The sequence below is a fragment of the Podarcis muralis genome, chromosome 10, assembly GCF_964188315.1.
Source record: "Podarcis muralis chromosome 10, rPodMur119.hap1.1, whole genome shotgun sequence".
NCBI lineage: Eukaryota > Metazoa > Chordata > Lepidosauria > Squamata > Lacertidae > Podarcis > Podarcis muralis.
In genome coordinates this window covers 54,032,396-54,320,753 of record NC_135664.1, presented here as the reverse complement: position 1 = coordinate 54,320,753, position 288,358 = coordinate 54,032,396, and the positions used below count along the sequence as shown (strand labels likewise).

Below are 288,358 nucleotides of genomic sequence, written 5' to 3'. Positions count from 1 at the left end.
TAGCACTTTCAATTGGGAAACTTACCAGGAACCAGTACGGCTGGCAAAGTATTGGCAAAATATAATCAAAACACCCAGATCTAGTTAATAGACCTGCAGTTTCATCAAGACAGTTTTAAAAGGGAGCCCTACTTGCAATGCATGATGTGAGGTCACCACAGCATGGATAACTGTGGCTAAGCTATCTTCATTCAGAGATGATCACAGCTGGTGTATCAGCTGCAGCTGATAAAAGGCAATTGGAGCCACAGAAGCTACTTAAGATTTTAATGATAATGTTGGGCAATGTGTGGCCTTCCAGATGTTGCTGGATTCCAGGCTCCCATCAGTGCCAGCCAACTTGGCCAATAGTCAGAGGTAATGGGAGTTATAGTCCAGCAACTTCTGAAGCAGCACAGGTTGCCGATTCCTGCTTTAGATGGAGCACAATCTTTTCTAGAACAAGTTGAATACCATTTACCTGGGTGAGGAAACACTCACCCTCACTCTATATTTGCATTTTGAGTCTGTTTTTTCAGCCTTTCTCCAATTCAGGATGTACACTGCCTCACCGGTGCCTGATGGAAGTGAGAGAAGACTTGGGTGTCATCTGCATACAGGATTTTACCCATATGCACGTTTATTTGATATGTGGGAAGAGACTGATTAATTATATGAGTTTTATTCAATTAAAAATTATTTAAGCAGGATTCAGTGCAATGCATTTGTAATAATAAATTAATAATCAGCTGCAGATTTTAAAAGTCAATTTTATTAAACTGCTGCTACTGCAGCAGCAGCAACAGCAACAACAATAATAGGGAAGCGAAAAGGTGTAGACGCAGGACACTACACCTATACAGTATAAGACAATACACAAAATTAAGGTTTTGTTTTTAAGAAAATGGACAATCAATTGTAGCAGATTTATTTCATGTGAATTTTGAGGATGAAAATCACTCATTGCAAGATTCAGTTCTAATTCAGTTCTATAAGCTCTTACCAAAAAGGTATCAAGTGGGAAAATCAGCAACCTAAACATGTCTGAGATGTTATCTTGGCTTTATTTTTATTAGTCCATATGAGAAGAACACAATGGCTCCAGCTTTGTAATATCAAAGATACATGAGGGAACATCTGCCATTATGACAGAATCATAAATCACAACACTGAAATCCTGACACATTTTCTCTGCAGTGAGAACCTTCTCTAGATGAAACAACTGACAAATTGCCTAGATAGGAATATATTTTGCAAAAATATTATCTTTAGACATGACAGAGTCTCCAAATTTTCTACATCTGCTTCAAATGGTTATTTTTAAATAATGTTATTGGTGAGTAGTATTTTTCATGTGAGATCTATTCTAAAAGCCATGATATGAACAGTTAGCCTAAGGTATCAGTTTTGATTCTCAAGCACTTAGTCAGTGCACACAGCATTAATTTCAACAGGGCAAACATTAGCAGAAGCTGTGTCTTCAGTCTACAAACACACTTGTCACATTTGATTTAGTATCATTTTTCTTAGTAGGCTGCAATAATCACATGTTCCTCAGACTCACATGCTCCTGCATGCTGAAATTATAGGCTTACGCTGCAATCTAAATCCTGGCTGAGCAGCAGCAGGGCTTAATGGAGTGGCGGAGCTACCATCACATTTGCAGCCTTGGTGCTCATGCCACTTGGGAAATGAGGCATAATTCATTGGGCCTAGATCCATCAAGTGAGAGCATAGAATAATAGAGTCATAGAGTTGGAATAGACCACAAGGGCCATCGAGTCCAACCCCCTGCCAAGCAGGAAACACCATCAGAGCACTCCTGACTTTAACCCTCTGCTTAAAGACCTCCAAAGAAGGAGACTCCACCACACTCCACCACACGCATGAGGTAAGCTCTGCTCCTTTTCCTGCCCACCACCCTCAAGATACCCAATTTTAAGGCTTTACACAGTTGGCTATCAGTAGGCATCCCACTAGCAGAACTTCTGCCCAACTGTACATTCTCTTACATGCGTTTTCTACTCTTAAGATTTTTTTTAATTATTTTTTATTAATTTCCAATAAAAAAGAATTTTTAGTCATACATTTTCAATACAATCACAAATACATATTTTTGACTTCCATCAGTTCATCCGTGAATCTTCCGTGTTCTCGTCTTTATACTGCAAGTTCAAAATTTGTCATTGTCTTTTATCTTAATATCCACCTACTCCCCCTCTTCCCTTTTTTACAATGTTTCTATACATATTTCTACACAAAGCTTCCTGTAAACCCATAAACGTTATTTGTTCATCACATATGCTTTTCATATAATCCACAAATTTACTCCAGTCCTCAGTGAACTTGTGATCTTGTTGGTTTCGGACTTTCCCTGTTAATTTATCTAGTTCTGCGTAGTCTGTTAATTTCATTCTCCACTCTTCTATAGATGGTAGTTCCTCCTGTTTCCATTTTTGGGCCAGTAGTATCCTTGCTGCCGTCACTGCATATAAAAATAATTTCTGATCTTTTCTATTTATTTCATTTCCAACCATTCCTAACAAAAAAAGCTTCTGGTTTTTTAACAAATGTATATTTCAACATCTTTTTCAATTCATTATATATCTGTTCCCAGAATACTTTAACCTTATTATACTCCCACCACATATGGTAAAATATTCCTTCTTTTTCTTTACATTTCCAGCATTTATTACTTACTTTATACATTTTTGCTAGTTTTACTGGCGTGATATAAACCATCTATAAACCATCTTCATCACATTTTATTTCAGTGCAGTACAGGCTGTAAATTTTATCCTTTCATTCCATAATTTATTCCACTCATCAAATTGTATATTATACCCAAAATCCCTGGCCCATTGAATCATTACTGATTTTACCTCTTCATCTTTAGTATGCCATTCTAGCAACAATTTATACATTTTTGACAGGTTTTTAATTTCATTACTCACTATTTCTTTTTGAAACTTTGACTCTTTTTCCAAAAAGCCTCTCTCTTTTAACTCTTTTTTAAACATTTCATTAATCTGATAGTAATGCAACCAATCATTAACATATTCCTTGACTTCCTCATATGGTTTTAAGTTCCATACTCTTAAAATTTTTTGGGTCTTTAAGCTTAAATACTGTAATTGTTGAAAAATCAATTCACATTCTACTCTTTTAAAATATATTTTACCCTTCAGCCAGCTGCTTGTAACATTCTGGGTGCTGGAAAAAAATAGTTGAGGCACATTTGGAGGAACTTAAATTGAACTGTGATTTGAACACAAACTGTTCATTTTGTAAAGGGACAAACATGAACTAGAATGTGAAAACACAAACTTTTGGGGCGTGTTGCACTTGAACTATAAGTAGTTCCTTTTTAAGATAAGCTTTCCAAGCTCTGATATTATCACACTGAATGCTTGCCAGTGAGGTGGAGCAGGTGTGAGAATAATCTCAGCATGGTGGTATCACATAATGCATTTTGTTTTGGTAGATGTTCCAGGGGGCAGGAGAGGGAGATGTGAAACTACTGCTTTCAGCAGAAGCCATTCATTCTCTGTAGCCTTTGTCAAGCAGGTACTCTCCAGCTACTTTGGCCTACAACTCTCATCTGTCCCAACTGTGATGGGAGATGTAGTCTAAAACAGCTGGAGGGCATCAGGTTGGAGAAGGCTGATGTACTGCATTGTTTAGTTCTGCCCTGACAAGCCTTTCATAGTTTCACAGTGTTCTTTCCCCTCTTCTCTGGTTCAAAATGGCTTCCTTCAAGAGAAACTACAGAACATCACAATAGCTACAAACACCACTTGCTCAAACTTTTTAGCTTTTAATTCACAAGCTATTGCAAGAGATTTTATAAGCAACTGGTGGGGGGGGGGTGTCAGTTTTGAAACAAGCTGCAGAGAAATTGTTTCCTGTAACCAACTGTGATTATGAAGGTGTGTGAGATCTTCATCCTGCAGCTAATTTGACCATATTTCTTGAAACCTTGTGCATATCTTCTGCAAATCTGTCTAGCTCATGTAAATAGGTGCAGTCACTGTTTGTCTAAATGCAAATATGCTTGTTTTTCCTATGCAGCAAAGAGATTACATTGAATGACTCCAGGTTTGATTTCATGGTGCTAAGCCAGGGGTCAGCAAACTTCTTCAGCAGGGGGCCGGTTCACTGTCCCTCAGACCTTGTGGTGGGCCGGACTATATTTTGAAGAAGAAAAAAAATGAACAAATTCCTATGTCCCACAAATAACCCAGAGATGCATTTTAAATAAAAGGACACATTCTACTCATGTAAAAACACGCTGATTCCCGGACCATGTGCAGGCCGGATTTAGAAGGTATCTTAGCCGGATCCAGCCCCTGGGCCTTAGTTTGCCTACCCATGTGCTAGGCCCATTTTTCAGTTCCTCAAACGGAAAGACTTTAAACTTTGAGGAACTGAAAGGAATGAGGAATTCAAGGCCACATCTTTCAATTTTGCTGTCTGCTTACTTCTTCATTATAAAGGGCAGGCCAAGCACCATGAAATCAAGATATTCCATCCTGCATGCTCCAGATTTCTTTTGTAATGGAAAAGCTACATCCACTATGCATAGGGGAGAAGAGGGACTTATGGAAGAAGGTCTTCACTTTTTACACAATCCCAAGGCATGATATGAAGGCATATGATAAAGTGACTTCACTGAAGACAAGGAATATCCATGTATAGTGGATTGAGTTCTGTGAGGGAAGAAAGGTGGGATAGGAAAATATTAACTAAACAATATGCTCATTTACATGAAATGCTATGGTATAGAGAAGGAAAAACATATGGGGGGGGGCGACGACGGCACTTTTCCCTCTCATGCCTCGGTCCCGCTCCCACTTAGATAAATTGCCCCCACCTCACTGAACAACCCTTTACCCGAAGGGGAGTTTTGTGAAGGGAATTCTAGTAAGTTGGAGTCTCAGACAGGTTTTCTTTAAATAAACAAAGATTTATTTAAGGCATGATAGTATTTAACACAAATGGATTAAACTTAGGTTACTTCAGTGATACAGTGATACTTCAGTGATACAGTGCAATTTCACTTTAATGCTTTCCTCAGTTGTTTTTGCCTTATCCGTTTGGTTCCTTTATACTGATATATCCTTTATACTGATACTTTCTTTCAGTTATCCACCCCCTTCAACAATCCAGCTGCTGAGGTGCAGTAGACCCAAGGATTCTCCACAGCCCCTCCCTTCCCTGGGTTCGGGAGTTTCTTTTCTTTAGAAAAATCTCTCCCCTCCAGACTAGATTTGAGTCCCAAGTAGGCTGTTCCTTTCCAGCTCCTACTTCTCCTGGCTCAACCTCTGCCTCCCAGTAAAATTCAGGTCTGTTCCTCCTACAGGACACCACACTCTGTCCTTCACAATACACTCAGAGTGGAAGTTATTTTGTCTTCCAGAACCAACTCTTTCTTGCTTTCACTCCTTCTGAAGGAATGGGTTTCTGTGCAGTCAGTTTGAAACTGACCCAAAATCCCAATTTTTCCTCCTCCAAGGGAACATTTCTAAAATGCTCTAACTTGAGCTCTTGAGCCAAAACCCAGCTGTATAAACAAGTGCTCAAAGCTCTCTCCCTTATCAGTCCATGACGGCAATGAGTGACCTTGCCAGTTCCAGTAGAGCAGGGATGACGCGTCTGGGTCTTATCTTACATTCTGACCACAAAAGACGCACAGACCTTGTTAAGTCTGACAAGAGACCCGGGAACGGTGCCAGGAGTTGGTGACCTCCTGCCCCAAGATAAGAGTATAGGGACAGGAACAACCTTTTATGGTCAAGAGTGCCGGAACAGGAATAACTGTTTATGGTCATGGATGTCAACTTACGTGTATAAGCTGATGTGCTTGAATTCCTGGGGAAGGGGGGAGAGGGTGCCTGGAGGATATATATACTGCATGAAATTTCTCATTTCTTTGGACTTGCTGTGAGCTGACCATGTAAGTGCCTTCTGCTATCCGGAGAGCAGAAAAAAACTCTTTCTCTGAACCAACCCTCGGTGTCATTTGACTTCCTCCCGTCCGGGAGCAACGCACACCCTACCAATTGGTAAAGTCCAATAAGGCTACACTTCTACCTCAACCTGTCTCCTAACCTGTCTCCCTACCTATCTCCTGACCTCTCCAACCTCTATTCCAACCCACTTCAACCAACCCTCTCCTTCCTCTCTCAAATCCCCTCCTTTTAAACTCTCCCTCCTGGAACCACAGCCAATCAGAGGTTGCCATTCATTAACCATTTGCTGGCAGGGAAAGAAAGAAAAAACAAACACATTTTGATCCAACTGGTCCAGCAAAACTAACTTTTTTGTCACAGGGGGTGTTTACTGCAGGAGTGATTATGCTGGGTGCTGGAACGTTATTTGCCAATATTATAAGCCTGGGGTGTTGTAGGAAAGGTCTGGCAATGATCCCTTTGTTTGACAGGGCTAGACTGACCCAAGGTCACCCAGTGGGTTTCAAGTTAGTGTGATGCATAGTGGGCCACAATTGCTTGTGTTAAATTAACCCTGTCATTTCTGGTAGGAAATTCAATAAGAAATGCAACCAAGGATTCCAGCAAGACAATACCCTTTATTAACTTTATTGCAGTAAAGGACAGTCCTATAAGTACTGTACTGATCACAGGTTTCACACAGCCTTTTATACTCTTTTACATACAGCTTATATCATGCTAAGTACATAACTAGTTCCATGTTGTCCATTCCACATCAGCCATGGCAACATCTCCATATCGGAACATCCTACAAGTCATACTAGTACAATAAACTAACCTTTGATCAGTAACAACAAACAAAAGCAGATCACACAATGGTTAATCGTTAACCTAATCAAACATAGATCTTGGATCTATGCAGCTTTATGCTATAACCATGTTCAAGCTAACTAATACTTTCCAAATATGAATATATGTATTCCTATATGCATTGAATTACCTTACTAACATTCTTAATGTCTTTTATTGCTATATTAAGTGTTATTTACCTTTCACTACCATGCCAGGGCTGGTGCAAAATCCAGTCACCAACCTGGCTCCACGCTTGGGTAAGCACTTCCAGTGCATGCGCATGAAAAATAAGCAGCAGAGTGCCCACACATGTGCAGTAGGAGAAGAAATTCAGTGCTGTGTCCAAACAGAAACACATGCAGGCAGCAAAGCTCATCAGTAATAAGCTGTTGAACCTCGTGAGAACACTCCCTGGAAAAGGCCCTGATGTTGGGAAAGTTTGAGGGCACAAGAAGAAGGGGACGACAGAGGACAAGATGGTTGGACAGTGTTCTCGAAGCTACCAGCATGAGTTTGATCAAACTGCAGGAGGCGGCAGAAGACAGGAGAGCCTGGCATGCTCTGGTCCATGGGGTCACGAAGTGTCGGACACGACTAAACAACTACAAGAAGTTCTAAACAGGCATACAAACTTGGCCCTCCAGATGTTTTGGGACTACAACTCCCAGGATCCCTAGCTAACAGGACCAGTGGTCAGGGATAATGGGAATTCCTTTTTGTTGTATTTGCAAAATAAAAAACTATTAAAAATGAAATTGACATGAACTTAGTCAATTTCAAGTAGCTGAGCAAAGGCTGTATGCTCCCCCAATTATTTCCTCCATATAAGCTTTTTTCAACAAGCATTTGAAGCAGAGATTCTTACTCCAGTGTATCTGTATTGCATTTGAAATGGTTATTACTGATGTCTTTATTGATAATAGCTTTAAGGTGTTTCATGTGAGGTGATTCATAAACGAACAAAATAAATGAGACAATTTCTCACCCTGCCCTGTCACACCTAGTTAATGGACCACTATGATTTTCCCCATTTAGTATTCTATTAAAAGTCTTTGTCAAAATGCAGAGGCACATTGGTAAATGACTATCTCCTCCTTGCTTAATTCAGGTTTCCTATGATCAGCAAGATGACCAGTTTCCATTTATTTCAACTTTTATCTTTTACTACTCCAAAGGGAACAAAATTTTCAGGTATTTCAGCATCAAAGAGATTTGTTCCTTTTTTTGGGTGACCTGACCTAAAGGGAAATTAGGCATTTCATGTGAGCTGTGGTTATACATGCTTTTATTTATAAATAGCTTGTTCAAGATAAAAACAGGATTCTGAGCAGTGGATTTTACTTGCTACCCCTTCACTTCAAGATTCTTTCCACCAAATTGTTTGTTGTGAAACTAGCTTTTTGCAATTTGTTAATGGCAGTGTTACTGCCCTCAGAGACATGAACTTATGGACTGGGAAAGTTGTGGTCTGTTAAGCTTCAGTTACATATTCAGACTGGTACCAGTAATGTAGTAGGTTTTTAAAAATAGGATTATATACAGCTCCATGGCAGTGCTTTAAACACAGGTCTGCTACAGTGTTTTTGCTAGACCAGCACACCCCTGCAATGCCAGGAGTTTGTCCCAGCAACTGTCCATCTTTCCACTGCAAAGTTATATTGGGTAGTGGATACAGTCTCTTTCAGAGCAGGCCTGCATAGCAACAGAAGTTTCACTTGTTTCTCAGATAAATGTGGTATTCTCCTTAACCCGGTTAGAACATATGTTAGTCTGTCCATCTGGTCACAACGGCTACATTCCTGTATGTGTTTTTATTACTTCTGAATAAGGAAGCCTCTTGCTTTCTTTGCTGCTTCTTGGCCTTTGGGCAGACAGTTCAAGCGATCAACTCACACAGCAAGTAATACTCCTCCATACCCATGTAAACAGAAAGCAAAACATTATAGGAGTGGTCACCAACCACTCAATCGTGGTACAGCCAAACAAACACTCATCCCTACTATTCCAACTAACTTCCTACGAGTTGTGCACTTTTCCCAGTAGCATGTCTCAGCGGAAGATGAGAAGCCCGGCTTGTTCCATCAGCTCTGCTGGAAAAGCTGCTCTTTCTTGAGGAAGCAAGCTGTCCTCTGGAGAAAAACAAGGGTGGTCGGTCTTTGGCATCTCCTCCCATCTCTCTCCTGGTTCAGGAGCCACTTTGCTCACCATCTTATTTCTGGGAGAGCACAGCAGATATTCCTTCTAATTCAAGGAAGCTCAGTTCAGGACATGTTCCGGTTTTCCCTTGGACCATTTCTGGGTTTAGTCTTCTCAAGGGTGGGGTGTGAGGAGAGAAGATCCTGGTTTTTCTTAAGCGTCACCTCTGGTGGAGTTGGCATTGAAGTCCTGGCCAGTTTGCAGACCTGGGGAGGAGGTTGGTCACCAGGGCTCTCCCTTTCATCAGTTGCCCTGCAGAACTCCTTGGAGGGAGCTCAGTATCCCTCAGGGATGTACCTCCAGAAAGGAAAGAATTAATACCTTCACTCTCCCCGCCCATTTGCTTCGATGGTGCTTACCTGCTCTTTCTGAGGGGCTTGCAAAGCACTAGGGCGGAGTGGGTCGTGGAAACAGTCTCACTTCACTAGTACTTTACTCAGCCCCATCGCTGGTTCCTAGGAGCAAACCAAATTGACCCACAACCACCTACCACAAGCCGTCCCCGTCCTCCTCTAGGCGTCTTTCGTCCTCTTTAAGCCGCCAGCCTGCTATTTCTCTCCCATGGCCCGAAATGAACCCCCCGCCCCGAATTCAACCAAGCCCAGAACAGCCTGCCAATCCCACCGTTTATACAAACGTAATAGCAGTTGGAATCCAAACGGTCGCCAGGCACCTGAGGAGGAAAATGACGCTCTGAGGCGGCTACGGCGAGAACCCCGAGGAGAAAGGGGCGGAGCTTAGACGGGATCGATAGAGGGGGCGTGGCGTGAAGCGGCGGTCCTGTCACTGGAGGGGGCGTGAAGGGGGCGCGGCATCGGTAGCCGTTGCCCGCGCGCGGCTGTGCGCGCTGGCGACCTCCTCTCCGGGTTCGGTCAAGGAGCAACCGACGTCGCTGCTCCCAGCGGCCGTTGAGGGGCGGGCGCTCGGCTCGTAAGAAGGCGGAGGGGGGGGGGGTGTGAGAACAGAAGCGGCCGTTGGGAGAGAGGCGTTTCGCGCCTGAAGTGGCCGCCGCCGCCGCCGCCGCCGCCGAACAATGGACGAGCCTATGGCGGGAGCAGGGCCCACCCCGGCCGGTCCTGTCGCCATGGGTGGGGAAAACGAGGCTGAAAGCCGGCAAGGCCCCGCCGACCGGGCCGACGGAGAGTCGCGGCTCAACCTGTTGGACACTTGCGGGGTGTGTGGCCAGAACATCCAGAGCCGGCGGCCCAAGCTGCTGCCGTGCCTCCACTCGTTCTGCGTGCGCTGCCTACCCCCGCCGCATCGTTACCTCATGCTGCCGCCTCCCGCCGCGCCTTCGCCGGGAGCCGGCGGCCCCAAAGACCCGCCGCTGCCTCCGCCGCCGCCTTTGCTTCAGCCTTCCCCGGCCCCCTCGTCGCCTGTCGCCACGCCGCCCTCGCCGCTGCACTGCAACCCGGGTAAGGAAGCCCGCGCGGCGGCCGTGTCACGACTGGGGGTGAGGAGGAGGAGGAGGAGAGCTCGTAGTTACCTCAGAGCAAGGCGGGCGGGAGAGGGCGGTTGTCGCGATTCCTCTCAGCACTTGATACCGGAAGAAAAGACAAACCGAGGCAGGGTTCAGTTGGCGAAAAGTGGCGCTGAGGTTGGAATAGCGCTCTTTGTCATGGAAATCCTTTCCCCCCAACTCCTGAGGCAGGAGAAGTGGGGAGGGGGGGAGCATTCTTCTCCACGTACGTTTCAAAGAGGAGTCCCGGGGTTTACAAAATGGGCTCCTGGGCCGAGTCTTACCTCAAGTTGAGCCCTGGTTCCGGAGCGGCATGAGCTGTGGTAGCCAAGTCGTCGGGTGCGTAAATATGCAGAGGCTGAGAGGCAGCCGTCGAGAGACTTGAAGGCAAGCAGGCATGCGAAGGATCCAGTATCCCGGGAGCTGGCATGCGAAAAGCAAACAATAGTGGCGGGGGGGAATGTGGTCATTTTGAGGTTGTGGAGGCAAGTGCTATGAAGACCCAGGCTCTCTGCCTCTCCACAGAGCTCTGGGATTTATGCTGCTGTGCAGGAAACTTGTGGGATTTTAAACGTGGGGCGCCGAGATCCGATGCAAAACGCCACCTTTGGGAAGGGAAACCATAATGGACTGCAACTTCCCATTGTTTATACACTGCATCCTGTGCTAGCATAGATGCGAGCCAAGAAATCCCCGTTCAGGGGCTGGGCTCCTTATTATCCTTGCTGAAGCAGATATTTGTGCTTAACAGCATAGTCCAAAAGGCAACTGTCTACTCTATTTCGTTCCTCTACTGAAGATGTTGGGGCTGATGATAAGCACTTTAAAAGTAAAGCGTTAGAGCTGTAGCATCAGTCCTCATTTTGCTCAACAAAGATGACAGGGTAGTAACAATTTGTTATTTATTTGTACAGTACTTCAGTAAGGTACAGCAGGCTAAGGCTTTTCTTGGTAGTTTTTTTGTTTTTGGGAGGGAGAGTTTCTTGTCCCTCTCTGGAGTTCTCAGTTTCTTCAGAAGGTGCATTTTTTGCTGGGGGGAAAAAGCTATTTGTGTGCATATTTTGTCTGGATGACAGATATAGCTAACATTTGTCACTAACCCTTGGCTCATAGTAAGTATGTTGTGTGCTTGAGGGAGATGGCTTGTATTAATAGTGATGAGTGTGTTTGAGGATAGTCATCTATGCATGTTATATATTTATCTCTTTTTTAAAAAAATTCCATGAGCCTCCTATATTGTCAGGATTTCTCATACATTACATAATTTCAAGCATAATATGCCTTTTTCTTACTTTAAAAACTATATACAATTATTCCAGTGACATGCTTTTCACTCTTTTATGTCTGTTGTAAAGGTAATTCAGCTTTTGACCTGTCCGATAATTTTTCATCCATAGCAAAAGCCATAGCTAAGCCGCTAATAGCCGTGCTTCGCAAGACGAAAAAACCGCAAGACGAAGAGACTCACGGAATGGATTAATTTCGTCTTGCGAGGCACCACTCTATTGTAATAGCCAGACCTGCCTGGTTATGGCCTTTTGGTATGAGTAAGTAGGGGAGCAAAACAAGTGGTTCTGTGCTAGATGACAAATAAGTGGGCCTTCCTCCCTCAACTGTCTGTTTTAGAAAGACAAAAGACCAGAGTAGAGTTTGAGTGCTATTAGCTAGAAACTGGGTACAAAAGCTGCAGACTAGAAAGGCAGAGAGAGAGCCATAGCTTATTTCTGCTGGAATTCAAGGAGGACCTGTGAGTGAGGTATGGAGATTGTAAAGCACAGGTTGGTGGGCCATCTGCCACTGATGTTTTAATTGAACAGTGTTTTGAAAAGGGACTTTTGGAGATCCAACAATCAGCTGATCATAAGCCCTCTTTCACTGACAAGTTTTACATACCCCACACCTGATTGTCATGTGACAAAGGTCTTTGAGAGCAGAAGCAGTAAAGTGTAGAAAGTGTTGGAAAATGCTGAAAAGTGCTGACTCACTCTGACTCATCCTCTGATGACTCATTCCTTGTACAAATATTGTATCAATTACAGCACGGGTAGGCAAACTAAGGCCCGGGGCCCGGATCCGGCCCAATCACCTTCTAAATCCGGCCATGGACGGTCTGGGAATCAGCATGTTTTTACATTAGTAAGAATGTGTCCTTTTATTTAAAATGCATCTCTGGGTTATTTGTGGGGCATAGGAATTCATTTCCCCCTAAAAATATATTCTGGACCTGCACAAGGTTTGAGGGACAGTGGACTGGCCCCCTGCTGAAAAAGTTTGCTGACCCCTGAATTACAGGAAGACACTCAGAGCCAGGAAAGATAAATACAATGGGCTCAGTGTGCTCTCTAGCCTAGTCTAATCTTCTTCTGTTTTACTTTGCTCTTCTCCATTATGTGTTTGTAAAGAAGTATGATTGCCTCCGTAAAGTTTTATTCATTTACTGTGAAGACTCTGCGTTTTTTACTTTGCTGCGTGACGCTGATATACAGTTGTACCTCGGGTTACATATGCTTCAGGTTACATACACTTCAGGTTACAGACTCCGCTAACCCTGAAATAGTACCTCAGGTTAAGAACAGTTTCAGGTTAAGAACGGACCTCCGGAACAAATTAAGTACGTAACCAGAGGTACCACTGTAATGCCAGGTGTGGGGCAGGTAGGTGTGTGTTGACTGAAATGGCAGTCCCAAGAGGAGGCCAGGTGAGACTAATTCAGTTTGTGGGCTGGGACCCACCACCCCTATTCTAAAATGTGTTGTGGCTTTTACATACTTTGGTCACATGTTATTTTAATGAACATAATTCATTCTGCAATAGCTCTTTTAGCATTCCATTTTTGTGACTTTCAATCTTCTGCAGCTCCTTTTTTCATTTTTTACTATTGTTACTATCCTGACATCACTATACATGGCTCAAGAGTTTACAGAAGTCAGTGAACAAAAATTGTACAGGTTCTTCTCCTCCAAGAAGCATACAATCTGAAATGTACAAGAACAGGGTATGCAAGAAGAGACTCAGATAGAAAAAGAATGCGAGCAAATTGCAGTTACACATCTGTATTGTACAGCTGAGAAAATTGTTTGTAAAGTGAGACTAGAGGTTACTATTTATTTAAAATATTTTAGGGCATCTTTCAGCGCAAATTCGGCTCGGGGTTGCTTATAACAAATATCAATAATAAAACCACAGTTTCAGAAATGCCAGGGATATGCTGAAAAGGAAAAGGTATGAGAAAAATCTGGATTAGGGGAGGGGAAAGTGTGAGAAGGCAGTGATTAGGAGAACATCATATAGACAACAGATAATTAATGGAAGTACAAGATGCTTACTATCCACATTAAACAACTATGAATGGGTCCCTAGTGTTTGCCTCATTGATCTTAATGACACGTGCACGTAGCAGTGTTTCATACTTTCCAGCCCAAGATATAAGAAGATTGCATGGGGTGCCTGTACTGTATTCCTGTATTGTAATGTATACCTGTATTGTACTCTTTATATATGTAACCCTATGTCAGCATTTAGATTTTTTACTTTAAACTACATATTTTGTGCAGGGATTTCCTCATGGACTATTTTGTTATAACAGGAAATTTGCCTCTTAGCTTCAGTGTATTCCTGTGTACTTTCAAGGACTTCACAAATCCATAGCCCCCAACACTGTTATTGGGGTGTATGAGGTGTTAGGGGAGGAGTAGTGCCTCTGGTGGGAGACACGTTGTACTCATCCTGGGGTAGTTTGTCCACCTTTGGTCTCTACGCTGCTCTCAGCTCTCACCTGTGCCTCCTAGAAGCGCTTAGCATGTAACAGTGGCCACACCACAGAAAATGGCTTTGTCTGGTTTGCTAAACCAGGTGAGGGTAGCCATTGGGTCTCAAACCCTCAGCGAGTTAGGAACTTCCCCTGCATGTGAAGACAGGCCCTGACAGATTGAGTGGGCAGAACCAATAGAGTGGTACCTTGGTTCTCAAACTTAATCCGTTCCAAAACCAAGGCGCACTTTCCCATAGAAAGTAATGCAAAACGGATTAATCCCTTCCAGACTTTTTAAAACAACCCCTAAAACAGCAATTCAACATGAATTTTACTATCTAATAAGACCATTGGTCCATAAAATGAAAGCAATAATCAATGTAAAAAAGGTAAAGGGACCCCTGACTGTTAGGTCCAGTCGCAGACAATAGTGGGGTTGCGGCGCTCATCTCGCTTTATTGGCCGAGGGAGCCGGCGTACAGCTTCCGGGTCATGTGACCAGCATGACTAAGCCACTTCTAGCGAACCAGAGCAGTGCACGGAAACGCCGTTTACCTTCCTGCCGGAGCGGTACCTATTTATCTACTTGCACTTTGACATTCTTTCGAACTGCTAGGTTGGCAGGAGCTGGGACCGAGCAACGGGAGCTCACCCCGTTGCGGGGATTCGAACCGCTGACCTTCTGATCTGCAAGCCCTAGGCTCTGTGGTTTAGACCACAGTGCCACCCGCGTCCCTAATAAAACAGTATTGTAGATGATAAAAATTAATTTTTTTCCCCTTACCTGCACTGATGATAGTCATTGTTTGGATGGAGGGCTTTTATCCATTCCCGCCGTGTCACAGTCAATCAATCAATCATAAAATGAAAAACAAGCCGCAGACACAAAAATGAAAAGGCAGCAAAAACAAAAGCACCAAATATCACGTCAGAACACTGCAATCAGAAATGGAAGGTTTTAATTACAATGGGAGGGACAACTTAAATTTGCTGCTTAAGGGTAAAAACGGGAGGGGGAAAGCCTTAATTATGATGGGGGGGGGGACTCAACTGCGCAACAGTGAAAACTGAAGCTCAGGAGCACGTTCGGCTTCTGAGGCAAAGTTCGGAAATCGGAACACCTACTTCCAGGTTTGCAGCGTTCGGGTTCCGAGTTCGGGAACTAAGCTGTTCAAAAACTGAAGTACCACTGTAGTGTGACCAACGGTCAAGAAGGTGGTTGCTGCTGGGGCCCATCAACCTGGGAAAGTAGCCCTAGGAGAAGAAAAGCTGATTCTATACTTCCACTGCCTTGTGGATATACTCATTCGCAAGAAAGACTTTGGGAGTAAGCCCTGAGGAAAATTCCGTACTCTGTCTTGTAGGACATCTTCAGGAGAAGAAAATGCTAAGGAGTAAACCCTACGCAAATCTTGAGTGCAGTCCCTAATATGATTAGATGTGTCTTGTACGACTCCTGTAGCCAAGTGCAGTGGTACCTCAGGTTACAAACACCTTGGGTTACAAACACTTCGAGTTACAGACTCCGCTAACCCAGAAGTAGTACCTCGGGTTAAGAAGTTTGCCCCAGGATGAAAACAGAAATCGTGTGCTGGTGGCGTGGCGGCAGCGGGAAGCCCCATTGGCTAAAGTGGTACTTCAGGTTAAGAGCGGTTTCAGGTTAAGAACGGACCTCTGGAATGAATTGAGTTTGTAACCAGAGGTACCAGAGTAATGCCAAATGTGGAAAGCAGCAGTTACAAGTTAACAGTCTTTGAAGCCACAGCAGGTGCTGTGATTCTCCACCGGTTTGACTCCATCCCGAGAGGCACACTTCATTGTCTGTTGAGACAGATTGATGTCAGCAAAAACAAACACTGCTATTCAGCATGTGGTGCTATCATGCTGACTCAACTGATACCTGTGTGACAGCATTTTAAGAACAGTTAGAAAATTTCATCCACAACTTCAATGCTCTGCTGAACTAAAATGCAATGAAGGAATGGAAGAGATTGATCTGCATGGTTATAATTCTGTTCCTTAACCAAAACAGTCTTGCAGGTCAAATAGGGATGCTTGGTGGACTAGCTTTGGGGCTGCTGGCTAGAGGTTCTTGGCATAACAACACCAATGCAATCAGTACATTCCAAGTTAGTTTACTCATTTATCTGTTAGAAATTGAATGGTTTATATGCACATAGCTCATAATTATGCCAGTAAGCTGACCTGAGCCGTGCAAGAAATCATTGCTTGGTGAAGAGCAGGAAACCAGGTTCTTCCTGTAGCATATGCATCTTGGTATGTGCTATCTAACATCTGTTGCAATGCACACACAGCCAAAACCTATTACTTATGTTGTTCTTTGATTAAATTGTTAAGGAATGATTTTAATTCCATCTGCCTTTCTTCACTCATAACATAGTTATGGTAGATAAAGGTTAGAGCTGTAGAAAGTCTGTTTGGTTTGTTGATTTGCCCTCCACTGTTCTAGAGCAGTAACTACCAAACATCCCCCCTCCCCCCCAGATCACTTGAAAATTGCTCATGGTTTTTCCAGGTCACTTACTGATGTTTCTGACTGTTGCAGTAATTGTAATGTCCTGTGTTACATGCAATATGATATGTAACCCCCCACTTTTATTTCTTGTATTGTTAGAGCTACCACTTGAGCTACCAAACTCTTGCAACAAACGGGGAAGATATATTATTTTAGCCTATTTTAGGCCTTATCCAAACTTACCTGGTGCCCCATGCTTTCTGGGCACAGGTCCTCACTTTCCCTGTCCATGCATTTGTTTTGTTTTGTTGTTGTTGTTGTTGTTGTTGTGTGTGTGTTTTTGGCCCTGGTGCTTTCCCTAGGAAAATCTGGTCTTTTATCACTGAATCAGAGCAAACATCAGTTTCATAGTTTGCCATTTACTCCAATTGTGGTAAAGAGTGGGTTTGTGTGGGGAAAGCACCAGGGGTAAAAGAAAGTTCTTGAACACAAACCTGGAAAGCCCAGACCTGTGCCTAGAAATGTGGAGCAGAGTTAAGTATGGATGACTTATGAGCCAGAGAAGAAGTGGTAAGATGCTGGGTTTACCATTTTCTATCAGAAAGAACACCCGGTTACTCCAACTGCAAGTAGCCATGGGACTACAGAGCCACAGAGAAGCAAAGTATGACCTTTGCCATCTGCCAGAAGACTATGTTCTGCTGTGTTGAGCAAGCTCAATTAGCTAGGGATGTTGGGAGTTGTAGCCCAACTAGTGATGTTAAATTCTCGAGAATAATTTTCTGGAGAATATTATCGAGAATATTCTTAATTAATGAGAATATTAGAGAATTTTCATTTAAAATAGGAGAATATTCATTTTAATGCATTGAAAAACTCTTTCTTATTGGTTAGCAGGTCAGCACTGTTGACATATAGGGAAACTTATTGTTTAGTAAAGTACCACAGTGAAAATATATAAGCACAAGCCTACTTGTCACTTGCAAGTATCAAGTTAAAAAGTAAAACATGTTTTATAGTTAAAGTTAAAAGCATTCTAAGGTGATAGCACTAGTAATTGTCATGTAAAGGTTTGGTATAAGGAAACTCAGTAGTTAAATCATACTTTATTATTCCATTAGAACATATGCATGTTATGTTGTTGTTGTTGTTTAGTCGTTTAGTCGTGTCCGACTCTTCGTGACCCCATGGACCAGAGCATGCCAAGCACTCCTGTCTTCCACTGCCTCCCGCAGTTTGGTCAGACTCATGTTTGTGGCTTCGAGAACACTGTTCAACCATCTCATCCTCTGTCGTCCCCTTCTCCTTGAGCCCTCAATCTTTCCCAACATCAGGGTCTTTTCCAGGGAGTCTTCTCTTCTCATGAGGTGGCCAAAGTATTGGAGCCTCAGCTTCACGATCTGTCCTTCCAGTGAGCACTCAGGGCTGATTTCCTTAAGAATGGATGCGTTTGATCTTCTTGCAGTCCATGGGACTCTCAAGAGTCTCCTCCAGCACCATAATTCAAAAGCATCAATTCTTCGGCGATCAGCCTTCTTTATGGTCCAGCTTTCACTTCCATACATCACTACTGGGAAAACCATGGCTTTAACTATACGGACCTTTGTTGGCAAGGTGATATCTCTGCTTTTTAAGATGCCGTCTAGGTTTGCCATCACCTTTCTCCCAAGGAGCAAGCGTCTTTTAATTTCGTGACTGCTGTCACCATCTGCAGTGATCATGGAGCCCAAGAAAGTAAAATCTGTCACTGCCTCCATTTCTTCCCCTTCTATTTGCCAGGAGGTGATGGGCCCAGTGGCCATGATCTTAGTTTTTTTGACGTTGAGCTTCAGACCATATTTTGCGCTCTCCTCTTTCACCCTCATTACTTGTACTTGTCCTCCGCTCTTCCTCAGTAGCATGTTGGACGCCTTCCAACCTGAGGAGCTCATCTTCCAGCGTCATAACTTTTATATGCCTGTTGTCTTTGTCCATGGAGTTTTCTTGGCAGGGATACTGGAGTGGCTTGCCGGTTCCTGCTCCAGGTGGATCACGTTTGGTCAAAACTCTCCACTATGACCTGTCCATCTTGGGTGGCCCTGCACGGCATAGCTCATAGCTTCTCTGAGTTCTTCAAGCCCCTTCGCCCCGGCAAGGCAGTGATCCATGAAGGGGATGCATGTTATAGGACAAGTCAAAAAATACAATTGGCATGTTAAGGTTTGATACAAGTAAATTCAGTACTAGGCTATCTTGTGCTTCTAATAGCTCTAACACTTAATAACTGTTTTGGTGACTAAAACACAGCTTGAAAAATAAAACTATTCATACATATAAAAAAGAAGCCATTAACATTAAATATATTATATGATAATATATTTCAGTATGTCAGTCTCTGGTAAATGGCACCTTGTACCATTGAATGGCACTGCAAAAACCAGTTAAAGGTATATTCAGAAGGACGCCCATGTGTGTCAGGGATAGGAAACATTTTTGGCTCCACAGGCCAGAACCTTATCAATCATATGTCGTTAAGATGTCATACGATTGATAGGTAGGTGGCTACAGCCACCTACCTGTCAAAGTCCCTTTTACTCCTGTGTTAAAGGGAGGAGTGAAGTCTTACAAAAGCCTTTGTGAGCTTCCCCCACCCCCTTTAAAGTTAGAGCAAGATTGGAGACTTAAAAGTAAAAGGGGGAAACCTACAAAGGGTCCCACTTGAAAGGGACTTTAAAGGTGGGAGCTGATGAGTGAAGATTTAAATTCTGCTGTCTTGGCTGCACAGTTGTGTTCCCTACTGGGAGCACATGCAGCCAATGCAGAATTAAATCCTGTCTTCCCACCTATTAGCTGAGATCACTATTCAGCTGATAGGTAAATGGCACTTTTTGCAGAAAATGGCTTCACTGGTCAAATTGGCCCACAGGGCAGAGATTCTTCTGCGTATGCAGAAATACATCCATGATGTCTATAAATAAAATGAAAATCAATAGCATGTCATATAATGAGTGGTATTTGGTTGAGTTACCTTTTAAACAAATCATCAGACAAGAAATAGTAAGTTTGAAAACAATGGGTGAATTGACAAGCAATATTGCCTGGCAGAAATGCAAATGTTTGTTACAGATGTTGTTACATTTGTCTCATTCTGATATTAACATTCAGTAGATAATATAATCAAGAGATGCAATGGAGCCAGGTTATGACTGATGCAAAGAAACAGTATAAGTTCAAGGACACAACCATTTTTAAAGTAGAACAAAAATTATTGTCCTTCGAAAGCAATTCTGAGTTAAGAAACATTGTAAATGGTTTAGCCAAAAATATTGATAAGCAAAAGAAGTTAAACTCAAATTATTACCTTTTAGTATTATTTTTAAGAAAAAACCTCAATCTGCACAAATGTCAGCTAAAGAAGTGCTACGTGGTAAATAACAGGCAAATCCTGGTGTAGGTGCCTAACCTGGAAGTAGCCCCAAACATCAAAACACGTCATGGAAAGGGTCTGGGCAGGGCAGAGGGGACTTAAGCATGCTCCACCGATGCGTGTGAGGCTCCAGAGTGGAAACCCTGCACAAATTGAGGATTGCCTTTACATAGGGCTGGATTCAGAGATTTATTACATAACTGACTGCATACTTCCCGGAAGGAAGATTCACATTCAGTCGAGTGCCAGGAAACACTGACCTCTACATAATTCAGAATTCTGTGGAATTCTGAGTGTTCTGTCTAGTGATGCTGGTTTTCAGAAAAATACTCATATAAATTAGGATAATTTGCACCAGAAAATTTTCAGTTTATATTGGATAATTCTTTGATGTCCTAGGGATATAATTTTACACGTTCATTTTACTTTTATGTAGTACACAAACCTGAAAAAGTTGCCAGTTATCTTTTTGACCTAATACTTCTCAAATATTTGACCTGAAATATCATGGGAAAAGATTATTGCACTTAATATGGTTTAAATATTACTTGGTTAAATTTTGTTGGCTAGCGCTGATAAGAGTTGGAAGCCAGGAATATTAGGAGCGCACCATATTGGCTACCCTTACCTACTACAATATATATTACTAAATGTAAATTTCATCATTCCCTTAAATGCTGGGAGCTGCCTGTAAAATCTGACCATGAGAAGAATTTTCCACCTGCTACTAGCTCTCAAATTAGCGGAGGAGATAAGGAGATGCCTGTGGGTCTTTCACAAAGCAAACAAGGAGATCTTACAAACTTTTTAAAACTCCAGAAAATGAAGAACACATGTTAACCGAGATTTAAATAGGCTGAAGATAACATGGCGCCTCCCCCGCCAGAGGGAGTTTGAGAAAGGAATTTGCTCAACAACATGAGGCATTAAAAGAACTAATTAAAGTGACATGGAACCACACACAGCAAGAGAGGCACTATCTGAATGCAGGTGCCCATCAGGAAGATTAGTCATAACACAGAGAACAGTCTTGGCTCATTGCTGCAGGTGTAGAGGCTGAGGCTTGTAAAAGGGAGGTGGACAAGGCCATCTTCACCAACAGTCTGGGCTGGCCCCATGCTGGACACCTGCAGCCTTGCGGGTCTCTTCAGGCACAAGGAGCAGCAGCATGAGGACCTGGCCACTTTCTAATGAAGGGCCAAGTTCAGCCTCCCTAGCCAACCCAACATCGCCTTGAACCAGGCGCTGTCTGAGGATCCCCTGTACAAAGAACTGCAAGACAAGCTGGCCATGTATCCACAGGTGCAGGAAAAAGTGTGCCAGTTTTAATGGAGTTGTTTAGAAATTGTGAAATTGCTGTGTGTGAACTTTTTATTAATTTAGTTTTGCACCAAGGCAATCAAAATTCCATGCACTGTGTATATTATATAAATTTCATGATTTGTATTTTGCATAATTCTGTTTTTCCAGAGAAAGTGTGTCAAGGAGTGATGCAGTATACTGAATCTCTGCCCCAGTTATTTAATATCTTATTCCATTATCCCTCTGTCTCATGAGTTTTCATCAAACATTGCTCACACATTTTCAAACATTAAGGCTAGAAGCTGGCTGAAAAGTAAAATGGCTGAGATGCTTTGGAAGTTGAAATTTTCTGAAATAGCACCTTCTGCACTTTTTTTCTGTGGAATTGCGCACACAGAGCCATGGGTTTTGGAACTGTCTTCTGGAACTCTTGTACATGGAGGTAGTTGTTTGCCAAACCTTATAGTCAAATTTTACTTGTGTTAAAAAAGGGTATACAGGGAACGGCCATTTTGTGCATGTTCAAAGTACACGTGTGCCGGTAAGCCAACCTTGGATTGTAATCTTGCAGTAATCCAACCTTGATGTTTACCGGTGCATGGGCAACTGTGGTCAAGCTATACTAATCCAGGAACTGCTAGAGCTGTCTTATCAAGCCAGAGGTAGTAAAAAGCACTCCTTGTCACCTACGACACCTGTTTCTTCAGCGGCAGAACTGGATCTAGGAACATGCCTAGACTATATACCTCCTCCTTCAAGAAGAGTGCAATCACATGCAAATAAATTTAGCTGACCAACTTCCAAGACTTGAGAATCACTCATCCAAAGAGCCTCTATCTTGCCAGGATTCAGACTGAGTTGATTAGCCCTCATTCAACCCACCACTCCACTACATCCCTGTACTGGTCCAGGGCATTCTCAGTCATTCCTGATTCAGATGTTACAGAGGAATATTGGTATCATCAGCATACTGACAGCTGCTCCCAACTGCTTCATATAGATGTTAAATAATAGAGGTCACAATATAATGCTGTGCAGCACTGTATAGCTCAAGAGCCAAGGAGTTGGGAAACACTTATTGCCATCTTCTGGATCATCCCTGGAGACAAATATAATATAAATATTAAAATATTGATATAATATGATATAAATATGGGGTCTTAACATGTATGAATTGTTAATTGCTTGGTTTCATCATAAGTTCACAACAAACATTTCTTTCACTGTACAGTATTGTGGAAACTTTTCAGCTATTCTGTTTTTCTGTGGCTTTTAAAATATTATGTTTCCTAGTTCACAGAAGTGAAAGAAATAAGTATATAAGACATGGAGATATTAGTTAAGTTTAAACAGTCCACTTTCAGTTTCCCTCAGCCTTAAGTTTAGTTTGCTGAATTTCAAGGTTGGCCCTTAATTGAAGACTGGTGTGGTTATTTGTTGCTTCTCTTTTATGAGTCAATACCTGCAACATAATAAAGCTGGTCAAGGAGCATGAAGAATTAAAACATAAAAGTTGTTTGAAAAATGTGCCTTCCTACATCATATAAATGGCCTGCACAAAAAGAAAAATTGTACTCAATTTGTAGATTAATAAATGTAATGAAGAATCCACCTGAAAAGGGGTTATAAAAAGGGGGAAATACCAGACCGTAAGTTCCTTTTTTATTTCTAAACTTATTAATTCGTGTCATTTTTTTCTTTCTCCCTAGTTGGTGTTGTTCGTTGCCCAATTTGTGGCCAGGAATGTGCAGAAAGACACATCATCGATAACATATTTGTGAAGGATACTACCGAGGTTCCTAGCAGTACGGTGGAGAAGTCAAATCAGGTGAGTGTGTCTGGTGCTTTTCAAATTCCCTAAGCTGTCAACTCGTCAGTCTTCTCTGTATGCCTTATACTTAAAATGAAAATGTTATTGCAGTCATATTTTAAATACTAGTTGTCATCTAGGAAATGAAAGTATAGGAGGAGTAAAATATTTGTGTTGTTTGACATTTTATGTGTAAGATTTGCATCTTACAGAGAGAATCTAGTTATCAAAGGGTAATGGTGACTATTGCAATGTGGGAAGGCACAAGGTTTGGAATGGGGGAGAACTTTCTTCATCCCAATATCTACATTCACTCATGAATAACCTTCTAGTGGTAGGCAGGATCAGAGGCAAATCTGAGCAGAGCAATGGATGTGATTCTTACCTTTGTAGAGTAGGCTACATTCCAGCCAAAAGTCAGTGGTTTTTAGCATTGCAATGTTAAAGAAGCCTACAAAATAAGTATATGTGTAGGTGAGAAATCTGATTTCTGTTCCTCAACTGATTTCCATTCCTACTAGTAATGATACCACTGAAAGCAAATATGCTGATTTGTTTCAATAGGCATACTTTTTATTTCTACTTAAACCAGGCTTGTACAAGCTGTGAAGACAATGCAGAAGCCAATGGTTTTTGTGTGGAGTGTGTTGAATGGTTATGTAAGACCTGCATACGAGCTCATCAAAGGGTGAAATTCACGAAGGATCATACAGTCAGACAGAAAGAGGAAGTATCTCCAGGTAAAAGTTCCTTTACTTAATGTTCAGTTCTATCTAATGCATTTTTTACACATTCTCTTCTATGTATAGTTTTGCTAATTTTCATTATTTCAGTATACTTCAGGGTTAAAATCCGTACCAGTCTTCAGATATTCTACACAAATGTTTTCAGGGAAATATCTCCTGATCAAGACTATTTTGGGGGCGAGGGATGTCCATTGTTTTAAACTACAATTTAATGTGACGTGTGAATGAGGCTATTCAGTGTCAGGATTCACAGAATACTGTGTGAGATAGTAAGTCTGGAGGCTTGAGTTTGCTAGCTGATGCAACCAGCCTGCAATACTTTCTACAGAAGTGCTGGGTCAGAAAGACTCAGCAGTAATGTGCTGTCAGTTGATTGGAGGCCATCGGTTTGAAACGGAAACCTGTCCAGCAGTAAGTGTTGGTGTAAAAGAGTGTTGTCAGAGAGAGAGAGATAGAAAGGTCTTCCTATTTGCCCTAAGGTGCAGCCAGGTAGTCTGTTTGACTATATGAACTGCTTGTGTATTATAGCCTGTAGATACTTGTATATATAAGGTAAAGTAAAGGGTCCAAAGTAAATTAGGTCCAATCGTGACCAACTCTGGGGTTGCGGCGCTCATCTCGCTTTATTGGCTGAGGGAGCCGGCGTTTGTCTGCAGACAGCTTCCGGGTCATGTGGCCAGCATGACTAAGCTGCTTCTGGCGAACCAGAGCAGTGCACGGAAACGCCGTTTACCTTCCCTCCAGAGTGGTACCTATTTATCTACTTGCACTTTGATGTGCTTTCAAACTGCTAGGTTGGCAGGAGCAGGGACCGAGCAACGGGAGCTCACCCCGTCGCGGGGATTCGAACCGCCGACCTGATCGGCAAGTCCTAGGCTCTGTGGTTTAACCCACAGCGCCACCTGCGTCCCTTCCAGTAATATATGTGGGGTTAATTGTAGTAATAAATTGCCCCTTCTAATCCTAGCAACAACAACAAAAGTTGATTCCCCCGTTTAATTTTGCAGAAGCTGTTGGTGTAACTAGTCAGCGACCTGTGTTCTGTCCTTATCACAAGAAGGAGCAGCTAAAGCTTTATTGTGAAACTTGTGACAAGCTGACATGTCGGGATTGCCAGTTGCTGGAACACAAAGAACACAGGTATTACAATTGCATGTAACCAAATTGAAGGTGAAACTGGAAGTTAGAGGCAGATTTCAATTTATTCCAAAAATATAAATATCCTATAACCTCTGTGGTGGTTCAGGTTGTAGCCTGAACCGTGAGAGAGAAGAGAGGCAAGCAAACCAGCCAAACCACTCCTCTTTGTTAACTTAAGGTGGTAACTTTATTTTTCTCTGACCACCTCCACTAAACAGGCCATTAACCTTCTGGACTTTAAGTGGCCCAACTTTCTTTCTATACTGGGTAGAGTAGTGTGGCACTTGGGCATGGAATGAATAAGAAGACCTTGCACCAATTTTCCCCCAAGCAGATGGGGGGCACACCTAATTTTTCAGTTTGGATAGCTACACATAAGAGCAGTTTAAATTAAATGCACCCAGCTATACCTGTTCTAGACTGTTTCCCGAATGGTTCAGCTTTCTGGCTTCCTTCATTGCGCTCTCTAACACATTCCAGTGTTCCTGTTCTCTTAAAGCAGTCTAGGTCCTTTTCTTTCTTGCAGCTCTTCAACTCTCAGTCCTTCGAGTTTCTGACTCCATAACTAGCTATTTTCTAGCTTGACTAATATACAATATTTCAACCCCACTTCCAACCTTTTAGCTAATCAGGAGAAGAATGTATTAGTCAGTTTCTATTTCCCCTTAATTGCCAGATTCCTAGCATGAAGCTTTGACCTTCCCATGCAAAATATCATCTTGACTCTCAGATGAACAACCTGAGCAAAATATGGCCTTGCTCTTTTAACTTTCCTGTAAACGTTTGACCTTCCTATGCATAAGAGTCTTTACACCAAAACTCAACCATTCAACAACCTAGGTTTTACAACCAAAAGCCCAATACAAAATGGCTAAAACACATCCATCTGTTGAATTTTTAAGGGGCACACTACCTGATAAAGAATAGCATTAAACCACTGCACTTTCTCAGAATAATCTGATCTTTTTCAGGTTCAACAAAAATTAAAAATATTTGACATAACTTCCTATGAGACTATTGTAGTTATATCAGTACAATTTTGGTTTTCCTCTTTTGCAGAAAAAGGGGAGGTAAATTTTGGCATGACTAGTCTAAATGTCAAAAGTACTTAGAGGTTTTACAATATAATCTTGGACAATGTTTATGGCCATAGGCCATACAATTTTGGCAATCAAATGCTTTATTGATCATTATTTTATTGGCGTCCCATGACCTATGAAAATAAAATGATTTCATATGAAAAATTGTTGTCACATAATTTGTCTTACCTTTTAGCAACTTTTTTAATAAAGCAAGATGGGGAATATTTTGCTATGTGCATGGTTTGTTATTTTTCTTTTACTGCAGGTACCAGTTTATAGAAGAAGCCTTTCAGAATCAAAAGGTTATAATTGACACATTAGTTATGAAGCTGATGGAGAAAAGCAAATATATAAAATATACAGGGGAGCAGATTCAAAATAGGTAATTGTTTTATAATAATACAATATCATGTTTATACGACATATATTCTAGGCTAAATTTAATCTATATCTATTTCTATATCTCTATATCTTAATCTATATCTATTTCTCATGTTGTGGGTTTCAGGTGATATTTTCCCTTGAGAAGTATTTCTGTAATTGGTTTCCATGACCATTGGAATTGTACTATACAATATAACAGTTTAACATGCACAAAACATTTATCAGAATCACTGTAAAGAGGTTTGATTAACTATACAGTGGTGCCTCGCAAGACGAAAAGAATCCGTTCCGCGATTCTCTTCATCTTGCGGTTTTTTCGTCTTGCAAAGCAAGCCCATTAGCGGATTAGCGCTATTAGCGGCTTAGCGGGCTTAGCGGATCAGCTGATTAGCGGCTTAGCGGATCAGCTGTTAAGCGGCTTAGCGGATCAGCTGATAAGCGGCTTAGCGATCAGCTGTTAAGCGGCTTAGCGGATCAGCTGATAAGCGGCTTAGCGGCTTGGGGAAAGCGGGGGGAGGAAAAAAAACCTGCAGGAACTCGCAAGACATTTTCGTCTTGCGAAGCAAGCCCATAGGAAATTCGTTTCGCGAAGCACCTCCAAAACGGAAAACCCTTTCGTCTAGCGGGTTTTCTGTCTTGCGAGGCATTCGTCTTGCGGGGCACCACTGTATCTAATGTGACTGCATTTGCATTACTATTACCATGGATTATTGTTGTTGTTTTGTTCCTAAAAATATACTGCTTTACAAAAGAATAATAGAATTATAGAGTTGGAAGGGACCACAAGGGTCATCTAGTCTAACCACCTGCAATGCAGGAATCTGAACTAAGTCATACATTACTACTCTCTTCTTAAAAACTTCCAAGGAAGGAGAGTCCACCACTTCTCATGGGAGTCTTTCCCACTGTCAAACAGGTTTTACTGTCAGAAGGTTCTTCCTGATATTCAGTTAGAATCTCTTTTATTATAACTTTAATTCATTGGTTTGGGTCCTACCCTCCAGAGCAGGGGAAAACAAGCTTGCGCTACCCTCTATTTGATGGACAGCCCTGTAGGTATTCGAAGATGGCTATCATATCTCCTCTCAATCTCCTCTTTACCCAGCTAAACATACCCAATTCCCTCAACCATTCCTCATAAATCTTGGTTTCCAGACTCTTTATCATCTTGGTTGCCCTCTCTGCACACATTCCAACTTGCCAATATCCTTCATAAATTGTGGTGCCCAGAAGTGGACACAGTATTCCAGGTGTGGTCCAACCACGGCAGGACACTGAACTTCTGTTGATGCAGCCTAGAATATAACATTGCTTTTTTGTGCTGCCACACCACTGCTGACTCATGTTAAGCTTGTCACCCGCTAAGACCCCTATATCCTTTTCACATGTACTACTGGCAATCCAGGAGTCCTCCTTCTTATATTTGTGCATCTGGTATTGCTGCCTAAGTGTAGAACTTAACATCTGTCCCTATTGAAAATAATTTTGTTAGTTTGGGCCCAGTTCTCCAATCTGTTAAGGTCACCTTGAAATCCCTATTCTGTCTTCAGCGGCATTGGCTACCCCTCCCAGTTTGGTGTCATCTGCAAATTTGATGAGCATTGCCTCAGTACCTTCATCCAAGGCACTTATAAAGAATACAAATGAGAACTCTCTGCCCTAAGGCAAGCTGTCAAAAAATGGGAGTATGACAGAGTGGGAGATGGAACAGGAAATGCAAATAATGGTGTAGTCAAAATTATATTGATAAAAACACACATTACAATATTATATTGCTTATAATTAATCATTAAAAAACAAACATTAGTCATTAAAAAAATAAAATTATATGGGAAGGGAAGGAGATTGATTTTGAGGTGTTCACTTACAAAGAGGAATAGTGGCATGTATGTTTTGAGAGAAAATCCCTGACAGAGAAGAATAAAAAGGACAGGGAGAAGAACAGTGCCTTTATTCTTTACTTTTCTGGTAGATAGTGATGTGGGTTATCCAGAAAATTTTGAATGGAAAAACTGCAGAAAATGTTCCTTTGCAAATTAGCGTAATTTAAATAAGAACATTTTCTGATGGCCTAAAGAGGACTTCTTTTACTTGTTTTTAGTAAACAAGGCTAAAAACTTTGACACTATCAAGCTTGCCTAACATTGCACTTGCAGTTCACAGCTGTTCATTTCTACTAATAAAAATATGAAACAGAACATTTTCTGCGGAAAAATAAAGCACTGGAAAATTTCATTGAAAATTGTCCACTACACATCACTGCTTGGTAACACAATATGTGAAAGAAGCATTTTTTTTGGTATTTCTCTTTTATCCATAAGGCTGAGGGTCTTAATGTTCACTTTTCTTCCAATTTACCATTAAAGTTCAAGCATTCAAGATTCATAGAATCATAGAATTGTTATAGTAAGAAGGGACAATTCAAAGGTTTTCCCAAAGGCTCATGAAATTGATTGGACATAATCCAGCAAATGCTAGTCGCAACAAAAATCCAGTTGAAATAAGTGGATCTTGAGTTCGTGGCTGTTTCATTCCATTTATTTCCTAGGGCTTAGTTAAGACCAAGTTTACTAGTATCCAAAGATTTCAGAATAAGTTATTTTGCACATTTCCCATGTTGAACATATTAAAGAGCATTTCTGTTTTCCACCTTTTTAGGATTCATGAAGTGAATCGGAATCAAAAGCTGGTGGAACAGGACATTAAAGTTGCTATTTTCACATTGATGGTAGAAATAAACAAAAAGGGAAAAGCTCTACTCCATCAGCTTGAGGTAAATTATTCTTTACTGAGGGGCAACATTAAGACCCCACTCTGACATTACTGCACATTTTTTTAATCACTTTGCAGTAATATGTACTGCTAAATAGATCTGAATGTATTTATCATGCTTTATTAAATGCATTTGTTATACTTTATTAAATTCTTTTCAGAAGAACAATTTGAAAAATTTCAAAATTTTCTTCTTCTGCATAGGAGGGATTCCATATTGATAGACAATCCTGTAATTTTTAAAAACTCTATTGTATGTCTTTGAATACTTTGAATACTACCCATGCAAACACAATCACACTAGGGATGTGATTACTTTGGATAATTTATATTTACATTGAAAACAAATTGTGCAGTGTGGAGTACTCCTGCTTATTTGTTTTTTACAAAAATATGTTTCGAGTGTGTTTAAGCCTTTAGCCTTCCCACATTATAAAATACATCAGAAATCACCAAACAAATATTTATAAAAAAGTAGGAAAAACGGCAACTTTAAAGCATAACAGAGACATTTCAGTAAGTTAGCATAACACATCTTCAAACAGCTCAGCATTTTCAAAACCAACAGCAGTTACAACAGAACAAATGAATTCAGTTTTAAAGACTTGTACAGAAAAATCCATACACAATTATGGAGAGAAATGCATAAAGCTTTGGGCGAAGTGGTCACCACCAAAAAGCCCTCTCATTCTTACCAACCTAATTGACCTTAGCAACGAGCCTGTGAGCAGTGCCTCTGAAGTACTCTTTATATATATACAGCACGTCATGTGAGTAAGGTTGGTCATGATCTTTACCTAGTTACTCCATTTCCATCTCTGCCCCCTGTCACCTGTATTCTGTGGCCATTGAGCATGTTAGATGCTTCTGACTGTTTAGGGATTTTCTCCCCTTGTGTCCTTTGTGTAAGTGTGGGTTCATTTTGACTGCATGAGGTTCAAATAACATATTTGCTATTTGTATATTTGATGTTTGGCATTGGAATGCTGGACCATTGTAACTACACTTTGGGCTAACATCTTCCCTCGGCTGCTCACATCGCTGCAGGTAAAATGCAGTGAGAGAAGCAGGATATCTTCTCTTGTGTTTGAACAAGATGTAATACCAAACAAAATGCATAACTACCGGTACTTTCTTTCCCCATGGAGGGATACTCATTTTCAAGGCCCACTACTGATCATTTCCCAGGTATAAATCAAAGGATCAAAACAGCATTTGAAGAGGCTCATTGTATTCCATTATCAGCAGAGATTATCTTGAGCTGTGTTAAACTTTAGATTTATCTATTTTGCAGCAACATGCTTCAATTTATATACATGTATTAGCAATAGGCTTATGCAAGCATAAAGAAACATGTGTAAAATGGCCATAAGAGCTTCTTTAGGGTTGTTTTCAGTATTAGACCTCTGTATTATACACTTGAAGCTACTAACATGAGTTTGACCAAACTGCAGTGGAAGACGGGAGTGCCTGGTGTGCTCTGGTCCATGGGTTCACGAAGAGTCAGACACGACTAACCAACAACAACAAATTATACACTCTAGTTCAGGAAGCCTGACATAAGTAAGGCAGGTAAATGTCTGGTTACTAAAACAGGTACAAAGATACCAAATGAAAGTAACGTATTTTTCCGTGCATAATATGCCCCAATGTATAAGACACCCCTACTTTTGGGACCCCAAATTTAGAAAATGGGAATATGCACTATCTCTGTATAAGATTCCCCCAGATTTTTAACCATACAGTGGTACCTCGGGTTAAGAACTTAATTCGTTCTGGAGGTCCGTTCTAAACCTGAAACTGTTCTTAACCCGAGGTACCACTTTAGCTAATGGGGCCTCCCGCTGCTGCTGCTGCTGCTGCCGCACCACCGTCATGCGATTTCTGTTCTCATCCTGAAGCAAAGTTCTTAACCCCAAGGTACTATTTCTGGGTTAGCGGAGTCTGTAACCTGAAGCGTCTGTAACCCGAGGTACCACTGTATTTTAAAGTAAAACAATCTAGTCTTATACCTGGAAAAGTATGGTACATTCTGTGGTTAAAAACAGGTGCAAAGAATGATTGAGAGAACAGTGTGGTTAAAAAGGTGTCTGTTTCCATGAGCTTGTGTTCAAGTAGTCACTGAAAACAGGATATAGAATTTAGAACCTTGAGCACTATTTAGAAAAACACACACACTTTATTGTCATTTTAAGGATGGAAATGTTATTTAACTTAAATAGGCTTCTCATACAAATTTATAGTCATACAGTAAGAGGGTATAAAAAGCAGAACTTGGTCTCTTTGTTTACCACCATTTCTTGGACAATCAAGGTAGACACTGTTTGGGCAGATCTGGGCAGGTGTGGTCTTTCATCGATAAAGAACCTTGCTTTTCTGCTTTGTTTCTAAGTTCCTGAGTTTTACATTTTTGCAGTGGAAGGATGTGATTGTTTACTTGTCTATTTTCTGCTGTTAAATAAAAGCACTCTGTTGGGCATTATCTGCCTGTGTGTTAATCAAGTGTGATCTAGTATTGCCTAGATTCCGGGAGCCTACATATTGGGACAGATAGCTAGGAACTTGCGGTCTGTGCCTCTCTCTCAGCTCCTGGATTTTTCACAACCTTCTTACCACTTACAACTTCTCTTTCAGAGTGCACTCATCATTCAAATGATCACTTCTAGCACATCACTCTTCTAGCATACCACTTTGAGTCAAAGGGTAGCCAACAAAGGGTAGAAATCAAAGGGTTTGAATAGTAATAAGATGTAAAAGACAAGGCTTACTTGTGTTTGATCACTTGAAGAGATGGAGATAATAAACACACACAACTAGAGTAATGTGTTAGTGGCAGTTAACACTTTTTATGAACACAGCTGTTCCTGTATCTTCTCTGAAAAATTCAACTGTTTGAATTGGCAAAAGAACTGATGAGTGTCTGGGTTTGTCCCTTGCAGTGTCTAGCTAAAGAACACCGAATGAAGCTTGTACAGCAACAACAGGAAGTGGCAGGTCTTTCTAAGCAACTGGAACATGTCATGGACTTTTCTAAATGGGCTGTCGCCAGTGGTAGCAGCACAGCGTTGCTGTACAGCAAACGCCTAGTAAGTGTTGGAAGTTGGGGTGCAACTTGCTTGCAGAGAAGAGTTTGCATGGGACTAAAATAGAGTAAGAGAGCTTCAGTTTCCTTCACTGTCTCTGTCCCTTTGATCTCAATGCTGACCTATCCTTTGATCTTGCCTGATATTTTCAGGTTGCCTTCTCTCCAATTTACGCCTCTCCAAGACACAAAGGTGCAAACACGGCCACCTTTGTTTTCTCCAACTTAGTTTAATTGAGAATTAGAAAATCTATCCTATCCATGTTATGTATTTCTTATAATAAATGATTTGTTATTTTTCCTCAACAAGTGTCTCCACATGTGTGATTGCAGCAGGCAAACTTAGTATCTAACCAGATTCACAAGCTAGCCCCCGCACTCTGTGCATAAATTTCAAGAGTAAGGATAGAGAGCTACTGGACTTTTGTCTAGGAAAGCCATAGTCATGGCAAGTTGATTACAAAGACAATGTGCTCTTAGCAGGATATGGGAAAGCAAGGAACATAAGTACAGAGTCTGCTGAACAGTTATCTATAAATGTGCTACTGTTGTTCCTAGTTCTACTATGAAAGCATGATAAAAGCTAGAAAGAGTGCTTAAAAATAAACTGGGCAAGCAGGGATTAAAAATGTAATGCATCAGTTTAATAGTCATCTTTTTAGATGCATGTATTAATGAGCTGGGATTGACCAGGTGAGCATACACCTGATGGCTAACATGGGTTTACCACTGCAAGGGATGAAGCAGTCCATTCAGCAGCAGTGTGGGGAGAGAGGAAGTCACAGTAGCATCTTTGTGGTGGCAGTGCTAAAGCTGTGTGTACACCTGTGTAGCTGCCCGCAACCCAAAGCTCCCTTGATCTTGCTGCCTTCTTGCCCTTGTCTTGGCAAGTGTAGCACCTTTACATGAGAAAAACCCTTTTGTCTCAATTAAATCCACAAGTGAAAGCATTGAACCTTTGATGCAGGTCAGCAGTTTCACATTGCCCCTTTGAAGTCCCCCTTTGAAGTTGCTTTGTTTCAGCAAAGCCACATAAAGGGCAGTTGTTCAGTACAGAAAGAAACAAGAAACTGATTATTATATATATTTTTTAAAACCCCACAATAACCAGGTTTTTTAAAAAGTGTAGCACCATTATCCATGGGAGGACACAGCTGCCACTTCACCTCCATCATGCACCACTGCTGAATCTAAGTTAAATAAATTCAGTCAAAGTATCTCCTCTCTCAGTTCTTACATCAACTCATAGCCAAAGCTTCCTGTATTAGACATTTTTGTCTTTCATTTTTATTATTAGCTGTTTATTATTACAATACTATATTATGTATTTATTTCTGTTTATTATTAGCTAGTGTAAGTTGTATCTTATCTGTCATGCTGGTGCACAGTTTTGAAAGAGTTCCTGTTGCATTGCCATGAGTGATGCTGTGTATTTACTATTTAAATAATAGTATTTTTTAAAAAAAACACCAATACAATTTGTGTCATGGGAATTCATGAAATGTAATATTTTTGTTAATAAAACTTTGCTAGGAGAATGTGAGAAACATGCTATATATTTTTTATCAATTTTAGGGGGGTATCATGGGGAAAAACAGCCTTTATGTGGAACACTTTCCCCAGATAACAGCAGAAAAAGTTGAACTTTATCATACATCATTCCTGATTTATTCTAGATTACATATCGATTAAGATACCTCCTTAGAGCAAGGTGTGATGCCTTACCAGTGTCTAACACCACCACCGTGTTTCACTGTGATCCTAGCTTCTGGGCCCAAAATATCTTCAATTTAGGTATGGTACATTTCCATATACATCTTTGTTAGTCTCTTTGTTAGAAACTGTTGATGTTACTAAACATGTTTACTCTCTGAAATAACTGTTGGCATTGATTTCTTTTAAGCGGTGTCTTAGGAATGGTTAGAGAACGCATTCCCCCTCCAAACTTGATACCCTTCTTAGAATATATCTATTTCTGTTATTTTATACTTCTTCCCTCCACTTTGGGATTTTTAACAAGAAAGCCTCCACTCATGATGAATTTCTACATAGAGATATCATTTATTGACAGGACATTTTGTGTTCTTTGTGTATGCTCCGAATACACACATCTGTCTTGTTGCCTGTGCAGGCGGTAGGAATCCCCAATTAGGTTTGTACTGCATGCATAAGCACATTGAAAAAATGTGCTGTCACGCGACACATGTATGTATCAAGTACATTACATTTCAAAGATGGGAGTAGGGACGCTCAAGGAATCAGATGGGGTGTGTATTTCCAAAGCAAACTCACCTGATCTGCATATCCCAGATTGGAATATGGTTCTTTTTAGAATCCACACACACAAAAGATTCTATGGCATAGTCCAAGGGCAGACTCTCGGTGTTTGTTTTTAATAGGTAGTAGCCGCCTGGAGTGGCTCGAAAGTATGTTTCCTGTTGTGCACATTGAAAATTGGGGCACAAATGCTCTTAAGAACAATGGGGGCATTATGTTCTGTCCCACCCAAGGACTTTGTACAGAAAAAGAATGTGCTTGCATGGCTCTAAAGCGATTTTTGCTCTGTTCAGGGTGGAAGTCCTAGACAAGACTTCAGTGTAGTAAACCTTCAGTTTGTTGGTTAAGCAACACTAGTTCCTCCTTTTACAGATGTCACGTTAAGGTGGAGCAGGGTTAATCTCTCTGCATCTGTATACAAAAATTTAGGATCCAGGAATGTGCCTCAGACATGCAGATTTAGTTAACACATTTCTTCTGCTTAATAAGACCAGTTCAGCATTACAGAAAATAAAGTGAGGTTAGTCAATAACATGTAAAAACATAGTATAATGAGGTAACTCAGAAACAAAGCATTACAGAAATCAGACCAATCAAATAGTTGAGGTACCTTTCTTCATTACCTGGGTGCAAGCTGTGAGTCTCAGAAAGAGAGGACTGAAGAGAATCTCAAAGGAGGGAATGTTTATATTAAATTCCCCCGTGAAGAACAAAAATTGGATACTTTTGTAAAACTGACACAGTTTGGGGTGGGGGAACTATTCTAAGTTATATCAAAATTTCAATTCCATAAGGTATTTAGGCTATATATGTGAAAGGAATAGGATAAATTCCAGATTCAAATTCTATATCTTTAACTCAAACAAGATTCTTTTAGACATGGAAAAATATGTGGTGAGCATCTCAGCATACTAAAAGTTATCAATTAGAGATTCTACTGCAACTTGCTATATCTGTGAAAACAATATTCCTGGCTAATTTGGTTCAATTAGTAATTTGTTGTTTTGCAGCACATGCAATAGAGGTTTGTCAGTTCAAGGTTTTATGGATTTACAGTAGGGAACTGCTTAAAGTTTCATTATTTTATGGCAGGGCAAAAGTTACATTGTTTTAAGATAAGGAAAAGGAAACCATAGGATTGATATGTGAGCACAGCTTGTCTCACCAGCTATGTTGCTCTGTAAAACGTTCAGGACATCACAAAGATACAAAGAATGCCTTCATTCCCAGTGTAACAAGCTGAATTGTACTTCATTAGGTTGAAGGACATCTTGAGTATCAGCTATGAGGTCCAATCCATTGAGCAATGTCATCCAAGGCAGGATGTGCAGAAGTGGAATTACTTGCCACAGATCAGTAGGCCAATTATATTTTTTCTATACAAAGTCCCTAGGATGGACAGCAAATCATCATGTCCTGCCACTTTCAGGGGCATTAATGCCAACTTTTTCAACTTGCACAGCATGTTTCTAGCACTTCCAGGCAACTTTACGTGTAAAGAGAGAGAAAATGTTTAAAGTTGGCCCTATGGTAACCTTGTAAATATTTTTAATGTCTTTTTAAATGTAATTCATTCTGATTTTTTGAAAGAAAAAGATCTACACATTAAATGCTAAAGTGGGAAGGAGCAGACTTTGTTGTGATCAAATAAGAAAAGGACACAAACTGAATTTAGGCTGATCCATTAATCCCTACATGGAAGTGACATCCTTTAGGAAATTTGCCATGATGAAGTGGCCATCAGTGTCTTGGAATGAATTATAGAATTGTTGAGTTGGAAGGGACCCTGAGGGTTATGTAGTCCAACCCCCTGCATTGCTAGGTTAAGAGGCTAACCGATAAGTACATACTTATCAGCTCGTAAATATCTGACCATTATCTGACTACATTTGTGTTGGTCTAGGCAGCTAAATAAAAGTGTATGTGAACAACTTAGCTCCAGAGTTAACAAAGGGGTTTTTAGTTTAGATATTTGGCAATGACACATGCCAGAAAGGTTAATGTGGCAGAGGGCATTGCCTAATGGTAGACAGTAAATCCTTAACTTGTAAATATAATTATTTTTATCCAGGTTCTCTGGTAATTGAAGATAATGAGACCCCACCACACATGCCTAAAAGCCCTGTGATGGAACCAAACATACAGCCACAAAGTGGCTTACCTTCAAATCAACTATCCAAGTTCCCAACACAGATCAGTTTAGCTCAACTGCGACTTCAGCACATGCAGCAGCAGGTCCTCGCTCAGAGGCAGCAGGCTCAACGGAGGGCAGGTCCTGTGGGGCTCCCAAATCCTAGAATTGCAGGGCCCATGTACCAGACTCCACCACCACCACCACCACCTCCTCAGGTAAATTAGGGCAAGTCCAGAGTAGAAGACCCTTAGCCATTTGTATTTTGTTCAAAAGGAAAACTGAAGTCAGCAGTTATATGAACTTTATGCATTTCACAGAATTATAGTAACACCATATTGTATGACCACCAGTATATGTTTTATCTGTCCAAGAGTTCAGTCCTCTCTGTAGATTTCCTAGATGCTTACAGACATCTTAAGGAGATCTCTTGTCATATTGCTGTGTAGCTTTCCCTGTTGTTCAAGCAGATTGTGAAACTGTTAGTTATCAGGCTACATAGCTTTATGTTGAGGGTGAATCCCACAGTACTCTAAACTGTTACTGCTCATTTTTTGTGAAAATATGAGAATGGATTTCTCTTAACTTACAGAAAACTAAGAACATTGTTTTATCTTCCCAGCAGCCAACTTAGACAACTAAGAACTTGGTTTTATCTTTCTAGCAGCCACCTCCACGTTTGGTTAACTTTCAGAATCACAGCCTCAAACCCAATGGCTCTGTTCCTCCAGCTCAGCCAATGAGGTTTCCGCAAAATCAGAATATACCACAGTCAGCTGTACGGCCCAATCCACTGCAGATGGCATTTTTGGCACAGCAAGCTATTAAACAGGTAAAATGTTTTTATTGTTGAACACCCTGCCTCCAAAAGACTTAACTGGAGTACAGTAACTTAAAAAGGAGCAACGAAGAGGTTATGACAGAACCCTAGAAAGGATATATTGACCACATGGAGTCCTGCTCTAACAGATTTTCTAAGTATTTTGCAGATAAAATTGCTCATATCCACTCTGATCTTGACACCACTGTTGAAGAAGTTCCTATGAAGGCATCTGAAGCACCTTTTAGTCTAGTTACTTGGAATGATTTTCAGTTGTTGCAGCCTCATAAAATCATAGAATTGTAGAGTTGGAAGAGACCATGATGTAGACAAGGTTTTTGACCATTGCCCTTCTTGGGTAATTATGTTATCCAAAGGGGATTGACAGGATCAGTCCAGAAGGTGATAAATGCATCTTTGAAAGAGGGAATTATGTGAACTGCCTTCAAGCAGGAGACAGTGTTGTGACCGCTCTTTAAGAAATCTCGTATTGTGATGTAGAGTGTGTGTGTGTTCCTTGCTTTGCGCAATCAGGACCTATTAGGGATACTGCTGGATTACTGCCTGCCTCACTCCCCGCTCCACAGTCTCTCTGCCTGAGCTAGGAGGTTGAAGAAACACACCCACACGCTAGGCTGTTGGTGTTGGGGGACATTCTGAGCCCACTCATTCTGAGGTTGCTTGGAACTTTGTGGCCTCCATGACAACTGTGGGGCTGTCCCAACATGTCATCAGACCAACACTTGTGGCTGACCACAATCTGACTCTGGTCTTCTCAACCGGGCAGGAAGAGGGTGATCTTAAGGTGGATAATATCAATGCCAGTTCCTTGTACAGTGGTGCCCCGCAAGACTAATGCCTCGCAAGACGAAAAACTGAGTCGTTCCGCAAGACGAATTTCCCTATGGGCTTGCTTCGCAAGACGAAATGTCTTGCAAGTTCTTGCGAGTTTGTTTCCTTTTTCTTAAAGCCGCTAAGCCGTTAATAGCCACTAAGCCATTAATAGCCGTGCTTCGCAAGACGAAAAAAACCGTAAGACGAAGAGACTCGTGGAACGGATTAATTTCGTCTTGCGAGGCACCACTGTAATAGTCAAATCATTTCCTGCTGAGATTTAGACTTTTAGCAGCTTCTCCCCTCCACAAAGATGGGGGACCTATTAGAATAGCTTGCCTTCTGAGGCTGGTGGAACCAATTGGCTTCCATAAGACTGGGAGATTTTGCTGTTGATATGACTGGCACTCCTCTTGAAGCCATGGCTGATCTGTGCAATATGCAGGTTTTAGAAGTAAGTAAATAAGAGCTACTTTGCTGTCCATAACAATCTCTCTGAGCGAAAAACACTTCCAACTGTGTCTATTGTATCTGTTTTAACTACAGAGCAGAGCAGGGGGAGATTAGGGCTCCTCAAAAAAAAAAGAGGTGTTATTGGAAAGGAGACACACCTTTAATAATGCTATTTAACTTTTCATGTAAAAGTAAAAACTGTAGAGAATACACATTGCAATGACATGTTGTCTCCCAACTTGCAATTGAATGGCAGCACCCACTGTCATGGGACTATTGACCACTACTGTAACTGTGTGCTAATCACAGTTCTACAGCTTTAGTCTGTCAACAAGATATATGTATCTGTTCTCCTTTTCAAAGGTTAACATAGCTGGGGAGAAGTTGGTGCCTGAGGGTAAACCACAGTTAACTAAAACCTGAGTGTTCACTGTAACTTGGCAACCAACAATTTCATTCAACTGAAAGCAGCTTGGAACATTTTTTTTCTATTAACACCTAATTTTGCAAAATCACCTCACACCACCAAGGTAATACAAATATTATAGCAAAGCGATATAAAGGCAGATTAACCCAGTGCACTGCAGTTTTATTATTGGTGTATATGATAAACTATTATTTCCTTAATACAGTTGTTGTTCTTTGTAGTGGCAAATCAACAGTGGGCATGCTTCAGCTGCTCCCTCAAATGCCAGCAGTACAACATCCACTCCCTCCAGTCCTACCATTAATAGTCCTGCTGGATATGATGGGAAAACACCTGTTCCACCTATGATCGATCTGTCCTCAACAATGGGCGGCTCCTATACACTGCCTTCTCTTCCTGATGTAAGATGGATATTGCACTATGTTTTGTATCTCGACTTCTTGAAAGCTTTATTACTTTTGTGTAAAGTGTGTTGAATTGGCAGATGGGGAATGTGACACAGAAAACAGTCTAGTCCACAAATCAATAGTATGTCATTTTTCTAGTATGTCATATTCCACCAATTTATATAGAAGTAACTGGGGCTTATGTTAGTATGATTTTGCCTGTTTGCCCTTATTTTCTTTTGGTGCTAAGAGCAGAGCTAAGAGCCTATATTTTATGTGGTTATAGTCTAGACCTTGTCATATGTACAAACACTCAAAAATGAATTCTTTGGGAAATTCTGACATCAAGCCACTTTGTAGTTACTTCTTCATCTGATATATTAAAGAAAAGCCCTGACATGATTGTCTTTCCTAACTCCATAAAATTGGTTCTGGCCTAGAGTTATTCCCTTAGCAGAACATGCACCCCTCTGCCAAGTTATCTGTGGGCTGTCCATACATGTTCCCTCCCAATAGAGCTATGGGGCTAGCCAGCTTGCCTGGATGATTTGTAGGCTGAGCACTTGTAAAGGTCTGGCAGTGGTTGTGAAATCAAACAGCTATATTCAGTGTTGAGCACTGTATGTAGCCTAGTTAAGAAGCCTATTTATAATATATATATATTCAGGTCCTGATGGAGATGGATTGAGGATTAAATCTGTAAATTAAAATTTAAACCTTCTGTCCCATGTGTGTGGGAGAAATATGAGAGGAAACAGGCCATGAAGCTCTTTTTAAGCAGTTAAAAAACACTTGGAGGAGGAATTAATTAGTACTGAAGGATGCGTCTTACTTCCAATCCTAATGAACTACCCAGAAAAGACATTTTGAGATGCAAAGAGGACAGAGCTCTTAACAGGTTAATGTCCTGGTGGGGAACTTGTGGTCCCTGGTTGAATTTCTTGCAGCAGATTTCCCCAATCTCTCAACAGCAAAATAGGATTTCTTTCCCCAGCTTAAAGCAAAGGGTGGATACAAGCATCCTTTGAGCCTAATTCCTCCCAACCCACTGCTCCCAATGGCCATCCAACAGAGGCAGGATTTGCACCTACACAGCCCTTTGTGTCTTCTCATATTTTGAAGATTTTTCCCCCTTAAAAAAATTAAACCAATACTGTCAGAGCTACCTCAGGTCCCAGCTCACAAAGGACCAACGCCAGTCCGTTGTTACATCAAATAGTATTTATTGTAGTTCAGTTTCTCATTTACAGCCACGGCGCGCAGCTCTACGTCTTAAACCCTAGACCGCCGAAGCTCTGTCTGAATCTCCTCCCCCCAGACACCAGTTTAAGACTCTAGCCCTGCTCCACCTCTTCCTTTGCTCTTTCCTCCTCTGGGTCCTCTTGCCCGCTGAGGACTCGCCCTTCCTGGACTCCTCTGACGCTGAATCCCCTGAGTCTTCCCCCTCTCTCTGGCGGGCTTTAGGACCTGGTTCCCACTCCGGGTTGTCTCCTGTCCCGCGCGCCTGTACATTCGAACTTGGCGCGCGCGCCCAGCCTGCCACCTTCCTTCTGACCGTTATACTGCTCCTGTCACTGCTCCCCTCCTCGGGGATGCTAGCTGGGCCTGACTCCTCCTCCCTGCTTGCCGAAGGAGACGCTGACTCTGACCTATGGTGTCCCCCCCCCCCACTGCGCTCCGGTTGGGAACCTGGCCCTGATTTCCAGCTACCGCTTTGGGAATCTCCGTTGGCCCCTTGCTCCTGGTGTGTCCCCCCTGGGACCCCCCTTGCCCTGGCCATCGGCACTCCCTTTTGGGAATCTTCTGATTCACTGGAGAGGCTCATGGAATCTCTCGGGTCACTGTCATTCTGCCCTCCACTCCCTTCAGATTCCTCCCCCTCGCTCTCCATTTCCTCTCTCCCCTGTGCCTCTGCTACTGAGCCCCTGACAAATACTTTTCTGCATTCCTAGTTTTCCCCAGGTATGCAAACACCCTTGCTGGTCACCAGAGGGCTACCCCCTTTACTCTTGGAGGGAATTTTAGTTGGATTATATGTATGCTGCATCTGTTTGTTTTACCTGTTGCAGTCTTGAAATGAGTGAGTAATGAAAAGTGGTGGCATTGAGCCTCTCTGGCTTAAATATCTCTTAATTGTTTTAAGATTGACTGTGCAGGAAGCATTTCACTGGAAAGCATTGGGAGGAGAGAGGGAATTGTTGAGCAGAGCCAACCCAAACCTCCTTCACGCAAAACTGTCCAGTCCCCAAATTCATCAGTGCCATCTCCAGGCCTTTCAGGTATGGCTATTATTTATTAATAAACTCCTAATATTCTGATAAAATGGATTGTTGTTGGTGGGTTATTCTCTTGTCCCAAAATTGATTAATCACCGGCTCTGGATAGATTTGTATTTCTCCTAAAGGAGCAGGTATGTAGGCTTGCAGTGCCCCTGATCCAGTGTTATCACTGAAGGCCCAGGTAGCTTCAGTCGCTATGGCTGGCTCACCAGTTAGTCTTTCATAGATTAAGAGAGTCATTCACACTGATAACTACTGGTGTTTAGAGTTAACACTCTTAGAAGCTGAGCAGAACACTGGATCCCTGTTGAAAGAGCACATTTCAGCCTGGATGTAATCACACTGACTCCTTGAATTGAGGAAAATATAAAAGCTACATTTCTTGCAAGGGACGCAGGTGGCGCTGTGGGTTAAAGCCTCAGCGCCTAGGACTTGCCGATTGAAAGGTCGCCGGTTCGAATCCCCGCGGTGGGGTGCGCTCCTGTTGCTCGGTCCCAGCGCCTGCCAACCTAGCAGTTCGAAAGCACCCCCGGGTGCAAGTAGATAAATAGGGACCACTTACTAGCGGGAAGGTAAACGGCGTTTCCGTGTGCTGCGCTGGCTCGCCAGATGCAGCTTGTCACGCTGGCCACATGACCCGGAAGTGTCTCCGGACAGCGCTGGCCCCCGGCCTATAGAGTGAGATGGGCGCACAACCCTAGAGTCTGTCAAGACTGGCCCGTACGGGCAGGGGTACCTTTACCTTTACCTTTTACATTTCTTGCAAGCAGTACGTGCTTGATAGGAAAGATCCTAGTTCTAATTAACTAAGGTGGAGATGCAATGAATCATGCTTGTTCTTTCATCCCTCAAGCCATGAATGTGGCCTTGAGGTAAAATATTTCTCATCCCTATTCAGGGATGTCCCCATGCATCTTCTTATCTGTAGCACAGGGGCTCTGGGCACTTATTTTTGCTGTTCATAATTTATTTCTCTTGATTTCTTCTGCAGTATTGGGGCAGTGGAGTGGAAATTAAAATAATGCTTAACTACATCTTAAGATCATGTGATCAACTTAACGGAAGTTTTTAATTCTATATAAAATAAGTTTTTTGACAATTTTTTTTAAAAATTCAGGTGCGGTTGTCCATCCTCCAATTCGTTCACCCAGTGCCTCTAGTGTTGGAAGTCGAGGCAGGTAAGCAAAAATAATAGGTTCTGAAAAAACTGTCAGTGTGAATTATCCAATTAAGATGTTTTTATCTGGCAATACAGAAATCTAAGAAACTGAAGATGGGTGCTGGTTATCATTTGTTTCTTGCATCTTGCAGATGAATGTTAGTTCCATCCCTTTTTTTGTAGTTGAACTTGATGGAGAAGAATATTTTTGGTTTTTTTAATGTAACTATCCACTTAAAGCACTTGATTTTTTGTGTTGTCATGGTTGAAACACAAACTTTGAATGATCAAATGTGGAAAAAATACCACAGACTGGTTCATACAATGATGTTGTACCCTCTTCAAATTATCTAGAACATGTCACAATAGTCTTGTTTTAGTCTTGCTTGATCTTTTGTCCTCTTCCCCACTACTTCTTCCTTTTACAGCTCTGGCTCTTCTAGCAGACCATCAGGTGCAGATTCAACCCAGCGAGTCCCTGTGGTCATGTTGGAGCCTATCAGAATAAAACAAGAGTCTGGTGTGCCAAGTGAACACTATGATTTCCCTGTTGTAATAGTGAAGCAAGAAACAGATGAAGAATCCCGGAAGCAAAATGTAATCAAAGTTATAAAAATAGTCTCTAAATTTGGGAGGGTAATTATTAAGTTCGCTGAGTTGTTACTGTTCTACTCAGGATTTACATTACGCTAGAATACAAAGGAAAACTTCTACGTTCTTCATGCTGATCTGGGAAATCATAGAGCACTCATGCTGTCTACTCTTTCGCACTCAAGAACTAAATGTTCAGGGGTTTTTTAAAATGCTGGAAGCTCTTTCTAAAGCCATAAATTTATCCAGTTATAGTAGTTGATGCAATTAGCTAGACCCTTACTGCAGAAGAGGCATGACTGTGTGCATTTTTATACACATGTATATAACAATTTTACATTCTTTTCAGGCTGCATACTTTTTTCTTTTTCCCTACAGACTAGATTTCCAGGAAATTTACTTACCTCAATGTTGTTGAATAACAATCGCAATCGCTCATCTGAAGCAACCGTCTTGAGAACAGAAGCACCAGACAGTACAGGTGACCAGCCATCCAATGGCAAGGCAGCATGGATAGGAACACCTCATGTTGGAGAAAGCAGGAAAGATGATGACCCCAATGAGGACTGGTGTGCAGTGTGTCAGAATGGAGGAGAGCTTTTGTGTTGTGATAAATGTCCTAAAGTGTTCCACCTTACTTGTCATGTTCCCACACTCAGGAATTTTCCAAGGTAAAATCAACTAGACTATAAAACATTAGCTCAGACCTTCATTCTTTTTTATATATACAGTCATTTTCTAATTTTAAAGCTAAAGAGGAGCCATCAGTAGTTCAGATTGTGGATGTGTGAAACAGTTGTGGTGCCGCAGTTTTGGATTGTGATTCCTTAAAAAGTGCTCCATTGTATTCTTGTTCGTATTTATTTAGTCTGAGGAGTGCTGTTGGTGTTCTAATACTGCATTTGTTCTTTGTTATTGTTTGTCATATTTGAAATATTTTTTGTAGTATGTTATACAACTTCAGCTATTTTAATAGAAACATTATTTTGAAAATGTAAACATGAGATATATCTATCTATCATCTATCTATCTATCTATCTATCTATCTATCTAATCTATCTATTAAATTTGTATACCACCTTTCATCCAAAGATCTCAGAGCTACTTCTGGGCCCAAATAGCCTCTCCTGCAATTGCATATGCAAACACACAGAATTTGCAGTTGAAATGTGCATCTTCTTCTGATATAGTACCATTGCAAGATGATTTTACCTAGTTAAGAAGCAGGAAGGAGCACTCCTTCCTGTTTTCTAAGCTATTAAGATCCTTCAGAGGAGAAAGATGTGTTTTTCTATGGCAAATAGAGGCAAAATTATGTTCTTCAGGAGCGCTGTTGTAGGAGAAAAGTTCTCTGAATATATGCATGTACATGTGTCTGCTTCTCTGTGCATACATATATGTGTTACCACCTGTGGCATGCTAACTGAGATAAAAATAAGTTAGTCACCCAGTTACAGAGTATAATGTATCCAAATAAGAAAGGCTGAGGGAGACATTTTGCACACTGAGAAAATGCTTTGGGAGAGAAATTTCTGTTTTCTCTAGTGGTTGTGATCTGTCCAGTGCTGCTAATTGTAGGGGTCTCTTCCGTTTTGCTGTTAATCAAGAACAGCACAATATTAAGAGCAGTGATTAACCTTCCCCATTTACTTCCCTGTTTTTAAAGCACAATATGCCTGTGATTTGTAATGCATAATAGACTTTCTATTGCTTCCTTTGACAATGGCAGCAGTTTTGGTACTTACTGGCAGCTAACATTTCATCCACGCTTTTTCTAAGGAACTGATGAGAAGACAGTTTTAGCAAGGGCCACTTTGTTGAAGCCAGTGGGGAATGGCAAGCCCCATTCCTTCAATCTTCAGAGAGGCCTCCCAGCAAGTTCCTGTCCCCACCAATGTAGCACTTTGCTTTTGGTGATAAGGGAGAACAATAGATTCAAGAGAACGTTGCATGCTTATAATTCTGAGAAGAAGGAAGCAAGTCTAACTGAGAGGAGAGAAATAGGAGGCACCGTGAAGACAATAATTTTAATAGAGCAAGCCTCACCCATCCTTCTAAGTCCCTTAAGTGTTCATATGTACCCTTAGATTTTTTTTCTGATAATGAGATGACAAATGGTGCTTGGGTGAAGAAATTCAAAAATTGCAGAAGGCAAGGCCTATCTTTTATCAGTTGACTTCATCTCAGCCTCAGTATTTTCTAAAACTCATTATAGATAGCAGATAAGAGTTTGCTTAGAAACATTCAGAACATGGATTGATGCCTGTTTGTCTTTGCTTTGTTTAGCGGAGAATGGATTTGTACATTCTGCCGCGATTTGTTCAAGCCAGAAATGGAATATGATTGTGATGGCCCAAGTCATGTGACTGAAGAAAAAAGAAAACTGGAAGGCAATATGGGATTGCCACCTATGGATCAGAGGGTGAGAGTATAGTCATTGAAATGCATTGTGCATTGTGAATACACCTTGAAAAATGCCATGGTAGTAATAAAATTATTATACCCCTGTAATTTCTTAGTAAGTAGTGAGAACTTGAGAATATGTCCTAAATACATCTTACACCTGGGTTCTGCTCTGGTCATGGCCTTTTCAATACCAGAAGTTTGTAGTATCTTACTGAACACATATTAACACTTCACTCTTGCAAACAGGAAGGTGTGGACAAATGAGACCCATGATGCTTATTCTTGAGTTTAAACCGCACTTGAAATCAGAGCAGTTTGATCCTTGCAGGTTTTTACTCTTTGAGTTTCCTTTACTTCGAAAGTGGTTTGAAGATCAAGTAAATGTGTGTCAGGTGTGGAGTATTTGAGTTGCCATGCCCACATTTTCTTTGTAATTTTAGGAAATATGCTAATTAATTAGCAGAACTATTCTTTGAGGTATATGTAGTAGCATGAACAAATAGCCTCACTAAGCATGAACAGATGAGCCTGCATGTATTCAGAGGAAAAATCACAGCCCTCCTGTCCTGTTCCTGCTATACTATGCAGTGCTAAGATATGGTTTGACTTAATGTACCAACCCGAAGCTCATATCTTACCTCCCCTAGGGGCAAATCATGAGCTGTAGCCAAGTTTGTTCTTGGCTTTCCACTTGTGGTTTCTCTGTGGAAGACAAACCATGATCCTGTTTTTCAGACACAATGCTAAGTCAAACCATGGATTCACTCTGGATAACACAGCAGCAACAGGACCAGGGAAAGAGTGAAGCCACCACAGTTTTTCCTCTTGAGTTCCTGCAAACTGTGTCTGCAGTCCATTTTGTCAATACATCTTGAAAATTATGTACTGGTGGCAAAAAAGGCCACTGAAGGAAAAGTTGACTAGGAAGGTGGGAGTGGATCTCACAATGTCTGAATGTAACCTCAGAAAAATGCAGTTTCTACTGTGTTGCTATTCTAGCTCTTCAAGGTGGTACTCTGTGTAACTGAAATCATTTATCTTTTCTATTGTGCAGAAGTGTGAAAGATTACTACTGTACCTTTACTGCCACGAAATGAGCCTTGCTTTTCAAGATCCAGTTCCTCCCACGGTATGATGGTCATTTTATTTGCCACTAACATTCTGTGAGGATTGTGCTGGCATTCATTACTGGTCAGATATTATATTCATGCTTCAATACTGCATGTCATTGAAGTAAATGCTACCAAGAGCCATCCATTATGTGTTTTACTATGCAGTGTGTTTAGAGATACATAACTTTGCATAAGCAGTGTAATAAAAGGGAAAAGAGAGCACCCCTTTCCAAAAATGTAGGGTGGAACCTTTTCTAGACTTTATTTTTCTGCAGAAAAAAATTCCATTTCCAAAGTTAATTAGTAACAATGAATGAATGCCATCTGTAAATACTGTGGGTTGTATCTAATGATAATCATGAGCGTAATTGCATTTACACATCATAACTTTCACCCTCCTCCCGAAAAAAGTTTCCCAAAACTATGCTCCAGAAGGTCTCCCAATCCTCCGCATCTGATTTTGAGGGCATGCCAGGAGCTTGAGGGCAATAGGAGTGGGAGACAAAATTCTGTTGCATGCACAGATGTGTGTGTGGAGCTCCAACATTTGTAACAGCCCAGTAGTAGGCGGGCTTGGCTGTTTCAAAATGTTTAGGTTAGTTTACACAATAAAAACGAAACACTCCATAGTCACCTGCCACTTACTTTGAAGTTCCTATGCAATATGAACTAGAGCAGGTTGTCCTGTGTAAATAGGAGCCATTATCCATTTGCTGTCATTGGCTCAGTTGCAACAGCAAATTGATCAGAAGATAAACCACCTTGTTCTGAGGCAGGTATTAGGAGTGTGCTAGAGCAATACATAGCATTGTACATCCTGTGCTGGGCCTAAAATAGAGATAATAAAAGATTGAGACCCAGCTCTCTGACATTTCTCCTGGTATAGGGGATGTGTTTGTGTTTTGCTGTGATTTTACAGAGATAGCCTGCAATGTGCTGCTAAATGCAGTTTCTGTGGAAACTTATTTCCAGTTAGCTTATCTAGATTTTCATTATGACACTATCTTAAATAGCAAATTGAATCTAAGAATTTGTGTATGTTAGATGAATAATATGCCTTTTAGAGTCATTGCAATAACTGCTGTTTACAGTATATATATTCCTTCCAATTATTTTCAGTAAGATAGAAAGATTGCTCTCTCCATTCACAGCAGGAGTCATTTGCTTAAGATCTGCACAGTAGATGTTCACTTTCCCAGATAATGCCACAAGAAGTATGCTAATGCATTACTGAGAAGATTCATCTATTTCTTTCTAGGTGCCTGACTACTACAAAATAATTAAGAAGCCAATGGACTTGTCAACCATCAAAAATAGATTGCAACTGCATCATCCACTGTACACAAAACCAGAAGATGTTGTAGCTGATTTCAGACTGATCTTTCAAAACTGTGCTGAATTTAATGAGGTCAGAAAAGACTGGTGTGTGTGTGTGTGTGTGTGTGTGTGTGTGTGTGTGTGTTTCTAGGAAGGTACCATTGTTACCAGAGTCTAACTGTGGATGCTATAATAGTTTGCAGAGTCACATAGCTGGTAATTTATATGCAGAATATAATTATAGGTCCCTTTCTTTAGCAGTGTCTTGCCTGACTTGGAGTTGAGATATGATATTAGGTGACAGTTGAATCATATAAATTTCCTTACACATTGAACAGTACAGAATATTTGCATGGGGGAGAGAAATGAGGACTACTCAGCAGAAGTAATATTGTACTCTGAGATAAGGTTGTTAGATCTCTCTTCTACTGCTGTAAGTCACTGTGTGTGAACAAACTCTCTCTTAGCCAAGAAGTGATAGAAAGTACCAAAGCGCTAACTAAGGTCCTAACATATTGTTGCATACTAGTTTTATACTACAAATGCTACTGTCAACTGTATCACAGTCACATCGTATTTTGATTTGTTAAAGTGTTGATTGAGTCCTTGAATTTTAGTTTGAGTAAGATGAATTTTATTCAACTAAAATTATTAGTAATGTTTGTGTGTTCAAGTTGATTTACTTTGGTGTTTGACTTACCCATTTTTTAATATGGGACTGCATATATAAAACCTATTATATGTTGAATTTCCCCAACAGCCTGATTCAGAAGTGGCTGGTGCTGGCATGAAACTGGAAGCTTATTTTGAGGAACTGCTGAAGAACCTTTTTCCAGAAAGAAAATTCCCTGCCCAGCCTTATTGCCGTGCTGATAGAGATAGTCCCAACTCAACAGATGACTCTGATGACGACTTTGTACAGCCACGGAAAAAACGTCTCAAATGGGAAGAACGTCAGTTTGTAAAATGAACTGGATATAGGCACTGCTAAAGATTTTTTTTTTCATAAATATTTATCAACATTAATTTTGGGAGGGCATTTTATGAGCACGTTGACATCTACAGATATGGACATTCACTGGGAGTTCTACCTTGGTACAAATTTGCCAAGAAGTGAGGCATGTAGGAGACATTAGAAAAAATCTATTAAATTCACCCTTGCTTTTTAGAATTCATTCTGCCACCACTCTAAAGTGACAATGGTTCAAATCTTTTATTTAGAAAGGATTTGTAAAAATTAAACTAAAGTTAGAAACAAATTTAATGTGTAGATTTCAGGAAAATGTGATCTTACCAGAAATTAATTTACCAACGACATGTGGCTGGCCATGATTTCAGTTCTTTGTACTGTACATAACTATTAGCCACTGAGAAGAGAAAAGCACATGCTCAGATATTGGCCTAGGATACAATGGAATTGTCGTTGCCCGCAGAGAGCTACTTGTGCTCTGAAATGTAAGGAGTGGGGAGATGAATTAAAGTACTTTGAAAATGGACTTTTGAGTGTCTGGCTGTGCTCATATGGAGAGAAATTTTATACAATTGGTTGTAATTTCCTGCTGGTCAGCATTGCATGTATTTCTAAACATTAATCTAGCAATGGAAGTATTAAGGTTGACTTTCATCTTTATAGTTTATCCTATTTTACACCTACCGAGAGAGCTAGAAGGAAACCTCCCTCTGCTGCTTTTATTAGAATGTGTGGTCTGCTGCCATAAGCTGGTTTGGAATTTTTCATTAGAAACATACTGATTTACTCATTAAAATATAAACAAAAAAAATTCCTTCCAGTAGCACCTTAAAGACCAACTAAGTTAGTTCTTGGTATGAGCTTTCGTGTGCATGCACACTTCTTCAGATACACAATGTGCATGCACACGAAAGCTCATACCAAGAACTAACTTAGTTGGTCTTTAAGGTGCTACTGGAAGGAATTTTTTTTGTTTTGACTATGGCAGACCAACACGGCTACCTATCTGTCATTAAAATATACTGTGTGATGCTTTCCTGAATGATTACAAAGAGGAAGATCATGTCTTTAAATTTATCCTAACTTCAAATTTTGAGTGTGCCATCAAAATCAACATTGAAATGGGAACTTTTCATGTGAACTAATAACAAGTGTAAACTGCACTTGCAAAATATGAAATTACTTTTAAATGCCATGAGGAAATTCCATGGAATAATTTTTATTCTAGACAAAACTTGCCCCTATTCCTGATAACAGGGATGACAGCATCTGGTTTAGCTTCCACCACAATTCCCTTCATTCATCCTTTTAACTTAAAGGTAAAGGTAAAGGTACCCCTGCCCGTACGGGCCAGTCGTGTCCGACTCTGGGGTTGTGCGCCCATCTCACTCAAGAGGCCGGGGGCCAGCACTGTCCGGAGACACTTCCGGGTCACGTGGCCAGCGTGACATCGCTGCTCTGGCGAGCCAGAGCCGCACACGGAAATGCCGTTTACCTTCCCACTAGTAAGCGGTCCCTAATTATCTACTTGCACCCGGGAGTGCATTCGAACTGCTAGGTTGGCAGGCGCTGGGACCGAACAACGGGAGCGCACCCCGCCGCGGGGATTCGAACCACCGACCTTTCGATCGGCAAGCCCTAGGCGCTGAGGCTTTTACCCACAGCGCCACCCGCGTCCCACTCCTTTTAACTTAATTTGGCCTAAATAAGTGAATGACCACTATTCACTTCCAGAGGTCAGGGGAGGTAACTCACCCATTTGACACTACTGGAGGTGCCAAGCTCTCATGAGAGGGAGCCTGCAGAGGAATTCAATGTGTGGCAGTGTGGTAAGATTCTTCCCTCCACTTCAGTTCCCCAGCTGCTAAAGAAGGATAAGCTTACAGATAAGTTAAATGGATTATTTGCATTTGTCTTCACATCGGAAGATACAGGGCAGATCCCAGTGCCTGAACTAATCTTTGCAGGAGGCGAGTCTGAGCAACAGAAGGTTGCTGGTGATACTAAATTGTTCAATGTTGTTAAAACAAAATATATTATGAAGAGCTCTTAAAAGGATCTCTCCAAGCTGAGTGAACAGGCGGTAAAATGGCAAATGCAGTTCAATGTAAACAAGTCCAAAGTGATGCATGTTGGGGCAAAAAATTCTTATTTTCACATATATGTTCATGGGGTCTGAATTGGTGGTGATTAGCCAGAAACAAGACCTTGGGGGTGCAGTAGACAGTTCAATGAAGTTTTTGTCCCACTTTGAGGCAGCTGTGAAAAAGTCAAATGCCATGAGAGGATCATTAGGAAAGGAATTGAAAATTGTTGATATAATGCCATTCTACAAATCTCTTACGTGGCTACATTTGGAATGCTGTGTACAATTCTGGTTGCCTCACCTCAAAAAGGATGTACTGCAAAGTTGGAAAAGGTTCAGAAAAGGGCAATCAAAATGATCAAAGGAATGGAAAAATTCCCTGATATAGTATGTTGGACATTTTAGTTTAAAGAAAAGGCAAGTAAGAAGTGACACAATAGAAATTTATAAAATCATGCATGGCATGGAGAAACAGGAGAAGTTTTTCTCCCTCTCTTGAAACACTGAATTCATGAATGTCCAGTGAAGCTGAACATTTGAAGATTGAAGACAGATAAAAGGAAGGATTCCTTCATGCTGTGCATAAACTCTGGGACTCACTTCCTACAGGAGCTACCAACATCTGCATACATAGAGCGCCAACACCTGCCCGAGGAACAGAAAAGATATTTTAATGTGTTTACGTATCTGCCATCAGTGGGCTTATACAGCATGTTCTGCCATGTCCATATAGTGATTTGAATGAATGGGGGACAAGACATTTGCACACATTACAGAGCCTTCTCAAGCCTGGATATAGCATGATGGGCACATTTTTTTGAAAAAAAAACAACTTATCACACGGGGTACAGTTCCATTTATTTGTGCAGAAGTTTATTAAAATGTTGTAAAGACAAGAAACACCTTTTTTTGGAAATGCGGGTGGAGAAAATCTCAGTAGCTCTTCTGAGAAATAGGCTCAAATGCATGAAATGTAACAGAGCCCTCTTGGGTTTTTCCTCTTTCTAGTGGTCACCTTCATTTCCTTTGCTAAAAAGATAAAAACAGGTGTTAAGAATAACAGGTCTCCATGACTTACCTATGCAAGAATTAAGTGGTGTCAGCTTTGCAATCAGGATTAAATGCTTCTAATTTTTTAGTCCAGTGCCCTCTCAGCCACCATGTAGCAGCAGATACATCTATCTTAACTTGCTTCCTTGGACAAATGTCCCAGTGCAGCTACCACTGACCTATAGGAGCTTGGCACCCAGGTTCCCCCCAGCCTTTCTTTGTTTGTTTGAGGGATTTTCTCCATACCACTGCAATCTACAGAAACGCTTTCCCATTGGGTGGTATTGGCTGCCTTAGATGGTTGCCTGTAGCAAGTGTTCCATGTGATACAGCCCCTCCAAACTATATGTTGGTTCCACAGTTGTTAAATCACATTGCCGTTTCATCAAGTCTTTCTCGATGAATGATTATATATGTGTAAGCCACCCTTTGGGCCTTTTTCTGCCAAAGAGCAAGGGGGAAATGCCATAAAATAATTATACTGTTGCCAAGGCATCTCTCTCGTTTACAACCTAAGTAGCACTTTTTGTATATAAAAGAAGCAACATATATTTCTGTGTATCTGTTGTGACGTGGGATGTTTTAATTTTGTAGAAGGAAACCTAAGACAATAGCTTTCCTGAAGCCACCCATTCAGTTAATGAATCAATGCAAATTACACAAGATCTTCGGTTGAACCCATTGGCTTCTAATGCCACACCTCTCTCCCAGGTGTAAAAACCTGATGTTTCAAAGTGGAAAAGCTGGAGACAGCTAGCCAGAAATTGATCCAACTACAGTGGTACCTTGGTATTCTAACAATCCATTATGGAAGTCCGTTCGAGTTCTGAAATGTTCAAAAACTGAAAACAGGAGCCTCAATACAGAAAACTCAAAACGGAAGCCGCGTTTCCTGTTCGACTTCTCCGAGGAGTGTTCAAAATCGAGGCATTTACTTTCGGGTTTTGGGCATTTGAGTTCCAAAATGTTTGACTACAAAGGTGTTCGAAAACCGAGGTACCATGGTACATGAATAATGGCCTCTCTTTTCTGCTAAGATTCTGTCTCTGTATTTATTAGCTTAGGTGCAAATCTGCTTTGAAATGCGGCTTGCCCAGGTCTGTAGAACCTGGTGGTTCTACAACCACCAAACAATCTCCACAAATGGTTTAATAGCTTATTAAATGTTCTTTTCTCTGCATTGCTGCTGCATACCAAGCCAATTGCAGATGAATTAAAGCTTCGAAGGTTGTGCAAGTAGAGGCCTAAATGAGATCTAAGTGGTACGTAAGGAATGAATTACCCTAGTTGAAAGCGTGGTTTTTATTTGCAGTGTTAAGTTATTATAAATTGGTGGGAGGTGTTTTCTGGGTCACTGGGTTAATTATATGTCATTCCTTCTTATAACAAATTAGTGTGGCCTGGTGCCTGTCAGCTTAGTGTAATAGCCACCCACAAACAAGGTAGGGCTTTTTTGTGTATTTGTTGGACACCTTATGATATATTTTTTTAAGGGCATGATTTTTTTTATTAAGAAAAAGCATGTAAAGAATATGAAAAGAAACTGCACACACAACCCTAACCCATCCAAGGTTGTCAGTGACTTCAACAGCCTACACAGTGTTGGGGGGAGGGCAGGAGAAGAAAAGGGAAACAGTAAGAATAAATTTGTCAGTTGAGTGCCTAACAACTTACACAGTGGTACCTCGGGTTAAGTACTTAATTCGTTCCGGAGGTCCGTTCTTAACCTGAAACTGTTCTTAACCTGAAGCACCACTTTAGCTAATGGGGCCTCCTGCTGCCGCCATGCCGCCGGAGCACAATTTCTGTTCTCATCCTGAAGCAAAGTTCTTAACCCGGGGTACTATTTCTGGGTTAGCAGAATCTGTAACCTGAAGCGTATGTAACCTGAGGTACCACTGTATGGTGTCCTGGACATAGAATGAGGCACAAGATGATATTCACTTGTAGGGCTAAAAAATCCCTCCCTGCACTGTACTGAGGTTTTAGAAGAGAGGAAAAGAGACCTTTTCCCATTGTCAACCTCCAGAAACCTTGATGTAGCAACAATACACTTGAATTTGAGGTTGGCAGGCATCTCCAAAGCCAAGATTCAGGAAAGGGTGAAAGGTGTCTTTCTCTGTCTCTTCCAGGCTGGCTTGAGCTCTCGACAGAAGCATTCTTGTCAGAAACTGGGGATATACTATATATCATTTTGCTGCAGGCCCCACTCAATGATTTTAATTTTCCCAATAACTCAGATAGTTTGCTGGTAATTATTATTAATTATAAACATACAGAATATTTCTAGACTGTCTTTCATTACTGCGTTTCATTAAACAATAACAGGGCAGTATACAGCAAGTATACAGTCTTTAAATATAAGAAGGCATGTTATGCTACAGAGACAATCAGTCACCAATACTCCTAAATATCATAAATAGCTTCACTGCCTTCATTCCTCCCAAAGGCCTGAATTATTATTCTTGAATGACACAAATTGGAGCTCATCAGGCTTGCAAGCTGTAATTTGGAAATCCAACTGGCCCCAGTCTGAATTGGGGCAGTTAATGGTGTGCACCTACGTCAATATATCCAAGCAGTTAGTCTCTTAACTAGCTCCCTTTGCAACTAGATTGGCCTTGCTAGACTGAGTCAGTTGTAATTATACAACCCAAGCCCCCTTTGACTTATGATACAAATAATCACTCCTATTTTGGGGTCTTCAAGTTCCTTCAGGTAGGCATATGGATGGCATAAAGGTTATCATTTGTGAGAATGGACTAGAGGACATTCAGTTAACAGGACGTGGGAGGAGTCATCCTGCTCAGCAAACGTCCTCCAGTCCACTCTTCAAACAGAAATTCACGGTAAGACCAATTTCCGTTGCTCCTGATGTGGAGAGGCCTCCTATGAAACTTGTTTGTTTTTCATAATGGGGTGAAGTTCAAAGGAAGCTGCCGCGGTGGCCTTCGGCAGTGCAGGAGCCTGCTTCTGACCTTACACTACAGAAGACGGGTTTACCAACCTGAAGCGCTCTCCCTCTGGTCTCAATGGGAAGAGTGAAAGCAGAGACAGCACACACGATACAAACAGAAGCGAAAAGGCAAAGTGCTCCCAAGAAAGAAGCATTCATGAGCACCTGCAAAGAAACAATGTATTAATGCAACGCTGCCATGCAACTTGGTCAAATGCTTTTTTTTTTTAGGGCATGATTTTTTTTATTAAGAAAAAGCATGTAAAGAATATGAAAAGAAACTGCACACACAACCCTAAGCCATCCAAGGTTGTCAGTGACTTCAACAGCCTACTCAGTGTTGGGGAGGGGATTTCCTTTCTAGCTTTCTCAAAGTTTAGCATGTTGGCCAACAATCCAGTGCAGAAGCCTTTAAGAAGAGCCATGAAGCATATCCAGTCCATCATCCACATCTCACACTGACCAGCCAGATTCCTGCAGGAAGCCCACAAACAGCACTGGGCTGCAACAGTACTCTTCCCATATGAAATTTTCAGCAACTGGTACCTGGAGGCATACATTTTCAGGCTTTAATCTAGGATTATTTTAACATATATAGTGATAGATGGTGTTGCAACATGTAGTTGTTGGGAATACAATAGTTGGGAATACAATAGTACTACTCTAGCTTAGGGCCCCTCTAGACATCATTTTTTAATTGCATATCCATGATGATTTGTGCTCATGATGCTATCAGGGGGGTCATACATGATTCCTCTTTAAATACTGTTTGTGTGGCAAAGGTTTCAGGGCGGCTATACTACTTCACTTGCAATCAGTGCACAGCTCGTTACTTGTAACTTTTTATACTATGAATGTTCTGGTTTGTTTTCTGCCCCACTTTTGTTGCACCATAGCCCTTCCAGGCAGGGTAGCATTGGAAAAGCACCACAGAACAACTAATAATGCAGGATAAACACACTACTATTGCATCAAGAATTTATTGGGGAATACACTTGCACTAAAACAGCAGTCTGGAGGTGCCCTTTGAAGATCCTCCAAAAGCAAGAATAGCTTGACAAAGGTCAATATTAGCTTTGGTATCATCCTCTTATTTAAAAATGTGGATGAGAATACACATGAATTCAGGTCAGAAACCAAAGAATTGAAACAATATATTTAAGTAACTTTATTGAAAGTCATCTTACCTGGGCTATAAAAGGTGCCACCATAGCACCAATACGACATACAGAACCACTAGTGCCAAGGCCAACAGCTCTCATGATAGTTGGATAAACCTGTAATACAGTAATATATAATTCAAGATCAGATCTACAGTATAGACTGAAGGAAAGGGAAACTGGAAAACTACAACTGAGCATCTATTGTGGGTCCCAGAGTTTAGGCGGCCCAGAGATGGTATCTGCAGAAGATTCTAGTGATAATCTTATAAAAGATACTGCTTTAAAAAATTTTATTTGGCAGAATCCAGTCAAAAGTAAGGCTTAAAAAAAAAGCCCCATTAATTTAAATGAGAAAATACAATATGCTTAATTTTTGTGCCCAAAGGCTAATAATGAAAGCAATGAAAGCTAAACATTGCTGTTTGGAAATATAAAAATGTTGAATTTTCTTGGTTATTGTTTTGTTACTTGGACATTTCAAATATTTTCTTGGACAGCAAAAAATGATAAAATGTCCAACTTCAGGTTTCCAGATGTTGAAGGCGGGTTTTTTTTGTCTTAACCCCCCCCCCAAAAAAAAAACTAATGTCAAAATCAGCCTCAGCAATTCACTTCTGGACTTCAGATATGCATGAGAACAGGTGACTCAAATTGGAAGATTATAAATTATTCCATACTTATCTAACATAGATTTTCTTATGTCAGCCTGTGAAGAACAGAGTAGCATTTACTACCGAGCAAGAGTTGGTCTGAGGTGGTTCTTCTGCTGCAAACCAACTTTATGAGCTGCTAAATCATTTGTTCATGTATGCAATATAAGCATACAATGCTCTGTTAAATCACAAAAAGGAGTGGTACTGTAGTTCATGTGTGGATAAGACTATCCTTCATTGGTAAGCATGGTGCTGTTTGTTCAAGCACCACCGCCTTTACTCATTAAGAAAGGAAGTATCATTTGGTCAGGTGTTGCTGATGCATATCAACACCATCCAAATCCCAGGAACTGAACAGAAATATTTTTAGCTGTGAACTGCCTGCTTGCTCCTTCCAGCTACCCAGCTAAGGCTTCAACCCCATACTCACTCAGCGTGGGAGTCTCCTTGGATTAAACGATACTTAAAGGTAAAGGTACCCCTGCCCGTACGGGCCAGTCTTGACAGACTCTAGGGTTGTGCGCCCATCTCACTTAAGAGGCCGGGGGCCAGCGCTGTCCGGAGACACTTCCGGGTCACGTGGCCAGCGTGACAAAGCTGCATCTGGCGAGCCAGCGCAGCACACAGAAACGCCGTTTACCTTCCCGCCAGTAAGCGGTCCCTATTTATCTACTTGCACCCGGGGGTGCTTTCGAACTGCTAGGTTGGCAGGCGCTGGGACCGAGCAACGGGAGCACACCCCGCCGCGGGGATTCGAACCGCCGACCTTTTGATCGGCAAGCCCTAGGCGCTGAGGCTTTTACCCACAGCGCCACCCGCGTCCCTAAAATGATACTTACTTCTAAGTAAATATGCACTGAGCTGAATTGTCAATCTACATTTCCCATTTATTATGGAAAGCTATGATGAAAGACCTCTGTTGTGTGTTCCTCCCCTTCCACAATTCACGGGTTCAAAAGCATCTCACCTCCGCTGTGTAAATGTAGATGGTGTTGAAATTTGCAGAGACCAAGGCACGCAACATGAAGAGAAAACCAATGAGGCCCGAGCTGGTTAGAAAAGGAAGAAAGAGGACGCACGGGGAAATTCACATCATTATCCAGCATTTGATTTGAGGTCCTAGATTGTATGTCGTACCAAGAATTCCATAAAGGGGGGTTTTATATGAATAACTTCAAAAGTGGCGACCTTTTTCAAAGACAGCACACAGGAGAGAATGGATGCTTGGAGCAATTGTGCGTGGGCACCCTTAGAATAAGCAGAGCCACTTAGACTCTCCCACGGCAAGTAATGGTAGTTGTGGTGCCCAGAAAGTCTGTTTGCGCCTGAATGAGAGCTGGGAGGGAACGGAGAGAGAATGGGAAGGATCCCTCTGAAACGCTTTAAAAAGATTGGAAGCCTTTTTGTGGTTCTAGTCTGCTCCAAGGGAACCCTGACATTTCATGTTGCTTTTTATGCGTTTTCAGATTCAGAGATTAATTCAGGGATGAAAAGCCTACAGCTCTCTCAATGTCGCTGGAGCTGAAATTACATCAGTCTCAGCATGGCTGATTATCAGGGATGGTGGGAGTTGTAGTCCAACAGCACCTGGAGAGGCCCCACAACTTCTCTGTTTTAATATGATCTAAGCTGCCTGTGGTGCATTTAAATGGAAGGTTGGGATATAAACAGTTTATATCAGGCTTCCTCAAACTCGGCCCTCCAGATGGTTTAAGACTACAATTCCCATCATCCCTGACCACTGGTCCTGCTAGCTAAGGATCATGGGAGTTGTAGGCCAAAAACATCTGGAGGGCCAAGTTTGAGGAAACCTGGTTTAAACAAATACGTAGCTTGCAGTCTTATCACAAGCCAATCACACACATCCCTGGCCATATACTACTAGAATGTGTGATCAAGGGTCTCAGCAAAATAACTGTGCTCAAAAACATGCCTTATATAATGAGTCAGAACATTTGTCTATTGCTGGGTATTGCCTACACAAGGTTCTACTACAGGGACTGGCAATGGCTGTCCATGTTTTGAGATAGGATCCTCTCCCAACTCCACCTACGGATACTGGGAATTGAACCCAGGAACCTACAGAAGGCTAAACGGATGTCCTGCTCTGAGCAATGGCCTTTTACCCTATCAACATAAATGTGGCATCTTCCCAGGAGTTTCCAGAAGATACATTCTGTCCTCACCTAGAGTTTATTGTTCTCTTTACAAAAAAGTTAAAACAAAAATAATACGCGAAATCCTCCTGTAAAAGCGGCCAGAGCTACATCTAACAATGCTATCCTGAAAAATCCTGGTTACATAAAAAAACAAAAAACAAACAAACCTTGGAAAGGGCTTCCTAAAAGAACAAAGGCTTGGCACCACCCTAATCTCCCGGCGGAGTGCATTCCAATGTGCTCACCGTGTGCCTAAACTCTAGAACAAAGACCTGGATGTTCCAAGCGCCAATGCAATCCGACTGGTTTGAATGAGCCAAGTCACAAGAGACACATACATTTGCAGAGAGCGCATAAAACAAAACAAAACAAAACAAAAGATATTCTAGCAGATGGGCATTTGCTGCTGCCCTGGACCCTCCACTAAATATGACCTATCCTGTATCCCAAATCATTCCCAGAACTCTATAAAAATAGGGGATTTGAGCTATAGTATCCTAGCATATAATGTATGGGGTGTTAGGGGAGGGGTAGTAGATACTAAAGCTTTGATATCCGATGCAGTTACTCAAACCTCTCCTTAGAAGAAGCAGAAAACCAGTATATAGCTATATCTCCAGCTGTAGCTCTGCATATATATATAGATAGATAGATATAGATACCTGACTCGTCTGCACCACTGAAACAACATAATTCATTTTTGTTTGTGACATATTTTCTCACTCTCTCACTCACTCTCTCTCTCTCCTCCCTCTCATAATAACAAGAAGGTTTATTGCAAGTTTATGTAAGTCAAGCAATTAACCAAGATTAAAGTCTTGGTATTAATCAGCTGGTACACTTTGTTCACCCTGGCATCCTCAAACATCCTCCACTGGCACAAACACCCTTCATTGCCAGGAGCTGCATGCTGGAGCAAAACTGGTTTGAAGTTCACGCTGCTTCGTCACATAATTTTAGAGTGGCCATATTGACTCAGCCCATAGTTTAGGCTCACTGCCTAGAGTAAAGAGAGAAACTATAAGCTTCCTAGACATTGCATGTAAAGGTACCCCTGACCGTTAGGTCCAGTCGTGGCTGACTCTGGGGTTGCAGCGCTCATCTCGCTCTATAGGCCAAGGGAGCCGGCGTACAGCTTCCGGGTCATGTGGCCAGCATGACTAAGCCGCTTCTTGCGAACCAGAGCAGCGCACAGAAATGCCATTTACCTTCCCCTCTGGAGTGGTACCTATTTATCTACTTGCACTTTGACGTGCTTTCGAACTGCTAGGTTGGCAGGAGCAGGGACTGAACAACGGGAGCTCACCCCGTCGCGGGGATTCGAACCGCCAACCTTCTGATCGGCAAGCTCTAGGCTCTGTGGTTTAGACCACAGCGCCACCCGCGTCCCCCCGCCTTTGCTGTAGGAAACTGTAATGTATATTTATTAGAAGGCAAAACTGGACGTTATCTGGCAAATGAAAGTTTCCAAACCATCTTTTGTTGAGCTAATGGAGGTGCAAGAGGCCTTTACTATAAAAGCTTGCCCACTTTTGAGCATTATTTGAACATGACCGGAGGTGTCCACACCTGCATCCATTTGTATATACGTGGCAACTTTGGTCTTTTCTGGTCATAGCACCAGGCCTTCTCCCTACCTTAGTTTCTTCCCCACAGGTAAGGAAGGAGAAATTCAGTGGAAGAGAAGGAGAAATGTGATGTCAATCAAGTAATGTGTACAAAAATGTGTTTATTGGGATAAAATGTGCTTTAAAGTAAAGTGCATATATTTGGTGAAAATAACAGACAAAAGTGCTTGCAAAGCTGAGTCTGTTGGGAGAAATGTGCACTCAAAACTGGTGAATTTTCATGAGCAGTTGTTTTTAATCACAATCTGATGTAGAGAACCAAATTGAAGAAAAAATGAGAAGCTGAGAGAAACAAAGATTGACAGATGGGCCCATTGCTAGTTATAGGGAAAGGCTGTGGGAAGGAGGAGTTCTTAACCTCTTCCAAATGTGCCCGTTTTTCTCAGCAAATGTCCCCCAAGGTCATTCTACGGCCCTGTCTAGGCTTACTTCTGGTTTCAGAAGTTAACTGGGGAGAAAATTAACTAAAAACAACTGAGGGGTTGCTGTGCAGGGGAGAATTGGCAGGACCGCAAGGGCTAAGCACTCTCTCCTGCCTGCTGAATCTCGTCTGCAAATCCTCTCCTACATTAGCATTGAGAACCCTGAATTTCCCCCATGAATTATAGTTCTGTCACATTTGTAGGTGCATTAACTCCAGGATTCCCCCAGTTTGGTGACCTCCTGCAACCCTCAAGATGCCAGTTACAGTCAGCTGGAGTCTGCTAAAGTTCTAGATCAGCCTTTGCCAAATTGGCGCCCTCTGGGTCTGATGAGCGCTGCAGTCAAATACATCTGCAGGACATCAGGTTGGCAATGGCTGTTCTGGATCAAGCTCTCTGCGGCATGCTATGTTGGTAAGGAAGCACATTGCTGAGTTTCTGCCGGCGCCGGAAGCATCCGCACTGCAGATAGCTCTTGCCATCTTTAACCCTGAACAACTAGGAAGAGTGTAGTTCCTGAAATAGCAATGGCCATTCTGGTAGGGAGGGATGAAAGTGAGTTGCATTTTCAGAATTAACCAACTAGCACACAGAGTGTAGACAGCACCAGTGCAGGAAAGGTGTGAGGTGCAGTGTAAACAGGACTGTTTAAATCTTACTTAGCACACACACACCCCACCTGAAAACACTTACGTTGAAGTGCATATATTGAGCAGGAGGAAGAACACGGCAGTGCATCCCATAGTGATTGTCAGGCTGAGACGCCTTCCCAGAAAATTGATGCCCAGAATGTTTAGAGGATTTACTGGAAAACAAGAAAGGGGAGAGGGGAGAACGTCAGGCTGCAGAATCAAATGACCCGACTGAGCTATTATGCTGTGTTTATACCTGCCCCACTCCAGCCTCGGGGAAGACACTTTCAACAGCTACAGTACTTGCTTTATTACTTCTCTGTGATTACTGGGAATGTTTTGGAGTTAATGGGGGGAAAGGAAAAGTGGCAAAAGGGCCACAGATTTATTTTCTTGAGAGCGCATTGAAAAGGGAAATGGAGACATGGTCCCAGTCACAGCGTCTCTGGCCTAATAATGTGTGAGGTGGGACAGTACAAACTTAAACCAACAATGCTCTGGATTAAAAATGGCCACAACTTTATCGTGCAGCCAGCCTTTTAAACGTTGCAATGATGATAGCTAGTGAAAATAAAAAGTAAATTAGCCCTCCCTGTACACTTCCTAAGATTCCTTTGTGTGGGTCTGTAGCTCTTGTTCTGTGACCTTTAGAACAGAGGTGGGGAAGATGTAGCCCTCCAGATTCTGTTGGACCACAACTCCCATCATTCCTGACTGCTGGCCATTCTGGCTTGGGCTGATGGGAGCTGGAGTCCAGTATTATCTGGAGGGCCACAGCTTCTCTGCCTCTGCTTTAGAGATTTTCCCACACCCTGTTTTTAAATAGATAGAGCAGGAGACGTTACATGCGATCTCTCCAATTGTGCTGATGATCATGATCTGGTAATCGGACGGGGCGAAGTGATGACAGAGGCACGGGCTGTGGATCTCTTCGGAATAATCCCCCAACTCATCCCCTTTGCTGGTTCCTCCTCCCCCTGTGGCACAAACCAGATTCTTCTCCAGCAACTCTGCACTGGCCAGGATGATACCATAATAAGCAAAGGATATCCCAAGCCTATGAAAAAGAGGGGGAAATGTTAGAAAGAAGAGCAATTGAGGGCATTGCGACAGCAATTCAGCCAGTTAATAACACGCAGAGCTTAACTACTGTGGGATCTGAAAATAATTGCAATTCATAAAACAGCTCTGTGCTACAATATGGAAACAAGGCCTGCTATTAAATTACACCTCTGGAGCACTTTTAAACAATTACAAATAAATCCTAGTTCCATTGTAGTAGATGCCGAAATGTTAAATTCTTCAACCTAGTGATTATCTCACGGATGTTCAATATCACCACCTGAATGGAGTATTTTAAAAGGATATGAAGCGGGGGGTTGGGGAACAAACATCACAACCAGAAAGAGACCTGTTAAAGTGATGTCTAAAATGTATAATATGTTATTGGAATGGGAGACAAAGGATAAACAAGTGAAATCTTCAATGATACACTGGGCAATAGATATTGGTAATAACAGAAACAGAAGAATGGGAATGTTTATGGAACGTGGATATAAAATTTACAGCATGTTATAGTTTAAGAGAAGACTATATGAAAATGTTTTATAGATGGTAGCTAACACCTAGTAGATTGGCAAAAATGTATAAATCCAAATCAAATATGTGCTGGAAATGTAAAGAGAAATAAGGTAACTTTTTCATATGTGGTGGTCTTGTAATAAGGTTAAAGCTTACTGGGAAATTATATATAATGAACTGAAAAAGATGTTTAAGATAACATTTATTTTAAAAAAGCCAGAAGCTTTTCTTTTGGGAATTATGGGATCAGAACTACCTAAGCAGTATAGAAATTTATTTATGTATGCAACCACTGCTGCAAGAATGTTATTTGCCCAATAATGGAAGGAAGAAAAGGTCCTGACGAGAGAAGAATAGATACAGAAGTTAATGGACTACGCAGAAATGGTGAAACTAACCGGGAAAGTAATCTGAACATCTGAAGAAGTGTGCATGCACACAAAAGCTTATACCCAGAGCAAACTTAGTTGGCCTCTAAGGTGCTACTGGACAATTTTTTAATTTTTTAAAAAAATTATATCGAGAGAATAAGAAATCAAGATAACATTTATTTATTTTTAGAAAGGAATAGAAATGGTTTATTGAGTATTCATTGGCAGGTTTAATGAAAAATCCTGCAGTTTCAAAAGGAGGGGAAAGCGACATCCAAACACCCAGAAACATGTTGCCCTTCCCTGCTCCTTGCTTGCACAAGGCTTTGAATGTGCTAGCGGCCTGAAGGCAGTGATAGGCTGGATGAGACAGACATACTCTGGGTGGCTGGTTCTCCTGCCCAGGAATCAGGAGGGCAATCTGTTGCACTTCCCTAGAGAAACCTATGGCCTAAAGGAACAGATATGTAGCCTGAGAATGCTCCTCAGTTAAAATCTGTCAGTAGAGGACCAAGTGGTTTGGGTGGCAGGAAGTGCTTACATCCATCTCCAGCCGGGTTTGCTAGCTATGGCCATTCCTGGACAGCCTGGCATCATGTTCTGGTGACGTCCCCCTTGAAGCACTGCCATATACTCTGTGCAGGCCTACCTGCAAATATAATCTGGAAGCTACAGCTGGTGCAAAATGCAGCTGCTGAGTGAGGCAGCAGGTTGGGACCATGCGCTACCAATCTTAAAAGCATTGCTCTGACTACTCATGAGCTACCAGGTGCAATTCAAGATGTACAAATGCTTTGGGGCCAAAGTACTTTGAAAATTCTCTCCCCCAATATCAACTAGCTCTGGCCATAAGATCCATTGGGGGGGAGGAGTTGCTGGTGGTTCTGCTGATGGGTGTGGTCCAGGGGGCAGGGCCCACAGCAGGGCCTTCTCTGTGGCAGCTCCCCATTTATTACAATTCTATGGTTCTATGAAATCCCTCCTGGGTAGAGGTGAAATGTTACATGCAATGTCTATGTATGTGAATCTATCTATGCATGGACATATAACTCTCTTACAGGTTTACACTTCTACATGAAGACTGTATAACACACCAGCTCTAAATGTCTTGATCATTGGACATTGAATAGTCTATTGGAGCAGAATTTTGAACATATGGCCAGATTGGCAAAGGTTCTGTTCACATGCTAGCATGTACTGGGGATTCTACCAAGACTAAGTCCCTCTTCTAGTTCCCTCCACCCTGAACCCATGAGCCACCTTTTAGACAGATGAGCAAAAAACCCCAACTTGAGCAATGAAGGGACTGGAAGTCCAATGACAGGTTGCAACACTGCAAGATAAAGCAAGCTCATTATGCCCCAAATGCATGGACAGGTTTGCTGTGTACGTACCACTATGTCTCACAGCTATAACAATGCATTTAGCAGAATTCAGAGTGTGTGGGCATGTGGGCATGTTTAAACAGCTAAATGACATGTCCAACAAAGTAAGATCATGGACTGAATTTCTGGCAAGCAGCGGTTGCACTGTAATTCTATACAATAGCACCATTCCAAAGGATCTAGACATATACAAGTGCTTCTCATACAGTCTTATAATCTGTTTTGTATTCATCTTTTATCCACATTTACTTTCCCAAATTATAAAAGAGAGAGAGCGAGAGAGCAATAGATTTTAAGCGGAATGTCATTAGCTGCAATTCTGGCCCCTCTGCCTGCAACACAGAGGCAGCTGGCAGAATATAGTCCTTTTCATGAAATGGGGAAAAAAGGGAATTGTGAGTTCAATTACCATAACCAATTTTCTCCCATTCTGACTGACTAGTTTCTGAATAATAGCTTTGATCCTTAGGATGCATCTGAGCCTACTCCCTTGACCGATTCCATCGATTTCAATTTGCTTATGCATTGTCATCTGAAAGAAGCAAATCAAACACATTTACCATATAATCCATAATTGCAAAGTTGTCCGTAAGTACTTGGGATCCATTAGGTCTTTGAACCTACCCCTTCTTTCCTGAAAAGAATGGAAAAGGAACAGCATGAAACACATTAGGAACGTGTGGCTGAAGCCCTGAAGCCTGCAATTCTGAAGCCCCAAGCTTGGAGGCAGTTTCAGGGGTACAGTCCATGTCATCTAGCAAAGTGGAAAGGTTCGTGGGGGGTGGATCTGTCAACAGCAATTAGCCATGACAACAAAATATACAGAGGTAGCATACTTTTGTATACCAGGTGCTGGAGACAAAGGGCAGGGTGTCAGGGAACGGCAGGGCTGTGAAGAGTTTGTGGCGGAGTCAGGGGACCCAGGCAAGGGGACCAGCGATTTATGGGATGTGCAAGGCAGGAGCCAGGGGAGGAGGGAGAGTCAGGGTAGTTCGAGGAAGGCACACAGGACATGATGGAGGAAGAAGGGATGGTTCAGGCGAGAGACAGGTCCCACCGTCTCCTAGAACTAGAAGGGGCTTGAAAAAGGAAGAGCAGCAATGACTTCCCCGCAGGAGAAGTCTCAGAGGAGAGCATGTAAGCCAGAAGAGGGGAGGGGCCCTACTGTTGCCGCAGCTGCTCTGTAGGGCTCAGACCTGTGGGCCACTGCCTAAAGGCTAGTAGTAGTAGAAGAGGAGTTTGGATTTGAGATCCCGCTTTATCACTACCCGAAGGAGTCTCAAAGCGGCTAACAATCTCCTTTCCCTTCCTCCCCCGCAACAAACACTCTGTGAGGTGAGTGGGGCTGAGAGACTTCAGAGAAGTGTGACTAGCCCAAGGTCACCCAGCAGCTGCATGTGGAGAAGTGAACCCAGTTCACCAGATTACGAGTCCACCGCTCTTCACCACTACACCACACTGGCTCTGTAGAAGTGTATGTGTTTGTGGAGCACCAGGGAAGCTACTGTGTTTCTCTTGTGCTTCTTCCTTATCTGGTACTGGCCCTGATTCAGGGGAAGGACATCATCTCTGTGTCCTGTCTGTGAGCACCCGGAATAAAGCTAAATAAAACTAAGAACCAATGAAATTGCCCTAAATCAGCGGTGGAAACCTTCCCCCCCCACCCCCGGATTTAAGTGAGAAGTCCATTGTGGGCTGCAGCCAATGGTAGGTGGCAAGCCAGGCTAGAGCCAAAAGTGTGCAAAGGCCACGAGTTTGCAGGATTCTCTCCCCCTCTTTCTGCCTTCCCATTTCCCTTTCCCATACTCTTGGATACACCATCTCTGTGGGCCATATGAATTAATGGTGTGGCCGGCATACAGCTTGTGGGTCAATTTCCCCAATCTATTTTCAAAAACAAAAACAAACCACATCTTTCAGTGGGTGGACAATGAGGACTAGCATGGTCCAGTCACACATTTAGCATAGCCTTCACTCCAGATGCTTTGAACTACAACTCACAGCAGCTCTGCCCACGCTGGCTGGGGCTGATGGGAGTTGTAGCCCAAAGAGTCTGGAGGGCATCAGGTTGCCAAAAGCTGGCTTAGAAGATATGTGAAGCTGCTGACATTCCACGTTTTCCCTTCCCTCACCCTCTTCCTTGTAAACATATAGATTGCTTCTGTGTGTCCGCATTTGGAACAGGAGCTGGCATGCATTGCTGGCTTTTCCAACCTCAGATACCCGTATCCGATACTGCAAAGTAGGTTAACTGTGTTAACCTATCCAAAGGAAGGAAGGAGGGCATGAAAGGATTGAGGACTGAGAGGAGCTCCTTGTTTTTTGGCATCTGATCACTCTGTACAATGGCAGTATTCTGAATCTTACATCAGTGGGTTCTACCAACTTTCCTTCAGGCATAACAGATCGGTTCATCTTAGCAATCCACTGCAGCGTTGCAAGAGCCGCTTTGTCATTCCCGCAAGACACATTATAGCGAGCAGACTCGGGGATAAACTGCAAAGGCAAAGAGGTTAGAAAAGGTAAGTGGCAGAGCTTCTGGCATCACCTTGCATGTTACAGCCTTCCTGCTAAGTTCTTACTAACATAAAGAGCAGATTTTACTTACTCTTGCAAGCTTAGAGAACTCACAGCAACATTAATACAAAGACACCGTGTTGGTCAATTCACACCACACTTTTCCTGTCCATGTGAGCCATCCTAGGGCAGGTGCACATGGGGACGAGCATGGGCCACATGTAATTAGTCAGAAGACGTCCAGGGAAATGTGCTGCTATGATCATGGAAATTGCCGCTATCTATATCCACAATTGCCAGTCCACATAGGTTTGTCTGACATGGCCAAAGACTGATTGTATCAGCAAGAATGCTCAGGCATTTTACATGACTTAGCCCACAGTGGAATATAACTGTGTATACTAGTAACTTGGTTGTAAGTCTTCCAAACCTTAAATGCTAGGAGGAGAACAATGCCCGGCAGAGAGGCAATTCGTATTAGCCACCGCCACCCAATGGTTGGGTTAACCACTGACGCCAGTCCAATAATTAATAAGGAGCCTGCCAACCAAAACACCTGTCAAATGGGGGGAAAACAGAGGTTAAAACACAAGGTGATGGGATTCTCTTCTCATTATTTGTTTTAGCAGCCGTTCCTCTCCACACAGTCACATCAGCATTCATGATTTCCTTCAAGCTGCTGTTGCCACATAAAATATTATTAAGCAAAGAGATTTAGTTATGCGCTCTGGCTTCCGACTAGGAAACTGTCAATACGGATTTTGATAAAGTAAGCAATGTACTCATCAACTTGGCCCTGGAAGGTTGAATGTCAGCTGCCAGACTTTCTCAGAATGTGATATATGGAGCATCCAATTTATTGGAGAATAAATTTATTCCCTAGATAAAGGTGCACACATTTCATGATGCAAAGGGTAGCAACACAGATAGACGATGGAGATATTTCACAAACAGAAGTAGGAAATTGTGCAATTCTGGGGCATTTGGAAGCCTTATAGAAAACACAAAATCCTGAGGTGTTTTTGTTTTGTTTTGTATTGAGTCTTTCAAATTTGAGCTGGTGCGCATGTTCAAAAACCAGCCTCATGTGACACACCTGAAGACAACCATAGATGCAAATATACCTGCAGTCATCCAGAACGCACAGCTGTGAGCCAGACTGAGCCAAAACAAACTTGCAGCAATTTCCACATTTTGTTTTTCAGTGAGCGTAATTTCTAGCTTACCTGTGATAACGGTAACATATAGCCTCGGTATTTTGTAGGCAGAAATTCTGTTTTTATTATAAGCCTAAAGAAGAAGAAGAAGAAGAAGAAGAAGAAGAAGAAGAAGAAGAAGAAGAAGAAGAAGAAGAGAGAAGTTATAGAGAGACAAAGAAATATATAAGCCATATCCAAGTTTATTTCCATACAGTAGTTCCAGCTGGCCCAAGTTGTGATTCTGTGACTGGCAGTGTCTGTTCCTGCATTCTGCTCACTTGGTACGCAATAGCTAGATATGTATAGGAAGATAACCAGCATCACTCCAGGCGTTCTTGGGCAGCTGACTTGGCCTGCTGCTGATGTCTGCTCCCTGGACCCTCACCCACTTAAAAAAAAATATTGACCCAGCACTCTGAGCAGTGCCTGTAGCTCAACCTAGCCCTCCTTTCAATTTACCCCCAACCTAATATCTTACTGCATCTACAGTGCCCCTATCAGTCTGGGGCGTTGCACGAATTTAAAGATGGCTAGACCTACTCAAGCCCTGTCATTAGATCTTCCAGTATAGCCAGAAAGTCCATCACAGCCAGGAATGGACCTCGGGTCTCAAATTTCAGTGGCACCCTGTGCCCCCACCTCTTGCATTCCATTCCACATCATAGCTGCAGTGTCCCGGATGCCCTGTACCCAATGCAACCAAACCAGACGTGCCCCCCTAAATCCATCTCTGCTACAGTACACCAGAGGACATTTTGCCCAGGGCAAACCTGTATATGAATTACCTAATGCACCAAAACTTCACAGAGAGATGATATGGGGGAAGAGAATCTGCCTTGCATGCAGAAGGTTCCCCATTTAATCCCTGGCATCTCTGAAACCCTGGAGAGCTGCTGCCAGTCAGTGTAGGCAATACTAACCCTGACCCTATCACTTGTCCTGTGTCTAGAAGGCATGGGTCTGCATGGTTTTCCCTTTGCCCTGCTCCTTTCCCAAGAAAAACCTGCTCTTTAGCTTTAAATCGGAACAAATGGCAATCTGCAGAAACCCAATTGCCATTGCTCCGACTGAGCACTAAAGAGCAGTTTTCCCTGGGAGAAAGCAGCAGGATGAGAGGAAGTGTGGATAAGCCCTCAGTACAAGGTAGTTTGTGTCTCACTGCAACCTGAGTTTCCCAGAGCAGCTGCAGACCCAGAAGCACCTCCCTAACCGCAAAACTGAGTGATCAGCAAGTGTGTATTGATATGGATTATCTGTCTTCCCAATGTGGCGTTCACAGCTGTCATCTGCTGACAGTGGCGTAGCGTGGGTTGTCAGCACCCGGGGCAAGGCAAGTAATTTGCGCCCCCTAACCCGTGGATTTGCGCCCCCTAACCCGTGGATTTGTGCCCCCTAACCTGTGCATTTGCCCTAACCCCAGATGTTGCGCCCGGTGCGGCCCGCCCCCCCCCCTGCACCCCCCACGCTATGCCACTGTCTACTGATGCTCCTACTCCCGTGCTGTTTGCAACACAACATTACCCTTGAGCATGGCCAGAGACTCCGCATCCCACCATGGTCCGGAGGAAGACGAACCAGATGTATGAAGGGGAAAACGATGTCAGCAAGGAGAAATAGGCTCCCCAAATGAAAGAGATGAACAAAATCTGAAAGGGCAGACAGAGAAAGGAGGTCAGCTGACACCCAAGCAAAACTCAACACTGGCCGCTGAGACAGTATTGAACTGTGTTGATTTAATGTTGCCTAGGGCCACCCATCCATTGTCCAACATTTCCAGTTCTACAATGCCCATGGGGCTGTTTAGAAAACATTGGAAGGCAGCCCTGTGTAGGGAAGGTTTTTTTTTAATGTTTAAGGTTTTATTATGTTCCAATATATATATTGGAAGCCGCCCAGAGTGGCTAGGGCAACCCAGTCAGATGAGCTCAGTACAAATAATAAAAATTTGTATTATTATTACTATTATTATTGGTGTGTGTGGAAAGAACTGTTCATACTTGCAGCAAATTATGTATGTGCTGTATTTCCTTATACTATTCCCTCACTACGAGAAGTGAGGTTACAGGGAAGCAGGCAGAGGGCCTTCTCGGTGGTGGCGCCCACCCTGTGGAACGCACTCCCACCAGATGTCAAGGAAATAAACAACTATCTGACTTTTAGAAGACATCTGAAGGCAACCTTGTTTAGGGAAGTTTTTAATGTTTGATGTTTTATTGTGTTTTTAATATTCTGTTGGGAGCAACCCAGAGTGGCTGGGGTGGCCTAGCCAGATGGGTGGGGATAAGTAATACATTTACTACTACTACTACTACTACTACTACTACTACTACTACTACATCACATGCTTTGGCTGCAGAAGGCCCAAGGTTCAATCCCTGGGATCCCCAGTTATAGTGATCCAAGACAGCATAGCATGAAAAGATTTCAGTCTGATATGGTGTAAAAAAGGATTGCAAAATAAATAACTTACTTCCTATGTTGGTTGGGAGAAATGTATCCTGCTACATTCCTACATGTCTGGCTGGTGTTAAAAACACAGAAGCAGTAAAAGGTAGTGGCAACTTTGCCTGGCTTTAAATCAGAGAACCAACCAAGATGGAGCATCACTTACTTTCCAGCGGCCATATCTATCAGCTAGAACTCCAAAGATGACACTGGATATCATATAGCCAAAAAACACCATCTGAAGGGATTGGAAATAAATGGATCTAGGTAAATTATTGGGCATTCAGACCAAAGGGAGAGTGCCATCTAGGATGGGTTTTCTGTCTCAAGAATATTGTTAGAAATCTTAACTCTGAACTTATACAGTTGTACCTTGGATCTCAAATGCCCTGGAATTTGGACGTTTTGGCTCCCAAACGCCGCAAACCCAGAAGTGAGTGTTCCGGTTTGCAAACGTTCTTTTGGAACCCAAACGTCCGACGGGGCTTCCGCAGCTTCTGATTGGCTGCAGGAGCTTCCTGCAGCCAATCAGAAGCTGCGACTTGGAGTACTTCAGTGTTATGACTGTGGGTTTTTAATGCTGTTCCTGTTCTTTTCTTTAATGCTGCATCCTTTACTTTAACACTCTCCATCCACCCAGCATCTGCCATCTAACCAGCTTGTTCTTTTTTGTGTGTCTTGAGTTCATCTTAGATGCCCTTTCAGTGCCAGTTTTGCAACCCTCACCTATTTCTAAAAAACCCTTTAATATTGCCTCCAACCAACCAACCCTTCTCTTTCCTCCAGAACTCCTCTCAGCTTCAAATTCATGTGTCTTAATTATAAATCTATCAATTCAGCCTTTGCCTGTAATTTACTAACATCACGTCTGCGTAGGTGTTGTTCAATAGCGATCTCTCGACCAGCTATTGCATCCTAATCAATCACTTCCTTAATTTTCTCCCTGCTTCCTCTTGTGTCTGAACCTCTTTCTGAGCCTCTTGAACTTTTTATCATCGCTTTTAATTGCTTCTGATACTTCATTAATTTTTCCATTAATCTTGAATCTCTCTCATGAAATAGCTCCTTAATGCTCTCTTCTCCTTGCTTAGATTTCTCAGCTTCTCTAGCTTATTTTCTCTTAAAATTCTTTTCCCTCTCTCCAGTCTTCATATTTTTTCATTCATTAGAGAAAATGTCCTTTATATCCTCCATTGCCACCTGTATATTCTCATACTCTCCTCTATCCAACTTTTAATCTTTTTTCTGTCGCATTGTCAGAAAGTCAGATTTCCCCTTTGTATTCATATCCATATAATTAAACTTCCCAGCAAATTCTTCCATATTCTACTAAACCATAATGCACATACTGAACACTCATTCAATCAGTTAATCAAATTTCCAATCACATAATCACTTAATCAATTTTCCAATTAGTATATGTAAATTGTCCAGTGTACTGCATCATCAAAAGAATTAATTTTGACTATAATTCCTTTTCTTAAATGTTATCATGGAAGTTTATCAGCATTTTAGCGCTATTTTCTCCTAATACAAACATTTCTGCAAACAATTTTCCCTAATACAATGCATTTTGTATTAGGGAAAAACTGTGTGCAAAATGCTCTGTAGTAGGGAAAATTGTCTGCAGAAATGTTACACACACACACACACACACACACACACACACAATAACTGCTATATGCATTTTTCTACACATTACTTGCTTCGAGAACTAAATTGCAATATTTGGAGAAGTGCAAAGGATGACTGCATTTCAGTTTGCATACTGTGAACTGAAATATTTTTTTCTCTCCCTCCCTAGAGCATAATGTGAGAATTGGACCAGAAAGGATGTTATTATTGACATATCAAAATACACAGGGGCAGGGAACAGACAACACAAACTTTCCTAGCTAGATGGTTAAAAATACGATGGCTATTCAGTAGAGGAAAATGCATTTTCTACAGCTTCTTTCCCGACCTTTATCAACCTAGAAGAAAAGTTAGAAACTCTACTCACTGTTGTCACTAAAGCCACTTGCCAGTTTCCAAGTTGCCACTCGCAGCGGATGACAGGACCCACCACAGCGATCAACATTATCTCCATGGCCTCAGCCACCTTCAGGGATAAGCACATGCAGTTACCATTTTTTGTGCTTATAAGACGCCCCCATGTATAAGAAGCCCCCTATTTTGGGGGACTCAAATTTAAGAATTTAAGAGATGGCTCAGAGTTGTTGAGCATTTTTTGGAGGGGGATTGCCAAAAATTGTCTCTCGCCTATCCCCTCGTCGGCAGAAGCTGCCAATCGCCAGCCCAATTGTCGCAGTGTCAGCCAATCAGCACCAGGCCTTGGCACAGCAACCAATAACATGCCCAATAGCATCTGACAGCCATGGAAGCAACCAATCAAACACCCACCCTATGCACTATACATGTATAAGACGACCCACACTTTTTAGCATAATTTTTAAATAAAAAAAACATAGTCCTATACACAGAAAAGTACAGTACATAGGCAAACCTTCCACCATTTCACAGACAATAAAAACAAGGACTTGCTTATCACCGCCCAACTTCTCATACTGTCATGGGCCAAAAGTCAACTTCACTTGAAGGAGCAGAAGGCAAAGTGACTCCACCTGCTACTGATCAGCCTTCTTGCTCCTGATGAGAACCAGCTGGCTCCAGCTTTCTTCAGCAGGGCTTCCAGCCTCACTCAGTTGCTGGAAACAAGATTCCTCGTTCCTGACCAGACCTTGCTGCTTCTTGCTTCTTGTGACCTTGGACCCTCAGCTTTCTTGACCCCCAGATCGTCTGACTACGTGAGCTGAGTTCCCCCTGACCTTAGAATTGGACTGGACCTTGTATACGGACTCTGCCTTCAGGCAAGTAAACCCCTGAGACTCAGCTGGTTGGCTGGCTTCTCCCTCCACTGAGCTCTGCCCTGGCTGGCACCACAGGACTGTGACACACACTAAGACGCTCTGCCTGAGACCACCCCCTATCACAGCCTTCCCAAAGCTGGTGCCCTTCATTTCTTGTTGGACTCCAACTTTCATCAGTCTCAAGGAGCATGGCCAATGGTCAGGGATGATGGGAGTTGCAGTCTGACAACATCCAAGAGAAGGAAGCAGGTTGGAGAACGCTGCAATTGTCACATGGCATGGAAGGCTATACAGTGGTACCTCAGGTTACGTATGCTTCAGGTTACAAACTCCACTAACCCAGAAATAGTACCTCGGGTTAAGAACTTTGCTTCAGGATGAGAATAGAAATTGTGCTCTGGCAGCACGGGGAGGCCCCATTGGCTAAAGTGGTGCTTCAGGTTAAGAACAGTTTCAGGTTAAGAACGGACCTCCGGAACGAATTAAGTACTTAACCCGAGGTACCACTGTACTCTGCTTCTGTAGGTTGGGTTAATTGACTCTGCAACTGTCTGTTTTCCTGTAATTTAAAAGTTAGGGTTGTTTGTTCTTTTAGATATATGTTGATCAGATGAGATCTAGTGGGGTGGGGGGAAACAAATGATCTGTGCTGATCTAGCCACTGAAAAGAAACCTCAGTGTGTAAATTGTGGGGATTTGCAGCCAAAATCTAAAAATGCATGTTTGCTAAATAAGGATATGAAGGGGTTAAGACTCAGAGTTCCTGATTACTAGAGAAGGCACTGTGTGACGTCACTTCCCTTGAATTCTCTGGTGGGAAAAAGGCAAAAGGGTTTTTAATCCTTTCTACTTCCCCTTGCCTCAAAACTCAACCCCTTTTCCACCATGATTCCGAGGCAGACAGAAATGTCTCTGGTCTCCACTCAAGTAGAGACTCCATTTTTGAGCTCGACTATGTATTTTATAATCTAGAAGTAGAATTTGTCTGCCTTGTTTCTGTTTCTGCTACTGTTGGAATCCTCAGGCTGGATAATTTACAATAAAGCTGTATAGCCTAGTTCCAAAGTTTCCACTTTAATGCCAGGCAGAGGGCCTTCTCAGTAGTGGCACCCGCCCTATGGAACCCTCCCTTCAAATGTCAAGGAGATAAAGAACTACACAACTTTTAGAAGACATACAAGGCAGCCCTGTATCAGGAAGTTGATGTTTCATTATGTTTTTTTAATATGCTATAAGATGCCCAGAGTGGATGAGGCAACCCAGTCAGATGGGCAGGGTATAAATAAAATGATGGTGATGATGCAAGGGATGGCATTTTGAACTTGGCTAACTAATTGTTTTAAGTTTAAATGTTCGGCTCACACACATGAGTAATGCGTATGTTCTTAAAGTGGTCAAAAACCACCTCTCAAATCTGTACGCTTTATAAAACTATTCTTTCAAAATGTTGCACATAGAGGAATATTTTCAGAATCAGAAACTTACACCGGTGCTGCCCATGATCAAAAAGAGTGCAATGTGAAACCTCCCAAAGCCAATTGTTTCTACAGCTTCTTCCACCGTAAACGTTTTCTGCTCTAAAACGTTAAGAAAGAGAGGCAGTGTTAGTAGTAGTAATGCCACTGTTGTGGAAGGCTTACGGAACACCCAAGCCAAGAGGGTAAACAAGAACTTTGTCTCTTTCCAGCAAGAACGGAACAGCAACAGGAAATTCCTGGCTCCACCCCAGTACAGCTGAGTCTAGTGCCACCTAGTGATTAATCTATATAATGACACTATCCACGCAGAGTCTGCAGCCTTACAAAAGAGAACTGGCTTGCTATCAAGCTGCTGTGTGAAACGATCAGGAAAGCTTGGGGAGTTTTCAAGAGCACAAAACGTTCTGCTCGCTTAAATGGAATTAGATCTTTTAGCTGCCAGAATCTTTGAAGATTAGGGAGGAGGAGAAATCAGCAGAATCGCCCTGGGGGCAGAAAATAGAGCTGAAATAAATTTGGAAAGGGGGAAGGATCCTGAGGCAAATTCTAACTCAATTTGCTTGCAAAATTTGAAATGTGTATTTCCCCACAACTGGTTCTCTCTCTCTCCACCCACCACCTCAGTTCTCATTTATGGACACTTTTATATAGGGATGCTTGAGCAATTTAGCGTTTGCAAATTGTTTGATGAAATGTCCAGATTTGTGCTTCTTGGATTAATGTGCAAGCCAAGATTCAGCTGTCTAATGGATTTTGCTCCTTTTTCAAAGTTGCAATGCTGGTATTGATAACTTAAATACATCAAAATACATATTTACATATACATTTTGGGAGGATCTTTAATTATACATTTATTTATTTTTACAGAAATGGAACAAAAGTATGGGTTAAACATGGGGAAAATGTCCCAGAATAGAAAAAAACAGATCTATCAATTCCTGTTTTTGAATTTAGTAATTTTAAGTACTGAATTTGGCCAGTTGGTTGATAACATTATTCCCTTTGTCTTATTTGTGCAAAATGTCATTTCAGATTTAGAATGAAGCATGAACAACTCCACACTACAGAGGCAAGAATAAACGTAGGGGAACTCAGACCACCAGAGGAGTGACTGAAGCTACCAGTGGACTTGAGAATCAGGCGTGATTTAGTCAACAACATCCTTCCTCAATGGTTCCTTCCAGATGTTTCAGACTACTACTTCCACCAACCCCAGCAGATCAACACACTTAGCACACCTCTTTGGGAAACAATAGAAACACAACTCTAGAAGGTCCTCAGCTGCGGTTGTCTATCAGAACTTGGATGGAAGGTTAGTCAAGAACTCCAAGCCTATTATGGGTACAGAAAGAAAAGAATGCCCAGAGGTAGATTACCGATCTTTGGCTCCTGTTTCTGAGTTCCCATTTCCTCCAGGGCAATGTCACCCGTTCCTCCTTTCTCCTTGTCATCCATCTTCAAATTATATTAGTATATTGAGGTTTCGGCTGGATAATGAATTGGTTTCCCTTTACGGCTAAAAAGGGAGAAGAGGGTGATAGTAAACCAACATTTCATGAACTGAATTTGTGGCATTAGTGCTTTAAATGTTCATAGACTGCTGATATTTATTGAATATTAAGTGCATTAAGGTCCCAAGATTCAGTCCAGGTTAGCTCATGAAGAGACTTAGATATACCGGTAAGACATATGTTGTAGGGAAAGGATGTTTCCTCCCCCACCCCACCCCGGTCCTTGGCAGTTGGTGATATAGTTTATGTCCCAGGTTAATCTCTTTAGTATACCCCAGGCATAGGGAAGTGTGGCAAGACTTGTGTCTTGGCAGTCACTAATCATATAACAAGTATCTGTATTATTATTAGTGGTAGTAGTATTTATTAAATTTGTATATGTATCTGTATAAGCACACTTGATCTCTGAGCAGTGTGAGATTCCAGGCGTTTACCCATGGTTCGGTTTCCTCAGAATGTGCAACTGCAGAGACTTTGGTGTCATTAGGATATATGGTTTATTTACACATATATACATCCTGAGCCTACAGTTAGAGGGGTGCACAGCATTAACACCCCAAAAGGGTCTTGCTTCCCCCATAGCCGCAGCTTTCGACCCCAGCAGAAATCAGGCATGGTTCTGACTCTCGACTGCCCAGCCTGCAGCCTGCTTCTATCTTCTAGCTCACAAACCTCAACTCCGTCTTTTGTCTTTTTAATAGACAGTTGAGGGAGGGAGAAGGCCCAACCCATTTGCTTTCTGGCACAGAGCCACTTCCTTTTTTAACCTTAGTGACCCAAACTTAGAGGGTCATGGCCAAGAATCTGGTCTGGCTGTTCCAGCAATCCACTCTGGAATTAGGGACTCGGCCATACTACCTTCCCTTTCACCAAACTTACAACAACAACAACAACAACAACAACAACAACAACAATCCTATTGCAAAGAGCAAAACCCCTTTCCGCAGCTATTGCAGCTGTGCATGACACAAGGCAAGGGGGGCACAGTTTCTTCATCCTTGCCTCTAGTGATAGGAATAAAAGAAATCTCCTCTTACCCTGCTTGCAGAGATGAGCAGCTATAGATCCTCGACCCCTTCAGACTGGTGTGAGGGGTGTTCTGGAAGATGCCATTGATAAAAGAATTAGTGGTGCATTTATACTGGACAGTCCACACATAATTCTGCTTTATTAGTTGTTCTGTGATACTTCCCCAGCATGATCGCCATCTGGATTGGGTACTCTTTTGCAAAAAATATCTAATGCATTAAGCACAGTTTAAAAATCCAAATGAAGTCATCATCTCCCCTCCCTCCTCCTTTCTGCCTTGGGCAAGAACAATAGCAAGTTTCTTATGATAACTCCATGCATGTTGGTATAATTTGAAAACCTTTCAGTAACTGAAGAGACAGAAAATCACAGCAGGAAAGTGGCAGTGCGGCAATGTTTAGCAGAGGTTTTATTATTTAGGATGCAATCCTGCACCCAGTTTCCTGGGAAGTAGGGCTCATAGAACTCAATGTGATTTAGTTCTGAGTCAATACGCACAGGATTGCTAATGGCCATTCAATGCTTAGTTAGTTACATTTTTAAAAAAGGAACAGAGGGAGATCTTCATGGTTCGCTCATCCTGTTTAATATTCTCCCAACGGCCTTGAGAGGTAGGCTGGGCAGACAGACAGCATGTCTGGCTCAAACTCCACAGCTGAGTGTTGCTTTGAATCCAGCTCTCTCCAGCACGCTAACCAGTCTGCCACGTGAGTTTATTAGTTAATACTAAGTCCTCATTTGTTAATTGAACAACTGTTCAAGCACCTGACTCGTTCTGCTTCCGCAGTAAAAGTTTCTTACCTTTCAATTACCAAATGGAGAAATTTTGTTCCCCTCTTCTTTTCAAATACACACCTTTTCGTGGGTCGATTGCGCTTGTTGCAGCTTTGTGGTGGCTTTCTTCATAGCCTGAAGTACTCCGTGCTTTAAAATCTCTGCCTCTTGTCTTGTGGGAGATTTCAGGTTTAAGATTCTTCAGAGCAATTATTTCCTTGTCTTTTTTTTTTGAGAGAGAGAGAGCAGGTGGCTATTACACCTGCAGTATCTGAACGAGGGTATAATCATAGGCTACGTTTATCAATTCAAGGAAACACACTTCTAATGGGGATGAGGAGGCTGGATTTCCGTGAGTCACCACCACCAGCCACCCTCCTCCCTCCACCATCACCACCTCTTGAAAAGGGCAGTGCTCACTATTGTTGACCGAAGGAAACCGGAGAAGGGACTACAGTACAATTGCAAAAGTACAAACTCCTTAGCCATCCGAATTTCCTGTTCGTGCAGCTGCTCTGGGCAGCCTGCTAAAGAAAACTGGTGGGTTAGTCCTGGTGAACTGACGAGAAGGCCAAGCCAGCCTTAGCCTAGGGCAGCAATGGGCAACCTGTAGTCTTCCATTTCTTATTGGTCCCCAGTTACCATCAGCCTGGTGAGTAGTCAAGGATGATGGGAGCTGTAGTCATAGAATTGTAGAGATGGAAGGGACTATGAGGGTCATGTGCAATGCAGGAATCTTTTGCCCAATGTGGGGCTTGAACCCATGACTTGAGATTAAAAGTCTCATGCTGTATCCCACTGAGCTACACCAGCTTGACCAATGCAGCAGTAAACAGAAGAGCCACAGGTTTGATGTCCCTGCCCCATGGCAGACTGTCAGCTGGCAAGGGCAGTGGTTTTTGCTGCAGCGAAATGTTTCCTTTGCATAGGAGACCCATGTGTGCAAGCTAGTGAGGTGGGAAGTGTGGCAACTTCAATATGTGCCCCTAGACTTTGTTGCCCGCTTCTGTCCTATTTAATGTTGTACTCGGGCAGGATTTTGATGAATCTGCAACCATCACTTGAGAACATGCTCACCTTTAAGGGTGCCTTGCAGCCACTGTGGGACTCCAACTCCCATCAGCCCCAGACATCATGGGATGATGTTGGTCATTGTCAACAGCATGTGAAGGACACCAGGATGGGAAAAGCTACTCCATGTTGTAGGACTTCCATGCATTTGAAATGTTGGGGTTTTGGGGAGATTAAACAAACTTTGTAGCAAGCCCTGGCCTTCGCACACACATTCAGTTCCATCCAGCTTTCCCCCCACTTAAAGTCCAATCCTTTGGAAAGAAACCATTGCAACAAAACCTTGCAATGCCAATAAAAGGGGGGGAGGGGGGATGTGCTGTCTGGTAGCATTGAGAGTAGCTGCGTCTAAAGTCTTGGGCTGTGTACACATTAGGTAAAAGTAAAGGTAAAGGACCCCTGACAGTTAAGTCCAGTCGCAGACGACTCTGGGGTTGCGGCACTCATCTCGCTTTACTGGCCAAGGGAGCCGGTGTTTGTCCGCAGACTGTTTTTCTGGGTCATGTGGCCAGCATGACTAAGCCACTTCTGGCGCAACAGGACACTGAAACCAGAGCAGCGCACGGAAACACCGTTTACCTTCCAGCCGGAAACGGTACCTATTTATCTACTTGCACTTTTGGTGTGCTTTTGAACTGCTAGGTTGGCAGGAGCAAGGACCGAGCAACGGGAGCTCACTCCATCGCGGGGATTCAAACCGCCAACCTTCTGATCAGCAAGCCGAAGAGGCTCAGTAGTTTAGACCACAGCGTCACCAGTGTCCCTGTGTACACATTACTGGCTTAAAATGCTGCTAGCTTTTTGTTTTGCTCAATTTGGATCAAAGCTGCTTTGGGGTGGGAGTGGAATACACATCAAAACACAGTATTCCATAAGAAACTACAGGGCAGATACAGGATTGCAGCTAAATTTTGCACCACAAAATTCAGAGAAGCGTGAATTTCAAAGGACGGCTATGTTTCCATTTTTGTATTGTTCCAGAAAGCGTAAAGTTAATAAATCAGAATAAAATTTATCCCCCATCCTTACTATAGATGTGCAAAAGGCCTCTGGTTCAATCCCTGACATCTCCAGGTAGGGCTGGGGATGTCCATTACCTGAAACCCTGGGGAGCGCCTGCCAGTGTAGGCGAAGCTGAGCTAGATGTCTCGATGGTCTGTTTCAGTATAAGGCAGGTTGCTATGTTCCTGTATAATTCAAGAACAATCCAGCATGCAGGGCATCAGCTCAAATAACAGAAATGGGATATCCCTTTTCACTCTGCCTTTCTTCTCCCTTTGCGTGATATTTCTTCTTTGCAGATTGTGTTCCGGAAGATCAGGGATATCGAGCGAGAACAGAGGGACAGCACGGAAGAATGACGCCCTTTTAGACCTGCTACCTTACCACCCGGTTCGTTGGCTTTTCCAAAGATTTAGGCGGCGGCAGGAGGTCTGGTTAGCTGCCAGCCAGTGTAGACAATATTGATTCTGACTCAGTATAAAGCAGCTTCCACCGTTCCACATTTATTTAGCAAGATTTATATACAGCTTACTAAATAAGTTCACGTGAAATGGTATAAAATATGGAAGATAGCAACAAAACCAGACTTGTGAAGGCATAATGAGTGGTATTCAACTATGTAGAGTAGACCCATCGAAACAGATGAACATTACTAATGTTGGTCTACTAAGTTCAATAGGTCTACTTTGAGTAAAACCTAGTTGGGTAACACCCAATAAATACAGGGAGGAATTCAACAAAGCGCTGTGGATAGTCGTTCCATCAGCACAAGCTTTTCAGCTTCACAGACGGAATAATCTGCCCTCTCCCTGCCATGCTCTTTTTGGGGTCCCACCTGGATCCAATTTTGAGGGGCCCTGGGGACACACAAGGGGAGGAGAGAAGGGAAAGCCACATGGCACTAGCAGAATTCTTTGCATGGGCTCCCACTAACAGGGATAATAAACTGAATCCCACCCGTAGATAAAGTCAACAGGCTTTAAAAACAAATGTACATAATAAAATGCAATGGTTGAGTAGGCTTGCTTAAATGAAGTTTTTAGCAGACATCGAAAACAGTATAATGAAGGCCCTGTCTAATATTGTTAAGGAGGGAGTTCTAGAAAAACAGGTGCTGCCACACTGAACAGTTCATTTATTGCAAGTATGGAACAAATATTATGTGGCACTTTATAAAAGCGCTAATCCCGTATAAAACAGTTTCCAGAGGGGTGACTGTGATAGACTGTGTCTGCAAAAACAGCAGAATCTTGCAGCACCTTAAGTTGGTTATAAATGTGTTTGTCTTTCAGGTACAATAGGGCTATTGATTTATCTTATTCAAAGAGGGAAGAGAAGAGAGGAAGTATTTGTTTCTGGTCTGCAGCTGGTAAGTCCTCTTCTTTACATCTACATTTAATAGTTTATGATCAAGATCAGACTGTTCTTCATGGTGATGTGTGGGAAAATCTCCAGCTAGTTTAATGTTAAGCTGTGGAACAATTAAGATAATATGCAGGTTCTTACAATGAAGTTATGTTTACATGCTGAAAACACTCAGTCATTCCTGAATCCTGTTTGTGTTCTTCAGTTGCCAGGATAAAGAAATGTGATCTTGTAAGAGGATTACTGGCCATTTGATAACCAGATCAACTTCAATATGTAAACATGCTTTTGGGGGGTAAAATCTTCATGAGTTGACAAGAGAGACAGCCACACCTGAGTTGGTTTTGAGCAATTTATTCATTTATGCTACCAAATCAATGAAGCAGCAATTTTGACTTTCTAATGAAAATACACAGGATGTTTCAACAGCTGTCTTCCATGGAGCAATAAAAGTTTAACACTATGATATGAAGGAGTGTGGTGGAGTCTCCTTCTTTGGAGGTCTTTAAGCAGAGGCTTGACAACCATATGTCAGGAGTGCTCTGATGGTGTTTCCTGCTTGGCAGGGGGTTGGACTCGATGGCCCTTGTGGTCTCTTCCAACTCTATGATTCTATGATTCTATGATTCTATGATATGAAGCTATATCCACACAGTGTTATTCTGTGAGTAGAGAAGTAATGGCTTGTTGCAGCCCTTGGTTTTTGTCAATGGGTTTCAACATGCCACATGATAGTTCATGTGTGTTACCACCAGATGCCATAAATATTATGAAGAGAGGGCTTCAAATGAGAGGGGATCCCGGGATCCCTAACTGGATCCCTGTGGAAGAGCAGGAAATGAAAGATAGAAGTCTGTTAGCTCTAGACCTAGGAGTAAAGGTAAAGGGACGCTTGAGCATTAGGTCCAGTCGTGGACGACTCTGGGGTTGCGGCGCTCATCTCGCTTTACTGGCCGAGGGAGCCGGTGTACAGCTTCCAGGTCATGTGGCCAGCATGACTAAGCCGCTTCTGGCAAACCAGAGCAGCGCATGGAAACGTCGTTTACCTTCCCGCCAGAGCAGTACCTATTTATCTACTTGCACTGCGTGCTTCCGAACTGCTAGGTTGGCAGGAGCTTCATTTTTGCTTTTAGATTTTGCAAAAAAAGCTTAACAAATTTGTCCCCCCCACTTACCACTTAAAAAACTACGGCAAGCCTAGGATACAAGTTCCTCATCCTTGTCTAATGGAAATATAGTAAAGATTTGGTGTGCCTTTAAGAGTTTTGCAGAAGGCAGAATATTGGCAGGTTGCTTCTCCCATCATTGCAGCCCAACAGCAGGGAAAGCTGCAACTTCTGAGCTTGTTTCTAGTCTGCAATTACTTAGGTTATAGTTGCTTGACTTCTGTAGCTAAGCACTAGATATGGATAAAGCCACCTGGTTCCACTCTGGAAAAGTTTCTGCAGGCCTAGCCATTTATGAACTTTCTGACTGATCCATAACCTGCTTGAGATTCTAAATTGACCGTTTCTTCTGCAGAACTCCCCAAGGCACAGCGGGTTTTGCTGAGCTCTCCAGATGCTTAACAAGCATTGTAGGCTATGCTGGGCATGTACAAATGCCTCCTGGACCAGCAAGATGCTCTAACAGCATCACCTATGACACCAGCCAGGCGTTCTCTCTCTGAGCAAGCCTTGTGCAGCAACCTACAATGCCAGAAAAGCATGCACTGGATTGCTCTGTCCTTGCATGACATGACACATTGATGTCAATGCAACACAGGCAGCTTCATCTGCATATACTCTACCCCTGAATCCTGCTCTGCAAGGAATGGATTTCTGAACTCTCAATGATATTGTCCAGTTGCCATTAAATCGTCCAGCAGAAATGCAAATCCGCCAGCCATTTCAATTTGTAGCAGAGTTCCCTAGCATCCCTTGATAACCAGAAGTGCATGTTGTTACTGGAGCCAAAATCTATAGGAGGCATCAACAAAAGTCTGCCTCCTGGCTGGGTGTGGCACAGCAGAAAAGCGTGTTGCACAGCAAAGTTGGGCAGTATTACATTTGCAGAAACCAAGGTCCTAGTTCTCATTGAGATGGCAAATCTATATCTGGGCTGTACCATTTCAGAATACAGAAGGGAGCTCAGATGCTTAAATGTTCCTCAATACAAAAAATGTGCCCTGCACCTTGAAAATTGGCAGGATGGGCAAGGGCTAGGCTAGAATGCTTTCCCCTGACATTATGGGCCAAACTACATATTGTATTCGGAGCTGCCTCTTTTGAACCCTCAATGCTTTTATTATTTTGTAAAAGCAACTATGGGGACTCACAGGAGGGGATCCCAATTTGGATCAGACCCCCAGTCATCCAATTGTGATTACTCACAGAGAGAAAAGCTTGCAGGCTGAAACATTTAAGTCCCACTGGCTAATGGATCCCCGAGGGTGGGTGAGGATCTGTGTCACTGTTGGGGAGGGTCAGTCACTATCCCCCATATGCCCTGACCTTGCAGCTGCTTTTTAGAAAAAGAAAATTTCAACAGGGGCTCCAAACATGAAACTCCATTGCAACACATCCTTGGCCCTTAGTCTTTTATGTCGACCAGTCTTTCTCAACCTGTGGGTCCCCAGATATTGTTGAACTACAACTCCCATCACCCCTAGCTAGCAAGGCCAGAGATCAGGGATGATGGGAGTTGTAGTCCAACAACATCTGAGGACCCACAGGTTGACAACCACTGATGTAGATGGTCCATTCCCCCATGTTGGTATCCATGTTGGAGAATCCAATCGTGTGTGTCTCCATACCTGCAATCTGAAATGGAACATAAACTTGTTTACGACTTTGCTAGGTCCAAATTGCAGATTCCTTTCGCATGGAGCAGAGTAACATTGAACAAAATGAGTGCAGAGGTGAAAGACACCTTGGGTGGTACATCTTTCTTTTTAAATAAACCACTGACTCACATGTTTGTTTGTTTTTAGAATGGTTTATAGAGGGAAATATTGTGAAGTATTCCTGAAGCTGAAGACTTTCCCTTGCAGCTGGAGGAGGAAGAAGCTAATCTTGAGAGTTAGGAAGAGGAGGAGAACCAATCTTGAAAGTTTTAGATCTCCATGCTGTAAGTGGGTTTCAATCTTCTGTTCGTTCTATGATGGCTTTAAAGGAAAATGGTACAAATGCATATCCTGCCCCAGAGTAGAATTTGTTCTGGAACTCCACCCTAATGGAAGGGGAAAGAAAGGCATGTCAAATAAACAGGGTTCTGTGTTCAGTGAGTGGTTAGTTTAATCTAGCTCAGCAGTTCTCAATTAGCCAAGTAGAAGCCAGTCCTTTGTTTTTCAAAAGCCAAGCCATGGACCCCCCTACCTACGGCTATGGTAGTTTTTGTTATGTGAATGGTGCCACAGACCCACTGGGTGGGTTACACAGACCCCCTGAGGTCTGTGGACCACTGGTCAAGTTTATTATTTCTATCCTAAGGTAAAGGGACCCTTGACCATTAGGTGCAGTCGTGACCGACTCTGGGGTTGTGACGCTCATCTCGCTTTATTGGCTGAGGGAGCCGGCGTACAGCTCTCTCTCTGGAGATCCGATATAAGGTAGCAGATCTACTCCTTGGTAGCAATGTGTATCACCAATCACCTCCGCCTATGCTCAACTTGTATAATTGTAAATAAACTAAACGTTTCAAGAAACGCCACAACTCTCCCAAGTTCTCTCCTGCAGGAGAGTATCACTGAGCCAACTGGGGATGTGGGGAAACCACAGCGATACATTTGCAAACTACTTCCTTTTGTTATTTCTTTGTCAACCCTTTCCCTACTCAAATGCACCCAGGTTACCTACCAGTGAAGTCTCAGGGCATGCAGGAAGGCAGAGAGGCCCTCCATGATCAGTAAAATGGCAACAGTCAGAGCAGCAAAGACGGCAAAGAGGACGAAGATTACGATGAGTCCTATCCAGTTGCCACTGGAGTGGAATGAGATGATCAGCACCTGGCCCCAGAGGACCTCTGAGAGCTCTGGAGAAGAAGAGGAGTTTGGATTTGATATCCCGCTTTATCACTACCCAAAGGAGTCTCAAAGCGGCTAACATTCTCCTTTCCCTTCCTCCCCCACAACAAACACTCTGAGTGGGGCTGAGAGACTTCAGAGAAGTGTGACTAGCCCAAGGTCACCCAGCAGCTGCATGTGGAGGAGCGGGGAAGCGAACCCGGTTCACCAGATTACAAGTCCACCGCTCTTAACCACTACACCACACTGGGGGGAAGAGATTACAGAGGCATATGTCACGCAAGAAACAGCCATGAACAGCAAGACAATAAAGACCATTCTGGCAGGAGATCCCCCTAATAAAGAGTAAGTCACAGCTCCCCTCTGTTCCCCCCACCCCCATGAAGGCCAGAACCTGTTTTAGCCAGAGGGCCGAATTCCTTTCTGGGCAACCTCCCAAGGGCCACATGCTAGCAGTGGATGGAGCTTCAACCTTTGTAATACAACAATATCTGCCACTTTCTACTTTCTTTGTTGATGAACCAGTGCCGTTATTTTTCATGTCTAGGGCTCTGTTCTTAAAGAGTGCGCCCAACCAATATTGAACGTGATGGCATCACAGCTCTGTAACTGATCAGAACTGTCTTTCACCAAGAGTGAACAAAGGACATCACCAAGAGTGAACAAAGCCAACTCCGAGCGAGGGCACTGCTCCTGCATCAGTCATTTGGTTGAACCCAGTCAGCTGGACCACTGATCACCCTCGGACTATGTGGGTGAACCTCCTCTCAATACAAGCACCACCAAATTGCCCCAGAAGGGTGGTGGTGTTTTCTTGGCAATGCCCAAAACGTTGAAAAAACACTCCCCATCTTTTGGCTCACTTTTAGCTTAAATGCGCCTGTGGGTGGTATTCAACTAAGCTTTGCTTAAAGTAGACCTGTTGAAATCAATGAACATGGATAAGTTAGATCCATTCATGTCAATGACACTATTCTGAGTAAAACTTAGTTGAATGCAGTATGACCTTCCTTGTACATTGTCACTGAGTTCCTAATTATCTGCTGGTGGTTCAAAGAATCTCTGGGAGGGATGAGGAACCTGTGGCCCTCCAGATGTTGTTGGACTGAGTTTCATCAAGGGCTGATGGGAACTGGAGTCCAGCAATGCTTGGTAGTTACCAGGTTCCCAACACCTACTCTGCAGAGATGCCTAGTATTAGTATTCTCTCATCCCATGCCGAAACAGGTTCAATGCCTGTAAGGGACAACTGCATATTCCTGCACTTCAAGGGGTTGGATTAGATGATCGTCAGGCTCCCTTCCAACTCTGCGATTCAGAGACATAAAACACAGTGAGCACCACAAATGAAAAACTCACGTGCATGAGCCAAGCTCAGCGCCCAGAGCCGAAGGTAGGAAGCTGTGTTGGAAATGCAACCCAGGCAATATTCGATGGTGTGAATAGCCTGGTGAACAAAGATGTCTCCAAAGTTGAACTAAAAGAGATTTTAAAGGGGAAAAAATGACATCTATATTGTGGCCAGGAACACCCAAAGAACTACATAACTGAGGATTTGGCACAGAAGAATCGAAATTGCACAATGTACCATTGAAAAGCAACAAGAAAACATTATCAAAGGTTTACAATCTATTATTAGATTGGGACCTACAAGAAGAAGAAGTTAAAGAGGTGTTGGTAAAGTGGGCTCAAGACATCGGCCATATGATATATTTGGAACAGTGGGAAAGGCTCTGGGGTATAGATATTAGGTTCACCGCTTGCTACACCATAAAAGAGAATTTCAAGGAAATGTTTTTCAGGTGGTACCTAATACCATCAAAGCTTGCCAAAATTTATAAACAGAAGTCTAATTTATGCTGGAAATGTGGAAAAATGGAAGGAACATTGTTCCATATCTGGTGGAGCTGTGAAAAAACCAAGACCTACTGGTTTTTCATGAAGAACTTGAAGATCAAAATTTAAAAATTGCAATGATAGTATCAAATCTATAAGATAAGGAAGTAGAGATGTTTTGGGGGGGGGTCAAAGGGTGTGGTGGTGGGAAGATACGGGGGTGGGAAGTATTTACGTGTATGTGTATGTAAATAGTCGCCTTATTTTTGTATGTTTTTGCACCTGTAGGGTGCATTTCTTTTTCTTTTTCTGTATTACTAAAATTTAATAAATAAAAAAATAAAAAAACTACATAACTGGTCCTCCCCTAAATATTTTGGATTTGTTTTTCAAACAAAACACCTGCTACCAATACTCCCTTCATTCTTTAATCACACTAATGCTGTTGGCTTTTCATCTACATTTGGATCCAACTGGACACCATGTTGAATTAAGACAGACCCTTTCAAATCTGCAATGGGGTGTGTGTGCGTGTGCATGTGCGCTAGAATTCCTGAGCAACGTTGGAGACAAAGCTGCTAGTGTCTGCTTGTATATCTCTAGCTATATAGATGTGTGTGTGTGTATGTATGTGTGTGTATATATATATATACACACATACATACACAGAGGATAATGGCCCCTTGACAGTGATGCCATATAACCTCTGCAAGCAATTCTTCAAACACTTTGGCTGAAAGTGGCCTACAGGCTGTGTGAAGAGTCGCCTCGTTTTGTCTGTCCTGAAGCTCACATTAATCAGCTTCATGAGGCATTGATAAACAAACAAAACAAAACAAATGCAGTCTCATGTTAGTAACTGTACATCAGTGCATGGTTGGTTTATTAATGTTCATTGGATTGTTCTATTGAATATATGCAAAACAGTAGAATCAGCTTCAATGGAGGACCCCGGGTTCTAGTGCTATGAGGGAGGGAGAAAAACAAACCCTCTCCCAATTCACTTTCCCCACAGCATACATAATTTCCTGCATCCCTTTCTTCTTAACTAAAAAGCCTCAAAATGCAGAAACCATGTCCCCTCCCCCATAGGGGAGTTTCACCAGCCCTACCTCTTCCTCCCCTACTTTTGGTTGCCCCTACCTCTTCCTCATGGTCCTCATGCCCGCCATGGTGACCGCCATCACTGTGGTCTTCTTGGACTGGCTTCTCAGGATAGTCAGACTTAATGATCTCCACCTCAATATCCCCAGTGGGGCTCTCCGACAGCTCAGGTGAAGCCAGCTTGAGAGAAGCAAAAACAGAGAACGGCTTTTGTCAGTGTACGTGGGTCTCCAAAGGGAGCAGATCCAGCAAAAGGTAAGACTTTTTTTTTGCAGAAATAGTTTTTTTAAATAATAATATTTCATCTAAATCACAGGTTGGTACCCCCATTCAGCCCAAGGCCCCCTCATTCTTGTGGTCAAGCTTCCAGGACCTGCCTGCCAGGGGTGGGCTGGGCAATGGATAATAATAATTTATTATTTATACTTCGCCCATTTGGTTGGGTTTCCCCAGCCACTCTGGGCAGCTCCCAACAGAATATTAAAAACGTAATAAAAGATCAAACATTAAAAACTTCCCTAAACTGGGCTGCCTTCAGATGTCTTCTAAAAGTCAGATAGTTGTTTATTTCCTTGACATCTGATGGGAGGGCGTTTCACAGGGCGGGTGCCTCCACTGAGAAGGCCCTCTGCCTGGTTCCCTGTAACCTCACTTCTCAGTGAGGGAACTGCCAGAAGGCCCTCGGAGCTGGACACCTCAGGGTCTGGGCTGAACAATGTGGGTGGAGACGCTCCTTCAAGATGCAATTCTTACCTCAGTGCAGTTGGCTACATTATAGCCCCTTAAAGACAAGAGCTTTCAACACACACACACACACACACACACACACACACGGCAGCCAGGCAGAAGCAGTCAAGCTAGGTCTGGAGAAGGTCTGATGGGGAGCTTGTCCTGAGGAGAAACCTGAGAGCTGGATAGAGGAACCAGGAGGTTCTCATTTGGCCCCCTGAGTCTGAGGCTCCCCAGTCCTGGTTTAAAGAGACTATATCCTTTGATTGCATAGTAATCAACCGATTTCTATATACATGCATCAGGCAATCCATTTTTCTGTCGCCTCACTGTCAAAATTTTCACCAGACATCAATTTCACATCTTAACAAGCTACAAAAAAGGTTCTTATTATTGAATAAGGCTTTGGCTGACAAATGGGCTCATCAGTAGTCAGTTGCTATGGGGAATGTCTAAATGTACTTTAGATGGCGAAACAATGAATTACAGGGCAGTGAAAATAATCTTTGAATGAAATCACCACCCATCTAAGAAATTAATATTGCATATATTGTGGCGGGGGCGGGTGGAGGGGAACCAGGCACTTGTTAGCAAGTCTCTTCCAGTGGTTTAATGTTTGGGTTGCATTATAATAGTTTTCAAATGGACTGAATTCAGAAAGCTGCTTTTTATATGAGCAAGAGCGGACTGCGGCCTAGCAGACAGAAAGTTAGAGAAGCGGACTCAGCCTTTTGTTCAAAAATGAAGTTTATTGCATAGCTATTGGTTAAGCCACCATCTTTCAGCTAAGACCACCTCAACGGATAGCCTATATATTACTGATGCTACGCTGCTGCTGAATGGATTGCAAACCCCTGTGCTTTAGAAACAGGCGCCAGCCATTTTTCCTTTGTTGTTAATCCACACAAGCTGGGTGTCTAGAAGATTAGTATAATTGATATATCCTCTTTCCAATTCCAATCAGTCTGGTTGATCACCTATCGCAGATGCTGTAGCAACAGATTCCCTCCACTGGAAAGGGGTTGGATTAGTTGAATTACAAGGTTTCTTCCAGTACTACAATTCAGTGCTTTCAGAACCTGGTTTTGTAATGACTTGCAAACCATGAGATCTGCAAATCTTTGCTACAAAATCTTCAACTCATGTCACTCAACCCAAGACTGCCTTTACCTCTAGCCAGGAGGCCAAATGTCTCAAGAGACCTTTATTCTTACCATACGCTGAGCTCTCTGGTGATTGGCTCGAAGGATGAAAGGTTTAATCAAAAGCATCCAAGGAACAGAAATCAGGGCAAAAATTACCAGGAAGGTTTGCACTTCTTGCTACAAGGAAGGAAGGAAGTAAGATAGTTAGATAAGCAATACACACCACCCACTCACACCTGCTTAAAGGAAAATTCGGTGTCAGTTATCTTTTTTCAAAAATGCAATTCTGCTGTGATATTGGAAAATAACACACTGGTTCACCGAGAGCTCCAATTCTGAGTGGTTTAATACTCAACCCCTCTTGCCAAGGAACTGGAGGGAAATAGGGGTCTCCTAACACGCTATAATTCGAATCCCCACGGCGGGGTGCGCTCCCGTCGCTCGGTCCCAGCGCCTGCCAACCTAGCAGTTCGAAAGCACCCCTGGGTGCAAGTAGATAAATAGGGACCGCTTACTAGCGGGAAGGTAAACGGCGTTCCGTGTGCTGCGCTGGCTCGCCAGATGCAGCTTTGTCACGCTGGCCATGTGACCCGGAAGTGTCTCCGGACAGCGCTGGCTCCCGGCCTCTAGAGTGAGATGAGCACACAACCCTAGAGTCTGTCAAGACTGGCCCGTACGGGCAGGGGTACCTTTACCTTTACCTTAACACGCTATAGTTCCCAGGATTCTTGGGGTGTGTGAACCATGATTGTTTAAAGTGATATGATACTGCTTTAAATGTATGGTGCAGATGAGACCCATGTAAGGAAGTTTATTTTACCTTGAGGGAAGGAGCTATGATTTGGCAATACAATTTTGTTAAAAGAAATGGCCCTATGTGTTCTGAAAAACTCAACTATTCTGGCTGAAGATCAGTGAAATTGCTATTTGAGAAACAGAAACATATCCTGGGAAACCACTGAACGTTGAAGCTGCCTTACCAACATGATTAATTAGGACTCTTTGGGGAAATGTTTCGCAACTTTCAAACTGTGCTTTTGATTTAAGATGGTTTGCCATGCGTGCTGCCTGTATTCTCCTTCCTCAAGAGCGCACTCATAAATCAAGAGCATTTGCCAACCTGCTACTTGCAAGCTCATGTATGTACTTTTAATTTGTAACCTGGAACTGAGTGATTCTGTGCCATTTACAGGGCACATAAAAGTCTCTTATGAAACGGGCTGGGTTGTTTTGTTCTCATTTTCATTACTCTGAGATTAAGCTTTCTGAACAAAATGAAGTTTATCTGTTTCACCTGAAGTCTCTGCTTGCCTGCTTTCTCAACATCTCGTTTTTATAAGGGAGGAACCCCTTTTCCAGTACTGACAGATCCAGGGCTCTACAGCATGAAAATATACCGTTTCCAACACACAGAGCTACATTAGGGTGGCCATATTTCAAAAATAAAAACCAGCAGCTTTTCTTCTTCTTCTTTTTACAAAAACGCAAAACCCCCCACAATTTTTCAATTGCCTAAGATCCAGGACAAAGCACCACCTTTCAGAAATTCCCCCTGGACATCAATTCCGCCTTTGAAATCCCAGTAATGTCCAGGAAAATCTGGCAGCCCTAAGCTACATTAGACTCTGAATCCTCCTTAGTCCATGATAAATAGTCAAAAATAACCCTAAACCAGCCTTCCAAACCTGGTGCCCCTCAAATATTTTAGACTAAAACTCCCATCAGTCTCAGCCAGAATTTTATCTTAATTTGTGAACCCACCCCCCACCCCCCGTTATTTTTTAAAAAAAGGTTAGCATATAAAACTCTAGGCTTGGCTAAATGTACTTCCTCAGTAACAAAGTTCATAGCAAAAGAGAAGGGAGACTATACCTGATGCACATACAGGGGAGCATTTGTCTCATCGCTGTAACTGAACAGAAACATGTTGATAAAATGGATGAGGATGCTTGGGGCGCCTTGGGCGTCAGCAACACCGTATTGGCACCACTTGAAAATAATCATGAAAACCAGGTAACCAAACAAGCAGAGGATGAAAATCATCTGTGGGATGAACTGCAGGATGATGTTGAGGGTTTGCCTGAAATATCTGGGAAGACAGGAGCCAAGAGAAGGAAAAAACATCAGTGTGGAAGCGAAGAGAGTTTGCAGCAGCTTCCCACAGTGTGGTGTCCTCCAGACATTGTTGGACTCCTCCCATCATTCCTCTTGGCCATTGGCTATTCTAGATGGAGATGATGGTGGGAGTTGTAGCCCTACAACATCTAGAAGGCAGCCTGTTGGAGAAAGCTGATTTACAGGATGCTGTGGAAGGAAGGAGGACAATCGGGCCATATTAAATCACCAGTTGGTTTATTCTGGTAAGGTGAAGCCACCAGACAGTGCCGGATTACTAAATAGGCCTATGGGCCTTTTAGGAGCCCCGCGACAACCGATCAAATTAATACTGATTTGATCTTGAAATAAAATTACAAGCCAGCTTTCTTGATTGTTAGCTTCACATACATCTATAATCAATGGCTCCCCCCCCCCCACATATGCCTTGCTCTCACTTTTTGCCAGCTTAAATGAAGTCTAGTGCGACCGTTTCTAACAGTCAGTAAAAACAGGAAGCCAAGATAAAGCAGATTGCTTCCTAGGTGCTTCTGTTGTAATACATCAGACTGTGGCCAGCAAAGATAGGAACACCCTGCTTCTGCAAAGTACCAGATACTACCGATCTTGCAAGGTACTTGGAAAACAAGTGACACGTGGATTGCTCTTTTCAACTGCACCCAATGAAGGAAGAAGAGGCTGCAACCGTTTGGTCAAGCAAGACTGAGCCAGCATCTTCTGTTGAGAAGAAGTCTCTCTACTAAGCCCATCCTGGACAATGTGAACGTGAAGGGCAAGCACATGGTCATGCAGGTTGACTTCAATGACCCAATGAAGGACAACAAATTAACCAACCACCAGAGATTCAGGGCAGCTGTCCCAACCATCAAGCATTGCTTGGACCACAGAGATAGGTCTGTGGTACTGATGAGTCACCTGGGGTGATTTGGTGGAGTTCCTATGCCTGAGAAATTCTCCTTGCAACCTGTAGCCGCAGGACTTTGACAGGGATGCCTTGTTCCTGGAAGACTGTGTGGGTTCAGAGGTGGAAGCAGCTGGTTCTGATCCTGAAACTAGCTCAGTCACTCTTCAGGGAAACCTCTGATTCCATGCAGAAGAGGAAGGGAAAGGGGAAGATACTGAATCAAGGCTGATTCAGCAAAGGTAGGTGATTTCAGAGCATCACTTTCTAAACTAGGAGATGATTTTATCATTGGTGCTTTCGGAACTGCACAGAGAGCTCACAGTACCATGGTTGGGTTCAATCTACCTCAAAGCTGCTGGTTTCCTGATAAAGAAAGAACTTGAATATTTTGCTAAAGCTCTAGAGCAGCTTTTCTCAACCTTGGGTCACCAAATGTTGAACTAGAACACCCATCATTCCTAGCTAGGATGGCCCGTGGTCAATGATGATGGGAGATGTAGCTCAAAAACATCTGGGGACCCAAGGTTGAAAAAAGGCTGCTCTAGAAAGTCCAGAGTGACCCTTCCTAGCAATCCTTGGAAGTGCTGAAGTTCAAGATAAGATTCAGCTGACCCAAAACATACTGGATCAAGTCAATGAGATGATAATTGGTGGTGGGATGGCTTTCACCTTCCTGAAAGTGCTCAACAACATGGAGATTGGTGATTCTTTGTAAGAAGAAGAAGAATCTGTTGGAGGAAAGCAGTATGCTTCCTTCTCTTAAGGTTCTAATTAATGCATGTGTTGTTTTAAACAACCAGAGGACACTGCTTATGTAGCAATCTAGCCAGAATTTTCTTGTAACCCCTCTGTTTAAGTTAACTCCACCCCTAAAAGCTGAGTCGTCTTGTTTGCTATTCCTCCAGAAAAGATGTCTGCTATTTCTCTCCTGTCTCCACCCATCTTGCAAATAGTTCCTGCATGAATAAAGCCTTTAAACTCCAGAAACTGCAAGTCATTATTCCAATCTGATGCCTTGACCAAATCACTAAGAAGGTAGCTTTACTTCCTGCAATCTTAAAATATTGGTCAGTCTGGAGTGGTAATTAAGGGAGCCTCTCTTGGCAGAGTTTAATTAATTCAGTCTCTCAGCAACACTGGGGAGTGAAGCCCAACATTCTCCTACATGAGGGATACGGACACTGAAGATATGGTCAAATGAAAATAGGGAGAGCAAAGAGATCACAAATGAAGAACCAAGGCATCTGGGCCTGGGAAACAGCAAGATCTCCAAGGCAGAACAGCAAAAAAAGGATTCCAGTTCAGTAAACCTACAAATGAATCACAGTTGTATACTACAACAAGCAACATATGAATTAAGCATGGGACATTTAAACTTACATGTAGTTGAAGAGACTGAGTATTACCCCAAAGACCATGTGTGTGATTCCCATGACAACAGACATCTTCATTTTGTAGGAGTTTAAAAACGTCAACTTGTTGCTTGCAATGTTCCAGATCTTGGAGAAACAGGAAAGAAGACATGTGAACATAATGAAAGTTGTAAGTAAGGGCCTGTCAAGCCACGAGATTATAAACACAGAAGGCGTTACCCCTCTAATCTTAAAAGAAGTGCCATTCATCCAATCCATGCCACCCCCTGCATCCTGGAAACTGAGATGGGAGCAGCATGGGGTGGGTGTTGTAGCAGTGCTGTTCTGGCAGCAATACTGCTGCTCTCCAGAACTGGGATAGAGTGGGGCGAAGAGGAGGCAGCAAGGTCAATGGAGAGCTGGGTTTGGGGGCAGAAGCACCCTGCAGATGTACATGCCCGTGAGGGATCATAGCCCCAAACTAGGGAGAAATTCAATCTGATTTGCATTTTAAAGTAAATTGGTTGAATCCAAAACAGTATGCAAACCAAAACACAGATATGCTTTGAAATTTGCGCTTATCTGAATTTTGTGATGCAGGTCTCCAATATTTGCATATATTAAAGGAAAGTGCGTATTAAAATGAATGCAGTAGTCAAAATTGCATTAATGATGTTAGGGGGGAATGCTTTGTAAAACGGTGAGTCAAAACTGCATACAAAAATGTCTCTTCGAGGAGAAATTCGTACCAAAACGCTAACTGATTTTCGTGATTTTTTTTTTAAAAAAAATGCAAAATTGCCTCAGAAATGCAGAGAACTGAATTTAAGACCAGAAAGCCGAGAAATGGGGAGAAGAGAAACTGACAGGTCCTCCCATCTCTGCCCCTCGACCTCACCGCCCGCGCTCGCCCCCCAATCCTGATGAATGACAGGATCACTGCCAGCAGAAGGGCCTGCCTCTAGCTTCACACATTCCCTTCAAAGAGCCCCTTTCCCACTAATGCTGAACACAACCAGTCACTGGCGATGTTATCCTAGCATGCACTGAGCATGTGAGAGGGGAGGTGCTGAATGCATATTCCTCGTGTATGTTTCTCCACTGTTTTCAATTGTACTGTTTGTGTCTTGGTAACCCTATGGACCAGTCTGGCTGAAATAGGCAAATATGACCGATGGACCGAAACAGGATGAGGCCTATGCAGCGCCACCCAAAGTCTGCCGCTGTATGACTGCCGCTAGAAGGGTCTCCAAGGAGAAGGGTTTACTTGCAACCAAGGCTGCCATCTAGTGACCAGATACTTGGCCGACACCATTAAGATGTTAATTGGGAAGCTCTCTCCTGCTTGCTTCAAATAGCCTCAACAAGGTGGAGTTCTTTTGATGGGAGGCATTGCTGATGTGGGGAAGAAAATGGGGGGAAATTCGCTACTCCATTGTTCCATTTCTAAAATGTTAACCAGCATCAGTTAATGCAGAATGCAGATTGACATTTCCAATTTACGGCGCCATTGTTTCCCCCCCTTAAAAGCTAATCCTTTGAAACGTGGGGATTGGCAGCCCAGAAGAGTGTTTTCTCTGTGGCAGCCCCTGAATTGCAGAAGTCATTCCACACAGAGGTGTGGCTCTAACTTTTCTTGCACAGCTTCTGCTTACATGCCCAAGACATACCACTTCACCGCTGGCATTCAGCGATTAAGGTCTTTTGTTCAATCTGTACTCTTTCTGTTCTGGTTGGAAGGGTTTTGCTGTCCCCACTTCCTTTTATAACTGTACGTTGACGTTGTTGTAACCGAATGGTTTTGTGGTTGTAATAGAGGCCTTATGGGGAGGGGCAGGGAAGAAAGTTCATTCATAGATATATGCACATGTCCACTCAGGAGTTAAGTCTCATTGAATAGTAATTCATTCCAGGTAATTGGATGTGAGGGAAGTGTACGTTACTGAGTTGCCCTGCACTAAAATATTTCATGTATTCCAATACAAACAATTTCCAAGTAAAACTCTGAATTTCATTAAACGTAACATTACAACCACATGGTGTGTTTTGCCAACTCTGATAGGAGCTGCAATCCAACCATGGCAGGTTGGGGAAGGCTCAGTAAATGCATCTCGCTAAATTGCCTCCAAGAGACGTTGACATGGACACAGTGCTATGCTTTGATCAGCTGAGTGGCAGGTAGAAATTCAGCGAGCAAAATCTTTTCCCCAGCACAGCAATGCAGCAAAGGCTAGCCCAGGCATAGGCAAACTCGGCCCTCCAAATGTTTTGGGACTACAACTCCCATCATCCCTGACCACTGGTCCTGTTAGCTAGGGATGATGGGAGTTGTAGTCCCAAAAACATCTGGAGGGCCGAGTTTGCCTATGCCTGGGCTAGACCCTTCACCTGCTGAATTTCTGCTTCTCCTCCATTTGTTAAAAAGGCACAGAAAGCAAAGCTGGCTACCCCAATCTGCTACTTGCTACCATCTGTTATTTTCCTGAAAATCTTAGATTGGCCCAACCAACAGATCACCCCTCTTCCCTCTGCCATGACCCACTGCCAGGAGGAGTTCTGATTACCGGATCGATTCCAAAAGGATAGGGGTTTCCAGAGAAAACTCCTGCCACTGCCGGATCCAGCTGGAGGGTATCTGACTTATGAACAATTTCTTCCCTACGAATCAAGAGAGAAACGTGATTTGCTTAGGTTGCCCACAGGAGTGAGATGGGCTTTCCCCATTGCTTGATGCTTGAAGAAACAGTAACACCAAACCCCAAACCATTGCTAACCACTTTGCATTAGCCAAACCCGTTCTGAATTGAGGCAAAGGGAGTTTGCCCCTCACTATTTCTCTGCTCCTGCTCTGCACCCCTGGACACTGCTGGTGTGGGGCAGGTGTGCAACCCAAGGAATATTCCAGAAGACATTGTGGAAGGGCGAGGGAGACACAACAACAGTACATTTGCAATGCGCTCTACGTGGGGCTACCTTTGAAGGTGACCCGGAAACTACAACTAATCCAGAACGCGGCAGCTAGACTGGTGACTGGGAGCGGCCACCGAGACCACATAACACTGGTCTTGAAAGACCTACACTGGCTCCCAGTACGTTTCCAAGCACAATTCAAAGTGTTGGTGCTGACCTTTAAAGCCCTAAACGGCCTCGGTTCAGTATACCTGAAGGAGCGTCTCCACCCCCGTCGTTCTGCCAGGACACTGAGGTCCAGCGCCGAGGGCCTTCTGGTGGTTCCCTCGCTACGAGAAGCCAAGTTACAGGGAACCAGGCAGAGGGCCTTCTTGGTAGTGGCGCCCACCCTGTGGAATGCCCTCCCACCAGATGTCAAAGAGAAAAACAACTACCAGACTTTTAGAAGACATCTGAAGGCAGCCTTGTTTAGGGAAGCTTTTAATGTTTAATAGATTATTGTATTTTAATATTCTGTTGAAAGCCACCCAGAGTGGCTAGGGAATCCCAGCCAGATGGGTGAGGTATAAATAATAAATTTATTTATTTATTTATTTATTTATTATTATTATTATTATTATTATTATTAGCGGCTGCCGTTTTCTGCGGCCGTCACACATTTAGGGTAGCATCTAGGTTGGCTCACAAGGAACCAGCTTGCCACTTACGTCCAGTTCCCGCCGCTGTACATGGGGCGGACAGACCAGGAAGACCCAAATATATTGAACGACTTGGAGAAGCAATCGTTGTAGATGAAGCCGGTGTAGATGGAGAAGATGCTCATGAGGAGGATCAGGTAGCGGCCGCTGAAAAAGGTGTTCCAGATCTGCACGGGGCGATTGCCAGGGCAAAGAGAATATCAGGAGCAGCATACAAGGGCTGGCAAGCCTCAGACTAAATGTGGCCCTCTAGGGCTCACTTTCTGGCCCTCTGAACTCTTCCCATCGCTAGCCCAGCTCCGCTCCCCTGGTGTTTTAGCCGGGTTGGAAAGTGTCCTAGAACTCTGGTAATCTCCTTGCTTGCCTGGAGGGAGGAGGGAAGAGTGTCCTTACGTGTAGAAACTGGCCTGATGTGTAGAATTTGCATTTGTTGCTCCGCCCACTCCTGGCCCCCGTAAGATTGCCCAGAAGGGCATGTGACCCTGGCAGGTGAAAATGGTTCCCTATCCCTACAGTGTGGGACGCGGGTGGCACTGTGGGTTAAACAACAGAGCCTAGGACTTGCCGATCAGAAGGTCGGCGGTTCAAATCCCCGCGACGGGGTGAGCTCCCGTTGTTCGGTCCCAGCTCCTGCCAACCTAGCAGTTCGAAAGCACACCAAGTGTAAGTAGATAAATAGGCACCGTTCTGGTGGGAAGGTAAACGGCGTTTCCGTGTGCTGCTCTGGTTCGCCAGAAGCGGCTTAGTCATGCTGGCCACATGACTGTACACCGGCTCCCTCGGCCAATAAAGAGAGATGAGCGCCACAACCCCAGAGTTGGCCATGACTGGACCTAATGGTCAGGGGTCCCTTTACCTTTACCTTTATCCCTACAGTATATGAAGAGCCATTTGGAAGAACTTATTGTCACCCTCCTTTCCCAATCCCCGTTTCAAATTACTGGTTTGGAAATAAATTATTTCTCCGGCTCTGGAGCGAAACCTTTGAAGGCTGCCGCCAGCATACAGTTCTGCCTGATGCCACTCACCTCATTGTCAGTTTTCTGGGCTAAGAGGGCCTTCTCGTTGCTGACCATCCAGAGAGCAAAGGCCAGCATGACAGTCCCGTGGCCACAATCACCAAACATCACCGCAAACAGAAAAGGGAAGGTGATTAAAATGTAGGGGGCTGTGGGATAGAGAAAGGCATTAAGGTCATTCCTTGAAAGGAAGGGGTTTGTTGAGCCAAGGAGCACTGGGAACTCCCATTTCCCAGCATGGGGAGCCCCATTTGGTGGCACTGGGAAATCCGTTTCCCAGGCTCCCTGGAGGTAATGTCAACCTCACCATATGCCAGCGAGAAAAAGCCAAATGCATTTGGTGATTGAATTATTGAATGATGACACCTTTGTTTTTTTAAAAAAAAACAGTCTCAAAGGTTACAGGTGGGTGCAGGATTTGCCTAAAATTAGAGAGGCAGCATAGCTTGTGGGTTTCATTGAGTCCAGCAAATAAAGTAAATTAGCCTGTGAGAACTAATTAGAATCACCAGGTGGCACTGTTATACATCACAGTGACGCCTCTTTTTGGGCAAGCAGGAGGATGGGAATTTTCATTACCAAAAATTCATTATAATTGATGATTGGTGAGATTCTGTTCTGAAAACCTGGCACTGGTGATTGCACTGAATGCTCTTAAAGAAACATTTGCCTTGCTGACAGCGCTTTTTGTTCACCCCCTTACAATAATGGCTTGCAATAAACAGAACATATCCATGTTGCTTCCCCCCCCCCCACCTTCTGAAAAAAAAACAAAACCCATTCAATCTACAGAAACCCAAATGTCGCTGCATTTCAGGCAAGCAGCCCTGGTTTAAGTTGAAGTAACAGGAACCGACAGAGGAATAAGAGCACCTTGCATTTCATTTTAAATCTTGAATCCTAAAAAAAAACCCCACCAAGCTACAGCAAAAAACAGAACAGAGTCCGTTTACCTGGATTAAGTTCCCTGTAATTACCCACACCATAGGCATCTACAATAGTCTGAAAACCCAAAGTGAACTTATTGGTTCTGTTAAAGGTAGGAGGAGACATCTTGGTCTGTATCGCAGTCAGGATTGGGTTGATTGTAGAGCCGCTACGTTCCTGCAATCAGATTGATGGCAATTAGGGTCCTACCTGTGAGATTTCACTACCCCATCTATGCTCACTCAACCACTTCAATCTGCGGAACTGGCACTGCTAGACATAATATCTGTCCTGCATTTGTAAGAACTCAGGTGGTGTTGTTGTTTTAGTGTGGGAGCACCTAGACTTTGGAACTCCCTGCCTACTAATATCACGCAGATGCCTTCACTCAACTCTTTTGGGTAACTGCTAAAAACATTTCTGTTTAGACAAGCCTACCCAGATATTTAGAAAGTTGATGTGTGTTTTAATCTGTTTTCAGTTTATTGTTGATTTTAATTTTTTGAGTGTTTTAAATTAATGTTGTTCAATCCTTTTATGGATAATTTTACTGTTTTCTCATTTATGTAAGCTACTTTGACGGGTTGTGGTGGTTTTGTTTTTTTAACAATCAAGTCCAGTATAAATTTTATGAAACAAATGTATAAACATCTGCGACAAAAATTGGATAAATATCTACGACATAAAATACCTACAGCAAAGCTAATCCAGGACTCCACTACATTAGTAAAAATAAAACATTATAAATGCATTCTAACACTGTGACACCAGGTGGCGCTGTAGAGCCGAAACCGGAATTTTCCATTGTGAGCTTTAAAACGTCCCCCCCCCCCTTCCCTGAGCATTTTCAAAACGTTTTTTATAGCTGCCAAGGGAATCGAACCCTTCAGCAGAATGTCAACGTGTTTGTGACCCACATCACAAGTGCTTTGGCTAAACTTCACTTTCCAGGGTTCTTTGTACAGGAAACCCACCAGGTAGCGTTGATGTGACCTAGGATTACAGAGGGGGGGGGGGAACATTGCTCAAAGGAGTTACACATTTAAAGTATTTCTGCAGAGTCCCAAACTCGTTTTATCCAGAAGGTAAAAAGTGGGTAATATAGTCAGACACAACAACAAAATAAAATGCAAAATATTTAAACGAACAAATGAAGACAGAATCCTTTAGGACACTGTCCCCCACTTTCACCCTAGTATCTCAGATGCCACCTCAAAGATCTCTACATCCATCAACCGGGCCCAAACACTAGTTTATATATTAAAAATAAAAGCTTATGCAGCAGAGTGAAGGTCAGACAGCACTAAAATGGAACGAGCAAGAAATAAACAAACAAATAAACCACACACACCAGAAAACGGAAATGGCTACTGTCAGCAAATACTGCAGATTATTCCATTTTGAGCTTCATTTCCCAAGCATCAGGGACATTTGTTTTCCGATGTTTCCAAAATTAGCTATTGTGAAGCTGACAACAGCTGTTTTCTTCTTCTCAAACAACCCTCTCTCCCACTTCATATAAAGACTTTTGTGCCATGGAATACTACCTGCAAAATATACAGCAATCATGGGCTGGTTCAGGTGAGCTCAGGGCAGTCTTCGCCAACCTGGTGCCCTCCAGATATTTGGGACTACCAGTTCCATCCGAAACAGTCGGCACACCTGTGTAGTCTGAAACACCTGCTTGTTGAAGACTGCCTTAGAGGCTGCATGTGGTAGTGAAGTGAGATTGGGTCCCCCTCATGACACCCTGGGTGTACCTGCCCTGCCTGTGGTACATATGGATGCCGCCTTCCCAAAAACTGAAACATTAATGCTCGGCTCAGGTCTATCCCTGTGCTATTTCATGCATGGAAGGCTTTAAAAGAGGATCCATCAAATTCATGGAGGACTATTAATGAATTTGCTTGCCACAGTGGCTATGTCATCTTAAGGCTGTGCGATATATCGTCCCAAACCGATCTGCAGCCCATATTGCCATATCAGGTTCATAATTTTTGACCTGGCTATCTATCGTGAATCATGATGTGTGCGCGCTATGCAGAAATCACAATGTGGGGGAAACCGTGAAGGCAGCCAATGCCTCTACATAGCTCCATCTTTATTTCAGACATTGTGATATACTGTATATTGGTTTATCATGATGCTTAAAGGTAAAGGGACCCCTGACCATTAGGTCCAGTCGTGACCGACTCTGGGGTTGCGACGCTCATCCCGCTTTATTGGCCGAGGGAGCCGGCGTACAGCTTCCGGGTCATGTGGCCAGCATGACTAAGCCGCTTCTGGCAAACCAGAGCAACGCACGGAAACACTGTTTACCTTGCCACCGGAGCGGTACCTATTTATCTACTTGCACTTTGACGTGCTTTCGAACTGCTAGGTGGGCAGGAGCAGGGACCGAGCAACGGGAGCTCACCCCATTGCGGGGATTCGAACTGCCAACCTTCTGATCGGCAAGTCCTAGGCTCTGTGGTTTAACCCACAGCGCCACCCGCATCCCATCATGATGCTTAGCTGGTGATATATCATGATGCTGAAAACCAGATATCGCCCTGGTCAACTCATCATTAAGTGGTCCAAAAAAACCCTTGACAATTTCCAAGTGGTCCTTGTAAACGACATATTTAGATGCAAAGGAACCTGCCTTATATTGACCATGGTCCACCTCGCTTTGTCTGTGCTGGCTGAGAGCATCTCTCCAGGGTCTTCATCAGACCTACCTGGAGATTCTAGGCATGGAACATAGGATCTTTTGCTGTATCCCTCAGCCATTCACCCAGAACATGCTAGTGAGGACCCTCTGGAAATCAGCTAAAGAATTCCAGGCCCAGGCCCTTACCATTCCCTTATGCAGAGCCCTTTTTACACCGCCTGCGTCCACCACGGGGAACCAGATCTCAGCAATGACGCACTGCTGGGTGACGTCGATGTTGCACAAATTCAGGACGTGGTAGATGGCCTTCATTTTCTTTGCCTTGATCCCCCAGCTCCACAGGTTCACTGACGCCTCCTTCAGCAGCCCCTGCCGATGGGACTCGGTTTGGGTGATAACCTGAGAACAGAGGACATACATACATGAAGAACCCTGGCCAGGCCTGGCCTACCACTACGTCACAGGAACGAGGCCCAAGGCAACCTACTGTGTTTAGATCCTCAATCCTTGTGTTCACACCAGCAGCCATCTCCCGGCGTTCTCCAGCCGACTCGGGGCAAGGGTACACCGTGGCACGGAACCTAGAGGGGGAACAAGTCAAAGCAAACAAGCCAGTGACAATCATCGTACAACCGTGTTCGTCACATACTGAAAACAAGGCCTACTGGCAGTTCCCTCACTGCAAGAAGTGAGGTCACAGGGAACCAGGCAGAGGGCCTTCTCGGTGGTGGCGCCCGCCCTGTGGAATGCCCTCCCATCAGATGTCAAGGAAATAAACAACTATCTGACTTTTAGAAGACATCTGTATCAGGAAATTTTTAATGTCTAATGTTTTACAATTTTTAATGTGCTGTAAGCCGCCCAGAGTGGCTGGGGAAATCCAGCCAGATGGGCGGGGTATAGATAAAACAATAATTATGATAATAATGATAAGCCAACAGGGGCCACCATCAAGCTGCTTAGTAATCACAGCAATTCTTCTGTGGTGACTTTGGTGAAAACAAGGGTGACTGACTCACTTGGCCGTGCTTGGACTGCTAGTGGCCCAACAGCAAGCACAATCCTTGGTGCACTCAGGGTCAGGGACTTAGGCCACATTCATACCATTCATTTAAAGCACCATGATAGCATCATACCTTCCCTCAAAGTATTCTGGGAGCTGTAGTTTGTTAAGGGTCCTGAGAGCTGTTAGGAGGTCCCTATTCTCCTCTCAGAGCTACAATTCCCACAGTTCCCTGGGATGAGATTCTGAGATGAGAATACGTTGGGGAAAGTTAAGACTGTTTAAAGTGGTATCATGTGAATGTGATCTAAACTCAGACCCTCCAAGTGTCCCTATTTTCCAGGGACAGTCCCAGATTTACAGAAGCCACCAGAGTTTATTATTTGATTCCAGAATGTCCTGTTTTTCCTTAGGATGTCCCTGTTTTTCATTGGAGAAATGTTGGAGGGTATGCAGTTATCCAACCCCCGAGCCAAGGAGATAAGTAACGATACCACCTTTTGGAATACATCTGAAGGCAGACCTGCATAAGAAAGTTTTTTTAAAATGTTTAATGTTATATTATGTTTTTATATATGTTGGAAGCTGCCCAGAGTGGTTGGGGCAACCCAGTCAGATGGGTGGAGTATAAGAATAAGAATAAGAATAGAACGTCCCTATTTTCATCAGAGAAATGTTGGAGGGTATGTAAACCTTTCCCTTAGTGAGACAAGGGGCATTTATGTCCCTCTCAAACAGTTGCTGCCTGCCTAGCACTTAATGGAACCACTAGGAAGTCAAACAGACCCTTGTCAGGAAAGGGAAGCCTTTGCAGTGTACAGTGGTACCTCGGGTTAAGAACTTCATTCGTTCCGGAGGTCCATTCTTAACCTGAAACTGTTCTTAACCTGAGGTGCCACTTTAGCTAATGGGGCCTCCTGCTGCCGCCATGCCACTGCTGCACAATTTCTGTTCTCATCTTGAAACAAAGTTCTTAACCCGATGTACTATTTCTGGGTTAGCGGAGCCTGTAACCTGAAGCGTCTGTGACCCGAGGTACCACTGTAATGGAACCCCTGGGGAACAGGCTTCTCTCTGTATGTTCATTCCATGCAGAACTACAGCAAAGGTACTTTCCATTCCAAACAACAAAGGTTTGGGTCACACAGGGTGGCATAGTTTTCAGTGGCCGCTTCACGTTCTCTATAACACATTATTAAGCTCCAAGTTCCTTCCCCCACAAAATAGTATTATTTCAATTGTACAGCATGACCAGGTGTTTTAAGCATGAATAGGCATGAACAAATCTGTCAATCTAATTTTCATTTAGTTTCACATTCCCCTCCCCGCATCTGAAGTTTGGGTCACCTCATTTCCACATCAGTTTGTGAGTTTCTTTTTTTAAGTCCTGAAAATTTTTTGCAAGAGTTTTGGTGCACATCTCTCCCCATTGTCTATGCCATTTTGCCTAATATATAATTTTTTTGCAAGCAATTTCCCCTAAATCAAATGATTTTGCTATTTTCACTGATACACACTTTCTCCTAACACACACACACACACCTTTTCACACAATTCTTTTTCTGGCTGGCGAACTGTGCAGCAAAATTTGGAAAAGCATAAATTTCAAAGGATAGCTACATTTCGATTCGTGTGCTGTTTCTAAAGTGCGTATCAGGCAGGGTCACATTACAATGCAAATCTAATCAAATTTCAGCCCCATCCCTTAATCACGAGTACACAGTAGCCATAATAAGCTTGCCTGAAGTACCACATCTTTTTCTCCAATAATGCACGGAGTGGCTGGGCCGTCTATTGTTTGCCAAGCTACCATCTGATTACAAGACAGTCCTTGCATATGCATGAACCAGAGTACAAGGCAAAGTCAATAATACTTTGCTCCTTGATTTTAGGCAGAAAGCGCTACGAAAGAATAATTAATCTTTGCTCCGATTTCAACTCTGAAATGGGATCTCCAACAAAATATTCTAAAAAAGAAAAGAAAGCCTCAAGCCTCCTAGCCCTTTTTCATTATTATTTCCGTTTCATATGCTTCTGAGTTCTGAACCCATCTTCAAATTAGACTTTTAAATCGTGCCTGAAAGATTATTCCTCTTTACTGCAGCCCACAGATTTGGTACTTTTCCCACACGATCACAGTAACTTGGCTTTGATCTTCTAACAGCCCTTTTGCATACAGAATGTCACTTTTACCCTAATGGCACATGCGATCTGAAGAAAACTCAGGGAGAATTCGCTGGGGAGCCCCTCTCAGGCAGATAGATCTGCTGAAGCATCATCCAAGCACCTCCTAGTTAAAGAGAGGAGGATGCAGGTAACACCCACCATTTATTATTCCACTTTATATTTTTTGATAGATCTGCGTGTGGATTTGCCACGCATGAAACTGGCAGAGCAATGACATTAATTAAAAACAACTTGCAGTAAAAACAAGAGCCGCAAGCTCTTGCACTGCTGGAGTTGTACTGCTGTCTCAGATGCCTATTAGCTATTTGTATTTGCATCTTGTCAAAAACAAGGTGCCAGAATCTCCAATAGACTACAGCAGCACACACCCAGTTTGGGCATGATTCTGACCTACAGAATCATAGAGTTGTGCTGCTGGAAGGGTCATCAACTCCAAACCCCAGCAATTCAGGAATCACAGTTAATGACTCCTTGACAGATGGGCCACCCAACCTCTGCTTACCGTATTTTTCGCTCCATAAGATGCACCTGACCATAAGACACACCTAGTTTTTAGAGGAGGAAAGGGGGAAAGCCCTGTTTTTGGGGGGGATCAGCTCACAGTTGTGCAGCTTGTTTTGCAAAGGGGAAAAGCCCTTTTTGAGGATCAGCTCAAAGTTGTTGAGCTTACTTTGCAAAAGGAAAAAATCCTGTTTTTATGGGGTTCAGCTCACAGTTCTGCAGCTTCTTTAGGAAAGGAAAGGGAGCCGTTTCTACAGTTTCCAGACAGATAATCCAATCAGCCAGTCACATGTCGCTGGGGAAACAAACGGCCTCCGTATGCAGAACATTCAACAATGGAGGCCTGGGAAGGGGCCAGGGCCAGAAAGGGAGCCATCGATCGACCACACATTCGCTCCATAAGACGCACAAACATTTCCCCTTACTTTTTAGGAGGAAAGTGTGCGTCTTATGGAGCGAAAAATGCGGCAAAAACCTCCAATGAAGGATAGTCAACCACCTTCCAACCCAGTGCTGCTGAACAGCTCATAGCACCACCAAGTTGTTCCTGAAGTTGAGCCAGATGTTATTGAAAATGACTGCTAGAAGTAGCCGGGGAGGGGGTGTTAATGGAAATTGTAAAATGTAATTTGAATGTTAAAATTTCTTCAGTAAAAATGTGTTTAAAAAGAAAAAAGAAAAAAAAGAAAATGACTGCTAGAGCTAGCAAGTAGGGTGGTGTCTTGTGGATTGGTTTCCTACTGCTCAGGGAATGATAAGATGGGCTTATTAAGGCTGAGGACACACCAAACATTTAAAGCCCATTTAAAACATACACATAACACCCCAAAGAATCCTGGGAACTGTAGTTTGCACTTCACAGAGCTACAACTCCCTAAAAACTACAGTTCTCGGGATACTTTGGGGGACGAAACATGTTTAAAAAAGCAGGGTATGCGCAGGGCCTTAGTCTTGGTCAGCCCTACCACTAGACAAATGAGGTAGGTGACCTTGTGATGAGGGATAAAGGCAGGAGGTACAGTTTTGCAAAGCGGACTGGTTGCCTCATGCTCAGGTTTGAGAGATTAACCTATTTAGTCACGACCGGCCCTATCGTTAGGCAGAATGAGGCAGGGAGGTGTTGGAAGGAAAAGCTGTATGTGCTATGCAGCCTGCAACGCACCCCACTAAGTATCTTGCTGTCCTCAGGTGTGGTGGAGGGTGCTGTCCCACATCCCCAGTGCTAAAGTAAGATTCAGCTGTTGCTCCAGTTGGTTTCTGTATGTGGAATACGGGGGTGGGGGGTGGATGGGGGAGGGATTTTGTGGTTCACCTCAAGGAGCAGGAAATGCCACTCCGCACAGGATTCTTAGTTCTGTCCCAATCTCTTGTTTATCACAATAGAAAAAACACCTCCGTTACAGCCAGCGCTGCTTTCTCAACAGCACATTTCCCCTTACCCTTCACAAATCTTCTTGATTTTCTGTCTGAGTTGCTCCCCTTGATAGAAGATAATGAACACATTCTTTTTCATCTCTTCTTTCTGGAGAAAATAAATGCAACCCAAGTGGAATTTTAAAATAGTCGCAGCCGACGAAATACTGTACTATGCTTGCAATTTAATGGTGCTGCGCATACCAAACACAACAGCAGAAGTGGCAAAAAAATTTTTTGGGTGGTTTTGTTTTTTAAACCGTCTCCACCTACAGTGATAGGATCCTCCAGGGGTGTGTCCATTTCGCTGAACTTCAGATAGATATTTCCTCGGCAGGCTCTCCACAGAAGACGCTCAAAAGGCACCATTCTTTCCCTTTTGATCACGCCAGCTATGAATCTGCGTGTCACACAAACAGAAGGGATATGTCACGTGTAGTAAAGTTGGTACTGTTCAAAAATCATTCCTTGGTCAAGTAAAAAGAGTGAGGCCTTGTGGGAACTTTATCAGCCACAAGGACCCTGGGAAAGAAGTTGTGTTTTCTTTAAACCCCAGACTAGCTGGCTCCTTGGCGTGAAAGGTTTATTGGAATAAAGGAATCCTTGATTTAATGAAATGCTTGACACCTGGGTCTCAGGGTGTGAACATCCCCCCCCCCCCCATGATGTTATCTGTCCTTGAGGTGCTTGGGAATGCAGATCTGGATAGTTTCTATGGAAGGGAGTAAAACACTTTGATTTGGGTTCTGCATTTTAAATTGACACAGCTGCAAGGGGTAGATTGATTGACTAGTAAGCCGGTCATTGGTGAGTTTAAATATTAATTAAGACTTATGATTGGCTTGAGAGTTACGACGCCAAGTGTGAATTGTGGATAAAAGACCTGTTGGTGCTATTGTAATTATCTTTATGAGGAGGAGTGGCTCCGGCGCCATTTCAATTGAAGCAGAAAGGAATCCTTACCTCAGAAGCCATTTTAAAGACCGGTAAAAAGAGATAGACAGAAAAGGCAAAGCAGACCGTCGCCCCATTTCTGCGGGAGGTTTGAAACCTTCTAAACAAACCCTCTCTCGTCCCCTTTTAATAAAACTAACAACGAAAACTAAGGAAAACAATAGAAGGAGAGAAAAGGACTAACAAGTTAAAAATCTCTGGTCTTCTGATTGACAGAATCAGACTCCCCCTAGTGGTGGAACTAAATACTACTCTACTTATGCTGTTGGATTTCTTTTTTTTTTTGGAGGTGCCAAATTGTGTTCTGTAAAGTGGTTGGAAGGTTAACTGCATAGGCAGCCCTTCTCTCTCAAGGACCTAATCTTTATAGTTATCTTTTCCCTCTCCCTTTTCTGACTCAGTGAGGACTGGGATACATATATAACTTAGTATTTCTGGAATAAAAGTTCTAGGATATATTACAAGCTTTGGGTTATACTATAAGCTTTGGGACATACAAGAAATTAACACCACCCTAGCTTTCTTTTTTTGGGACATTTTGATATCCTCTCTCTGGATGTAGATTTGGATTTGGTTTGAACTTTATTGAACTTTATTGAACTCTATTGAACTTTACAAATTAACATCTAGACTTGGTGTATTTAAATACTAATTCTTGGTTAAGTACTAACGCTTGTTGGGATTAGCCCGAACAGGGGCAAGAAGAATACAGGACGTTTGCTTGGATTAGCCCGAATAGGGGCAAGAAGACCACAGGAATCGGGGCAAGAAGATCTTAGGAAGCCACAGAAATTACAGAAAGAGGTGACAACGCCAAAGCCCATCAATAACAGGAGAAGGGGATAGGAAAGAAGGAATTTAAAGAAACCAGTCTCTGTAAATTTCCTAGTTAGACTATTTGTTCTGTCTAGACCATTGGCTCTGTACACTCGGTAGATCTGCGGTCAACTCTATGATAGTTTGGTACAAGCTCTTAGTGTATAGTAAATAACCAATTCAATAATTAACTTCCTAGACAGCCAAACAATGTCACATACACAGAAAAAAGGAGCGGAGGGTGGGATGCCATCAGACAGGAGAGCATCAAAGCAAGAAACAGAGTTCAAAACAGAAATACTGAAAATGTTTGCTGAAATAAAACAAAGTGAAAAAAACCTAGAGACAAAATTAGAACAGGTGGATAATAAAATTGGGAAAATGGACAAAAAGATTGAGGAGACAGTTAGTGAATTGAGGGGACAAATTAAAGAGGTTTCAAGGAGAGTGGATGAAGGATTAAAGAAGTCAAAACAGGAAATAAAAGAGATGAAACGAGAAGAGGAGAAGATGAAAAATGAGATCGCGGAACTAAACAGAACACAAGAAGAACTAAAAGACTCTATTGCAATGAATGAATTAAAACAGAAAGAAGTGAACCTGAGACTGAGACAAGTACCAGAAATACAAAATGAGAACATAAAGGTAAGACTGATAAAAGAATTTGCACGATGGATGGAAATGTCAGAGGTAGAAATTGCGAGGACAATACAAAATGCATTTAGAATGAAAAGCAAAACAAATAGGCTAAAGAAATTCCCAGGGGATTGCGTGGTAACGTTCAAGGACAGAGAAATGAGGAATCTGATCTTACATAGGAACAGAGAGAAAAGACTCTATATTGACGGGAATTACATAATCATATTTAAAGACATCCCAATAAGGCTATTGAAACGAAGAGAGGCCTATAAGCCATTGGTGCAACTATTGAAGAAAAACAGGATCGACTTCAGGTGGGAATTCCCGGAAGGAGTCTCCTTCTTCTACAAAGGAGTGAAGAGAAGATTAATAAGTCCCGAGGAAGTCGGAAAATTTACAAGAAGGTACAAAGAATTACAACAAGAAGAGGAAGAGATCAAAGGAGCAGAAGGAGGAGCAAGGGTAAGGGAAGATTCAGAAGCAGAAGTAGAAGAAGAACAGACCGGGAGAGACTCTGTGGAGGAGGAAGAAGAGGAAGAAGGAGAAGAGACAGAAGGTTTATAGAAACTTTAAGTAAAGAAAGGTTTAAATAGGGACAAAGGAATGACGTTAAGACTATGGAACTGGAATATTAATGGAATGAACGATAAAAAGAAACGGAATGGAATTGAACATATTTTAAGAAAGGAAAATCTGGACATCATATGCCTACAAGAAACGCATATAGCTAAGAAACACAGGAAAATCCTGATTAATAAAAGGTTAGGGAGTGAATTCGTATCTTCAGATAAAAAGAAAAAAAGGGGAGTGGTCTTATATATCAAAAATAAAATTGAAAGTCACCAACTATTTAAGGATGAAGAAGGGAGAATTATTGCGGTGCGAATTAACTGGCAAGGGGAATGTATGATAGTGGTTGGGGTATATGCACCAAATGGAAACAAGACAGAATTTTTTAGTATGTTAGAAGAGAAGTTACTTGAATATATGGATCAGAAAATTATAATAATGGGAGATCTAAACGGTGTGGTCTCAACAGAAATGGATAGATTAAGGGAAACTAAGACCAAAGAAGGGAAACTACCTAACACGTTCTTTACGATGACAAAGAATCTTAACCTGGTAGATATTTGGAGGTTGAGACATCCTCTGGAGAAGCAGTTTACTTACCATTCTGAACCAAACCAATCGTATTCTAGAATAGACCAAATATGGGTCTCGAATGAACTAACCCCGAGAATACATAAAATAGAAATACAGGCGAAGGTGATTTCAGATCACAACCCAATAAAAATGGAGCTAAAAGGATTTGAGGAGCGTTCCTTTAGGTGGAAGCTAAATGATAATCTATGGGATGACCAAAAATTTGTGGAGAAAGTACAAAAAAACTTAACCGAATTTTTTATGAACAATATGGATAAAGGGACGAAACTGAGTGTAGTGTGGGATACAAGTAAAGCAGTGATAAGGGGCCTCTTGATCCAACAGAATGCTAGGAAAAAAAATAACAAAGAGAAATGGTCAAGAGAGATCCTCAGACAGATCATGGAGTGCGAACAAAAATTGACTAGGAAACCCAATAATGAGAAGATAAAGCAGGAAATAAAGATTCTGCAAACTCAGTTTGCGATGATGATAAACAAGGAGGTCGAATGGAACATCAAAAGATTAAGGCAAAAAAATTTTGAGTATGCTAATAAATCAGGAAAGTGGCTCGCCTGGCAGGTTAAGAAAAGAAAGGAAACAAATACAATTAGTAAAATAGAGGTAAATGGGGAGGTGACAACTGAACCGAAGGAAATTAGGAGAGCTTTTGTGGACTTTTATAAGCAATTGTACAAGAATAAGGAGAGGAATAATAAGAAGAAAATAGAAAGATATTTGAAAGAAAAAGTGGTGAGGAAGATCTCACTAGCCCAAAAGGAACAGTTGGATGCCCCAATAGCGAAAGAGGAGGTAGAAGAGGCCATAAAAGAGTTAAAAAGAGGGAAGGCACCGGGGCCGGATGGGTTTACTGCCAGCTATTATAAAGAAATGAAAGACATATTGATAGACCCACTGACTAAAGTTATGAATAACATCTTAAAGGAGAAGGACATGCCAGGAACATGGAGGGAGGCCTTTATTACAGTGATACCGAAACAAGACTCGGATCTTACACAAGTCAAAAACTATAGGCCGATATCTCTATTAAACTCGGACTACAAGATCTTCGCGGGAATATTAGCTAAGAGATTAAAAAAGATATTAATAAAGATTATACACAGAGATCAAGAGGGATTTCTGCCGGGCAGACAGATAAGAAATAATATAAGAAATATAGTTAATGTTATTGAATTCCTGTCCGAAAGGTATGATAAACCAGCTAGCTTAATATTCGTAGACGCGGAAAAAGCTTTTGATAATGTAATCTGGGAATTTATGATAAAAAATTTGGAGGTTATGGAGATGGGCCAGGAATTTCTCAACGGTATCCAAGCAATTTATACAGAGCAGAAGGCAAGACTGATAGTAAATAATGTCATCACGGAGGAACTGGAAATAGGCAAAGGCACAAGGCAGGGTTGCCCACTCTCGCCATTACTATTCATAGTGGTCCTGGAAGTTCTTCTAAATGCAATTAGGCAAAACAGACAAATTAAAGGAGTGACTCTAGGGGCAAATGAATATAAAATTAAGGCATATGCAGATGATGTGGTCCTGACTGTGGAGGAACCCATAGACAGTATACAGGAAATCTTAAACGAAATGGAACAATTTGGCAAGCTAGCAGGTTTCAGATTGAATAAGAGAAAGACAAAAATGATAGTTAAAAATATGGATAGAGATAAGATGGAACTTTTACAGCAAAGAACCGAGATTGAGATAGTAAAGAAGATTAAGTACTTAGGAATCTGGCTCTCCGACAAGAATATTGATTTATATCAATATAACTATGTCCCTGTATGGAAAGGGGTAAAAAGAGATCTGGAGTCATGGGCCAGATTGAAATTATCACTCTGGGGTAGAATAGAAACAATAAAGATGATGGTGCTCCCCAAACTGCTATATTTATTCCAAACGATACCCATAATAAAAGGTATAAAAATTTTTAAGGAGTGGCAAAGGGTGATTACAAGATATGTTTGGGAAGGGAAGAAGCCTAGAATTAAGTTCAAATTTTTGACAGATATTAAAGAAAGAGGTGGCCTCTCCCTACCAGACATGAGAATCTATTACGAGGCAGCATGTTTGTGTTGGATTAAAGAATGGGTCAAATTGGAGAATAAGGAATTATTAGATCTTGAAGGAGTTAATAACAGATACGGGTGGCACGCTTATCTTTGGAGTGATAAAAAGAAGGTACACAAAGGATTTACAAACCACATTTTCAGAGGTGCTTTAATAGAGGTTTGGGACAGATATAAGAATATATTAGAGCCTAATATTCCACATTGGCTCTCCCCGCTAGAAATGAAATGTATTAAGACAATTAATATGAGGGGGAAGTGGGGAAATTATGGAGAAATGGTTTTTAAAGAAGGAGGGAAGTGGAAAATAAAACCCTATGAACAAATTAAGGCATTAACGTATGATTGGCTAAACTACTTCCAGATTAACGAAATGTTTAAAAAAGAATTGAAGGAAAGGAGTTATGAAGGAAATGATTCAATTTTTCAAAAGGAGATAATAAATAATGAACATAGAAATTTATCAAAAATGTACAAAATACTGCTGGAGTGGCACATGAAAGATGCAGAGATGAAACCGGTGATGGAAAAATGGACTAAGGATTTAGGGTATAATATTAAATTAGAAGAATGGGAAAGGCTGTGGAAAGAGAACATAAAATTTACGGCGTGCACGTTACTGAAGGAAAATATGATCAAAATGTTTTATAGATGGTACCTCTCTCCTACTAAACTGGCAAAGATGTATAAAGTGGATAACAAATGCTGGAAGTGTAAATCAAAAGAAGGGACTTTCTTCCACCAGTGGTGGGAATGTGGTAAGGTTAGAAGCTTTTGGGAGGAGGTATATAACGAGCTGAAAAAGATGCTGAAGTATACCTTTGTGAAAAAACCGGAAACATTCCTACTAGGTATTATAGGGAAGGATGTTAGGAGAAAAGACCAGAAACTCCTCCAGTATGCGGTGACAGCTGCTAGAATTGTGCTAGCTCAGAAATGGAAGTCGGAGGAGACCCCGACGGTAGAGGAGTGGAGAACAAAATTGATAGAATACGCTGAGCTGGATAGATTAACAGGGAAAATTAGACACACCAAAGATCAAAAATTTATTAAAGACTGGGAGAAATTCGTATGTTATCTGGAAAGCAACTATGGGGTAAAAATAACGCTGGCGGGATTTAAAGAGGCTTTGTAATTAAATATTAAATATTGCCAAACAGAGATTGGGAGGTAGGGAAGAACAATTGGCAATAGAAAAAAAAAAAAAAAGGAGTGCGTATCAAAAGGACAGCAACGAATGATGATCAGCAACGCTGAAGGAAGTCTAAAAGGGATATGAGTGGTGATACAACGATGTGTTTTAGAAGCTTGGTTTTGTCTGTATGTTGTATTCTGTATATTATTTCTTTTTTCTTTGTCTTTTCTTTTTTCTATTTTCTATGCTGTTATAAGAAATTTCAATAAAAAATTATTTATTAAAAAAAAAAAAAAAAAAAAGATCAGGGAATTGTTTGTGAAGTTGCTCTCTGCCTTTGCTTTCTGCAATCTGCAAAGATGCCTGGCTGTGATGTTCCACCTAATAGCCGTCGTTTCGTCTTTTGAAATGGAGATCTACAAAAGCCTTCAGTTTGCGGACTTTGCCTATCCTATTTGTGTTTAACTTTGTGAGTATCTAAGTTAGTTAGACTATGCAATGTTTTTATTTTTCTTGTCTGTAATTTTCAAAAGAAGTGCCTGCTATTTTAGCATGTTTTCTGTTATTCTTTTAAAATAAATTTTTAAAGAAGAACCTGTTTGGTTTGTGTGCCTTCCCGGGGGAATAGCTAAATCCTAGCCTTACGCTTGGTTACGCTCTACCATAGAATTTCTGCCTGCAAGTCTATAAATACAACTTGTGGAGAGGGGATAGCCAGTGATAACGGGTCACAGCCTTCTCCCTGGGTTGTGGTTCTGGGTCCCCGGGACAGAGGGAGTGGTGGCAGCCCTACCGGGAGGATTTGGTTTTGTGTTTGAAAAAGTAAACCCGCCTGCCAGCCTTGTTCAAGAAGCCTAGTCTGGCCGGAGAGCAGAGACAGGCGAGGGAGGGGCAAGCGGCTGGGGGCGGCACTTTACTACATCACGAGTCAACCCTCTCCGCACTAAACACTACACATATTTGTGTTTTGTACTCGTGAAGTTATTGCCTGTGTTGCAGCATCGGCTGGTGCATGAACCAGACCTCCAATTATGTAAGTAAAGTATTTAAACTTACTAAAGTATGTAGTCTATTCACGGGAAAAGGGGTAGAGTTGGAGGTGCAATGCAGGGGCATGTTGTAAGTGTCAATAATGGGGTATCTAAAGGTCTAATAACCTATATTTCCCATGCTTTTCACAAACCCTGCATAAACTTGTGTTTTTAAACGCTGCTGGAGGCTCTTTTGGCTAGAGAGTGAGTCAAGCCCCATGCTTCTTAAATTCAGGCAGTCAGCCATTTCTTTGGTAGTTTCCCACCTAACATGGGACTTCAGGATTAAATATACTTCCCCAGTTTACTCCCTACATATAAAACACAAGGTAGGTTTGCAACTTAGCAACAAGGCTCCACCTCTGCAACTAATCTAGGGCTAGGAATATCAGAGAAAAATCCTCCTCAAGGTGCTAGCCATTCAACTACATCAGGTTGATCAGTTAAAATATTCTAGACTCTTCAACTGATGAAGTGTCCAGAGTTGTGTTAAACTAAAGTCTATTGCTACAGAATACAGTTGAACCTCTACTTACCACACCTCTTCTTACAGTCATTCCAAGTCACAACTGCGGCAAACCTGGAAGTAACCAGAGGGTTTGCCGCCGTTTGCGTATGCGCAGGGGCGGCGATTGCTGTTCGCACATGCACAGAAATGGGCAATCGCCGCCTGCACCTGCACACAACAGCGCCTCTCCCAGCGACCTGTTTCGACCTCCGGATGGACCTCCAGAACGGATTTTGGTCACAAATAGAGGTTCCACTGTAAACGTGCCTTTCCCAGCCTATATTCCCTCAAACTGTGGAACTCAGCTACATTAGTCAAAAAAGTTATTTGAATGCGTTATAAACATGCAACACCAGATGGCACCAGAGAGCACAAAACATTTCTATAGCATTTTTACATAGCGTTTTTTCTTCTGCCATAACAATTTAATTTCTAACTTTTTTTCTTTTCTCTCTCTCTTTTATTCTGACTTATTTATAATGTTTCCCCCCCTGTGTGTAGATCCACCATGTGCCTTTCCTCTGTGTCACTGACTTTCTCCTCCTGACTGATTTCCTGACTCTCTCACTTAGTTCCACATATTGAGCTTTCTGCGAGAACATAAATCAGCACAAATGATACTAACCCCAGTTTTGCAGCAACAGCTGCAGGTGTGCTTCTTAACTCCAACAGCCCGGAGGTGTCTTCATTGAAGAAATCATCAGGCAAATTAGTTTCCGTCTGAAATCAGGAATTAAATTTATCCTACAGGTCTAATTTGAAAGTTCACAGAACAGAAAGATTTATGTATGTATATATCATTATTTAAAATATTTATGAACCTCACTTCAACATGAGATTCCAGGGTAAAGGACAATTAAAACTAGACCTGGGAGTCTGAGAGATTATAGAGATTATGCTGCCGTATGTGACACATTTTCTGAAGAACTGCAACTCCCAGAATTCCTTAGTTCCTGCAGGCAATTTCTGATCCCAAGCAAGAGGGTGCCAGCCGAACAGGGCAGCTGACTGACTAGGGGAGGGTGAGTAGCAGAATAATCAGGACCATTGAAATGGAGAGCTAGGGCTCTTTCATCCCAAGTTCATACCGTGGCCAGGACAATTCTGTTTGGGCACTTACCACATCTACTATATTTAGCCATCTGAGGGCCACATTCCTGTTTGAGCAGCCTCCCGGGGGCCAAATGTCAATGGTGGCCAGAGACATAGGCAAAAATGGAGGGGTTTAATGGATTTAAGTGTGGCATACACCCAACTCTCTCTATCCTCCACTCAAGCAAGCAAGAAGCATTTTCAGAGTTCAAGGATGCATCCCAGCCAGGCAAAAACATTCAAGGAGGGCATGACTAGGAAGGGTGTGTGGCTAAGAAGAGTTCTGAGGGCCACAGAGAGAGGCTTGGTGGGCCACATTCTGCCCACAGGCTCAAGGTTTCCCACAGGGCTTCAAACAAATAATTAAGAGGTTGCTTCCAACCAGTAGAATCTTCCGAGAAGCCAAGAGTGTATTCGAAAATCACGTCACCTCAAAGAAGTCCTGAGTTTTCTTCAGGAGATGTTTCAGTTCAGTGAGTTCCAGAAAGTTCTGCCTCAGTGCTTGCAGATTCTTGTTAGCCTCCTCCAGCTCAGCCTCCAGTTTCTCCAAAACTCCCTGTTTATACCCAGAGCAAAACAAAAGGCATGGCCAATTATTCTTTCATGCACCTCACTGCTGACAAAACAGATCACTATAAAGATGGATTATTACACGGTAAACATTTCAAAATACGTCTCAGCATGTTAGGCAATCTTGCCGTGAATATTAAAATCTCAGCGCTGTTCCCGAGAATGAATTATTCATGGATTACTCAAGATATGTGTAGACACTAAAACAAGTAACAGGAAACACAACAAATCTTCCTTTCACCAACATTAGCTAAAATGATGAATGGTGACGGTGAATCTCTAGCAGATTTCGCAGCACAGGCTGTTTAAGGGTCCAGAGTTCTCCTAATTTTCTTAACTCATTCAGGCTGCAATCCTAAAATCAGAATGGGGAAACTAGGGTTCTCCAGATAATGTTGGACTCCAACTCCCATCAGCCCCAGCCAGCATGGCCAATGGTCAGGGACAATGGGAGGTACAGTCTAATAACATATGGAAGGCACCAAGTTGGCTACTCTCAGTGTTGAGGAAAGACATAGGTCCCTTTTCATTTCTCATTATACGAGATATCAATAGAGATTATATCAGAGACACAGGAGAGATAAGAGAGAGTACTTTATAGCTTGATGATCCAATAATGTTCTCATGATGGAAAGCCACTGGGAATGCCTTTCGTTGGAAGACCAACAAAAATGTCACAAAAAACTGAGCAAGCTGGGTCCAACATTATCTGGAGAACCCTAGTTTCCCCATTCTGATTTTAGGATTATGGCCTGAATGAGTTAAGAAAATTAGGAGAACTCTGGAACCTAAAACAGTCTTAGCTGCAAGATCTGCTAGAAATTTGCAGCCACCATTCATCGTTTTAGCTAATGTAGTTCATCACAATGCTTCATCATGTTTATTTTTGCTTCTAACAAAAGCATTGCCCTACTGTTAACTCTGGATTTCTCCCCGCCCCACTCAGATGGACAAAATCCAACTCCTTGCAGTGTATTTCTATTAAGAAGTATACAGTTCTCCTAATCTATACGGTGGGTCAACTGCCAATGCCACACACAACACTTCCCCAGCACATGACTGGCACATGCATGTACCAGTCCCAAACTCCTTACCTCTAAGTCAATCATTTCTCGAGGTAGCGGTGTCTCTGGGCATTTTTCAGGCTTGAAAAGCACTATATCATCCCCCATCTCACTCTCCAGAAAGCCTGTGAGCAAACCAGAAAGAAAGGTGCCATCTAATTTTCACCTGAATGTAAAACTGTGCTATACTATGCATCAAGAGTCGCCAACATGGTACCCACGGGTGCGCATGTACCCCACAGAGGTCTTCCTTGGCTCCCAGAAGGTCCCTCCCCACCCCTCTGAAATGAAGCTCAAAAGAAGCATCCAGCCGTAGCCAATATAATAGGGTGTGGTGTGTGTTTGGTGTGGCCTAGGACCCACGTACCTACGGGACCGCCTCTCCTGGTATGCCCCGCAGAGGCCCTTAAGGTCCACAAATGACAACATTTTGGAGGTCCCAGGTCGCAAGGTGGTTAGACTGGTCTCAACTAGGGCCAGGGCCTTTTCAGTACTGGCCCCGAGTTGGTGGAACACTCTGTCACAAGAGACTAGGGCCCTGCGGGACTTGACAACTTTCCGAAGGGCCTGCAAGACTGAGCTGTTCTGCCTGGCCTTTGGTTTGGACTCAGTCTGACCCTTATGTTTCCCTCCCCTTATGGTTTTGATCTATGGACTACTTTTAAAATGAGGCTGCATTTTAAATTGGTGTCCCCCCCCCAATTATATTATGTTTTTACTGCAATTTTACTGGTGTTAGCCACCCTGAGCCCAGCTCTGGCCGGGGAGGGTGGGGTATAAATAAAAAGTAGTAGTAGTAGTAGTAGTAGTAGTAGTAGTATTTGCTTGGGGTCTGTGTAGGATGTCTATAACAACTTCTCCCATTTGCAAATGGGCCCAAAATGGGCTCAAAAAGCTGGGTGGCTCTCTGTTGCGGGCCATGTCAAGGGATGAGATAGCCCAGTGGTGAATAATGGCCTGTTTAGTAAATTACAAAACAAATCCATTGTGACAGGGGTCTGAAACCACAGCCACCTGCGGGAACAGTATCCTGAAAATGCCCTGATACCAGGAATTGAACCTAGCCTAATGTCTATTTCTGGGGGAATATTTTTTTTTTTAATATGCTAAAAAAACCTCTCAGAAAAAGAGCCAGCATCTTTTACTGCTACATCCCTGAGTTACTATTGTTTTTATAAAGCAGAAACCTGTTCCGCAGCTCATTTTAGTGAAGAACAGCACAAGAAGAAAGTTACAAGTCTACTTACGAAGGATCCTTTCCAGGGATTCGCATCTTCTGACTTCATTCACAAATTTTCGCTGGAAGCTGTTCACATTTGCATTCAACTAAATAAATATTAATAATAAAAATTAGTAACTCTGCAAAAGTAAAAAAAAAACTCCCTGATACCAAGCCGAGGGATGCACTGAAATACAGATAAATTAGTTTCAATTAGGAATAATGAACTGTTGTCAGACTGATGGAAGCCCAAAGAACAAAAAATATGGGGGGGGGGGGAATGAAATATTTAAGAAATGTTAGTTTATTAGGGAAATGGATGACATGAAAGAGGTAATTGTTTAAAACATATGTGTTTGATCTGTAAAGTATTAGTTTAATAATGAATAACTTAATGTCATTTTATTTATGATTTTTTTCTTTATTAAGATTTAACTGTATCAGTGTATGATATTTATTTATGTTTCTGTTTTTCTTTTTCCTTTTCTTTTTCTCTTTTCTTCTTCTTTGGTAACCTTAATTTCTTTTTTTCTTTTTCAAGTTTGTAAGTTTTGATTTGTACGTATTTGCAAAAAATTAAAAATTAATCCAACCACGACAAAATGAATTAAAAGAGTTCATCTGAAAGGAGTGGCTGTCCCTGGACCAATCTTAACGTTCTTGAAATCTTTCCATCTGTATATGCATAGACAGTGCAACTTTCAGAGTACAAAATCCCGCAAGCAGTTGTTTACAGCACCTCACCACCATGGATTGAAGCAGAGGTGGTTTTAGGGTAGCATAGCCAGAGCACTTGCACTGGGCGCTGCCCTGCTGGGGGCGCCAAAATAATGCTGTAGAACAGAGCGTGTGAGGTGGGGAGGAATTTTAGCGCTGCGCAAGGTGCCACTGAAATTTGAGAGCCTAAAGTCCAGCACTGACTGACGTTATCAATCCCAATAAAGTAAAGGAGAAGGAACTCTGCAGCAGAGGCTGCCCTTTCCTTCTGGTAAAGACATTGTTACCTCTTCTGCTCCCATCCCATATATTAACTGGGGTCAAGGTCCTTCCAGGCAGAGACTGCCTTTCGTCACAGCCAAGAGGTGCAGAACTGCCACTGGTGTTGGTGAGGGAGGAGGACAACTCTGTTAAACTCACTCCTGTGAGGATTCCAGTTGACTGCGTACACAGCATACATTTAGAGCAAATCTTGTTTTCCCCAAAGAATCCTGGGAACTTCAGCTACAATTCCCAGCACCCTTAAGAAAGTACAATTCCCAGGATTCCTTGAGGGGTAGGGGTGTGTGTGTGTGTGTGTGAGAGAGAGAGAGAGAGAGAGAGAAGCATCTCCCGCATCATATTCCTGAATTGCAGAGGGTTGCCCTAGATGATCCTCAGGGTGCCTTCCAGCTCTACAATTCTATGATTCTATAATATCAGAAGAGGCTGTTTGGTCTTGGGCCTTAACCACACTTGATCTTGTCCTGCTGCTTCTCCCCCAGGGAAAACTGCTCTTTAGTGTTCAATCAGAGCAAACAGCAATTTGGGTTTTGTCTGGATTGATGTTTGCTCTGATGCAGCACTGAAGACCGCTCTCGGACCCATGCTTTCTAGGCACAGGAAAAGCAGGAAGTGTGGACGAGCCCCAAGAAAGGTGTTTTGGTGTCCAGAGGACATAATGAGGTGGATGAGGGCCAATAAACTGAGGCTGAATCGCAACAAGATGGAGAAACTGGGTAGACAACTCTAGATGGAGTTGCCCCTGAAAAAACAGGTTCATATGTCCTAGAGCCACTGCTGTCTCTTGAGGTCCATGTAGCCTCAGTGGCCAGGAGAGCCTATTTCCAGTTTAGCCCTTCCTGAACCAGGATAGCCTGGCTACAGCAGTGCACGATCTGGTAACCTCACATCTAGACTATGGCAATCCACTCTACGTGGGGCTGAATGGTGACAGAAAAGGCACCGAGTACATATAAGTGCAACAAAAACCTTCTGAAGAACCTTCTAATCCTTGCTGCTGGTTCTCGGGAGTGCAACCAACACCACTTCCCCACAGGTTCCCATGTCTACTCACATCTCTGAACTGAACCAGGCCCAGCTCTCCAAGCTCTGCCACGCAGCAATAGGCAGACTCCACCTGTAGGAAAAGCTGCGACAGGCACATCTCTTCGCTCCTGAACACCGACGCCATTTTGCATGTTCTTCTTCTGTGGGGGATATTGAGAGAAATGCTGAAAACAATAGCTCTGTATAAGGACTGCAAGCTCCCTCCATGAGGGCTGGTAGCACTGACCAAGAAAGATGTTTTGCTACGGTAGTATCAACAGGGTTGCATCCAAGCTTAACCCTACTCAGCTTCGACCCACTGAAATTAGTAGACATGATTAAATGTATAATGAATTCATATATATATATACTTATATTCTCTCTCTCTCTCAAGCACATAGTAAAATAAAATTATTTAGAATTCCAGTATGCAAGATCCATTTTCCCATATAAAGCAGAGCAGGTGTGTGAACATGTGGCCTTCCAGATGTTTGGACTCTGGAAGGCCAGCATGGCAAAGGTCAGGGATGCTGAGAGTCATAGCCCAAAACAACAACAGATTCTCTATCTCTGAGGTAAACAGCAATACTTTTCCAAGAAAAGATAGGAGCACCAATTCAGTATACACCAGAACAGGTGCTAGTTTTTAAAAATTAAGACTGTAAGGTTTAAGTCACATGACTAGTAGATTAATCAAGTAAGGCTATAGCTGATTAATAAGTAAAGGCATGTTTTTAAAAGACTGGGGGTTAAGCACATATATTTAAAAATTCAATTTTCATTCTGGTGTCTTACTACAATAAAGCATAATTTTGGGGGAAATAATATCAGAGACAGCCCTTCCTTAAATTAATGTGAATGTTGCCCACATCTAGAAAAATATTGCAAGTTTCTTCCTATGCCCTAACATGCAATTTTTTAAGAACCAATATTCAGCAAGAGCTTAGGATAGCACTGGAAAGTATATTTCTGAATCTGAATGAATCACTAGTATTCACTATTAGATTCTCTTGGGATCCTGTGGCCTGTGATTTCCCCTCCCAGGCCTGTTATTTAAATTGCTTGCCACCCCTCATGCTGCCAACTTCCTAGCTGCGTAAGAATGAGGAGGTGTCAAAAGAAGAGAACAAACTCTGAGGGAAAACAGGTATAAAAAAGGGCCTGCTCTGTAGCAACTTCCTCCACGCCTCCCAAAAGCTTTCCTTTCCTTTCCGTCCCATTCCTGCTTCTGCAAGGAAGAGGAACAAGAGGGTTCTGAGAGAAATTTGGCGGAAGAACTGGGGTGTCGCAGCATCCCCTTCAGGGAAGGAGGCAGACATGCAGCATTGAGGAGCTTCCATGACTCTTTACCTTGGAAAACGGAGCAGGAGAAGGCTGCCTGTCAAGGCCTGTAAGACCCTCAGCTCTTTTCCATCCATGCTGCCTGTAATCTGCCCTAACCATCATTTAATGGTTAGATTTTCATTCATGCAGCTACTCAGAATCAGAAGCTCACAAGTTTCACCTGAAGTAAAACACTGCTCAGCCCTTCTCACTGGTCTTATTTTGGGTTATTGGCATTTGACCCATTAAGTTCTTTCACCTGTGTACTTTTGCAAACTTTGGAGGCTGTGGAAAACGTCCTCTTGGCCCCACTTTGGCTACAATGATGTTTTGGCACGCATCAGCTGAGTTCGCAATTAAGTGTTCACCCCCAGCCCAGAGCAGGGATCCTAGAACATCTCCCATTAGGTAGTCCTGCCTCATTGAATTAATCTACATCAATTTGGTGAGGAACTATAGCTCAATGGTACAACACACCACTGGCACCCAGAAACTCTCAGGTTCAGTTCATGGCATCCCCAGTTAAAAGGGATCAGGTAGCAGGTAAAGGGGGGGGGGGCAGGCTGTGCCTGAGACCCCATGGAGAGACGCTACCAGCCCAAGTAGACAAAACAAGACTAGATGACCCTCGCCTGCATTTATTCCTTTGCATGCCTGAACAGTGCCTACATGCACGCAACTGTCCCTGCATAGGACTCTCTGCACGTGGTCAGGAGCCTTGCAAAAGCAGAGTTTCGGATTTTGCTGTTCCAGACCCTTCCATCCAGTCACTAACCAGATCAGGAACTGTTTAATTTCAGCAAGGTTGTGGCATTGTGCACCACCAGACCATGGCACAGAATGGGCATGCGAAGGACAATAATTGGGGGCTTTAAAAGAAGGGAAGGGGCTTGCTATCAGGCTCCTTATCCACGGTTTTATCAGATTCCAAATAAGTTAAATAAATTGTTGTTGTCGTCGTTATTACTATTATTAATTGGTGTTGCTATTACCGAATTTATTACCTGCCATTCTCCCCAAAGTCCCAGGGCGAGTTCCAACATTTAAACACACAATATTGACAACCCAAAATAACAGAAATAAGGTGCGCACCCTAAATGCTCAATATAGGATCTTGAATGGGCGTTTAAAGACTATTCCAACATTTTAAGGATCACACCCCATCCCTTCTCTCCTCCACTACTACAAAACAAATCAACAAAACTGAGAAAGAAGCGATAGGGGGGCAGAGAGTTGTGGAGAGTCAAGGGCACCCATGTACTTTCTTCACTCTTTTAAACAGAGCATTCTAGGAATGAAGTCCAGATTCCTTCATGAGTTTCCATCCTGGCATCTCAGCTTCAAACTTAATATGTATTTAAAATAATAATAATAATAATAAAAACATTTAGAGAGGCTTTTGCTTTATAGAGCAGTATCAGTAAATTAAGATAACTAGAATTACGGTTACAAGGACTAGAAACTTTGAAACTGAAATTTACCAGACATTCATTCTTAATGGTTAAGGGCACAATCCACAGCCAACATACAGAAGTAAAAGCCCAAGAAGCTGCTCTATACTGGGTCGTAATATGTGCCCCTCTCTGCCAGTACTGTCTAATCTGACTCAGCTGTTCTCTATAGTCTCAGGAATACCTTTTCTACCATCACCTGATATCTGCTCCTTTTAATGGATGATACCAGGACCTGAATCTAGGCTTTGTGGATGCAAAGCATGCCCTCTGCCACCAAGCTATGATTCTTCCCTGCATGAAGAGGATATACTCGACAATAAATGTAATTCGCCTGAGATTTTGACCTTACTACACATATCCAAAGCACCCTCAAGGATGCTAAGAGCACAAACGCAGCCTCTTAAGTCCATGGGCTGTCCTCCACACATGCAGAGTTCAAGAATAAATATTGCTAAACTGCTCCCATATCGCTCCTCACCTCTGGATTAAAATGCAATTCATATCCCTCATCCACATCAGCTTATGAAAAGCAATAATCATTCACATTCATTTCTGCTAGCCTCTTGTTCGCTTCTTCGTACTGAGGTTATAATTTGATCAAGCACACCAGCAATTAAAGAGCCTTGGAATCCTGTGCTATTAGGTGTTAATTGCTGGTTTCAAAATACATCTTTAGCTATTTAATCAAAGCTTTCATTATTCATTGGGGGAGAGGCCATTTGCTTCTGAATGGGAGAAGAAGAAGAAAACATTCAGGATCCATATGTTGAGGTGATTTTCCCTCTTTAGGAAAATTCAATAGGCTCTGCGAATGCAGAGAAGTGGTTATGCCCCTCTGAGAATTGCCACTAGTTATCCACGCCAAGATCTCACCTCAGTCACCTGCTCTTCAGTTTCCTTTCTCTCTGCGCAGCCTGAATGAATGCTGAAACTGTTTCCAGCTTGACAGAGCTCCAAGTGAAACACTGGGGTGAGCTGCAGTTTCTAGGCATGTGTCCTCAGGACAGCTAAACTGGTCCTGGCCAGACCAGAGAGACCTTTCCTTACAGTCGTTGAGCGGAAATATCAGGAGCCATGCTGCTCCATCTAAACCTCTCACGTCAGATCTGTGAGATAAGAACTAACAGTGTTGTGTCAGCACAGTGTGTGTGTGTGTGTGTGTGTTGCCATAACAAACACAACCATTCCCTCTCAACGTGTGTGTTGGGGTGGTGGTGGTTGTCCTGTTCTATAAGCAGATGCAGCAGAACAGAAGACAAATACCTCTGCTTCTTCCATCTCTCTGCAGTTCTCACCTCGCAGCGGTCCTTCTCCATCTCTGGGTCCCCAGCTGTTGTCAGACTACAACTCCCATCATTCCTAGCCAGCATAGCCAATGTTCAGGGATGATGCGAGTTGTACTTCCAAAACATCTGCAGACCCAATATTGGGAAAGGCCGTTGCAGAATGAAAACAGGAACTGGAGAAGGAGAAGGCATCACCCTGCAAAAGTCCCCCTAGAAGTTTGGGATAGAGAAGTCAGGTCTCCTTTCCTTCTTAGGAAAAGACACTGGGGGAAGTGATTGTTGCCAAATATGTTAGATCAGATGTTGTTGGACCACATCTCCCATCAATCACAGCCAGTTTAGGGATGATGGGAAATGTAGTTCCCTCTGGGGACCTGGGGCTGAAGAACACTGTTAGCTCACACATACAGGAATGAAAGACCTCCATCAAACTGCTGGTGGTCCTCCAGATACTGTCAGATTCCAGCTCTTATCAGTGCCTGCTAGCATAGCCAATGGTCAGGGATAATGGGAGTTGTAGTCTTACAACATGGGGCAGGGGGGACAAGTTCCCATCCCTGAAACCCTGGGAGCCAATTCCAGTTATTGTAGACAGTACAGAGCCAAATGAACCATTGGTCTCAATCAGTATAAGGCAGCTTCCCAGACCTCCTTCCTGAAAGCATCCCCAAACACAGTTCTCTACCAGGGCCATCCCAAGACATTTTGCTACCTGAGGCAAGGGACAAGATGGTGCCTCCTCCATTTCATATCTAAAAAGCCATGTTCCCTGCACTTCCCACCTCTGTCTCTTGGTTAGCAGCAGTGACCCACGGTGCTGGGAAGCTGGGAGAGCAATGGAGTCCCACCTGTGCTGCCCCACAGGCTGCAACTGCTGGGACCTGTAGTTTGTCATGCATGCGGACCTCATGAGCCTACGGCTCCCAGTTTAGTGAATGCCAGAAACTGTTGAAGTGGTATACGTACATGTAAATGTGACCTTGTTTGTTCAGCTATATAATGGGTCGTTATTATTTTTATTCTTAAAAAAATAGCACATAGGGAGGGGAGCAAAACCTCTCTCCCACCCTCTGTTGCCAAAGTCTGCTGCTTTGAGCCATTTTCTCCTGGCTGTTCACTTCTCATATCAGAGTTAGGCTAAGTGGAAACAGACTACAGTGGTACCTCGGGTTAAGAACTTAATTCGTTCTGGAGCTCCGTACTTAACCTGAAACTGTTCTTAACCTGAAGCACCACTTTAGCTAATGGGGCCTCCCGCTGCCGCCATGCCGCCGGAGCACGATTTCTGTTCTCATCCTGAGGTAAAGTTCTTAACCCGAGGTACTATTTCTGGGTTAGCAGAGTCTGTAACCTGAAGCGTCTGTAACCCGAGGTACCACTGTAATGCTGTGGAATGTGGCGAGTTAAAGGGAGCTGTGCTCCTCTCCTTCCTCAACCCAAAACGTCAACAGCTCACACCCATTTTATAGCCAAATAACAGATGCAGCGCTTCTTGTTCAACTGCCTTGTGACAGCGGGAGAGTGTCCTGAAGAGAAGGCTTTTTTTTTTATCTCTTCGGTATGGCTGTTGTTGCCCCAACAAGGTGTGATGTGCTTGTACATAGAGCTCCATCCCAATTTGTTTAGGCTACATTCCATTAAACCAGGTTAAGGGCAAAAAGGTGGTTGGTATGCCTGAGGTCGCAGTTGCCTGAAGTAAGAAGAAGAAAAACCACCCAAGAGGGAGGCAGTCACGCTCCTCCTGAGAATCATGGAAGAAGTTGCCTTATATTGAGTTAGACCATTAATCCATCTAGCTCTGCCCTGTCACTGCATTCCCTGGCAAAGGGGGTTAAGCCTGGGACGAACTGCATGCAACATGTGTGATCAGCACTGTGCTGCAACCCATCTCTTATTCCAGGCAGCGCTTTACAATGGCTGCTAGGAAAGAGAAAGGGGAGCAGGTTGCAAAAGAGGCTACAGGTTGCAGGCTGTCCCCTGCGCTCTCATGCAGTACCAAAGCGCTGAAGGAAGTTTTCAATGTTTAATGTTTTATTGCATCCTTATATCCTTATATCCCTGTCAGATGGGTGGGAAAATAATAATAATAATAATAATAATAATAATAATAATAATAATAATGGATTCCAATCCAATTCTGATAATCTGGCAGCAAATCCTTTTCAAAGGCTGTGTATCCACCATACATTCCAAGCACATTCCAAGGACACATCTCCCCCAAAGATCGCTGGGAACTGTAGTTCACACTCACTAAACTACAGCACTCATAACAAATGACAGTTCACGGGATTCCAGAGGGGTGTGCTTTAAATATATTGTGATAGGGGGTTTTGGGGGGCGGGGGGTTCCAGTCAAGGTGTGTGCGCAGCCATAGAGTCAGAAGTTATGGGCAATGAATATATGGTGAAAGGGACTGTGCCTCCCACCCACCCCTCCATGAAATAATCCATGCATGTATGAGGTTCACCTTCAGTTCTGCAACGTGTTGTTGGGAGATGGAAATCCTTTCAACATCAGTAAGAGCATCAGAATGTAAAAAGAGCCTGCTGGATCAGGCCAATAGTCCATCTAGCCCAGCATCCTGTTCTCACAGTGGCCAGCCAGATGGCGGTGGGAAACCAGCAAGAAGGACCCGATTGCTCCAGTTGTGGAGGCAGAGCATAAGCCATCGTGGTTAGTAGCCTTTGACAGCTCTCTCCTCCATGTACAAAGAAGAAGGCTAAGAGGTTGATCAGCGCAAGCAGCAATGACAGGGAACTTTCCTTTTCTGAAGTTGATGCAATCTAATGTCTGGGTCAAGCCATGAGTAGCCAATGTTGCACCCACCAGTTGGACTACAACTCCCATCATTCCCAGCCAGCATGGCCAATAGCCAGGGATACTGGGAGTTGCAGTCTACAACATCTAGAGGGCACCCCAATAGCAGCCTGGGCTAAGCAGGCATATATATATATATATATATGTGTGTGTGTGTGTGTGTGTGTGTGTGTGTGTGTGTGTGTATAAAGAGAAAATGAATGTTGCAGGGCAGGGGTGAGAAATCAAGACAAACTCATGCATTGATTTTAGGTCATGCCTTTTAAGATGAATGTTAATGTTAGTTCATGCTTAATAAGCAGCTGTGGAAAGATGACTGGTGTATAACATACTCAGAAGAGGAATAAAAGCCGTCCTAATCCAGTTTGAATATCAACAAACAGAAAGGCAGACCCAGCAAGAACAGGCCATCAGAGGCTGGGCGGAGGCTGCCACAACTTCCTTAGAAGTTTAAATAGAAAACAAAACTGACCTATAACACCAAACACTGAAGGTTAATTCTAAATATACAAAAAAAAATTCCATACTGATCCATAGACAAATATTGACTCATGTAAGAAAAGACTTGAAATAGCTGGGCTAAAGTCGCAATTACAAAAATGTCAACATTTGCATTAATAATATTTCCTTTTAAGCTACCAAACAGTTTGAACAGAACAGCTGTTCTGTCTACATTGCCTCATCCTGGATTCCTGCTGTGTGTAGCCAGAAGTGGGGAGCAGAATTCCCCACCTAGATCTTCACATGTTGCTACCACAATATGTAAGGTAAAAGGTAAAGGTACCCCTGCCCGTACGGGCCAGTCTTGCCAGACTCTAGGGTTGTGCGCTCATCTCACTCTATAGGCCGGGAGCCAGCGCTGTCCGCAGACACTTCCGTGTCACGTGGCCAGCGTGACAAGCTGCATCTGGCGATCCAGCGCAGCACACGGAACGCCGTTTACCTTCCCGCTGGTAAGCGGTCCCTATTTATCTACTTGCACCCGAAGGTGCTTTCCAACTGCTAGGTTGGCAGGCGCTGGGACCGAACGATGGGAGCGCACCCCACCGCGGGGATTCGAACCGCCGACCTTTCGATCGGCAAGTCCTAGGCGCTGAGGCTTTAACCCACAGCGCCACCCACGTCCTTATGTATGTAGTTATGGTCATTTCTTAAAGTGCTTTAGGAACTTAGGAATATAGGAGGGTGCCTTTTGCCATTGATCCATCCTGCTCAGTGTTGTCTGCACCAGCCTTTCTCAACCTTGGAACTGCAGATATTGTTGGACTACAACTCCCATCAGGAGTTGTAGGAGCTAGCAGGACCAGTGATCAGGGAAGATGGGAGTTGTAGTCCAACAACTCCTGGAGACCCAGGTGTTGAGAAAGCCTGGTCTACACTGACTGGAAAGGGCTCTCTAGGGTTTGAGGCTGTTGCTTCTCCCAGCCCTACCTGGAGATGAACCTGGGACCTTCAAGACATGCAAGGCAGATGTTCTACCACTGAGATATGGCCCTTCCCTAAATTCATGAATTTTAGATAAATTCATGATGGATAAGGCCATAGCAAATAAGTCAATAAACATGATTGTTATATTACCTCCAGTACCAGAGGGAATATCTCTCTGAATTCAGGTTGCTGTGGGGCAATGAGCAGGTCCTGCTTGTGGGATTTGGTTGACCAGAGAGAGAACAGAATGCTAGATTATCTGGGCCATTGGCCTAATCTAGCAAGCAGTGGAAACTGGTGAGAATAAAGGCACAGATCACTGTTTTGTCAACCATGATTGGACATTCATCCCAAGATCTGTCCTCTATAGGGGACTGCCTGCTCTTGGAAGGACTACCTTGCCCCAACTTGGTTTGTAGATGAAGAACTTGAAGAACGGAGTGTAGCAGGCCTTGAAGTTGCCCGGCAACATTGGCAGCTGGGCAGCAGACTCAGCAGGCAAACTGCTTGGAGGCTCAGCCTGCCCCCCCCCCCGCCTGCCTCTTATTTAGAGCCAATCAGATGGTGGCTCTGAATTCACATCCTCTTAGTTTCTCTACCTTCTGCCCTGCCAATCCCAATGGTCACCATCCATCCCTGGCACACAAGCCACCTGGGCACCATTTTACTCACAGCAGTGAGTTGTCCTGTATTTTTAATTAAATCAAAGTAAATAGTTGATATACAGCATTATAAATTTTCATATTGACCTATTAAGTGAGTCTATTGTGCATTTAAATACTGCTGAATTCTCCTTTGCTGTCCTTTTCAGTTATGTATTAGTGGTACCCAAAGCATTGTGAGTTCTCAGTTTTCATCAGGGAGTACAACTTAGATGCCATTTCCCCCCTGTACTAATAAATAATATCTAAATCTCCTTAGGAATAGCATGTGTTCAAATTAGCAGCTTCCCAGAGAAGTATAACTGCTGCCAAATGCAAGGAAAGGAGTGTTTTGCTTTTTGCTATTAACATCCCTAAAAGCCTCAGGGATCACAACAGCCTGGGAAGATGGGCTGTTTGTTTCATGTTTGGGTTAAACTCACCTGCCAGTAGGTGAATTCAAGGTGTCTGAGCGGCACAGCAGGAAGTTAATTTTCTCCACCCACCGGTCTGGACAAGGCATTTGACTTTGCACCGAATTGCTACAGTCACCTCTCTCCTTCCTGACAGAGGCTTCAGTTCTGATCAGCACAAGGATTGCGGGCCAGGGGCCAAAATTCAGGGATGGAACTGCTGACCTGGGTTGCTGTTGCCATCCTCTTGCTGTCCTCTGCTTGCCAGAATTCGCTTGCGAAAGGTGATTCGTCCTTTTCTGATTTGTCACAACTTAGGGTTGTAGTTGGGATATTGTTGCACAGGTGTGTGGGGGGGGGGGTGAAGTAGGCAATCTATGTGGCTGAGTAGTGGGAGAGAGGCTTGTGTTTAGAAATGCCTGTGCTGTCTTACTGTCATCCTCAAGGAAAGGAATTTGTTTTCGTTTTCGTTTTTAAAATACCTTAGTTAGGTATCAATGCAACGAATGCTACTTTGGAAAAAGGCATGTTTTTTTTAATTTAAAAAATATTAAATTGCCACATACAATGAAAAATCAGGCTTGATAAACCAAGGCCAGGGTGTCTTGGCTAAAGATATTTCACATAGGGAAAATGCATACATGGCTTCCCTAGGTGCCATGTTGAGCCTTTCTAAGCATTTTCCCTATTATATATTAGGGCAAGGTTTTAAAGCTTTGCAATGGGAAGTGCAAAAATGGGAAGACGGTGGCTCAGTGGGGCAGGACGTGCCTTGCATACAGAAGGTTCTGTGTTTCCTATCCCTGGAATCTTGGGGTGCTTTTTTAAAAAAATAGGGTCAGGTTTCAGGAAATAGGAAAGCTCCCCCCCCCCAAACCACAAAGAGCTGCTGCCAGTCAAGAGCAGACCAGAGGGGGCCCAATGGGCACATTTGCAAATGAGAAGCTGTTTGCAGCACCTTGAAGATGGGCACACTTTCCCTGCAACCAGGCACACGCATGCACACTAATTACCCCCCTCAAATCCAGGATATTGGTTCAAAAAGTGTTTTTGCTTCCCCAACCCACATCTCTTTGGGGAGGGATTTTCCCCATGAAGTAGTTCCATTTCTCTGTGTTCATGACTGGGACTAAGGCCACCCTACCTTCGCACTTTCCATGTTAGTAATTTGTGATTGCTTAATTTCAAAAAGCAATCAATCAATCAATCAATCAATCAATAACTGGTTGGGCAGTTACTTAATCACAACATGCGCACTCACAAGACTGTGCACACCCGCACCATACATTTAAAGCACACCCAATGCACATTGAAAGTACATGGTTTCTCCCAAAGGATTCTGGGAACTGTAATTTCCTCTCCCACAGGGCCATACTTCCAGCACTCTTAACAGACCACTGTTGCCAGGATTCTTTGGGGGAAAGCCATGTGCTTTGAATGTGAGTTGGGTGTGCTTTCAGTCACAGAATCACATAATTGTAGAAGGTACCCCATGCATATATATGGTGCAGAACAGTGTTTAGAAGTGTATGAGGAGGACGGCAATAAGCATGGAGTGCATATTTTCACTCTCCAGCAAGGCAGCTACCGTGAATTCAGAGAGCTCTTGAGATCTGACCTTTTCTTAGGAACAAAAAATAATGAGCACATGATCCAGGAATTCTTTAGGGATGTTGTCTCTGTGTAGGAGATGGAGAAGGCACTTCCTCAGCTTTCCCAAGGTAGGAATCTAAATCTGTTCTCAGGTTTCTCAGTCTAAAGCATAGCTTTCTCTTATTTTCTAGCGACCGACGGACACTCTTCCAACTCTTCCGACTTATGTCCTCGTAAGTATCATTACTTCCGTTTCCAGTGTTCAGAATGTGAGCAGCCTTTCTTACGGAACACAAATGTAATGCCACGCATGGTGGCAGTACATTCTGAAAAAGCTGTGTGGTGTTAGAAATCGTTGTAAGGTAAACTGTCTCTCATGCCTTGTTACACTGCCGTTTCTACGGGGATATACGCTCGGTATTTATTACCCCTGCTATGCAAAAATCTCCAAATGAATCCGAACTTCAGTGTCTAAAATCCCTGGTAGAGGACAAGGATCCTGAGACCACATTAAGGGTAGCCAAATTCTGTGTGATTGCCATAAAACTTAGGGAACAAGCTGTGCTATCATAATGATTAAGGCCTTAAATGATAATTTTAGGTTATATGTTAGTGACTAAGTTTTAATATATATATATTAACTGTTGCTATATCTGTATTGTCCCTGTTGTACCTAATTGCAAATGCATCCCTATCGTGTTTTATGACTTCCTTGATATTGTATGTGGGCTGGAACTGGTCTGTGACCGAAATAATAAATTCATTCATTCATTGTAGGGCTTTTAGTTAAAGTAATCCAGGAGTCAGGGTGTAAGGCTCCCACGGTCAGGCATTCATTGCTGCCAAGTGCTTGCCTCCTCCTGCCCCTTCACGGCTGTGGCTATGTCACCCTCACAAGTTTTGTATGTCCCAGTTTCTAAGAGTCTGGCATCCAGGTTTTACACCAAGCTCAGGAGTGGCGGAGCCCTGAGGCAACTGAAGATCACAGAATCATAGAGGTGGAATGGCCCCTAGGGTCACCCAACCCCTTTCAATTCAGGAATAGATAGGAAGACAGAATTCTGGTTGGCTACTCCCCTGCTTATTGTTAAGTTATTCTGAATAAAATGGTTTGGTCATTATCCTTTGTGTACAGAGTACAATGTACAGTACTGTGAGGTGACCTCCATATTGGTAAGACATTCAAGGTGCAACCAACCATTTGTGTTGTACCAGCAGAAAGTCATATAAAGTATATATACCACCAAACCAAGCCAGGCTCTCTTCTCTGTCATCAGATGTCAATTTCTGCTCAGAGGCCTCCAGATGTTGTCAGTTTGGAGTGGATGAATATGGCTGGATCGCTGCAGCTGTCGGGTGGAGTCTCTGGTTCCTCACCCTTATCCTTCTCTGCATTGATAAACTCATGAAGCTCAGACCTGATGAACCCAAATATTTGGAAGCATGACACTTGGCTAAGCTTACAGTTATTTCTTTCTTTCTGTCGTATGGGATGAGACAAGTGGATGAAGAAAGTAACTTAGCCTGCTCTGCTAAGTACAGAAAACGGACGTTATTCATGGCTTTATAAAAACGGCCTAAGTTGAGGAACAAAACATGGCCAATATATGCTTTATCGTTTTTATAAAAATCCCTGTAACTTCCCAAGCCTCTGGAAGAAAACCCCCGTTCCTTCTTGTAGCTGGTCTGTCAAATATGTGTGCACTGGTTTCCTTGTATCTTCTGTCATAGTTGTGAAAAGAACAATTTACACCCTCTGAAACTGGGATGGAGAATCTGTAAACGTTGAGCTAGCCAGCATTTACTTCCAATGACACATGCTGTGACATTTTGAACGGTCAGCGGCTTTCTCTCTTTGTATGACCCCAAGACAGGCACTGTGTAAATGAGGAAATACTTCTTTGGTTCTTTTTTAGAAAGCTAAAGGTCCCCCCCCCCACCCTAACCTGCTTCTGCTGTACAGTAAACACAAGATCAGATGCTTGCACAACAACTTAATTGTGTTTCCATTCTACTTCAGCTCATTTCTCAACTGCCATACAGAAACTGCCACACACACACCCCCCCGCCCAAAAAATTATGGTCTATTCACTATTTTTTTAAATCTGCAGCATTCACTGTGATGTTTTAAAGGGCAATGAAGCTTTGTTTTCACGTTGTTGGCAATAAGACTACAATACAGTGGTACCTCAGGTTACATACGCTTCAGGTTACAGACTCCGCTAACCCAGAAATAGTGCTTCAGGTTAAGAACTTTGCTTCAGGATGAGAACAGAAATCATGCTCCAGCGGCGCAGCAGCAGCAGGAGGCCTCATTAGCTAAACTGGTGCTTCAGGTTAAGAACAGTTTCAGGTTAAGAACAGACCTCCGGAATGAATTAAGTACTTAACCCGAGGTACCACTGTATAGGGAAGCAAAATAACCCTTCTGACTCCCATTTTTAAAAACAGAACCATACATTTAAAAGAGAATCACAAATATTTGCCTGATAGCCTCCTTATAACCTGTTGTCTGTTATCTGTCACAGATAAATCATTATGTATAAAGAAATGCCCGTCACTATAGCCTAGTTCTCACTGAGGAGAAAGTCATTAGTGTTCAATGTTTCTCTGAATCAAAATCTAACCCACCCTACATAAAGGCTGCTAATAGGCTGAACTACAACTCTAATATCTGAGAACTAATGTTTCTCTGTGTAAATGTTTCTTTTTGCGGTTTTTTGAATGGAGCAACTAGGTTTTATTTGACATGCTGCATTTTATTTTCTCCTGGAGGTAAAAAAGCACACACTGCGTTGCAACAAAAGCCCAGCGTAAATCAGGGAATATGTCAAGTGACTTGGCAGTAAATATATATTCAATTTTCAGTGCACAGTACTATGTTTTCTAGTTGTGCTCCACCACATAAGTTAGATTGGGACACTGATTTGCCCAAGGCTCAGTACACAGCTGAGAAGTGATAGAGTCTAATTAAAAACAAACACCAAAAAACTCACCATTGCAGCAAGGACGCATTTGCACACTCTTTTCATCACACGAATGCAGGAGATAATTGACATGTGAATGGGCATGTGAGTCTGCCTTACAGCTGGGAGCAGAGTTTAAGCACCCAGGCCTGAATGGAATGAAATCAGGTGTGGGGTTAATTTACATCTCATTACTGAGGTACAAAGAGCTATAGATCAAGACCCAGTTGCACCTGATCAGCTGGAATGTAGCCAAGTTTGAAATTTCCACTAAGAGTGATTGTTTCATGTGTGTGTCCAGGAATAACTATATCAAGGCTTTGCACTCAGTAAAGTTGGTTTGAACTCTATCATGTAAATCAGGTTTCCAGCCAATGTTTGGGACTGAAATAACCTTGGCTGCCCTGTGTGACGAGCTACACTGGGAACTGGACTGGGGCAGTTTGTCCCTGTTGGTTCTGCTGGACTTCTCTGTGGCTTTTTATAACTTTGATATCCTTTTGGTAGGGGTGAAGCTTGAGGACCAGTTTTGCTGTGGCTCTAAAGCATCCTGGAGGAAATTTTCAGAAGGTGCTGCTGAGGGCCTTTTGCTTCATACTACTGTATGGCTATTGCCTTATGGTGTCCCTCAGAGTCCTATACAGTGGTACCTCAGGTTACATACGCTTCGGGTTACAGACTCCGCTAACCCTGAAATAGTGCTTCAGATTAAGAACTTTGCTTCAGGATGAGAACAGAAATTGTGCTCTGGCGGCGCGGCGGCAATGGGAGGCCCCATTAGTTAAAGGAGTGCTTCAGGTTAAGAACAGTTTCAGGTTAAGTACGGACCTCCGGAATGAATTAAGTACTTAACCCGAGGTACCACTGTAGACTGTCTGCTATGCTGTTGTAACCTGAACACCAAACAACTAGAAGAAATCTTATGGAAAGATGGAGCTTGATGCCACAATCCTGACCACACTCACCTCAGTCCAGTTGGCCATGGAAGGTATACTTCAACGCCCCAGATCAGTGACAAACTGAATGTGGACAAACTGAAGCTCAATTTGGCAGTGCCCTAAAGTACTGCCCTAAGTTATACAATCCAATAATACGGACAAAACCCATTTTGAGTGGAGATTTGGGTGGTTACCGTAGCAACAGGACCTTGAGAATGGGCTGTGGGAAGTCCTGTCTGGGAAGTATCTGGAGAGGGGACACTGGAATTCAATCCTGTGGGGTGTCATCTTCCCACAACCCATCCCAACCATATTTTAGGGTTTAATAAAAGCCTAATTAGCCATGTGCCTGAATTAATTTGGGGACAGATTTGGGGTTGGTTGTGCCTGGGTTCTGAGTGTGCACAGCACTAATATAGACTCACTAAACAGAAGATTTTGCTACATATTGAATACATGACCTCTTGTTCCTTTTTCAATACGGCAAACATACATTATTTTCTTTCAAAGAAAGCTTTGCACGAAGTCTTTAGTTACATTCCCCCCGGCCCCTACACCCACCTCACAAAAGTGAGGTGGAAAGTGGTTAGGATTGCTGCTGCCATCTTCTTAAAGTTCAATCATGCTCATTTCCTTCACTTGCTCCTCTCGTGATATACCCAGCCAAAAGCCTTTATCATACTCATCCCACCTGGAATCTTTTTCACTCTGTAAATCTCTTTCTTGAACTGTGTGTCTCTAAACCAATAATCAGTAAGTTGGGGTGGGGGAAAAGACAAAAGTTCATATTCTTCTTCAGTCCCTAATTGATTACAAAAAAGTATTGTCCTGTCATCATTAATTATTTCTAAAAGTGCTCAAAAGGTACATGTCACAAGAATCTCTCTTAGCCTTCCTGTTAACCTCTGTGGCGGATGAACTCCTCACCTCCGCATTTGGATCTGAAAGATGATTCCGTGGGGTTTCCACTGAACAATCTGAGCCACTTAATTTAGAATGATTGCCCTTTGGAAGCTCAGCACAGAGATGAAGACTGGCAAACAAAAGGACTTCTTTTGTGCGCAGGCTAAACGCAAAGAGAATACCGGGACATAAGGTTAACTTCCTCAGAAAGGGCGGCAAGTGCTGAGAGCCTGGAAAAAAAGAAAGGCCACGGAAACATTGCAATTCCATTGAAATACTGTGAATAGCTAGAGCCAGTCTTGATGTTACACAGATGCTGGCAAGTCTTCCAATGCTTCTTTTAAAATGAGGCCACAAATTCAATGAAGAAATGGCAATGGGAGTTTGGCATGAGTGAAAAGGGGCTACTTAACTCTTCCCACCCACTGGACTCAATCCCATGCCTAAACTGCTTTCCCACTCCATAAGAAATGGGGGAGGGAGATTTTAAGTGGGAGATAGGCAGGAGTTAAGTAGGCCTCTCTCATTGCTCCTTAGCTGAGACCTGCGGCCTAGAAGATTTCAATTTTAAAAGTGTAGATAGGTTACACCAACCTCCTGAGTGATGCCTCCCTTGGCCCTTACTCTCAGTGTAACAAATGAGTTGGTAACAAAGGGAGTTAAACTTGGAGAGATATGTCGAGGAAAGTTCTTCAATGATTTTGGTGTGTACAAAACATTATGCGAGTAGGGGCTATTTCAACCTTGGGGTATACTCTTTATTTTTTCCCTCGACCAATCCTTGATGTTGAAGTCACTGGTGTGAAACCCACCCACCCACTCCGTGTCCGAAGTACATCACTTTGTTGTGGCAAAGAACTATGGACTTCAAGATGAAACCCAACTAGATGTTTGGATTCCACATTCTACTGCTATATATGACTTCCAAATACTACTTCGATCCCCCAAATTTTTGTGCACAGAGCTCACTCACTCACATGTGAACAGCATCGTGGACAGCTCTGCCTACACAGTTAGCAAAGTTCTACCACATGCAGAATGCTCTGCTTATTAATAGAAGTGAGAACAAGTGCTCTTTCTGTATAAATACTATAAATGTTGCATTCAAATAGTATACACAACACCACTAAACCAAATGGCCTGATTAAAAAAACCCCCAATTCAAATGCTTCTATTAAGGAACACTGGTGGAATTTGATAGCTCGATATATATATACCGTACCTTCTTTTTCCGTTCTCTCCCCCACAAATATCAGGAATAGATATTTTGAATAATTTAAATCTATCCTCTGAGGATTCTATACCCATTTTAATTTCTTTCAGAGAAGCAAAACTTATATATTTTATTTATACCACAGTCTTGTGTGTGCATAAAAAGTCACACAGTCAGGATTTCGACATTATCTTGAACAGCAATTAAGTGTGTCACGCAAGGTATTTTATCAAACACACAACAGGAAGAAAGAACCCGTAATTAAAATAAATGTACATTAAGAGTGCTATATACCACCCAACTGGAATGTATGGTGAAATGTTTATTAACGCTACTCCAGACAGCTAAACCAACTTAGAACCAACCGATCACCCACTTTGTGGATGTCAAAGCAAAGTCCTTTCATCCTTGTTATATACTTAGTGTGCATGAGCATCTAGCCTGAGCTGACTTTGTGATGTATATTAAAATACACTATAGGATAATGACATCTCTTTGCTAGCCACTTCCATGCTAACTGATGGGATTCACCTTAGTATATCATCACAAACTGACTTTGGCCACATCTGTATATTCGTTTGTGGCTGTGCCTATGGCTCTCCCCTCCATCCACTGCACACCAGCTTCAGCACAGAGATCCTGGTTTGCATTATCAGCAAACCCCTTCACACAGGAACCAAGGAACTTCAGGCTAAGATTAGTTAACAAAACAAGATAATAAGTTAGGAACTCTGGCTTAATACCAGCAAGGATCTTCATACCAAAACTGGAACATGACTAGAAGAGAGGAGAGTCAAGGAAGGAGAGATGGATACACCATTCATCCATGCTCTCATTACCATGGGTTATGAAGTTGCGCCTGAGTGTTGCCATTGACTTAAAATTACCGTATTTTTCGCACTATAAGACGCATCAGACCATAAGACGCACCTAGTTTTTGGAGGAGGAAAACAAGAAAAAAAATATTCTGAATCTCAGAAGCCAGAACAACAAGAGGGATCGCTGCGCAGTGAAAGCAGTGATCCCTCTTGCTGTTCTGGCTTCTGGGATAGCTGCACAGCCTGCATTCGCTCCATAAGACGCACACACATTTCCCCTTACTTTTTAGGAGGGAAACAGTGAGTCTTATAGAGCAAAAAATACGGTACTTTTTGCATGCTTTTGATAATATTGGATATTAATATGATTACAGCCTTGGCTTCTTGTGCCTGTTCTTCATTCTACACATCTATTGTCAACCTATGATGAATCAGCCCCTCTTAGGCAACAGGATCAGGGTCGTCTTACCTATAGGCGCTAGGGGTGCAAGGCACCCGGGTGCTGGGCTCTCAGGGGCGCCAGGCTTAGAGTCCAGGGCCTGAGAGTCGAGTCCTGGGAAGAGCCTGCCCGTTGGTTGGAGTGCCGCGAGTTCAGGGGCGACCGAGCCAGCGAGACGCTGAGGTGGTCGGCTGGCTCCGCCCTCCTGCGCGCCTGGGACTGGGCAACCTGGGGGGGGGGGGGAGCGCCAGGCGGATCTTTGCACCCCAGCGCCACATATGCTTAAGACAGCCCTGAATAGGATTTTCATCAAAGAGCTCAGCAATTTCAATTTCCCCAGTCTACAGATCGATATTTGTCATGTGGATCTCATAGCTCGTGTACAGGGCCCCAATGGTATCCATGGGAAAGGAACCAGATCTACCTGCAAAAGATATGTGAATCAGCTCGTTCTGTCCGATTGAACCAAGATGCACTGGCACTCTTGCTCGAAACACATCAATGGAGGGTGTGTGTGTCAAGGTATACAATGTGGAGTGCGTTTCCAAAGATCAAAAAAGCAAGGTTAAACACACTGGTGAATCAAGCAAGGGGATAGACCATCAGTTCATTCATTAATACCTTAAGACAGTAAATGCATTGAAGCCACACCTCCGCACAAATAACTGCTTTCGACTGTCTTTGTGCCACTGCTTTAGCTTTAATTTAGTCTAAGTTAAAAAACAAAAACGGGAAAAAATACACTCCAACAAATAAAATAATTTAGTTAGAATTTCCACTCGTTATTATTACGCAGGTTACAATTAAGCAATGGCTGTAGGACAGTAAATTACACCTCACAACTAGCAATAAAATTAAAATTCTGTAAAAACTAGTGCCTGGATGGCATGTACCGTCGTTATCAGTAGGAACACGTACAAATGCAGAGGTTGCATCTAATGGTGAAATCTAAGCTTTCGTTATTCTAAAATGGTCCTTTTTTTAATCACAAGGTTAACACTTTATTTGTAGGCTTTATCAAGAACCCAAATGCAGAGGGTGGTTTATGACAAACTAGTGCTGGTGTTGTGATATCATCCTGGTTGGCCTCTCCTGCTCGTCTCATTTCAAACTACAGACTTGCCGCTTTTAAGTCTCATAAGAAACGCGACACTTCTGCATTCGTGACCTTTTGGCAAATTAACACAAAAGCTTAATCTACCACCCCCTCCTCCCCAGCTGAAACACAAAGGGAGTTTTCACAAGTGATGTTAAGACTGCCTTTCAAGGCCAATTTGAATGTTACCATCAATGGGGGCTGGTGCCCATTTTGGTGGGTAGGGTGGGAGGCTGGGAGGCCACCAGTAGGTGGAGCCAGAGCCAACGACAGGCGGAGCAAAACTAATTCCAGCTTTGTTCCCATCCTCCTCCCTGCTGAGTTCCGCAAGAGCAACACTGACACTTAGGATGAAGATAACAGGCAGTGCCACCTTCTGGGCTGGTTGCAAGTAAGAAGGCAAGCAGGGGCTGGCTGAGAGCAGACTGAGGTTGGCGGGGCAGTGCCCCATTTGCCCTAACAGATCAGCCTCCACTAACATTGCATTTCAAGTGAATGCCTAACATGTCTAAAGAATACACTTTAAAAACACAGTGTGTGGGAAATGACTTTTTTATGGGAAGAAATGAATGAAGTGAAAGAAGCACGTCTGGTACCATGTATACCTTACATTTCACTAACCTGAGAACCAAGATCAGCTTTAGCTCCCCATCAATTGTATACAAGGTGGCACACTTGGGCTGGCTCTTGTGTAAACTGTGGAAAACCCCTCTGCCTCTTTCCTGCCATGTGAATGCTGTCCACTGGCTTACCATGTCCTAGAAGATGCTCATTTTAAAATTGAGGCACCAATGAGGAAGTGGACTGACATTCCCATCCAGTGTTTCATAGCTAGTTGGGTCAGCCGTGGACAAATATCATATTGAACAGACTTGTCTCCACCCTTTCTGAAGATGAAGCAATTAACTAGGCTCACCCCTTGGGAGTATGTTTGCTTCTCCTTTTTTTAATGGTAATGATCAGTACTATTTTTCTAGAAAAAGAGGTGCTGGAATTCACTATGAACACCTCCCTTGTCCTCTTAGAATGGCAATGGTGCCCACCTGAGAGGTGCCGAAACTGAGCTCCAATGAGTTCTGGCTGCAAGTATGCCCTGGTAATAATGATGAGAATTAGGAGTGGAGAAATGCTTCAATATGAAAGGCTCTTGGTTTTCTGCAGCAGAGGATGGGGCCAAAGGGAAGGTGACCTACTTGAAATAGCATGGAGGCACATTAAATGTACACATTCTATGTTCTCCCCTCGTTGGCATACACCTTTCAGGTTAGAAGAAGAAGAAGAAGAGGAGGAGGAGTTTGGATTTGATATCCCACTTTATCACTACCCTAAGGAGTCTCAAAGCGGCTAACAATCTCCTTCCCTTCCTCCCCCACAACAAACACTTTGTGAGGTGAGTGAGGCTGAGAGACTTCAAGAAGTGTGACTAAGGTCACCCAGCAGCTGCATGTGGAGGAGCGGGGAAGCGAACCCTGTTCACCAGATTACGAGTCCACTGCTCTTAACCACTACACCACACTGGCTCCCACTGTAAGGTGGGGAGGGGGCAGAAAAATGGAGGGGTAATGGGCTAGCTAGGGGCTCTCTGATGCTCTTTTCATCAAAAAACTGGAGCCAGTTGTGTTTATTTAAAGCATTTGTACATCACCTTTCCCCCACTGCCTGAGGTGTAATTTCGGTGTCATTAATGCAGGTGTTGAGATGTCCTCACCATGTAGAATAGTGTCTTCATGTCACTTGTGAAACTGCCTTAAACATTTCCATCCCCTCCTATCTCCACCTATCAATTATGAATACCAAGTAAGTCTTTACTTTCTTTCTTTTTTAAAAAAAGGAGAATTGTTTTTTTTTCTCTGAGCCTGAATGAATACAAATGATCATATCCTTGGTTTTTTTGTTAGTTAGTTAGTTAGGGTTTTGTTTTTGTTTTAAAAAAGGCCATCTTTTCAACTTTGCAAACATCAGGATGAAGGGACATTTTGAAGCTTCAGCACCAGAAGAACAACAAGGGAGAGTGCAGAGAACGGCTCCATTTGGAAGCACAGAGCAATATTTAACAACAACTATTATTGTTCCGGTTTGTTAACAGGTGGCTCCAAGTCTTTTATTTGTGGAGTCTTAACAATGGTTTCTTTAAAGTTAATTGCTTGCACAGGATCAACACAGCTTCTTGTGTATTCGAAGTGACACTTATCAGCAGCGCACACGTCCCACCTTCTTGGGGGTGTTTGAAACCATCAGACTCTTGCAGTCTCTCATGAGAAAACAGCTATAACTCCATCTTGCAAACTTCACTTTCCTTCTTCAAACATGGAGTCTCGTGCTTTGCTCTGTTAGGGGATGGCTTTGCCATCTCTTGCAGCGCTTGGCTTCTCGACCAGGACTGTCATCGAAACAGTCCCAACCAAAGATCCCAATCAAAGACACATCTTCCCAGGTTTCCCTCACCCTCAAGAACGAATTTCTCTCTTACGCTGCTGCCAATTCTGCAGAGTTCTTTCTCACCGTGCCCCATTTCACTTGTATTGTACACACTCATTCCTCTGACAGAAGAACAGGGCTCCTGCTGATTTCCTGTGAGTCTAGCTTCCACGGGAAGCAGATACACTTGGCAGATTTGCAGCGACATGGCAAATCAGCTGTGGAAGTTCTGCACAACGGTCTGTTTCTGAGAGAGGCGGAGGAGCTCCTCTCGGATTGCTTTGATGAGAGAGGCCGACGAGTGACTCGGCTGCAGGTCCTCAGTGGAGCTGGTGTTGTAGCAGAGCCCCGGGCCCTGGTGGTTGCTGTGTGGAAGCTGCACAGGAGGAGCTGAGGGCTGTCGGGCCGAAGTCCTCGGCATCTGGAATACTGGTGAGGAGGAATATTCTTGATGTCCAGGCGTATGTGTCTGGGGAAAGGCACAAAGCATTACTGGGTTTTCTGTTTGGGAAGCGTAGGTGAAAAGATGAGGAGGCAGAAGACCAAACAAACAAAAACCAAGGCAGAGAAGAAAGCAAGTGAGTTTCTCTTGGATCTGAAACGCAAAACTGGAAAAGTTTGAACGCATGCAATTATTTGGGAGAAATGTTGGTGCTCCTGGAGTCTCAGGGCTGCTCTACAAGCAACTGTTAAAACACAGCTTCCAGAGAGGAGCCGTAATAGCCTGTCACAGTAAAAAAAGAGAGAAAAACCAGAGTCTTGTGGCACTTTTAAGACTAAAACATGATAGGAAGGATGGTGTAAGTTTTCATGGACTAGAGTCTGCTTCATCAGATGCATATACAAAGCCAGCAGGTATGTATAATGACAGCAAGCAAATTGAGAGAACAAAATTAAAATGAACTGCTGTAGCTCTATGATAAATGCGATTATCACCATCACCACTACCATTATTGCCTGCTCTTTAACAGGAGGTCCTGATGTCAAAGCCCAGGATGTGTGTGTGTGTGTGTGTATGTATAGATAGATAAGATACCAAACACTTCTTGAAAAAAGGCCTTCTTCAGTAGTCACTTATGTATGGGTGTGTGCATAAGTGTGCCAACCTGGCATATGCACAAATAATAAGCGCAAAAATATTTCCAACAACCAATCTAAATTATTTAAAATAAATCAGATGTAACAACACCCAGCTGGACTGACTATCATAATACATTTAAGGCCAAATACTTGCCTCGTAGATATCAAGACTGACTCTGAAGCAAAGCTCAGTCAGTACAGCATGAGACTCTTAACCTCAAGGTCGTGGGTTCAAGCCCCACTGGGCTAGGCAAAAGATTCAGGCAATGCCGGGGACTGGACTATTGACCCTCATGGTCCTTTTCCAATTCTGCAATTCTATACCCTCCAGGTTGAAACATGTATCTGCTGTGGCCCGACTGACAAGACAGCAAGGAGTGTTGTGTTTCCCACAGTCAGTACTGATTCATGATGTACGTGCGTGGATGCAGAGGGGAGGCATTAAGAAGTGATCGTTGTACTTACGCTACATGTATGTAGGCTTATTTTACATACCGTCTACATTTTTTGTGCTTTACTTCTCTCTGACCTCACTGCTCACTCCCCCCACCCCGCTACAACTGTGTGTTTGTGTGATTTTATACACACAGCCCAAATTAGGATTAAAAAATTCATAAATCTGACGAAGTGGATTCCAGTCCACAATTGCTTATCCCATAATAACACTAACCTCCAAGGTGTGCCAAAAGGCACTGGGGTTTGGTGCGGGGCTTGTTTTCAGTGACCTGGAGATTAATGGCCGTGCAGTGGGTCAGAAAGCACCATCTATTTGTATCAGGAATTTAATACCTAGACTGTTTTCACATCTGCTTTGAGACCACAAAAAGGCGACTACGTCAAGGTGCATGCCTGTTATGTATTTTTGCAGCAGGGCTGACAGCATCAATTTATAACACGCCATCTGGCTTGTCTAAAAAGAGCCACAGACCCAAACTGGGGAAGAGGGGAATTAATTTGCTCTGAAAAGCATGAAGGTGAGTAAGATGAAGGGAAGTCATAACAAAAGGACGGTCGTTGGGTTGTAATAAGTAGCCTTACCAAAATACATTTGAATGGGCGATGCATGCACTGATCATCAAAATTAAACAATGTTTGCACACCAACCGCGTCCGCTTCAGCATCAGAATACCCCCCTGTGCTCTTGAAAGGAGAGCACACACAAACCAGAACTGTAAGAAGTTGCAAAAACTTGGGCAGTACAGGTAAAATAGGCCGAAGGAAGAAAGAACCAACCAACAAAGGGCTGCAAAGCAACACTAAGCCAACAATATTAGCAATGGCAGGGCATGCAAAAGCAGCAGAAATTCAGCTAATTGCCGTGGCAAACAAGTACAGAGGAGTTTAACCCATTTAGAACCAGCAGGTGGTAGAGAAAGAAAGAGAGCGAGAGAGAGAGATACTCAATTGTGTGTTTCTGAGGACAGTACAAATATATGGATGATTTGGACCTTGGTATCAGAGACTGTGGGGCTCAAACCAGGCTGCCTATAGTGCTGCCCCCGCAGATGTCACACAGGAAACCAGAATCCTCCTGGGCCACAAAGTCAGGTGATGTCACAAGGCCAATCCAGTGCCCCCACCTGATCTAAAGCTTTCCGATAAATTGATTTCCCTGAACTGGAGGGAAGCCACCAGGTTATCTTCTTGCACTTCACCAGTCTTGGGCCTGCCCATCGCCTACCTCCTGCCTTCATCTGCCCAGAGCACTTGCCCACCTTTCGGCCCCAGCTGGGCAGCTATGGTTTACATGGTGATAAGGAAACTATATAGGGCACAGGAGAATGCGTGTTCCCCAAGGCCTGCTGCATGTTTCCTTGTAGAATGGCCCCGGTGCACCTAAAGCCACCATCGTGTCTGCTGAAATAACAGGTCTCTCACAAGCGTCTTCTCCCAAAATAGGAGTCGTGTCACCTGCAGGGTTAATACAATACATACTAAAGGGAGAGACGGTGGGACAGATGGCCAAATTTGTATGGGGTGTTCCAAATCTCTTCCCTTCCCCCTTCCTTGCATGAAGGCAACCGTGTAATGTTGCACGAAATGGCAAGATTGTAGGGTCACGGAGCAGAGAAACCTGCCTTATACCAAGTCAGATCATCTGGTCTATCTAGCTCAATAGTGCCTACACTGACTGACAGCAGTTGCCCTGGGTTTTAGGTGGAAGCCTCTCCCAGCCCTACCTGGCGATGCCAGGGATTGAACCTGGGACCTTCTGCATGCAAAGCAGGTGCTCTGGCACTGAGCTATGGCCCTTCCACAAAGACCCCAGTTCCACTAGGGTTATTGTGGTACACCACTTACTAGAAGTTTGCCTCCATGACCCAATAATAGGGACCAATTGCCCATCCCTAGCCAACGTCATGTCTGATCAGCAGCAGTGTTGAGAGTTCCAACTTTTCCTTTGGGAAGCCAGGAATGCATTGTGATTTATTCTTTTTCTGAGTCTCTTTAGAAGTTATTTCTCCATTTTGGGGCTCAGATAGGGTGGGTGGAATGGGGACACCATTATTGCTTGCAATAATGCACTTCAGGCAGTACTGCGTCTTCCTTCAACGAAGGAAGGAGCTGAAGAGACAAGACAACAGAGAGTTGGGAGAACCCACTAGTGAGCTACGGCTGATTACAAAAAGGAACAAACAGTGTTTTGGGGATCTTCTCCAAAAGGTGAAGGTAGCATGACAAAGACAGCACTGACCGTGTTGTGCAGATTAATCCCACTATTACTCAAGTAGGTTCACGTGGGCTTTGATCATACTTCAAAACCTTTTTAAAAAAACCAAAAAACAAACCACCCCATGTGACCCACTTTTTTTTAGGTTTGTTAATTTCAATGGGTCTGCTCTTGAGAAAAAATGAACCCCATGTTCTAGAAGTAGTGTCTTGCCCAACTGGTTTCTAAAACTAAAACATCCCTGTGCAAACACATGGCATTTTGTTTTGCTGTGCTCAGGGCAACTTCAAAAAAACCAAAAAACAAACCACCCCATGTGACCCACTTTTTTTTAGGTTTGTTAATTTCAATGGGTCTGCTCTTGAGAAAAAATGAACCCCATGTTCTAGAAGTAGTGTCTTGCCCAACTGGTTTCTAAAACTAAAACATCCCTGTGCAAACACATGGCATTTTGTTTTGCTGTGCTCAGGGCAACTTCAACTCCGTACTCCGTAGCCGATGTTAGGAACTGACAAGGCTCCACTAACATCAGCGAGACGATCTGTGTCTTTGTTGTTGTTGTTAGTGCTCTCTACCTACAGTGGTCTCATGAGGCGATTTCAGGGGAGCAGAGCCCACCGAGAGCATGGATCAGGGGTGGGGGACCTGCGGCCATCCAGATGGTACATAAGAACGTAAGCAGAGCCTGCTGGGTCAGGCCTTTCTCACAGTGGCCAAGCCAATGCCTACGGGAGGCCTGCAAGCTGGGCACGGGCTCCACAGCGCTCTCTCCCCACCTGCGATTCCCAGCATTCAAATCTCACTCGAACGCAACTGGTTTGTTAAACATCCCTGGTGTGTGGACTGCAACTCCCATCATCCCTCACCACTGGCCATGCTGACTGGGGCTGATGGGAGCTGGAGTCCGGGCAACATCTGGAGGGCCACAGGCTCTCCATCCTCTGGGCACAGAGGAGAGAAGCCAAGGGTGATAATGAAGAGGACAGAGAAGCAGAGTTTGGGGGCTGGAATGCGAAAGTGACAAAAGCAGCAGGCTGAGGTCAGAGGAGCAGGTAGAGATGTCTTGAGAGGAAGTTCCCCAAGCAGCACAGGATGGGAAAAGGGGAGGGGGGAGAAACAGCTGAACAGAACACTGCTTCGGAAACTATTCAAACATGAAGCACAGTACTCACTGCTTCTCTCCTAGCATATTCATCCTCTCCACGATACGGGGGCCACCCGGGTTCCCCCAGCTGGCCATGCCCTGCTCTGCCTGAGGGGATCTCCACTTGTTGACCTCCGATCCTGCTAGCAATTCCCACCTGAGTGAGGTGCTGTATCTGAGAACCTTAAAAGCAAATATTTGTTTGTTTTCTGTTTGGTCTTTCCATGCAGCAACAAGAAGGGTGAAGGGCAAATGAAAACTGGCAGCAGCAGGGGATCAAAACAAGTATATGGGGGGGGGGGGAGTGGCGTGTGAGGAAAAGGAAAGTCTGACTTCATTTAATCAAACTAAAGCTTTTTTTTTCGTTGTTTTTTTAAAAAAAAAGCTCCCAAAAGGGCAGCAAAAGGACCCATTTGCATGCACGTCCTTTTTTTTCTTTTGCAAATGGGAAGGTGTTTCTGTGTGGTATAACATTAGGGTTCTATTAGGCATGGTGGAGGTAGACAGGTAAGGAACAGACCAGGTAATACTTCTGGCCCACTGAACCTATAAATATTGCAAGTATTATTAATGTGTAATTGAAAAGAATGTGTGTGTGTTTTAAGGTTTGCATGCTAGTGATTTGCCCTTAGTGGAAGAGCAGAAATATTTGCTTACTGCAAGACACTCAGCTCTACAGATGTAACACCGGTTTGCCTATAACTCCTGGCTAGTTGTGAAGTTGAGACCAGTATCCTGGAGATGTCCTCAGGCCTGCTTCGAATACTGGAATCAGTTATGAAATGTGTACATTTCCTCTTTAAATGAAACAACCTCCCTTTAGAACACATAGAAACTGTTGTGTTTACAAGTTCCACATAACGTTCATTGCACATTTGCAAGGAGCCGATCTTTGAGCAATGGTGCTTTGGAAGTCCCTGCCTACTGAATTTAGGCAGGTGTCCTCACTATATCATTTTAGATGCCCTCTGAAAGCTACCCAGACGTATAACTTAGTATTTAGAACATAGGATAAGCCTGTTGGATCAGGACATTAGCCCATCTAGCTGAGCATCCTGTTCTCACAGCGGCCAACCAGACACCTGTGGGAAGCCTACAAGATGGACATGAGCCCAAGAGCACTCTGCCCACCTGTGATTCCCAGCAGCTAGTATTCAGAGGCATAATGTCTCTGGCTGTGGAAGTAGAACACACATATATATGTGCACTGTAACTGCAGTCAGCTAAGAATGCATTATGTTAGGTACCCTACCATTCCTTTTATTAGGAGACCAATGAGCACCTTCTATAAGTAGCTTCAGCCATCCTGTTCCTTCCCAGGTCCATGCATGCAGGATACACATGCTCAGAGTTCAAGGGGACTTCATGGGACTAGATGACTCTTGGGTCACTTCCAACTCTACAATTCTCTTGGTTCTATTATTCTAGCAAGCTCCTTGTTTGCATTCTAGATGCAGCCACATCTGCTCACAATAAATGCTTGAGTTGTGGAATGGGGCCAGCTGGTTATGAGAGAGTCACTGCAAGTACGCAATAGCTTAAGGAACATTCAAGTACCTGCGGTGCTTCCAACTGGTCGCGGCCGGGCCACGGATGGCATTTCCTCCGGGTAGATACCCCTTGTGGAATACTGAACATCAGAAGGCTGCTGGTCTGGGTGCATTAATTCGACAGGGGGAAGGAAACCTGGGCCCAGGTTTTGCCTGTTGGTAGATCAAGAACAAAAGAACAATGCCAGAATGACTGACCTCTGGAGACAGCGGCATCCCATATTCCAACCATGCAACGTACCACTGCTTGCTTTACTGTGTGCAGCTCCTTGTCCACTAAGGACTCTGTAAAACACTGTGTGTGCAGCTTCTATAGCTCTGCCCCATGTAAACACAGCGCTATGGCTGCTTCACACGCATTACATCCTCTGCTTTAGCCTGAAAGATCTAGCCAGAAGTCCTTTAGGCATAGAAAAGAATGAAAACAGCACACGAAGCTGACAGATACTGTTCCTGGCAACCCTGAGATCACTGTTTTTAATAATTTTTAAATAAAAAATATAGAACTGCTTTTAGCTGTTGGATTTTAAATGTTTTATGATTGCTGTGTCTAAGCTCCTTCGGGGGGAAGGGTGGGATATAAATTTTAAAAAATAAAACAATAATATATAGAGCAAACCTCCATTGTAGTGCCCCTTCTCGACTGAAAACATCCCATAGTCTTTTAAGGACAGAGGAAAGGCAAGAAGTTTGTTGTAGAGCTGCCACAGTTGAGGCCAAAGCCTGCACAGGCTGGGAGTGGTCTCTAATAATTATCCACAAACTTTAAATATATGCTATGGTACGTATTTGTACATTTTGCCTAGCTGCTGAGGAAACCTGCAACCCAATATATTATTGAATAAAACAATGGAGATTATGTGGGAGGCAGGGCTTTCCGTTCACTGCTAGATCGAGTAGGTTCTCAATTTTCAAATCAAACTCCAGATTTAAACATGCTTGCAAAACACAGTCCCTAATTCAAGTGTTTTTAACATTCCCAGTTAGGGACACCACTGCTGTACTAAATGTGTAAACTATTACATAAGATTTACAGCTATTGCCTGACAACTGGCTAATTCAACTATTAAAGTCCCTCAAAATCAAATTTTAAGATCGAAAAATGACAGCATTTGGTATTTAGGCAAATGTGATCAATTTTTTCGCAAACTGGGTATTTTAGCTCTTATTCGTCTGTTGTGCTTCTGACAAAGCAAAATTCCATTCATTCAATCCACTGATTTTTCTATTTCATTTTTCATTAATGATGATGGTGATTCCTTCCCTCCTAACATTATTGCTTGTTTTGATTTTGCCTCTTTGAAATTTGACTATGCCAAGTTCTTGGAGAAACACGACAATTAAGAGCTATGCAATAAGCATGTATTTACCATCTTTCAAATTTCAGAACTTTGATTTCTGCTTGAACAATCAGAAAGTTTAAATGCAGAATATCAACCCTCCCCCCCACCCTGGTACCCCGCTCCCAATTTTGCACTGCATTTCAGTTAAGTGCTGTCTAGGTGCTGGAGCTTTTCTGTCTTACCGTACTGGAAAGGAGTTACATGAGCAATACATGCAGAACCCAGCTTGGTTCCAGCCCACTGATAATCTTAATTACATTACTGCAGAGAAAAAGACCAATTTGTTTTTCCAGTCACTGTTCCAAGAACTGGTTTTCTGAACCACTTGACTGTGACATTGATTAACAGTTTGGTATAACAGCAACTTTTCTTCCTCCACCCCTAAAGTTCACCAACTCCATTAAATTCAATGGGGCTTCCACACAAAAAATGAATGGGGTTCAGATAACCAGACAGCATTCATTAGGTAATGACTGAAAGGGCTTGCTCACTTTCTCTTTTCAGTAATGAAGAATAAATCACCATCCAAATTGCCTAATCCAGAAATAGCTGCCTACTCTGAAAGAAGAAAATTCGAGGGCAGTTAAGTGTTTTATCGCAATTGCGGCTGGTGCAGTTTAGGACAAAAGGATGCTACATCGCCTTGTTATGAGCACAGCAGAAAATCTGATTTTACTCCTGCTTGCTGTCTCACTGTCATGTGTGAAAAAGAAAGCAGTTTGTGAACGTTTGACACAAACACAAAAGCAAACAATGCAGTAGCTCACATGATGGTCAGGATGCAATTAGTCCAGGGGTCAGCAAACTTACGGTGCCTTGGGCCAGTGTCTCCAGCGCCAATTGCGCAGCAGGCTGGAGGGCAGGGGAGCGCGTGCCCATACGCATGCGCACACGCTATTTCCGGTGCACTTCCGGGTCAGAGGAGCACCGGAAATAGCTTGTGTGCATGTGAACGGGCCTCCTCCGCCTGGGATGTGCACCGGAAATAATGCTTGCGCATGCGCAAATAACATTTGCGCATGCGCGCAAGCTATTTCTGGTGCTCCTCTGGCCTAGAAGTGGGCAGCCGCACAGCGCAGCGTGGCGCTGGTAAGAGCTGGCGGCAGCAGCGGGGGTCACTGCGGGCTGGATAAATGAGTCCCTCAGGCCTTATCTGGCACATGGCCTTAGTTTGGGGACCCCTGAATTAGTCATTACATAATGCATGGACCTAAGCTGCCACACGGGGCGCTCCCTTATTTCTGCCACAGATCCCTGGCCACCGTTGGGAAGGGCACAGCCCAACGACATCACACGAGATGCTGTGTAAAACCAGACAGGGACTGAACCATGCCAGCACCTGTGTCCCCCATCATAATGTCTAGTTAGTACCTCAAAATCTGGCACAAGATCAGGAAGAAAGAAGCATCTGAAGTAACCATCTCCCACAGTTGCTGACGATTTCTGGTCTACTTGGAATAAAAACATCAACTAGAAGAAACACATGAATCAAACAAACTGTCAGGGAACTACCTTTGTAGCAGGCCTGGAGCAGTTGGAGGAGTCATCCCAAATTCCATGTATCTCTGGAAAAAGACCATGCATCAGAAAGGAAAAAAAAACATTTTAAAGAGGGATTTAAAATTAAAACGATCCATGGCTCTAGTTTCTGAACATTTCTGAACAAATGGAGATTAAAAACCACTTATTGATACATCACAATGGCTGCATTCAGACATAACACTAAAACATGGCTTAGTGATATGTCAGTGTGCCTAACCCCCTCCCAGGATCTGCCAAGAGATTGGGCAAAAGCATTTGCTTTCCTTTAACCCAGGCATAGGCAAACTCCAGCCCTCCAGATGTTTAGGACTACAATTCCCATCATCATTAGCTAACAGGACCAGTGGTCAGGGATGATGGGAGTTGTAGTCCCAAACATCTGGAGGGCCGGAGTTTGCCTATGCCTGCTTTAACCCCTACTTCCTCTGTCATCCAAACAGGGGAGTGCAGTTTAACATTAACTAGGGTTAGTTTTAAATCAAGGCAACTTCAAACCTTAGGTAACGAAGCTGGCTTGTTGAAACCAACCAGTTACTGTTAGCTAAAACCCCTGTTTGAATGGCGTGGGAACTCACAGTTAAGTAAAACGGATAAGGAGAATTTCTAAACACCCTCTCTCAGCAGTACTGGAGGGGATTAATCAGCCCATAAGCAAGTAATCTTGTTTTTAGAAAGTTGCGTTCTGAAAGTTACTATCACTCATAGTAATATATCTGAATTTTCTGGATTTATAAGCCGTTACATTATTTACAGGGCTGTAGGTCTCTTCAGCCATACAGCAAATCAGCATCATTCAGCAAAGCGGGGCAAGGTGGGGGGTGCTGTTTACATGGCTTCCCAATGATAGGATCACTGCCGCTCACTGAGACGGAGGTGGGTGAGGCAGCAGGGAAGTCAGTATGGTGCAGGCGCGATAGCAGAGCCAATCTGACTCTCCCACTGCTGTGCCTGCACTGCACCTCACTGCATCAGCCCTGCTTGCAAATTTTCTGCTTACTGAGCGTGGCTACACTTGCTTGCCAGCCTCACCTTTGTCACCACAACAACAGAATTAGTTTTATTTCATAAAAATTTATATGCCACTTGTAAAAAAAGCTCAAAGTTAGCTGTGGTAAGGTCTGCAAACAGTGGATTCCCCCTGGTTGTAGCATCCTTATGCAGAATGCATGCCAGGAGTAAACAAGAAAAATACCAAGATTCGAGAGTGCTGGAAATCCATGCATACACAGTAGAATTAAACCTAAACCACCCCGAATATTGGGGAGAGAATGGACTGAAGAGATAAAAACCATGAAAGCACAATGGCCAAAGTAAGGATAGGCTCTAAAACTGCACAGTCGAGTCTTGAAATGACCACCAACTGGGCTGCTTACTGTGTGTGTTTGACCATACGGTGACCCCCACTGGCTGCTGGGAGTGTCCCTCGCTGCTCGAACAGGAGTGTTTGTGGGCTGCCCCGCCGACCCTCCGGAGTGCGTGATGGCAGCAGAATTGGATGCTTGGCTACTCGGGGCCACCAGGGCGAAGGCATCATCCAGGAGAGAATGCATTGTCTGCCGGGCCTCTTCAATGGATGGCTGAGGAGGGATGTATTGGGCAGGGTGTGGGGGAAGGCCTGAGTACTTCCCCAAATCAGTTGAAGAAGGCGTCTGGGGTTCGGCAGGAAGGTCAGGATCAGACTGCAAAGGTAACGGGAAGATGGCAGCATAAGGAGGAAAGCACGGCCTGAACAGCTGTTATATTGTCAAAGTTCCCAGCGTTTCAAGAACAGTTTTACGTGTTGCAATGATGCCGTCTGTGTGTGGCATTTTGCACATCTACCTGCAGACATTACAAGGTATGCATGCAAATCATTAATAGCGTATCTCTTTGGTGGTGAGTTGTGCATAATCCAGGAGCACTGATGCCAACAAGAAACTGAAAACCTCTTGCTCAACTTTGGGTTTGCAGAGTGAATTGGTCCACAATGAATGAAGACTTCTTGAGTAGCCAGTTACACCTGCCCTACTACTACTACTACTACTACTACTTCTTTTATTATTTATACCCCGCCCAACTGGCTGGGTTGCCCTGGCCACTCTGGGCAGGTATACTAGATAATGGATTTGAGCAAGGGCTATGCACAAGACGTTTGTTGTGAAAGCTCATGGTTTCACAAGGCTGTAATTCACAGTGGGTTCTTGCATTATTCAGACTCAAGCCAGCAAGGCTAGTGCTTCCTGAAAGCCTTTCCCACAACCCGCAACTCATCATACAAGTAGAAAGAAAATGTTGCCTTCCAAAAGGTTTTAAACATACAATATATGCAGAGTTGTTGACTCCTGGAGGTCTCTTGTAAGTCCCATCGCTGTCAGTTGTAATTAGCCGGTCCTTGTCTGCATCCATTGGACTTCCATTAATCTGATGCCTCCGACGCTGCTTCGGAGAACGTTTGGCTCGAGAACTAGGTAAAAATAAAAAGAAGGAGAAAGCAAAACATCTTAGGGCTTCCTAGGAGCATCCCAGTTGGGGGAGGGGCAGTTCTGAGCCTTTTTTCAAGATAGCATCTTTCATAAATTTAAGAGTTTTTGTAGAATCTGAGTCAAATAAAAGCTTTTTGATTTGCTGAGTCTTTATAGCCTTTTCAGTTTCCATTTGTCTCTGGAAGCTCTATGCGGGGACTTTTAATCCATTGTTGCTGTTTATTGCTTTTATTTGTTGTGTTGTATTGCATTTATTGGTGGAATTGGCTCTGAGAGTTTTGGCCAAATCTAAATAAATAGATAAATATCACTGACAAATAGCAAGCAAACAGATAAAAGAGCCACATCACATGGCGCTGTCACCGGTCAAACTATAAAGCTGAATTAATGGTGTAAGTTTATCTTAGTCAGCTAATCAGTAATCTGGACACAAAGGCATCATTTGCACATAACAGAAAAATATGATTTAGTACTACATGGACCAATCAAAGCCTTGGGCTTGTGTGTCCCCACCAGGGATCCCGCTTTAAACCAAACTGGTTATTTTAATGTTAAGTCAACTTAAAACAATGGCTTTTGCAGTTGGGATATTACGTTAACCAGTATGTTTTCTTTTTAATAAATATTTTTTTATTAAATATTTCTTAGTTTACAAAAATACGTGCATTGTCTTTTTTTCATGTTGTGCTTTCTACAGATCAGTTTCATTTGTTGTGAGACATTAGTGTTGCATGCAGTAATAGGCTGGGAAGAAAAGAGGAGGAGGGGGTGGGGAGGGGGTGTGTGGCAATGCTTCAATTCTCCTACTTAGTCTTTAAGCTCCTGTTTGTTTGTAGCGTGCTGAGGGGGCGTTAACCAGTATGCTTTAAAGAGAATTCCTAAGTTGTACATAACGTCAAGCTGAAATTCTGAAACTAAACTCAGATGTCCTTCTCCTGCCGATTCAGGAAGCGAGGGGAATGTGGAGTGTGCAAACCTTACATTATGAAGGTTTGCTCATGTAGCACATTGGTGGGGAACTACTAGCCCACGGGCCATTTTCAGCCAGCCACACCTGCCTGTCACTTACCTGCCACTTACATGACATTAGGTGTGGGACAGGTAAGGCCACAGTTGCAAAGGAACTTTCAGGGGCTTAGAGGTTGCTTCCTATTGTTCCTTTGCAATCACGTCTTGCTGTGAGACTATCCTGGCTATGAGTCCTGGAAGACCTGCTCCCAGGTCTTTTCCCACCTGGCCTGGGAGAGCAGAGCCCTGACTGACTCCAGCTACAAAAGCTGAGGCAGCTGAAGAGGCCAGAGACCACCTTGGCTGTCTCTTAGCGCAGACCCAGGTCCTTGAGCCTGAACTTCCACAGCAGCCGCCCACCATGAACTGCCACTGGCAGGGCTGGAAGCCACAGTAGCAGCTATGTTCTATGCTTATGATAATACTTTTATCCTCTTGCTAATTGTGCTGTTTTAAATGAGCATTTTATATTGGACTTCCTTTAAGCGTTTATGATAAAAAGTACCGTATTTTTTGTTAAATGTGCATTCTGTGGTTGACTTCCTGTTCTGTCTAATCTCCATGCCTACCTTGTTATCTTTTAGGACAAGCATTTGCACACTTTCACATTTAGCAGAGAAAGAATTCCATCCCCGGCTGTCTCTGTGTTGCTGTTACCTCTTTCTGTGTTCTATGAAGACAGTAGGCATATTGCCTCCAGGGTCCAAGATCTTGTCTATCTGCATCTGCGCCTTGCGGTACATTCTCTGCTGCTCTTTGGTGTCGATGATAACCATATCATCCACGATCGGAAACTCATAGTGTCCTTTGCGCTTGGCTCGAAGTCTGATCTTGTTGCGATGATGCTCAATTTCAGATTTATGCCTCAGAGCTGTCTGTATCTTGAAAAAAGAAAGAGAGGGGCATAAACGTTTTGGAACGCACAACTTCTCTCTGCTTTGATGGAAAGTGACTGTGTAGAGTTTGGAAGCAAAAAGCTGAATGGACCTCCAGCTTACACCTCAATATCTCATTCTCCAGCTTGCAATTCATTCACACTCATTCCAGGTAGAAGAATTTTTACATACCGCATAATGATTAACACAGCATGGGTAATTAAGAGACAGAGGGGAGGAACACACAATGCTAATAAAAATGTTTGACAAGCTGCAAATTATACTTCCTGCAGGTTGCCATAAAAGCCCAGCAGCACGGAAATTAGAAGAGATCTAGACTGCAGTTATCGGTGAAGCTTGCACAGTGAAAAATGTGTGGGTGTGCATGCATGCATGTGTGAATGCATGCTTACGGATTAACATTAGACCAAACAATCTCATAGTTGGCACATTCCCACTAAATAGGGGTTTATTTGACAACATTCACGAATATTTGGTATGTTTGGTAGAAATATGAACCTTGTCTTCCACTATATTTAAAGCCATTCATTCTTTTTAACGATTTCTATTATTATTTTATTATCTTGTAATCTTATTCTCCCTGTTTTTAAATATATATGGGGTGAACCTACAGAATCAGTTGCTTGCTGCAATCAGCCCTTTGGAACTTTCTTCTCTGTTAGGGTGGTTTACTTTTAAGGAAAGGGCTGGTGTTGTGATGTTTTTAACGTAGTGATGTGTATGTGATTTTTTAAAATATGTACTGTATATATTTTCATTGTACTAAAGCCTAATTGTTTAAATAAAATATACTGCCTCTGACAGCGGAAATGGGGGGTGGGTGGGTGGGAATTAAGAGACACAACTCAAAATACTTCCTTTCTTAGTGCATAACAGTAAGAACTATCCAACTCGGAGGAAAACACCTCTACTCTGAACTAGACCTGAATTCTTAGGGTATAATTAAGTCTCCTGTGTCTGTTTTGGGACTGACCGACTTGTCACATGATCTTCACTGCAGAGATTCAGAATTATCTGCTCCAGTGGAAGCTGAATGGAAGGAATCAAAATCAACGCATACAGAGAGGCCAGGTTCATCCATTTCCCCTCTTCCACCATTTTTAATCTCCTCCTTTCATCAGTGTCTGGACAAAGGCTTGCTGAGGGTTTATTGCGAACGTTCCCTCTCTCTCTTTCTCCTGACTGAACACGGGCACACACAATAATAAATATCTCCTTTCCCTGCCCTTCCCTTTCAACCATCCCCTGCAGAACTGGGATTTACGCTAAGGAATTGTTGCATGGAAGAAACTGCTCTTAGAATGGAAGAAGCTTACTCCTCTCTGCTGTTCACACTCCTGTTTCCCTAAGAACCCACACACTTGCATGGCTTAGTTCAGCAAGGTAAGGCTGTGGTCACATTCAAGAGTAGGATTACTAAAACACAGGTGCCCAGGTTTGAAAGAGGAGGGCCTGTGAGCCCTGAGATTCCCCAGCTGAGCTCTAGACACTCCAGGTGACACTCAAAAGGTAGATCATGGCTTGCAGCAAACAATTCTGGGAACTGTGGTTCAGTGAACCTATTCAGTCATTCCCTTTCCTCAGGGAATTTTGGGAACTGTGGTTCTAAGTGGGTTGGGGAGGGGAGGAACTAGGGATCTTTATTAAATGACTTTTCTTATGTCACACCCACACCATACATTTAAAACGCTCTTGTGCCACTTTAACTGTCATGACTTCCTCAAAAGAAGCCTGGGGACTGTAATACATTAAGGCTGCTGGGAAGTGTAGCTCTGTGGGAGGTCTCACCATCCTTAAGAAACTACTGCTCCCTGGTTCTTTGGGGGAAGCCATGACTGTGAGAAGATGCATAAGAGTGCTTTACTTGTATGGTGTAAAAACAATATTTTCTGTATGTCCATGGTGTATCTATGCACTTAGTGCAAGGTGCTTTCACGGGCTGTAAGGCAGTTTACCGAACGGATTGATTACCTCCTTGTTAATCTTGTTGGTCTCTGCTACTCGGTCAGCAAGTGGCTGGTTCTGAACCGGAGGTGCTGCGATTGGCTGCATGGCAATCAACTGGATCTTGCTAGGAACCCTTCGGCTGACCTCCGAGGAGCGTGACATTCTGTCCACATGCTCAAAGATGGAGGCTGAAGAGTGCTGCTCTGTTCCATTGCTGATCTGCGGAGGGCCTGGATTTTTAAAAGTATGAATGAAAGGTAGTAAATATTGTTTCAAGCCCCAAAGAAAGGAAGGTTTTGCAAAAAAAAATCGGCATCAAGAGATTGGCCCACCATCTGAATTACACCTTTTGAACAAAAACAAATTACCACAGTAATAATAACATGAGTGTACAGGGTTGTGACACACACACACACACACACACACACACAGAAAGAGAGAGAGAGAGAGAGACAGACAGACAGACAGAAAGACAGAGAGAGAGAGATTGTAAGACAGGCAAGGCCTTTAGATAATTGTTCTGTTCTCTGTGCTCATTCTTTGATTAGATGTTGCTTGTAATATTTTGAATTGTTCAATGATTCTCTTGTTTTCCTGTACTGTACACCAATTTGGGGCCCTTGTTTAGGGCTCAACAGCAGTCTAGAAAGGCCCTTAAAAATAAAAAATAAATGACTTTGTTTTCCTCTGGGTGACTCACACTGTTACTTGAATATTTTGAAGCTAGTTCTGCAGTGCTTTCAACATCTCTCAGTCTCTCTGTCTCAATCTGTCTGCCTGTCTGTTTCTCTGTGTTTGTATCACCCTTGCAGCTACAGGTTTAAGTGTGGTGTGGGGTAGAGGAGAGCTGAGAGCAAGAAGCTCTTCTATTTTGTGGATGGAAAAGGGCCTACAATAAATACACCGAGAAAGACAAATAGAGGGCAGTTCAAACGCTGCACACAGTACAAGTTAATTAATTCCTAGAAGGTTTATCCACTACAGCCAGAATCGCTCCTTATGCCAAAAATAGTTTCACTTCACTTTCCAGGGTTTAAAAGGTTTTTCTTATAGAAGCCACATGATAGTTCTCAATGAACAGCCCATTTAATCTTTGGCAAATTGAGAAGATGATGAGATTCAAAAAGGCTGGAAAAGGCTAAACTGAGATGGACAATACAATGCTAAACGTATTACACGAATGAGTCTTGTGTTCTTTCCCGCTTTGATGTGGCTTATGGGCTAAATATGTGCATATAACAATGCCCCAGAGTTGTTGTTTTCATTTTAAGGAGCACAGCAAAGCCTTTTTTAGAAATAGGTAACCACACACACGAAATTCTGTAGAGGGTGAAAGAAGCATTTGGAAATACCAGGTGGGTATTTCTGGCTACCCCATTCTATTTTTCCCTTCTCAAATAGGACTTGTTTATGAACAGTGGGGCACTATTACACCCATTAACATGTTCAGTTTCTGTTAATTGGTTCTCGTGGGAAACTTGCAGATTCTAGCTTCGCACAATTAACTCAGGCTGGTGTCAATTTACTCTTGGCAGAAAGCCCAGGTCTGCTTGACCTAGAAACTACTCACTCTGATTGGTTAACGACCAGCACTCTGCTCTGTTATCAAGGGTTTGCTAGCTCAGTTTGAAGTGAGGTGTGTTAGGAGTAGAAGTGCTGTGTATGGTTTTGAGAGAGAGAAAGAGAGGGTTTATTTTGCTTTGTTTTGTATGCAGAAACTCTGCTGGTTTTATTTTCTCCTTTTAATAAATCCTGTAAATAGTTATTCTGAGTCTAGCTGACTTGTCATTACTGCCGCAACTAGCTTCCTCGCTGTGCAGGAAAACTCTGCTACGTTTGGGCTAAAGCCAATAGGGCTATGCCTGACACTTCAAAGTTCCATGAGGTTATGGGCATTGTGCTGCCAGCCTGAGTTGCAGTGGTGTCAGCATCAACGGCGTTGGTTCCAGTAGTTCCAGAAGTTGTTGTCTCTGGCTGGTTCCTGACCGTGGTGAGCTGGTGACGCAGCGGACACAAGGACAACAGCTGCAGCGTGTGAGTGCTGGGTGCTGTGGTTCCTGTTTTCTCTCTCGGTGGTCGTGAGTAGCTGGTTCCGGGTTCCAGGGACATCGCTCTCAAGATGGCCTCACAACCAGTTCAGATGGCTTTTGAGCGTCTGAATGACTCCAATTACTTGCTGTGGTCGGAACGCATGCAGGCAGTGCTGCAGAGGGATCGTCTCTGGCAAGTGGTGAGTAAGTTTCCTGTGAAGCCTGATGATGAAGACCTCGATAACAACCAAAGAGCAAGGGCCACAATTGTCTTGGGGCTGGAAGATTCCCAGTTGCCGTATGTGAGGGGAATCAAGACAGCTAGAGGTGTGTGGCAAGCACTTAAAGAACTCCATGTGCGTGAGACAGCGGTTTCCAAGCTGTTCATTCGCAAGGCATTGTACAAGGCAATGTTACAGCCTGGGGTTACAATGCAGGAACACCTACACAGTTTACAGTTAAAGTTTGCTGCGCTACAGGAAAGAGACTGTGCGTTAGACCAGCAGGAGAAGGTGGCTATTATTTTGAGTTCTCTCCCGGAAAGCTGGGATAATTTAGTTTTGTCTCTAGAAGGCATGCAGGAGCGTGATTTATCCGTCAGTTACGTTACTGGGCGTTTGATTGAAGAATGGCAGAAGCGGCAAGAAAGGTCGTTGGCTGCAGAGGCTTCTACAGGCGGGCGGTTTGGAAGGAGTTCTCATGCCGAGCCAGAGGTGAAGCAAAAGCAGCGTACCGGTGAGGAGTCAGCGTTTGCTGTTAGGCGTTGTTTCCGATGTGGGTCTTCAGCGCATCTAAAACGACAATGTCCGGAGTTGGTCAAGTCCCAGTTGCCAGTGCAGGAGCAGAGACGAGATCAGCAGCAGCAGCAGCGAAAAAAGAAATTCTTCAAACGAAAACAGTCGGCTCGGCTGGTGACCGGCGAGGTCAAGATTGCTGATGAGAAACAAGCGGTCTGGGTGGTCGATTCGGGAGCATCTCGCCACATCGTAAATTCAGATGAATTGTTTGTTTCCAAGAACTCAGCACAGCGCAGCCAGGTGGCTCTAGCAGACGGAAGTACTTCCGAAGTGATTTCGGGGGGGTGCAGTTTTTGTTCCTTGTCTTCGTGAATGCCTGCAAAATGTACTTTGTGTGCCGTCATTAAGGAGCAATCTGATGTCTGTAGATTGTTTGCTAAAAGCTGGGTTTAAAGTGCATTTTGAAGGAGACAGTTGCATTTTTAAGAAGGCTGGTGAGATTTTAGGCACTGCTAAGTCAGAGGGAGGCTTGTTTTGGCTTAAAGCAGGATCTCAAGTTGCAGCAGTAGTCAGTAAATCTCAGCCTGCAGTGAATAACAAAGCTATACATGACAACTGTGTGCACTTATTGCATAGGAAAATGGGGCATGCTTGCTGGAAAAGTGTACTAAAAATGTCTGAATTGGCTGATGGGGGTAATTTAAAGAGTTGTAACAAGTACCTTGATTGTAATGCGTGTAAAAAGGTTAAAACCCACAGAGTCTCTTACCCCAGAAGCGACAGAGTTAGTGAGGCACCGCTACAGCTGGTTCACATGGACGTAATTGGTCCATTTGCTGTAAGCAGGGGTGGATCACGCTTTTCACTAACAATTGTGGATGACGCCACACGTTATTCCTGGGTTTTTCCCATGAAGAATAAGGGTGACGTGTTCACTAAGTTTAAAGGCTGGGAGGCATCTGTGGAAAGATTTCTGTCCATTAAACTCAAAAGGATTCAGACGGACAGAGGTGGCGAATTTATGTCAAATGCCTTTAAAGATTGGTTACAAAAGCGTGGCATTGGGCATAGGAAAACGAACGTTTTTTCCCCAGAGGAGAATGGCGTTGCAGAGCGAAAAAACAGATCTTTACAAGATATGATGTTTGCCATGCTTGACGATGCTGATTTGCCCATGTCTTATTGGGGGGAGAGCATGCTCACCGCGTGTTATCTCCAAAACAGGCTCTTTCATCAAACAATAGGTACAACCCCGTACTTTAAATTGTTTCAGAAAAAACCCAAAATTGACCATTTGCATGTGTTTGGATCAAAAGCCTGGGTATTAATTCCGAAACAAATGAGGAAGAAGGGAGATCCTAAGACCAAACAGTTAGTGTTTGTGGGTTACCAGGAGCTGGGAAAAGGTTTCCGCTTTGCTGAAGGGACAAATGGCATTGTGATCTCCAGGAATGCCAGTTTTTGTGAACATAGTGGCTGGGAGAGACTACATGCCAATACTGAGGTTTGGTTTGAACCTTCCCAGGAGCTTCATGACTCTGAAAGTAGACATAGAGAATCAGAGTCTGAGGGGGAGGAAAGTTCAGATAAGAGCTCTCAAGAAAGTGGAGTTAGCCAAAGACCAGTTGCTAAGCAACAAAAGAGAGGTCGTAGTTCTGAGGAGGAAAGTGGGTCAGAAGAAAAATTTTCTCCCAGAAGATCTAAAAGACAAAACAAAGGAGTGCCTCCGGTGCGTTTTTCCCCAGATACTGCAAATGTGTTTAGTGTAATTGCAGAACCCAAGAGTTTTCAGGAGGTGTTAAAGTTACCAAAAGAGGAGGCAGAGCTCTGGAAACAGGCAATGGAGGAAGAGATGTCCTCTCTGAATGAGCACAAGGTTTTTACACCAGTAGCAGCGCCTGAGGGGGCAAAGATTGTAGGCTGCAGGTGGGTGTACAAACTTAAACCTCTGGTGACAGGAGAGTACAAATACAAAGCTCGTTTAGTGGCTCAAGGATACTCTCAGAGGCCTGGAAAAGATTATGACGAGACTTTTTCCCCTACTGCTAAGGGAGACAGTGTAAGGCTGATTTTAACGCTTGGAGCAAAGAGAAAACTCCTGTTAAACCATTTTGACATTCAGACTGCATATTTACATGCGTCAATATCAGAAGACCTGTATCTAGCCGAACCGCCTGGTTATGAGACAGGTTCCAATAGAGTGTTGAAATTAAACAAAGCTCTATACGGTCTCAAACAGGCTGCAAGATCTTGGAACAAATGTTTCCATGAGGCCTTAGTGTCATTTGGTTTCAAGCAGAGTACAGCTGACAATTGTGTTTATGTACGTGGTACAGGCAGTGATCAAGAGTTTTGTCTGATTTATGTAGATGATGTTTTGTATGCCTGCAAAACAGATAAACAAACTAAAAGGTTTGCCAAACAATTGTCCAGTAAGTTCAAAGTGAAAGACTTAGGCCCGGTTAGGACATATCTAGGGTTGGAAGTGTGCTGGGCCCAAGATGGCAGCTGCCTAATTAGTCAGCAGAACAAAGTTAAACAACTACTGACTACATACAGGATGCAGGATTGCAAAGGGGCAGTGGTGCCTATGGATCCAGGTTTCATAAAAACACTTCATATAGATGAGAGTCCTGAATTTGAACATCCTGATGTATATCACTCTGTAATTGGAAGTTTATTGTATATAGCACAGTGGTCCAGACCTGATATTAGCTATGCAGTAGGCATATTAAGTAGATTGGTCTCAAAACCCACACTAAATGCCTGGAAAGGGGTAAAACAAGTTCTGAGGTATCTCAAACAGACAATTGGCTATATGTTACAATTAAATTCTTCAGAGGATGAAATGTTGAGTTGCTACTGTGATAGTGACTGGGGAAATTTGCCGGATAGAAAATCTGTCACAGGACTAGTCATAATGGTCGGTGGAGCTTTAATCAGCTGGCGGTCACGCAAGCAAGACGTTGTAAGTGTGTCATCAACAGAATCAGAGTACGCCGCATTGAGTGAATTGTGCAACGAGGTGATTTATTTCAAGCATTTGTTAGCAGATTTAAATGTAAATTGTGGAGAACCAGTACAAGTTTACATTGATAATCAAGCTTGTATAACCTTAAGTAAAACAGAGGGTTTCAAATCACGTTCCAAACATATCTCTGTAAAATACCAAAATGTACGTTGCTGTGTACAAGACAATGTAATCACCTGTACTTATGTATCAAGTGAAGAAAATGTAGCAGATGTGTTAACTAAACCATTGGCAAAGATAAAGAACAAGCGAATGTGCAAGGGTTTAGGTTTGCTGGAAAAATGATCTCCTACATAGGTGTATTTGATGTTAATTGTTCAGCAGAATCTGTGAGGGGGTGTTCAGTTTCTGTTAATTGGTTCTCGTGGGAAACTTGCAGATTCTAGCTTCGCACAATTAACTCAGGCTGGTGTCAATTTACTCTTGGCAGAAAGCCCAGGTCTGCTTGACCTAGAAACTACTCACTCTGATTGGTTAACGACCAGCACTCTGCTCTGTTATCAAGGGTTTGCTAGCTCAGTTTGAAGTGAGGTGTGTTAGGAGTAGAAGTGCTGTGTATGGTTTTGAGAGAGAGAAAGAGAGGGTTTATTTTGCTTTGTTTTGCATGCAGAAACTCTGCTGGTTTTATTTTCTCCTTTTAATAAATCCTGTAAATAGTTATTCTGAGTCTAGCTGACTTGTCATTACTGCCGCAACTAGCTTCCTCGCTGTGCAGGAAAACTCTGCTACGTTTGGGCTAAAGCCAATAGGGCTATGCCTGACACTTCAAAGTTCCATGATAACATGTATCATATAGAAGGGAGAGGAACAGTTAGACAATAGAGCCCATGTTTTGCATGCAGAAGGCTGAGATTCAGTTCCTGTCGTCTCCAGTTGAATAGCCAGGTAGCAAGTGATGTGAGAGACGCCAACAAGAGAGCCGCTTTCAGCCAAGAATAGGTAAAACGGAAGCAACTTCCTCTGTGCATATAATTAGTTTATCCTTTACTGGCAGATGGGATGCCTTTAATGGTTCCCATTGGCTAGAACATGAGGAAACATCCAAAAGCCAGCCCTAGCTATTAGGCACTGAAAGCCAAGCCCTCTCCACACACATTTACAATTAAGACTCTCTCATCTTAGGCTTACTGCACATTTTGGGGGGGAACTTACCCACTCGGTTTACTCCTGGAGCATCAAGAGAAAGATGAAAACAGTGTCATTGTAATTCAGCAAGTAGTGACAGAAGGAGAGCCAGATGCTCCCATAAAGAACACAGGTATATCAATTTCCAAATTTCAACAAAAGGGAGTTGATTCAAATGTTTAAAAAAGCAAATGGCACAGGTTTTTTATGAGTGCGCACTAGCAATGCAGAATGAATGCATGCTTCCATGATGCTTCACTGTGCGATACACAGGGGTTTGTTTTTTTGAGGTGTGACTGCTTTAAACCACCTATCATCACCACCACCACCTGCATTCTGGAGAAATGCACTGCATTTTGTTGTTGTTTTTAAGGACTGAATCAGAGCTGAATGACTACAGCACTGGGATAGAATACCACACAACTGTACAGACATCCTGGCTTAAAACTCTGTAAGCTGTCCGTTGAGTGTGGCTTCATTCAACTGCATCATTTAAATGTATTTCTCTGTTCTGTGATGTCAATTTGCCTTCTAGCCGTGTGGTATATATAAATAATAATAATAATAGATGCATTTCAAGCTGCGCCCAGACAAATGACTCAGCAGAGTCCCTATTCCTGGCACACCTGTGTGAATGGAGACAGGAAGAAGAGTGTGGTGCATGAGAAGGCAACATACCAGACTTGTTGACTCTGTGTGGCTTCACTTCATTTGCAGCTATCTGTGGTCTTGCAGGCCCTTCTCCTGTTTCTCGGCCACTGGACTGCTCACTTGCTGTGGAGTCAGCATCTGATGGGGAAACTCTGCAGGCATCAAACAAAGAAAAATTAAAATAGCTGTATATTATTTTGCATGTTTAGGTTTTACCTTTCTTCCATGACAGAACCTAAGGTTCTCAGGTGGCTTCTCATTCAGACACAAGACTTGTTTAGCCTCTGTAAGCTTTCTATTCCTCTGCATTGTGCTTTTAACTGATTTAATGCTATGCAGCCTGCTTTCAAAGTGCTTTCTGTTTTCTGACTCTATAGTTCAGTTTTATTAATTTATGTTGTTGAATTTTTACTGTGGTGGTGATTTTTTTTTATTTTAAAAAAAAACTTGTTCTTATTTATAAGCCACCTCTATACTTTGGTTGTATGCAAGCCTATAAATAGTATCAATCCATCCATAAACTAAAATAGACCCTCCATATACAGAGGCAGCCAACCTCTAGGAACTGGGCTCACTGTAGCTCCGTCCCACATGCAAAACCATGCACTGACTAGTGCTGCTCTCAAGACTTCCATGTGCTGAGCGCATGTGACCCTTAGCAGATTCCCACCAGGAGAGCATAGGCATTTGGGGGGGGGAAGAGCTGAGCCGGCACAAAGGGGTGGGGCTGGGGTGGGGCCAAGAAGCACTTTCTCTTAATGGCACAAAGGGGGCTTTTGTGGCTTGCTAGTCTTATGGTCTCCATGAGCAATCCAATTTGGAATTGAAATGAGCATTTAAGAGGTGAACAAGGCAGGGAATGAAAGAATCACCTTGGACTTTAGCTATGAATTGACTTCTGTCCGTTTACCCACCAGGTTGTAAAGGCTAGAAAGATCAGACAGTTTAGCTGTGCAATCACGTTTAGTGCCCACATGCCCACTGCCTGTCCTGGCTCATCTCATACTTCTAAGTGAAAAATCACTACAATTAAGAAGCGCAGCAGAAGAACCTAAAAAAAGAACGAGACACAAATCCTGGTGGATTAATGTAAAAGGCAGCTTCCTGAGCAAAGGCTATTCAAACTGAGAAATAAAAGCCCTTATGAAGCAAAAATAATCCCCCATAACTAATTAACTTTAATCCATGCCAAGCAGCTTCTCATCAGCTGAACTGACCTCCCTCTGTGTCGGACATTCTTGGATGGCTTTGAAGAGATCTTTGCTTTGGGGCTCGGCAGGTCACCGTTTTCGGAGGGTGTGGTGTCCTTAATTGGTCCCGGTAGAGGAGTTGGCTCATGTATGATCAGGATGTCATCTTTGTTGTGCTGCCCTAAATGCTGCTTTGCAAAATCAAAGCCCTTCACACTGGGGGCTTGCAGCTAGAGTGTTAAAAAAAAATTAAAAGGGGAAGACAAAAAATATTAATGAGCCAACATGGTAAAACATGCAAGCTAAAATCTGGCTGGTAAGTCCTGCAGGACGACATAATGCCATGAAAACAGAACAGAAAAACATGAACTACCAGGGGTGGGGGGTGGGGAGAGAGATCCTGAAAGTATGGGTGTGGTCTGGATTTTTGTTACACAAAGATAACCACTTCTGCTGTCCAAAATCAATATCTTGTGAAAGAGGTCCTGAACCGCCTCTTTGAACAATGTCCAGAAGCAAAGCCCTAAAAAAGGGACAAACCCCACCATGAAATACAAAGTGTGTGTCTACAATGTCCAGAGGCACCTCTCTCACACAAAAAACAGCTGGAGAACATGTTCCCTAAAGGGCAAATTATGGGGAAAGGAGGAAGATATGAGTAGGTGCTACAGAGATGCCCAGAGGCTTGAGAGGCCATTGGGCACCATTGCCTCCTCCCGCAATTTGGCATTTCTGATTTGGGCACACCTTCCATTTGCTCATAATGAACTAGTTTGCATATCACACTAAGTTACACTTTCTTCTGAACCGCAGCTTAAACTCAAACAAGCCCCCAGCCTCCACGGATGCTGTTCATGGTACAAGCGACATTACAGCACAGCATGCTGCCTTGTATGAAGCTGGATTGTGGTTTGTTTGAAACACGAGTGGTAAATCCGATATAAGCCACGGTTTACTGTTGGCTTATTTCTGGCTTGCCACTCATGGCTTGTTTGGAACAAACTGTGACACAAGTGCTAGTGCAAGAATGGTTGACCACACGGGAGTAGAATGGAAAGAAACTATGCGACTCTGGGGTTGCGGCGCTCATCTCGCTTTCAGGCTGAGGGAGCCGGCGTTTGTCCGCAGACAGCTTTGCGGGTCATGTGGCCAGCATGACTAAACTGCTTCTGGCGCAATGGAACACCGTGACGGAAACCAGAGCACACAGAAACGTTGTTTGTCTTCCCGCCACAGCAGTACCTATTTATCTACTTGCACTGGTGCGCTTTCAAAATGCTAGGTTGGCAGGAGCTGGGACAGAGCAACGGGAGCCCACCCGGTCGTGCAGATTCAAACCACCGACCTTCCGATCGGCAAGCCCAAAAGATTCAGTGGTTTAGACCACAGCGCCACCCGCATCCTATAGACTGGAAAGAAGGGCAGTGTTAAAGTGAGTGGCAGGTAGAAACTACCAGTTTAAAAAAAATGGCAGTTGGGTTGAGGAATGGTTGTGAGAGACGAAGTGAGAGGCAATGAAAATCTATGTAGAAAGCTTTAAACTCCGTATATACTACGTTCCGTAGTAAGATATATGTTTACATTACAGTGGTACCTCTGGATGCAAACGGGATCCGTTCCGGAGCCCCGTTCGCATCCTGAAGCAAACACAGTCCGTGTGTCGCGATTCGCCGCTTCCGCGCATGCGTGTGACGTCATGTTGACCATCTGTGCATGCACGAGCGGCGAAACCTGGAAGTAACATGCTCTGTTATTTCCAGGTTGCCGCGGAGCGCAACCCAAAAATACTCATCCCGAAGCTACTTCAACCCAAGGTATGACTGTATAACATTGCGTTTTGGTCAAGGTAGATGTTAGGTAAGCCTATTTCACCACGATGTCTTGTGTATTTGAGTAAGAATATAAAGAGAGAGCCCTACAGCTCTCTATAAAGTCACTTATGTGGTGGTATCAGGTATTTTAAGAGAAATCTGGGCACAGCAGAGTAGCTGCGGGACTGACCTTTGCGACCACCTGAGGACAGGACATTGTAGGGGACCCCAGGAACGTCACATAAACAAACCACGATCCAGGTTGACCCGTCACAGCAAACCAAACTATGATGTTGCTGTGACACATGCAGCACCCAGATGGGTGAGGGAAGCCGCACACGATGTGGGAAGCATGTTCATGATTAACAAACTGTGCCTTAGAGTGCAAAAGCGCAAAAACAGTTCATTCTCATTTATTCAATTAATGGGGGGGGGGATGTCGTTCTTAATGCAAACGTGTACACATAAATCAAATACACAGAAATGTCATTCACGTGTTCTATTAGTTATGTTTGTGAAAAATAGCATGGAATCTTTATTTTTTTCAGCCACACAACATTAAACAAAACGAGTTGCTTACTACTGAACAGTATGGTGTTCCCCCTACCTTGTCTGTATTGCGTAACAGGTTGGAGAAAGCTGCACTCTCAATCTGAACCAGCAGATGGGGATAATAAGCATTAAAGGCAAATATGTTTTCTGTCTACTTCCTTGCATATTATGCAGACAGCTAATGCAATCAGGCTTTCGGGTCAATAGTACAGACACAAGTGGGACCCTGCAACAAAAATCTCTATCCCTTAACAGGAGTGCTCCTCTTCAGGATCCCAGCCAGCTAGGCATATTTTCCTGTGGGATATTACAAGCTCTTAGGGAAATGGTGGAGAACCTGTGGCCTGCAAGAAGTTGTTAGATTTCTAACTCCCATCAGCCCCAGCCAGTATAGCCAGTGACCAGGAATGATGGGAGCTGCATCTTGAGAGCCACAGATTTCTCACTCCTGTCTTAGGGACTTAAAAAAGTCAATTTACTCTTCCCCATCCCAATTTCCCATTCTTCTTTTCCAGCCGACACCGTGAGAGCACTAAGCATGCTCAGTCCTTATGGATGGCGGCTAACAGATTGAGGCTGAATCCTGGCAAGACAGAAGTACTGTTTTGGGGGGACAGGAGGCGGGCAGCTGTGGAGGACTCCCTAGTCCGGAATGGGGTAACTGTGCCCCTGAAGGACCAGGTGCACAGCCTGGGAGTCATTTTGGACTCTAAGCTGTCCATGGAGGCGATGGTCAATTCTGTGTCCAGGGCAGCTGTTTACCAGCTCCATCTGGTACGCAGGCTGAGACCCTACCTGCCCGCGGACTGTCTCGCCAGAGTGGTGCATGCTCTGGTTATCTCTCGCTTGGACTACTGCAATGCGCTCACCTTTGAAGGTGACCCAGAAACTACAACTAATCCAGAATGTGGCAGCTAGACTGGTAACTGGGAACGGCTGCCGAGACCACATAACACCGGTCTTGAAAGACCTACATTGGCTCCCAGTATGTTTCAAACCACAATTCAAAGTGTTGGTGCTGACCTTTAAAGCCCTAAACGGCCTCAGTCCAGTATGTCTGAAGGAGCGTCTCCACCCCCCACTGAGGTCCAGCACCAAGGGCCTTCTGGAGCTTCCCTCATTGCGAGAAGCAAAGCTACAGGGAACCAGGCAAAGGGCCTTCTCGGTAGTGGCACCTGCCCTGTGGAACACCCCACCACCACCAGATGTCAAAGAGAACAATAACTACAAGACTTTTAGAAGACATCTGAAGGCAGCCCTGTTTAGGGAAACTTTTAATGTTTGATGGATTACTGTATTTTAACATTTTGTTGGAAGCCACCCAGAGTGGCTGGGAAAAACCAGCCAGATGGGTGGGGTAAAGGTAAAGGTACCCCTGCCCGTACGGTCCAGTCTTGACAGACTCTGGGGTTGTGCGCCCATCTCACTTAAGAGGCCGGAGGCCAGCGCTGTCCGAAGACACTTCCGGGTCACGTGGCCAGCGTGACAAGCTGCATCTGGCGAGCCAGCGCAGCACACGGAACGCCGTTTACCCGGGGGTGCTTTCGAACTGCTAGGTTGGCAGGTGCTGGGACCGAACGACGGGAGTGCACCCTGCCGCGGGGATTTGAACCGCCGACCTTTCAATCAGCAAGTCCTAGGCGCTGAGGCTTTAACCCACAGCGCCACCCGCATCCCATAGATGGGTGGGGTATAAACAATAAATTATTATTATTATTATTATTATTATTATTATTATTATTATTATTATTATTCACTAGGTTTGTTTTCCTTGTGAGAGGTTGCCCTTTTATGTTTGATTTTTTAAAAGTGCTGATACATCCGTCATGCTTGTCAGTGGGTCACAGTTTGCTATGAAAATGTGCCATTACCTCCACTTCTTCTTTCACACTAATTTATGTCACATTCAAAGTGTGCTTTTCCAAATTTACACCCATAATTTCCCGACTTGATTCTGGGAAACTTGCAATTTTGATGATAAAAATCAACTTATCTGTTATACCCAATCCCTTCATTGCTTTTATTAAAAAACCAAAAACCCGTGCTTTGTGATTGTTAATGTGTTCAACTAAGACAGGGAGACCTGGATTTGAATCGCCACTTAAACACCAAGAGACTTTGAGGGAATCATGCTATCCTATTTCACAGGCTTGGCGTGAGGTTCAAGAGGCAGGAACCCGTATACACTACCCTAACCTTTTTTGGAGGGCAAGATAAACATGTGATAAACAACAGAAGTGAGGGCCGTGGCAAAACATTGCATTGTGAAGTCCTTCTGTTTGGAACCCACAGATTCCAGTCTGTTTCTTCCTCCCATAAGAATGGCCTGCAGGGTCAGTGGCCATGCAGATACCTATGGGAAGCGAACAAGCAGGGAACAAGCTCAGTTGGCAGCGCATGAGACTCTTAATCTAAGGATCTTAATCTAAGGGTTCGAGCCCCACGTCAGGCGAAAGATTCCTGCATTGCAGGGAGTTGGGCTACATGACCCTCGTGGTCTCCTTCCAACTCTGCCATTCTGTGAGTCTGTGTGCAAATTGCACACAGGTTTAAGGTTCTGGTTTTGACCTTTAAAGCCCTAGGCAGCCTAGGACCCACGTACATACGGGACCGCCTCTCCTGGTATGCCCCGCGGAGGACCTTAAGGTCCACAAATAACAACATTTTGGAGGTTCCAGGTCGCAAGTTGAGATTGGTCTCAACTAGGGCCAGGGCCTTTTCAGTACTGGCCCCGACTTGGTGGAACGCTCTGTCACAAGAGACTAGGGCCCTGCGGGACTTGACAACTTTCCGAAGGTCCTGCAAGACAGAACTGTTCTGCCTGGCCTTTGGTTTGGACTCGGTCTGACCCTTATGTTTCTCTCCCCTTATGGTCTTGATTTATTGGCTACTTTTAAAATGAGGCTGCATTTTAAGTTGCATTTTAACTGGAGAACTGGGGGTGCCATTGGTACATATGGTTCTGACCACAGCACCCTGAGAACTTCTGAATGCCATCACTGTTTTCAAACTCATCTGCTGCATACAGCCTACTTCTCGTTTCCCTTCAGACTGGATCAGGCTACTGAGCTTCATCTTCTCTTCCCTATTAATTGGTTTTGCTTCTCGCAGGAGCGGCTGTGCAAACACTGGACTGGTGCCTGGGTGCCATGGTGGGCTGGAAGAGGGGAGAGGGAAAATAAACTGAGCTTGAATCCTGGCAAGGGAAGAGGCTCTGTGGGTTTGTGGTTCTTATATCTGATAAGTTGGGTCAATTGCCTACCATGGAGCGGGTACATAGTCTGGAGGTTCTCCTGCATTCAGGTTTGTCATTGGACTTCCAGGTGGCCTCATGGTTTGGGAGCATCTTTAACCAGCTTTGGCTGATAAAACAGCTGTGATCATTCCTGTAACAGCATGACCAGTGTAGCCCAAGCAATAACCTCTGTTTTAGCAGTTAAGACTACTGCCATTCTTTTTGTTCCTTCAACCAGGCCTTTGGCTAATTAATATTCTATAGCCTTTTAAATATGTTTGTGCTATTGTTTTGTTCTTTTTGTTTTAACTATTTATTTGTGTTTTTATCTTGTGAGACACCCCGAGATCTTTTGATGAAGGGCGGTTTATAAATCTAATAAATAATAATAAAGTTCTTATTTTTGTTCGCTGCTTTGAGTAACAACACCTTTGTGTAAAGGAAAAGCAGAATTAATATATATTAATCCTGTACTCAAGTACTGGTACAATACGTAGGCAATAACTGTGTAAGATAATTTACTTATTTTCCTGTAGATATAGGTAAATGAACATGTGCTATCTACGCAAGTATTATTTATATACGCGCTCCCACGTGCAAAATGGCCTTTTGTTCTGCTTAGGATATGTACAAACTGATATGGAAGCTGCCAAAGCACACTGCTTAATGAGTAAGGACCCATATCTGATCCCAGGAATAATAATATTTCAGCTTTGGCAGCTAATCTGTGAGCAGCTCTGGAGACCCTGTAAAAACGTCTTGGTGAATTATGACCTGGCAAAAATGCTAGTGTACACAGTTCTGGAAAACTGGTGGTGGTGGGAAATAGGAAACACACCCACCCACAAAACGGAGCTTGAAGAAATGCTTTGAATCCAGTTGTCTTTTAAAAAATCTGTAGGAAATTAAAAGCCAATAAGCAAAGCACTTGTGCGGAAATGACTTCAGTTTAGGGTCAGCAGAAAACTCAGCCGCAGACTTTATATCCCAGCCTGATCTTCAAAGTGTGATAATAGATGCATGCTGCTATTCGTCAAGGCAACAGAGAGAATGATAAAGGACGAATAAATAACAAAATATCTACATCTTTGCATTCCTAGCTGCATCTGCTAAGGAATATATTTTACCACAAAGCACAATGTGAGTCTTTGGTCAAGATACAAAAATCTCACTTGTGCCACAATCTTATGCATTTTCGCTTGTAAGTAAACCCTATGATTCAAATGCATTCATTCAATCATGATAGTTGGAAAATGGCTTAGGAAGGAAAGGAAGGATTCCAACAAGTACCCTGAAAGACAGGCCTGGGACTGTGGGTGCCGTGAGGGCTGTAGCACCACCAGCGTCGACCTTCGTTGAGGAAGAAGAAACAGAGGGGGAAGGACTGACTGAATTGTGAGAAGCTAGGTTGGAAGGAGGGGATCTCCACTTTCCACCCCAACTTCAACCACTTTGGAAGTGGGAGCAGGGATGGCAACCTTCTTCCACAGCATAGAGCCTCAGTGGAAGCTGCGGAGGGTCTGATCAGCCATCAGGGGTGAGTGAACAGGAACTGAACTAGAGCCAGAACAGCCTAGAACCAGATGCCACCTTCACAGACCCACCTGCCGCAATGGATCACACCCTTGCAATCTCGTTTTTCCTGCAAGGCAAGGGGACGCGGGTGGCGCTGTGGGTAAAAGCCTCAGCGCCTAGGGCTTGCCGATCGAAAGGTCGGCGGTTCGAATCCCCGCGGCGGGGTGCGCTCCCGCTGCTCGGTCCTAGCGCCTGCCAACCTAGCAGTTCAAAAGCACCCCCGGGTGCAAGTAGATAAATAGGGACCGCTTACTGGCGGGAAGGTAAACGGTGTTCCGTGTGCAGCTCTGGCTCGCCAGATGCAGCTTGTCACGCTGGCCACGTGACCCGGAAGTGTCTCCGGACAGCGCTGGCCCCCGGCCTCTTGAGTGAGATGGGCGCACAACCCCAGAGTCTGGCAAGACTGGCCCGTACGGGCAGGGGTACCTTTACCTTTACCTTTAAGTACTATGAGTGACCACACTACACCTAATCTTTAAAAACTTGGTAGGAGAGAAAGGAAAACTTGCTAAGACATCTCCATTGCTTCTATCCATTTCTGAACTTCTTGCCTTGCTCTCGGACTCCTAAATCGTCACTCCTGAACACTGCGTCTCCTGCCAAGCCTGGGCCATTCCTTGCCTGACTAAAGATCTTATTCTTAATTACAAGTAAAAGACTCTTTCTCTCTGTGTTGGATGGGAGGCAGGGGGTGGGTTGCTCAGCCCTGATACAGAGTCATGTCTGCATATCAGCAGAACGTATTTGGCAATTCTCATATGTGACTGATTTGGGATGAAGCTTCATCAACTAAGAAAAAATCATTTCATCTGAAAACTTTTGTGTGTGTGCGTGCACATGCACACGCACCATTGCCATTTAAGAATATTCATCTAGTTAAGGAAATGACATATTTCCAGGCTGAAAATAGGAGAGGCAAAAACTGAAGTGATTTATAAATGTCACCACTGATTTAATTTTATTTCTCAAGGAAATGAAATCCTTATCCAACATGACAAAACAGATCACATCAAGGTGAAGTTCTTAAAATGCATGGTGACTTACAGAGTGGATCTTTAATATTTTACGTAGCTCTTGGAGCTAAAAAGGGTGCTGTGTCTCAGAATCTACTGGAGCAGTAAGGGCTGAGATTTACCCACCTTTCAAAGCACCCATATCAGAAACTCACAGCTAGTTTTATTATACTGTTCCACCTACCTACAAATAGATTCTTTATAGGCTACATGAAGGTAGCTGTTGAAGACATTGGCTCCTTTTGCCCTATGCAAGAGAAAGGCTATGACATGAATTATCGTATTTTACTCAAAATGAATGTTAAGGGATAGTTGGACAACAATTAGACCTTTATGGTCCTTTTGAATTTATGAGAGAATATTGTGGCTCTTCATGTTTAATACTCACGTTCTACAGATCACAGAGTCTACACTTCTAGAAAAAGCCACAAGTTTATGCTAATATCCAAATGAAGAATTTTACAGATGCACTGAAGGAAAGGGGGGAAAAAGTATATAGCATTGCACAGCAAGAAAGAATAAAAGAGTGAAAAATGAACAAAACTGATTCAACTGTTTCTGGTCCTTTTTTAAATGCGAAAGATCTCTGAAGCATGAAAAGCCGTTAGCAGTAAGTGAACCTAAGCCTAAAATAGTATATTGTTCCAGGAGGAACCAATTTTCTTGAAGCCTGAGTTGACAGAGTACTTTGGGGATCTGACTGGAAGTGGCTTTGGACACTGATGATAATACAGGAAGAGTGGGCTCTCCTTCCTAAATCTAAGCCTTATGAGGAACGGTTGAAGGAGCTGGGCATGTTTAGCCCGGAAAAGAGGAGACTGAGAGGAGATATGATAGCCATCTTCAAATATCTCATAAGGAAGATGGAGCCAGCTTGTTTTCTCCTGCTTAGGAGGGTAGAACTCAAACCAATGGCTTCGAGTTACAAGAAAGGAGATTCTGAAATCAGGAAGAACTTTCTGACAGTAAGAGCTGTTCAACAGTGGAATGGTCTCCCTCGGGAGATTGTGGACTCCCTTCCTTGGAGGTTTAAAGCAGAAATTGGATGGCTATCTGTCATGGATGCTTGAGTTGAGGTTCCTGCATTGCAGTTCTATGATTCTAACACACACATCTCCTGGAAAAGATGTGCAAGTCCCTGCTTCAGACAGGTATATATGAAGACGGAAATTTATCTATTTGTGTGATTTCATTTATGCTATAATTTGCAGGTATCACAAACACCTTCAAATTGATCAGGATGTCCCCTTTCCACTTGTTTACAGGACTGGCACTATGGTTTTAATGCATGTAACACATGAATTCAACTCAAAGATTCCTAGGTGAATTCTGTAGTTTGCATTTAAAGGAGCTACTTCTTTTTATTTATTTTTTAAAGCCCATATCCAAAGCACTGCAAGTGGTTTCAATGCATGATGGCATTTAGAACTCAAACCGTACACCTGCCTCTCCCAGGCGGAATTCTGCCTTGAATTATCAACACAGACAAAGGAAAGCAGAGAACACAGAAGTCACTGGTTCAGAAGTTAAGTTCGTCTAAGGTTATAACTGTGACTGACCTCGATTCCACCATTCAGACTCAACAACGAAGAGAGAAGTGCGGGCTGTCGTTCATTTGTTCTGGTGACTTCACAACAGTAAACACTTTCTACCTCTCTCATATTTCACATGATTAATTAAGGCCAGCAGAGAGTACGGCACATAGCGCAGGACTCCTGCAGCCTACCAGTCTCTGGGCACAAGACGACTGTGATGTTATGACTGCCACTCACACAAAGACCTGACAGTCATGAGTACTGTGGTCAGTGCTTGGATCTATTCTCCACAACCAGGGTGGGGAACTGCCCAGAATGTTTGCCTAACACAGCCTAAATAGCTGTAGCTTCTGCCGCACTGCTGTATGTTGCAATCACATTCACCTAATTGTGGCCCAGAGCTCGTGTGATAGGTATGGGACTATGCCGCTATACCATGCAGTCCTGCCACTGCTGTATGCAGTTAACGTCTCCAACCACAGAGTTGCAAGTTGTGGTGTGGTGGTTAGACCTGGGCGACCATGGTTCGAATCCTCACTTGGCCATGAAGCTCACTGGGTGATCTTGGGCCACTCACTGGCTCTCAGCCTAACCTACCTCACACGGTTGTTATAGGGATTAAATAAGGAGGGGGAGAACCATGTATGCCATCTTGAGTGCCTTGGCAAGAAAGGCAGGTTATAAATGCAATCAATCAATCAATCAATCAATCAATCAATCAATCAATACTAGGAGAAAGACTAGGAGCAGAAACTCACAACCCCATTCAGAAATTATGACAAATTTTCCTGCTTCTGGCAACCTTCTTAATACACATTAGTAGTACAGTGGTACCTCGGGTTACATACGCTTCAGGTTACAGACTCCGCTAACCCAGAAATAGTGCTTCAGGTTAAGAACTTTGCTTCAGGATGAGAACAGAAATCGTGCAGCGGCGGCGTGGAGGCAGCAGGAGGCCCCATTAGCTAAAGTGGTGCTTCAGGTTAAGAACAGTTTCAGGTTAAGAACGGACCTCCGGAACGAATTAAGTAATTAACCAGAGGTACCACTGTACTGAGTTTGTTATGTCTGTATTCTTTTTCTTCCTTTTAAGCTTTCTATCAGCCATGACAAAAGAAATAATAATTTCACTAATAGGCTGTTGGGTGAGACTTTTTAGTTTCATTCCTGTCTGGAACCTTATTGTTGTTGTTTTTTTCCTGGAGGAGGTGTAGCTCACAGTCTCACCAACCTCCGACTAAAACATCTGTGTAACAAAATATCCTGCAGTTCTTATCTGTTAGTCAGAATGCATTTAGGGTGCGAAGCCAAAACCCATTTTTACCTACTTTGGAGACCAAGAGAATTCTATCACAATGGATAGAAATAATTTGAAAAAGTGGGGGACATGAACACATGAAGTACGGATAGTGTAAAATGCCGGGACCCACCCCCTGCCATGTATATGCCATGCTGACCACCTTGTCGATAGTTTCCACCTGTTCTTAAATTGTTGGAAAATAGAATAAACATACACGGAGACATTAAAACATAACCCGTAAGCCAGGTGTATATCTGTTTTGTACACATATTTTTTCCAATTCGCCCAACAATCTAAACAGCTGTGTCAGAAATATTTCCTCAGAAGTGGCTTCTAGTCTCAGTGACTCACACACTAACAAACACATGCTCAATAAAAAGGTATCACCCTAATCCAGTTTTTCCTCTCAGACATGGAGGCCGACAAGAGATATATAGTCTATAAAGCCGCTACTTATCTTATTTATCAACCATGACAACCATGTCGAACAACAGTTGTTCTCTCACTCTCTCTTTCTCTCTTTCTCTAAAGTATCATATGGGGAAATATATTTCAATATTTTAGTGACATATAGTTTCAAAATGATGTTGACGGGGTTGCCTGGTCATGGGGAGCATCCTTCAATTCCCCAAAGACAGTTTGTCCTGAGGTAATACAGTGGTGCCTCGCAAGACGAAATTAATTCGTTCCGCGAGTTTTGTCGTCTTGCGATTTTTTTCGTCTTGCGAAGCACGGTGTCGGGAAAGTTTCAGAAAAGCTTCAAAAATCACCAAAGTCTTTAAAAACCTCAAAAAAGGCTACCACACCGTGTTCTATGAGTTGCTCCTCGAAGTCAAGTCGCAACTGTATTAACGGTGTTAAGAAAAAGGAAACAAACTTGCAAGACGTTTCCGTCTTGCGAAGCAAGCCCATAGGGAAAATCGTCTTGCGAAGCAGCTCAAAAAACAAAAAACCCTTTCGTCTAGCGAGTTTTTTGTCTTGCGAGGCATTCGTCTTGCGAGGTACCACTGTACATGAGAGGAGTTTCCCCTCCAATCTGTTGCCCAACAGCCTTGATAACTCTAGTTTCCCCAGGATGTTCTCACCAATGTCTGGCGCCATTACCTTCTGTCTTTGCTGAATGTTGCTCATGGTGTCCGGCTGAAATTCCAGCTTGTCAGAGCGGCAGAGCTTCCAGTATAAAATGATGATGATCAGCAACACCACAGCTACTGGGACTGCAACGCCAACAATAATCCAGAGGTTGTTCTGAGACTCAGGAGGTGACTCTTTGACTCTGTCCACAGCTGCAGAAGAAACGGGGGAAAGAGTTAGAATATCCTAGTGGCGTGTGATCATAAGATCTCATAACTTCTAATGTATGTTGATTTTTTTAAAAAGTAATGGACACATGGATGTTCTTCTCACACAATCTCCATGTGGTCACTAAATGTTTGGTGGGGAGAGAAAAGACTTTACATACTCAGGAAAAGGACATTTTTTTGCATGCAATTATACCTGCCAACCTAGCAGTTCGAAAGCACCGCAAAGTGCAAGTAGATAAATAGGTACCACTCCGGCGGGAAGGTAAACGGCGTTTCCGCGCACTGCTCTGGTTCGCCAGAAGCGGCTTAGTCATGCTGGCCACATGACCCGGAAGCTGTACGCCGGCTCCCTCGGCCAATAAAGCGAGATGAGCGCCACAACCCCAGAGTCGGCCACGACTGGACATAATGGTCAGGGGTCCCTTTACCCTTTACCTTTATACTTGAGTGAGACAGAGCATGTCTTTGCTGCTGTGTTTTGCTTTTGGGTGGCCATGCTATTGCCATGTGACAGCTACATTAAAATACTGGCTTTCTCACTTATTTTATCTGGGAAACAAATCACATTTCTGCCATGTAAAATGAAAAAGAAAAAAAAGCTTCAGAATGAACCAAGCAGACCTCTTCCATTGTCTTGAATTGAGAGAGAGAAACACATGCACCAAGACTAACCCCTACACAGCTTCAAAATGACCCAGGAAGTTCCTTCTCTTGATAATGCAGAGGGGGCTTCCTGGCTTATTTTAAAGCTATTTTTCTGTCTTCCCATTCATGTCTAAATTTCTCTCTAGCAGTCATCAACCATAGCACTCACTTTACTTAATGGCTAAAATCACTGAAAGGCAAGCTTATATCTCACAAATGTGTGCTTGCACATTTTGCTTCGTAACTTTCATTTTAAAGGAGCTAGACATTTTTAAAAATGAAAGAAAGCTTAGAGTCTGCTCCCCACCTACTGGCTCTGGATCTGGGACAGATGTACACTCTGTATCACTCACTCAGTAGTCCTAGAAGCAATTGAATTGAAAATCAGGTATGATCTTGATTACAGATCTTATGCATTTACATGTATGGAGCTCACGTTCACCTTGAGCAAATCGCATGGAGATCAAGAACAGGGAGGGCTGATGCACAGAGATTGAAGCTATCCAGTGTGATACCAGCCAATGTGTGCAGATTACTTGAGAAAAGGCTACAGTGATAGGTTTCTAGGACTGCCATTCCTAGCCTTGAATCCTGAACCTCTGAACTGTTGCAAGACATCTGACAAATGTCGCTTCTCTACTCACAGTAATGGGGCAAGAGAAAACAACAGGCACACAGCTATTAATGGGTCAGAGATGGCTGAGTGCTACATTGAAAAGGACAAGGAGGGAAGGGAAACACCAGCAGCAGAGGAGAGAGAAGAGTTTTAGCAATGTGATTGGATGGCCAAATGGACAGATGTTGTTCAATGTGGTGTGTGTATGTGACTGGAGAGGTCCACGCCTTTAGGGCGTTGAGAATTTTCACAGGTGTCAATGGCCGCTGCTGGAGGATTTCAATGCAGCTAGTCTAGAGAAACTGTCTTCTGGGCTGCATGTTGACATGCTTTCTTGATTATTTAAGTTCTTATCATCTTTAAGAATTTACTGAAAGGGATATTTATTTGAATAGCAAATAATATGATTACAAGAATACAATAAAACTAAATTAAGCTTCTTCTGTAAGTCAATGCAACCGCTACCTCTTCTAGAACTCTGAATAAGGTATCAAAATATATTAATAAACAGCTTAATAACAAGCTTAAAGGCTTAGTCGTCTTCCCTATAGCTACTCTTACAAATGTAGGATGCGGAGCAAGACAAATCCTTCACAGTTTTATATAATAATATTGTTGTATTTATACATATTTAAACTATAATCTATTTTCATTCAAACAAAAAAATATTCTACTGCCTGTGAAGGGAAATAAAGCCACTTGTAAATATCCACAAATCCTTATAATTTGTGCAGGCATTACTTGTCAGAGATACAAATATAATACTGCCTCTCTAATATCTCAACTCCTCTGGAACGAGTGATGGGGGCCAATAATCTGAGGCTAAATTCTGAGGCTGTGGGTAAGTGGTTCCTATATCTAGGAATAAGGCCTGCAACTCAATGGCTAGAAGTGTTTTTTACCAACTGTGGCTGCTTTGAAAGCTATGGCCATTCTTGGACCGGGAAAGCCTTGCCACAGTAGTTTGTGCGTTGGGTTACTTGAAGAATGGATTGCTGCAATGTGCTTTTATGTGGAGCTTCCCTCACAGGGCTTCAACTTCAGCTATGAAGCTCACTAATGATAACGGGCCACTCACTATTTCTTAGCTTAATCTACAGGGTTGCTGTGATAAAATGAGAGAGGGAAAACCACATATTCCACCGTGGAGGTCCCTGGAGGAAGGGCAGAATACAACTGTAATCAGTAAATAAATAAAAAAATAAACCTTCTCCCAATGCTGCTTGCCCTGCAGGAAAAAGCACAGTTCCCAATGGAACTTTCTTGAAAGAAAAGCAGGACGCATAAGGAAAAAAATAAATAAGCAAACAGAAAAAGGGAAATGCATTTTCTGTGAAGATGTTACATAACCAAACCCACACATAATTAAGCCTTGTGAGCCTTAGGGGTACTGAATCCTCCAATGTAGTTTACATATCCCTGCTGTTTAAAGCTATTTTTAATGTGAGGACAGCTCAGCTTCACACTGTTGTATACGCTCTCCTCTCCTCTTTCTGATATTAACTGGAATCACTAATTAATCATGACGCACAGCTGATATACGTAAGCTAGATTGACTGATATGTAGAAAAGCTTCAGCCCTATGAATAATGTTTGAAAATCAAGGGAAATAAGTTGTAATATATGTTTCCCCAACTAATTTTGCCTGAAGTCACGTCTGTTATAATTTCTTCAAAGGGCATTCATATCTTATTCCTGCGTCCCCCTAAAGCAGTTCCCTCTTTTTTGTTGTGATGGCAGATTTTACATACAACCAATGAGATACTCTGCTTTATGTTACCTTAATTCCAGTCTCCATAAAAGGTAAAGGTAAAGGACCCCTGACAGTTAAGTCCAGTCTTGAATGACTCTGGGGTTGCAGTGCTCATCTCACTTTACAGACCGAGGGAACCGGTGTTTGTCTGCAGACAGTTTTTCCGGGTCATGTGGCCAGCAACGGGGCACCAAAACCAGAGAAGAGCACAGAAACGCTGGAGCGGTACCTATTTATCTACTTGCACATTTTGGTGTGCTTTTGAACTGTTAGGTTGACAGGAGTTAGTATGGAGCAATGGGAGCTCACCCCATCACGGCGATTCGAACCGCGACCTTCTGATCAGCAAGCCCAAGAGGCTCAGTGGTTTAGAGTCTAAACTTTAGACCACCTACATCCTTTCCAGTCTCCATAAGCAAACCCAAATTAAGTAAAAACAAAAAAAATCCTTCCAGTAGCACCTTAAAGACCAACTAAGTTAGTTCTTGGTATGAGCTTTCGTGTGCATGCACACGAAAGCTCATACCAAGAACTAACTTAGTTGGTCTTTAAGGTGCTACTGGAAGGAATTTTTTTGTTTTGACTATGGCAGACCAACACGGCTACCTATCTGTAACCCAAATTAAGTAGCATAACAGGCAAATGAAGACAACCGTTCAGATATCGCACTTAGTTTGGTAGGGCAAGAACGGACCACGGAGAGTCTCAGGCTCCCCCCACCCCTGGCATGGTGACAAGGGGTGACACATGGTTGCATGTGTCGACCCCAGCTTCTTTGAAAAATGCTGAATGGATCACTTATTACTGTGTTTCTTAGGAAGACTCACGCTGGGCCACTGGGCCTTGAATGCGGTATCCTAGAATGATGGCAGCCCTCTGAATATCGACTCTGTTAATCAGGTCAGAGGTCTTCACAGCACCGAGCCTTTCTCCATCTTGGTCCTCCACAAAATACACCAGCATAACTGGGCTGTCGGCTTCCTCTATGCGTGACACGTTCACGATCTGAAATGGCACACCAACACACACATCACATGACTGACATTACTACACAGAGTACTGATATAAGATGCTCTATCACGCTCTGCGCTTGCACAGAAGCGCTGCTCTTGTTGCAGAATTTTCGGGGTGCGAACGGCACCCCGGAACGGATCATGTCTGCAACTAGAGGTACCACTGTATTTCCAATTGCAAAGACAAATTCTAAACTGTAAATTGCCTTGAGTGTTATAGTTTCTCTTTCCAGCCAGACCATATTGTCTGCCTCTGGCCATTTCAATCTTTGTTTGCCTTTTCTGGAAGCTGCCTACCAGTTTCTTTGGATCACAACATTCGCCTCTGATGCCAACGGGCCTTGAAAATGCCCTGTATTTATCATAAAATGGCATATATAGCTAAAATTATATATCAAGATTTACTCATTTTACAGCTCTATACCTGGCTGAGTTATAAGACACAACTTTGATGCAGAGTTACGGTCATGATTAATCCACAGCCTGTGTGTGCAACGACATCAACTTTCAATATATTTCTTAAGAGATGCCCATATAAAATTGCAGATAAGACTTTCCATTCCTTCTGCTTTTGTAAAATTAAGTCTAAAAAAGACATTAAGATACTGGGCATTTACATGGGTGGGTTTTGTTCAGAAGCAGACAAGACAAGAGGAAAATTCTGTATCAAAAAGCTGACAAAAGATGTTGTTGTATGGGAAAAACAACAAAGTCTAGAGGCTGTATCCAACGGTGCCTTTGTGGTATGTGTTTCGACTTGAACAAGTTGGGACACAACTTCTCTCTGACTCCCTCCCCACTTATTTAAGTCCCCTGTCCGTCCGTCCCAAAAAAAACCTGTTTCTTAGTATGAGGTACCCTCTGAAACAGAATGAATTATAGCACAGGGTTGCAGTGGGGGACAGGGGATAAGCAGCAAAATTTGGGTGCCACTATTTGTACTTTTGTGCTGGGAAAACCCTTCCCACTAAGTAAAAATCACAACTGGATATAATATTAACAAATGCATAAGTTTTAGTGGACTGGTTATGAATGAGATATAACAATTACTGCAAAAGCACTGAAGATTCCAAAGGCACCTTATAGAATGACAAATTTATTGTGCCATAAACTTGCATGGGCCAGAGACCATTTCACCGGACACATGATGTAATCTCATAAATTAGAGGGGTGGGGGTGGGAGGGAGGGAGGAAACTGAGCAAAGTGTTATCAATGGTTCAAAGCTGTATGAAACTGTGTGGCATTACATAGCACAAGGTCAGTTCTATGTTAATTTCAGTAGAAAATTATTTTTTATATGACTTTTCAACAAAGCTAGCAATTCTGCTTTCAAGATCTAAACACAAGAAGAATGCGTGTTGTCTATGAAATTATTTTCAGTTAGCAATGTTATTTACGGCACTGGAAACATTTCTCGAAATGTCAAATTTACAATGGGATCACTGACAAACCTTTAGTTATAGCAGTGCTTCTGGGCTTTGCTGTAAATATCAGCTCCACAAACTTTGTGTAACAGGCTCTAACAATAAAAAGCAATAGGATTCTAAATTCTAGAAATTATGCTTCTTCGGAAATACATTTGGGGTAGCTATTTATTATCTGATTTCCTCTCCACCCTGCCAAACTCTCTTCTCCATACCAAGTGAAGCTCAAACCCTAAAATGTAATTGAGGATGAAGGAAAGTACATTTGTACATTTAAGTGAAGATAGCTAGGGTACTATTATATATAGTTTGTGACAGCTCTGTCGTTTCTGGTTATCATCATTGCACATTTAGGTCTATGAATATTGCCATGAAAAATATATTTGAGTGCTTCAGACAGGTATATAGATATAAAAGATTCTCTTGTCATTTTACTACTAGTAGTACATTCCCTCCAGGTTGCTAGCATAGGGTATAGAACAGATTCACCCTCCAATTTATTAATTTTCATATCTATACCCCACTACATGACCAAAGCAGGCTAAACTAATTGTTGTTATATCTGAACAGAGCCAAACTGGTAAGTTTAAACTATGTTTTATTGAAACAAGCCAAGATAAAATGGTGTTTTCTGACCCTGGTTTCAGTAAACTATAATTTAAAGCACAAGCAGTCTCTGGTTTAGGTGCAATGACAAACTGTGGTTTGTTTCAACCTAGAAACGGATGCTTCCAGTTTCTTCCTCACAGTTGTTCTGGAGGCAGTGTGGGTGAGCACTCAAGCACAAGGCATGAACAGGCTTAGAAACGCAGAATTGTAGAGTTGGAAGGGACCCCAAAGGTCATCTAGTCCAAACCCCTGTAATGCAGGAATCTCAACATACAGTCTCCCCTCCAATTCAAAACCATACCAAATCCTGCTTAGCTTTGCAAATGAGCTAGCAGCTTTATGGTCCGCTTACATCGTGTTCTGTAACACTAAACTATGGTTTAGTATCACATCCAAACCAGAACACACTACTCAATTAATATATAGCACATAACACAGCAGCAGACTGATAAATTTCAAAACTGGGATTAGAACAGCAGCCATTTATTTCTTGCCACCTTTCCATAAAATGCTCAGGGTGACTCACACAAATTTCTAATATAACTTCAGCACTTGAGGGAACATATCACCAAATCTCAAAACACAACTGTGAACAGCAAGCCAATAAAGACACCAAGAAATTAATAATGGTTAAAAGTCAGAATAGATTTAAAACTCACCAGTCTCATCAGTGTGGAAACACCTTTCAAAAGCAATAATTTCAGAATTCCAGCCTCTTACAAAAAAGGGTTAGGCATATGAAGAATGATTTGGGGCCCGAAGCTGCAGTCTAAAGAGTCCACTACTGGTCATCCTAATGGGACATGCATTCGCAGATAGGAATTTTAATTGCCTATCTCTGCTGCTCTTCCTCCAAACAACTTTCCCATGTTTGAAATGTGGTTTGTATTCAGATATTGCTCCTGTGTAGAGGAGCATGTGACAAAAGCTTTAAGAGTGTTAACTGCACCTGTGCACAAACTTATCCCTACCTCTCCCATCTCTCTCCACTACCCACTGTCTGTTTTGGATTATAAATTCCTTAGGAAAAGGTCTACTGATGTCGATTTAACACTGTAAGGCACTGTGCACACTGATGCCACTGCTGTGTAAGGAAAAAAATTAAATATCCTGGAGCAAAAATAATTAAAATACAGACGGCGACCATTTTGCACACGTCCTATTGATGTATGGCCTCTCCCACATGTCTGCCACTTTCAACCCCAGAAGGGGGCGGAGGAAGAACAGGGGGAGGAACGGGATTGTGTGCAACCACTGACACACGCGTGACCTGGAATGTAACCCCCGTGCAAACGGGGAGTTGCCCGTACCAGCTAGAAAATGTGGCTGAAGGTAACAGGCCCAGAGTGTAGGCAGCACGCCTAGCAAGTTAGGTTGGGTGGGAAATCTTATCTACCGTATTTTTTTCACCATAACACTCACTTTTTTCCTCCTAGAAAGTAAGGGGAAATGTCTGTGCATGTTATGGAAGGAATGCCTACGGGTGGCATGCCTACGGATTTTCCTCCTCTAAAAACTACGTGCGTGTTATGGTCGGGTGCGTGTTATAGAGCGAAAAATACGGTATTTGATTTTAACAGAGGTCCTAATAACCTGAAGCCGAGACTAGGAACTTTTTCCAGCCCTGAGCAGAACAACTCTGTGCCTCTGTTTCATCATCAATTGAATAAAAGGTCACCAATTTGCTAGTCCTACTTATATCTAAGGATGCTGGAGAATGTCAACCAAAATGGAAAGGGGAGCAGAAACTGCCAATGTTTGCTTATCTGCCCAATGTCAGGAATGGAAATCAATCCAATGAATATAAGCAGCATTTGCAGTTATTGCAGCTTTCCATCCGCAAACAATATGAAATTGATTAGGTTTCCCCTGGCACACTATCTCCTTTGTGTTTCCTTTGAAATGACTGGAAGGAAGTAACACAATGACAACATCATTCACACAATTTCTGTAACTAGCTATGCAAGTTACTTGATTTCACCGCAGCGGGCAATTGAGATAATGTAGCTATTGGCAGAAGATGAAATGCAGCAGAACAGAAACAGGGCTCCATGTGACAAGCAGAGGGAAGAACAGAAAGCAATGCCTTCTTACATTCCCCACTAATATATGAGGTGAAATAACTCGCAGCCAAATTTCACAGAATATAGCAAAAAGGGAGGAGGAGGGGAAAGAAGATTAAACTTCTGAAGAATCTGGCATCTCTCTGAAGTATTCTGTTAAGTTACATACCAATTCGTGACCATCTGTTTCACCATTCAAGGAAACATTAACAGGACAATGTTTTCTGGCTTCAGCTTGCCATGTGTCAGGAAGAAAACAACCCCTGATATTTTCTATGTTTGGAAAATGAGGAGGAGTTGGAGACTGATGGAGCACAGGAGAGGAAGGAGAAGAAAAGTGGCAAAAATGTCATCTATTTGAAGCAAGAGTGAAAGAAAGGGAGTAAGCAAACCCCCCACTCAGTCCAATTAATTAAAATTCTGCTTATGCAAGCCAAAGTGAGGAACGAAACTCCGCTTTAAGCCTCAATGAATTAAAAGATAGAAGCGCCAATAAAATGTAATTCCGTGGGTTGTTTCTGGTGTTCAGATCAACAACTCCTGTATGATTTATGCTTTCTCCCCCATGTTAGGCTTCCATTTCAATTAACTTTAATACCTGCACAACGTTGTTCCCAGCAAAAGTTGCCCTTTTCCATATCCGCCCTCTGCCCAAGGCCTCACTTAACAACTGGGCTAACTTCCGCTCCATCTCAGCCTGGAAAACTTCCTCTTGAATTTTCTGGTTGACGACACCAAGGACAACTACATTGAAATAAACATTCAGAGAGAAAATAAATATACAGGAATAATGGCAGTGAACATCATAGGCAATTTCTAGTTAACGGTGAAGCAAGGATCTGATATCCTTGGGGTGTTGGGAAGCCTTAGAGCATCATTGCTAACTGATGTTCTGTGATGTGTATCATTTACATACAATCTGGAATCTGGTTATCAAAAGTTCTTCTTCTTTAGTCACACTTGATCTTTTTTTCTCACTCCAAAAGAATAACCTAGTCCTTGGCATCTACCCTCTGTCTTCGTGTTCCTTTGAAAATAACCTGGCCACTGACACAGCAACCAAAGAAACAGTTACAGGCAAACTAAATATACAAGATAGAAGCGCCAATAAAATGTAATTCCATGGGTTGTTTCTGGTGTTCAGATCAACTAAAACTAAATATACAAAGAGAAGAATGGCAATTCATATTCTTGTATCTTGGAAACTAGGGTCTCCTCAGAGGACTAGTAGAGGGAGAAGACCCCACCCCCACCCCCCAGCAGATCTCTGCGCTGTCAGTGTCTCTAAGCAGCCCAAACCTTTCTGCCTTAGACTGGAGTTCTCCACATCAATGGCTTCAGTTCTTCGCTGGTTCTCAGATGCCCTTCCTGGTCACTCCCAGGGCCACAGGAACCACCTGCGCTGACTCTGCTCTGCGAGGCCTTTGGGGGGGCCCCTTTTGAGGGCGCTTTGTGAGGATGGGGGTTAATCTGCTCCTTGCCATGCAAAACCGCAGCCACCATTTTTAAAATTTAAAGGAACTTTAATGATGGGTTCTTTATCTTATCTGGCTAAGACCTTCCAACAGTTTGACTTCACCCCCAGATGGCATGTGCCTCCGTCGTCTCCCGAGACAGATGGATGCCAAACAGAGGTTATCAGTTGAAGCTATTTCGTCTTACAGTTGTACTTACCTGTTCTTACCCAGGAAGATTTCATCAAGTGAGTTGTGTTCAACTGAGGGTAATAAACAGCTGGAGGGGAAGAGGAGGGAAGCAAGGGGAATGGGTGAGGAAACATGTATTAAAAAGACCCAGAAATCTAACAGACTGGAATCAAGGGGATATTTTATAATTCGTTCTGAGACAGTCAAATAAATTGGCCAAGGTCCTGGGGAAAGTCAATTGGCCAAGATAATAATCACTGCCAGCTCTACATTCTGACCATTAAACTAAATTAATTAAATTCCCACAGAGCTATTATATGCTTGCATAATGGGAGGAGGGGAAGGAAGCTAAAGCACAAAATTAGAAAGCTTGTTATTTTATTTGCAAAGTAGTGAAGCCTCCTGCTTGGATATACACAGTGGCAACCCTAGAGCACCACCTTCGGGAATAAGGTATCTCAAGGCAATAGAAAAGCAGCAGCAACAACAAATCTTATGTTTTTCTTTGCATAAAACAAGAACTGCTTCTGCCTCTAACCGTAAATTTCTACAGTGGAATAATTTACTCTTTATTCCTTCCTTTCCGAAATGAAACCTCACTGTTCTATTCCCCAGAGCAGGGCCCCAGCACACTTTAAGACTGTGGAGTCTCGGTGAATTTACAGGCAAACTAGACCCGATTGTGGAAGCCCCACGGCTGCTTTTTCTCCTGCTGTTTTTTAAAAGAGTTTAATAGCACCCAGAAGGCTGAATCCCTGAGCACTTCCAAGCGGCAGTTTACTGTGGGCTCAGGGCTACTCATTTCCAGACTTTTTTTTGCTTAACATCCACACAAAGTTCGAAGTCAAACAAAATACCAGCTCACACTTTTAATTAGTTCAACCCTGATTTCCCCTTACTGAGAGAAAACCCACTAAGAAAAAAATAACCTTTTATACATCTGCAGTCACAACTGGCAATGGAAACTCCTTGGTGCGTTGTTGTTGTTTTAGTTGATGTGACATGTGTGGTGACTTTTCAAGGAGTGTCCTTCCTACTTCCATTTACTTCTCACATGAGCAGATTTGCACAAGTCATGTGCATTGCTTAGTGCGCTGAGTGGAGGTCAGAGTGGGGGGGGTGTACGTGTGTGCCAGGCTTTCTGCAAATTAAGACAATTTCCCAGCCTCTCTCTCCCAGCCTCCTTCAAGTGACCTTCAGCTTCAGCTGAAAACACCTCAAAATCTTGTTGGTAATAGAGCAAAGGAAAGGAGCTTCTTATTGCTGGTTTTTTCCCAATCCTCCTCAAGAGTCTCCTCCAGCAGGAAGCCCCTTGCCACCTCTTTTCTCCCCCAATGTTTCTGATGCTTAATTTACTAGAAAGATCAGCACACGCACACACACACATGGACAGACTCAGAGCACTAAGCAGCCCCAGTTTAACTATTAAAGATCTTGTGCAATTCTGCCATATCAGAATTGTGCAATCAGAATTTTCATCAGTTTAATCCTGTAAGCTAAGGGGGAGGGACTGATTGGAAGATAATGCCTCCTTATTGGACATGGTCCTTATGGGAACCATGACGCTGGAGAGTAAGGGACTGTAATTTTTTAAAGAAAAAACCATTTTAATGCTGAAGACTTTTTAGCAAAAAGATGGGATGATGATGATAAGAATACTAATAATAATCATAATAAACATGTTAAAGAAATAAGCAATAAGGGTCAACAGGAAAACAAGATTTTGCTGTTTTACGTGAATACTCACGTTCTGCAATCTGTTGCACGGGGAAGCCCATGTAGAAACTGAACTCCACCACAGAGAGGTTCCTTAGCTGCTCACTGACTTCAGACCCGTTCAAGAATCTGTGTTTCTCTTGGATGGCAAACACAATTTGCACAGGGCCCTGCCGAAACACTGCTCTAGATTTACCCAGGGTTATATTCAGTATCTGAAAAGACCGGGTAAGAGCAAAGCAAAAAAAATTAGCCCTGCTCCTCTTTCTCTGATCCACCATTCTAAAAATACAACAGTCACAAAGGACATAAGTTAAACAAAAGTTAATGGAATTTTCTGTCTGGCTGAGACAGGGTTACTCTGACACATCATACCTATAGCTGCTTGATATACTTCTGGATTCTAGCATAGTGATTGTTCCAAAAGCGACATTCAGAATTTTCTTTTCTTACTGTCTAGGCAGATTTATAAAGTATCTACTTTGTCTAAATATTCTGTATGCTAGTTTAGTGCAATGGCTAAAAACCTGATGTGTGTAATCAGAAAGGCACCAACTCAAGTCTCGGTTTTGTCATGAATGGCCTTAGAACATCCGTTCATCTGCTGGGAATAACTGCAATAATAACAATCAACAACACTGTCGCCATCTTACCTGGACACTGAAGTTGGAAATACCCTGGTGATGTTTTCTCACCTCCCCAAATGCAATCGTCAGCCCTTTTTCAATGTGCTGGCTGAAGTTACAGAACCTAACGTCAACACTTTGAGGCACAAACTGAAGCACTAGGAGTAGAAAACAAATATTTGTGTTACTAGATTTAAGGTTGGCTTCTTGTGCGCAGTGCAAAAACACAAGGGTGATACAGCTCAGCTTACCAGTCTGCACCTGGAACTTGCGGTCTGGAACAGGGAAAGAAGGTTGTAGCGATGAGATGAGAGGTACCTGCCCCCGTAGAAGGCTGCTGTCCACAAGAGCGTTGATGACAGCAATTGCCGTGTAAACAAAAGGACCTGAGGTCACCAGAAACGAGAATTTGGGAGAAAATCTATAAACCTATTAAAAAGAAAGGGGGGGAAATGAGAATTCCAAAAACCCCAGAAGGAGCATTATTTATTGCACTGCAAAACAGAAAGATTGTATAGGGGTGGGTGTGCTGTTCAGCACTGACGAGGTTACACAGCAGGGGTACAGGGCTGAATCAAAACCAAGCCAGTTGCACTTAAATCCTGCTGCAATAAATGGGACTGAAGTCAGAACTAATTTTCATATTGATTTCAACAGAACCTGAGTGCAATGGGACCATAGTATTTTGGCACTGTGATAAAGGAATGGAATCAGTTACAGATTCGAGGGCTGAAGACTCCTTGTAATTGCCTTTCTTTAATTTCTACCCCCTCCTTGGCAACATCTAACCCAGTCCCCACAGTTCTATCACAATCTACCAATCCCCAAAAATATTTAATGATAGAGCACATGCTTTACATGCAAAAGGTCCCTGGTTCAATTTCTGGTAGATCCAGGTGGGGTTGGAAAAGACTCTGATCTAAAAACCTGGAAAGAGGGGCAGCCCATCAGTAGAGACAATACTGGGTGCTGACCAATGGTCTGATTCAGTATAAGGCAGCCCATTACGTTCCTAAACACACAACTACATGAAATCCACCCAACTAACATGACTATAGCATTCCCTGGGGTGGTGCTACGGCAAAGCATGTCTAAGAATAGGTGACAACCCACAACTTGCAAAGGAATAATCTTGGTCCAGTATACCTGAAGGAGCATCTCCATCCCCATCGTTCAGCCTGGACACTGAGGTCCAGTGCCGAGGGCCTTCTGGTGGTTCCCTCACTACGAGAAGCCAAGTTACAGGGAACCAGGCAGAGGGCCTTCTCGGTAGTGGCGCCCGCCTTGTGGAACACCCTCCCACCAGATGTCAAAGAGAACAACAACTACCAGACTTTTAGAAGACATCTGGAGGCAGCCCTATTTAGGGAAGCTTTTAATGTTTGATGTATTACGGTATTTTAATATTTTGTTGGAAGCTGCCCAGAGTGGCTGGGGAAGCCCAGTCAGATGGGCGGGGTATAAATAATAAATTATTATTATTATTATTATTATTATTATTATTATTATTATTATTATTATTAATGTTGACATCTCTCTTTGTGCAAACTCAATCCAAACTTGGTCATAGTCATAATTAAGACCTTTGTAGGGCTAAAAGGTGTGAACCCCCTTTTGCTGCCAGAAGATGTTGCAATGAAAGCGTTATCACTTTACATTATTATTATTATCATCATCATCATCATCATCATCATCATCTCTCATACTGGTGTTGAGCCATGAATGTTAAATTACAACCACACACCTCAGTTTTCTGAAGTGTACTTTGCCACGGTGCTGCATTTAAGAGAACTACCCCCTGCACAACACATCATAAAAATGAAACATCTGTGAGCAGTAAATGCAAGATGTAAGGAAAGCAAAACCTGGAACGCACATTATTTACCTGTGGTTTCCCTGTTCATAAACCTGTTTATGTGCAGAGCCTTACAGTAAAGTCAAATCTGTTCGCAGGGAGCAAGTTTCACACTAGGGAATGCATTTCCAAGATCTCTGACAACAATTCATTAGTGTAGGTTATTAAGCTGCACAGCAGCCAATTTCAAGATAGCAACCTTGGCAGTATTCCATCACAAGCCATGGGTCTTTTTTCACGAGGGAGGTGAGAACACCCCAGACATTAATGTTGCAGTTCGGAAATAAAGCTGCCTCCCAAGATGGCGAACATGCAATGGCGTCGTCCAATCGCAACAGAAACAGGACTAGGTGCACAGAAATAGGTCCTCTCTTTTTTTAGGAATATAAGGGATTGCCAGGAGATGAACCCAAGTTTGGAAGGTTCTGTGGATTATTCCCAAAAGAAGCACGCCTATCATGGCCCAGAGATCAATTTTTAATCACAGTTTCCATTGTAAATGAATGGGAAATAGCTCATACTTTAAAAAGCACCATATTCATAATATCGTGACCCAGTGAGACAAATGAATTGAAGGCCTTGTCCTGGGACTTCGTGGACTGGCAAATGAGGACGGTGCATGCCAATTATTATATCAATCCATCACAACCACAGCATTACACTGGCACCGCAGAAAAATGCAACAGCACTATCGCTGAGGAACAAGATACCAGTTAAGTGGACGATATATCCAGTTACACCCATATCTCTCAAGTATTCCTGTGATGCTGTATAATGAAACAAATTATCTGAATAATTAAACAAATTATTAATAGCAGCCACGCAGCACACTGTGCGTTTGATATTGCTTACCTCCAGTTCAACAAGCCTCCTAAATTCAGCTCTCAGGATTTCTTTGATGGATTCGCTGATGTTTTCTACTATAGGTTTCCGAGCTAGAACTAGAAATTTGAATCAATGAATATATATATTATTTGTTTAAACCATGCTCATACAGATCTTTAAAAAGTGATTGCAGAGAACTACAAGGAGCTGGAGTTTCCACCCTTATCCATATTTCATTTTCAGTCAGAAACACTAATAGGTATTTTGAAACATAGCAGCCCATCAATCCTGCATAAATAAGAAGCATAAATAAGACCTGTTTTTTTAATTTTAAAAAAGTTTTTTAAATTTAAATTGTGGTTTTCACGCATCCCTAGGCACAAGGTGATGATGCAGTTTCAAGAACTATGAAGCACTGTTAGGCAAAAACATTGCATTGTCTTCAGCAATCTACCTGATGTGCTCACATAACATGCTTCTGGCTTTTCCCAGGAAGCAGACACCAGCTGCAGCCTCTAAGCAGGCTTTTAAGGGAATCCCTCACTATTTGGCCTTCCGCGCAGGTAACCTTTCAGTTATCAAGTGGTACTGCAACAAAATGTCCACTGAGCATGCCCAGTCCTGACTAAATCATTTTTGGTGTTCTGCCCACCCACCCTTAATATTTTTCCCCTTGAATGGTTTTTTTACTTCTGCAAACCTGGTGATTCTCCAGAGCATGCCAGTAATTCCCTGCTGTGTTCAGGTGGTGCCATTTTGGCTATATAAACAAAGCTCCTCAATGCCTGAGCATCAGAAATATAGGGAACAATGAAGGACAGCCATCCAATCACAGGCTCCGTCTGCACTATACATTTGAAGCAGTATCGCACCACTTCAAACAATCATGGATTCCCACCAAGAATCCTGGGAACTGTAGTTTGTTAAGGGTGCTGAGCATTGTTAGGAGACCCCTTTCGCCTCATAGAGCTTCAATTCCCATTGTTCCCTGGAAAGAGGAATTGATTTTTAACCCACTCTGGGAATTGCAACTCTGTGAGGGGATTAGGCAGTCTCCTAACAACTCTCAGCACCCTGAACAAAGTTCCCAAGATTATTGGAGGCAGCGGTTAAGGATGATGGGAGTTACAGTGGTACCTCGGGTTACAGACGCTTTGGGTTACAAACTCCGCTAACCAGGAAGTTAAGAACTTTGCCCCAGCGTTAAGAACGCTAACCAGATTAAGAACTTTGCCCCAGGATAAGAACGGAAATCGCACGCCAGCGGTGCAGTGGCAGCAGGAGGCCCCATTAGCGAAAGCGTGCCTAGGGTTAAGAACCGTTTCAGGTTAAGAACGGACTTCTGGAACGAATTAAGTTCTTAACCCGAGGTACCACTGTATTCCAACATCTGGAAGGCTACTACAGTCTACCTATTTGCACCACTCCTGGCCTGAGACAGAAAACATTAGTATTCAGTAAAGAATTGAACTGAAAGGCAGCGTATGAAATATTTTAAATGAATAATATTCGTACTGCTGTGCAAAATAAACAGTATATGACATTCGCAACCTGGAAGGACACCAGTAGTTCACATTCCTTGAGCAAAATGGCATGAATTTGTGGATTTTAAGGAACAACTTTTAATAACACAAGAACAACAACAGATCTGGGTGGGGTGGGAAGTCTTACCGGCTTTCACTATATATTTATCAGGGACTGTGATGTCACAAACGTAGGGCTGTCTGGTTGCTGGAATGGTAGCTGGAATGGTTGCCACTGTAACTTCTGGAGTCGTGACCAGTGCAGAAGTGGTAGGTGCTGTAGATGACCTTGGTGTACTGCTGGTAGTTGTCAAAAGGCCTATTGTGCTGCTAAAGGTGGTGGCAGTAGGGATTGTCATGCTGGTAAACTCAGTTACACTAGTAGTTCTTGTTGGAGGTCCAGATTCAACAGGGGTCATCACAGATGGAGGAGTCACTGTAGGTGCAGATGAAGACACCATGGCCACTGATTCAGTAGCAGAAGCGGTAACACTGCTCGCATCCGTAGCCAACGGTGGCATATAAGGGGTAGTTCTAAAAAACATTGTGGTCTCAGTTGCCTCAGTAAATGAGGAAACCGAGGAGAGGTTAGCAGTAGCACCAGCATCCTCAACAGTAGTTGTGGTAATAGTAGATAAAAGGGATGAGGATGCCAAGATGGGGGTTGCCTGCAATGAGGTGAACCACGAGGTCACATGCGTTTCATCCTCCAATATATTGCTGGTGAAAACAGGCTCTGGGACAGAGGTGGGAAGCACCAGTGTAGGGACGGTTGCATCAATAGCTATGGGTGATGACTCAAACTGAGAGGTAGCTTGTGTGGAAGGTGAGGTAAAATAAAATTCAGATTCCATCACTAAGATTGATGTTGGTTCCAGTGACCTAGAGCTCATATAGAGACTTGATGATGGCACAGTTGTAGAACTATGTGTGACTGAAACGGAAGATGAGTTCAAATTAAAAAATGAAGTTTGCCATGAAGAAGTCTGGGATGCCTCTATGCTTGTGATGTCAACAGCTGGGAGCTCAGCTGAACCCCAGCTAGAAGAACTGTCGAGAAACACAGATGACGGAAGGAATGTCGGCGAAACATGAGGTAAAGATGTTGTCAAATCACTTGGCATTATCAAGAATGATGTGGCTCTAGCAGATGTCCAATGTGAGGAGCCATTTGGCTCAGAGGGAAAAGGTGTTAATGGAAGGCTGGATGGAATGTCTGATCTATTTACAAGAGGCTCTTCTGTGGGAAAACCCACGAGTGTTTTGCTAAGGAAAACGGTAGATTCTGATGGCATTAATTCAGATATTTCCAGACTTGAGTTCCTGATTGTCATGGATGGTGTGTTCACATTTTCGGTGAAGGCAGATTCAAGAGGAACCGTGGCAAGGAGAGAGGATAGTTCCACAGCACTAGACATAACCATTTCAGTTACAGAGTAGGGAAAGCTGACAGGAACACTCTCCAGTGATGTTATTTCAGAAGACCGGCCATAGGAAGGGAAAACTGATGTAAATATTATGTTTTTAAGGCTAATGTCCACAGCATTTGACATGGAGATTTCTGTAAACCTTGAAGAGAATGAAACAACAGGTCTTGAGGGGAAAGTAGTATCGAAGACCTCAGGAGGAGGCTCTTGCAGGTCATAAAAGTCACTAACTACGGATGTAAGTGGCGCAACACCGTTTACCTCAGAGGCTGTGAATGACGGTGTCTCAACATAATCACCTGAGCCCACATCATTTTCTGAAGGTGCCACTGAAAAGACTGGCTCTGAGAGAACTGAGGTGAAGTCACAGTAAGAACATGAAGCATATGGTCTAGTGGAAGGCACTGGGCTTGCAACGTCACTGAAGAACTCAGCTTGAGTTTGTTTCTCTGAACCGTCAGGCAAAACTGATGCTGTACTTCTGGATAATTGAAAGGAAAGCTCGTGTGTAAACAATTCCTCATTAAAAGAACTACTGGAGGCAGTCAAAAGTGTAGCTGGGGAAGCAGGGGGAGAAACAAAAGGAAGCAGAGCTGAAAACGTATCAGTCCCTGTGTTAGTTAACAAAACAGGAATTTCATTCAAAACGTTCAGGACAGACGAGCTGCTTAGAGTTCCTGTAGCACTACTGCTATTAATACTATAGCGAGCTTCCGTGTGTGTGTCAGTACTTGTCAAAATGTCTGGAATAATTTGGGTAACCTCACCGAGCTGTCTCAGGAATAAGGAAGACCCTTTCGCAGTAGTATCCAAAAGCCAAGGTGCTGAGGATTGCGCAGAAAACAGCAAACTCTCTCCTCCTTTTCCAACCGTTGCATCCACTGCCTCAGATGCAACAGAACTTAAGTACGTGGAGGACATCAGCAAGTCTCTGCTCGGAGTCAGAGTTACATCTGCCATGTCAAAAGGCCTTGAAGAGGGCAGAGGAACGTGGGGGACAGAGGCAGCCCTTTGCAATGTTGTTTGCAGTGTTTCCAGGTAGTCCAGCGAGGAGATGGCAGGTAATGAAGGCGCTAACAGCAAAGTTTGCAAGGATTCTTTTGTTGCTTTCACTGGGAAGGAACCTGAATGATAGTCCTCTGTAAAAGATTTCAATGAAGGGGTTTGTTGTGCATTTGGAAAGGAGCTGATCAATCTATCATTACTTAAGACGGCTTCGTTGCTTGTTACCGAAGTATCCAACAGTGGTACATTTTGTCCAGCTGAGACTCTGCTTGTTCCTTCTTGGTCCGATGAGGTCACCTCAGGAGAGGTAACAGGTGACAACAACCCCTCAGGAAACACACTATTTGCCTTGGGATCCGTTGTGCTTTTTGTTAAGGCTTCGTGAGTCATGCTGCCCATGGTGCTTTGACTTGGCAAAAGAGAAGAAATATTCTGCTGTTCCAAATATATGTCATCTATTAAAAAAAATTGAAAGGCAAAGGTAAGTTATTCCTGTTAAGCAAAATTACTATTACTGTAATACACTGAAATGTCAAAATGCAAAAATCAGTGCAGAGGACATTCCCAGAGACATAACATTTTTTTTTATTAAGAATGGGTGGAGTGTTTGACCGTAATACACTTATCCGTGGGTTGTGTTTTAAAGTGCTTTACAACTTTTTATTTCTGTAAACTGTATTGTGAATGCTTTCCCTTTTTAGCCCTACCCATATATTTTACTGAAGACTCAGCCTAGTAGTAAGTAGATCAGATTACCATAAGATTTTATATCTCCTTAGTAGACTTTGCCACAGTCCAGATGTGAACACTAGTCAACAATCATTTATTCAAAGGCCAAAGGATTCCAAGTGCTGGAGGACATGAATGCAAGAACACTTCACATTTATGAAAAGGCAACTCATAAAGCTAGGGAAAAAGAAAGCAACTGCGTAGTACATACTCAACTGTTGTAAAGAACTGCACTTCATACTTCAAAATTGTAGCTTTTACTTCGGGCATTTTTGCTTTTTGGCATTTAGCTGTATATGGTAACGCAGGAGCCATGTGTGGCTGCAGGAATAAGCCAACGGTACTCACAAACATTCATTTCAAAAACACTATTGATTTGATCACCTTGCTAATTACTTAAAACAACGTAGGCCCTTATATATCAAGGAAGGGAAACTTGTAGCCCTCAAGTTGTTGCCAGATTCCATCTCCCATCATTCCTGAGCAGTGGCCATGATGTGGCTGAAGAGCCACAGGTTCCACACCCCTGGACTCACCCCAAGCAAGAGTGCCTTCAGGCAATTCTCTGGGATAAAGCTAGTCTTCCCGTTTGGACTAAACTTTCAAGATACACATTCTTTTTTTGGTTAGGTATTCTGATTATAAATGAAGTTGATGCACTCCCATTTTAGGTTCGTGGTCTGACTGTATCTTGGGTTCCCTAGAACAAAGCACTGAACTGGTGAGCCACTGAATTGCAGGTTGCAACATCTACATAGGCCAGAGGTAGGGAACCTGTGGCCCTTCAGATGTTGTTTGACTACAACTCCCATTATCCCTGACCAAAGGCCATGCTGGCTAGAGATGGTAAAGGTAAAGGGCCCCCTGACCATTAGGTCCAGTCGTGGCCGACTCTGCGGCGCTCATCCCGCTTTATTGGCCGAGGGAGCCGGCGTACAGCTTCTGGGTCATGTGGCCAGCATGACTAAGTCACTTCTGGCGAACCAGAGCAGCACACGGAAACACCGTTTACCTTCCCGCCGGAGCGGTACCTATTTATCTACTTGCACTTTGACATGCTTTCGAACTGCTAGGTGGGCAGGAACAGGGACCGAGCAACGGGAGCTCACCCCATCAATAGCTTCAGAAGGGCCACAGGTCCCCTAGCCCCTGGCCTACACAGAGTCCAAGACCCCATTTATCCAGGCTGATCACTGGACTCTCCTGGACAGGCAAGAGCACTGTCCAGCTTACCCAAGCAACAAGACCTTCCCAAGCTGTATGTTATTCTGGTATCTTTTGGTTGTCATTCGGTCCTGACCTTTGGCTTGGTCTGTGTCCTGGTTTGTGCTTTAGCCCTGACCTGCTCTCCTGACTTGGAGCTTTAACACACCCACACCCACACACCCGATTCCGATCTCTTGGAACAAGTCCTGCCTCCTGGTCATTTCAAACTGCTGACCATCACTCAGCCCTGATAAGACTTGAGTAGAGAATGGATGCAGCTGACTGAACTCCAATATACGAATGCAAGAGAGCAGCAAAACACTCTTCTGAACAACCTACTGGGCTAATTAAAATAGAATTTCCCCTTATATCCCAGTAACCTAGTTATCCACAGGGAAGCTTTTCGCTGACATAAAGCCTTAACTATTGTGACACAGGCAAAAGAAACAACCACCACCATCACCTTTCACTGCTCTTCAAATTGTTCAAACCAACACAGTTTTTGGTACCAATTATCCAGTCTCCCTAGACATTAAATGTCAGGATCTTGTAAAATTAAAATAAAATCAGCATCCTAGAGCTTCAAGGATTGTTCAGGCTGAAATCCTTTATGCACTTGTTTGAAAATAAGCAGTGGGGCCTACTTCTAGGCGAACAATTTATTTATTATTACATTTATACCCCAACATGCACAGCACTGCATATGAATATAAACAAATTTAATTCAGATATTAGTGAGGGTTTAAAGGAAGTTCACTTCAAAGGAAATGTCTGCCTGCTTCACAACGTAAAAGCATGAACACAACCAATGTACGGATTAAAAAAACACACAAACTGGTCTAAATTTGACTCTTAGTATCCTCAATCCCGAATCTTTGTTTTTACAAAATCATGTGAACCAGGGCAAGGGCACGACTAATATAACATCTGGTTTGTCCCTTAAATGCTATTTGGGATGCTGCTAGAATGAGGAAGCAACTGATGAGAATGAGATGCTGAGGTTAAGTGTTCACCTTTAGGTCACAAACAGCTTCGTAAGGAATGAAACAGGTTTTAATGTTAAAAAGTGCATAGAGTTTGTTCAAAAAGGTCATGACACCTAATTTTAATCAGCCTGTCAGTTTCCCTTGTTCCCTTTATGCTAAAAGTGACATGCAAAAGGAAATGCTGTTTTTCTTTTCTTGTCATTTTCCAGGAAAAGACATTTGCCTGGAGCAGCAGCTTCTTATTTGGCCTGAGTTTGGCCAAATGCATTAAAAAGCAGGCTTGATCACTGCTGTCGGAGTGTTCTACTTGCAAACAACCCATCCACACTGATCTCTCATCTGATGCTTCAACACACTGGGCTAGTTGCATCACTTGCCTAAGAAGGCTAAACTCCGGACTGTTTAACAGAGTTTGCACCCTGTACTTGGGTAATGAAATCGGTCCTCAGAACTCCATATTCCCCTTTCTTTCATACAGTAGCTGCCCAAGAAAACACTGCTTTCTTTTTATGTAAAAAGGAAAAAGAAAGAATATATTTTGAGAAGCTAGCTTTTCCAGATAATTTTTCAATAGGTGTGGGTTGGAATTTTATAATGGACAAAGCTGTAAAATGGGTGCTTGCCAGTGCTGAAGAGTTTAACAAGCAGAGAAAGCGAAGCGTTCTGCCCCACCTGAACCTGGCTTTGCATGAAAAGAAGAGTGACAAGAGAAAATTGCTGGGAATAGATCAGGCAACCTCATTTTTCTGTGGAGAAGAATGCTAATGAGGCCTCAGCAGAGAGATGCTTTAGAGCCAGGAGCAGTGAAGAGGTTGCACTCTTCTCCTTGTTAGCCTTGGGGAACATGTTCTTGTTATGACAGATGGCTATTAGGCATGTGAAATATAATAGCCTCTTATTCATCCCAGGGATGAGAAAGGGGATGGGCAGGGTATCATGTGAATGCTTTCAACTATATGCACTCTTTGATGCTTTCAGAAATGCTCCCTTTTACTGGTTGCAGCCTATCCTTTACACTGCATTGCTTCTGCCATCTCCAATATGACCTTGGGGTTTAGGGTTTCCTGCAGCAACATTTCAATTATTTACCTGGCATGTAATAGAACTCTGCTATATTGGAAAATTATTCTCCTTCGACAAATGCAAAGCAGTGACCCTTCCTCCTTCCCAAGACTTTTCCCAATTAGAGTGAAATAAATGGCTGGGAGAGCTGTGGAAACAATTAAATGCATCCATTTCCCATTCCCATACACCGATTTGCTAAAGGACTAAACCAATGCCGAATCTGAAGATAGGGGGGCATTCTTCAAGGAAGAAGGTTGATTATACAGTTATAAAAGAATCAGCATAGGCACTGTAATACTTCAGGTGATTTTTACACCTAGCCTTGAATTGTCTGATAGGCAGCCGCTCTCTCAAGTCTCAGGCAGAGGTCTTTGACATCACCAGATGTTAGATCCTTCTAACTGGAGTTGGCAAGGACTGAACCTAAAGCCTTCTACCTTGACCCTCTCCTGTTCTATTTCCTACCAGAATTTAAAGTGCTGCCTTAGAACCTGATTACTTAAGAGACCACCTCCTTTCACATGAACCTGTCATATATTAACATATGCCTCACAGGTTCTTCATCGGGTGCACCTGCCACCAGAAGGGAGGTGAGTGGAAACAGGACCTTTTTCTGAGGTGGTACCCTGGCTTTCAAACTCTCTCTGTAGAAAATGTAATAGTTTTGTTTTTAACTCTTGTTGTCTCCAACTTTTTTATTCAAAGGTGGGTCCCAGGGCCAGTAGGGGGGGACCCACCAGAACAAATTTTGGGGTGGTATAGGGGAAGGGGAAGAGGAAAACATTCAGCCACACAAACAAAGGTCCTTGCACTGATAGAACTTTCTCTCTCTAGAGCTACGTTGCATACAACCTGATGTGATCAGTTCAACCATACATTCTTTGGCTAACTTACAATAAGCTTTGCACACTGTGGGGATGATCCAAATGCTTCCCAGAAAAACAGTAGATACCTCATATATCTCCCCACCTCGCCCCACCCCACGCTAGTTTTCCTAAGGCAGGTTGCTTTCAAGCCATTAAAGGGGCTGGAGCCTCACATCCATTTAGCAGTAATGCTTCAGCTCTGCAGAGGCTGAATCTCCCATGATGCCCTGATAAACACATCCATTAAAAAAAGATGATGAATGGTGGAAGAGTGGGTAATTTGGCACTCCTGCCATAATGTGTCCCAGACTATTAATTTTTTGCGTTTTTACACATTCAAGTTCTGCGGTTACCCTTAATGGACATTCTGCGCTAAAAGGTTTCCATCAGCATGGGAAAGAAAATTCTTAGAAACTCTGTCCATCTAGTGATTGCCTAAAAACAAACAAACCAGGATCCAGTAGAGTTATGTTCCTGACACGGCTATTTATTCCATTTCTGTTGCTATTTATTCCATTTCTGTTGCAAGCTTGACTGTGAAAAAGGGAGAAAGGCATGCACAAATCACCACCCCATCAACTCTAAAAACCAAAAAACCACCCACATTGTAGAGACAATTATACTGCATTTCCCACAGTACCATATTTTTTCTCAATTTCCAACCCCCAAATACATCAATAATTCTGATAAATCTGTGCGAATTTTGAACCCAGGACTAGGTATTCATTACATTAGACTGCCTTGCATGCTGCTAGGCTTGGGTTCAAAAAATGCTGCACATCCATACAGCTCACTGGGTGACCCTACAACCAATCAGCTATCATGGGCGGGCCCTGGGCTGGTAATTTGAGGTGAACAAGCAGCTGTGACACCAGTCTGTTGTCAGGACCAAGGAGCAAGTCAGAACCCAGGAGGCAAGACCAAGCTGCAAGTCAGAAGTCAGTGTCAAAGACACAGGACTATGCCAGAGCTCAAGAAGACACTATGCCTACAGCAATTCTTAACTAGGACTGGAAGGCCTCAGACATTCCTTCTTGTTCAAGAGGACAGCCAACCAAGATATGAGGTCAGTCGAGGGCCAAAGTACAGAGGTTCCTCGGAAGATAATTCATTGTAGAAACCATTGCATCATGGTAGGAATTTTGAGAAGAACTGGGTGGGTAAAAGAGGATCAATTCTAAGTGATCAATAGACTACAAAGTCACAGACAATAACATCAACATTAAACCCAGCTAACCTGAGGAAAGTTCCACTCCTTGCATCTTAATTCCATTCACTGCTATGTCCCTGATCCTTTGAAGAGGACTTCTTAATAATCTAAAGACTATTCAGATGTTGCAACACTTCATCAAAAGTCAAATTCCCCTTCCCCGACCCCCATGTTTTATCTGTTTCACTATTAACAGGCACCAAATTGCTCCAAGTTGCCAGAGGAAAACAAATCCAATTTTTTAACTCAATGAACGGCACTGTCTGTGGTTATTTGCAGTAATACATAAGCATGCTTAATGAGAGCGAAGAGAGAAGAACATTCAATTTAAAATGTCAGTGCTATAACAAGAGAATAATTTCATTTATCAATCTAAGAATTTTCATGTTGGTTAAGGAAGATCCATGTAATTGTCACTTAGCTGGAAAAGCTACTACAAATTCATCGCACTTTAAAACATTTCAGTTTAGGTAAGTTATTAAAAAGTTGTCATATGAAAAGCAAGTATTTTGCAAGCTAATTATCATTGTTAGTAGCACTGAGAGCTATCATAGGCGAAGGTAACTCCCCACCCGCTTAAAATAAGTAATAAATGCTCTACATTTTTAAAAAAACACATGTGCACTGAATTGGGAGTCTGGTTCAGAAAAGTTTATGCCATAATTAGGAATAGAAATATCTGTTAATTTCAGTTCCCTTAGCTCTCCACATTTTTGCAATTCACAATCAATTCCCTTAGAACTGAGCTGTCTGTACTGTTCAATTTATTTAAAAATTGGGTGGGACGAACAATAGGATACAGTATCACCTCATCCCTCCTTTTGTGATTGTGATTGTACTGTATTTAGATAAAGTTATTATTTATACAGCACCCTCAGTGCACATGAAACAAAAATGAAACAAAAATGAAAAAACAGTCCCTGCCTCCAAAAATTCACAATCTAAACTTATGACAGGTGATGGTGGTTGTGGCAAGAACAATACTGTAAAACTGAGGGAACGTAATGGAATGGCAACAAGGGTATAACAAAAATAATATGATTTTCCTTGTGCACACATACATTTAATTATCAAAGGGTTGTATCCAATATTAGTCCTACTTAGAGTAGATTCATTAAAATTAATGGCTATGACTCATTCAATCAATTAATTTCAATAGTTCTACTCTAAGGACTAACAACCCAAATACTTAACTTTAGAGAATGTTTCCAGATCACAGCATTCTTTTGTCACTACAAATTTTATTCTAAGTTAAATTTCTGGCCATACATTCACAAAGACAACCTGATGCTGTCTGCATGGATGGTTACCTGAACATCTATCAATACACGGTTGAGCATTATAATGTACACTTAGACATAATCTTGAGACAATACTGATTCAATGGGTAGTTCAATTAAGCAGTCATTGTGATTGATTGCAACATTGCCCCAGAGCAGCCAAGTTCTTCCTTTTTGCCAAAGTCTTTTGAAAACTCATTCATAAAAATGTCTATCTATTCATCCAGTTCTGCAGTATGCTTTTAAGTCATTTATAATTTACTTACAGGCATAACATTGATTGGTCATTAATATTTAGCTGCACAAAGATCTGTCAGGTGAAGTTTTTATAACCCAAATAGTTCTGACATTAAATCACAGAGCTCTAAGTAGGCTCATAACACACAATCTTCCTTTAGCCATACCTTGTGATCCACCGTCCCTCACGTAACTCAGTAGGAATTTATTTAGCTCCTTGTAAATGGTATTTCTAATTAATTATGCACTTTCCCAAAAATTATTGGTTATTCATTAACACAGACCAACATTTAACATGCAAATGAAGTGACCAGAGAGATACAACAGGCAACAATTTCTGTGATCACGTTATCACAATGTACGCTTCTTCCAGACACTACATTCCTAGATAGAGCTGGGAGCTATTTGTGTATGTGTGAACTGGCCCCTAGGCAGGGCTCTGGTTTTTGTGGGCTCTCTGCACAGGATGCCCATAGACCGCCACCACCACCCAACTGCAGGTCCCTTTCTCAATCCACCCTCCCAAATTGCTTGTCCTCCTACCAACCAAACTGAGGCTCCAAAAGAGAGATTAGAGCATAAGTAAATTGTTCCTTCCATCTCACCCTCACCACGGGAGATTGGAACTTGTCCATAAAACCCCAAAGCAAGTTCCCATTTCCCACTGGGAAAGGTCCCTGAAAGGAGGAAAGGAACAGGAAATCTCACTAGCTTCTTTCTCAGACTGGTAAATGGATGATCCCCTCAGGTCTGTGTAATGTTGAGGGGAGTCCAACCGTGGTGGACTCAACTGTCCTGAAGTCCAAGAAAGGAAATTTTACCAGCATATGGGTCCTCTGCTGGGTTGATAGTCTCCAATGGTTTGTAACCATGTCTTTTATTGATACTGGTCCAACCACTAGGATATTTAGATAAACGAGTTTCTCCTCTATATCCTGTACATTTAAAAAACACCTATGTTTCAGAATAGGTTACAAGCCGTTTGCCATATTTGGCAAAAGCTACAGCTTAGTGTTCATTTTCTACCCCAGAAAGAAACAGCATCCATAACAGCTGAAGAGAAAGTGGCCTGTATGCGTTTCTGAGGAAAGAGTTCAGAAAATGCAAAATTGCTACCAGGATATTCCCCTCCAAATATTGCCATCAGGGGCTTGTCATTACAAAACCAGGATTGAATTATACGTTAAAATCCTCTCTCTTTTGGAAGGCATAAACAATACAGTGGGGGTGGAGGGAAAAATCCCACCCACTCACCCACAGCAGGCGGTATGAATTTTACGTTCTTAGACTGAGGACTGTGGCAGGCTTTTATTTACTAGTATCCAATTTCTAATAAATAGAGCAAGTACTGTTTGTGGCTTTGACTCTTGGGAGACCCTTCACAGAATTTGCTCAGAGCATCACATCATTTCCTGGCAACCGAAAACCAAGAGGAAAGAGCGGCCTGCCTTTTTCTTTCTACCCACACAACTAGTTTTATGATTTCACAATAATGCTTCGGTATTAGTAAAGACTGTGGAGCTTTCACTTCACAGATGGTTCAATTTATGGCTTTGTTCACCATGAGGACACAGCCTCAGCCGCCTGGCATACTGTGTGCTCCGATACACGTAGAAATGCAGCATATTTCAACTTGCAGAGCGTGGGTAGGAAAAGTAAAGTTGAAGGAGAACAGTTACTATTCGGCGGCAGAAATCCCCCCTTTAAAAAAAAAAAAATACTTGGGAGTTATTCTGCAGCTCAGTTGGTTGTGTACTAACTAGACTACATTAAGAGAGTTTGGAAACGTTAAACCAATTCAACCGAACCAAGCCACACTACACTGGGGAAAAAGTGCAGGCAAAATGTTGATGCTTTTAAAAAAGAAGCTTTTAAACTGCCCTGATGTTCTTTTCTAATCTGTTTGGCTTTCTCTTGCCATGGCCTGAAGCAACTGGTGTTTCGTGTGAATGTGCTGTAGATACAGACTGATTATGACAGATATTCCTAACCAAGGAGGTCTATGCAGAGAAGATGTCTCAGTTGCAGTGTTTCACAGCTGTAAAATGAATGTGTGGGTTTTTTAAAAGAATGCTTTATAAAGGCTTACAGTCGTACCTTGGATCTCAAACGCTTTGGCTCCCGAACAAATCAGCTCCCGGATGATTGAAACCCAGGAGTGAGTGTTCCGGTTTTTGAACAATTTTCAGAAGCCGAACAGCCGGTGCAGCTTCCGCAGCTTCCAATTGGCTGCAGGACGCTCCTGCAGCCAATTGGAAGCCGCACCTTGGTTTTCGAACAGTTCTAGGAGTTGAACAGACTCCCGGAACGCATTCTGTTCAAGAACCAAGGTATGGCTGTATCCTGATCAAGGGAAGTAATAGCCCCACTCTATTCTGTCTTGCTCACCTACAGTACTGTGTCCAGTTCTGGGCTCCACAATTTAAGGAGGATACTAACAAGCTGGAATGTGTGCAGAGGCAGGTGACCAAGTTGTTTAGCCTTGTAAAGAGGAGACTGAGAGAAGATATGATGGCCATCTTCACATATCTAAAGGGCCATCAAATGGAGCAAGCTTGTTTTCTCCCACTCCGGAGGCTAGGACCCAAACCAATGGAAAGGAGATTCCAACTAAACATCAGGAAGAACTTTCTGACTGTAAGAGCTGTTCGACAGTGGAACAGACTTCCACAAGAGGTGGTAGACACTCCTTCTAAGCAGAGGTTGGATGGCCATCTGTCATGTATAATTTAGTTGGACTAGATGACCCCCTGATGTACCTTCCAACTCTACAATTCTATGATTCTATACTACATGTAGCTGAATGCAAGTGGTTGCCCAAATCTGGCTTTGATCCGAACCCAGGAAGGTCAGAAGACCCAGATTCAAACTGGATCTGAACTTTCCGGTTTTCAAACTTCCTCTCTGAAGAACTCACAATTGCTCTAGAATAAGCTATCCCACCCAGAGACCTCCACACCCAAGTTATTGTAAGCAATCAGGGAGCGGAAGGGAAGGAGGGAATGCCCTGGTGCTGTTCTCATCAAACTGCTGAAAAAGGTAAGGGGGGGAAGGAAGATAAGGGAGTATTCTCAGCCTTGGGGGGTAGCAGAAACAGCTTTGGGGTTGGTGGAAGGGTGATGGGGCAAAACCTTCTGAGTGCTTCAGGAAATTTCAAGGCTTTCCCCCAACCGTGGTAAGCAAGAAACAAGAAACCCCAAACTGAGGAGAGACTTAGATAATTTGCCCATCACTGGAGACAGACATGATGTTTTTTTCACAGGTCCAAAGGAGGTTTTCACCAAGAGTACAATGTGTACATAGATGCTACAGTTGTACTCTGGTAAAGCAACTTTCAAAGAGTTTTTGTGCCATTTCAAAAGCCTTCAAATTTGACAGAGGTGACAGTGGGTCATGCACCATGGGAAATGGGGCCTCTCTCAAAACACTTTAAACTCTTTAAAAAACAATTGCCTGCCCTCAGCCTTAATTGGCCTCTCCATCTGTACCCACAGTGCAATCAACAGTGCCACACACAGGGTTCACAACATTTGAGCATGCTCAGTCGAGTCTGAAGCCAAGTGATGACATCACAGGGCTGGCAAATCCCTGTTTTTCAGAATGGTTCATGACTTACAATGCATTTTCTGCCTTAAGCCTCCCTTCCCCTCCCCACTGCCCTATAAATTCCCAGTGCTTGAAGTTTGTTTCAAGTCCTGATTCAGCTGCCTTTATCCAGACAACAGACTTCAGTTACTGGCATTCATTACGACATAGATGTCTGAAAGTAATCACGGTTTTCATGCATAATATCTTATGCTGTGGCCGCTCAACGCTTTTAACTTTGCGCACCATTGCTCAGAATGCAGGCAGCAAGGCGAAGGAATAATTAGGGCTTCCCCAGATTAATTCTGGAGGAAATAAATGCTTGGCACTGCTTCCTGTGTCTGTCTGTCTTTCTCTCTCTCACACAGACAAACAATATTCTCCCCCTGCCCCCACTCATTTGATTCAAACCAAGTATCCATTTCCCAGCGCATAGACGGCTTTGGGGAAAGCTCCAATTACATATCACTGGGTCAAGTGCAACGCAATGGACTTACTACCAGAGCGCAAGCCGTCTAGTTTTTAACAAGAATATTGTTGTGACAGGGTTCTTCCCTCTACAGAGCCAATGCGTGATTGCTTCAAAGACAGAGTAAAAAGGCTGCAGCACTGAACAGCTACATAACATTTTATTCCAGAGGTGCTTTAGCCACGGTAGGGTGCAGTGGTGTAGCATGGGGAGGGTCACAGGGACGGTTGCCCGGGGTGCAAAATTGTTACAGGCGCAAAACTTCAACACCCGGTGCTGCCTCAATACAGCTGCGTGCTTCCATCGCTGGGCTCCGTTGAAAACGGCTTCTCCATGTGAACCAGGAAGTGACCTCCCCAGACTCTTCTTATCTTTGCAGATGCGATTTTCTGGGTGATGTGGAATGTGCCATTGGGTAGTTGAATGTACATGCATACTCTGTCTGTTTCCCTCCTTCCCCCCACCCCTTCTGCACAGCCCTGGACACTGGCAACCCATGCTATGTCACTAGTAGGGTGGTGTTCTCCTTATGTTTCTGACTACTAGTCTCATCAGTTCTAGCTTGTCTAGCTTGGCCATGAGTTGCCAAATGTATAAGCGATTCTCTGCAGGAACCCTTGGGGAAATGCAGCAAACCTGATTCTTAAACCAGCAGTGTGCGCTATGACTAGGAAAAACAGCCGGCAGTCTCCAAACATGTGAAACAATAAGTTGATCCCAGCAAAACAGTACAAAAAGGGTGACCTCTGACCAACGGATTATTTGGCAAAGTTATTTTACTTCCAACTTAAAAGCTATGACTAAGCTGCTTAGTCATAACCAACACACAGGCAAGTCTTGTGCTTTGAGCACTTTCCATTTCCCCATCTGTAAAATCAGTTCATCTCATTAAAGAATTACACATGAGCAAAAAGAAAGGAAAAGGCTTTGTCAAGCTAGGCAGTAAAATAAGATTAACATGCTCTTGACCCATCTAAATAATGGGGAACACCCTCCAAAAGCAGCTGAGAGAGGTTTGCTTTTAAATATTTCACGTGAAGATGGTTGTTAAGTCATTATTATTTAACACCTGAAGTCAGTGCAAGTCTAGCCTAAGCTACTTGCTTTGGTTGGAATTATACAATTGGGAAAGACTGTCTTTGGCTGTCCATTCAGCTCATCAAGCATGTAACAGAATTAACCACCATGAACCTTGGAATATTGAGGCCAGGCGAACTCAAAGGGAACACACCATGGAAACCTCTTAATATTTCTCCCTGTGTGGAGAAAACTGAAATCTACAAGCAGCAGATGCACCATGTAATAGCCTGCTTGTGCATATAAGGCCACGGTGTTTAAGGAAGCTGGAAGGTCAGTCTTCAATTCTGGTGTTAAATAGCGATGCCAAAAAAACAAGCAGAAAGATTTAAAATATTTTAAAGCTGAACGTGTTAAACCTAAAGTCCTCTCCTCTTTTGAGGCTGCACTTGCTTTCTCACCAGTGGTGGTTATGGCTGATAGAGACAAGAGAAAGGTCATTTTCCATAATGGCATCCAGGATGTGGAAGGATGGGAATGACCTCCCTGGGCCAGCGCCTCTGATCCCATCATTGTTAGCTTTTAAGAGGGCATTAAAAGCTGTTTTGTTCCAGCAGACATTCTTTAGTTAAGGGGTGGGGGGCACTGTAGTGTTTAAAGACCCTGGAACCTGCACTTGTCTCCTCTTTTTATTGTATTATGCTGGTACTGCTTTGGATTTTGAATAGTTCTGCCGTTGTGTTGTAGAACCGTTGTGGTGTTTTTTTTAGCAACTCAAACAAACCACATCCCAGTTAGAAAAAGAAACAGTGAAGAAGGAAACAACAACCCACACATCCAAGATCTAAATGTGTATTTGCTTTCATGTGAATTCATTAGCGAGGAATGATGATATATTAAATTGTCAAATATAAATTGTCAAATGTAATTCACCTTGAGCCTGCTTTGCAGAGAAAGGTGGGGTATAACTTTATATTAATAACAAATAAATAAAAGCCACATAGGAGAGAGCCAAATAACTCTGTTATCTCTCATTTTGACTTCTGTGTTGTAAGTCAGTCACCACCAAACCGGGAGAATACTGATTAAATTCCTCAGCCTTTGGGTCACCTTTTAAAAAGAACTACCATTGTAACTTCTTTGATTAACATAACTGTTATCTAGTGCAGCCCAGGAACATTCTCAAAATATTTGGTCAGAGCTAGCTCACTTTCTAAAAACCAGTGAGATAACAAAAACTAAAAACCTGACAGAGTTTCCAAGCAGTTGTGCTGATCACTAAGAAGAAACACAGCAGAAGTAAGGCAGCTCCTTTAACTGGGCCAATGAATAATAAAAAATGCTGAAAGTGCGAACTTTGAAATTATATAAGGCTTCTCAATATATATGTGTTGAATACCAACTACTTCTGAAATAATCACAGGATGTGAATATAGATGCAGTCCAGGGCAGATATTTGTTTTAGTTACCCAGTTAAGCATTCTTTAAAGCAAAGGAATTAAACAGGTTTGAACAGAAAATACATTAATGATTACAAACCCACCAGCCCTTCACTAATTATTTTCTTTTCTTACTATGCATGTCTTTGTGCAAACCAAGAACTATCAAGGGAAGGGGAAGAGAGATTTAAAGCTTAAAAGAAAAAAAAAGTTGGGGCATAAAAATAAATAAATCACCAATTATCGCCCAATTATCACCCAACAACAGACAATTATAAGGCTAAAAGCCTAAACTACAATTTCTGGGAAGTTCCACTTAAATCAAATGTGCTCTCCAGGTAAAAAAGGGGTAAATATGTTTTATCTTCCAGTTTCTGAAGGTGGGCAATAAGAATCCAGTATAAATCACAAGCAAAAAATAAATAAAATGAAAGGTTTCTAGAAATTGCCAAATGTCACCCCCTTCATACAGTAGATTTTGCTGCCCCTCTTTATTTACAGTGCTGTCCTCCCAGTTATGTGCTCTTCAAAAACAAAACAGGTTCAAAGGGTTAATAATGGTTTAGAGACCAAGCTACAAAGCAGGAATTCCCTTCATTTTAATCTCTCCTGTGAGTTCTGTAGGTGTTCCTAAAGCTAATTCTCTTCTCAGTCTCAGTCCTATCTGCAATATGGGAATATTAAAACTGACCTACCGAGTCCGGGTGCTGAAATTTAAATTTCCCACAATGCTCCCTGGCATAGCTTAACCCCAGGAAATTTTGCAGGAAATTTAAAAAGGGGTCTGGTGTTGCTGGCAGAAGCGCTTTGAGGGGCTTGGTGCTGCTGTGTAAGTTTCCCACACAATGCGTCTGACATAGCATCTCTCTGTGGAATTGTGGGGAAATTAAGTAGCATCCCCCAGAAACGCAGTGTTGATTTAAATCACTGCTTTTAGCCACAGAATGTCCTGGAGAGACATTATACTGGGGGTGCGGCCAACGAGACCACAATCTGCTTAAACAGGAATGTGAGCTGGGGATTAAGAAATCCAGACAAAACACAAGAATAAATTAATAAGGTTTTGTCTTATGGGATGAAGACAACCAACAATGACTGCCATTTGCTTCACCACAATTCATAATACAAAGTAAAGTGAGGGACACATGCCAATAGCCCCCCCCCAAAAAAAAATTTGAGGACAGCTTTGCAGGGTTGTTGCAAGGATTAGAGAGATAATGTATGTGAAACACTTGAAAGCATGCGAGATGCATGAGGTAATTTAATTTGCAGGAGAAAACCCTCTTACTCAATTTTTATTTGACATTTGATATATCAGTATCATCTATACATACAGAATGGCTGTATCCATTTTTGAAAACTTACTAAGAATCTTACACATGGGTGGTTAAAAACTTCACCGTTTCTGTTGTTGTTGTTTTTAGAAAGATTAACAGCTACAAAAGCTTCCGTTTCCAATACATCCTGCCAATTCAACAAGCTTTAAAAAAAGTTAAACAAGAGACTTAAAAAAATGGAGCCCTCAAGTGCCAGGATTCAAGCATTCCCTAAAAGGCCAGTTACATAAATTGGAATCATAAATTGTTACTAGCAATCTCATTAATTATAATACAGCTACCTCATGTATTCTTCCAAGTAAATGAACCCAAACTACTGAATGTTGCCTATCAACAAGGCTGCTTCCCCTGGAGTGCCAGATTATTTTGTTTTGATGGCATTTGTGCATTCAGTGCAATGGTAGCTCTTTTCATTTGCAATGTTGCCCTATCATCTGCCTTCTTTAATTAAGGGGGGGGGGACCACCAACACCACAGAGTGAAAATCGTCTACACCCCAGATAATTTTCAACTGATAACTCCCCCTCCCCTCCAAAGCATATCCTGGTTCATTGGATTGAATTGAATCCATGGATGCAATTCTGTAACCAGTTACCTGAGGTAAAGAATTGACCTGCACTTCCATGGATAGCTGTGAGTCCAAAATGACTCCCAGGCTGCACACCTGGTTCTTCAGGGGCACAGTTACCCCATTCAGGACCTGGGAGTCCCCAACACCTGCCTGCCCCCTGTCCCCCCAAAACAGTACTTCTGTCTTGTCAGGATTCAACCTCAATCTGCTAGCCGCCATCCATCCTCCAACCGCCTCCAGACACTCACACAGGACCTTCACTGCCTTCACTGGTTCTGATATGAAGGAGAGGTAGAGCTGGGTATCATCCACATACTGGTGAACACCCAGCCCAAATTCTCTGATGATCTCTCCAAGCGGCTTCATATAGATGTTAGAAAGCATGGGGGAGAGGCACCCCACAAGTGAGAGCCCAGAGGTCTGAACACTCATCCCTCAACACCACTTTCTGGATAAGGCCTAGTAGAAAGGAGCAGAACCACTGCATAACCGTGCCCCCTGCTCCCAACTCCTCTAGACGGTCCAGAAGGATGTCATGGTCAATGGTGTCAAAGGCCGTTGAGAGCATTACACATGCGCAAGATAGACCCTTGGAACACTAGCAACCTAAATGGCCCACTCAGTAAACGTACCCACTACAATGCTGGTGTAACATGCCTTCAAGTTTCAGGTGCCAAGCTCAGGGCATTATATTAGCACACAAAGTCCAAGGATTACACCAGGGGTATAAATGATAATGGCACAGGTAGTATATTTGCCTATATGCCCCAAAGCATCCCATTTCTGAGAGTCTGAAATACAATGTAATCAAAAAATTATTCAGAACAGGAGAGACTCAAATCAGAAAGAGTATTTTCTTGGCAGAAAACTTAGCATACTCTTCCACGAGGCATGAACAATATGCACATTCCTCTGAGGACAATATGCAATATTGATTGACCGAATGAGTTTAGCATAACCCAGTTGTTGCTCCTTGCATTCAGGAAAAAAACATGATTTCTTATTTACTCTTCTTTACTGTACCATGGAAAGGAATGCACCTGGGAAGACTGCAGGTAGGACTTATGAGGCAGCTCCGGAAGAACTGAGGCATTGTCCTGATCTAACCACACACAGTTGTGTTCCTTACGTGGGGAGCAAAGACAGACCCGGTGCGTATTTGCTCAGTTCTAGCCAGTGACTGTCACAGAGAGCATGACCTAAATACCCTTAAAATTGCGGTCATGACTCTCTGGGGAGTCTCCTAATGAGGGAACAGCAGACAGGAGGGAGGGCTGCACAGAAGGCTCACTCAATGAGCAGAAGTTACTGGTGAGCTACTGTGTTTTCTTCTTTGCAGATTCTGTGCGGTCCTCCACATGGGAGACGAGTGAGCTCAGTTACCCAAATGAGGAAACAGAGGACTATCAAATGAAGAGATCGTGCAAGATAGCTCTTCCAAAGCTCATTTCACATCAGATCTTGGAAGCCACAGGCCATGTGGCAGATGCCGGTAACAGGAACATCTCTGGCAAAGGCAGCTGATGTAACCACAGACCTAGCGCAGTGCTTCGAGATAAGAGCATTGGTTTTAGGGCCACCGCAAGAATGAAAAGCAAAGCCCTTGGAGGTTTTGAGTGAAATCTACCTGCATCCATCCACCAGTGGGCACCATTGGCAGAAGAATGGATTTTCTCTCTGCAGCCCCCACATACTCTCCCAACCTGATCCGGAGGGCCGGAAGACCCTCTGGAGCAAATTAGAAGTACCTAACAAGGCTACAGAAAGTTAGGTGTAAAAGAAGTGGATGTACACTCACACAACATCGGATGTTGCCCATGCTCCAGCCTATCTACATCAGTGACTAGTGAACAAGGAAAGTTCATTCCCTTATGCAAGAGGTCACTGAACCCGTAAAGAATATTACCATTCAGGAAATTAATTCTGCCTCTTACACATAGGGGAAATCCACCGATCAGAATTACTCATGGAAATGAACACACAGTATGATGTAATTCACAGAAAAGAATGCACCATACTATCGACACAATATCCCTTAAAATGGACTTGAGATGATGGTAGTAAGTGAATAGGCTAGAATATCAAATGAAAAAGGCCACTAAATGGTCTATATTATATGCAGCCAAAATTGCTTCATTTTGTATCCCGAGCCACAAAGGCTGTCACCAGCAGAGAAATGCCTTGGAAGACTTCAGAAAAGAATCTTGTTTTAAATCTGCAATCTACAACCGCAGAAATGATAATTTCAATGAACCCTAAATTATGCCTCAAACTGCTCTTTTCTCACAAAAATAATGTCCTTTTCTTGAAGGGCCTAAAACATAAAACCACCCTGTAATAAATCCAATGACATTTTTGGAATGCACACTCAGCCAAGCTACCAAATTCTCATAATTAAGAACAAAATGCTAGAATGGACTGTGCTTATTGGCAGCCAAAGTTGCCTATGGGAAAACAAAAAGCCTCCCACCCCTTATTTAATATCTTTTACCAAGCAATATTTACTAAGAGACTGCAAAAAGGCGAATCTAGTTGTAAAAAATATCAGGTCTTATACTGTTTTGCACATGCGCCATTTTTGAATGGGAGGAAAGGACACAGTGTGTGCCTGGTGACCTGGGAGTAGTGGGGTTCTTGGCTTGTGGCTTAAGGCTTTCTGCCACCTCGGGTGCTGGCCATGGTGCTTGGTCTACCTCCCACTTGTCTCTACAATAGAAGTAGCTCTTAGTTTCTGCTGAGCCACTGCTAAGAGGGCCACACTGAGCCACTGCTAAGAGGGCCACACTGATTGCTAGGATCATGGGTTACTGCCACTACAAATGCTGTTAGCTTGAGTTAAGGAGTAACACATAACAAGTGTGCAAGGCCATATGGAAGCAAAGAGTAGGCGTGCACATACACACAATACAGTTTCTATTGCCTCTTCCCAATCCAGACCCCCCACCCCCAGTTCATTCAGATTCTGTGTCCCACGTATAGCAGAAGCATGAGGAATCTTTTCCATAGCTGCACCAGTGGTATGGAACACCTTGCCTCATGCAGTTTAGGTCGCTCCATCCTTAACTGCTAGTCACCAGTTTGTGTAGACTGTTGTTTTTTTAAAAAAGTGCTACTAGTTTTTTAAAAAATTGTCAAGCTATATTTAATTTATATTTATTTAGAATATTTATAGATTCCCCCTTCCTCAAAAAGAGTTCAGGGCAATAAACATCAAAACAAATAAGCAAAGCAGAACAAACGTAACTAAAAATATGTGCCAACTTTTTTTCCAGAAAAGTCATGAACACACCAGTGGGAAGTGGTTTATAACACTTTTAACCAGCCAGCTGTTAAGAAATCTTTAAAAAGCCAAGGAAATGGGGGCTTGATTTTCTTTATATCACTTGATTGTGCAGGGGAAGCTTGGATAGCAGATTTTGGAATTCAAAATAATTCTATTTTGCTGGTACAAATCAAAACTGAATTAGGAACTTTGCCCCTACTAATAGTAATTTTTAGACAAATAAATGAAATTACTATTTATGACTACTTTTAGATTCTTAGAGGACAACGGAATAAAAATAGGAAAGATGAAATATTTTCTTTTTCCGCTGCCCCAAAGTCAGCTCCAGGCGGTCTTGGTTTAATCACTCATGAAAGGAGAGGATGAAGAACTGCGCAGGGCAGCCTTTGACAACCTGGTGCCCTCCAGATGTTTGAACTACAACTCCCAGGGACCTCAGCCCTTGAGTTGTAGCTCAAAGTATCTGAAAGGAACCGGGTCGGTAAAGTTTTGCGTAGGGTACAACAGTTTCTTCTATGAAGAATGTGTTGCATAAGCACCAACAGTGTTTTGTCTCATTTATACAACGTGTTTGCTTCCCCACTTCCCCATAGGGTAACTGCTGCTAAAATGGTTCCACGGAATCAGGTAACTTGGTGATCTGCAAATCCCTGAGATCTGTTCTCCTTACCCAAATTGCCCAAAAGGTTGAGGAAACAGATATACACAATTACTTCGCTTCTTTAATTTCCAGGAGAGAGTAGCTTGGACAGACACACTGGATGCGCAGCAATGGACTCAAGGATGAGCACAGGAAATACATGTATACAGTAGCTCACATGTGGTGGTAGGGAACTCATGTGAGCAAAAAATGTGCAGCTGTATGAGCAGACACACCTGGCAGCATGGACAAACTTAAACTGGGTTAAAGGAAAAGGCAAATTTAGACCACTACTTAGAAAGCTGAAGCAGCCATGTCAGGAAGTCTCCTCTTTGAAAGGGCAGGGGTGTTTCAACAGCCAGATGCCCTTTTGCTAACTTTCTTGGCATTTAGAAGAGCATGTTTACTTTTTTCATTAGCTCTCCTTTTCAGTCAACAGATCTCTAGCTTTTAACTTTCCTAAAAATAAACTGCCTTCTCACAGCATGGAGAAAAAGAAAGACTGTATCTTAAACCAAGGGTGGGGAACCTGTGGTCCTTCAAAAGTTGCTGGAACTCCAAATCTCATGAGCCAAAGCCAACACAGCCAATGGCCAAGGGATGATGGGAGTTGGAGTCAAACAAAATCTGGAAGGCTACAGGTTCCCCATCCTTAACTCAAAGGTCAAAGGTCTGTCTGTAGTATCTCTCAAAAACTCCTTCTTGGTGCTCAGAGCTGGATTAATTCTAGATGGGTGGGTGGGTGTTTTCCAAGCTAGGGAATGGGCCTCTACAGCATGTTAAAGTGACAATACAACTGGGCTGGAGACTGTTACATATATATCCTACTTTACCCCTACATGGCTCCCTGCCCTGCCCCCTTTGATCCCACAAGCCTCTTTCCCCATTTTATCCTCACCACAAACTCTGTGAAGTAGTTTTAATGCTTTATGCATGCAGATAATGGCACTCTTTGAAGAAATTTAAATACTAGTTCCGAAGATTTCATCTTCATGCCAAATTCTGGACAATCAATAAATCGCACCAGTAAAGAAAAAGGGGTGGTCTTTTGAGGGCAACGAAAGATGAACAGTGAGCACTCTAATCATGTTAACCCATCTCCCCTCAAACATCTTCCCACAGCAGTAAAAAACTACCTTGCATGGTTCCCAAAGAGAATTGTTGGTCTCTGCTGAATTCCTTCTGTTGTTGTGTTAGCATTTAAACACAGGGGGATTTTCCTTAGTAAATTCTTAACAGTGCATTGCTTACAACTGCCCCGAACTTGAAAACTGTGGGTGTCCTAGTTCTGCCAGAAGAGATATAATGAACACCCTATGAAAAGCACCAAGAACAGGTGCCTGGAATGCTCCAGAGGATGCAACCCTGAGAAACAGAAGCATTTTAGAAGTGCAAAGAAAAAGAGGGAGGTTAAGATCATGCTGGATCAGAACAAAGACCCATCTAGTCTTGTTCCCAGAGTAGCCAACTAGATTGGAAGCCTACATGCAGGACGTGAGTGCAGCAACACTCTCATCTCCCCAAGAAACTGGTACCGTCCATCAGCCTTAGACCCCTTACAAGCAATAAGCTCCTTTGAATACAGTGGAATTTGTTGCCAAGTACACATGACCTACGATTACAGCAGGGAGAGCCAATGTTGTACCTTCAGACATTGTGGGCTACAGCTTCCATTCGCCCCATCCAGCATCACTAACTGTAGGAGTTATAATCCAGAATGTCTAGAGAGCACCATACTGACTCTCCCTGAATTAGGATTTCAGGGTTGTTAACAGATGTAACGCAGGAGATCTGTGAATGCCTCCCCCAATGATTTTTTGGAGTGTTTTAAAGATTGAAGAGACGCGGGTGGAGCTGTGGGTTAAACCACAGAGCCTAGGACTTGCCGATCAGAAGGTCGGCGGTTCGAATCCCCACAACGGGGTGAGCTCCCATTGCTCGGTCCCTGCTCCTGCCAACCTAGCAGCTCGAAAGCACGTCAAAGTGCAAGTAGATAAATAGGTACCACTCCGGCGGGAAGGTAAATGGCGTTTCCGTGCGCTGCTCTGGTTCACCAGAAGCAGCTTAGTCATGCTGGCCACATAACCCGGAAGCTGTACGCCGGCTCCCTCGGCCAATAAAGCGAGATGAGCGCCACAACCCCAGAGTCGGCCATGACTGGACCTAATGGGCAGGGGTCCCTTTACCTTTACCTTTTGAAAGCAGCCACTAAGTCAGGGGGATGTTCTTTTGATTGAAGTAGGGAGGATTATTTAATTTCCTCCCGCAACTATTAATGCCCTCCCAAAACTGCTACTGGCCAGAAAGTAAGAGCTGGTTGCAGGGGTAAGATATGCAGGCATATTATAGATGCCTCTGTATTTACCCAGGTAGGAGTCAAGAGCAGGTTCCCAGCAGAGATTTTTACAAATGGGAGAACAACGCTGGGCGAGGGAAGGATGAACAACCCCTTTCCCCGACACCACTGCTCCGTGCAAGCAAATGTTTATTACAGTCAACCAGCTATTAAAGAAGTACAAAAAGTGAAATCACAGCCTTGGAAGAACAAAGCTTAGGAACTAACCATTGTAGCAGGTCTAAGACATATTACAACATTCCAGTATTTTGCCTCTGATTAAATCACACACACACAACCCATACCAACACCACTGCTATTTTAAAGTTTTTTTTTGGGGGGGGGTCTTTTAAAGGGTGGGAAGAGGCAGTCTCAGATCTTCCATGTCACTGTTGTTTCAAATCTTCAATAGCTTTTATATTGCAGCCAGAGAAGGAGCAGCTTCAGGGAACTTGCTTCTCCTACACTGCCAGAAATTCACACCCCCCAAGCTATTCTTGGTCCTTTGGCTTACGGGTGGAGTCAGAACACCTTTTGTGGCAGACTCGTTATTTCTGGCGTGGAGGTGGGAGCACAGAATCAAGCTTCTTCTCTGGATAGCAGATGGAGCCAGGCTGGTTTTCTCTTGCCATGAGGTTCTTCCTGGGAGGAAGAGGGTTCAGCTTCCCAGTGATCCTTAGTCTTTTGGCCAATAGATGAAGCCAGAGTGAGCTTCTCTTCTGAAGACGAAACCATGGATCACAGTCCAAGTTTGAGAAAGGCAAATGTTAGTTTTTGTGGTGTAGATGTTTGATGTCGTCTGCCAGGAAAGTTGCTAAAGTTATCAAAGTTGCTAAAGTTATCAAAGTCACATAACTGAGAGGAATACAGTGTCTGGGAGTGAGAGTAGCTCAGTAGAGCATGAGACACTTAATCTCAGGGTTGTGGCTTCAAGACCCACACAGGGCAAAATATTCCTGCATTTGCAGGGAGTCAGACTAGATGACCCTCGTGGTTCCTTCCAACTCTACAATTCTATGATTCTATGTCTAAAGGCACTGGAATATATATATATATATATATATATATATATATATATATATATATGCAGGTTTTGGTGTCCTCGGGTGTCTTCCCGTGTAAAAGTTGGGGTGTCTAGGCGACGTTTCGACGAGGTCACCCCAACTTTTACACGGGAAGACACCCGAGGACACCAAAACCTGCATTCCTGTACCCGTGAAAATCTACGAAAGCATATATATATATATATATATCCCCAATAATAAACAATAGAAAGTAACTTAAGCAAATTCGTAACGTCATTTTTTTTATTTTTTCCCTTTAGAACTACAAAGGAAGCTAATTTATACAACACTAATTCAAACCATATTATCATCTTAGCAAAGATTATGCAATCCTTTGTGGGCTTTACAAGCCAAACTGCAGCATCTTAAGCAGCATATAAACCTCACTGGTTCAAAAATAGTTTTAAATAAAAGCAAACAGCTAGGTTAAAATCATACTAAATGCAGTGGCTTTGAAAGAAAAAGTGATGTATCACCTAAGGTTAAACTTTTAAAATCTAAAGTGTGTGTTATAAAATAATCAGATAACAGTTTTCTGTAGTTACAACTTTTATTTTATTTTAATGCAACTTGTGTGTTGATGGAATTTCTGGCAGGTTGAACCAAAAATAAACTAGAATGACCACAAAAATGCGAAGTGAAGTCATGGAATGATTTTACTGGCTATCCATGAGGCCAATAAAAATCTTCCCTTTTCAGTATTAAAGTGTCGCTAGCAACATGCGAGCAAGCAGTATTATGGTTCAGTTTTAAATTTTTAGCTTGCACTCCAGGTCACAAAGCAATTTGTAGGGCTGTTATGTATTACAAGAATAAGCAGACACATGACCCTTCACAATGACCTGGACCTTTCTGAACTAACAAAGCGCTTTCCAGCTGAACCACTAGGTAGAAAAAGTCTTCACGCTTATAGTGGAGAGGATGTCAAAACGTCTCAGCATGGAGCCAAAGCTTGCCCTACAGGGCAGCAACCAAATTTACAACAAGAAAACTGTTGTTAAATGAAAAAGCAGCCCTTTTTTAAAAAAGAAAGAAATTATGGGTACTGGATTGTACATGTTCAGAGACTTCTGGGGGGAAAACCCCCACTTACAAGCAGTATAATGCTTTGAGAACTCAAAACCAGAAAGTGTTGATAATTTATCAGCTCAGGAAGGGCCATAAACTCAGTGGCAGAGCAGCTGCTTTGAATGTAAATGGACCCAGATTTAATCCCCAGTAGCACCAATCAGAAACCTGTTGCTGGGGGGTGGTTTCTACTTGAGATCCTGGAGAGCTGCTGCCTGTCAAGTGTATGCCTGGTTGTGAGGAACCTCAGGCCCATACCTCTCTAACCACCCCCAGTACTCTTCCTAGGCCACACCTCTCTCCATAGGCCACGCCCCTCATTGAAACATGCTCTGTTCCTGACTGGGCTCTTTCGCCCGACTGGGACATGCACTTGAAGCAGCAACGATAACGCCTGTTGCTTGCCTTCATAGACAGGACAGGTGAACCTCTAGCTTCTACGTGGCTGGAATGTAGCCTACTGTACAAAGGGAGGAGTTACATCTTGCTCCGCCCACTTTTGCCTCAGGCCTCAACCACCTCTGGCAGGTGGCCCCGGAAGGTGCCTTACAGGGAAACGCAGCTCTCAGGGAGAAAAAGGTTCATCACCCCTTGAGGCACACAATACTAAGCAACATTAATTTGTGGTCTGGATCTATGTAATAAATTATTATTATTATTATTATTATTATTATTATTATTATTATTATTATTATTATTATTATTACCCCACCCATCTGGCTGGGCTTCCTCAGCCACTCTGGGCGGCTTCCAACAAAATTAAAATACTGTAATACATCAAAAATTAAAAGCTTCCATAAACAGGGCTGCCTTCAGATGTCTTCTAAAAGTCTGGTAGTTGTTGTTCTCTTTGACATCTGGTGGGAGGACGTTCCACAGGGCAGGTGCCACTACTGAGAAGTCCCTCTGTCTGGTTCCCTGTAACTTGGCTTCTCACAGTGAGGGAACCGCCAGAAGGCCCTCGGAGCTGGACTTCAGTGTCCGGGTAGAATGATGGGGGTGGAGATGCTCCTTCAGATATACTGGATATATATAAGGGGGCTTCCTCTGGTTTCACCCACCACAAGCCCAGTTCCCTGACATTTTGAATCCATTAGCAGTGCTTCTTTTCTGGGGGGATGCATACCCTCTAAACATTTTGTGAATGTAAGTTTGGCCTCATTGAGGGGCAGTATTTCAATAGGAATAGAAAAATGAGCGTACCCCTAAATGTGTTTTTTAGAAAAAAGTCACTGGTCATTAATACACATCATATGTGACCACAACAGAACAGCATGAAGTGTTCGTTTCTGTCAAAACTACAGTAAGCCAGGTGTCGGGGGAAAGAATATTAAGTCTTCCCCAACCTGGTGCACTCCAGAAACTCTGGACTTCAGCTCCTATCAACCCCATGCGATGATGTAAACCAGAGCTTTCCAAACTGTGTGTTGTGACACATTGGTGTTGGCTACAGCGTGTAGGTGTGCCATGCAAACGCTCCCCGCACAGCTCTTGGGGCTGGAAAGGGGTTAGTTCAACCTCTGGTTTGCTAGTAAAAGCAAGTTGGGAAAGTCTAAAGTAAATGGTAGCCAAAGTTACATATTTCTGAATCCCACAGATTTCAAAGTTAGAGGCTTCAGCACAGAGTTTTAACACTTTTTAAATTAACAGGGCTTAAAAAATCTGCTTGATCATGGTTAAATCGTGCTACGGTTTTGATTTGCTTCTTGTAAATAAATGAAAAATAATTCCAAGCCCCAAGACAAGAAACGCAATATGGTTAAGACAGCCTTGGAAAAACAATGAGCATATTACTGAACTGACAGATATACTTTACAGGTAAAGCAAGGTGACAAAGTCCTCTGCAACAAGAGACTTGGATAAAGTTCCCCAAACATATAATAGTCTTTTTATTTTCATTTTTTGGTCAGACACAGTTGTGGCAAGTTTTTCCCAACAGGGTCAACACAGAATCTCTCCAATGGAAATGAGGCAGGCATCATGAATATTCCAGATGGCACAAATGAGCAACGCAAGAGTTTTGTATTCCATTATTGCAGCCTGGCAGTCAGCCACATGTCTGGAGCAAACAACAATTACTTCTGGATAAGTAGCTGTCCAGTCCTGCTGCTGAAGTTGTCCTATAAACACATGAGTGGGCAGGGTGGGGGGAAATGGTCTGCAAGCTGGCAAGTATAAACAAATTTATCTGTAAGACTTGAGTTATGGCATTAAGTTCTTCCCAGCCATCCTCTATGCAATCAAAACTAATCGCTAAAGCTGTACTATGCAGGAGCCAGTAAAAAAGTACATAAGGTGATACTGGGTGCCAAAGAGTTTAGCTAGCAAGTTCAGCTTTTGCTTTAATGGGTGGGGAGGATTTAGCCCTTATAATTTTGAAGTTATGTTTGACAGTGTGTGGGCAATGCCTGCTGACATCTCAGAAGACAGAGCATGTGTTAGCAAATTTCTCTTTTCTTAGCACAGAATCTGAACTGTCTGGGTGCAGATTTTAATCTTATGCACACCATCCTGCAATGATTAACTTTCCTCACGTAAATTAAAACCGAAGGTATCTGAGGATCTATAAAGTCACACCTCTCTACAACAAACCTTTTGCCGCCAGAAATAACAAAAGCGAGCGGCTGAGACCATCTGCCACATCTTTCCATGTCTGCAAAGTTATGCACTAGAGCAGAGCTCTCCAAACTGTGTGTCGTGTGACACATTAGCGTGTCGGCTGCAGTGTGTAGGTGTGTCACGCGAACGCTCCCTTGCGGTCCTCCCGGGGCTGGAAAGGAGTTAGTTTAACCTCCGGTTTTCTAGGAAAAATGAATTACTGTATCGCAAAATGATGCACGTCTAAAAAGTGTGCCACCAACATGAAAAGTTGGGAAAGCTCTGCACTAGAGCAATGGGTGGGGAACCTCGGGGTGGGTGCTGGGACAGACCAAATGCAGCCCCCCCCCTCCCAGTTCTCTCAATCTGGCCCTTGTACAGTGGTACCTCAGGTTAAGAACTTAATTCGTTCTGGAGGTCCATCCTGAGGCGCCACTTTAGCTAATGGGGCCTCCTGCTGCTGCTGCGTCGCCGCACAATTTCTGTTCTCATCCTGAGGTAAAGTTCTTAACCCGAGGTACTATTTCTGGGTTAGTGGAGTCTGTAACCTGAAGCGTCTGTAACCCGAGGTACCACTGTATTTCTCATTGGAAACACAATGCAGGGTCAATGGCTGAATCAGAAAAATAAACCAAGAGATTACATGCATTGAATAATACAAATGATGTAGATGATTTTGTTGAAATATGGCATTCTTTTATAAAAAGGTTTTTACTGATAACCCTGAAGAACAGCAACCACAGAAATCACAGATTGGACATGGGCATACTTAACTAGACTGATCTGTCTTGGAGTGGGGAGGGGATTTTGTTTTTGTATCTTTTCCCTTTGTTGCAATTGTTGTTATACATTGGAAATCAATAAAACTATATATTTTTAAAAAATCTGGCCCGTAGAAGTCTCCCTAGAGTCCACATCCCTTACAGACCCTGCTTTGATCCCAACTCAATTGCTTTTGTTTGGCTGGAATGTGTCCTTGGGCAGAGATGACTCATCTCACTTATCTGTATGGCGGATGGACAAATGTCTGTGAATGCAGAAACCTCTGCGTGGAGCCAGAGCCTTTGCCTTCTGGCCCCCAGATGTCTGCCCATGACAGAATGTGGCCCTTAGGCTGAAAAAAAGAGAAAGCAGAAATGTAGGTATGTTACCTTTCATTGTATTCCAGCCCTAAGTATATAAAGCCTTCCTGTTAAAAGAGATGTGCCTTCTATGAAATAAACTGCTAAATGTAAGAAGACAAAGCAAAATGCCTGGAGAAGGATAAGCCTTGGCTGGTCAATGAGGTGCCTTCCAGATGTTGCCAAACTCCCAACTCCCACCAGCCCCACCCAGCATGGTCAACGCTCAGGGATGATGGGAGTTGGAGTCTGACCACATCTGGAGGCCACTGCATGGGCTATCTATGACTTAAGCCAGTGGTTTCCCCCCTAAATTAATGTTTAGGGGTACTCTCATTTTCCTATTCATATTGAAATACTGCCCCTCAATGAGGCCAAACTTAGATCCACAAAATCTTTATGGGTATGAGTACCCGTGTCCCCCCAGAAAACAAGCACTGGCTGAAGCTATAACAACTAAAACAAAACACCATAATATAGAAATACTAGCTCTCTATCTCTGCACCAAACTAGTATGGAAAGGGGGGGGGGGACAAGTTAGCTAAAATACAAGTGTACCCTCTTTAAGTGGCTTGTGGATTGCAGCATATAGAGGGCAGATCAACGGAATCAGAGCCATTGTATCACATCTTGCCTTCCTCCCCTTCAACAGATGAACTGGAAGGAAGCAGGAACAATGCAGTTTGGTGCCAGAGTGCAAAGCTTTGCTTTATATTAAAAGAGAACAAAACAGGAAGCTCTGGGTTTACGTAACCATGCAAGGCACCGCAGTGACTGGCACCGCCTAAAGACCTGGAAAATGGCAAAAGACAGGCAAAAATAGCATTGAAATGGACAGAAGATGCCAGCTGACGTTCTGTTGTTGATGTACCAAAATCAGGCCATGACTACTGGAAAAACAGCATAACAGAACCAAATATTACCAGAGGTCTTGAAAAAATGTTCTCCAAACACTTAAAGCCGTTATAGCACACTAACTCTGGAATATACATATTTACACACAAAGCAAAACAGCCTAACCTTCATCACAGGGTTGTGATGAAAGAAAAATGAAATAACAACAATTCTGCTCAATTTTAAATCTAAAGAAGCATTACTGAGACAGGTTCAACAAAAATCGATGTTCCAGGTATAATGGACTCCACGGGGCCTTTATGGAAAGAAACTGGCTAGTTCAAATAGATGCTGGTGATGTAAAAGGTAAAGATAAAGGACCCCTGAACGGTTAAGTCCAGTCAAAGGCAACTCTGGGGTGCTGCGCTCATCTCGCTTTTCAGGCTGAGGGAGCTGCTGTTTGTCCACAGCTCTTTGAAGAATATAATGTGGAGATGTCCTACAGTGTCTTCTTTCTGGTCAGAAATTATTGTTCATGGTTCCCCATGTAAAATGTGGACTAGATGAGATAACTGTTAGTTGGTTGACTGACCAAGCTCAAAGAGCGCTCACTAAAGGTTCCTTGTCACCCTGGGGAAAACAGGCAAGTGGGGGTTCTGTTCTGGGCCCATTGTTTTGCAACATCTTTATAAACAACTTGGATGAAGGTATTGAGGGGATGCTCATCAAATTTGAAGATGATACCAAACTGGGACGGGTAGCCAATGCAGCTGAAGACAGAATTGGGATTCAAGATGACCGTAACGGATTGGAGAACTGGGCCCAAACTAACAAAATGAATTCCAATAGGGACAAAAGTAAGGTTGGTTCTACACTTAGGCAGGAAGAACCAGCTGCACAAATATAAGATGGGGGATAACTGTCTTGCCAGTAGTACATGTGAAAAGGATCTAGGGGTCTTAGTAAACCACAAGTTTAACCAGAGTCAACAGTGTGTGAAAGGGTGTGTGTGTGTGGAATTGATGGTTACCTTTATTGTTAATGTGAGCTGACAACGCTTTCTTTTCCCCCATTTGTTTTGTAAGCAACTATATACAAACAGAAAGACAATGTTATTAGCATAAATTAGTGCAACTGCCTGAAGTATTTAAAAACTACAGCCAGGATACTAAAATCTGAACTCTCCACATACAGACTTCTCAATAACTGATTGATAGATGCATGGATGGATACACAGATGTGAGAAAACTCTGTACTAGACCTCAAGAAAATCTTGTCAACCTAAACTGAGGAACATCCTTAGGATAGCTCTCTAAAGAGCATCTCTAAATTAGAATATCATCCTAGCTATGCCTTTAAGACACCGACGACTAGAAAATAGCAGGTGACTAATTCATACCTGGGACGCGGGTGGCGCTGTGGGTAAAACCTCAGTGCCTAGGACTTGCTGATCGTAAGGTCGGCGGTTCGAATCCCCGCGGCGGGGTGAGCTCCCGTCATTCGGTCCCAGCTCCTGCCCACCTAGCAATTCGAAAGCACCCCTAAGTGCAAGTAGATAAATAGGTACTGCTATATAGCGGGAAGGTAAACGGCGTTTCCGTATGCGGCACTGGTGCTGGCTCACCAGTGCAGCTTCGTCACGCTGGCCACGTGACCCGGAAGTGTCTTCGGATGGCGTCGGCTCCCGGCCTCTTAAGTGAGATGAGCGCACAACCCTAGAGTCGGTCATGACTGGCCCGTACGGGCAGGGGTACCTTTACCTTTAATTCATACCTTTACAGAATTACTAGATAAAAAACATGCTGGCTCAGTCAACTAATCAAGGGAAGCATAATGCTTTGTTCTAAATCACTCAGAGAAAATTCTGCCTTTCCTCATGAAACTTCCATAAAATCCAAAACCATCTGCTTACGATTTTACTCCATACAAAAGGAAATTGGCTTAACGGACATCTTTTCTTAGAGGAGCCTCAAAAAGTCCTGTTTCTGAATCACTTCTTTATAAAATAAAATAAAAACAGTCCATAAAATAAAAAATACCAACACACAAGCCGTGGACTAAAAATAACAAAGTTAAATCTAGTGACATAACGTCAGGCCCAAGCTGCATTTCTACAATGCAAAATTAATTCCTGAAGGGACTCCTTTAAGTTGACTGGAGGACACATTCAAAAAGCTCAAGAACCTTTTCCATTTCTCATCACTGTTTCTGAATCAAAATTGCAGAAAGACAGCTATTGTCCAACAATGGAAGGCAGAGTCTTCAAGGATTCCTTTTCGCCGTGCTTACATTAACACAGACGCGTGCCATATTTATTTCATCTATATCCTGCCTTTCCTTCACAACAGAACTCAAGCTGACATAAACCAGATTCCCAGATGGTCTTTCTTCCATCCAGGCAGATCAATTGGAGGGCACCAGGTTGAGGAAAGGGGAGCTATAGCTTCAAAAAAAAAAAAAAAATCACCAATAGTGAGCCCATATTGAGTACATCACAGTAATTTTATTAGTAAGTTACTATTTAACCCGTTGCTCGGTCCCTGCTCCTGCCAACCTAGCAGTTTGAAAGCACAACAAAGTGCAAGTAGATAAATAGGTACCGCTCCGGCGGGAAGGTAAACGGCCTTTCCGTGCGCTGCTCTGGTTCATCAGAAGCAGCTTAGTCATGCTGGCCACATGACCCGGAAGCTGTAGGCCGGCTCCCTCGGCCAGTAAAGTGAGATGAACACCGCAACCTCAGAGTCGTCCGCGACTGGACCTAATGGTCAGGGGTTCCTTTACCTTTATTTAACTTGGGGTAGGGAATAGGATCCAGCCAGCCGGTCAAATCCTGACCTCCCCCACCCCCTGCGAGCCACTTTGACAAGTGGGGGGTGTTATTCCCCTGTCAATCACCTGATATCACCATAGCTGTCAATGTTTCCCTTTTTTTAAGGGAAATCCCCTTATTCCGAATAGGATTCCTCGCAAGAAAAGGGAAAAGTTGACAGCTATGGATATCACCATGGCATCTGGTGACCCAACGTCAAAGGAAAGAATCGGGAGTGTTCTTGCACCAGGAGGCAAAAGAAGGTATAGCTGCAAACCTCACAAGATTGACTCCACTCATGACGGGGCATTATATATTGCAGAATTAACCAGGGGAATTAATTACTCTGAGGCACCTTGGAAAGCACAGCAAAGATTATACAAATTCATGCTGCCTGTTTTAACAAATGGCTGTTAGCCAGCACCATGAAGTAATCCAGACTTATTCTTCAAGTATCTGGAAACCTTTAGCTGCTGAAACTGAAAGCTAAATGACTAAATGAGAGGACCAATGCTCCCACTATGCTGGGTTTGTTGGCTTCTAGTTTATTCTTCTTGATCTAAGTGGGATGGGTTCATGTCAGCAACTGAATACTGTCTTAGGTGGTACATAAATGGAAGGCAAAGACATACCCAATGAATTCAATTACTTGACAACATTCATCAAGAAAATTAAACGAAACAGAGGGAAACCACCTTGTTCAAGCTCTCTTTCCCACCTCAGTGAGTCATCCTTGCTCTCCTCTCTCATCCCACTCTGATCCTGAAAGATCTCATGCAGCAGCTACAGTGCTTCATTCTCAGCTTGTATTAAGCCCAGGTTCCCGATTATATCTAAATCAGTGAACTCTGGCTTAGTCAGTTAATAAATCAGGATGATAAGCCAGAATCAGAGGAATGCTTGGCCCCAACCTTCATTCCTGGCTTCATAAACCGTATAGTTTAAAAGCTGGGAATGATTGTGTGAACCAAGCTTAACCCTGTTTTTAGTGACTTTAAAGAAACAAAAATGCTACAACTGCAGGGGAAGAACCCAAGAATGTCTATGTTCCTTGGAGTCTAACTTGCCATGGTGTACTTAAGGGCATTTTCTACGTTACTTTTAGATATAGCAATGGGACACAGGGGATGGAGGCAATGGGTTAGTTTGGATGCAATCCCAAGCTGTGGTTTGGGGCTTTGCATCCTCCTCTCCCTTCCACTGCCCCATCACTTTCCATTCACTGCCAACCCACAGTGTGCCCTCTGTAGCAAGCTGTGGTTTGCTCAGGGGAAACCAGTGTGCAAGGGGGAAAGTGAATGGGAGAACAAGGCTCACTCATACAGCACTGAATGATGGTTTGGCAAAATATTGGAACTAACTGAGGGTCAAAGATATGCCAGAATCAAAGCTTTGCAGGGGAATGCATAGTCCTTTGAACTGGGTCTAAATAGCAGCATCAGTGAACTGCAAACGCTGCAAGGAAATAAAAGCATTTCACATATTGCCAACGACTTTGAATCCAAAAGAACTTGGCCAGCAACTAGTGCCATGAGCAGCTAACAGCTTTCTCAAGAAATTTAAATTAAGCAAAACCGCCATGCTTGATCTTTAAGTGATTTACCACCTACAGAAGTACCCCATCTTAGTGCTGCAAGATCAAATGTATTTTATTCTGTTGAGGAATAGCAAAGAGATTACCGCAGGCAAAAACCAGAGCAAGAAAAAGAAATCTCCCTATGTCTTGACATGCAGGAACCTATCTATGATCTCAAGCTTTTCACCAGCCTTAGAGGCTTGTGTTTTAAAATGTACCAGATTAATATGAAAAGGAGAAAAGCAAATCACACTGATCAATGTGATAGGCTGCTATCACAGGTGCCCTGAAGGGTTCATCATCTTTAGGTACAAAGGATCTCAGAGACTGGCTGTGCTTGCATATTGAAACAAGGGCTCAAAGTCCCTGGGGAATTTCTAAAAAGACAAGCAGAGATGCTGAAAGCCAGGTAAGTCCAGGGGCCAAAAGGCTGGTGGCATATTTTTCAAAGATGCTAACATCAGCAAAACTGATTCTGCACTTCTGGAAAATAAAGGGGTGTGTGTGTGTGTGTGTGTGTGTGTGTGTGTGTGTGTACTCTAGCTCCCCCCCCCCCACAAAAAAAACTTAGTGAAGACATCTACATTAGAAGGGGTCCATGAAGTGGTTATTGCCTCCTTGCGGGAGAGGCAGGTCCTGCCAGCCCTAAAGGAGGTGGTGGCATTGCCTTCCCTTCAGAGGAACTCCCCGGACCTGGAAGTATTGAATAACTACCACCCAGATTTCCTTTAGGTAAAGGTGCTCAAGAAGATGTTCAACAGCAGGCAGGCATGGAAGAAACAGGTTATACATTCTAGCTTCAAGCCAGGTTTGGAACTGAAACAGCCTTGGTCACCCTGGTTGATGCACTTTGTAAGAAGAGAAAGAGGGGGCAGTACGGCTCTGCTGGTTCTCCTTGACCTTGCTGCTACTTTTTCTCCTACTGACCATGGCATCCTTCTGGACCAGCTCCAAAGGTTAGGTGTAGGGGGTACTGCGTTGCAGTGGCACTACTCCTACCTATGGGGCCTTGTCCATTGTGGGGAATGGGGAGCCACTGTTCGGTGCAATGAGAACTGTGCTACAGTGTCCCGCAGAGAACCACCTTACAAGGTCACACCTAACTCTCCCTCTCTTCTCAAACAGGAGAGGCGGCTGACCTGTACTGCTGTCTGGGGCAACAGACTGGCTGTAAACTATGGATGCAACCTCTGCAGGTGCAGTTTGAGACACAAAGGTGAGAAGCACTGAATTGGCTCCCTGATTTTATGAGGAAATATTCAACTTGTGCACAGTAGTGCATGCATGCAAATGGTGTTTGCCATATTCCATCTTCATGCATACGTACAGGGATGCTGCATGTGTGGATGAGTGAGGAGGGGCTACACGGACTTGCACTCCTCCAGACACTGGGTCAGATATGGGGAATAGGGCATGGAGCTTGGTTTCTCTACACACATGCAGTCATCCAAAAAGATGTTGGCAAACCTAGCAGCCAGAGAGATTTACTAAGCTCCACTTGGAAGGGAGGAGACACGGACACCTGAGTCTGCCTTGGAGAGGTCAGTTCCTGTTCTCTCCTTTTATCACCTTCCAGGCAGTGCTCAAGCCTACATGGAACCATCACCTTAGAGCTCTGAGTAATGCCTCTTGCAAAAGACTATTGGGTACAATTTGGGCTGAGGAAGTAGGAGTCGGAGGAGAAATAGCCAAGTCCGTAGCAGCCCACAAGTGAGGAAAGGAAACTAGCTCTTGCCCTGTGCATGAATCCAGGTGTCAGACACCCATTTTTTAGGTGGCCCACAATATAGTTTTTCACACTGTAGGTGACAGAAAATACTGCAAACCCAAATATCTTTCACCACCTCTCTTTTCTGTGCTGTCTTATGGAGTTTATTCTGGGTGCATAAAAAATTTAACTTCCAGATGGGTAGCTGCGAGGGATAGTTCAAGACATTTGCTGCCCAACGGAAAGGACAAGATGGTGCCTCTCATACCACAAACAGAAGCTGATGAAACTGAGTTTCTTCCAGCACTGGCAACGGACAGCATCTTCCACAACACCTAAGGGCAAGAGGCCAGTTCGGGGGAATGCTGGCCCTGCCAAAACTGCCACCTGAGGTGGTTGCCTCTCTCTGCCTAACAGTAGAACTAACCTTAGTCTGCTGCAGCAAAAAACAAAAAGTTTTGCAACGCCTTAACGTTTAAGGAATTTATTGTGGTGTATAACTTTTGTGGACTGCAGACCACCTCATTCAATGCGCAAATCAGATGGTGTGGCCTGTATGCAGTCCATTTTATCTGAAGCATGCATTAGTTCATGGGTAGGCAAACCAAGGTCTGGGGGCCAGATCCGGCCAAATCACCTTCTAAATCCGGCCCACGGACGGTCCGGGAATCAGTGTGTAGAATGTGCCCTTTAATATAAAATGCATCTCTGGGTTATTTGTGGGGCATAGGAATTTGTTCATCCCCCCAAAAAAAACATAGTCCCCCCCCCCGGGTCTGAGGGACAGTGGACCCTGAGGGACAGCCCCCTGCTGAAAAAGTTTGCTGATCCCTGCATAAGTTGATATGGACTGCAGCCCACAAAAGTTCATAGAATCATAGAATTGTAGAGTTGGAAGGGACCACAAGGGTTATCTAGTCCAACCCCCTGCAATGCAGGAATCTTTTGAACCCATGACTCTGTCTAGGGCATAATAAATTTCTTAGTCTTTTAAGATGCCACAGGACTCTTAGCTGTTATTAAAAAGGGGGAAGGTAATCCCATTGCTTTTCTTGTCAGCTGTGGCACAGATACTCACTTGCAATACTTCCATCACAAAGCTTTTCACTTCAAGGCAGAAAAATGCACCATGATATGAGCAATTAATAAGTTCAGTTGGGGGTGTCAGGGTGCAGAAGTGCAGGACTTCAGAGTGCCCACAGCACAACACAACGGGGCCAAGAAAAATACTTCACAGGAAGCGCTGATACTTCTTAGTGCTGTCACTGCAACTCTGAAGACTTAATTTGACAGTAAAGAAAATATTATCCGGAATATGTCTAACTAATAAAAATTCCACTCTTTTGCCAAGTGGAAAAAAGTGTCCCTCTCAGCAATAACAAACCTGCTTCATGTAGGGCCGCAAAGCTAGACAACTCATTTAGTGTTAAGATCAACAAAAGCTTATGAATATCCATGGGGCCAGTTAACTTGGCTGGTAATTCCCAGGCAGTGGGGTGTCAAAATGATGAATGGGAACCTCCTTCAATAAGTTCCTTTTACTAGGTAATTTCCATGGAGGGTGTCGGGACGTTTTCATCAGCCAAGGAAAAATGGGAGGCCAGTATGGTCCTATTTGAATTAATTTCGCCTAAGCCAGGAGGAATTTTCCTTGCTGCTCTGGCTACAAAGAGACCGGCAAGTAATTTTTATTAAAAGGTCCATGTCTGCCATCCAAAATTTCTGTAATCCAAAAACTTATTTAGCACACATTTCATATATATGAGAGATGGAAAATTGTTTTTGCAGTACTGAAAAGAAAACTGTGAAATATTCCATAGGCATTTTAGTTATACAGATGCACAGCATTAAATTGTCCCTATTTAACAGATACAATACCAATTTTCTTACTTCACATACCAATAACTGGTGTATAATGAATGTGCACAAACACCAGGCACGAGTACAATAGGATGCAATTGGCTGAAAGTGCTGACCACAAAACACAAAAGAAGGCATTCTAATAACTTTGTTAACACATACCGAGTTTTGAATCTCTGGGGGGAAAATGATATCCAGAAGTTAAATTTTCAGTGAATACAAAGATGTGCAAAATGTTTATTGTTATTGGTGGGCAAATTTACAGTTACAATTTGCATAATGTGAGTCACCAGGCACCACGGGAATGCAGATTTTCTCACACTGTGATCCCTTCAATCGGCGCCACATGTACCTCCTGTGTAATAAACGCTGGAGATCAAGCATATGACATTAAGGCAGGTTTTTGAAGGCTGCAGAGTATTCTGTGGTCTGCAATCTGTTCGGTCTTCTCAGCATCTATCAATGGTGACATTAATTGCTTGGAAAGCAATTAACGCAATTTAAGGGCTGATCTCCAGCCACCACAAAAATCCAGATCAATTCAGTGGTTTTTATTTTTTATTTATGTATTTATTCTCTGAAAAGTACTGTACCCTATCGCCAGATAGAAAAAATATATATATAGATACCACGTCACCAGTAAGAACTATAGTTGGAAAATAGCCCAAGGCACCATGCCTTCACACGCCAACAGGATTTTCAGCACAGGAGTCTGCAGTGCAAGAGACGAACAAAAGGGATGACAAGCTGTAGAGACAAATTAACTATCCTCTGGTGGATGGCAACTTCTTTTGTCAGTCCTTGCTTTTCTATGTATAAATACACAGTGGTTGCAGAGACGGGAGCAAGAGCACAATTCTCTAAAAGTCAAGGGGACTGAGGGAGAATCTATCTATCATCTATCTATCTATCTATCTATCTATCTATCTATCTATCATCTATCTATCTATCATCTACAGTGGTGCCTCGCAAGACGAAATTAATTCGTTCTGCGAGTTTTGTCGTCTTGCAATTTTTTTCGTCTTGCGAAGCACGGTGTCGGGAAAGTTTTGGAAAAGCTTCAAAAATCACCAAAGTCTTTAAAAACCTCAAAAAAGGTTACCACACCGCGTGCTATGTGTTGCTCCTCGAAGTCAAGTCGCAACTGTATTAACGGTGTTAAGAAAAAGGAAACAAATTTGCAAGACGTTTCTGTCTTGCGAAGCAAGCCCATAGGGTAAAGCAGCTCAAAAAACAAAAAACCCTTTCGTCTAGCGAGTTTTTTGTCTTGCGAGGCATTCGTCTTGCAAGGTACCACTGTATCTATCTATCTATCTATCTATCATCTATCTATCTATCTATCTATCTATCTATCATCTATCTATCTATCTATCTATCTATCTATCTATCTATCTATCTAACTAATTTACAGACCATGCTCATCATAAGAAATACAAGGTAGTATCCAACACACAAAATTAGACTAGCTTTGGCTACAGCCACACTGTAGATCTGAAAGCACTAGAATGTCACCAATAAACAGTCATGGCTCCCCCAAAAAGATTCTGGGAGCTGTGGTTTGTCAAGGGGTGTCAAGAGTTGTTAGGCAACCCCTACTTCTCCCTGCTCACCCCCAGCTACAAATCCCAAGAGATCCCTGGGAAGAGGGATTGGTTGTAAATCCGCTTGGACAACTGTAACTGTGAGAAAAACAGGAGTCTCCTAACAGCACCTCATTCCTTCTCTTCATGAATGTCCCTTTCTCTTTTTGGGGGGAAATAGCCACGGTGCAACATTATGCCTACCTCAATGCAAATTTTAACCACGGTTAACGTTAATTGGCTGCCAGTTCGTTTCTAGGCCCAATTCAAGCCGCTCGCATTGGTGTTTAAAGCCTCAAACGACTTAGGCCCCAAATAGCTGAAAGACCATCTAAAGATCCCCCTGGATGCTGAAAGCAGCGGGGGGGGGGGCTTCTTGGTAGCTCCACCTCCCTCAGAAGTTTGGGGTGTGGCATAACCCAAGAGAGGGCCTTATCTGTGGCAGCCCCCAAGTTGTGGAATTCCTTCCCCCCAGAGTTGTGTCCGGCTTCTTAACCTGTAAAACTTTTGGAGGATGCTGAGGACACACCTCTTTACCCTGGCCTTTGGCCCTTGAGATGTGTGTTTTCAGGGCCAACCCTATTCCGGTGACTGTACTCTGGTTTTAACTCTCAATTTTAAATTGTCGCAACCTGCCTTGGGACCTGCTGGTGAAGGGCAACACAACAATAATTTGCAAACCTTTGGAAAAGTATGGCAAGCAATGAGGGGTCGAGAAATACTCTGCTAATCGGGAATAGGCTTCTGAGAACATCCTCTTCACTCCATGTTCCAAACCATGGAACCATGTGCCACACCATGGAAATGAAGCCATGGGATAACTGGGCACACTCAATTCACTTCAACTGAGGGTGCAGCTGTGAATGTGCATCTTTTTGCCCCCACCAGGCAAAGCTGTGATTCTTGCTGCAGCACTTTTAAGCAAGACTCTCTTCTCTCTGTCCTAAATTTCTAAGATTTCCCCATGGCTCAAAACTTGGCAGCTGTTGCTTTGTTGCATAACTGGAAGGGGAGGGAGGAAAGAGGTGGTGTCCATGCTCCAAAAGATGCCAAAATTAAAATATTAATAACCTACCCAGCATGAAAGGCAGAATAATACAGTATTAATACAGCACAATTCATGAATTGGATTTTCTGGACAGGGAAAGGATGCCTTCCACGATGAATCTGTACAAATAGAGTCTGGAATTTGTAAAGATGCTAGATTCCAGAATGTGGTGTATATCTTGTGTCCTTTAATCCTTTTCCGTGGCACACAGCAGCCACTAAATTAAGAAGCAATCTCACTCTAGGGATACGCTATATACATAATGTAACAGATACAAACCGTCTTCTTGACAGCTGAGGGGCTCTGTGTGCATATGATACCCGAATCTTGTTGTATACAGTTTATTTTAGACACAGTCCGCTGCAACAGAAGACTTAAAGAAATCCTTGATGGATAGTTTGCTTTTACTAGGAAATATTTCACAGCTGGTCCCAAGTCTCTATGCAGCAGCATATATGCTCTGAGGCAAAAAGCATTCCCAACATAGTCAGCTGTGTCTGTGAATGATGCCCTCTTGTTTAGAAAAGCCAAAACCGTGCTTTCCTGAAATCACATTAAGGAAAGAACAGTGTAATCTCTCTTTCTCTCTGGGTGTTAGTTCTTCGGGCAGCCCAACGTGGTTTTCAGATCCTGAGACTCTGCCTTCTTTTCCACCCATAGGAATTTTGCAACTCAAATTAGTTATGTGTGAAGGTGTGGAAGTCACCTGTAAATAGCCTCCTATGAAGGGGTAGGGAAATATCATGTAGCATAGCAAGGGCACACATTTTGCAGGCAGTCAAGCCAGTGTTCGAAATTAGCCATGCGCCAGGCACATTTTGCACCTAGCTTTCGACCAGTGAAGATATCTGGGCATCAGAATGGCGCCTGATATCTCCACCATCTGGAGGCGCATGCATGCCTGGGAATCATTGGTTTTGGAATAATATCCTGCAGAATTCTACCAGTTATGTTTTATCTGCACAATCAGAATGAATTTCTGGAACCAAAATGCTTTTTCTGTGAAGCCTGAGGAGGAACAGTCAGTCACCATGAAGAAAAAGATGTTGGAATAGGCCAATGTGTATGTGTACTGTCCCTGGATCAAGTGACTTTTCTTCTTAACCTATGCTCAGAATTGTCATCTGAACTAGCCAGGTGTTTAACTGAGAATCAATCACGGTCAGTCCATCTTTTGAAAAACTTTAGAGCTGTATTGCCCCCAAATGGCAACTAGACATTCCATTTTGGCGACGATAAGCTTGGTTTAAGGAGCCATTTGCCTTCTAGCTTACATATCTGAGTTTCTAACACTAAGTCAGACATTCATGTACTAAGCTAATGTCCTAAATTCTCATGTGTATGGGTTACTGTTCCACAAGCTAGACTGCTTTGGCACATGTGCAAGTAAATCCCCACATCTGTATACCATAAAAAAATGGGGGGATCGGGCTTCAGTCACATGCTGGGGTCCCCTACTATTCCTACTGAACCCTACAAAGAATGAAACATTATTATGGACTAGAATTTTTAACACGCAAGGTGCACTACAGTCCATCTGTAATTTCAGTGTAAGAAAAAGAGGTTCCAGGGACTTTTTATAAAATATATATAGCTTGCTGTGTGTTATCGACCTGCATGCAACATGAACCACCACAATTTGAAAACCCAGGCTAAAATATAAACCTCCCATGAGCCGCCTTATCAGCAAACAGCCAACTGTCACTTATAAATCTTGTTTTGTAGGCTGGTGCAGCGGTGCTTTTTGTGTCCATGTGCGTCAAGAGAAAAATTATGGGTGTTCTGTTTTAGGCTCTGTGGAGAATGCAAGACAATGCCAGGGGTGATGGGGAAGGATCGCTGCTGTTGTTGATCAGCCCTCTATGTCTTTCCGCTAATGAAAGTGGCCCATAAATATAATGTCTTGTTGAGATCAGCAACTCTCCTGACAGCCAAGTAAAGCCTGGCAACAACCTAAAAGGAGCAGGTAGGATGAAACACACAAGAGGGCCTGGTCATTCTTCAAGGTGACAAATAAAATTCTGCAATTTTGCCCTGGCGTCTTATGCTGAACTCAGCGTCTACTGCTCAGCCACACTGTGTTTTCCTTTCCTTTCCTTATTATTTATTAAATTTCCATACAACCCTTAATCCAAAGATCCCAGGGCAGTTCACAGCAGGAAAATACAAAATGAGAATACGAAATACATAATAAAACAAAAAACAAACTAATAGCCCCCTCCCGCATATTTAAAAAGCCATACAGGCGGCGACCACATTAGGCATGTCCAACTGATGTGATGGTTGACGTGCGGGTCCTTTTGGACCCAGAGGACAGCAGAACAGGGGCGGAATGGAGGGCGACAGGGGCGGGGAATAATGGGGCGTAGGATGCTTATACATGCTCCAGCAGGAATTGGAACCTCTGCGCAAAATGGTCCCCGCCTGTATTGCCTTCCTTCCTCGCAGTGCAGGGCCCAAGGTGACCCACCGTGTAAATAAAAACAAATGCAGCTTAAAAAACACAATATTTTAAAAACTGATTAAATAAGTACGTAAGTAAAATTATTAAAAACAGCACTCTTAAAACCATTTTAAAGTACCAGGGGGACAGTGGACCAGAAGAAGAATGTCCACCCTTAGAAGTGGCTGCCACAATAGTCAATCAGTGGCCAAAGGCCTGTCGGAATAAAAAAAAAGTATTTGCCTACCTGCAAAAGGAAAGCAAAAAGAACCTAGCTTCCCATGGAAGAGAATTACACAATCTGGGAGCAGTCACTGGGAAAGCTACTATAAGAATTTAGGCAAAAATTACAAATACTATACAATAGTTTGGAGAGAGCACTGCTACTTTTTACTTAGTAAAGTGTTTTCAAAGCACTGTTTGAAAGGAGCATTTTTCAGCCATTCAATGTTCAGCGAAGTTCTTACTTGGGCAAAGGGTAAAGGAGGAAGGGAAATCTTCACTATAGACTCACGTTGCAAAATCTGATTACCCAGCCGGAAAAAGGAGGTTTGCTTTAAAATCAATACATATGCCTCAAAACTGCGCTTCCAAAGTATACATTTTCTTTTTATTTCTTTTTTATTGAATCTATTTCCCACCCATACGCCCAAAGGAGCCCAGGCTGGCAACATGGGTTTCCTCCTTCCAGAGGACATAGTTTTACTGATGACACCATTTTCCATATCACTTCATAGCACAGCCTAAACCTTTTCCCTTTAAATAGCATGGAATAGACATCACTAATTATCTGAATGAACACATGAAGTGAAGATTGAACTTTAAGCCAACATTGCTGTTAGCAAAATTAAAGCTACACAAAATTAAAGCTGCATATAGATGGGGTTGGTGGGCGTAAAGCAGTAAAATAATCCATCTTTGAAGAAACAGAAAAGAGCAGTTATTATCCCACTTCTAAAAAATGATACATAAATTCACTCGTAACTAGAGATTAATGGGAAATTTAGCCCTGTAGAAAACAATTAAAAACAACCACCACTCTTGGCAATCTGTTATTTCATTATTTGTCCTGTACGATTAATAACCTTCCTTTGGGTTAATTTATATATTTAGTAGATCCCATGCTACTCTATCTTTTATATTGTGTTTTTAAAGTTGTTTTTAAAAAAAAAATCGTTCCCCACTTTGAGAATTCTTGTGAATTGAAAAAAAAAAGATTATAAATTTTCCAAGTTAAGTAAATGCATACCAAATGATCATTGATTCAGGTATACAAAGGTATACAAAAATCACTGTGGGTTGTTGTTGTTTTTTTCAAATATAAAAACCTGAACTAAATCAGTTTTAAAAAATAAAGGAAAGAAAGACAGGTCTCGGTTCTTTGAAGAATCATTAAACATTATCTGGTTTAAAATGATATCTGAATGCAACAACTAAATATCCAAGTCTATATTCACAATCTATTTAAACTGAATCTAAGACTATCGCACAGAGAGTGGTGTTCAATTAGATTTTACTCAGAGTAGACTCATTTGCATTAATATATGTGACTAAATTAGGTTCATTGAGTTCAACAATGGGTTTATTCTGAGTAAAACATAATTGAACCATTGCCATTACACATGAATCAAGCCTAACTATGGTTTTGCCATTCATGCCTGCCATTCAGGTTTGAGGGAAACACGAATTCCCTACCTAAAAATCCTCATTTGATCGAATCGTTGTTTGCTGTTACATCCAAATCCTGCAAACCATGGCTTGTCTGAAACGGAACTGGAACCTGCAATTGAAATGGATTTCCAGTTCCAGGATGAAGAGTACGGTAACTATGCACAGTTCAGATGTAACAGCAAACTATGGTTAGACCAAACCAGAGAGTTAAGAAATTGGGACTGTAGGAAGGAAGCACATGTCTGTGAATACTATTAGTATTACTATTGATATTACTATCTTGGCTGAGAGTCCTGGAAGACCTGCTCCCTGCCTTGCATGCCTTTTTCCACCTAGCCTGGGAGAGTGGTGTCTTGACTGACTCCAGCTACAAGAGGTGGACAAACTATTGCGCTGGGATATTGTTTGTGGAGGGGGGCATTGTTGGGAGTTGTTTTTGCTATTATTGATTTTGGGTTTTTTGTATCTTTCTTTTAGATCTTAAGATTTTTGTGGAAATTTGGTTGTATATTTTTAATGACTACTTTTGTTATGTTGGAACTGTGCATTTTTTCATGTTGTAAGCCACCATGAGCATGGTTTGAACTGTGGAAAAGTGGCATACAAATAAAATTATACATTATTATGCATTAACTATTATTATTACACCATCAGCAGGTCTCAGGGTGTGTTACAAGCATTTCAGATTCGGTACTAAAAACAGTTAAAACAAATTTACAGTCATGGGGATAGGTTGAATCCTGGAAACAAACATCTCAGGTGTAAAACACCAGGCTAAAGAGTTGCATCTTCAGCATCTGCTGAGAACTACATAGTGCGGGTATTGAATACATCTTTGTGGGAAAGGAATTCCACAACTTAGGGGCTGACACAGAGAATGTCGTCTCCTGGGCTGCCACTCTTGACCACCTCTGAACTTCTGAGGGCAGCAGAACTACCAAGAAGGCCCATTCTGATCCCAACACCAAAGATGAACTGTAGGGAAGAAGATATTTGGGACCTAAGTCATTTAGGGCTTTAAATACTAGCAACAGCACCTTGAATTCAGCCCAGAAATGCAGCTGTTTTAGAACAGGGTTATATGAATTAAAATCATGGCCTTTTGCTAAAGGTCCCATGGTCAGCGAGTTAATGCTTGCTTTTATATGTAAAGTGAACAAACTAGAGACAAAAAAAAACACCTCAATTTTTAAATCAAATGTTATTGGGATTATTATGAATATAGAATGTGAACCCAACAGTACAGGTGTTTAATTTCTGTATCATGGAGTGACACTAAACCGTAAATACAAGTAAAAGCCCTACTAGGTATACTTTCATTCTAGTAGCAATCAATTAGTTTACATGCCTATTCAGAAAAAAAAAATGTTTTACAAATCTGGAAACTTTATCACTAACTGGTATAAGATGACAATTTTATTCTATATAACACAATAATTATTCTAGGATTGGTAGATATGAGGTAACTCTTGAGATAGGTGAAAGGACGATTCAATCTAATATAAAAGCCATTAGTTTTGCTAATCGTAGCACAGTACAGCATTTTAAAGTAGAATACAACTTTGTTACTGGTTAAATGAGGCAATGAAATAAGCAAGTAGCTTATACAGAAATTGCCAGTTTCATCAATGTGATAAGCAATGAAGCAGCTCAGGCAAAATACCTTAAACATGTTTTGGAAACAAGGCATGAAATATAACAATGTCATAACAGGAATGAATACAAGACAAGACAGCTCTTTAAATGGCATCATGCTGAACAGGAAAGTACGACGATGAGCTTTTCCTCACTGCCAGATTTATAATTACACAGCAGAAGAAACAAATCTCACCAGCATGTTAAAATAAAATAAAAAAGACCAAGCAAAAACAGAAAAGTCATGAAAGTCAAGAATCGTCCACAGTGGACAAAAACAACAACACAGCCACTGCTAATGTACTAAAAATACTTATTTCTGTGAACTGGTGTTTTTTCTCCTGAACAACCTTGCAAACATCCCAAATATACAGATAAATCACACGTCTGGATAAACAGGAGTCCATTTGCAATGTGGAAATAGTAGAGGACCACAAAGAAGACAGTATATCCTTGGCTTCAAGATTTCAGTCTTAACTGGGAAGAGCAAGCAAGCCAGAAAAAGTTACCATGGTGGAATATAAGGAGGAAGGGCCTAGGCAGAGATGACCTATCTAGTTATTTTTAGTTGTGAAACCAACCTAATGAGTAATTATTTGGGGTCCCAATATTTAACCTTTTCTTCCCTTTAGGTTAACAGAAAATAAAAATATTTGGAAAATTAGCATACACTCACGCACCCCATCAAAGAGACTACAGCAGGCTCCCAAGTATCTCAGATTTCTTGCTGCATGTTCATTTGGATTGCCTCTTGGCCAGGGTACTTAAAGATGAATTACTACCCAGAAGGAGCTGCAATTGTACGTAATGCACTGGGTGCCTCAAATCTACCTGCCTACTATCTTCTTGAGTTAGACTATCATCCTTAAGTTACAGTAGAAGAAGAAGAAGAGTTTGAATTTGATATCCCGCTTTATCACTACCCTAGGTAGTCTCAAAGCAGCTAACATTCTCCTTTTCCTTCCTCCCCCACAACAAACACACTGTGAGGTGAATGAAACTAAGAGACTTCAGAGAAGTGTGACTAGCGCAAGGTCATCCAGCAGCTGCATGTGGAGGAGCGGGGAAGCAAACCCGGTTCACCAGATTACGAGTCTATCGCTCTTAACCACTACACCACAACATCTGCACACGCTGGGCTGTATCCAACACTGCTGCTCAGTACGGACCCATTAAAATTAATAGCTATGACAATCTTATGTTCCTTACTTTTTTCCTCCTCCTTTTTTTCTTTTGTATCATCATCAATATTCATCCAATACATAAAGAAGTTTTATAGAGCTTTTGGATAAAGGCTCTTACCATTATCTCTCAAATCATAGATCAATCAGTAACACCAGATCCATTCTTGGCCTTGCTTTCGACAGAAAGCAATGCAGACACCAGAGTATCTCCGAACACCCTGGTCTTTCTATTACTAGTTGTGGCAAGAATATCAATAGCCAGTCAATGGAAAACTTGCTCACCTTGCTCAGTTGGTTATTGGTTTGGTAAGGACTGGGATATAGCTCTCTCTAAGCATACCACATAACAAAGAAAAGCAACTAGGGGAGAATCTAAATCAATCATTTTTATGCCATGTAGATATGTTTGTCGGTCAGTTGGTTTACGGTATAAGGTGGTGTCTATACACCCATCCTGTATTTTTATAGTAGTGTCCAAAAAATGTATTTCTTGCATAGATTGGTTCATTGTTAATCTAGGCAAAAAATACATTTTTTGGGGACACTACTATAAAAATACAGGATGGGCGTATAGACACCACCTTATACCATAAACCAACTGACCGACAAACATATCCACATGCTTCTAGCTACCATCCCAAACAATCCATTGTATATAGCCAGGCCCTACGTTACAGTCGCATCTCTTCCAATTCTACAGACAGAGAATCTAACCTAAGAGATCTACAGCAAACCTTTTTAGAACTAAAATATCTGCCTGATGAAGTTAAACAACAGAGCAACAGAGCCAGGCTGATACCCAGAGAGAACTTGCTGCAAGACAGACCCAAAAAAGAAAATAACAGAACACCACTACTAATCACATACAGCTCCCAAGTTAAAACAGTTCAATGCATCATCAGAGATCTACAACCTCTCCTACACAATGACAGTTCTCTTTCTCAAGCTCTGGGAGGAAGACCTTTCATTGCCTACAGACAGCCACCCAATCTTAAACAACTCCTCATCCACAATAATACAACAACCAGAGTTAATATGGACCCTGGTACCAGAGCCTGCAATAAACCCAGATGCCAACTTTGCTGCCACATACACCTGGACAACACCATTACTGGCCCCAACAACATCAAACATACCATCTCAGGACTATTTAATTGCTCATCTTTTAACATTGTGTATGCCATCAAATGCCAACAGTGCCCTTCAGCTCTCTATATTAGACAAACAGGCCAAACCCTACGCCAAAGGATAAATGGACATAAATCTGACATCAGGAATCACAAGACAGAGAAATCAGTAGGAGAACACTTCAATCTCCCATGACATTCTATACAAGATCTCAAAATAGCTGTCTTATGACAAAAGAATTTCAGAAATAAGACTGGAAAGTGAAGTTGCTAAACTGCAACTTATTACCAAACTTAAAACCAGGGAGAATAGAGACACTGGATTATTATCTCATTATACATGATAAAGCTATTTTTAGCCATCTCACCCCTTGCTTTTTCCTGTAAGACCAATTGCAGTCGTCAACAGGTTTACCACACCTATCAGCCAATCACCCATTCCCACCACCCTTCTGAGTAATAACCCTCCCCACCCTCTCACTATATACCGTATAAGGGTCTGGTGACTTCTGTTTCAGTGTATCTGAAGAAGTGTGCATGCACACGAAAGCTCATACCAATAACAAACTTAGTTGGTCTCCAAGGTGCTACTGGAAGGAATTTTTTCATTAGTATATTAGTTAGTTTAACCATCTATACAATTCCCCTTTATTTCACAGTCTTCAACAGTTGGGAGTTCTTGTTTTCTTCATATCAACGCTCAAGCAGCTACTAAGAGATGCACCACCAGTTCTTATGCTCCTTTAATTTTAATGGGTCTACTCAGAGGATAACTTAGAGGGATACAACCCACTGCTTTCGTGGCGGTAGGGGTAATCATATCAGCTTCCCATGTGCATCCAGCCTTGCTGCCCACAAATCACCAGCTCTCTAGCTCCACTGTTCCCACACCTGTCTTCACTGCAGACAGGAGAGACAGCACAAGCACAGGGAACAGACTTTGCACAGCAGCAGGAACACTGTCTGTGGAGAAGTAAATTTTGATATATCAAGAAGAAAGGAGACAGGCGTTCTGGTAAAGGAGACTAAAAGAGAATCAGGAAGAATAGACGGAGCTGACAAAGGAAGCTGGAACTTCTTGGATGCATAGGAGAAGAGGGATGGCTTGCAAAAGCAACGCATGGCAAACTCTGAAAGACATAAATTACCTAGCAAGCCTTAAAAAAGGAACACCACCCATCTTTTCTATGCAAGAAATAAGAACTATTTCCACCTTATGAAACAGTAATATGTATGCAATGGTTAACACACATTAAAATTAAAAATATATTTTTAAATATTGCCATACTCTCCAATTGCATTTGCCCTCGACACCGTCTTTCAAAAAGACAGGATACATTTCCATTCTCTCTATAAATGGTACAGCCCAAATCCCTACAACCCTCAAAGCTAGAAGAGAAGCCCAAGACCCATTATCTTTGCCAATCCTTCTCCCTCCCCAATAGCTCCAACCCATCCCAATTTCCCCCAGCCTAGTGCCTAGAGCTACCACCCCCAACCTGGTGACCTCCAGATGCTTTGGACTACAATGTCCATCAAATGCAACCAGCATGGCCAACAGTCAGGGTGATGAGAGCTGGGTCAAACCACTGGGTAGCCCCGCATGTTCCCTCATCCCTGGCTTGGAAGAACACATGAGGAGGTCGCTTGTCTTCAGCATACAAACTTCAGGAATTAAATATCAGAGAACAACCTGCTGAAGAGGGGTGATGCTCAGCTTTCCTCCTCCTTATACAAGGCATTCAACGGAATACATCCTTGTTCGCTCAAGCATTGGCAAGCTCTTGCATCACCAGCTCACTTGCTTTTGGTTATCTGCTCTTGGCCTGTATGGTGTGTGTATTTCTTATATAACTTTATGATGTTTCATTGGTTAAAATTATTGTTCTCTGTGAAGAGGACAACTGCACCTCTTAGGGAAGAGAGGCAAAACCTAAAGCAAGGGGCCTATGCCCCTTCAGATGTTGTTGGACTGCAACCTCCATCAATGCTGACACAGATTGTACTGGTCAAGGGAGACAGAAACCAACAAAATCTGGGAGTGCTAATGGTTCCTCATCCCTGGCTTACGGTCAACCATACAGAAGGCCTGATCCCATATACCTACCAAGTTCTATTAGTGGTAGCATACAGTGCACAGTTCCCTTTTAAAATATTAAATGGCAGAGTATACAATTAAGAGGTCCTTCAGATACCCTAAGCCTGAGCTGCTTAGGTCAAAACCTAAGGGTCGAAAATTGCATTTTGAATTGCGCTCAGAGATAAACAGTATAGCAAGCTGAAGGGACTCAACACTTTCCAAGAATAAAAGTACAGATAGATTATCTACACTTCAGAGGTCAGAGTTTCCTTTGCTGAGAAATTCTTATGCTTTGCTTGTATCTGAGGGAAGTTTTTAACACTGACCTTATGTTTTAAAGACCAAGAAACCAAAATTACGTTTTAAAAACCTCATTATGACTTTGGAGAAGCTACTTCATTAAAAAAAAAAAAAAATCACAGGGCTTTTCGCCGTATCATCTGGCTGGACGTTAGCAACAAGAGCCATGCCACAATCATGAATATGCCCATTGTCATACTTTCCAGTTGATGTTAATGAAATAGGAAAAGTCAGCTGTGTCCTCCTAATGAAAGTATATTTCCAATGACACCTTCAATGTTGAACATCTCACTTGTGTGCTTGAAAACCATTAACTCCAATATATCCATACACGGTTGTATCTTTTATTTAGTCCACATGCTAAATCTGTCAAAATTACCTCTGATTTTCACCTTGTGTTTGACCCAGTTCAATGGCCAGTAAGATTAATGGAATGGTCCCTTCCCTTACTGTCATTCTTCTGGTTAACTTCCATGGATAAAATGCAAATGCTAAGGAAGTAACAGCACAATTCTAACTACATCCATTCAGAAGTAAATCATATTCAATTTAGTGAGGCTTACTCCCCAGTAACTGAAGTTAGGGCTGCAGCCTAAGACAGGAAAATAATAATAATAATAATAATAATAATAATAAATCTTTATTGTCATTGCCCCCTCTCGGGGACAACGAAATTACTTGGCTGCTCCATCCACCCAGGTAGGGCACTCCACACAAAATCAAAACAACTATAAAAACACTAATTAAAACAATACAGTATAATACAGCAAGGAAGATTAGATGACTTTCAAAGTCCAGGCTTCCCATTCAGGGCCGAGATCGCTCTGGAGAAGAAGCTGTTCTTAAGACAGCTCGTTCTTGTCTTCATCGTCCTGTATCTCCGTCCCGATGGCAGGAGCTCGAAGAGACAGTGACCAGGATGCGATGGATCTTTTACTATGTCCAGTGCCTTCCTATGGCACCTTGTGGCATAAATCTGCTCTAAGGTGGAGAGTGGGCAGCCAACAATGCTCTCTGCTGCCTTAACAACTCTGCACAACCCCATCCTGTCCTGGGTAGTACAGCTTCCGTACCACACACATAAGCTATAAGTGAGCACGCTCTCAATGGCACAGTGATAGAAGGCAAGCAGCAGTTTCTGCGGAAGATGATCAAAATGAAAAATATTGAATACTGCTTGGCTATTAATAAGAAATTAAGCTTTTGTCAATGGTAAAATTACGCTTTCCAGTTATTTCTCTGGATGGCTGCTGAAAAAAAGATTTATAATGTACTATTTTATTAATATCTTTGATAAAAAAGAGAAAGAGATAAACTTAATTTCAACAAAAGCATACACTAGCAGGTGGTGACTGCTCTCTCAACTATGTTTTGGGAACTTTAGGATAACATTTTCCTTTTCTTAGAAAGAGAGCAAATAGGAGAAAGGGGGTTCTTCTACAAGTGGATGTCTGCATACGGAAACCATTTGCTGCAATTTAGCAACTGCATTATAATTCTGTATATTTTTCTATTATCAGATGAAAATAGTCTCTGCAATTTTAAAGTACTGAAAAAATACTAAAAAAGCACAATAGTTATTGTTTCAATTGAAAAACCAGACCCATTACGTGGTGTTTATTTTTTCTGAAGTGAGCAGTGTTTAGTCTTACAAAGTTGTATACCTTCCTCATTTCCAAACTCTGAGGTTCCACACTGAGCTCCCAGTGAATATATCTGGAATCCTAGAAATGCTACTACAAGCTAATACTAAAACCTTCAAAAGTGCCAAAGCATTCATAAAAAACAACAACATTCCACCATTCCCCAGAAATAAGCAAATCTCAAATGGACTTCAGCTGTACATCAGCTTTCAGATGACGTCATAGAGGACTGGATACCCAATTTCCAAACCCATTGCAAGTTACAGTGGAGCACAATTCTTATATTTTAATTCAATTCCAATAGACCCATCTGCTACCTTTTTATTTTATTTTTTTGCTGGGGGGGGGGTGTTCAGTTATGTAACCCTTAAAAAAATGAGTTTCTTATTAGGAGTGTCTTTCATTAAATAAAAAATTGCTCTGGCTTACTTGTATATGCTCAATGATAAAAACATCCAGAAAAATATCTCTGTGCACAGAATGTGCCCAAAATGACACACTTCCTTTTTATGTGGTGCATAAAGCACACACACACAGCACAAGAAAAGAAGCTGTTCAGGTTTCATTGTCTTCACATCTTTTAACATTACACTGGCTATTCCCCAAAACACCACTAAAGTGGAGTGGGGGGGCACTTTTATTGAAGGGGAAAAAACACAATTACAACTAAAAGAAGAGACAGAGAGGGTTGATGCTAAAAAAGTGGCCAACTGCGAGATATCCTGGCAACGCAAAACAGGAGAATTTGCAAGAGGTTGCCAGAGGGAAGCTTATCTTGGCCTCCAGGGTCCCAAGAAAAGGAGCCTGAGAGTAGCACCTAGACGCCAGGTAGCATCCTCCCAGGGCTGAAGGCAGCCTCCCCACATCCCCTTACCTGCTACCGGGGAAGCCAGGGAGGCCGGCAGAGACAGCAGCAGAGGCAGCAGAACCGGGAGACCCGTCGGAAGCACCAGGCGGCGGGCAACGCACCGAGGTGGACCCGGGCAAGAGAGCAGCAGCGTGACCAAGGCAACCATGAAGCATGTCATCCCATCCATGGCAAAGCCAAGCATCAAGTCATCATCTCGGCCCCCCCGCGCACCCCCCAGAAGAAAGAGCCGGGAGGCCTCCCCGCTTCCTCCTTGGAGCATCCAACACCGGCAGGCAGGCGGGCGGGCGTCAGAGGCATGGGGAGGGGGTTACAGCCAGGCGCCCCCCTCCCCGGCTCTCCAAGCCGAGGCAGAACCACCACCACCACCACCCCAAATATTGTTGTGGAATAAGAGGGGTCGGAGCAGAGGGGAGAAGCAGGTGGAGGCGAGGGGGAGAGATGGAGGGAGGCTCCGAAGAACAAGTGGGGGGAGGCAGGAGAGAGAAGCAAAGTGAGAGCCTGAACTATGGAGCGAGAGGAGGAAGAGGAGGAGAAAAGGGAAAGGGGAGCCGAAACGGAGGGGACGGAGTGAAAGGAGAGGCGATCCTCTTAATGAGAGGGGAAAGTGGATCGGAGTATCCCGTTGCCGGGAGATGCGGGGGGAGGCTGGGAGCGGGAAGGCGTGGGAGGATGGAGCCGGAGCAATTGCAAGAGATGGAGAGGAGGGGGGGGGGAGCCTGCGCTGAAACGGGGAGGGGGCGATGCAAGGCTGGGGGAGAGGGGGGGAGAGGGAGGTCTTGCACTGGGGAGGGGAAGAAAGGGAGGTGCACACAATTCCAAGGGGGGGGGGTCTAGCGAAAGGTCACATGAGGGGTGGGGGAGAGCTGCGCGTAAAGGGAAGGCGAGAGCAGGGCGCCGAAAGGGGTTGCCAAGGAAGGGTCTGTAATGCCAGGAAGGGAGCAGGCAGAGGAGGAGGCGGCGGCGAGGAGGCGGCGAGTGGGTCTGCGGCGGCTGGGCCGCGGCTCTCGTCTTCTTCCACAAGCAGGCTGGCCGGCTGGCGGGGCGCTGCTGCCGCTCGCTGCTTGGCCTTTCCCGGCTCTTCACGTGGGAAGGCGGCGCTGGCTGAGGGGGGGAGGCTTCGGCGGCGCTGTTGCTAACGGGGAACCTCCCTCCTCTTCTCCTCCTGGCTGCTCCCTCCTCCTCCTCCCCGGCCCCTCCTCCGAGAAGGAGCCCGTCCTCCGGCTTCCCGGGCGGGAGGGAAGAGAGGGGAGCGCGGCCGGCGGGCGGGCGGGCGAGCGAGGGGAAGGAATGAGAGAGCGCAAAAGAGCTCGGAGACTGGAGAGGGCAACACCTGCGCGCGCGCGAGCGAGCGTGTCTGTATGTACGCGCGGGCGGGCGAGCCGGAGAGGTGGCGCCCAGCTTGGAAGGCGCGCGCGCGGCGCAACCAACTACTTGGCAGGGCAGTGCAAGGCGAGCGCGCGCGCGCCGGGAAGGAGGCGGAGTAGAGCAGACGTTTTCATTAACAACCCCCCCCCCGTTCGCCTCACAACTTGGGAGGGGGTCGGGAAGGCGGGCTCCTAAAGGGGGGGGGCGCGTCGTGATGTCACCAGCTCCGGCTCCGCCTCTCCTTCCTTCTCTTCTTCCCCGCTGCGGTTCCGTGCGCTGCGCCAAGCATGGGAAGGAGTCGGGAGCGCGCCGCGCGGGGAACTGGGGGTTGGGGGGCGCCCTTCAGCTGCGCGCAAGGGAAAGCGGGAACTTCCTCCTTGCGCTGCGACGGTATTCTCCGATCCCGCCCCGGCGGCGGCATCCCCGGCATCGTCCCCTTTCCCGCCCAGCGCGAGAACAAAAGGCCTCCGAGGTCCTCCTAGGATGCTGGCGCGGTAACCGAGGGGCATCTTTGCGGCACTGAGTTGTTCCTCTGCCGGGCCAGCCTCCCCAGCCGAAGTCGATTTCTCTTCCCCGTCTTCTGCCGCCGCGCCACACATACATCACAGCGAGGAAACGAAGCATTGTGCCGGCATTCAGATACAGTGGTGCCTCGCAAGACGAAATTAATTCGTTCCGCAAGTTTTTTCTTCTTGCGAGTTTTTCGTCTTGCGAAGCACGGTTTCCCATAGGAATGCATTGAAAATCAATTAATGCGTTCCTAGGGAAACCGCCTTCAGACCAGGTCCGGGGACAGTCTGTCCCCCGACCTCTTCTGAAGGCTGGGGGGGGGACAAGGGCTTCTGAAGGCTGGGGGGGAACAAGGGCTTCGCTGCCGACCCCCAGCATTTTAAAATCTCACCGGGACACGGGGAGATTTTAAAATGCTGGGGGTCAGCAGCGAATGCTTCGCTGATCCCGGGACGGCAGGCAGATCTGCACCGCCATCCAGAGCGGGGCGGGACTTAGCCCCGCTCGGGATGGCAGTCCCAGGACGGCAGACAGCTCTGCGCCGGCATCCCGAGCGGGGCGGGACTTAGCGCCCCGCTCGGGATGGTGGCGCAGAGCTGCCTGCAGTCCCGGGACGGCAGACAGCTCTGCGCTGGCATCCCGAGCGGGGCGGGACTTTTCTGCTGTCCCGGGGAGATTTTAAAATGCTGGGGGTCGGCAGCGAACGCTTCGCTCCCGCCCGCCAGCATTTTAAGATGGCCCGGGGCAGCGGAGAAGTCTCCGCTGTCCCGGGAAGGCAGGCGGGGGGGAGCAAAGACTTTTGCCCCCCGCCGGCCTTCAGAAGAGGTCCAGGACCTCTTCTGAAGGCCGGCTGTGGGCGAAAGTCTTTGCTCCCGACCGCCAGCAATTTAAAACAGGTCCCCGGAGATTTCCCTATGGGCTTTCGTCTTGCGAAGCAAGCCCATAGGGAAATTCGTCTTGCGAAGCGCCTCCAAAACAGAAAACCCTTTCGTCTTGCGGGTTTTCCGTCTTGCGAGGCATTCGTCTTGCGGGGTACCACTGTACAAGTCGCCCTCGATAAAATAGAGGAAATTGTAAAAGTGGCTCTGTAAAAGATCACATTTCTAGCCTGGCTGGTAACAGAAGCTGAACAGAGCATCAGAATGCATGGCTTGTAGGCTCCTTACCAGCCATGTTCAACATGAAGCTGTATGCTCTTCTCACTAAAGAAATAGGCATGGTCCAATCCTGCTGCTGTCTGCAGAGAATTGCTGCAGTGGCACCTCTTTAACAAGTGGCATAGGCAGTGGAAGCTGGCACATTAGGGGAAATGGGGCACTGCCCCACTGACTCAGCCAGCCCCCACCTGCCTGCCTTCATATACAGTGGTACCTCGGGTTACAGACACTTCAGGTTACAGACTCCGCTAACTCAGAAATAGTACCTTGGGTTAAGAACTTTGCTTGAGATGAGAACAGAAATCGCGCGGCGGCAGCAGAAGGAGGCCCCATTAGCTAAAGTGCTGCTCCAGGTTAAGAACAGTTTCAGGTTAAGAATGGACCTCTGGAACGAATTAAGTACTTAACCTGAGGTACCACTGTATACTACATGTCCAGGGGGAGTTCTTGGCCATTCGCTTCCTTTTCCTTGGTCTGTTTTGCCCTCTTAGAACTCAGCAGGGAAGAGGATGGGGACAGAACTGTCTTTCATTGGCTCTGGCTCCCCCTACTGTTGGTCTCCTTCTGCCCTGCCAGCCCATGGGTGCCAGCCACCATTGCATAAAGCATCAAATTGCCAAGCAGCCTCCTCCATGAGAGGTCCGGAGGGTGGCAACACGAGAATGGGCCTTTTCTGCAGTGGCTCCCCATTTGTGGAATGCTCTCTCCAGGAAGGTTCAGCTGACGCCTTCATTACAGACCTTTAGGCACCAGGCGTAAACATTTCTCTACAACCCAGCCTCTAGATGATTGACATCCAATGCTCTTCTAAATGTATTGTGAGAGGGGGGATTATTGGTTTTTTGTTGTTATTTTTACTAAGTATTTTGTGGTTTTTATATTGGAATTTTATGTTGTGAACTGCCTTGAGGACGGTACACAAATATATGAAATAAATAATACAGTGGTACCTCGGGTTACATATGCTTCAGGTTACATACACTTCAGGTTACAGACTCCACTAACCCAGAAATAGTACCTCAGGTTAAGAACTTTGCTTCAGGATGAGAACAGAAATTGTGCAGTGGCGGTGCAGCGATAGCAGGAGGCCCCATTAGCTAAAGTGGTGCTTCAGGTTAAGAACAGTTTCAGGTTAAGAACGGACCTCCGGAACGAATTAAGTACTTAACCTGAGGTACCACTGTAATGACAATAATTCTGTGATCAGATTTTTCCTATCACCCTCTCTTTCTCCTCTTGTCTTACGATTCAGCGGCAAGTAGATATTTTTGAGAAAGAGGCATGACAAAGTTGTTTCAGTGTGTTAAGTTGCTGCTGAGTGACATTTGGTGTCCACACATTCTCTGACTGGACTTGGCGGTTTTCTTGCAGAGTTGCATCAGCAGAGGGAGGGCCCTGCCACCATGGATGCAATTGTACCTATTCTAAAAGGGTTATCAAATGTGATAATAGCCAAAAACAACTGCTGTCAGTCCCTGCTTTACGGAACGCCGTGACATCAGAAAACTCTAAACCAATCCCTTCTGTCACCTCAAATCTATCAACACGCAGAGCAAGTGGTTCACTTCACATTATGGAAAAGTCCAAAGATTTCTAGATTTAACTATGGGGTGGGGGGGCAGGAGTGGTCAAGAATGAATGTGAATATGCAGAGGAGAGCAACAAGAGATTCTGACCATTTGACCGGCATTTGAGGAAATAATTTCGTACGCTTTCCTAAACAATGACAGTATGTCAGCTGGTTCCAGATAGGTTGGAGGCCTGCCCTGGTTTGAAAACAAAACAGAAACAGAAAGAATAAATACATAACTGAATTTTAAAATGGACAGGAACCCCTTAAAAAATGCCTGCAGGATTGCAATTTAATGGGCTCGTGTACGGTGTGCTCTGCTGGAGCAAATGAGGATTGGATCATAAGAATACTTTGAAGGTGTGATGGCTCGCGATGAATAAGAACTTTGGAAGTCATTAAAACTCACAAGGATGCAGGGTCTCCTTTTTTTTTTTTTTTCTCCTTCCCTTCGCAAATTAGTTCTGGAGAATCACCAGAATCATTCCATGCACACTCTCCCATGCATTAATACTTAAGAAGGCACCAGGTGCACTTTCTGCCACTTCCCCGCTCCCCAAGCCAGTGGAAGTTCTGCTGAAAGGAGCAGCTGTAATCTCTGAACAAAACTGCCCTTCTTTCCCAGTAGCACTTTATGCAACACAAAATTAAGGTCACATAAAGGACAAGCGCAGGAGTATCCCTCCTTGGTGAACATTAGATTAAAATGAAAAGCAGTTCTCTCCCCCCGCGCTAAATAAATAAACAACCCCCTTTGCTTTGAAATTCCAATTTATTTATTTTTTGGTGAGGTTTGCAAATAAGAACCAGGGACAAGAGATTTCTTTTAAAGGCAACTCCATCCAAAGTCTCAGCACCCACAGTTCGGATCTTTTCGATTTTCTTTTGGAAAAATCTAGATTTATCCACAGACCAACCAGGCATGTATCTTGGACTTCAGATTCTTAGGGGGCTTTAAAATATCTGGAGGAAAAAGAATTGGATTGTGTGCCACCACCCCAACCTTAGCCCAGGAATTTGCCAAAATAAGCAATGCAGCACAGGAAAAGCCCTTGCTGGTGGCCCACGCTACTTTATGGCAGCATCAAAATAATCCAAGCAAAATCAGGAAAGGGATCGTCTCTGGCATCCAGGCAGATCCCAGACTTAGTGCATGAGCAAATGCTTGTTGCTTTGTCTTTATTGAAATAATAACCCCATATATTCCCACCCAATCACTTCAATCTGTGGAACTGGCGCGGCTTAAGGTGCCACACAAGTGCTCATTTTGCATTTGTAAGAAAAATGTCTTTCAATGCAACAGCAGGCACACTTTTGAACTCGCTGCCTAGTGACATCAAGGGGCACCTTCAATGTACTCTTCTTGGTGCCTGCTACAAACGTTTTTGTTTAGGAAGGAATTATGTAATGCCTCATATGCTCTATACATTAAGAGCAGTACCGTACCACTTTAAACAGCCATGCCTGGCCCCCCCAAGGAATCCTGGAAACTGTAGTTTGTTAAGGGTGCTGGGAATTCTAGCTATGTGGGGGTGTCCTAATAATTCTCAGGACCTTTAACAAACTAATGTTCTGGGGTGTGCTTTTTCCAGGCGCGGAGCCCTGACAAAGTAAATGTTAAAATAGTGTGGATGTAAGCAAAGCACGGGACGCGGGTGGCGCTGTGGGTAAAAGCCTCAGCGCCTAGGGCTTGCCGATCGAAAGGTCGGCGGTTCGAATCCCCGTGGCGGGGTGCGCTCCTGTCACTTGGTCCCAGCGCCTACCAACCTAGCAGTTCAAAAGCACCCCCAGGTGCAAGTAGATAAATAGGGACCGCTTTATAGCGGGAAGGTAAACGGTGTTCCATGTGCTGCGCTGGCTCGCCAGATGCAGCTTTGTCACGCTGGCCACGTGACCTGGAAGTGTCTCCGGACAGCGCTGGCCCCTGGCCTCTTAAGTGAGATGGGCGCACAACCCCAGAGTCTGGCAAGACTGGCCCGTATGGGCAGGGGTACCTTTACCTTTACCTTTAAGCAAAGCACGTCTGGGCTTTGCTTGTCAACTCCCTGCACCCAAGCCACAGAAAGGCCCTGTGTAGAAGGGTTCCTGGTTATTGATATTGTTTGTTGTTCTTGTAAACTGGCTTGGAAGCGTTTGTTTCCTGAAAGGCAAAATAAAACAAACTAATTAGCTTCTTCCTTTGATTAAGCCTTAACCCTCTCCACCATCTAACTGCTTCCACTAATGAGCCAGCACCCAGCTCTTATTGCAGTCCTGCACAGATTAGCCAGTCTGCTTAAATTCTGTTAAAGTCAATCGAATTTGCAGCACCATCCCTGCTCAGCTCTGAGGTATATACCCTTTTGAGCGGAATGGGTCTTATTCCCAGGTAAGTGTGTGTTGGATTGCAGCCTTAAGCAATCAGAGTGTTGGATCACAGCCACTGACTTTGCTTTATTCGCTCCAGATAGTAAACTTTGATTTCTTTTATTACCTTTTAAAAATACTTATAATAATCATAGTGCAATTTTGTACAGTTATACCAATCAAACATACTTCAACCAAGTCTTTATAAATATAATTCACTTTGATCAATTTACTACAAATTATGTAAAACCTGCCACTGTCTTTTCCAAGACAGCAATGTCTTTTCACTGCCCCTTCCGTATCTGTTGTCTCCAGTCAAAGGCAACCTAAGCGAACATAATACATTACCACAGTCCTCCCATGCACCTAGCACATATTTAGGCAATTTATAATTGATGACAGTAGTCCTATAAGATAGACATCCCTCTGAGTAACTAATTCTAGGAGAGTTGTGTCGTTTATATCCATTGTTCTTAATCAGTTATATAAACTGAAATATGCTGAATTTACTTAAACTTGTGCTTTGAAGGTAGCTTGTAAATATATATAGTTTGTTGTTGTTAATTTTCTGTATTTTTACATTGTGATTTTATGTTGTGAACCACCCTGAAATCTAGTTGTATAGGGCAGTATACAAATAATAAGAAACAACAACAACGTTTATTCCATAGACCTTACAGCCACTTACCAACATTCATTCATGTTTTTATTATTACTCATAACCCTGCAATCCTTTTTTTTAAAAAAATATTTATTTCCAAAACTGAAAAAAGAAAAATTACAAACATCAAATTCAACATCCATATTCATTTTCTAACTTAAATCTATTACATAATTACCTAAATTAAAATATACCTAATTACTCTAAACTTCTCTTTGCTGTATACAAATACCACACAGTTAGAAAATTTATATTAAAGCTTTTATATTATAAATAATATTTCAAATTCCCCTATACCCCCTGTTCCCCCTCACCCATGTGTGATCTTACTTTATTTTATTTTTACTACTTCTGTCTTGTTGTGTTGTTATAATTTAATCATTGTTCAGTTGATTCTTTTATTATTTCCTTGCTTATCCCTGCACGTTTTACACATTATCTATTAATATTCCAGAACTGGAATAACCCTGCAATCCTGTGGTCCCTGGGAGGGCATCCCAGTAACCAAAGGAATCTTCTGTTGCTCTTGCCCAGTTGATCGTAGATAATAGAATCAGAGAGTTGGCAGAGGTCGTGAGGTTCCAAGCCCCTGGATGAGCTGCAACATGGGTAGGGACCAAAAGTGGGTAAATTGGAGGTATGTTAGGGGCAACGGTGGCCAATGTGGAGCACAGCACTTATGACACTGGGTCAGCATCCTAGCCATTATTCTACACTGGTGCTTGTCTTCCTTCACATCTGTCTGCGACACTGAGAAGTCCCTACAAGGACGGCATAGTAATATGGTCTGAACTTGGGAAGTGAAAAGTATGAATGCATCGTGATGGATGAAGAAAGGGGAGACAGAGAAGGGAAGAAATTTTGCTGTCAGTGATATATGTTCCACAACATGGGCGTAGCTGGGGGGCAGCCCAGTAAGTAAAAATACTTAATTAACTGACCAGCTGCATTGCAGATAACTCAGTTCTGCTCCCCCAACACAAAACCTGCTGCCCTAAAATAAATCCTGGCTACACCCATGTCCCACAACCCACTTTTTTCCATGGGGACGTGGTCCCTGACTCCAAAAAGGCTGCCCGACACTGAGTTATGCTATAAAGTTTTATTGGTTTCGAAGAAAAGTGCTGCAGCTTAAATTGGATGCAAGAGTGAAAGCAGCGCTAGATTTAGTTCGGTGCGGGCGGTTGGGGGTGCATAACAACAACAGCAACCTATATTTGTTTGGGTGCCTACTGAGAAGAGCCTTAATAAAGCTACTGTACCGAAAGGAATTATTGTGACAATAAGAAATATTTGTGGTGGGTGGCACCAAGTGCTGTCCTCACTCACGATGCCATATTACGAAATTCTGCCCCTAGTGGAAGAGCAACCACAGGAGAAGCTAGAAATCCCTCATTTTTTGCTGAGTGAAAATGCATTTATTTGAATGAGCCCTGACACGCAGAAAATAGCTTCCACTCCAGAGGCACTGTCTGCGAGCGATAATTTTTTAAACACGATCTGAGACTTTAGAAACACTTTGAGGCATCCATAAATTATGAATATATAAATATGCAGAAAGTGAGGAGGAGGTATTTCTCAAATTAGACTGCCAGCTCAGTTTTATGGCATCCTATTTTTGCCTTGCTAGTAGCCAAATCTGAGACCCCAGCGGCATAAATAGTGCGAAGGAATCTGCAACCTACTTTTTCCTCTCGTCTCCCCGTGCCTGCCTATTATTACCTGGAGCAGAGATTCCCAAACTGTGGTTCATGGGCCACAAGTGGTCCATGAGCTTCATGCTGGTGGTCTGTGGTGTGTCTTTGAAGAAGATGCTTTGCACTGTTTGCTGTTTGCTGCACAGCCCTAGCCACAGAAGGGAGGGAGTTGGCATTCTCCTGGTGACCCTTCCCACTGTTGTGTATGTGTGGCAAGGCCCAGCGCAAGTCACGCTCTCACGACAAGTGAGAGCTTGGCAAACACAATACAACTGAAGCACTAGGTACCACTTCAAACAGTCATGGCTCCCTCCCGAAGAATTATGGTAGTTTGTTGGGGGTGCTGAGAGTTGGTAAAGGTAAAGGGACCCCTGACCATTAGGTCCAGTCATGGCCGACTCTGGGGTTGCGGTGCTCATCTCGCTTTATTGGCTGAGGGAGCCAGCGTACAGCTTCCGGGTCATGTGGCCAGCATGACTGAGCCGCTTCTGGCGAACCAGAGCAGCGCACGGAAACACCGTTTACCTTCCCGCTGGAGTGGTACCTATTTATCTACTTGCACCTTGACGTGCTTTCAAACTGCTAGGTTGGCAGGAGCTGGGACCGAGCAACAGGAGCTCACCCCGTCGAGGGGATTCGAACCGCCAACCTTCTGATCAGCAAGCCCATGAGGTTTAGACCACAGAGTTGTTAGAGAAGCCCTATTCCCCTCACAGAGCTGCAATTCTCAGAGTGTTTTAACAAACAATCCCTCTACCCAGGGAAATGTGGCTCTGTGGGGGGAATAGGGGTCTCATAACAACTCTCAGCACCCTTAACAAGTGATAGCTCCCAGGATACTTTGGAGGGATGGAGGGGAAACCATGACTATTTAAACTTGCAGGGGTCAACAAACTTTTTCAGCAGGGGGCCGGTCCACTGTCCCTCAGACCTTGTGGGGGGCCGGACTATATTTGGGGGGGAAATATGAACGAATTCCCATGCCCCACAAATAACCCAGAGATGCATTTTAAATAAAATGACACATTCTACTCATGTAAAAACACGCTGATTCCCGGGCCATCCTCGGGCCGGATTTAGCAGGCGATAGGGCCGGATCCGGCCCCTGGGCCTTAGTTTGCCTACCCATGGTTTAAAGTGACATCATAGTGCAGGCTTCCTCAAACCTGGCCAGATGTTTTGAGACTACAATCCCCATCATCCGTGACAACTGGTCCTGCTAGCTAGGGATCATGGGAGTTGTAGGCCAAAAACATATGGAGGGCCGAATCTGTCATAGTGCTTTAAAGGTATGTTGTGAGTGTGGACACCCCCTGCTTACACCCTCCTTCCCCCAGTTTTTAATTCCCTTTGAAGCAGAAGTCTCCTTTCTTCTTCGACAGCCTTGGGCAGTGTTAATATCTGTGGTATTGCTGAGAGACACCAGGTAGCGAGGGATAAAACAGCATCTAACCCAGCGCATTACAACTGCCACAACAGGCGGCGGGGGGGGGGGGAATCATTAAGTGGTCTGCCAAGACCCTCAGGGCTTTTCAAGTGGTCCATGGTGATGGGGCAGGGACAGAGTTTGGGAACCCCTGACCTAGAGAGCCATGCACACAGATGCATTTTTGACAGGTGGCGCTTCATTGAACAGAAGCAGCGTATTCATAGCACTGCTGAACAGTCTGGGGTCGCTGCTGCTTTGGATTCCACTCTCCCCGGCTGTTTTCAGGCCCACAGGATGCCATGAATAGAAGGTCTTCAAGACTTCACACCAGGCAGAGTGGTCTTTCTTTGGAGCAGTCGAGAACTCGCCTTTTATCTCCCCTTTCAGACATTTTTGCTGGTGCTCACTTGCATTGTTGGCTGCTCCCAAAATTACTCTGAGAATGTGACCGCCGGCGGCCCTGGCCGCAGCAATTATTAAACACCAAGGTCAGACAGGAATACATGGGGCAGCTGTCGCAATGCTGCAGCAGCAGCAGCATGCTGGTCTCGGGTTGCAGTCTGGGAATTCTGTTACACTGAATCTCTGGTTTCCTATGTGTTTATAGGAATGTGAGGCATCTTGTTTTGGGGAGAAGAATCCACCTTCCATTCTATAGCTAGGCTGGAGGACCTCAGGCTCAAGGGACAAATGCAGCTCCTCCAGGCCTTTCTATCCAGCCTTCATGAGTCTCCCTGGGGTCAGACTCCCTCCTTAGCCACACCTACCTCCCCAGGCCATGCCACTCACTGGCCTTGATTTGCATCCTTCCTGAGTGTTTATGCCCGACTGGAATGGGTCTTCAAACACTGATAAGGCTTCTTGCTTGGCTGGATGGAAGAGAGAGGAGAGTGTGTTAGTGTGCGCAGAACTAGTCTAATATTTACATTTGTTGCTCTACCCACCTCTGCCTCTGACCTTGCTTGTGGGGTCCCTGGAAGGCTGCCCAGAAGGAAATGCAACTCCCGGGTTTAGAAAAGGTCTGTGTTTTTGAGAGCTGCTGTTTTGCAGTGACTAAAGTGTTGGTTTTCGGATCTAGGAAATCCACGTGAACTCTCTGCTTTGTAAAAATACAAAGATCAATAAATTATATAATTTTTTATATATTTTTTATATATATATATAATATTACACACACACACACACACACACACACATATTTACACACCACTTTTCCTTGTAAAACGGGGGGGGGGGGACCTCAAAGTGGTTTACAAAAGATAGACTGTAAAATCAAGAAAAATATCGCAACCGTACTTTAAGAATACAGTTACTAATTTTTGCATCTATATATCTGGCTAGCTGTAAATGTTTTGCACTACATCTATATACTGTATATTCAGTAAGCCTTGGGGAGTCTGTCTCTGTATTGGATTCATTGCTTTATATGCAGTTGTTTTACACACACACACACACACACACACACACACACCATTATTTATTATTTACACACACACACAATTGCTTCTTTTTTATTCTACTATGAAAACATGGTAAGCAGTTCATAAATGAAATACATTACTATTATATATAAATATAGATCTTGGTTTTAACGGTAAACTATAGTGGCATAACATTTCTGTCCTATAACTTGCACCACTAGCAAATGCATATTGCATGACTTGTGTTCAAAGCATAACATCATCATCTGATGCATTTTTTTCATCAAGGTGCTAATGGCTGAGCATTTCCGGGCATTGCTTCCAGCAGTCACGGTAATCGAAAATACAAAGTAAGAGGGAAAGTATCTTCAGGAAGGAGGTACTAACTAGGGCTAGGATATGGAACTATTATTGGTGATTTTTGTCTCATTCATTGCTGATCATCTGGACCGCTAACCAACAGCATGAGGATCAATGCTTGCCACTGGTGGCGTCAGGTAGCAGGCCAAATGTATTGTTCTCCAATGCATGTAAATACAAACACAAATATTGCACAATACAGTCAGCCAGCCACTTTTATTGCACATAGCCAAAGGCTGCCGCAATGTACACAGAATCATTCAACAGTTAAAAGAAAATATACTGGATTGTTACAAAAAAACTTAAAACGTTTATATTATCAAGACATTACCTACTCTAAACAGAGCTATAAAAGTACCTTAATATACAAGTTAAGACATTAAACAATAAAATTTATAAGCTAAATTAATAACATGGCCACTAATATATTTTAAAAATGTTAATAAATAAAATAAATAAATAAAATAAATAAAAACATATGTTTACATATGAATGTAAACAGCCCGGGACTGGAAAAGCTTCCTCCTGAATCCTGGGAGAGCAGCTGTCAATCACAGCAAATATGGGAACCCATAGTTTTAACATAAGGCTTCCTCTGTCGTCCCCACCCCCCCTTCCTCAAGTATAGCTAAGTGCTGGGCCTAAATATTGAATGAAATCTATTATACTGAGGGTCAAAGGGAGCCAACAAACAGCCTTTATAAGGACTGGTTTGCATAACAAGGAGTGATGGATTAAATTGTGCAGAGTTGCCTCTAATCTAAGCACCAGGGAAAGCTCCCTAATCACAAGACACATTAGCCTCCTAAATGGCTCCCCAAGATAATGAGGCAAAAATCCATCACTTCTGTTACTGGATGTTAATGGATCACAAGGCTCAGCAGACACTGAGCTGCAAGAGCATGCTTTTCACTGGCATCATCGTGAGCAAGATAACATAGACGTGAAAGTCTTCATGGGCATGCAAAGTGCCACATAAACATGCAGGGCCCCTTGTTGCCCAGGATGGAGAGACCGAGGGAGCAGAAGTGAAAAGAGCAGCTAAACTGGCAAAGCGATCCAGTCGCTTGACCCAGAAATATATATATTTCTTCATTCATCCCGTTGCTCAGTAGTGGTTGCCTGGCAACAGCAGCAGCACCGCTATCCATGTGTGCACAGCTTATTTTGATTATCTGCAGGCTGGCCTGCCCTGTAGAGAGGGCAGAGAGATCCATCTCTTCAAAATCAAATACAAAGTATGTGATCGGCCTCACATATGACAATCCCCCTGCCCGTGCCCAAATGTGTTGGTGAGAGGAGATGGATGTAATTATACGAAAAGGCCAAATAGACTGAGCTATTTATTCCCTAACTCTTTGATCTGAGGTTACATTTTGTTTTATTTATTAAATTTGTATAATGCCCTCTACCCATACATTTAATGGGAAGCGGGTGGCGCGACGGGGTGAGCTCCCGTTGTTCGGTCCCAGCTCCTGCCCACCTAGCAGTTTGAAAGCGCGTCAAAGTGCAAGTAGATAAATAGGTACCACTCTGGCGGAAAGGTAAACGGCATTTCCATGCACTGCTCTGGTTCGCCAGAAGAGGCTTAGTCATGCTGGCCGCATGATCTGGAAGTTGTCTGCGGACAAATGCCAGCTCCCTTGGCCAGTACAGCGAGATGAGCACTGCAACCCCAGAGTCGTATGTGACTAGACCTAACGGTCAGGGGTACCTTTATCTTTACCCATAGATCTCAGGGCGGTCCAGACACCTTTTTTTCAAGTTTATATTCTTTTGCACATCATGGGAAATCTTATACGATGCTTCATATATGATTTGTGCCCTGAGAACTTGACGCAATGTTTATTTTGTTAGATTTCTCACCATTCTCATTTCACCATAAGGTCTCAGAATGGGTTGCCACAATAAAATATCCGATGATACAACAAATGCATGATTCCTGCACTGCAGGGGGTGGACTAGAAGATCCTTAGGGTCCCTTCCAACTCTAAAATGATTCTATAGAAAAGAGTAAAACCAAAAAACCAGTTCCTTATATAAAACAATTACATGCATACACCACATAGACATTTAAAAATGATTCCAATTAATAGAATAGGTCCAATACAGATGCAGACTGGGATAATCATCTCCATTTAAGAGACCTGTTGAAAGGAGAAGGTTTTCAATAGGTTCTGAAAAGACAAGAAAGACAATGTCCTGCCTCATGTGGAATGGAGGCAAATTCTTCTATCAACCTGCCCATAGGATGAGATCAAGTTAGACTCTCCTTCAGATAGCTCTGTCACCCTGGGAGGGTTGTAAGCTGAGGTGGGGGCAGAACCAATCCAGCTTAGGGTGCTGGGCATGTGTAGAATCACACTCACCCACAGGAACATTCCTCCCTTGACCCAGAGCCATGGCGCATGTACTGCCCAGTTGCATTGCAGTGCAGGTTGCATTGAATAAAATATTGGGGGGCCTGCATGATTGAACACATTATGCAGTGCGCACACGCCATTTGAAAGTTAATTCTCATTAACTTTTTTGGGGGGACAGCATCCACAAATATTTTATTGGGGGCCCCAAAGCCCCTGGGAGCTGGCTCCTATGTTGCAATGGTTCCAGTCGTATTTACTGGCTCACTAAAATAGTATTGGCAGGCTGCTGTTTGGACCTACCTGTTGGGTCCTACAAGGTTCCGTCTTGCTCCCCAAGCCATTCAACATCTATGTAAAACCGCTGGGAGGCATCATCCTGGGATTAGGAGTGCAGTCACACCAATAGGCAGATGATACCCAGCACTTGTTTCCCCATTCCATCTGTACAGGTGCTGGAAAAGCATCTGGAATGAGCAACTGGCTGGATGAGTACCAATAAATGGACGCCGACTCCTTACAAAATGGAGGTGCTATGGCTCAGCAGTTCCCAAAGTCTAGAAACTGTGGCAATTCCCAGTCCTTATGGAGTAGCACTCATACTGAAAGAGAAGGTCCATATCTTGAAGGTGTTCCTTGATGCCACGGAGGGCCCATGTGGCTTCAGTGGTGAAGAATGCCTAGGCCCAGCTTTGGCTGGCTACAGCTGAAATAGTCTGGCCTCTGTTATCCACACGCAGCTAGCCTCTAGTACAGACTACTATAATGCACTCTACATGGGGCTACCCTTGAGAATGGTTCAGAAGCTGCCGCCGATGCAGAATGCCATTGCTCAGTTGTTGTGCAGAAGCAGGGAGAGGGGATCATGGCACCTGAATCCTCAAAACACTGTACTAGCCGTCAGTGAGCTACTGGGGCCACTTCTGGGAAACTCTGGTTAGTTTAAACCAGGAGTGGGAAACTTGTGGGCCACGAGACGTTGCTGAATTACAAGCCCTATAATCCCTGTTGGCCTTCTTGAGAGATGGAGGCCAGTTAGTGTGGCCTGTGGTCAGGGATTATGGGAGTTGTAGTCCAACAATATTTGAAGGGCCACATAGAATCATAGAATCATAGAATCATAGAGTTGGAAGAGACCACAAGGGCCATCGAGTCCAACCCCCTGCCAAGCAGGAAACACCATCAGAGCACTCCTGACATATGGTTGTCAAGCCTCTGCTTAAAGACCTCCAAAGAAGGAGACTCCACCACACTCCTTGGCAGCAAATTCCACTGTCGAACAGCTCTTACTGTCAGGAAGTTCTTCCTAATGTTTAGGTGGAATCTTCTTTCTTGTAGTTTGGATCCATTGCTCCGTGTCCGCTTCTCTGGAGCAGCAGAAAACAACCTTTCTCCCTCCTCTATGTGACATCCTTTTATATATTTGTACATGGCTATCATATCACCCCGTAACCTCCTCTTCTCCAGGCTAAACATGCCCAGCTCCCTTAGCCGTTCCTCATAAGGCATCGTTTCCAGGCCTTTGACCATTTTGGTTGCCCTCCTCTGGACACGTTCGAGTTTGTCAGTGTCCTTCTTGAACTGTGGTGCCCAGAACTGGACACAGTACTCCAGGTGAGGTCTGACCAGAGCAGAATACAGTGGCACTATTACTTCCCTTGATCTAGATGCTATACTCCTATTGATGAGGCCCAGAATTGCATTGGCTTTTTTAGCTGCCGCGTCACATTGTTGGCTCATGTCAAGTTTGTGGTCAACCAAGACTCCTAGATCCTTTTCACATGTACTGCTCTCAAGCCAGGTGTCCCCCATCTTGTATTTGTGCCTCTCATTTTTTTTGCCCAAGTGCAATACTTTACATTTTTCCCTGTTAAAATTCATCTTGTTTGTTTTGGCCCAGTTCTCTAATCTGTCAAGGTCGTTTTGAAGTGTGATCCTGTCCTCTGGGGTGTTAGCCACCCCTCCCAGTTTGGTGTCATCTGCAAATTTGATCAGGATGCCCTTGAGTCCATCATCCAAGTCGTTGATAAAGATGTTGAATAAGACCGGGCCCAAGACAGAACCCTGTGGCACCCCACTAGTCACTCTTCTCCAGGATGAAGAGGAACCATTGATGAACACCCTTTGGGTTCGGTCAGTCAGCCAGTTACAAATCCACTGAGTGGTAGCATAGTCAAGACCGCATTTTACCAGCTTCTTTACAAGAATATCATGGGGCACCTTGTCAAATGCCTTGCTGAAATCAAGGTAGACTACATCCACTGCGTTCCCTTCATCTACCAGGCTTGTAATTCTGTCAAAAAACGAGATCAGGTTAGTCTGACATGACTTATTTTTCAGAAATCCATGCTGACTATTGGTGATCACAGCATTCCTTTCTAGGTGCTCACAGACTGTTTGCTTAATGATCTGCTCCAGAATCTTCCCTGGTATTGATGTCAGACTGACTGGGCGGTAATTATTTGGGTCCTCTCTTTTCCCCTTTTTGAAAATAGGGACAACATTTGCCCTCCTCCAGTCTGCGGGGACTTCGCCTGTTCTCCAGGAATTCTCAAAGATGACTGCCAGTGGTTCTGAAATCACACCTGCCAGTTCTTTTAATATTTCCCTCGCTTGATTTAAACCATGGTTTGTTTAAACAGGCCAGGATCAAATGGTAGTTTATGATCCTAGCATATCAATAAAACTCAAATTTGCAACAACCTAACCCACACAGCAGATTATTCATGGTCCAGCTTTCCTCCTCTTCACTTGCAAACAGCTTTTAAAGCTTTCATAATTGTGTTCCTATCTTTTTCATGTTTCACCCCCCCCCACCAGATTTCATTTATATTCCACATTTATACAACATTCCACATGAGGAGATGGAAGGGCGAAATTTGCATCCCATTATTGCCACAGCAGAAGACGTTATGCTGAACAGGAGTGTGCATGAGTGTAAAAATAGATTGAAGCTTTAGTATGGTCTACCCATCGCTTAAGGAAACAGATGATTAGCATCCTCTGCTGGATGGTGGAGGACAGTGCAGAATACTGAAGTGGAAATGTGCTTAACAAAGGGACACCGTGGTGTAAAATGTCAGAAACGCCAGTACTTCCATACCAACAAAATATGAACCTGGTGAATTTCTGCCTGTCACACAATGGTTAGATGTGATCAAGCACAATTCAGTTTCAAGATACAGGTTTTGCTGCCTTAAAATGAATTTAGCTTCACTTACTTAAGGCTTTCACACAAATGTCACAGAATTTAAAGGCATTTTAGACGTTTCGGCATTACAAGTACAAAACACAAATTGCAGCAAAAAAATCTCACCTTAGAAACATATTGCAATTGAACTTTTAATAATCCAATTTGCATTTAAGGGAAAAAAACAAAAACAAAAGCCCAGGCCATGTGGAACGAGTTCAGTGGTAGAGCCTGTGTTTTGCATGCAGCAGCTCCCAGGTTCAAGGCCTTGTAGCTCCAGGCAGGGCTGGGAGAGAGCCCTGCCTTAAACCCTGAAGAGCTGCTGCCAGACCGTGTGGACACTACTGGGCTAGATGAACCAATGCATCTGGCTCTGTATAAGCAGCTTCCTGTGTTGCTTTCTATTGCAGAGCTTCAATATGCTAGTGATTAGTGAGGAATGGATGAGGGAGCTGGGTATGCTTAGCCTGGACAAAAGAGGAGACCGAGAGGAGACAGGATAGCCATCTTCAAATATCCCAAGGCCTGTCACACGGAAGATGGAGCAAGCATGTGTTTTCCTGCTCCAGAGGCTAGGACCTAAACCAATGGATTGAAATTCCAAAAAAGGAGATTCCAACTAAACACCAGGAAGTACTTTCTGATGGCAACAGCTCTTTTTGACAGTGGAATGGACTCCCTCAGAAGGTGCTGGACCCTCCTTCTCCAGAGGTTTTAAAGCTATCTGTCATGGATGCTTTAGCTGAGATTCCTGCATTGCAGTGGGTTGGATTAGATGACCCCCAGGGTCCCCTTCCAACTTGACAATTCTGTGATTCTTTGATTACACTCTTCCTGGAAACTGGGATCATATGTGAAGTTGGGGGGGGGGACAGGGAGAAGAGCACCATGTGTTTCTTCCATGAGCCCCCAGGTCTGCTGCCTTTCTCTTTATAATGGAGGAAGACAGAGATTTGGGAAGCTGCCTTATATCATCAGACACACAGGGTAAGAATGCCACACCAAAAGAGAGATAAGCTGGGGGTGAGGGGACTTGGGGGGGGGGGGGCAGGGAGAGGAAAAATAATGATCAAATATTGAAAAACCAAAGGTTTTAAGATTCAAAATGCCCACTATGTTTTGGTGCAATGCCATATTCAGGAGGACTAAAAGAGATAAACGATACTTTCAAGATATTCACCCTTACAAGAAAAATACTCATTATACTGACCGATCTTAACAAACATGCAACATTAAGAACAGTCAAGTTTATTTGCTTCCCCTGCAGAGGAGTCAGGATTGTAAAGGGCATATGACATTCTATTTCCCCCCCGGCCAAAGGAATATTGATTGTTGCCTGCTGCCTAATTGTTAATGTTCTTAATGAATTGGTTATAATGGCTGGCCGCTTTATTGCACTGGAACAGGCTGACATTAAGAGGACAAGACAGATTCTAGTCTATGTGGTTCCTGCTAGCCTGCTAAAGGAGTCGCCACATGTTCACCGGCTGATTATGTAGTACAGACATGGGAAACCTGCAGCCCCACAGATGAGGGATTTTAGTTTAGAGAAAAGGTGACTAAGGGGGAGACATGGGAAGGGTTGTGTAAAACTATTCATGGCCCCTAGGAAGCAAGCAGAGAGAGAGCAGAGAAAAATGGAAGCTGAATGTTGGAAGATTCGGGACAGACAGAAGAATATACTTCATACAGTGCAGTAGCGAAGCTGTGAAATTCACTTGATATGATGCAGCGATGGCCAACGACTTGGGCAGCTATAAAACAGCCACGGACCACTTCATACAGAACAAGTCTCTCAATGGCTACCAGCTAGGATGGCTATGTTCTGCCTCCACTGTCAAGAGTCGGTACGTATCTGAATCCTGTTTTTTGGAAACCACAAGTTGTGAGTGTGCTCTTGCACTCAGGTTAGCCTTACAGGCTTCCCGTGGTCATCTGGCTGGGCTTTGTGAGAAGAAGATGCCGGACTTGATAGGCTTTTGGTTTGATCTTATCTTCCCCAGGTAATATTGGCTACCACTTTACTGCCAGGGTCAAGCAAATAAATGGAAGGTCAGTGAAAGGACTTTTTGCGTGTTTCAATTTGTTTTCCAATTGAAAGATGGGAAAAGCCTGAGCCTTATCACCCATGATCAGAGTTCAGAAGAGACAGCCTCCACCCACATATCCCCAATATTACTTGTATTAATTGTAGGTGCTTTGGGAGGCCAATTTTGACTATAAAAGGGAGAGGGGATAGAATAAACTAAATATTAAAATTGAGAATCCCAGTGGATAAAGACAGACAGAATACATAGAAATCATTTATCATTCCTAACCAATCAATCATAACTGACTAGGACACCGAACAAAATAGGAAATGAGAAAACAAGGTATCACATATCAATTACAACTTCTCTACGATCTCCAACATTTTCCGCTTCTCAGAAAAGGCAGCCATCCTATTGGGCAGGACAGATATTAAAAATTGTACCTAACACAGGCTCAAGCTTCATCACATGCTGTTTCCAAGACTTTTAGAGGAAACTAAAAGCAAGCCTAAGGCTGCAATCCTGTTCTCACTTACCTGGCTGTTAGTCCCATTAAACTCAATAAAACTTACTCAGATACATATAGGATAGCGATCACACCCATGCCAGTTAAAAGACTAGCAGACGATGCAGTGACTTAAAACAGTTTAATGTAATTCCAAGACAAAGTGTGATTACATTTCTACACATATACAATATGCATATGTGAGTTTACAAATTCTGATTAATAACTCGTTTCACCTCAGAGACCGAAAAAATGATCAAAAAGAAACTGTCAATAACAAGCTATAACATAGTTCACCACAACGGGGGGCCCTTTCTCACCCTACAGTTAGTAATATTACAATTAAAATAACTATATTCTTCTATAATGCTTTTTTCTGTTAAAATCATCTCATAAATTTACAATGCTATTATTAGTTTTCAAGTCTAATATAAATTCACTCCATTTTTCTACAACGAAAATGATTATTAATTAGAAGCACACAACGTCATGATGAGAAACACAAGCATTTTTTTTCTTTTTTTTAGTAGCAAGAACTTGATTGGTTAAGAATTAGTTTTCTTGTAAAACATTCTAAAGCCAAGTAAAATATCCATTCTTATAACATACCTATAATATGAGACTAAGGAATAGGTTACATATAGTTCTACAACACGTCAGTTTCTTTTCTGGGTTTTTTTTCCCCCAAAGACATTACCAGAAGAAAACAAAACAGAAAAATAACAAAAGTGGGAGGGAAGAAAGGAAACCAAGGGGACAATTCACAGAAAAGAAAAAGAAAAGAAAAGAAACAATACACAAGAAAATACGGTTGCACACAATAATTTTCACAAAGTTTTAACATGGATTAACACTCGAATACAGAACCGTACAGTGAAAGAATACAACCAACCAGGGCTTTCATGGGTTTTTTGAGCTGAGATGATACTGTATCTAGAAAAAAAGCAAAAGCCTTACAAATATAAATCAGGTGAAAGGGTGGGGAGGTGTCTTTCTACGTTGGAATATATTTCAATAATTTTGCCCCCCCCCAATTTCCCCCCCCATGTAGTATGTGTTTTTCATTCAATTCAAAGCATACTGTACTGGGTTTATGGGAAATTAAGAGGCATAAAACATCCCTTCAACTATGGGTTAAAAGAGTCCATATATTCACAAATACCTTCCCCAATTTTTATTTTAACTACCACAAAAAGACTCTAACGGCCAATATATCCCCTTTCTTCCTCCCCTTTCTAATAAAGCTATTATTTCCCCCTCTTTTGAAAGAAAAAAAAAATACTGATTTTGGTATAGAATTTTCAGATTATACATTCCAATTCTGTCTGTGTAAAAATTTGGCACTGGGAAATGCCTAGCTTTATATTTTTAACTTCGCTGGTAAAGCACAAGGGATGAGGAGGTGTTTTCTGCACCTCAGATAGCCATGCTGTGGAATAGCCGAGGGAAATACCACCTCAGAAAGGGGAAAAAATTCCCAAAATGTATAGAGGAAAAGAAAGAAGCGCTGCTTGCTACCACCCCAAAGTGAAAGCAGGGAAGGCTGCATTTCCCTTTCTGAGGAGACGGCTATGTTAAAAACTCCTTTGTGCTTTACAGACTCCAAGCCCAGGGTTTGGAAAGACAATCTATAGCCCTTTCAGTGGGGTTACGGTGATATTTCCACGACTAGCGTTGATATAAAAGGGGAACTGAGTGGTTGCTAAGGGCGGTAAAAGAGTTATTTGTTGTTAACCGTGCCCAAGGGCTAGGGAATCCCAACCTCTTCCAGTTTTCTTGAGGCCTAAAATCCTAACAGGCTTCCCATTAGGCTTTCAAAATGGCGGCACAGCCACATGCCAAGTTCACTTTGGTAATGTGAGCTATACTGTGGAAACCATGGCTTTAAATTGGCTGAAGGGGCTGGGGGGGGGGGGGCTCCCCCTGAATCCAGTGGGAGCAGAGATTTTAACAAGGACCTAAAAACAATCTGTTCCTTGCCTTTTCCTTGCAACTCCTTAATCTGCCAGTGCTGAACAAATGTTAGGAAGTTTGCTGAGATTGTCAGCTCCACAATGAAGCCCAGCTGTTTGGATAAAGTCGTTTTTGTGCCAGTTCCTGTATATTTATTGTCTAAAAACACCTCTTTGCCCAGCAGAACGTTTCCATTCATTGGTTACTCGGGACAGTAAGAGAAAGAAATCCTCACACGTCAAAGAAACATAAGTGGGACTCGACGAGAAAAACGAAAGCAAAAGACCGTTTGCGTCCAAACACATAATTCGCGACAGCTGGTAATACGAAAACAAAACAGCATCCGATAAACTGTCATTGGCTAATAGGCAAATTAAATTTACAAGGTACTGGTCAAGTTCTTCATATTTAGCTTAGGGGGTTCCAAGTGACAAATGAGATAGACTGCATGATTACAGAATTATACAGCACTGCCTGTCATTGTTTCTCAAAACAATCCAAGGATTTCTTGTCTCAGTACTTGAGGACTTAATCACAGGTTTCCCAGCTGTGAGACATGTGCATGGGTTGCTGGTAGCTAGTCCTGCATTTTAAGATTTCCATGGATACAGCTGCCAATTGATCAACCCTGGGGGGCTTGGGAGAGGCATACCAAGTGCAGGGCTTCCAAAAAATTTCAGGGACAAGTAAATGCATAATGCACCTGTGATCCACGATTGCCATTTCTAAGCAGACAGTTCTGCTTCCCATGATTATAAAGCTGGCAAGCTCGCAGCATTACCCATCTGTGTGTTCACGAGCTCCAAGCCACTCGCTATACAATACGCCGCTTGCTTTGAATACTTGGTTCTCACAATAGCTATGTCTGTTCAGGTTAAGATTTCAGCGGTTATAATCCCACGCTTTACTCAGAAGCAAGTCACAATGTGTTTGTTGGGGCTTACTCCTTGGTAAGTGTGTTTAGGATGGGAGCCTAAAGGAAAGAGCTAGCTGGGAATTATTGTGCTTCCTGATTCGTCCCCAAGAGCTTCAATTATTATTATTTTCTTCCTTCTTAATTAAAAAATAAATAGGTCATTTGTTGGGCTTTAGTTGTTAATATGTACGGAGTGATTTGCTCCTCTTAACTTTGGAATTATCTGGTCTGACCTTCTACCTACTATGTTATATCTCAGAACAGAATGTACACATTGAAGACACAATTCTACTTAAAAGAGAAAGAGAGAGAGCGCAAAAAATTAAAATGTTAAAGGGACAGCAGTGTTGAAATTCTGAAGGTATAATTAAAACAGAACATTTAGTTAGAAAGTACCAGTTTCAATGTAAACTATAAAACATCGTAACTATAAAATGCAACCAGAAAATGTTTAGTAGCCACAGTCGGTTGTTCAGTTCATATTGGTTTAAAATGTGATTCATTACATATCTTCGAGAAGGTCGAAGCACTTTACAGTAGCAATGAACATATATAATTACATGTGCATTTCAATATCACAATTAATTAAAATACATAAAAGAGTAATTTAATCCTTGGTTTCATTGTTTTATTTTTAAAGAATCACTCAAAGCAACAATGACCAGGGTGGGCATTTTAATATATATCTATATTTAATCCCAAATTCAAGCTGGCTACATGTTTGTTTGTTTTTATTTTTAAAGGCTAAAACCAAGATGAATGCCCACGTTTGAGGTAATTATTGCCATTAGGTCACAGTTTTTTTTGTAAGAGAAATATTTTAATCCTTCTTTATTTATAAAACAAAGTGTTGATCAGAATTCTGGAATCCTTGTTGAACCAACTGGAATCCAGAATCCTGATCAGGTGGGTTTGCTTCCAATGGAGTCAGTGAGCTCTAGAAAGTTAGAAACATCTAGAACACAGAGAGTCTACTCTAGAACCATAGCAAAGAAGCAAAAAGGAAAAATACAAAAAGTAGTGTTAAAAATAATAATAAAGATGGATGGCAAATGCATATATTTTCTAATAGAAATTCCAGACCAAAGTATTTCAAATTTCCTCAAAATGTACTGCCTTTTTAAAAAGTTCTGTTATTATTAGCTGCACCCCAGCACCTTTAGTTCTTAGCTTTGTCCTGAAAGTGAGACATTTCATTTGCTTTCAGCAGTGTTGCCCCACCTCTTCCATGACAGAAGGAAGGAAGGAAGGAAGGAAGGAAGGAAGGAAGGAAGGAAGGAAGGAAGGAGAGGCCTATGGGTTCCATTCACACACAGGTATTTGTGCGAACTGGCATGGAACTTCCCCTACAGCTGAAGAATTAGACTAGAGATGCCACAATTTCTATCAGTGCAGTAAAAACATCACATTTGGGGGGGGGATGCTTTTAGTATTGCCTTTCTTAGTTTAACTACATTAAGCAAAAGATTAATATACACCTTTTCTTTTCTTAATATGCACACAAAAGTCTGGTATAGCAGCACTGCTAAAACTGGAAGGACAATACTAACCCGTACATAAGAAACGATAGTTTCACTCTTATTTGCTATATTCAGAAAAAACAAGCTATCGGAGGCTCCTGACAACTTCTGCTAATTGCCCACTCAAAATGACACACTTGCTACATATATGTTTCCTTCTGCTATAAGAGCTTTTCCCCCGTTTTGTTTGTTTACATTCAGTGGTATTATTATTCTTCCGCTGGCCCAGCTTGGCAAATCCTGCAAAATTCACAGGCACCTAACGCCCTGCAAATACATAAATATCCCTGTGTGGTTATTCCCCCACACCACCGAGTAAGAACAGGGGAAAGTATCTGCAGAAGCAAGCTAAATTCTTCAGCCGACTGATACAAATCCAACCCTTACGACGACAATGATTTAAAGAAAAGCTACAACACGATCCAGCCACTGAGTGTGATGGTAGAACAGAGCAGCATACCCAGAAGGGCCATTTCCCAATGATCTCTCACCATGGCCCAGTACTAGAGCAGCAGAAATCAGCTTTGCCTGACGGGAAATATTGCATAAGTGACCTGGAACTCAACAACGCATAATATAGTATAGAGTTGGATACCTTGCTCTATCTGATTGACAGTTCTGGGTCAAGAAAGTCTTAGCTTATGCACCAGGTGTTTTATACAGTAAGATAAGACAACAGTAAGACGATGAGAACTGGAAGTGTGGCTCAAGAGTGCCTAGTCCTCCCTTTTTCCCGCTGCAGGCACGAAGACCAATAGTGTGTAGGAACCGAACAAAAACCAGACACAGGAAGGGGCAGAGAATGCCACCTGCCCCATGCCAGCATTTATGAATCTGGTGCCTTGGTGGTGACCCACAGCTCCTATCAGCCCCCAAATAGGGGGCATCTCTAGAGATGGATTATCTTTACCAGCACTGGCACAAAACTTCACCTAGTCACAGTAAGGTTTGCACAGCAGCAGCAAATAGGACCGAATTCTCCCAAGCAAACTTCTTCAAACGCAGTATGTTAAATAAAAATGTTAAAAGTGTGACAAACGTGGAAGAACAGAAAGGAAAAAATGGTACTCCGTAGCGTGTCTTGTCCAAAAAGTCACAACATGTGCCTGGGGAACTTTGAATGGGCAGAGACATATTCTAAGGTACATATTTATTACTTTTTTTCTTTGGTTAAAGAAAGGCGTGGGTTTAAATTTTCCTTCAAGTTTGGTAAACCGTAATTTATTTCAAGCCAAATTTTGAGGTATAGTCCCTTAAGAATACAGAAAACAAAGGATGGGAGACAGAAGCATTCCTTCATTGGCCTGTGAGCTAGTATGAGGGGGAGGGTGGGAAGATGAAACTATTAGTCATCATGTTAAGTACAGGGCCAAATTCACTGAAACTGGAAGAAGTTCAAAACAATGGTGTTTAGGTTGCAGTCCTATACCCACTTACTTGGTAATAAGTCCTATTGAACTTAAATGAATTTACTGCTTTTGAGTAGACATGTATAGGATTGTGCTGTCAGCTGATAAAAGATTTAGGGGAGAAATTACCCAGGTCTCCAATGGCATTGCTCCCATTCATTAAGCAAGCAGTTCCTTCATTGCATACTGTCATTTGGAACAGTACAAACTGTTAAGTTTTGCAAAATAAAAACAATCTCTGCCTCCTTCCTAAGCGAGGAAACTGCTATGGGTAAAGGCTTATTATATCACTGTGTTAACATGAAAACGTACACTTTTAGAGGGCAGCAACCTACTCCATTTTACAGGCTGCTTCCTTCCAAAGTTCACACTACATTAAACCATTTCTTCTCTGAGGCGCTGCAATTTTACTATGCACTCCTATATACCCCTACACGGAAGAAAGCCCCATGGAGTTCAATGGGACTTTCTTCCACAGAAGTGTATCTAGGATTTCAGCCATGATTTCACCTAGATGCTAGTACTGTTATACTACTGTTATTAAACAGTCACTTCCTCTCATGGGTTTTAACCAGACGTATTTATATTTATAAGCCTCCAAAGGACATGCCCCCAAAAGCAATATTTCCTTCTCACTCCCTTCTTTCCAGTTGACTCCAGCAAACTAAAAATAAAACAAAAACACCAGCACCTTACTATGATTGTGTGTTTTGTTTCTTAAAAAAAGTTTCAGAAAAGCACTGTTTGCATCTCTGCCTGTAGAAGAAACTCACAATTCCCCTTTAGTACTGCAAATGTCAATTTCATCTCTGGATTTTTTGATTTAGCTACTTCCTCATTCACACTGGCCTCTAAACTAATCCACCCTCTGACCAGGCTGGGATTCACCGCCAGTCCTTTTTCCAACCTAGCTTGAGAAAAACACACATCTGCACAGTCTATGAATTTGTCGCCGCTACATCCGAAGCCCTTCAGTCTCCTGTTGTATAAAATCAGAACCAAAAAGAGAGCTGCATGCACAAATATCAAAAACAAAGCAAAATACACAACTAAAACACCTCAGTCTATGTAATTAAAACCAATCCTTTCTTGCCACAAACCAGTCAATCACTTGCATTCCTGATAAACCAATGGAGATGAATTAATCAAGTATGGCGTAATGGTGCTCTTGAAGAAGATTCTCTGCAAAAAAAAACCCCATGTTGTAGAAGAGGATCAGCATTCTCAGTTGAGTGTTAAAAAAGAGAATAGGATGGAGGTTCTTAAAAATATAAATACCATCTTTGTGTACAACTAGCAAAACTTTAAAACATCACAAGTATCAATAAGAATTAATTACGAACAGAAAGCATTAGGTCCTTAGGGAAGGAGGATATGCAAACTATTTTTGCCACACAATCAAGCTTTTAATCTTGAGCAATGATCAAGGACAGAACAGACAACCATACCTTAGACCCAGTTTCTGAGTTTTTCAGTTTTCAACACTCAACAGCTCCGGTCACCGAACCATGCACTTTCTTTAACTAGCACCATAAATATCATCACACTTGGGCGAAACTGCACAACCTCCTCACTGAATTTCTTAAAGTGGAAAACTTAACTACAAATACTCACACCTTCAGTTGATTACAGGACTGTAAAGCATTCTCTGAGTGGTACAGCCAGAACAGGATTTTGGGGCAGAAGTCTAGGATCCCACTCACAGAATGAGCAGGAAGGCCCCCAAATGCAGCAAGCCATATCACATTACAATCATACATTGGAAGTCGAACGGAATCTGTTCCAGAAGTCCGTTTGACTTCCAAAACGTTTGGAAACCAAAGTGTGGCTTCTGATTGGCTGCAGGAAGCTCCTGCAGCCAATCGGAAGCCGCGCCGGACGTTCGGCTTCCAAAAATCGTTCGAAAACTGGAACACTCACTTCTGGGTTTCGATCGTTAAGGAGCCGATTTGTTTGGGAGCCAAGGCGTTTGAGATCCAAGGTACGACTGTAATAAGTGACCTTAACACATGCTACCATCTCAAGATGAGGCCCCACAAGACCATTCAGAGCCAGTGTGTCTCACCACTTGAGGCAAAACTGGAACCGCTTGCGCTGCAGCTGTGCTGCCTGCCCTGCCTCTGGCAGAAGTAGTGGGCAGGCAGAGTGCCCACAGGAATGCCGCCTCAGGGGATTTTGCCGCCTGAGGCAGCTGCTTCACTCCACCTCATGCGTGGGTCGGGCCTGAGACCATGAAATCCAGAGTCTTAACATCCCCACTGCTTTCAACCTGGTAATAAAGCCTTGCTTATTAAGTTCTTTGATATCAGAGCAAAGCATCAGACATCAATTCCTATAATGCAAGGTCAGTCTACATGATTCCAGTATCCTCCTTAAATCCAGTTCTGAAGCTAAAAGTAGTTGTTTGGCTTGTGCCTAAAATAACACGCTTCTGAAATGTGAGGATATAACATAAAGGTATCAGAAACTGCAATGGTATGCCATTGTTTAGCAGTCACAATATGGCACCTGTTCAGACCTAATAGGGGGGGGAAATGATTTCCTGCTATGTGAGTGAGGTGCAGCAAGCCTTGGGGTTACACACTCTCTCTCCTTCCCTTCTCCTCTTTCATGCACCAGAAAAGGAGATTTAGATGCACGTTTCAGATTTTAACCTACCCACAGTTCCTTGCTGTGTTCAAACTCAGGGAACTGAAGCTTGTTTAAACTACAGTTAGCGAGAACAGGCCAAAATCAAACCATGGTTTCAGATCCTGGCTTGTTCTCACTGACCAGAGTTTCAACAAACCACAGCTTCCAGAGTTCAGACATGATAGAGAATTGTGGTTAGCTTAAAACAGGAATGCTTCTGAGCAACTCCTTGATTGTGTGGAAAAAACAGTGAGAAGGGGGAAACCTTAGAGCCCAGCACTTGCCATAGCTCATTCACTTAGCAGGAAACCATGGTTTCCTGTTACAACTGAACTGGGTCTATAATCCTGCTTCTTCCTTCATGTGATCTAGACTAGTTTCTCAACCAGTTTCCCTGTTCCTCCCTTTCCCTGCGAATCCTACATGTGTAACAAGCATTCTAATGCCACTGACACCGGGGGGGGGGGGACCCTACTTAAATAACAACCAATCCCCTATTAAGAGAGAATAATAATAATAATAATAATAATAATAATAATAATAATACGAAGATGCAGGAATGCATGTGCAAGGGTAAAACAAGAGTAAAACATAATTATAACACATTAAAATTAATAACAATCATACAACAACAACATAAGAAAATTATTCCTCTCAATGACACAAGCAGCATGAAGCTTCCACTCTAGATGTGATAGGCTAGGGGAGGAATGAAACGTGTTACACTGAGAAATTGGGGGAAATTATTTAATGGGATAGGAACTGAAAAGAGTTTTCTCCAGAATGTGAAAATGTAAGGTGCATGAACCAATGAAAGATCAGACTAGGATTTACATTATTACATTTAGGGGGAGAAGGAAGAAAACAAGAAAACCAAATGGTGCTTAGTTTTAAATGAGAAAAAAAGAGGGTTAATTTGAGGGTTTTGCCGTAGGAAAACAACTGTGTCCAACCAAGTATTCATGGTGAGAGCTCTTCCTCACTCCCTCCAGGCAAAACACGAGTGCCCGCTTCAAGATATTACAACTGTGCTTGTCTTTCTTGCCAACTTACCTCTTGAGAAACCTTTTCGCCTTTACCACTCCTGGGATCCCTCCCTCTTCTCTCAGCTAATTGACCTGCCATATCCCAACATCTTACCATATTGCCTAAACACTCCTTTGTCTGAAGTCACAAATACAGCTGTAGCAGTACTGAGCGGCTATGCAGGCAGACAGGCCTCAGACCACCGATACAAGTACATCTCCACAGGGAACAAACGACGACGACAACGACAACAACAACAATAATAATAATACTAAGCACTGAACACAGCAGAAGCACCCACTTGCATTGGTGTAGCATTTTACAGTTTCCCTCTAACCTTCAAAACTCTGCTTCATGGTACGAAAGCTTCTCTTTGGAAATCTGTTTTGTTTGTTTGTTTTAAAAAAGAGCGTTCAGATTATTCGGAGCTGAGGATACAGAGCCCAGATAGCAAACCTGAACAGTGATTAAAACAAAATATCCACTATACGAATGAGATGGTGGGGGGGAATGAAGAAAGCACCATATGAGCCACGACGCGGTTCATCACTGTGTCTCCAAGTCAGGCTTAGCGCCAGCATCTCATAAGCAAAGGACCTTCAGAACACACTGCCTAGAAGTGATCAACCCCCTACCGCCGGGCATTGGGCTCAGGCCTCCTGCTAAGGTTGCATAACCCAGTTCAAAGTAGCGCCACTGGCTTTGCCCAGCTGCCCAAGTGCCAGTGCAAGCACTTCTCCAGAAAAAAAAATAAAAAATTCTGGAGCAAACCTGAGTCTGATGCTCTAGAAACAAGTCCTCCCAATTCTCTTATTTCTTTTTTCCCCACTGAAAGCATTCAAGTGAAAATCTATATACAGTCTGTCCCAGCTAATCATCTCCCCCCACTTCCCCAGTCCAGACATTGGAATTTAACATGAGGTACTACGTGTTTCTGATCCAAAGCAAGCCTGCCTTCACTCACCCACCCTCTTCTTCTTCTGTTTATGCTTTAGTAAGAATACCAAGCTGCAAAGAATTGGCCTGGTGGCAGAACTAAGCATCCTGACAGAAAACTAAATCTGTAACTCCACCAACAAAACGGAACTACCTGGAAAGCTGCTTTCGGGCCTAAGAGCCAGTCTGGGTCCTTTCAAATTCCCATTTCCAACTCGCTCCAGTCAAATTCCACACCACCCCTCTCCCTCGACCTTTGCAACTTACCCAATAAAGATGAAAATAATAATAATAAGAAGGATCAAAAAAGTCTAGAAGAAGGAAAGCAACAATAAAGAACAGTCAAAAGAAGAAAAAAGAATTGAGATTAATTTCCAACCAGCCTCAGTCAGTTTCTAGGCGTACCAGTGGAAGTAAACCCTTAAAACTGCAACTGTAGTTTGGTAAGGCACTACAAGGGAATGATGTAAAACTAAGACTGTGACAGTTTGCAATGGCTGTGCTGAGGACCACACCACAAGAGAAGGCAGCATCAGTGCGCCCATGAGCACATTCACACACACACTCTCTCACACTCACACACACACATATATACCTGGACAATCACATTTGTTACATGCCTATGTTATATCACTTTTTTGTGCAATCACATTGAGGAATAGTCTATTGGTATCATTGGAATTGAACACAAAGTAGAAAAAAGGGTGTTATGTGTCATATAGTGCTACATTCTACCAAGGTCAAGCTAGAACTACTCCTACACTAACAGCCCAATCCTGAACATTTGGGTTTGTGTTATCTGCTCACAATACGGGACGGCAATGTCACGGCAACGTTAGCGTGGCACCATGCTATGTGGCGCTGTGATGGGTTAGCTACCAAGCAGAGTCCCAAGGTATGCATTTATGTGCTGGAGCAGGGAACGTTAGGATTGGACTGCAAACGGTGAAGGGTTACCCAAAAGGAAAGAAAGAAAGAAAATATTCCAAAGCAAAGAAGATGAGATTCTATTGTACATTATTAAATACGCTTTTCTTTTAAGAACAACAATTCTCAGGGATTTATCCAGGGTGCTTAGAGTAAGAACAAATATCTCTGTTGCCCCTGATTTCACCCAATAGTGTTTTCTGCTTAGCGTGTGTGGTGTGTGTGTGTGTGTGTGTGTGTGTGTGTGTGTGTGTGTGTGTCTAACCTGCCCCTGCTGCCAAGCCTGAGAATGAGGGAGCTGGAACAGTCCAAGCACCCTTCATCCTATGCTCGCCCCCTCCCAACAGAAAACACATCACACTTTTCATTGTTCCTTTATTTTGGGTTACAGCAACCAGTGCAAACGACAAAAGCGATAACCCTTTTGAAATTCTGGATAAATCCCTAATTTGTATGCTTCTTGGTTTTAATTTAAAAAATATATATACCCAAACACCTATGAAACCTTGTATTAGGAGGTTTTGAACAGCAAATTCCTAAACGTAGTCAGATGAAAATAATCTGTAAAAGTTCTACTGGGGAAGTTATCCAAAAACGGGGCCAGACAACGATGGCCCCTTCCACTTCTCCCACTACGTAGTTTGGTGCAGAATGTTTTATTTGTTTTTGTTTTTTGTTTTATCTTTTTTTCTGTTCTTTTTCCTTTTTTAAATAAAAAGCGCAGGACTGGCATCGACTCGACTCTCCTTCCGCCTCCTCAAAGTCTCCTCTGTTCAAGTTCCATTTGAGCCTCCCGTTGCATTGTTTGCTCGCCTGCGGTGTCCTTCAGAACAAAAGCAGCCACGTTTCCCTCTCAGTGTGTGCCGCCGCCGTTTCCCCATCTGCCGCCCTCTCATTCCAGCGTTTTAGATGTAAGGGTACTGGTTGACCTTGGTTGGGCTCAAGGGGTATCCAGTGTAGACAGAGGCTGGAGACGCACTGATATAGGTCTGGTGGGCAAACTGAGCCTGATACTGGCTTGGGTGGATGGTGGGCGATGGAAGGACGCGAGGGCCCATGCTGACGGGAACCTGGTGGACGATGCTGGCTGGGTATGTGGTGTGCTGGACAGCGTGGCGGGCCGACCCCTGGGAAGCCACCAAGTGGGCCACCGTCCCCGTCGAGCCCAGAGCTGCCGGCGCAGTGTATGTGTAGAGATGAGGCTGCGTGGGGAGGTGAGCAGCTGCAGCCGCGGCCAGGTGGGGGTGGACCGTACCGTGGCTGGGGCTGTTGTGTGGGAAGGAATAGGGTGCCTGAGCAATTGTCGGAGTGATGTAGGCTTGCTGCCGCCGGTGACTCCCTGTGCGATCCGTCGTGATGTGCTGCTGGGCCTGTTCAGAGAGGAGCGCCAACAAAACGAGGGTGAAGTTTTAATCGCCACAGTTCTCAAGCACAACAGCATGCTCTCGGGAGGCTTAAATCTCAACCTATTTTCTATCCCTTTCCATCATGCACAGTTTCTGGGTTTCTGGCTTCCCTGGCGGTTGCAATCTCTCTCCTCTGCCTGGCAAACTGCATTTCCTGCAATGCTGCAACCATCCACTGGTCCCATTCCTGCAAGGAATATCTGAAAGACCTGTATGAGTGCTCAGTTCCTAGCTGGGATGCACGAGCACCCTGAAATTGTCAAAAGAGAGGCCCCAGCATTCAAGATGGCAAGATGCTCTTCTTGAGAGGTGGATTGGCCACTGTCACGCTTGTCATTCTACCTGTGCCCCATCCCAACCCCCTTGCCAGCAGCTGGTTAAGATTTCTGGGCCTCACCAATGGTTGCAGGAGCCTGAACTTGGCACTCACTTTCATGAACATCCTTTGAAAAGATATATTAGCTCTGTTCCCAACCTTACTTCCTAACTCTTGGGTAATCCAAAAATCAGCAGCTTCAGGCTGAAGAACAAGAGAGGGGGAGAAGGAACACAAGGCTTTCCCACCTCGTCTGCTGAGAAACTCTCAAGCAGCAGCAGCAATTCTGTCGAGCTACCTGAACTGTTTCCCTCCCACCCAGTTGTTGTAATAGCCACTTTAATTACTAGTGGCTGGTTTCTTTCTTCCTCCACCCTCACCACCCTTTTTTTCCTTGCATGCCATGCCTTTTTGGAATGTAAGCCTGAGAGCAAGAAATGTCTTCCTCCTGCTTTGTTGTTGTTTTTTTACGCCACTCTAGGAACACATTCTTGGCTAAAGAGCATGGTGAAAATGCTTCAAATTAATAAAGAATCCCTGCACTTGAAGCCAGATTAGCACAAAGAAATCTGCAAAAGCTGGTCTGAATGAAAATAGGCAGTCTCCTGTGGGTCGTGCCACTTCTTGGGCAGTCTTGGAAAGATTTTGCAGGAGCCTCCTGCCTGCCTGCTCCCTCTCCACTCTCCCTTTGCTTACCTGGCTGAGATTAAGAGGCTGCTGCTGCTGGAAGTGTGGTCCTGGCCGCTGCTGCCTATAGGCAATGGCTCCAGACGAGCTCCCTGAAGAGTGACCGCTGGTGGAGGTCACGATGCTGGAGGACTTCGACTTGTAGGAGGACGAGTGGTGACTGGTGGTGACTGCAGCAGGGGAAAGAGCGTGCATTTATGGTGTCATGCATGCCTAACAGTCATCAGAAGCCTTTAGCTTAAGGCCATTCAAGACCTGAGAGGCAACTCTGTCCCAAGGCCATGCGTGGCACCTGACACACTGAGCTGGTTCACACAACACACTAACCACGAGAGCACGCAAACTCCTGGAAAGGAGCCTGTAGTCCCTATGCTCCTCTCCAGGACTTTTTGCTGCTGCACGGTGGCAAGCTAAACCAAGGTTTGACTTACCACGCCGTGCCATCAGGAACTCATGGCTGAGATCTCTCCTCACTACAGCTTGTGGATTATACGGAGAGAACTTAAAACACTATGCATTGCTAAGCCAAACCACAGTTTAGCCTCTCACATCTGCAAATAGGAGCAGGGAGAAGCAAAGCGTTTGCGAGCTCCCTTCCGGGATGTCTGCAGTGGAGTCTGCTAGGCATGAAATAACTGCTAGGGACTCACT

At 43.1% G+C, this 288,358-nt stretch overlaps 5 protein-coding genes, 1 long non-coding RNA gene and 2 pseudogenes across 17 annotated transcripts in view; 3 read left to right on the top strand and 5 right to left on the bottom strand.

Moving 5' to 3' along the window:
* Positions 1 to 6,548: 6,548 nt before the first annotated feature.
* On the bottom strand, positions 6,549 to 9,740 carry LOC144329000 (uncharacterized). Its single transcript, XR_013394407.1, has 2 exons — positions 9,338 to 9,740; positions 6,549 to 9,275 (listed from the first exon to the last, which is right to left on the bottom strand). It is a non-coding gene; the product is annotated as an uncharacterized LOC144329000 (long non-coding RNA).
* A 108-nt stretch (positions 9,741 to 9,848) lies between these two features.
* Positions 9,849 to 50,076, top strand: TRIM24 (tripartite motif containing 24). 3 transcript variants are annotated; one of them, XM_028747268.2, is made up of 19 exons: positions 9,849 to 10,393; positions 23,082 to 23,200; positions 23,775 to 23,922; positions 24,936 to 25,068; positions 26,416 to 26,532; positions 29,193 to 29,307; positions 32,246 to 32,392; positions 34,065 to 34,182; positions 36,737 to 37,014; positions 37,464 to 37,628; positions 39,552 to 39,731; positions 41,860 to 41,995; positions 43,113 to 43,173; positions 43,583 to 43,751; positions 44,124 to 44,416; positions 46,032 to 46,167; positions 47,206 to 47,280; positions 48,522 to 48,671; positions 49,341 to 50,076. In XM_028747268.2, exons 1-19 carry the CDS (start codon positions 10,012 to 10,014, stop codon positions 49,548 to 49,550), a joined length of 3,132 nt encoding a protein of 1,043 aa, XP_028603101.2. In that variant the 5' UTR covers positions 9,849 to 10,011; the 3' UTR covers positions 49,551 to 50,076. The 3 variants fall into 3 exon arrangements, with proteins under 3 accessions (XP_028603101.2, XP_028603100.2, XP_077791179.1); XM_028747267.2 differs by having other exon boundaries at positions 37,461 to 37,628; XM_077935053.1 differs by lacking the exon at positions 26,416 to 26,532 and having other exon boundaries at positions 37,461 to 37,628.
* A 2,390-nt stretch (positions 50,077 to 52,466) lies between these two features.
* Positions 52,467 to 76,244, bottom strand: SVOPL (SVOP like). Of its 2 annotated transcripts, XM_028747006.2 has the most exons (14): positions 76,153 to 76,240; positions 73,800 to 73,898; positions 71,964 to 72,035; positions 70,874 to 70,998; positions 69,380 to 69,443; positions 68,584 to 68,709; positions 68,004 to 68,132; positions 66,197 to 66,270; positions 63,145 to 63,356; positions 62,361 to 62,472; positions 58,426 to 58,507; positions 56,830 to 56,919; positions 55,694 to 55,807; positions 52,467 to 52,665 (listed from the first exon to the last, which is right to left on the bottom strand). In XM_028747006.2, exons 1-14 carry the CDS (start codon positions 76,165 to 76,167, stop codon positions 52,654 to 52,656), a joined length of 1,326 nt encoding a protein of 441 aa, XP_028602839.2. In that variant the 5' UTR covers positions 76,168 to 76,240; the 3' UTR covers positions 52,467 to 52,653. The 2 variants fall into 2 exon arrangements, with proteins under 2 accessions (XP_028602839.2, XP_077791178.1); XM_077935052.1 differs by lacking the exon at positions 52,467 to 52,665 and having other exon boundaries at positions 55,515 to 55,807; positions 76,153 to 76,244.
* A 9,609-nt stretch (positions 76,245 to 85,853) lies between these two features.
* Positions 85,854 to 127,543, bottom strand: ATP6V0A4 (ATPase H+ transporting V0 subunit a4). Of its 2 annotated transcripts, none has more exons than XM_077935049.1 (21): positions 127,330 to 127,543; positions 123,708 to 123,840; positions 121,683 to 121,761; positions 120,466 to 120,560; positions 119,232 to 119,357; positions 118,335 to 118,429; positions 109,670 to 109,796; positions 109,423 to 109,505; positions 104,780 to 104,873; positions 104,479 to 104,691; positions 101,666 to 101,816; positions 100,722 to 100,861; positions 99,703 to 99,860; positions 98,650 to 98,743; positions 96,114 to 96,232; positions 93,587 to 93,803; positions 91,784 to 91,891; positions 89,880 to 90,020; positions 88,260 to 88,377; positions 86,734 to 86,908; positions 85,854 to 86,107 (listed from the first exon to the last, which is right to left on the bottom strand). In XM_077935049.1, the coding sequence occupies exons 2-21, from the start codon at positions 123,822 to 123,824 to the stop codon at positions 86,017 to 86,019; spliced, it is 2,541 nt and encodes an 846-aa protein (XP_077791175.1). In that variant the 5' UTR covers positions 123,825 to 123,840; positions 127,330 to 127,543; the 3' UTR covers positions 85,854 to 86,016. The 2 variants fall into 2 exon arrangements, with proteins under 2 accessions (XP_077791175.1, XP_077791176.1); XM_077935050.1 differs by lacking the exon at positions 127,330 to 127,543 and adding an exon at positions 124,812 to 124,897.
* Positions 94,016 to 95,177, top strand: LOC144329076 (phosphoglycerate kinase-like; annotated as a pseudogene).
* A 15,048-nt stretch (positions 127,544 to 142,591) lies between the features above and the next one.
* KIAA1549 (KIAA1549 ortholog) lies at positions 142,592 to 254,089 on the bottom strand. 5 transcript variants are annotated; one of them, XM_028747609.2, is made up of 22 exons: positions 253,383 to 254,088; positions 198,621 to 201,359; positions 196,977 to 197,065; positions 194,521 to 194,698; positions 194,297 to 194,427; positions 193,675 to 193,858; positions 191,956 to 192,015; positions 190,880 to 191,025; positions 185,999 to 186,176; positions 181,958 to 182,139; positions 172,251 to 172,295; positions 169,860 to 170,062; positions 168,670 to 168,794; positions 168,019 to 168,033; positions 161,093 to 161,298; positions 158,883 to 159,106; positions 157,054 to 157,198; positions 156,129 to 156,434; positions 154,726 to 154,778; positions 151,878 to 152,023; positions 150,349 to 150,503; positions 142,592 to 145,894 (listed from the first exon to the last, which is right to left on the bottom strand). In XM_028747609.2, the coding sequence occupies exons 1-22, from the start codon at positions 253,636 to 253,638 to the stop codon at positions 145,640 to 145,642; spliced, it is 6,021 nt and encodes a 2,006-aa protein (XP_028603442.2). In that variant the 5' UTR covers positions 253,639 to 254,088; the 3' UTR covers positions 142,592 to 145,639. The 5 variants fall into 5 exon arrangements, with proteins under 5 accessions (XP_028603442.2, XP_028603443.2, XP_028603444.2 ...); XM_028747610.2 differs by lacking the exon at positions 168,019 to 168,033 and having other exon boundaries at positions 253,383 to 254,087; XM_028747611.2 differs by lacking the exon at positions 172,251 to 172,295 and having other exon boundaries at positions 253,383 to 254,087.
* On the top strand, positions 217,926 to 248,966 carry LOC144329075 (uncharacterized; annotated as a pseudogene).
* Positions 254,090 to 274,108: 20,019 nt separating the features above from the next.
* The window catches only part of HIPK2 (homeodomain interacting protein kinase 2), a 172,697-nt gene continuing 158,447 nt past the window's right edge, over positions 274,109 to 288,358 (bottom strand). For all 4 annotated transcript variants that reach the window (XM_028746878.2, XM_028746877.2, XM_028746879.2 and 1 more), the window contains exons 14-15: positions 287,717 to 287,877; positions 274,109 to 286,668 (exon numbers count right to left, since the gene is read on the bottom strand). In XM_028746878.2, coding sequence (XP_028602711.2) covers positions 286,204 to 286,668; positions 287,717 to 287,877 — 626 coding nt within the window. In that variant the 3' untranslated portion in view covers positions 274,109 to 286,203. The remainder of the gene's footprint in view (positions 286,669 to 287,716; positions 287,878 to 288,358) is intronic.

What these genes read in the sequence shown, in the direction of transcription:
- ATP6V0A4 (XM_077935049.1), bottom strand. Translation starts at nt 123,824, where the DNA reads ATGGCGTCGGTGTTCAGGAGCGAAGAGATGTGCCTGTCGCAGCTTTTC. An exon ending in AAACTCAGGACTTCTTTGAG is followed by an intron (nt 118,430 to 119,231) that starts GTGACGTGATTT and finishes TCCTGATTTCAG; the next exon opens with ACGGAAACTAATTTGCCTGA. An exon ending in GGATTGAGGATCTAAACACA is followed by an intron (nt 104,692 to 104,779) that starts GTAGGTTGCCTT and finishes CTCTGTTCTCAG; the next exon opens with GTTATCACCCAAACCGAGTC.
- TRIM24 (XM_028747267.2), top strand. Translation starts at nt 10,012, where the DNA reads ATGGACGAGCCTATGGCGGGAGCAGGGCCCACCCCGGCCGGTCCTGTC. An exon ending in GAAAGAGGAAGTATCTCCAG is followed by an intron (nt 23,923 to 24,935) that starts GTAAAAGTTCCT and finishes TTAATTTTGCAG; the next exon opens with AAGCTGTTGGTGTAACTAGT. An exon ending in CTCTACTCCATCAGCTTGAG is followed by an intron (nt 29,308 to 32,245) that starts GTAAATTATTCT and finishes TGTCCCTTGCAG; the next exon opens with TGTCTAGCTAAAGAACACCG.
- SVOPL (XM_077935052.1), bottom strand. An exon ending in ATAGATATGGCCGCTGGAAA is followed by an intron (nt 70,999 to 71,963) that starts GTAAGTGATGCT and finishes CTGCCCTTTCAG; the next exon opens with ATTTTGTTCATCTCTTTCAT. An exon ending in TGGCACCTTTTATAGCCCAG is followed by an intron (nt 55,808 to 56,829) that starts GTAAGATGACTT and finishes GTTTCTTTGCAG; the next exon opens with GTGCTCATGAATGCTTCTTT.
- KIAA1549 (XM_028747609.2), bottom strand. Translation starts at nt 253,638, where the DNA reads ATGCTCCAAGGAGGAAGCGGGGAGGCCTCCCGGCTCTTTCTTCTGGGG. An exon ending in CCAACAAGATTAACAAGGAG is followed by an intron (nt 159,107 to 161,092) that starts GTAATCAATCCG and finishes TCTTTTTTCAAG; the next exon opens with ATACAGACAGCTCTGAGGCA. An exon ending in GCTCCAGGCCTGCTACAAAG is followed by an intron (nt 152,024 to 154,725) that starts GTAGTTCCCTGA and finishes ATCTACCAACAG; the next exon opens with GCAAAACCTGGGCCCAGGTT.